General features: G+C 38.1%; 1 protein-coding gene across 1 annotated transcript; it reads left to right on the plus strand.

The window, feature by feature from the left end:
- Positions 1-77,654: 77,654 nt before the first annotated feature.
- On the plus strand, positions 77,655-238,550 carry ADAMTS19 (ADAM metallopeptidase with thrombospondin type 1 motif 19). Its single transcript, XM_086629295.1, has 23 exons — positions 77,655-77,739; positions 78,742-79,352; positions 110,978-111,143; positions 119,218-119,390; positions 120,310-120,393; positions 121,385-121,542; positions 131,402-131,445; positions 156,811-156,916; positions 175,362-175,502; positions 176,705-176,855; positions 184,384-184,485; positions 189,624-189,754; positions 191,331-191,500; positions 193,778-193,905; positions 196,107-196,227; positions 198,236-198,316; positions 205,566-205,723; positions 206,528-206,681; positions 209,578-209,713; positions 212,038-212,242; positions 214,149-214,301; positions 235,529-235,706; positions 238,399-238,550. The coding sequence occupies exons 1-23, from the start codon at positions 77,655-77,657 to the stop codon at positions 238,548-238,550; spliced, it is 3,588 nt and encodes a 1,195-aa protein (XP_086485421.1).
- Positions 238,551-243,793: the final 5,243 nt, after the last annotated feature.

A 243,793-nucleotide genomic window follows, 5' to 3' on the forward strand; every position in this document is an offset into this window, starting at 1 on the left:
AGTGTTCTGGTTGAGAAACTGATAACTGCTGGCCTGGATAGGCACACCCTCCTTTGGGTTAAAAACTGGCTGGATGGCCAGGCCCAAAGAGTGGTGGTAAATGGGGCTAAGTCCGGCTGGAGGACGGTCACCAGTGGGGTTCCCCAGGGCTCAGTGCTGGGTCCGGTTTTATTTAACATCTTTATCAATGATCTGGATGAGGGGATTGAATGTACCCTCAGTAAGTTTGTGGACGACACCAAGCTGGGAGGCTGTGTCAATCTGCTCGAAGGTAGGGAGGCCCTTCAGAGGGATTTGAACAGACTGGATCGTTGGGCTGAGGCCAATGGCATGAGCTTTAACAAGGCCAAGTGCAGAGTCCTTCACTTGGGATGTAAAAACCCCAAGCATCGCTACAGGCTTGGGGAAGAGTGGCTGGAGAGCTGCCTGGCGGAGAAGGACCTGGGGGTGTTGGTTGACTACCGGCTTGATATGAGCCAGCAGTGTGCCCAGGTGGCCAAAAACGCCAATGGGATACTGGCATGTATCAAGAATAGTGTGACCAGCAGGAGCAGTGAAGTGATCCTGCCCCTGTACTCGGCACTGGTGAGGCCACACCTGGAATATTGTGTCCAGTTTTGGGCCCCTCGCTTTAAGAGAGATATTGAGCTCCTGGAGCGGGTCCAGAGAAGGGCGACTAAACTGGTCAAGGGGCTGGAAAATAAAACTTATGGGGAGAGGCTGAGGGAGTTGGGGCTGTTTATCCTGGAGAAGAGGAGGCTGAGGGGAGACCTGATTACAGCCTACAAATACTTGAGAAGGGATGGTGGGGAGGTAGGGGAAGGGCTCTTTACATTAGTTATGGGTGATAGGACAAGAGGAAATGGGTATAAGCTTAGTCAGGGGAGGTTCAGGTTGGATGTTAGAAAGAATTTCTTCTCTGAAAGGGTTGTCAGCCACTGGAATAGGCTGCCCAGGGAGGTGGTTGAGTCCCCATCCCTGGATGTGTTTAAGAAAAGGGTGGATGTACTGCTTAGGGACATGGTTTAATGGGGGATTAGGGACGGTTGGACTGGATGATCTCTAAGGTCTTTTCCAACCTAGAAATTCTGTGATTCTATGATGATTGTTACACAATGATTGACTCAACATCCAGTGTTCACGTCTTAGTTTTATGCAGAAATCCTTAAGCACAGACACAATCTCCTGCCCAAGTATACGAGATTGCAAGAAGAGCAAGACCAGAAAAGAAAATAGAAATTAAACCCTTTGCCACTGACTCTGTGGATGATATTAGCAGCATCCTTAGGTAGTGAAAATAATCAACCTTCTTTTTTGTTCTAAAGATCATACTAAAATATCAAATAACCCAGTCCTGTAAGGACAGCTGTCCAAAGTGGAGTTCTACTTTGAGCTCAGGATCTGGGATTTGCAATTATTTGTATTCTCTAACTCAGGTTTCCCCCCATGGCCATATGTGGGTTCGTCTGCCAGAAAGCTGTAGGCAGACAGCATGAAAACAGCCAGTATTTTTGCATTTACTGTATTCAAAATTCAACTTGTAATTTACCTGGATGTGAACCATCTAAAATAATGTAGCCTTAGATTGTGATACAAGGAGTTGATCTTTTATTTCGTATTTATTTAATGGACTGTGCTCTATTATTCTCTCACTGGAGGAATGAGGGGAAAAAAAAATTAATATGGCAGTCTTTTAATGAGCTGAGGTCATAACAGACTAGCGGTTTTCAAGCAAACTTATTGTGGCTGGAGATTTAGGTCAGTAGGTCAGGAATTACTCCTTTAGAGGAAAAAGGTTGACACTGACCATCAAGGCTGTAAAATTTAGCACCACGTGTTGAAACAGACATATGTAAAACCAGAAAATAATGTAAATCAAAATGAAATAAAAGGATCTAGGCACTGGAAACATCTTCAGGCCTCTCCCTGTGGATTACTACATTTTTAAGGGCTTTACTGAGGGCATCGTCAACTCTTGAGGAAGGAAGATGAGTCAGTACAAAAACATGAATATGCAGTCATCAACTCATAGATGCAAAATGTAATTTTCCCACTGTCTACGATCTAAATATTTTCCCCAGTAGTTCATACATCTCTTTCCCTGCAAAGTAAAGTTAGAGCTTCCGCCTTGTGCACTTCCAGACCTTTGACCACCTCTGCTGTTTTAAGCAGTTTCTTTCTTATCTCTCCTCATTCTTTGAGTAGTGTCTGGTGTCTCCTCTCAGTGTGTTAGTTCTCTGCAGTGTTGCCTGCATGGGGCAATCTGGAGCACTGTCTTTTGAAGCTAGAAGAGAAAAACGAGAGAATTCATGGAAAACAGGTTGTGGAGAAGGAATGAGTAGGTGGTTATTATCTCAGAGCACTTCCCATCTCTCATCACTCCTCTGAAATCCTGATGGATCTTTCCAGCTGAATGATATGACCACTGAAGTGTCACTCATCTAATCCTAAACGGTTTCCGTGTCATTGATGAAGAATGTGGCTTCTCCATTTTGAGTTTAAAGAAATTATTTTATCAGTATAAGCAAACAACTGAACAATCCCTCACTTCTAACTCTCAGAGGTTGCTAAAAAGTTCTGTTTCCTCTGCTTTGGAATCCTGACACAGGAGCTAATTGCTAGTATAGGTAAGAGATTGTTTATCAGGACGTAGGCGATGCCTCCTATGTTGTAGCCATATTAGTAGCTAGGTTTTAGCTATATAAGCAATAGTTTGAATTGTATTTATCTTGATTTTAGGCAGATAGAACCTCACAGAATAAATTAGAAACAGTAAACTGCTATATAAACTTGATAGAAGACTCTTTTTACAGTGAGAACCATCAATCACTGGAAAACCTTTCCAGGGATGTGGTGGAGTTCCCATCACTGGAGATTTTCAAGGCATGATTGAATAGGATGCTAGATAATCTCATCTAGGCTCCTTTTCCCACAAAAGGTTGGGTCAGATGATCTTTTGAGGTCCTTTCCAACCTGAGCTGTTCTACAAGTCTTTCATTATATGGTTAAATTGAAAATAGCAAAAAATCCATACAAAATATGTAACTCAGTAAAAGTAATCTCTGTCCTTAAAAAGTTTCTGTGCTAATGTTTTCAAGGCATTCAAAACTAGAGGTGGGGGGTCATCTTGGACATCTCTTTTCATTGCACTCCCTAGAGGTACACTATTCTTGCTGCCTTTCTAGACAAGTTTTTGACATGTACGTAGGCATCCAGATTCAATACAAGCCCTCTGAGTTTTCTTATTGGAATTTAAGACCGTTTCCTCCACATAAAAGTAGTAGTAGTTGCTCACTATGAAATTGTTGAAAAAATGTGTATACTCATCCTCTCTACAATGACGTAATTAGGAAATTAAAGGGAAACATTGCATACAATTTATTTCCTGGGGTACATGGCAGGGCAGGTTTAGATATATACTGTGTTACTGTATTATTAGTGACAAATTGCTATAAAGCTTTTTGAGTATGTAGATAAAATTATAACACAAGATCAGCTAAAAAGTGGATAACTTGGCTCAGCATTTAAAAGATTTACTCTCCAGCCACCATCTCCCAAACCCTCAGCATTTGTTTTTCATTTATAAGCTTTGGTGGCAGAACATTGATCACATTGTGTCAAAGACTTAAAGAAATATCACTTTGAGAAAACGCATTTAGTTAAAGAATGTACTTTGTTAACAGAGATCGTAGTCATAATGTATGGAGTGTAACATATACACACGCATGGCTTCCAGCTGTTTGGCTTCACAGTTATTATGTGCATGGTGAAAGAATAAACAAATCTTTCGATAATGCAGCAAAACATTTTGGAGTCTGTCAGTTACTCTTTCTGAAGACATAAGGAAAATTTCCTGTTGTTATTAATTCTGATCACCTCTACTGGGTAGATCCTAAAAAAAAACCTAAGAATGACCAATGAATTTTTGGAGTGACCTTAAAAGTTAGTTCAAGAAAATCTATCACCTTTTCTTAGATATAAACATGTTCTCTGTCTTATAATTGTTAGCTTTCCAGAAGGAAATACGATTTCAAGTCAGTAGTACACTTAATACTATTTCAGAGTCTTCCATTCTGATACTGATTTAAATCTATGCAAGTACAAAAGAAAATTTTGGCAAATTCAGCTTTTAGGGAAAATATTTGGGAGAATTGTCTCAGGTCAGTGTGCATTAAAAAAGTGTCTATGTTTTTTGAATTTCTAGCCTTCTGATTTTTTTCTTCTTTTTTTATGATTATTTTTTTTTTTTTATGCCAGATATTCTCCAAACTGCATTTGAGAGAAGTTCTTTAAGGCAGCTTTATTGTTTTTACAATGCTTTTGAGGGATCACATTTTCAATGGGAAATTAAGCTATTTCTTGTACATGTGTGTAAACTCTTGACAATACAATCTAAATCCATATTTGTACCTAGGAAGAAATGTACACATCCAGAAAAAAGAACAGAAACTGAAAATGGGGGTAAATGCAACCTCACATTTGACTTCTAAGGCTTGCATTGAAAGAGACCTTGTTCCGGTGTCCCAGCATCCCACTGGCTAGAATAGTCTTCTCAACGAGAAACTAGAAAGTTAAGTTTTAAATCAAATACAAGAACCTTCTGAACTCAGTAATTCCTTAAGGCTCAGCATTTAATAAACAGCACTGAGCTTTAAATATCAAATGTACAAATTGTGCAACATGTTGAAAGACCTTGGAATTGACTGAACGAGACCTGATATTCTTAGGCAGATGGGAATCCTATTTGTGAACCTGCATTTAAAGGCTTATTTTGGCCATAAATACAAGTACGATTTACAAACAAGGACTTCTCTTGTTAACCTCCTGATACTTTCGCCAAGAAATTTTAGAATTTTAAGATAACGGAAAATAAGAGACATGATTTAAGAGGTTAAGTATCTCTTCAGTCTGCTCTGAGGGCTCGGGCCTGAGATATGAAGGTGGCTGCCAACTCACCAAAATATAACAGAAGTTAAGCAATGAAATGAATCACAGCCTTTCTCCTAGGTGTTTCATTTCAGCAAATGGCCTGTATGTTGGAACAAGATACAAACATGGTAATTATGCCTGTATATGTGTCTGTATATATGTGCCTTATTATATAGTAAAGTGAACTCTTTTTTTCCATCTTTGCATCCAGATTTCACTTAGAGGGAAAATGACAGGATTTAGCTCTCCTGCTGTCATTTCAGGAAAACACTCATGTTGAGAAAAGGCCACTGGGGAATTTGGCACTACTCAGTGAGACAGAGCATAGACAATAACTGTTTTCGTTTCTCTGTGTTATTCAGTCCAAATCATTGGTATTTCTGCATTCATCTTACAGCACTATGCTTGACCCCATCCTCCTATCTGACGTGAAGCTATTCACCACTACTATCTTTTCTCATCACTATCATGATTTTTTTTGTCCTGTCTTTCCGTTAGCGGTGTTCTTGGCTGGCCTTCTGCATTATTCCTCACTGTTACACTATCAAAAGTTATTTTCTCAGTTCATGTAATTTAGTCCACGATTTAGCCATTCATTTGCTTTGCTGTTGTAACAAAAAAAAAAGTACAATGATCGTCCTGATTCTGAGTCTGGAACAGCATGAGCAGAGACCTAAGCTTCTAGGCAGCTGCTTTAAAGAAAAATAACAAAAAAAGGAAGACAATAAAACTTCATAAAAGCTCACAAGTTTGTTCACATGGATCTAGTTATTAGATTGGGGTCCAAAAATTATGTTACTTTTGCATGTCCTTACAACTGATCTGTAAATAACTTCTCTTTTGCTAGGTGCTTCTTTATTATGTTGGTTACTTGTGTAAGTCACCTCACCACGACAACACGTGGGGGTTCCAAAGGCACAATTATATTTTAGAACCGGGCACAATTGTACTAAGTGCTAAAATTAATTGCCAAGGAGGAAGTTTGGGGCAGAAAAAGAATGGAATTTGCATTTTCCGAAACCTTGCCAGTCCTTGAACCCCTGGTAGGTCCTTCTCTTTCACTGCCACTGTCAACACTGTGACTCATAAATTGTCCAATCTGCTGTCAGGCTTGAAAGCTTTTGTCATTAGAGCTGGGTAATTTGTAAAAGAAGGGAAACTTAAATATTCAAGTAAACTTACCAAAAAAAGGCCTTTGGTTAACCTTCAACGGCATTTGTATTCACTGTGCATTGCTAATTTTGCAACCGAACCTCCTTTGAATGAATTTCTTCTGAGAAAGGTAAATGGTGGATATTGTTCATACATAACTTTTCTATGACATACAACGTCTTGCAATGTGTGCTCAGTTACAGACAACTGGGCTCAGAAAAACAGAAAAATACCACATCTAGAATAAAACATAAAATCACTGGGAAAAACACCACTGTTATTAGGAAGAGTACGATTTCACTTTCAAATTTTTTTATCTAGTGCACCATTTAAACCATTGTTCATGGGTAAAAATGATAAAGAGTTTCAGATATTAAGAAATATGAATGGATTGTATTCCTTCGTGAGGAATTCTGAGAAAGCAAAAGACAGTGTTTAATAAATAATTACATAAAGATTGATTTACCCCTCTCAAGGAATCAAATTCTTTCTTGAGTTTTTAGCTAGATCAATACAAATGAAACCATTACTTTTAGCTTATGCTGAAGAAATTTCTTTTGGTCTGAACATTATTCTCTTAAAAGACTAATTTTCTTTAAAAAAATATTTTATATATCTTAAAGTCATTGTATTTTGATTCATTTTTCTGCTCATCACTAAAGCTTACCTCGCTTGTTGGCACTTTTCTTCTTTCTGGAAAACTTTGACATACAACATCTTTATTGTAGTTTCACAGTTGTTTCTGCTTCATCCATCACTAAATTCTGCTTACACAAGTGCACAAGTATGCAACAACAAAAAAATAATGTCAGGAAAACACTTAAACAAACATTTCCAAGGTTGCAACTCTTAGTTTGGTCTAGCATGAGAGAAAAGAACAAAGGTTCAAGTCATGGGGGTAAAATGGGCTCCCTATTTTTTTCTAAACTTTTTTCCCCTCCTCTCAGTGATACCAATAAACCGAAATCTACTAGTAACAAAATATTAAGCTACTGCTTCAGTGAATTTATGCAGTCCTGTATTCCAGGAACCGATGCAACTAATCAAGACAGAAGCCACTTTTACTTTGTGAGATCAACCTTCATGAAATTTTTAAGGAATTATGAAACTATGGTAACTAACAATAAAAATTATTTTGCAATTTTCAGTTTACTAAAATGCACGTTGAGCCTCTGGCCAAGGCAGGTCTGTTAGATTTTGCTTTTGTGTCTGAAAGTGACAGCCATTTATCCCATCCTCACTGAAAGCTGTCAGGTCTAAAAGGGGAAAAAATCATCACTCACTTCACTGAGTGTGAAGACTGATGTGTGTAAAGCAGCTGTGTAAAGCAGTGTAAAAAGCAGTGTAAAGCAGCTGATACTGCTTTAGTAGTCCTCATTTGGGTGCTTTGGGGGAAAACGCAAGGTCACTCACTTTAATCAGCTGTAGGAAACAGCATTCGGGCATTGTTTTCAGCTGCAGGTTGCCTGCTTAAAGCTAGTGCAGGGGTCACCTAGCAGGCAGGTGAAATGAGTTTCTGTCTGCACTTACCTCCTCTTCCACCTCTTTCTAGTACAGCCAAACAAAGTATCTTAAAACTGCTTAACCTCACCTACTTGACTGGAAAGAAAACAAAGTGTTAAAAGTTAGAAAGATTTGAAAAAGTGTTTTTGAAGCAATGATCTTCTGCTTATCATTTACTCTTTTATTTCAGTCTAAAAATTAACCGTGCTTTTGAGAATGGGCTTAGGTACACTTTAGCAGGTCAAAAACGGATAAACAGGCAATTCATGAACAAATATGGACTGAAAATTTGCAGGCACACCTCTGTTGCTGTATCTCCTGAGAAAGCACCTCAGCAGTGCATGTATCCCCTTAGTTCTGCGAGACAGTTCAACGTAGAGCTCTGCTGCCTTCCACACTCTCCTGACTCACCAGAACGCTCCCAGTTATTACCTTCCTCTCTTTCCCCTTCAAGAAGAAGATAATGAACTTCACATGATAAGATATGCAAATGTGGAGGACCAGACAAAATGTCTGGTATGTGGATAAGTGAAGAGCTGATAACCAAGGTGAAATAGCTTTTTAGTATTTTTAACATTCATGTTGCATTAGCCAAAAGCAAACTATATGGATTTTTTGTAATGTTATGACTGTGCTATACATGATTCCTTTTTTGTTCAAAAAAGAAATTTTGGTCCAAAAATCAACACAAATATCTAGGCAGCTAGACACCCAGATATGCACAGCACTGATTCCAGTGAGAATTGCATGCAGAAATACTATTGTAGGGCGGAGCCGTAGTACTTAGCACTGGAATGATTCAGGACATATTGAGGATGTCTTGCAGTTGAAGCTGCCGAAGTATGTTTGAATGATTAGTGGGTTAGCATAGAAAGCAGGAGAGGCTGCTTTAGCATTTCTTACCCTGTTTGAGTTGTTTATCAAGTTCAGCCAAAGTTAAATGTTATGTTCAATGCACTTCAAGTTTTATAGGTGGTATGGGGATAGATACATGAAGGGCTGTGCTACTTCTGCTTTTGTTCAGCAATTGCTAACCCTCTTTTGCTAATTATCTAAAGCTGGTCTCCATGGGTCTCAACTATTTGCGACACATACATTTAGCAACACCCCTATGTTAATATGAGTCTCCTGAGATCGCAGCTGGGACATAGAGTTTCTGTAGCTGCTTATGATGAGACTAAGACTTTTCTCTTTCTGGCTTTTTATTCTTCTGTCACTGTAGAATCACTAAGTCTGTTTTTTCAACTTTTGCCTGCTTAAATTCTAGAGGTATGTCAGGAAGGTTATGGTTTGTTGGTTTTATTTATTTCTTTTCAATTAGTCCTGCAGTCATTGAAAGAGTTTTTATTGTAGAGTTTTTATTGTAGAGTTTTAAACCACTGTTACTCCTGAAGGAATAACAAAGCAATATGTTCATTTCTGCCTTCTATTTTTCTCTTTTTGTGACAAAGGAAAGTACGTTCATCACTGCATTCATACCATAAGGTAGCATTTGCTTAAAGCTGCCATCTAAGTTGCTTGTACAACAGCAACTGAATGTGGCCTGAACGCACTTATTTTAACTGAAAAAAAGGCTAAGGCATACCAGATGAGTATCTTTACCACCAGTCCAAAAGCATGTGCTGCCTGAGTCAGTCTGCAATGGGAGACTGTAATTTTCTGCATTAACACGGCTAGATTTCAAGAAGGATGCCCAATGCCTGAAAGCAGGCTTCTAGGCCAGTACAGATACAATTAGGAGTCCTGAAAATCTTTTCATGGGAGACAGTCTTCCCCAGCACATTTTGGTTCTTGATTTGCTGTGTCTAGGTTTGACCTTCCTGTGTCCCATATGCATAGTTGTGCATATATCGACAGTCTTTCAAACCAATGGTATATCTCCACTGCTGTGAAGGCTGCACTGTTTTCTCTCTTCCATATGATAGGAGGCTGTTTTACTGTTCTTTGATTGCTATTGCAGTATTTGTCATGGCTGCCTCAAAAAGCCAAAGCAGTTGCCTTGTGCCTGCTTTAGTGCAGCCAGTTTTCTGTCTCTGTTAAAACAGAGTACACCTAGACATATGCAAAGGTGTACAGATGTTGCATACCAAATGAAGAGACATACTGAGTGTTTTCAGATGGGAGTCATCTGCACATCCCGACAGAGGACAAATCAGGAGAGGTCTAACGATATCAGGAGATTCACTGGTGCTAAATGAATTGATGATGTTTCCTATTTAATAAAGAAAAAAATCTGCAATTAATATTGTTTAAACATATTTATTGCTTGTAAGGATTTTTCTTAGGCAAAGCTTTTCGTTGCATTCTGTTTAGTGCTGTCTTTGCTAAGATCCTCCAAAAATTAGTTGATCCACGTTCTTCTTGTTTTGCTTTTCTGGAAAAATCTGGGAAAATGCGGTGCAGTTTTGATGTCTGCGATATTGTGAAAGACAATCAGAACATCACATGTGAAATATGAAGGAAATTAACTGCACATCTGTAACATATGTTTAACTACCTTTTCAAATTAACGTGTGTGCTGGGAGAACAATCAATTCAGATACTGCCTATTTCTGCAGTGTCCCTGACTTCCAAGGCCATGAGCTGGGGGATAGCAGTGATGTTATCAATCTCCAAAAATAATATGAAATAATATTTACCAAAATACATAAATGATGAGGCAAAGGTTTTTTGTCTCCATTCTGCTTTCTCTATAAACTTTAGAACTAGTTAGACCATCTGTGATTTGACAAACAGACATTCATTTATTAATTACCTCACAAAAGTGCTGTGGTCATATCTTCTGTCCCTGAAACTGAGCTCAGTGGGAGGGATAGAGACACCAAAACAGTGTCAATAAAGCACACGAACGTGAGAGTAAAACCAGCTGTTCAGGGTGCAGAGGTCCTTGCACGGGGAGCTGTCTGACATACTGCACCCATACGGTACATACCAGATTAATCCCCCCAGGTTGTTGCATTAGATGCATAAACAACTGAAGAAAGGCTGAGCTGCTCTGCAGTTCCTCTCCTCTCCTCCTTCCCTTTTTATCATTCAGCTGTGAGAATTCATGCAGACAGTTTTATTGATATAGAGATCGTTCTGTTCTGCAGGATAAGCTCTTAGCACATCACAGCCTCCTAATGGGTGATGCTTTGCAGTTAGGGAATTCGGTCAAAATGCCTTTCTGTTTTCCTCCCTCCTTCTTTCTCTGCCCCCTTATCTGTCTTTGTAATAGACATACTTGAAAAAAAATATGACATAATTGCTGAAAACTTGCTTACTCTTAAGGTTTAGTATAGTCATTGCAAGAAAGTGTGTGTAACGAAGATATGGATTTAATTTTTAATATATTGCATGTATTTTATAAGTTTTGCATCACATTGATGTTTCCTATGTAGTGGATGGCCGCTTCTGGTGCATATGCACTATGATAGCTCTATGCTGAGGGCTTACTGACACTCAGATATAGAGCTGTAGCTGATACTTTAAGAAATAAACAAAGATACTTTTCATCCTGTCCATTCTTCTATTTACTGGCAAATGTGAAAGTAGTCATTACTATTAAATCACTAAATGAGTGTAGTATGTATTTCTCTGCAGATGTACATGATGATTTTCAAAATTCACTCAAAAAATTGTTGTTAAAAAGTAATGACAATTTAATCTAGTGTAAGACAGGGCTAGTCTCACAGCTGAGCTTTGTAAAGTTGAATTTATGAATTATTTTTATTGATTTTGCATTGGTCTGCTTTTTTAAAAAATCTTTTTTTTTATTTCCTTCTGACTTCAGTACCAGTGAACATTTTCTCAGTTGGTTTATCGCTGAGCTGAGCTCTGAGGAAAGACCTTGACACAGCGACAGCAGCCAGATATGATAGTTGCTTCTGCCACTTCATATGGCAGTCACAGTCTGCAATGTAGGATTCAAGGGGATGCCAGGAAAGACCTGTAACAGATTAAAAGACAAATCTTGAGCACACAGCGGTGCTACCAGTTCACATGATTCTTATTGTTAATGTTGCAGTGTTTGTTTTTCCTAAAATCCTAACAAGTGAATACTTGTGATTGAACGAAAATTTAAACTCTGATTACAAGTTTCTAACACTTTTACCACCACCTCTTCATACCGTCTCCCTAATCTCCTAAAATTCACTTCTAGATTTGAAACTCTATAGAAAGTAAAAAAACCTCACATTTAAAAGTAATTTTTAAAATCCATGTATTAGCTGATAGTAAAATAATAACTATATTGAAGGCCATATCTTTAGACCCTTCTTATTAATGTTTTCTATCACAGTGGTCTTAGATTTTAAAAATGTCATAGAACTGAAAAATTATGCCTGTATTGCTCATGTGTGATTAATCTAGTTGATGGTTAGACTATGAAAGAAGGAAGGACACAAATCAGTGAAGGGTGTAAATGATATTGTGTATGTCACTACTATTAGTTCAGCTTTTTAAAACTGCTAGAAGAGTAGGTGAACCATCATTCATCATAATGACATTTTCCATCATTAACTGAGAGAGCTGAGAATTTTAACAAGAGCAAGTTTACTCAATTTATTAAGCTTAATAAATCCCTTTAAAATTGTCATAAACATTGGTTTGATACAGGTTGGGAAAACAATTGGACTTCCTCGAGCCTCAGAGTTTGCACAATTGTTATACTCTATACAGACTTTCACTCCATTGCTAGTTTCACTAAAATCACAGGCTTGAGAGGAATTTTTTGCTGTCAATATCTTAATTTCTTCACTATTGAAGCTGCAGATGCGGAGCTTCAGAACTCCAAAGGGCATAGTGACAGTGAATTTGCAGAAAAATTTAGGTGCTTCAGTACAAGTTAGAGCATCAAGTCAATCTTTGATAATTTAGAAATACATGGACTCGAGTTTGGTTTTAGACTGTGCGAATTTGAAAGGAATATATTTCTATTAGACGTGACTTCTCTTTGTTTACTTTCCGTTCAATCTCTGTTTTAATTTGTGCATAGTTCCTTTGTGGTTCTCTATCAGATGAGACAAACTCTTTAATCTCTAGGATTTACAGACTGTGCATCTGCTTTTTGCATTCTTGAAAGTGGTAAAAAAATGCAAAACATAAGCTTAGTTTTACTTCTATGTCCTTTCTTTGAAGGGGCGGGGGAAGAATGAACATCTTTTGCCAAGTTCAGAAAAATGGGTTGAATTTGATTATTGAATGCTAAATTACTGTAGGACTTGACCTTAATTGCAACATCCTGGAAAAACTCTCTAGTGTATAGCAGAATAAAGATTTTTGATCTTACGATTTGTTAATTGAGAGGGGTTTGGTTGTGGGATTTTTTTTCTTCTTTCTTTCTTTTCTTTTCCTTTTGGCAGAGTTCGCCTTGATAAATTCTCTTCCCTCCTTACAACTTAGAACAAAAATATTTTAGAAGTGAACACTGAGCTCTTTCGTCTTGAAAAAGAGCTAACAAAGCAGCCCACTATTTCCTTAGAGTTCTTCAGCTGGTGTCTGGCAAGTCTATAATCCAGTAATAAAGTAAAAATACCTGTGAAATGAGACGTCAGTACCTAGAAAAGGATAGAACTTGGCTACCACTTCTTAAACGATCCTGTAGGCTCCTGAACATATGTGAAATGCCAAAATACAGGGTTCTGCCATCCCACAAAATACTTGTTAAGTGTGGGGCTGAGAAAGATTAAAACAGTAAATAAACGTGGGATATAGAAAGAATACACCTGATTCCTTTTCTTTTTCTTCCTTTCTTTCTTTGCATGTCTTCCTTTCTCTCTATCTGTCTTTCCCTTCTTCTGAAGTAGAGAAATATAGTAATGTGATCAGAAAACTTAAGTAAATAGTACTTCAAAAAGATTTTAGTTCTAGGGTTGAGTGAAGATTTAGTAAAGAGGCTATGATATTTTGTGTTGAGTTCACCCCATTAGCATCATGTATCACTGTGGAATCTGCTATAAACCACCATTCTAATCCATAAGATAAATATTTCTTAGTTCTGTAAGCAATACTGTGAATGAGAACATATGGCTGAAACAAATGGTGATACAACTCTTTTTTCACCAGGTCATATCAGCATGAAATATGTGTTCTGTCACTTACAACAATAAAGAGTTTATTACTAAAGAGTTGTTTATTCACACACATTACAATTTTATATAAAAATCACAAAAATTTGGCTTAAAAGAACAAATAGCATTTGCAAACACTGTGCAGCTGTTAATGTCAGTTTATCATTGTGATTTTGTTTTGTTCATTACGTGGCAGCTGGAGATTTGCTCTCCGTGGGCTTTGCAGAGGTCAACAAAAGTCTGTCTTGAGATTTCAAAGGCTCTATTCCTGTCCTTAAAAAGAGCTTGACATCTCTCAGGACATAGTCCAATTTGCTAAAACCCAAACTGTTTTGTGCAGATATGTATTTCGGATAGGTTTTCAGATGAGATATTAGGTATATACATACAAATGTTTATAGATAATGCTAAAGACAGGGATTCTTATCTATTTTTGTTCCTGATTTTCTTGTACATCTGTCTCCCTCATCAAACATTTTAGAATTTGGGCTTTATTTTAATCATTTATTAGAATGATACAGTAAAGCAGTGGGATCAATTGATTATGTGGCTAAGCAACTTCACTTGTTTTTCATGCTTGGTTCTTCCTTACCGATTTGAACTGTAACTGACTGAAACTCACAAAAAATTTAAATGTTTCTTTTTCTTTCAGAAAACATCTAGTATGGTGAAATGACTACATGCGATCTCAGTTCCTTTCAAAACTGGAGAAATAATAATGTGGTGAAGGATTTATTTAGCTGTAATAGGAAATAACAATGAAATACCTGATTTTATTTTCCAGATTACTTTGACAAGAGTCTGTGAATGTGCTTGTTCATACATTCGAAGTAAACGCTGTTATTTTAGAGGTTACTTGCAAATGAGAGAGACTTCAGGGTTTTGTTTAGGAAGCAGATAGAACTACTATAATTGGTTGCATTTTTTTTACTCATCACATTTAGAAATGTCAGGTTATATTAACATTTTCTTTCTTATTCTGCCTTGAGGACAGGAAGAACTGGAGTGAGATGTCTCACAGTTTTGTTTTTTCCAGACAGAAGAAAACATATAATCTGAAGGAGATCATTTGAATGTAGCCTATGACTTAAGTGGAGAAAAGGGTGAATTTCCCATTTAGTTATTAAGTAAGGACTGTTTTCTTCAGAGAGACTTGGAAGCTGGTGGGGTCAGTTGTTTGCATGAAAATAAAGGTTACACTTCTTTGAAAACTTCACACTGAGTAAGTGTATGTCTGTATGAATCGTTTTAAGAAGAATTCTGGTATAAACTGGTTAACATTTTCACAGAATTAAAGTAAGCCAGGGGAAAGAAGAAGCTTTTCTCCTGTATAATCCTGGGTCATCTTCTCTGTCTTCCTGACCTTTGTTCATTCAGTCTATCTTACATGCTATAATAATTTGCAGCATTTTCCAATTCTTATATCTTAAGCTGTTGTTTTTGTGAAGTTCAGTTGTAAGTACTGGAGAAAGTTTTAAAGATGACCTTTATGTTTAACTGCTATAAGGAATACCTCCCCAAGGAATTACATACATACATTTCAGTCTAATATGGTTGTCTGAGACACTCTTCAACAACTGCAATTTCTATCTTTACCACCAATTTAACTTTTGAAGTGACTTGGCTCATTTGTTTGACTACTAGTGAGAGAATTAACAAGTTAATGATCTGATTTTGTGATAAATATTTATATACTACAATATACAACAGCAAGAACATCTTAAAGCCAAAAAAAAAGATCTCTTGAAATAAAAATTATAATCATGAAATCATAGAACGGTTTGGTTTGGAAGAGACCATAGAGATCACCTAGTTCCAACCCCCCTGTCATGGGCAGGAACACCTTCTACTAGATCAGGTTGCTCAAAGCCTCATCCAACCTGGCCTTGAATACCTCTAGGGACGGGGCATCTACAACTTCTCTGGGTAACCTGTTCCAGTGCTTCACCACCCTCAGAGTAAAGAACTTTTTCCTTCTATCCAATCAAAATCTGCCCTCTTTCAGTTTAAAGCCATTGCCGCTTGTCCTATCACTACATGCCCTTGCAAAAAGTCCATCTCCAGCTTTCTTGTAAGCCTCCTTTAAGCACTGGAAGGCTGCTAGAAAGTCTCCCCAGAGCCCTCTCTTTTCCATGCTGAACAACCCCAACTCTCTCATCTTGTCTGCAAAACGTTATTTTTTCCAGATATACTTCTTTCTAATTATCATTGTTACTGTAAATCCAGGGAATAAAATAAAAGATATGCTATTTTATACATGAGAATTAAAATAGACCTAAAATATTAATGTCTTTCAACTTTCAAAAGTACAGAGTAAGAACTTGATTTGTTAGATTTAATTCATTTTTTTAAAAAAATCATTAAACAGTTCAACTTCAATATGTCTTCTAGCTTAAACAGTGAGAAAACTAGATTATCTTTTTCTCTGATTTCCTTCTTTTTTAAGAAATAATCTGTTTTTCTACTTGAGACATAAAGTTTGTACGAGGACCAACATAACTTTTGTTCCAGATCAATTTTTATTCCAAGTATGTGATTACAATGATGTAAAGCACATAGGAATACATAACTTTGATTAATATTCACGGGTCCTGTTTAACAATGCACATATCTTATATTTCCACACTCCACATTTTTCAGATTTTTAAATGCATTATTCAGTATTCCTTCAATAAGACAATGGAGGGAACAATCAATTTCTTCATTGAACACCATTTCATCTGGAATTCCTAGCATACACTTTTTTAGCATTGTCTTAGAGTGTTTTGTAACAGATGGCTTTAAAAATACTTGAAGAACATATATTTAGAGTAAAACTGTTCTTCAAAGAATAAACAAATACTATATTTTGCTGGACAAAGAAAATTAATTTACTATTTTAAAAATATGTACATACTAACATTCATGACAATGATTAATCAAGTTTACATAAACATTTTTGTGTAACTATAGAAGATCAGTCAGGTTTACCAATCTCGTGCTAATAGCATTCCTTAGTATTCCAGTTCTTTTATGTGTCTGTCTTGAAGACTTTACTCTTGTAAACTTCTCACTCATGCTGTTTTGTACTCATGAGTGAAAGATTAGCAATGAACCAGAATAAATCCACTCAAGTTCTGTCCCTCTTTTGGTGGTTTGTTGTTTTTAATTGCTATTCAGTTTTAGTTATTCTTTAGTTCTTCAGATGAACTACAAAAGTTTTGAGATTATTTTTCTATTTTCTTTTGGAAGGAGAAGAGACTTAAGGTCTTGTCCTGTTTATGAAACACCACTATATTCTGAAATGAGGTATGTTACGCTATGTATGTGTTCATATCTTATATTTTGGCTTTACAGTCAAGAGGTCTCCCACTATATTGACAGATGTCTGTGTGCTCTGGGAAGTCTAAATCCTGTACGTGCTCGACTCTGCATACATAATGATGTTCTTAGTGACATAATAGTGTATGTGCATGTTTTTAAATTTTGTAATACTGAAATGTAATGCTGAAAAAATGATCCTACTTTACTGTTCTACTTGCTTGTTGATAGGCTCACATAAACTGGACCAATAAATAATAACAAAAAATATTAGCCACCAATAAGCTATTTTCTTTTTTTTCATGATGCATCTAATTCCTCTCAAACTATCAATGTAAAAACATCAATGTAAGCAGTAATTTTTAAATCAGCCTTTTAATAGATCTGCAAGAAACTTCATTAGATGTATTGAGCCTTCCTTGAATTTAATAATATGATGTTAAAAAAAAATGGTGTTGCTATCAAAGACACTGTACCCATAATAACAGGAGATTTCTAAGGAACACTGCTGCTTCGATCTTTGGTTCAGTGGAGTACATTACGCAGTATTGCAGATTTATATCTAACAGTTCTTAGATCTTTTAACTAGCTTCATTGAAACTTCAGTAATTTCCAGTAACACTGAAATATAGCAAAGAGTATTCAGTAAATACTCAGTACCAATCTTAGAAAATGTTCTCAGGAAGTGAGTACTAATAATATTTCTAATGTTATAACTCTGAGCTATCAGTAGGTAGTATCAAATAATGTCTTGTTAAAGTTTTAAATGTAAACACACTTGCTTGTTACCTGACTTTACTGCTAGTATCTCGTAACTTACATTAGAAAAATTCCCCTTTTGTTGTGAAAGGAACTGTAAATCACGGTATCATTAATACATATACAAATTATGTGAAATTCATTCTCTTCAGAAACATTTTTTTGTCAAGGAAAAATGACTTTGTGAATTACTAGGTAAGCCCTATACTGGTAGTCATAACAAACAGATGGAAATAAAAATACGCTTCCGATAACCATGTCTTTACAGTGTGACTAAAAGAAGACACAGAATATTGTAAACAACTTTTTTATCTGCCAAAACATGGGTTTGGAATGATGCTTTTCTTTTATTACAGGTAATACCATAAACATCCAAAGTAGCAATACAAATTTGCTCCTCATATTTGCTTTGCATATCAGAGATACCATCAACTACAACTGGAAAAAAAAAAGACCAAACGACAACCAACAAAACAGAGAACCTCAAACAACCTTCATTACCCCAGATTTTGTTATTTAAATGAAGAAAGAATTAATTTTAAACAGCTTGGTTTCAAAATGTATTAAAACCCATTTATTAGTGACTCTAGATTTGGCTAAAACATAAAGATCTTTTGCATTTTGGATCAAAATTACTTTCATTTACCTTGAAACTAAATTTAATGGCAATTTCTGCCTCAAGATCCAAAACTGCTTAGGTAGGAAAACAAACAAGAAGTGGCAGATGTTCATGAGCAGCTGTAGAACATATTGCTTATTTTCTCAGGTTACAAAAATGGCTGGAAAACAGTGCTGTGAGGCTGCTGGTGTTTATCCTTCTTTTGCATACAAGGGAGGGCTGAATGGTATCACTCAGGAAGTACTGAGTGTGGAAACTATTTGATTCAGTAGATAGGCAGACTGCTATTTCAAAGGACCGGTAATCACATGCATGCTCTGTGAAGGTGTAACTACTGAGTACTTAAAGAAATTTGCATATTTCTTTTTAATTTCATTTATTCAAAGTGTAAAAACAAATAAACAGGGTATATGGACCTTGGACATTAAATATTAGCACATAGTTTAAATGTATTTAGAATTTATGAATTTAAACATTGATTGTGGTCTACTTATGCTAAACACTATAAAAACTTTCAGCCGTGTTTTATACAAGGCAAAAATCACAGCAGGATGTTGATAGATACTCCTTTCTGAAAGTTATCTATTATTTCTTATTCTTTATCTTTACTTCTGATTTTCAAAATCTGCAGTTACAAATATAAACTAGTTGCTCATGGTAGGGAAGTGTTGCTTGCCAATGTTTTCTGAATTCGTTTTAATAGCATATTTCTGCACATATGTATTTTTGAATGATTATGATTTCAGCTGTGTGAAAATCAGCACACTTGTGGAAAAAAGAAAAAATTTTCAAAAAGTGTTTTGTTTTAGCACGTAGAAAGAATGTAAAAGAATGACTGAAATGGCAAGTTATGAACCTGGTCTCCCAGTAATCTAGAGGCAATGTATATGTTAAAATCACATGGGAATTAGATTATGGAGATCTAATATAATGTAAAAGATGAAAAATACACGAGAGAGAGCTTAAATGTACCTCATTCGTACCCACAAAAGGCACAGAGAAATCCATGATTCTATATCCTAACAGACCCACTAACTAAATAATTTAAGGTATTTTCACCTCTTTGCTTATGCATTCTCCTGTCTATGCATGAGAATTCATATCAAAGTATGTATAACAAAGTAAATGCATTTTCAAAGTGAACTTTCTCATCAAACGTAAATCATGTAACATAATAAAGGAAGGAAAAATTTCCATGAATGTCTTTACAGGTTAGTTGGGATGGGACACAATTTTCAAAGAGTCCTACAACCTTTCCTTGCAATACAAGGTAACACAGTTCTCACTGCAAATTTGAATGAACCCGTCTGCTTTGCTGTAGCAGAGTTGTGAAAGAGCCAAAGGTACAGCTGCTAGCTTGAAAATAAGGTGGCCAGTTTTCACCCTGCAGGCTGAATCTACAGATTCTGTGCCTGCCACACGCTTGCTGTTGTGGTCCATTCACGGAGCCTGCAGACCAGGGCAGGACATTTATGGGGGCCAGGAGAATTGCTAGGTTGTTCTGCAAGCTCTTATCTGGTCCCGCAAATTCTTCTGAGTTATGTGATTATATTTCTACGTGTCCTTATTGCATTTATATTTGAAATTGTCTCTCTTTGAAGAAAAACTACTTTTTGCTACGCCAGCTTGTCCACAGCAGGATTGAGCACTATCATGCACTGTTAAGTGCCCAAGTGTGGACACGGAGGCTTTGTCTGTATTGCTAAATAAAATAAACCAGAGCCTATATTCTGGCTCCAAAGACAAGTAGAAAAGCCTCAGTTAAGTCCACATATCTAAACTTTCATTTTCCTGTCTACAGCTAGATCTCCTAAAACGGGACTGTCACACTGCAGTCTTCCTAATCAAAATAGTTTCTGGGGTTTGCTATTCCTCAAATTATGCTTGAGAAAGCACAAGCTGGCCTCAGCCAAAACAGTGCCAGGGAGCATCCTAACAACAAAGTAGAGCAGGCAGGAGCAGAAGAGAACTCACACTATCTCTATATTAGCATACAGAGCCATCTTTTTGCCTAAGGGGTCCTTACAAGTCTACAAGATCCTGGTACAGGACTCTCTTAAGGCTAGCCCCTACCAAAATCAAGACCTTGTGGAAAAGGCAAGACCTGATAATTTGCTTTTCTCTTGCAAGGAATTGCTGTAATGCTGTTTGAACCATGTTCTGAATGATCATCTTGTTAGAAAGAAGACTCATTCGTGCCTACTGAAATGCAAATGTATAATGTAAGAGAATAAATTCTTTTCCAATGGTAAAGCAGAGTGACTTGTTTCTACACCTTATACTTCAAGTCTAGGAGTGATCTAGCTACTAGTTCACCATAGGAATGATTTCCAAGTCAAGGCTGATCAAATAAGCCTCAATTCTATTCCTTTAGCAGGTTTGTGACTTTAAATTTGTACATTATTTCATTAACATTGATGGAACCGTTCACATTTTTAAAGTTATGAAGATATAAGGCAATATCTACAGTACGTGTTTAACTCCAGCCCCTCCCCATCTTTTCATATTTGTCATATTTGTTTACAGGTCCACATTTGCATTAATGCTTGTTGAGACAGTATATCTCGATAGTCATTCTCACATGAAAAAGAATACTCTTTCCTCCACGCTTGCTAATTTTTATTTCACATTCAAGATACATTAGCCTTCTCTTCAACTAAAAACATAGCATATGATCTGGAAGTCATAAGCAAGAAAGACTAAATATCGGACAAACTATAGAGTGAGTACTGTACAGATACTTTCGTAGAAACAGGAAGCATCTATAAATATTTCTGAAAAAGAACAAAAACACAAGATGTGACAGAGAATTTGTATGGGACAACATTCTGAGCAGGTCTAATAATAATAACCTTTCTTCAACAAGAGACACGCTGCTGCCATGAAATGGTTTAAAAGCATTTACAATTAATAACCATTTACAATTGTTGTAATTACTGGAGCTGATTTCATTCAAGTATAAGTTGTGAAAAACACTGGAGCTCCTTTTCAAATCAAAATCCTTGGTTTAGATAGCATTGGATGGATTTTCACTTTTCTTCTCATTTTGCGCATTGAAATCTTCCTCCAAACAATATGTAGTGTAGGTATTTCTTTTCCTCATCTTTAGGACTGCTTAACAGTTTGGGACGTTAAAAATAGCTCTAGGCACATTTTTAGCCCGGTTTCCTGAGGAAACAAGGCTTAGGCAGTCATGCTGTCTGTGTGTCTGTGTCTCTCTCCCTTGTACTCTGGAGTATCTTGGACAGTTTCAACAGAATTTGACAAAGACATCGAATTTTCAAAGATATTAAGCTCTTTCAACTGGCGTGCAAAAAATATTGCCCAGGGGCCTCATTTAGGCTCCAGAGCTGTTTGTTTGATCCATCAAAGTTGAGTTGTTCTGTTTAGGCTCACCCAGCAGCCAAGAAACAGCAACCAGCCGGGCAGCCAGCTCATGGAGAGCTGCCGGTCAGTCGTCATGGCTGTGAGTTTCACCAAGCCACAGTGCGTGCTGTTTCTTGCTGGGCTGTCAGGCCAAGAAAAGATAGATAGAGACCTGACAGATTGTGGGCAAGCTCATGCAGAAGTAAGGATACGGTTGTCTAGGACTGCAGGGCACTGTGGTTCAATCATTCCATAAAATAAATATTAAAAAAAAAATAAAGGACAAAACACTTCCAGCTTTATTTGCCTCTTGTCACAGAACTACTGAAATGATGAAACTACTGAAATGATGAAACAGTGCTCAAAGCTGTGTGCACAATACCTCCATTAGGAAGCAAACAGCATCTAAAATCTACAGGAACAGACACACGCATCCAAAACACACGTGAGTACACATGTGCGTGTAGATATATGCATAATTGCGTATGAATGCACTAATCCCGGAACCCTCATAATCTGACGTACATAGTCTATATAAAGAACCTAAAATTCTGTGCTTTTGTTATTTCAGTGCATTTTAGCAACAGTATACTTATTTGTTAATTCACTCTTAGATGGTGGAGCAGAGCATTTGACCACTAAGACTAGAATCAAGCCCACCAATTTTACTGTAAAGCTTGCAGATTTGGTTTGTATAAATAAGATTTTTGGATAAAGTATGTTGCTTGTCACCAGCAGGGCTCACATTACATAATTATGATGTGAGTGGCAAATAAGTTTCCCAAGGGCAATAGTGTCACAGAAACACTCTAGTAGTTCTAGTAAGCAGCTTTGTTTCAGAAAAAAAGTCAGAAACTATTTCATAAATTTCTTTCATTGCCAAAAATCTATCTTAAAATGTGTTAACCATTTGGCTTTACTCTTTACCATGAACAGCTCTCTGTCTTTGGTTAAGAAGTAAGTTATTGAAGCCAAACGTTTAAGGCAACAATTTAGTATTTTTGTTTCATTTCATGAAAAGTCCATATTAAAAATGAAGAAAAAATTGAAGAAAAAAAAAGAATTCAAAGGGCACAGCAGAGTGGACAGCAAATGTCCCGTAAGCAACGCCAGCAGGCAGGAAATAACATATATTAAATTCAAAGCAGCCATTCGTGTCTTCAGTCTCTTCAAGAATGCTAGTAAAAATCCAGCTGGCACCTCAGGTAGGTTCTCCAGCCACATCTGCCTGAAGTTTTTGGCTGTGTCTGACAATTTTTATTTTTTTTCTTAAGGAAAGATCTAAATGCTAAGAAAAGTATAATTCATTTATTTCAGGATTTCAAGGAACAGATAATCCACCACGTGGCAACATTTCTCCCCATCAGCTTTTTCCTACTGTTGCAATGCTGAGCAGGAACAACTGAACAGCTATGACTGCCATGCTTGATATTATTTAGAGAGGCATGGCTGTGTTTCCATCATATGTTGGCACTGTTTTCCTTGTTCAGCAAGATGCCCAGCTATTAGCTTGAAGAAATGCTAACTTCTTGCTGTTACACCTAGAAACCCCTGAAGCAAAGACAGTAGTACCTCAGCAACCAAATCGGTGTTCGTTCTGACCATATAAAGCACTAGCTGATTAGCACTGAGTTGGTTGGTCCAAAATGTTTTTATAAAATACTAGAAATCATTTTACATCATGTATTATTTGGCCAGATCCCTTCTTCATTTAATTCTGTCAACTTTTGGCTTAAAATCACGAAGGATTTGGATTACTCTTGCTACAAATGGGCTATAGGCTCAAAATGAGAATCTAAATTTTCAAATGCCTCTAACTTGGAAGTGGGGGTTTGTTACAAACTGTCTTTCTTTGTAACAGCAGAGTAACATGGGATTATGGAATTTAAATGCTATGTATGTTGGTTATATGTTTTTCAGCTCATGAAAGTACCAGATATTTGTCTACTTGAAATAAAGGTCTTTTATATATCTGCCTGCATGCAGTCACCCTGGAAAATTGTGTATAAATTCCCAGTTCTCTTTGAGTTAAAAGTGTCTGTGTGAAACCTCAAAATAACAATATTCTATTGCACAAAAAAACAACATTAGAAATAAAGACATTCATTATTCAATCTATTCCTTCATGTCTGCACAGCATCAGGCAAACAACCAGCTCTCAATAAACCATAAGAAATAACAAATAAACACAAGAGAGTACAACTGAAATAATCCCAAAGAATTAAGGCCAAGTAATTACAGCTTTTTAGATATATTGACTATGAAAAAGTGTTTTCCTTGAGGGAACTTGAGGTTAACCATATGGCATACTGACCTAATCTCTAAAAGTACAAGAATGAGAGGCTTTTTATGAAGCATGGCATTGCTATCTACATCTGTGACACAGGAGAATAAATTATGTAGCTCTGTAGATAATTTTTTAGTCTTTATTAATAATTGTAGTAATGCAAGTTAATATTGTGGCAAACATTCAAGTATAATGTTTTAGGACAGAAACCAAGCAGTGATGGAGCCAGGAAATCAAGTCCCCTATGTAGAACAGTGACTCATTGCAGTGTGAATCATTTATGTCTAAAAGCAGACCCAATCCTATTGTGTTTTGCATTGTGTCAATATTTCCATGGTAAATCATTATTTTCAGGGCTTCTATCTGTGGAGAATGGATTTTTTATTAAAACCGGTACACAAAATATCAGACCAACAGCACAAATGTTAATTACTACAAGTAATAGCTATTTTCCCATGCAAAAGCAATTTGGGTCATTTGTATAGACTTTCAAGACAAATTTGATTTTCAAATGAATAATTGAACCATACTTAGATTTTATGAACTTGAGAGGAAAAAAATCTGTGTACTTGAATGTATCTCATTATTTAGCTTTTATGTTTTTGTTCATCCTTTCTACTATCTTTTCTCTCAATTCTTTCTATTTTGCACCACAGATATGTTTGCTTCAGGATTTGTTTAGCTACAGGTGTAAACTCAGTGGACTTCTGAGAGTCTGATTCTTTGGTCAAAACCAGCAGACTTCTCGCTCCCTCTGTGTTCCTTGTAATTGGATTTATACCTACGGTTGGTTTCCTAAACGTTTCGTAACAGGTATAATGAAAATTTGGGCTATAAGTATAAACGTATTTAGTTCTCAGGTTTAATTAAGCCTTCATGATCAAAGCAAAATGTTTCTCAGTAATGACACTATATGAATAATTCTAGATTTGCTGGACAGGCGGTTCGAACCCAGGTTTCATTAGTTTCAGATTGGCACGTGAATTGGATAAAAAATATTCAGATTTGACAAACTCCTACTCCTTAGCAAAATTATAAAGATGGAGGGGGAGAGGATTTTTCTGCCCAGTTTCAGAGATGGATAAACTAGACACTTCTGTGTAATCCAGTTACCCATGTATTAAACAACAGTAATACATCTGTATGATTTGAAGATTTTCCACTATGATTTTTTTTTTCTTAACTAATTTTCTCCAGATTTCAGTGCTTTGGGCTCTTGCATGCATGCATTTCGTTACCAGGCATCTACCCTGAAATAAGCAGGGGCTGCCTGACACAGTTTACTAAAGGTGAGGGGAATTCAACAAACGTTGAAAAAGATTAATAACAGTAGGGCATCATTATGCATTCTGATTTATATTCTTTATTATAATGCAGTCTATCCTTTGAATATTTGAAACGTTCTGGTTTAATTCAATGAGGTTTTGTCTCTGGGGTTCTATTTCAATGCTTTTTCTTTTTGGCATGATGCAATAAAGCTAGATCAAGTTTATGCAAAAAAAAAAATCTCCCTTAGAAAAAGTTTTGCTAAGATGAACTTTTACCTCTGAAGACATTATGGGTTTTACACACTTTTCACTTTCTCAGATACGCTGTCTTATTCTTACACAATCTGCTTGCTGTAGCCTTCACCTGTCTCAAAACTTTAGAAGCAGTATTACTTTGCCAAAATGAAGAATTATCTTGTCATCCATGACTATACCTATTGCTAAGATAAATAAAATTAACACCTCACAATTATGACAATAACTATTGAAATTAATAACACCACCCAAATTATCATTAAAATGTGTTTGGAATAGCAAATCAAAACTCTAATGAGTATTAAATAAAGCATCAAATAAGCAATGTGATGCTAGTTAATAAATACCTTAGATAAAATTTAATAATAATAATAATCATCATCATCGTCATAAACAATGAAAAACTAATATTCTACCACTTACTGTACAGTATGAGAAAGTGAGCTCAAAAGTTAGAATGTAAGTATAGAAATCTAAGAGCAGTTAGCAGTGTTTAATTTTACAGTCCTTGGGTAAAACCCTCACAGAAAAGAGAAAATGAACTTGCTTGGGACTAGATGTTTCAGCATTTCCAAGTAATTAAAATAAGACTGAAAAGAATCCAAGTATGATCTGTAATCTGACATTTTTACTCTGACTCTAATGTCATCTTGGAGCTCTGAGAATGGGAACAATTATTCTTTTCTTCTTATTATCTGATCTCTCAGCACAAAATAATGCAACTTTATTTTTTTCTTTTTTTCTTTTTAACATGGACATTTATATTTAAGTTCTGCCTAGATCGACTTCTTTGTGCCATCTGGCATACCTTGACTTTCTTTTCAAGCTCTTCTCATGCCTTCTTTCAAGAAGTCTTACAAATTTCTTCCACTGAGGTCAATACTAAAGCACTCACTGTCTTTAATACTAAGAGCTTTTTTAAAAAAAAAAAAGTTTTGGTAAGCTAAAAGAACAACCCATAGCTGTGCTGACTTCACCTGGTCATCACTTGTTACCATGTAGTCATTTCTCTTACTTGTCTCGTGACAGTTCTTTCTTTTGCAAAGAGATGTGCAAAATCCCATGGAAAATAATGAGGTTTCAAGATCTGCAGTATGGCTTTTTTACATAGGGTGCAGAGACTGTTCCCGCTTTGTAATTTTCTGTGCAGACTCGGAAATGATGACGGCTACACCTTCTTCCAGCTAAGAATCAGATCCAGTGTGGATGACCAGATATTTTCCTTGTACATCTATACTTATGTAAAGAACAGGATGAGAATTCCCTAGTGGCAAGTTAGGAATTATATATTTACTGTACTTAATACTAAAAAATAATCTGATGACTTATTTATTAAATGAATACATTACTGAGTGGCTCTTTGAGTGAGGGAGGGGAAAGATTACTAACCTCAGTTTACTCTGACCATTTTACAGTATGCATGTAACTTACAGGTATTCTTAGGGAGGTTAAACAACCCTCAGTTCAGAACCATTTCTAGTAAAACTTCCTTATGGAAATTGCTGGTGCAATTTTGGTCACCCAGATGATTAAAAACAAGAATTGCAAAGGACTTTGATTCAAACATTCATTTTGTTTGAATGCATCCCCCATTAAATGGCAGACAATTATGAAAACTTTTATGCATCCAGCTTCAACAACAAAAAAAAAAGGAAAACATAGAAAGAAAACAAATACCAACTAATGACCACTGAATAATTCTTTTAAAAGAGTAAAGAAAAATACTATTTTTACTACTACAAAGTGTTCAGATCTAAAATTAAGAAAGAAGATAACGAATTTTTTTACTTTTTTTTTCAAGAAGTTAACATGTTGAACTCCTGCTGTCACTTCTTATTTTTGTGGGAGAAGTCTTGTCTTTCTGGATTTTTGTTTTTCTTTTCCTATTGTGGTCTAAACGTAGCAGTATGAGTTCAGGTTTTAAAATGAAAGTACTCAGGGGAAAAGATGGGAGAAATATCATCCTTCCACTTTTTGGACTGGAAGATTACTGACAACAGTGCACCAGCCTACACAAAACATGCTGGAGAAACAGGTGGGTGTAAAGATCATAGTCTTGTTTTCTTCTCCATATGAGTCAGAAGAGCAATTCCTTGCGTGGGTGAGATGTACCTCATTTGAAAGGATGTGACATTTCCATTTTGCCTTTGCAGCCCCGGAGACAAGAGCTGTACACATGTCACAAATCCTCTGACTCTAAGCAAGGAGGTGGTCAGGATGAAGGGGAACAGTTAAAGGTCTTTTTGGGTTTTCTGTGGTATACCCACTGTGGATACTATGAGAACATATCTTACACCTGTTACGGTCTTTCATTTTCCAAATGACAAAACTTTCTATGAAATATTACTCAGTGTCCCGTGGGTATGCTATCTCTGGCACAGATTATCTGAGTGCATCTGTAGGGGGAGGTTGCTCCGTAACCTTTTAGCAAAGGTCTCACAAGAGACACCAGGAGCTCCCTCCAGCACTTTACTGTCTTATTCGATTATTTCATCCTTGAAGCTGCCAAGTGGAACTTTAGCTAATGCCTACAGATAATTTAGCTATAATACTTTGCCGACTGCACTCCATAGCAAGGCAAGCCTGCATAAGCTTTCAGTATGCTTGCAATGTAGTAAGATTTCTTTAGAATAACTGTTTATTTTGGAAGCTTGTTGCCGTTAATAGGAAACACTTTCCTACCCTCAAAGGTATGCATGATTCTTGCCATCCCTAGGTGTTGCATTCAGAACTCTGTCTGGAGTTAGTAAGTGACTCATTAGTCAAAATTAGAAGTGTTTTATACTATATTTGTAAAGATCTGAGTTTTCTTAAGTGGAGATTAAAAAAGCTATTATGATTCCAAAGAGTGGCAGCTATCTGCTCAGGTGGAAATCATGTATTCAATAACAAGAGTCCCTGTGATGTGGCTTGCTGTGCATAAAAGTACTTAGGTGAAAAAAGATTTATAAACTTAGCCTAACAGGCTCTTGAATCAGATATGATAAATGAAAGAGTAAGAACATACTGTCTGTATGCCTCAAGGGGAGACCTGTTAAATCAGTGTGCACCTATTAAAGAATTTAGTAATATCTCCACCCTTGGAGATATCCAAAGCTGGACTGGACACAGGCCTGAGCTGCCCCTGCTTTGAGGAGGAGAGTTGGACTAGTTGATCTCCACAGGTCCCTTTCAGACTCAATCACTCTGTGATTCTGCATAATAATATCTATGTGATAATCTGCAAAGCCTAGTGGACTATTAAGTAATTGGATGCTTTTCCTTCCTCACCCATATTCCAACTGCTAATTAATCTCAAGTGGGATGCTTGCGAAAGAAAAAATCAAACTTAAGTTTGATTAAGTTGTACTTACATCCTTGTCAATCTAGAAATAGGGATGAAAAATGATAGCTCTTTTTCATACTTGAAGCGTGAGTTCTAAAAGCCTAACTCTGAATCATAGAATCATGAAATAATAGAATGGTTAGGCTTGGAAGGGGCCTTAAAGATCATTTAGTTCCAATCCCCCTGCCATGGGCAGGGACACCTTCCACTAGATCAGGTTGCTCAAAGCCTCATCCAACCTGGCCTTGAAAACTTTCAGGGATGAGGCATCCACAACTTCTCTGTTCCAATGCTTCACTACCCTCAGAGTGAAGAATTTCTTCCTAATAGCTAATGGAAATCTCCCCTCTTTCAGTCTAAAGCCATTGCCCCTTGTCCTATCACTACATGCCCTTGCAAAAAGTCCCTCTCCAGCTTTCCTGTAGGCCCCCTTTAAGTACTGGAAGGCTGCAATAAGATCACCCTGGAGCCTTCTCTTCTCCAGGCTGAACAGCCCCAACTCTCTCAGCCTGTCTTCACCGGAGAGGTGCTCCAACTCTCAGATCATCTGCCTGGCTCTCCTCTGGACCTGCTCCATGTCCTTCTTACATTGGGGCCCCTACAGATGAATGCAGTACTCCAAATGGAGTCCCACAAGAGCATAGCAAAGAGGCAGAATCACCTCCCTTATCCACCAATGTTGCAACCCTTTCATAGAAATCCACCACATTTGTCAGGCATAATTTCCCCTTAGTGAAGCCATGTTGGCTGTCACCAGTCACACCCTTGTTGTCCATGTGCCTTAGTATAATTGCCAGGAGGATCTGCTCCATTATCATGCCAGGCACAGAGATGAGACTGACTGGCCTGTAGTTCCCTAGGTCTTCTTTTTTTTCCCTTTTTAAAGATGGGGGCTGTTTCCCCTTTTCCAGCCAGTGGCAACTTCACCAGACTGCCACAACTTCTCAAATATGCTGGATAGTGGCTTAGGAACTTCATCTGCCAGTTCCCTCAGGACCCGTGGATTCACCTCATCGGGTTCCATGGACTTCTGCACCTTCAAGTTCCTTAGATGGTCTCGAACCTGATCTTCCTCTACAGTGGGCAGTTCTTCATTCTCCCAGTCCCTCCCTTTACCTTCTGTGACTTGGGTGATGTAGCTAGAGCACCTGCTGGTGAAGGCTGAGGGAAAAGAGTCATTGAGTACCTCATCCTTCTCCATATCCCAAGTAGCCAGGTCTCCAGTTTCATTCTGGAGGGGGCCCACGTTTTCCCTAGTCCTCCTTTTATCACTGACATATCTATAGAAGCGTTTCTTGTTGCCCTTGATGTTCACGGCCAGATTTAATTCTATGAGGGCTTTAGCTTTCCTAACCTGATTTCTGGTTGCTCAGACAATTTCTCTGTATTCTTCCCAGGTTACCTGTCCTTGCTTTCACATTCTGCAGGCTTCCTTTTTGTGTTTGAGTTTATCCAGGAGCTCCTTGTTCATCCATGCAGGCCCCCTGGCATTTCTGCCCAACTTCCTCTTTGTTGGGATGCACTGCTCTGGAGCTTGGAAGAGGTGATCCTTGAGCATTTATCACCTTTCTTGGGCCTTTCTTCCCTCCAGGGCTTTCTCCCATGATACTCTACCAAGCAGACCCCCGAAGAGGCTGAAGTTGCTCTCCTGCAAGCCAGGACAATGAGCTTGTTGAGCACCCTCCTTGCTGCCCTAGGGATCTTGAACTCTACCATTTCATGGTGACTATAGCCAAGGCTGTGCTTGAGCTTCACATTCCCCACCAAGCATCCAAGTTGGTGAGAACACAGCCCAGCAAAGCACCTCTCCTCATTGGCCACTCTATCACTTGGAGAAGGAAGTTATCATTAATGCATTCCAAGAACCTCCTGGATTGCTTATGCCCTGCTGTGTTGTCCCTCCAGCACATATCAGGGTGGTTGAAGTCCTCCGTGAAGACCAGAGCTCGTGAACATGAGGCTGCTTCTATCTGTCTATAGAGGGCCTCATCCACTCGGTCTTCGTGGTCAGGTGGCCTGTAGCAGATCCCCACTATAATGTCACCTGTTCCTGCCCTTCGTTTACTCCTGACCCATAAGCTCTTGGTCAGCTCCTCATCCTGAAATTTCCTGTGACATGAGATTTTACAGTTGTGGTTTTTCTGGATGAAAAACATATTGAAAGTCATCCTGGCTTTTTAATAACTATATAGTTTTGAGCCCAGCGGAGCTGGCTTTGTAGTAATTAAAGTACTGAGAGTTACAAATTCAATACAGAAACTGGATACTAAATTAAATTGAACTTCACACTCAGTTGCAGTAGGTAGTTGTTATATTGTTGTTCCAGAAATTTGTTTTTTCTTGTTTGTTCTGATCCAAATGGCATGCAGGCTCCTCTTTTAGAGACTATTGTTTCAAATTGTGGTTTTGGAGGTTTACATGTTTGCACTTCGCTTATTAAGAGCATTGCAATGTGGAAAGATACTGGTATAAATATTGTAGGCAATGGGGCTGGATAAGTTATCCTAAAAAAAAGAGCCAAATGGCCGGTTACATATGTGTATCCAGGTTTGGTTTTTTTTCTAGTTTGTTGTTGTTGTTGTTTTGGTGGGGTTTTTAAAATTATTTTATTTTATTTAGTTTGTGCAGATCTTTTGCCTGTCAAGGGTTAAATCAGATACCACATGACTTTTATTGACTAAGGAGTCTCCCCACCCTGCTTCCATTAGAAGCCTTTGAACTCAATTAATGTCTGCAATCCTCCTTAGATTACAAAGTAATGTCAAGATCTCTGCAAAGACTGTGGCCTGTTTAATGTCTTATTTGTCACCTAGTTAAATCCTACTGTTTGACATTTAGAATTATCTCTAATAGCTTTACCACTTTCTTAGGATCTTTGTCCCCATTCAGCATAGCCTTTGTATAATCTTTGGTATAATACTATGCCTAAAAACAAATAATATGTATGTTACATGGATTTTAAAATTGTAAAAGGCTATATAAACATCAAGTCCATGGAGACTCAATTATGTAATTTCAACTGTAAGGAAAAGAAAACAGATGCAATGCACTAAACTTAAACTACCTTAATCATAAACAGAAAAGAATAAAAAAAGGGATAAACTAGTTGTTGCTGTTATTATTACTACAATCAACTTTTCAAGATCACTTCCTCCAGTTCTCCTCTTTTTAAAATGGAATTTAAGAGAAAGTTGGGTAGATTACTTCCAATGAAGAATTTATGCAATTACTTTTCTTAATATATACATTCTTTAGCAAAAATACTTATCCCTAATATTTCATTAACTATAGGAGTTAAGTGAATATTTCCCACCATACTGCAGACAGGATTGTAGAGTAGTTGCGTTAATCTGATATTCAGACTAAATAACTATCACCTTTGAGATTAGTCATTTAAATTACATGCTGTTTTACTCTGCTATCTAGATCGTTATATTTCTTAGGCTCAAACTTCACTATTTAGATGGAGAGTCAACTTTTTTTGTCAGAATTTGTTTTTCAGAATTTTTCAGAAGCATTTGGCACACAAACCCATGACTAAGATGTACCCTTCTCCTTCCCTAATCTCCAAATTGTGCTTCTGTTTCTGTGCCCCAGAATACTAAGTCCTTTGTTGTTCCTCTGCAATTCTTTGTGGGATGGCGTTGAAAATTAAGTCAATGAAATTATCTGTGTTTAAAGTGCAACAGATAAAGTTGAAAGATTCATCCATTAGCAAGTATAATTATAGCAGTGGTGAGGGACTCAGCATCAGGGATATTTTGGCTTCTTGGTGTTGTTTTGACTAGGACAAGCTCTCTACCTAGGTGTTGTATCTAGCGACAATGCAACATACAGAGACGGAGGTAAAGCATTCACTGTGAAACAGTGACTCAGTGTAAAATGCGATGGAGAAGTACCTTTTCCTGTGTTTACAGAAAGAGAAGTGGCCAGAGGAGAGAAAAAATGTATACACCACATACATCCAGTTGATTGTTCTGACATGGATAAAGAAACCCATGTCACTAAAGCTTGTTGTGACCTTCCGTGTGTGCATCATCTGCAGTTGGCATGATGAAAATGCCTTCTGAATGAGACATATTTCCCCTTGAATCACAATGAGGTGCTGACGTACACCAGGATAACTAGAAAAAGCATGATACATGTCTATGGCTGGCTGCTTTCAAATAACTCTGGCATTTCTCTGCCCAGCAGAAATCTCCCATTGGATAGCTTCCTTACCAAGGTAGAGGGACATTGATGTCCATGGAAACAAGTTTCCTCAGCCTGATGCTTTCTCCAGACTCCAAGATTTGTAGCACACACAATCCTCTGCCAGCCATCTTGGTACACAGACTTGTCATTTTATTTAAGCTTTTACTGACAGCAGTGTCTGACCTTAAAAACAAAGTCAGCTCCTAGGATAGCCACCAGGAACTAAGCCGTATCATGCAGTCATGAGGGTAACCATACTGATGGTGACAGACTCAGCACCATAGACAGGTATGGGGTAAGACCCCACTACCACCACCATGCAAGAAGAGAACAAACACAAGCTATCAGGGCTATAGGTGACAATTTTGTGACAAATACTACATAAATACCTAGTTATATGCTTCGGCTAAATAATTCAAAATATACTTGTTCCAGATCTGGTTTATATTACCCAGTGACCAAGCAGTGTAAATATCTGATATCAGAGATCATCAGAACTTCTCAGGAGTGGGAGGGAGGAGGCTATAAGGAGCAACTTTGCTTGAACAGGGATGACGAATAATGCTTAAGTGATGCTTTTTCCATACCTTGGCCTCAATGTTTCAATCAATTTTCAGCAAATTTTTGAAAATTAATGAAGAATATAAATAAAGAAAATTACCTTAAATGGCTGGCTAAACTGTGGTCGGCTTCAGCATTGTAGAAGTCTGGGTATGACTGCAAATACTCTCGAGAATGTATTTTTGATGGCTCTGTGGTGTGGAAGTTGGACATGTTTCTTTGTTTTAAATCAAACACTATATATGGAGCTTACGAGCAGTAAAAGAAACAGAAACCTTCAAAGGGCCTGAGAACTGATCAAAAAGCTAAAGGAGAAAAGAGCATTATAAACTGAGAAACAAAAGATGAATTAACACATTCTCTCCGTTAGAGATAAGAATGCTGCAGTTGTGTTGGGGTTCAATCCAGGACATGTGGTGTTAGTTACAGAAAAGTATCTATAGTATGCAGCAAAGAAGCAAAGGTAGCTGCTGCTGGTCAGCATGTTTCAAAGTGTGATTTGTATTCCTGGTCACTATGCAACACAGTAGGAAAAGTACCATGAAAAATTTAGAGAAGTGTTCCTAGGGGACTGCCTTTGGGTAAGGTGATTGCAGAAGTACATACATTTATTGCTGGAAAAGTATTGAAAGAGTACATTTGCTACTGAGAACTCATGTTAGCTCTGACAAACACACTCCCAGTGCAATCAAATTAACATTATATTCTATATAGAATAAGAGAAACTGTATGGAAATACGTTATTACAACCACAAAACACAACTTGTAAAAAACAAAGCCATGCAGCACGATCCAAATTATCTTCATTGCCTCCGTCTTAAAAGATGAGTTTGAGATACTTAATAAACTCTGCATTACTTTGTGTTTGGCTCAGCAAAGGGAACTCTATTGCGAAGCTGAGATAATTTTTATTTTTAAACAAAAACTCTCTCCTGAAGTTCCCTTCTGAAAGAAGTGTAATTCCAACCTGAGATCACTACACGATCGCAGCTGGGGTGGTATGAGCTGGGTGGCAAGGCAGCCTAAGGCAGACCTGGGCTCTGTGTGCCCCACACCATTGGGTCCATCCAGATGCACAGCAGTGACAGGGCAGATCCTGGGAACTGCAGTCCCTAAAGCTTCCAGTGGGAAATGCAATCGACCAGTGAGCACTGAAAGCCTTTGCATTCTGATCTGTGTTGGAGTAAAACTACAGTAATGTCCTAGTGACTCGTATGTGGCTACCTCACTGTCATAGAACTAGGAAATCTGCCTAAAACTTTCCAGTGATGGGAATTCTTTCATGAAAGGTACAACCACTCTATACCAAATGCAGAGTAATCAAACCCAAGCAATGCTTTATGTAGCCTTTATTCTAAACAGAAGACAAACTGCCATCTCTGAAGTGGTGTTGACCACTCCAGTGGGGCAGGATACTCGTTCACCATTACAGTTAGCACGAGTCCAAACCAAACTGAGCAAAAAGACACTAACGGCAGCACTCCTCAACTTGGCAGGGACGTGTGATTTAATCAGATTCACTCACTCTTGAGTTAATCCAAGCCCTCCACTGCTCTCACGGGTGTTCAGACATCCTCTCTGTCTGCATCTCTGGTTGCCATCAGCTCAGTAACCGGAGTAATGAAATACCTTTGGTTTACAGCATAGGGGTAGGTATTAGGACTCCTCTGTGGGGCTTTCTCTTAATTCCTGTTGTCTTACTGGAAGCAAGTTGGTTCATCATGGTCTGTCGTGACACAGCCTGTCAGGAGACAGCAGCAGACTTACGCTCCTATTTACCCTTTCAGTCCTCAGGAGAGCTGGAATTTTGGTTGTAAGAGGAATTTTTTCAACTGTAAAAGGAATCTGCCATCTGTAAGACCAGTTAAGCACAACACTACAAGCATTCTGCTTTGTTCAGTAGTGGGCAGTGTTAGGTATATTGTAAGAGCAAGCAATTGTGTACAGCTAGAAATGAAGACCTTATTGCAGAGCTCTGGCCCTGCATCTTAGATTTGTTCATTTAGAAAGTGTGTGTCAAATCATCACAAGTATTTTCCTTTCCTCTACTCAACCATCTGCAGGTAGTGTATGTATATAATAATTTGCTTTTCTGAAAATTTATGAATAAATTACATGTATAAAATATCAGTAAAATGATGATAATTTTTTAAAAATCACTTTTAAAGCATGTGCTCTTGTCCATTTCTGGCATATATTTTACCCATCTCTAACCTTTAATCTCTTTAATATCTCAGTCTTTCCTGCTAAAAATGCCCTACAAGTCTCACACAATTAAGTCGTTCCTTATTTTTAAGTCTTTTTTGTACTCCTCCCTATTCCAAGGCAATGTGAGTTCTCAGATTTTCTTGCCTTTCCACATCAACCTCTTTTAATGAGACACTATTTCTAAACAGCAAACCTCAGTCTGCTTTCAAAATATATTTCTGCTTTCCTGTTAAAGACAGTTTTGTTGACTATAGAGACAACCCAAGCCAAGAACAAGCTTCCCCTGAAGCACTGTACTTATGTCTAATACTTCTATAGCTATCACGCATGTCCAGCACAAGGCCACTCTGCTATTTATAACTTCAGAATAAGACAGATCTAGAGCATAGGTCTCAGGCTTATTTCTGCTTGAAAAAACGCACTAAAATATTTGCACATAAACAAAAACTGCTCAGTATAATTATTTGCAAAACTGCAAATATCTCAAGCCTGCCCAGTTATCTGGCTCAATAACTTTGCATACTTTCAGTCAGATTTTCCACTTTCTGCTGAAATCTTCCCCATCTTCTGCTGTCACTGTGAAGTGCTTAGAAAACCATTTTCAGTATAGGTTGTCTGATGTTCCGCCTGTCTCTTAATTGTTCATTCTCTTCATACAAAGTATTCCAGTCAAACAAATATTAGAAAAAGCTGTACCAATTTTAAACTTTAGCAGATGGAGAGGGAACAAGCTGATTGTTTTTTCTTCCTTTAAAAGTGCCTTAATTGATTTCCATAGAAGTAGGACACAAAATAATGTTTTCATTCAGGTTCATGACCTGAACAAGCAGTATTCTTGTAAGGTGTTTTTTTTTTCAACATCTACTGTCTGACAATATTAATGACAATCAATGAAATGACTAAGTGTTAAGACATCTTTTGTAAATAGTTTTTTAAAAGTTCTGTAATAAAGAGATGCATGTGCTCTGAACAGCTTGATCTATTTCTTTTTCCCCAGTATATGTGAGACTGTGAGGTGCACAAGTGATTGTGATAATTCTTGAAGTACTTTTAGTTCAGATAGAGAGGGTTATAGAACTGACATAGCACGGCCATTTCATACATTACTGACAGAATGGATGGGTACATTTTTTGGAAAGAAAACAAACAAACAAACAAACAAAAGAATAAAAGGCTTTCATATGAAAAAGGGAAACATAAAAAAAAAAAAATCAAATTTTCTCCAACTGTGTGCTCCCAGGTTTTAGAAAGCCAGAAGGGCATTTCATTCTGTGATTTTCTGTAGACCTGAGATTTTTCCTTAGAGACTTGTTGGAAGCCATTCATTCAGCCAAACACTAACTGCATAAAAAATCTTTATATTTTTAAGCCAGTATAGAACAAAACTCTGGTTTTGCAAAAAGAGAAAGGTAAGATTCTAATGTATTCATAGTCTTAGAGTAGAAATTAAGTTTCATAATTAAATGAAATCAGTAGAGAAGCTGTGGGAGGAATTCTGGATGTGCACACAGAAAAAAGAGTGGAATCCAGAAAACACATATAGACAACAAGTTAAGGAAGAAGCAACTCAATGAAGACAAATTTGCTCCAAGTCAAAGAATTTAGTAATAACTGATAAAATAAATGGAAATGACAACTCAGTGAAAGCTCTTGAAAAACTTGCTTTTTTGTTTTTTTTTAGATTGAAAGGATTAATCAGAACGATCTACTTAGTGATTCAGCAGAGAAATATCTTTTTTTATATAACTACTACAAATATGATATATTTTCTTAAATCACCTGGATGGTTTTGAAATCTGTACTCATTAGATCCTCTAAGTGCTCTCTAATGATCCTCTAATGATCAGAGAAACATTCTTTTTCTGAAAATTATTTTATGAAAAGCTCTACAGAAGATGATGGATCTGTTCTTGAAGTATTTCTAGGATTTACTTTGTAACTTTTATAATTCAGCATATGGCATAATGTGATGTATCAGCTTATTTTTATACATCTAAGAAACTGGATAATTCTGAATCTCAGTTATTTATCTTGTCATAGTATGAAGTTGGTACCTTTGAATGAGAAGCACTATAGATCTGTAAAACATTAGTTAATTTTACTATTTCTATGTTTATTCAATTCATCAAAACAACATATTCAAGTTTGTTACTGCTTTAATGTTGCCAGTTACAATCTGTTATTTTTTAGGCTATTTTTGAAGTGACAGTTTAAGCAAATTATTGGTTTTGCTGACAACATTCCGTAAGTTGCAGCTCAGTAGACATTTTCCACATTAATATAATGTGCTTAAATAGCACAGCTTGTGATTCTTGATTGAATTTATGGTTAGCCAAGGTATGCTTTCTAAAAGGAAGCTATGGAAAAACATGGGCAATTAAGCCAGGTTGTAACCTCGCATAAACCCTTAATTGAGAATAGGCACGACAAGGGAGCAAATAAATAGTGGATCAGTATTGGGCTCTTTTTAACTGTGAAAAGATCTGTTTCTGCTTGTGGGTTTCACTGTGCTCCTTCCAGCCCCAGTACATCTAAAGGCAAGCAGTGGAGGCCCCAAGGAACACTTTCTCCTGGTTTCACAGTGTAGTTCTATCTCTTATGGACAACAGCTGGCAATTAATCACAAAAATCCTGGTCCTATCCAGACACATTTATATTCCAGGTGTCCTTCTGCAAATTTAGGCTGTGAATGAGATTATGTCTGCCTTTTTTATGTCGCTTGCTCTGTTGGCTTTACAGCACAGTACCCCCAAGTGGCCTGTTTAAGTCAGAATTCAAACACAATAGTTCACTGATGGATTTTAATGAATAAAGCTGAAACTGAAATAAGATTAAAAAAATAGAGAAAGTAGCAGAGAGTACTTCAAAGAATCCTGTGTAAACAAAACTGCAGCTCAGCGACCACATCAGAGGAAATGAATGTTTTGCTTAAAATCATTCAGAAGACAATCACCCAAATTTTCACTGTGCAATGCCTTTCAGTGATTGGCCTGTGGGTCCTGGCTCATGGTTTTGCTCAGTGTTTGTAAAGTGGTAACACTAATCTTTGGAAGTAATTTTTTCCCCCCTTCATGGAGCTTTTCTATGACCAGTAGCCAAACAGGACCAGGTAGTGCTCAAACTTGTTATCACAGTTGGCATATAAAACAGCAGGGCAAACAGTGATGACACTGTTGCCTCCCAGTGACTGATGACAGTGACACTGGGAGGATGGCGGGAAGGAGAGGAAAGGGGAGAGGGAGCTTCACCAGGACTTCTATTTTTTTTCATTGGCAATTCCCCCTAATGTTTATTCGTGAACTAAAATATTATACTTTTGGTACTGGCATCCTCTGCTTCAGGTAGTCAGTCTGTTGAAGTAAAAATTCTTTGGTTGGTTGTCATCAAGCGTTTTGATTGAAACTCTGTTATGTTAAACAGATGCACCACCATGTTTGGCAAGGAGCTGGGTGCTTAATAGCGTCACCGAATTTACTAGGAGGTAAATTATACTCCTATCAGTCAGGGAACATGTGGTACCTTCTTCAACGTGTAGCCAAAGTCAGAGCTACTGGCTCCATAATTGGCTGGGGACTGTCGAGGATGCTGGAAATGCCTCTGGCTGTAGCCTTTACTCACAGCCCTTATTCTGGAGCTGAATGCCGAGGCAGAGGGCGAGGGAACATTTGTTAGGAGGTGTCTGCCTGGCTTACGTACGACGATAAGGACGTTTGCATCTGATTCGTTCCTACCATTGGCACAATCGTTACATAAAAGTTACTAGATACTGCAGTCACTCTTTCACTGCAGTATGGTAGGGTATCATTCCTGGAACTGAGGTTTCTGGAGTATAACCCTCTCTGAACAGTGTCAGCCAATTCAGCTGACAGAAGGGCAAGATGATAATGTGACAGCAAACAAAGGGTTTCATGTAAGATGATACATAGGATTTTTCCTCTTGTTTTAAAACATGAAATATATAGAACCGTCTGTGATTAGGATTTAGTGTCAAAGAAAAATTTTCTCTCATTGATTACAATGGTTGAATAATACTGCCAACTAAAATAACCAAATTATTAACAACATATTGTCAGAGTCTGCATGGTGGTTCACACAGGAACCTGTATGCTGGGTTAATATTGCTGTTGTATATCTTGGAGATGATGTCAAAAATGGCTGGATGGAATTATAGTAGCAGTAGTTGTAAGTTACTAGCAACTTACATTTTAGATTTTGTTTCTTTTTCACCATATAATTATTTCATTAAATAAAAAGAAAAGAAATAGCAAGCTGAAAATAAAATGGAAGCGTTTGGATTTGATACACCAGCTTTTTTTTATGTGAGTCTCCCCACAATGGCCCATAATAGTTGTTCTTTTTAATCCTCAAAATTTAAAAGGGAATGTACATCAAAAATACATACATAAAAGTAAAAAATACATATAACATCTATAGCTGCATGATGAATTTGAAGGTTTTCAATTTTATAAACTGATATATTTTAAATGTATTTGCTGCATTTATTTTCTGAGCCTTAGGCACAAAAATAAACTAATATTTGAGCAAGGAATACTTTTTTTTAATTTTGCAAGAATGTTTAAAAATCTTTAGCTCAAGATATAAAGCAAATTTGACGAAAATTCTCTGGTATGAAGCATGATATAACTTGTGAGAAATGCTTTCTAGAAGCAGAAACAAATTCAAAGAAAGAAATCAAATCATAACTCTTAATCCCAATGTTAAAATCTGCATTAGCTTTTTCTAATACAGTGGGTTTTGTGACTAATTCCCCTCCAAGCTGAGTAAATGACCCCTTCTCTGTTCATAAAAGCAACAAAACTTTATAAGGCTATGAGAAACGTACATTTTAGTACAGCCTGAAAGAACAGACTTATGACTATCAAAACCACCTCATACTGATGGCAAGCCTTAAATTTATCCCAGCACATACTTTTAGGCAAACTTACACTGGGAAGCTCTTTTTCTAATAAATGGAAAGGAATATCTCTGCTTTGAATCATCCTTTGAAGGATTTTATTTCATTCTTTCTACTTGCCACATTTTGAATACTGTCTCAAAAAAAAATATCAAGTATAGATGTTTTGTTTGATGAATTCTCATCTGTCTCACAATGAGGCTAATTTATAATGTGTGAGCTCTATTGTCTTTCATTTTGTAAAATGTTGCCTTGCAAACTGAAGTAGGAAGTAACTGCACTACTGCAGGCACTTTCCACAGTTTTACTGCGCTGGTTATACATAGTTTTACAGGAGAATCTTTCCTTTTAGCAGACCAATTCAAGGGTGTTTTGGTTTGGTTTGGTTTGGTTTTAAACTTGGATTATTAATTATCGTCTGATTTAACTTGAAGAGCTGCTCTGTAAGGTCTAATTTAAAGCAACAAGGATGCTACAATCCAGGAAACTGTATTTTTGAAAGATCCTGAGTTTTCAATGAGGTACGAAGCATCACATGGTATATGAAAGCTGACAGTAGAAAAGTAATAGAGCGGAACAGAAACAGAAAACAGGGACAAGGTCAAGTCTGGAATACCTCAGAGACTTAGCAAATGACAGATGAGTGTGATAGAGGCATGAAGGAATAGATTCCTGGAAATCTATTTTATAATTAGAATGTGAGTCCTGAGTATCTGGTGGACTACTTTTCAACTACAGCTAGGTTGACAGCTTAAATAAGTTTGTGTATTCCTTTCATATAATGGCAAGGTCACCACAACTTATGTCCAAATCACAATATGGCAGACTGAGAGTAGTTGGCTTTTCACCATTTCCTTTGTAATTCAAACTCCCCCTACTAGAAGGCAGAAAATTCGACACAAAGTATCTCAACAGAAGGAAAAAAATTATTAGAAATCAGAATTATTCATTTCTCCAGAAATAATACATTTCTCTGAATACATTTAAATTAAACACCAGTTCAGAAGCTTAGATGATCACATTTTGCACCATTTAAGCACATCTTCTGTTAGATTTAGAAAGGATTTAAACAAGGTTCTGTGAATGCAGATTAATATGTAATTACGATTTCATTGATTTAGAACTATCAATGTGGAAGCACGTCAGTCTTTTCCATAAAGAAACCTGATTTAGAAGCTTACTATTTTTTCCCTCTCTTTTGGTATAAAACTACCACAATTTCTAGATAAAGCCATGTGATGTGAAGAAACGTATGCAAACATGGAAACAAAGAGAATTTTTTAATAATGTAGCCAGAGGAAAAAAATGAATTGGAAAATTAATTAACAGAAAGGGTAAGACTTTCTGATATACCTGAAAAGTGGTTTGAAAGAGACTTGTGAATGTGATGACAGTACAACTTGGGGAAGGCTCAAGAACCATCAGCTTAAATAAGTTTATAGACCATTGGTTAAGCAGTTGCTGAGCTATGTCTGTAGGCTTTCCACTTACCATGAAATGATCAATTTTATGAACGCTCCTTCAGTGCAGAGTAAAACAGATTGGTCTCCTTGGACTATTTAAGCTTGGATCCCCAAGGAAGCCAATCTGAGAGGCAGCAACAGTGAGGAGCTCCAGGGACAACAATCGTAATTGCAAAGATACACAAGTAATTAAGAGTGAGGATTCTGGAACAGAAAAGAATTATTGTGCAGACACCAACAAAAGACATAAATACTAGTTTAAACACAAACAAAAGCCAGGATCTGCAATTATATTAAAAATTATTAAAAGTCCAGGTTATTCAAAATTCAGGCCAAAGAACAGGCAAAATACTCTGCTACCTGTCATTCCACTCTATTTCCCACCTCAAAAAAATAATTAAAAAAAGGTCACTCATGCAGTCAGTTACATTAATATGTTTACTGCATGAGGTATTACTAAACGGTATGCTACAACAGACATGAGCAAGCTCTTCCCAGAGCCTGAGCCAACAAGAGCCATTTAACTGCCACTAGAATATCACAGAGCCCAAGCTAACAAGCCCTGCTTTGAAGTACTGTATATTATTTTAGGAATGATGCCTTGCAAATGTGGCATGGCTTGTACTTGTTGAGAGTGTAAAAGAACAATATTATTTGCTAGATAAAATCCATGTAAACACAGTCATAATTACAGCAAAGAGTTTAAGTTGTTTACTTTTGTATCTCTAAAATGAATATTTTCTACAAGTACTGCCAGAGCCCCATCTAAGAACAAGATGACTTACTGCCTTGTTTCTGTACAGAAGTCATGATATCTGCTACTTATGCGATTTAGAATTAAGCTAATTAAATCCTGATTTTTTTTCAATGGAAGGCTATGAAAACGCATTGCTTTTTAACTATTATTATATAAGATGTTGGAAATTCAGAGGGAGTGAGATTGTGAAAAAGTTTATCTGATGTTTCTCCCTCTTTTGAAATAACTGAGATCTCCCCAAAATTACTGTAAATGCTACTTTGCTACATTTCATGTTTCAAATTAAGATTGATTTGCAAGTAATGGATATATTCTTAGAAAATATACTCTATACTTAGAGACATCGCTATGATTTTTTTAAAACCTCTTTACTTCAGAGGATAATATTACTCGCTGTGGAGGCTTCTCATCTGTAGATGCAAGGTGACTGCAACTGAGATCGCGGAGGATGCAGATCTGCAAAATCAGATCACCAAGGAGTACCACATTCTGTACTTAAAAATAAATGGGTACCAGTACAAACTAAGATTTTCATACAGCGGCTTTATTTTTTAAACTGTCTCGTACTAAAGCATTTATCGTGTTGAGCAGTTCTTCGGTGCAACAGGAAGATGTAGGTAGGTATTTAAATTATGTGCTAACACTGCCTTTTATAGAAAGGGAATATGTGTCTAAAAATATGAAAGATAAGTAAAATTGCAGAAGAATCTCATTCTTCACCTGCAATTCAGTTACAGACTCATTTTGGCCTCGTCTGGGACAAAGGCCAAGACAAACTGGTCAAAAACAGGAACAGAGAAGGAAAACAACAGTAATAGCTTGTAGCGGGGTCCCCCAAAATCTGGCAGACAGAAACGGAGGAGCAGTATCATCCCAGCATTCCACAAAAATGAAGAGAAGGAGCAATGGGAAACTGCCAGTTTATATAAGAATGTCTTAAATTATAGTGATAGCAGGTTAGGACTAATGTCTCTACCAAAGCAAAGAGACCCCTTAAAGATCTGTAGTAAACGTAGTCTTTGTGCTTGAGGGGGAATCCACAGATACAAGGCACTGAGACACATCACAGATACCTCAAAAGTATCTGATATGCTTTATGTAGTGCTCTGCATTCAAACACCTTGCCTTAACTACACATAATATGCCATACCACTTGTGCTTAGCAGAGTCTGAAAGTCTATTACATGAGCAAAATATCATCAACAGAGCTATGTCCGTAATAATCTTCTTAAACTGTCGGTAAATGCTGCTTCTCAGAGTAGCTTTCCTGCAACTATCAGCAATGTTGTGCCTCATAAAAATCTGACCTAAAAAATTCATTTGTGTTACTGCTGAGTTTTGGTACTGCCCTGTCTCAGACTGTCTGGACTGAATTGGTTTGTTCTGCTTCTGCGCTCATCTTCCCTGACAGCTGGAGAACCACAATATGTGCTCATGTCTTTTCTTCATGAGATGCGACTATTCCCAGAATGAGCACTTCATTATTAAGAAATAATAAGTCTTGCTTCCCAGTTACCAGTTTTCTTCTCAGTTGTTTCCACTCTCTATGGCTCTTTTCTGAAATGCAACCAGGTTATAAGTACTACAGTAATGATGTTTCACTTGTTGCATTCATGATAAGCATCTATGCTGTACGCTCCCCTTGACAATGCTGTGGAAGCTTTTACTACAAAAAAATCCCCCAACTAACTTCACAAAAACCTTGAAGGACAAATACATCACTATTAAAGATCAAGCAAACTTTTCAGGCAAAATATAGCAAATGAATGTATTTTTATATAAGGTGTTTATTATATCTATAAACACAAATATTTTTGGAATATATGGACCACACTGTCACTTTCTCAGATTATGTTTACGTTTGTGAAACAGGTTTACTTCATTTCCTCAGGAGTCACTGAGTAGTTGAGAAAATGAGCTATACCTTTTGAGTGTTCTTGTTTTTCATATGTCGCTTAACCTTATTGCTGCTTTGCAGCTGGGTGAGCACCAATCCTGCAATTTTGGGAAAAAAAAATTGAAGATCTATCAAGGGAGTCGAATTTCTTAGTATGGCTATCACCCAGCTGGCTGGAATTGGTAATTATCTAATTAAGGTTTAGGCCCTGCCTACAAAAGGAGGGCTATTTCCTCCTGGCTGTGCAAGATGTAACTCCAGCTGGGGTTGGTGAGCAATATCTGGTGACCCTGATGTGATCCTCAGGAGAGACTCTGAAGGCCTTGACCCTGTCTCCCTTTCTGGAGCCAGAGCCAAAAGAGCCAGAGCGAGAAGTCCTTCAATAAAGAAGGTAAAGCTGCTACCCCAAAAGAGTGAAGTGTGCTGGAGTTGGAATGGATGATTTGGGTCTCTGCTCACTGTAAAGCCTTCCTGAAAACAAAAAAAAACTGTAAAACAAAAAGGGTGAATTATGGATATATCACCTAATTAAGGTTTAGGCCCTGCCTACAAAAGGTGGGCCATTTCCTCCTGGCTGTGGAAGGTGCAATGATATCCTTGGAGCCGCAGCCTAGGCTGGTGAGCAACATCTTAGGAATATAAAATCCAGGAATTTTAAAAAGAGGGAACAGATAATCATGATTAGATTGTTTTTTATTCAGGATTGTGCAGGCTTTACCTGAAGAATCATAGTTGAAAATAAAATATAGCTACTGTCACATTTAATTCAATTTGAAGATAATGTCTCTAGCCAGACTTGCACAAAAGGGAAACATATGTGTATAGTATCCAGCTCAAAAAACAATATGGCCACCTCTTTGTCTGGTTTATTTAGTTTCTTTCCTGCCATTGATTGTGGGAAGAATCTCTCTTTCCTGAACGAGTGTCCTATGCCTTTTAAAAAACACCAAATGTTTTGAATTTACTGGTCCATAAATGTCTGTCCAACCCACGGCTATTGATGCTGAAGAGTTACATGTGCTGTCTCCTCTGTGGCAGGCTTGTGCTGCAGTCTGTTTAAAGTCTGTGTTCCTTGAGAGTCTGCTGAGGACTGTTTGTAAGAGCCTCCTCGTCCATGTTCGTGCTGCTAGACACCAGGCTATTCCTCACATCCAGCTAAAGTAAAGAACGACAGGCACAGTTAGCGTCGATTTGTTTTTAAATCTATACTTCTCACACAAAGTCCCAGATCTGGTTCTGTATCTAAAGCATGAAGAAGGTAAGAGTTTGTCTTAACAGCTGAGATTGGGTATAGTATGGGCCAGGATTTTTAGATGCCTCTGAAAAGCTGATGAAGTAGCAGTTAATTGAAGCGTGATACAGCATTGTGAAGCAGACTGGCGCACAGAAAGACAGCAGAAGATGGTGAAAGGCACAAAGACGGAGAAGGCATGTGATGAGCCATGTGACAGGTTCCTCATCTACCCCAGCACAGGGATGCGGCTCAGGATCCTCCATTTCCTTCTTGTTGTGGTGCTCTGCAGCAGACAGCTGGCGATAAGCAAGGCTCGCAGTTCTTCAGGGAAGGTCTCTGAACTCACCTTTCACAACCATTTTTTGTAGCTTGAATTTGTCTTGGGTTCATCATTCTTGCAAAGGAAATGGGACTGCAAGGTGGATGGGTTAGCAGCTTTAGGATCTTCAGGGGCACTCTGGGACCTGGAGACCCAAATATAAGTGTAAACAGCGTCAATCTGATGCTCCTGAAAAAGAGATATCATAGAATCATAGAATGGCATAGGCTGGAAGGGACCTCAGAGATCATCTAATCCAACCTCCTTGTCATGGGCAGGGACGCCTCTGTGGTGGGTTAGGCTGCTCCGGCAACTATACCCTACACAGTCCCCTCTCACCCTCCCACACCTCAGGGATGAGGGAGAGAATCAAAGAGGAAAAAGAAAAGAGTCCCGAGGCTTGAGATAAGAACAATTTACTACTACCGCTACCAATATATATATATAGACAGATATGTACAAGGATAAACATATGCAAACGAGTGATGTACGGTGTAATTGCTCACCACCCCTTGACCGAGGCCCGTCTCGTTACAAAGCTGCAATCCCAAAACAGATAAAACTCGATACCGCGATCCCGGATGAACGGGAGGCCCCGAGACAGAGAGCGAGCAGGAGAGAGAAAACAGTCTGAGCACCCGAAAGTGAGAGTCCCGGAAGGGCAAAAGCCCTTCTTTCTGGCTGACCCTGACTCTTATACTGGGCATGATGCTGCATGATATGGAATACTAATTGGCCAATTTGGCCCTTAATCTTAAGTTCAGGTACAAATTGTAAAGAGAGTCGTGGACCCCTTGTCCCAGCTATACTCCCCCCTGTCCTGTTGTGCTCCTGCACACTGGCAAGAACACGGCAGCTGAAAATGTCCTTGAGACCTCAGTGCCGACTATAAACATCAGTGCGCCGTCAGCATTCTTCTCAGAGCGAGCCTCTGAGTAAAACCAAAACACGGAGCTCTTCTAGCTGCTAAAAAGAAGAGCTAATCCTGTCCCAGCTAAAACCAGGACAGCCTCTCAACTAGACCAGGCTACTCAAGGCTCCGTCCAACTTGGCCTTGAACACCTCCGGGGAGGGAGCATCCACAACTTCCCTGGGCAATTTATTCCAAAGTCTTACCACCCTCGTACTGAAGAATTTCTTCCTAAGATCTAATCTAAATCTATTCTCCTTCAACTTAAACCCATTTCCCCTTGTCCTATCAGTGGACACTCTTGTAAAAAGTCCCTCCCCGGCCTTCCTGTAGGTTCCCTTCAGGTATTGGAAGGCAGCTATTAGGTCCCCCCAAAGTCTTCTCTTTTCAAGGCTGAACAATCCCAGCTCCCGCAACCTGTCTTCGTAGCAGAGGTGCTCCAGCCCCTGGATCATCTTTGTGGCCCTCCTCTGAACACGCTCCAACAAATCTATGTCTCTCTTATGGTGGGGACACCAGAACTGGATGCAGTATTCGAAGTGGGGTCTCACAAGAGCAGAGGGGGAGAATCACCTCTCTTGACCTGCTGACCACGCTTCTCTTGATACATCCCAGGATGCGGTTGGCCTTCTGGGCTGCATGAGTGCACTGCCGGCTCATGTTGAGCTTCTCATCTATGTATCCATGGGGGAATGCACCTCCTGCAGACAAGGTGAAGCCTAATCAGACAATATTTGTACAATTGAAAATGTACAAAGCAATAAAATTGTCATGAAGATGGAACACAGGTAAACTAAAAGATTCCTGTTACCTTCACTGGACTTGGGACTGATCCCATAAATAAACTCATTTGCTGTTGCTGCAAGCTAGCCCTTTTTGAATTTTACACTGACAGACACCTACTCGCTAACGTGGACTTGAATGTTTTGGAGCTTATTACAGAGCTGCAAAGTCTTTACATTTCCTTGTCATGCTCTGTGCTGTGTTGCAGCTCTAAACAATGAAAGACTTTACAGTTTCTTTACCCCAAGCATATTCCAAATCCTGTTCTTACTTATGACATGATGTGATTCAGCGCAATGAAATCTGCTGATAGAACCAGGATCTATCCTATGAATTTTCTAAGAGAAGCATAAGCAAAGAGTGAAGATTTATTAAGAAGAATTGTTTGTGGTTTAGTGTGGTGTCTAGCACTGTAAATGATAATTCTGTTTCATTTTGAGTAAAGCAGAAATAAAATGTTTAGCATACAGTAAATGCCCAAATGAATATCTTATGGTATGCTAGTGTTTATTTTGTTCATGTCAGAAAAATTAGATTAGACTGTCTGGTAAATCTTACTTAACAATAAAGCTGCATAATGACTGTTATTAATCATTTCCATGTTATACATACATCTTGTAAAAAGTTTATATATGCCTGAAATTAACCTTGCATGTATTGTTTTGGTTTCATAGCACCCTGCTTTACATGTTTTTTTCATTTCCAAATGGAGAAAAATACAAGAAGTTTTTTTGCAGCAGAGACTTTGTTTGTTTGTTTGTTTTTTAACATCTCATCATACTCTTATGGTCTGCTTGGCTGCTGAGAATGACAAACCCCTGTTTTTGACAAGTATGAAAGAGGGCACAGCCCTGTTGAACATACAAATATCTGGACATACAAGGATCTTTCCAGTACACATATCAAGTGGGTTTACTATTCATGCTATCTCTTCACCATAACCTCACTTTTCTATTGCTATACATACACGAGTTTTCCTTCCTATCCTGTCCCTTCAGCTGAGCATGAATAATAAGAACAAGAAAGATGAGGAAGACATAGGAATGAGGACAGAACCAGGTATAGGACTTGAACTGAGTGGGGAAAATTATAGTCATAGAATGATTTGGGCTGAAAGGGACCTTAAAGATCATCTAGTTCCAAACCCCCTGCCACAGGCAGGGACATCTTCCACTAGACCAGGTTTCTCAAAGGCTCATCCAACCTCGCCTTGAACACTTCCAGGGATGGGGCAGCCACAACTTCTCTGGGCAACCTGTTCCAGTGTTTCACCACCCTCATTATAAAAAATTTCTTCCTTCTATCTAATGGAAATCTCCCCTCTTTCAGTTTAAAGTCATTGCCCCTTGTCCTATCCCTTGTAAAAAGTTCTGTTCCAGCTTTCTTGTAGGCCCCCTTTAGGTACTGGTAGATTCTATAAGATCTCAGAGCCTTCTCTTCTCCAGGCTGAACAGCCCCAACTCTCCAACTCTCTCAGCCTGTCTTCACAGACGAGGTGCTCCAGCCATCGGATCATCTTCGTGGCCTTCCTCTGGACCCACTCCGACAGGTCCATGTCCTTCTTATGTTGGGGGCCCCAGAGCTGAGGAATAATTTCTTGGTTAAAAGAAACTGTGAGGTAAGCCAGTCCTGTAGGGCAATTATGGAGATGGGGAAAGGCTGCTGTGATGGTGAAAGCCAGAAGGAAGTTGGAAGAACTCAGGAGCTTACAAAAGTGTACCGACATCTGTTTAGGCAGTGCTTAAAAGGTTAACTGTTAACCAGTAGCTGGCTGCATCTTAAATGTTCTGGGAGACACTTGTGTTTTGCTGAGACTATGGTCAGAAGAACCCAAAGATGAAGAAAAAAAGATGAAGGTGTTACAACAGGGACAGTAGCTGTCGTAGCATCTTCAAAGACCAGTAAATACATCACTGAAGTAAATATGCAGCAAACGATTCCACCTACGAAGTGCGACTTTGCTACAACTGGAGAGTGAATTCAGGAGGTAGGACCTGCAACAGGGAGGCAGCCCTACTTTCAGTGCTTTCAGTATTACACTGTAGTTTATTCTGAAAGGCAGAATGACTAGTGACCTTTCTGTGTACTTCTGTCTGTGTCTCGGTACAACAAAAATGGAAGGCAAGCCAGTGGAAGAACCGTAACTACCTGCTACTATGAGAGCCGCAAACTTTGAACAAACAAGGTCCAAAAGAAATGTTCAAACCATTAAGGCTTTAGGATGGGCTTAACTGTCCCCAGCATGTTTCTGCATCAGTAGGAAACGGGATATCACCCAATGAGCCAATATGTTTTTAAAAGAGGAAGATGGTGCACGGGGTGACGCCGTGCTTGTGAGGGTGAGTTCTCCAATGCACAGGGGCTGAAGCCAGCTTAGCACATGTTGAAAGCAAAGGCTGAGTCCTGCACAGCCACACTCACCGAGAGCTCGGCCTCCCCTGCAGTGTGTTGCCTGGGGTGACGACTGTGAAAAAAAGGTGTGCCATCAGTGCGCTGCGGGCTAGGGCAAGAGAGGCAGATGTTGGGCTGCTCAGCCTCGCAGACAGCAGCTGTGTTTTGGATTATGACTATTTGTTGAGCAGGATAGAGGAAGTCGGCAGCCTTGCAATGTGCGAAGGAACAGTTTGTCTAACATGTAGCTTGTTTTTCATGGACGTGATGTAGTGGGAGCGTTTTCTTTATTCCCTATGGAAGTGAAGGAGGCTGTCAGTGGACTAGCAGCTGCAGAGCATAATTACTATTAGACTCGATATTGAATGAGGTCATAATAATAAATATCATAAACATTGTAAAGTACATTTGATGGTCTCCTTCAACATCTGTAGTTCGCTCAGTATTTGTGGCAGCCATCACTTTATGGAACAGAAAAAGATAAATATTTTTTCTAATAAAAATTGGTCTAGATTTTCTCTGTTTCCGACTTTCCCCTTGTCTATACCTACACTAGCTCACTTAATTTTTTTTGAAGCAATCTGCTATTCAGATCCTTTTTCTAAGGCCCAATTTCCTGCTAAGAAAATCTTATAAAAGGAGAAGGAGTAAGAGGCTACGATACAAGGCAGACACTGTTTTGCAGTAGAATTTCTTAGATTCTGGCATAACAATTTCTCTGCAGTAAATGTATGTTTTCCGTCAGACTTTACTCTACCATGTGGCCTAATCTTCTTGATATTTTGCCCGACATATTATAAGCTCAAGCTACTATTTCTTTCCTTTGTACAAGCCAGTAATATAAATGCTAGAGTAAATGGTATAAACCCCAGTGGAAAACACATATCTATTTCATTGGGCTTACTAGTTGCCAATGGGAATAAACAGATTTTTGTCTTTGAAGACGTCATTAGCTTCTAAGGAAAAAAAAAAGCAATACAAACCCCTTTCTAATCTTCTAAATCTATTGGGACCCAAACCCAAAACTTCATTCAGTATTTTTGGGAGCGTCTGCTGACCTTGGCTTTGACAAACCTTGTGAGCTGCATTTTAGCCCACACAGCTTTAGATGCTCACAGTTAACTTAGAATATATCTATTACTGCTTGTGTCCAAACTGAAAAAGGGTGTTGGTTTAGAAAACAACTGCCTGAGCTTCCACGATGAACTCCTCTATTAGATCATGCCTATCCCTAGCTTTTCCCTACTATTTGAATATTTATCTTTTCCTCAAGGTTGGTCAAAGGAGTATCTTTCTTGGACAGAATAAGGCACCCATCAATATTCCCTGAAAATCTTATCCCCAGCTACCCGTCTCACTCTCTGTGGAAGGAGGAACCACAGGTAGAGTTTCAGGGATGTAGGATGACCCCTGTAATTGGCTCATTTTTTTTGAAAGTGTGCATTAAAGAAGGACAAAACGTGAAAGGTACAAATCAGGGCACTTACACTTACACATCCCTAAAAACTATATATTTAAGGATACCTTAAGGTGCTTGCGTCTTTCCTGGGCCTGTGTCATTGTTTAATCCCAGTAGGCAGTATGGAACATCTCTTTAGTCAGTTGGGGTCAGCTGTCCCAGCTGTGTTCCTCCCGGAATTCTTGTGCACCCCAGCCTACTTGCTGGCAGGGCAGTGTGAGGAGCAGAAAAGGCCTTGATGCTGCATGAGCACTGTTCAGCAGTAACGAAAGCATCAATGTGTTATCAACAACTGTTTTCATCACAAATCCAAAGCATAGTGCCACATAAGCTACTATATAGGAAATTAATTCTATCCCAGCCAAAACCAGTACAGTCTGTCCATAATTTCTGTCACACTTGTGGTATTTATTAAAAATATTTTCCTTTTAAGACATATCTGTCAAAGTGTAAACAAAGATGCTGCCCTTTTGCGCATGGAAAACCAGTTTGGGATGGTTTCCAGCTTTAAAAAAATAAATAAAATAACTCGAAGCAGCAGATGTCTCAGCATTTCTCTGTCCCATTCTGAGGCTCCAACCCTGCAGGTAGACCCCCATGGGTAATTCGTGTTGAATTCTGAAGTACTTTTATAATCCGTATGTGAATTGCTTATATATAAGTCTAATCAACTTTTATAGTATGTTAAGAAATTCTCACCTTCTTTGTGGAATGAAGAGTTCATTCCCTGAGTCCTGCGCATTTTCAGTGAGTTTATGTAAGCTTGCCAACATGACTCAACAGGTTGTAGATTTCGTAGGTATTCTGTAGGTTCTGTGGTTATTGTACTATGACATCTTTTTTGCGTGTGTAGAAGTAGCGTACCTCAGTTGTACTCCTACAACAACAAAATTAAAATTTGAACACATTAATGTCCACCTGGTTTGCTTTCTCCTGCTTATTAGGCTGACTGCATCAAGATTCTTCAAACATTCGTTGCATTACATTCTCTGCCACTTCTTGACCTGTTGCTGCTGCTTCTTTACCTGCTGGGCTTCTCCAGCAATTCTCATGCCAAGCTTAAACTGATAAGCCCAACACAGTCTATTAATTTCAGTTCCTCTCTGCACACACAGCATCTCATGTAATATCAGGGTGTTGGGTTCGTTGGAAGTAGTGGTCCAGTGGTTTAATATAACCTCATAGTTTCAGGTTCAGTTTTTGAACTTAACATTCGCTTTGATCTTAGACACAGACACTACTTGTTAAACGGTGGTACATTGCAAGTACACTAACTTCACTACTCCAGTTGTATACTTTACCTACATTATTAACCATTAGCTATCCTGAGCCTGCCTGAATTGCCATCAAATATTCATAGCATTTTGCTGTTAATTTATGGTGCCATTTTTAGAACTACTTACAGCTCTGGTTGCATGGCATACACCATGGGTGAAAACCTGGCCAAATGAAACAATCGATGAACTTCCCTTGATCCAGTAGGTTGCTGAAGGTATTTATTTCAGGGCTTTTCAATTTCCTATGTAAATACCAATATTTATTTTAAAATAAATATTTTTCAAAAATCGTTTAGCTAAGTAAAACACTACTTGAGCTAATCAAGTGTGAAGAAACTTACTGCCCTGGGCAACTGTAGTTCCCATATGAACACCAAATCCTCAGAACAACTTTGAAAGTTCATAGTTTCTTTAAGAAGAATGAAAGGAATAATTAAAGTCATTAAGAACTCTGCATATTTAGTGTGTTTTTCTCTGTATCTTGCTTTTGATACAGAACTGGGGATAGCAGTATACAGAGTCTATATTCTATATAAACTCCAGTTAAAAATCACTCTAATATATTATAATTAACGATTTTCCTGGTACAGTCTGAACCATTTGCTGATCCAGACTGGCCATAAATAGTTCTGAATGAGATCTGTTTTGCTGCCTATTAAGTCATTGTTAAACCAATGTGCTTCCAACAATAGGTGCAATGCTGCCTAATAACCCTTTTCAAGATTTAGCATAGCAAAATGTTCTAAAGTATCATAGCAGATAACTAGAGTGTCAGTGACAAAGATGCTGGTAAAGACTGTGTTTTATGCTATGCTTGCTCAAGAAAAAATATATGAGCTTTCTTTTCCATGACATCTGTAACATCTCAGTCAGTGACTGGTTCCAAGTAATTGTCTACTCATGGGTTTGGTTGAGTGTTTCATGATGAGGAATTTTTGTTACACTTGGATAAACTCACTAAAACTCAGAATTGACTTTTGGCTTGCAAAGAAAAAGGCTGGCTTCAGAAAGGATAAATGTTTTTTTGGCTTGAGTTTTGGTCAACAGTATCTCTTGGTGAGACTCTGGAAGCACTGGGGGAGTTTCAAACTGATAAATAAACCAAACATACAAGTTGCTTTTGATCAATGAAATTATTGGGAGAAAGCAAGATACTACTTCATTTGTAGGTGAAACTGGTGAAAACTTTGTGCACCGATAAATTCTCTAATTACCAATTTGCTATCAAACATTTCTTCTATGACAGCGCATGTAGTCAGAGCAAAAAAATCTAAATCCTTGTTTTTCTCATGTTTTGTGGCACAATACCATGCTGATCTTTAATGCCTGTTTGCTGCCTCACAATAAACGAGAATAAAGAGTGTAAACTCTGGCCATTGATGCTCATTGAACAAAAGAAGTTACAACCATAGTCCAAGGTGACAGAGATAAATCCAGCTTGGAATAACTTTTTATTTAATTATTTAAATATTTAATTTCTTTATAGGTGTCACGTTAAGAGGTCAAGGACCGGTCTATCAGCACCCCAAGTCAGAGCGTGGGACTCAACACCAACAGACGAGGAGATAACTTTGGCTAGTATACCGGTTAACCCAAGTGCCACAAGACCCTTGAGTCCAACTCCCTCTGCCCTCCCTTGGCAGCCACAGTTAGTCAGAGGGTGTTTGCCCACCTATAGGTTAACAGCAGTAATACTATGGCCGAAACTCCTAATAAGGAGGCACGTCTTCAGAAACGTGTATATATATATATTATTCGTGACAGAATATAGATTCGTAGATAGCCGGTGATAGTGACTGACTACAAAACCAGCTTTAATTAAAATACTGCAGTGATAATATAAAACGATTACTGATCAGTGATAATACTACATAGCTAGCAAGGTGTTAGTAACTAAGCGTGCATAACACAAAGTTCTTACCCAACAGGCATCCCAATGGCGGGGAGAAGAGAGGTTCAGCCTGTCGACTGATCCCGGACATTTTGATGGAGGGATTTCTCCCTAACATCCCCTTTGTCTTTTGCCATTTTATACCTTTTTCATTTCTTTTAGGTGGAGCTCAAGTGACTCTAGTCATACATAACTTTATTAGGATTGGTGTAAATTTCTCTCATGAGGGGTGGTTGCAGCTCGGAAGTGGGTGGAGGTGTGATTTGGTACCTAAAGGACATGATTTCACCATCACTGCTGAGGCAGCAGTTGTGATTCATCTTCATCTTCACCAGGCGCCCCTCATCCCTGATAACAGGGATGAGCCGTGATATCTCTGTACCACTCTACTCCCCATTTCAAGGATATTACATAGGCCTTGTTTGTTCCTGGGAGCAGCAGCTGTGTCTCATCCCAGAGCTGCTCTGGTATTACAGTTTATGTTGAGATGTAGCTGAATTTTGGGGGGACAATGTTCTCCCCCTCCAATTTCAGTTATTTTCCCACAATAGGCTAAGAACAATCTTCTGGGCCTTCCACTCCTGTTTTCAAGACAATTTGTGATGGTGATAAAACAGTAGTGTTTGTATCTATTACTCAGCTTTATATTGTACTTCACTAAGTACAATACCAGTAGTCATCTTGTTTCTTTTTTTCAGGGCATGTATGTAGCTAAGTTCATGGGGAATGAAAATAAGCAGAATTACCCTTGTAAAAACTAGTCAGAAAAACTAATGGCATTGTCCTACCTTCTACTAGCTGGGCTTGTAACTGGAGACCCTGTCCCAGAGCTTTCAGCTGAAAGGTTTACAAGGACTGTTAGCAAGAGTTCATCACAGAGCACATTTCTGCAATGTTCAGCTTTCACTTCATTTCCAGATGTAATACAAAGTTTGGGTTTGTATTTTGGTTTTGTTTTTATTTTTAAACTTCTATCTCCTTAATTTCCTTGGTTCCTATGTGACTCAAAGACAGATACTTTCAGAAGAGGGCTACCATGGCAGATGAGAATGTCTTGAGTAGTCAAGCTAAGATTGACTGTTTATTCATGAGGAATTGGAAGCAAAGTCTTTTTGAATTAAGGGTTTTTCTTAGCTAAAAATCACAAATAGTCTTTTGTGAAGATGATAATCAGTATATGTGAAATCCTAGGAAATTTCTATTTTTCACAAGAGGAACTCCAATTTTCGACTATACTAAATTGTAATCATTACTAGGAAAATCCTGGCAGAACTGATAAAGATAACTGATACATTTCTTGCCCTCTGATCCCTGATGTGCCTCTTGTTTGGGTTACAAATGATCAACATCCTGACTTTGACGTGCCTATAGCGAAACCAAGGGCCTAATCTGTTGACATAAATTTTCGAACACAATACTCGGGCTCTGCAGTCCTTTCTGTATGGGATTAGACAGGGCTGCCTGCATGCAGTCCTACTTCTGCATAAGCAGGTTTGCCACTAAGCATGCTTTCCAGAATCTATCTTTGGTTTTGTACGTATTCCCTTTTGGAGCAAATCTTGCCATTCCAATGCGTTTTACTTGACTTTCATTTATTTGACATCTTCTAGTATTAGGTCTGCTTGCCTCAGTTGTTGCTACAGTTTTTCTCTTTTTTACTATAATGACTGTTTCTTTATTTTTGTTTGTGTTCCCTTATTCACTCCTCCTACTGTCCAGGGACCTCTCTTCTCTTTGCCAGAGAAGATAAATCTCCATCTGACTCTTCTTCCTTACAGCCTTTGGTTTCAATTTCTTGCTTGATACTCCTCTGATTTTTCCTCCCTGGGAGCCTCAAGTCATCCTCATTAATTTTAATTATCCAACACACTCATCAGTTGAGGAAGGGGAACCCAGACACTGTGTTTGTGTGCAGGTGTATCCACACGGAGTACGGATACTCCTTTTACTGAAAGGCCTGTGGGTTTGTCCATATGCTTGGACAGCATTCCCAAATTCCTGGGTGAACCAGAGGAACACAGAGCGAGACTCTCTCCTCTTGGTAACCTCCCAGAAGCTGCATTTCAAGTCTATGATCTAGGTCATTCTTGGTGTCTCTATCAGTCCATTAACTCATGGATTCCCTCAACCTATTACAAATTCCCCTACACACTAAAAGCAAATAACCCATTTCTTCCTCTCAACTGATGACTACGATGCCATTTTTCTTTGTGTGTGTGCAGGTGTGTGTATATCTGTCTGGTCTAGATGCCTTTCACAATCATTTACTAAAACCTACTGAAAGTATTGTATTTGGGGGTGCGTCTGGGGAAAATATTCATGATCTCAGTGGATTTTAAATTGTTCCTGGTATCGTTGTTTTTGTTGAACATGATCTCAGGCAAGCTTCAAATATACGTCCAGAACAAAACTGGACATTGAGTTCACTCTAACTTTCATGGCACAAATTCAAAAACTTATCATTGAAGAGGAAAAATTGCCTTATTGAAGAGGCAATTCACACAAATATCTTTCTGTGCAATTAAGCTATACCTCTAGGTTGTTCCTGGCACTGCACAGCTGGAATCCTCAGTTTGTACTCAGAAAAATACAAACTTCTTAGCATACCTCTCCTCAGACTGAGAACAACATGATGTTCACTGCTGATTCTATATTGTTGTTGATTAAATGAAAACCGAATCTTTCTAACCAGTTCACATCACCTAAAGTTCAACGATGTCAGTATTTATTGTCACCAAACAAAAAGCAAAACCTACAAAGCAAAACAACTTTAGTATGTGAAATTGAGATAATAAATCTCCAGGGTAAAACAACTTCATTTCTGATTAAGAACTCATTTGAAACAAACAAGTTAAATTGTTTTTTAAAAGACACCAGCAAGTGCCAGAATTCATGTATACATTGACATATTGAAGTGACTGATCTAGGACCGTATTATAACTCATCTAGTCATTTGCTGTTGTAAACAGAACTAAGATTTTAATTTAAGACAACTTTTGTGAACTATAATGCAATATTACTTCCCAGGTGGTAACAGTGAACGAAAAAAATGATACCCTCATGGGAAGGGATAGACAAAGATCTTCCAGAACAAAAACGTAATTAGTCACTGAGATAAAATATACAGTCTATTTGACTGTAGTTGACCGGCTGCAAGTAAATAAATAAATAAATAAATAAATAAATAAATAAATAAATAAATAAATAGCTCAGAGGCCATCAGATATCCTGGAAGTCTTACTAGATGCCCAAGTGTGTAGAAGTATGAAACTGCAATGTGGGCATATAAATAATCTTGTTCATAGTCTCGATCTCAGCCACATATTTTTGTTTATTTTGTTTGGTAAACAATTTTTTCTCTTTCCTTCAGTATTACCTCCCTAATGTTTGTCCCATGGATTGTCTACATTTTTGGACAGTGAAAATCAGTGCTTGGTCTCACAGCTGTTGAAGCTAATGAAAAACTCTACCATCTGCATGGCTACATAGAAGCAGAACAATATTTACTGCTACATAGCTAGCAATAGTTTTCCATAGATTTCATTCTACCTGCTACTTTATTTCTAGCTATTACTACCAACCTAACTTTCTATTTTAGTTCTCTGGCTTCCTCACTCTTACTTTAGGTTTTTTGGGGTTTTTTATTTTAAATAATATTTTAAAATTCCTTTAGACTTGACAGCTTCCATAAATTCAGTCTTGCATTGCTCCTGACAGAACATAATATTCTGTTGTTTTTTCTTGATAGGGTTGAATTTCCATGCTTTTTAACATACCCTTTGGCTATTTGTTGTTTTTTTTTTTTGCGGGTTATGGTTTTTTTTTGAGGGTTATGCATTCCCTCTCTGATAATTTTAAGAAGCTTCCATGCTGAGCTGAGTGACCCTACTGATTTTTCAACGTCATATTGCGGGGCTTTCAGCTCTGTCTTTTCAATACCCTGTCCTTAACACAAAGATTTTTTGGTTTGTTTTGTATTACTTCTTTCCTCCAGACTGTTGTACTTGTCTGTATAGTGGAGAGTAAGAGATAGGAATTGTGATTTTAACTGTGTTATCATTCAATGCCATGATCCTATTCAGCTGACTCAGACATATCTCTACCGCGAAATAAAAGTGAATCCTCTCTGACTGCCACGTGCTCCAGCATTTTAGTTCTGCTTACAGTTCTAAGCTTGTACCTGCTGCTAAATCTTCACGCGGACCACACAAAATTTCTGTTTGCTATTGAACACACATCTACATTTTATCTGTGTGTGTTGTAGGCAGAGAATGTATCTCTACCCATGGCAAAGGCTACCAAACAGGTTAAAGGACAGCATTACCAGATTCCGTATTAAATGCTTACTTTAATCATTCTGGTGCTGGACATGGCAAAGGAGAACAAGAAGGCTGTTCTGGCTTGTTTCTAGGGAGCGCAAAGGAAAATGATGAAACAGAAATGACGGGAACAGAGACAGAAGGTTAAAAGGACACAGAGGAAAACGTAAATGCATAAGAAAACAAAAGGATGATGAGGAGGAGAAGGTTTATAACTACCCTTACAGAGCTTGAGAACCTGACCTCTCCAGCAAATGCCTCACTTCCCTCCAGAGAGAGGTTCATGAAAACATGCTTGCACTGTTAGCGCATTTATTCTCCGTTCTTGACTGTATAACCCTGAGGTTGGGAAAACCAGAATAACAGTTGCCAATGAAATTCAGTTTGGGTTCCTTTCACATGAACACAATGTAGTATTTCAAAAAAAGGTAACACTAGCAGTAATCATCGTTTTTTTGGAGGCAAACATTCAGTGAGATCATTATATTTGCTTTCGGTTAGATTAGATTAGGTGAGATCATTACAGAACAGGTGAACATTTTTTTGGTAGTAAATTTTGTGCTCTCTGTGGAACAGTTACACTCTGGTTGTTTATTTTAAAATTGCAGTCTACAGGCTCATATTTTTAGAAGTTCTTTCTATTTGTTGGGTTTTAAATTGAGAGAGAGGTTTACTAAAAAGATTGTGCCTACCATTTCTATGAGCCATTTGGAAGAATTAGGTCTTATAGCTGTCACAGGTCAATAAAATGCCCATGTGTTCAGGCATAACTCTTTGGCTTGTGACTACAGAATCTGCTAAAGAGAATAACAAATCACCATAATGTTTCCTAATGCTGAATCTGAAAGACAGGAGAAATGATAAGGAGGCAGAGAACATCCTATCAAATACACCTTGAGGAAGTTTATATACCATTTATTCCAGCTAATACCTGGAATACACCTCACTCATAGATACTAAGATCTCTTAGTATTCTTAATTTCACATTAACAGTAAAATATGCAAAATTAAAGAGTATTCTGTGTGCTAAAGTTCTTTCCCTCCCCCCTTGTTTTCACTGGTCTTTTGAATATAGCAAAGTCTATCATATTTCTCTGCGTCTTTGCTTTTGCATAACATTTATTTTAGAAGAAGAAATGGTATATTGTCCTGGAATACAATGTACTGATACTGACTTACATCACTTAGATATTTTGGAATGCATTTCCTATGAAATAAGGCAAGATAAGTATGCTACATAGTTAGCTCTTATGCTTACAAAAGATTTAAAGTCATGAGAGTCCTCTTGTCTGGGATCAGGATCAAACTCTATGTCAACAAATTTCCATAAGGGTTGCTGGATACCTTCTGTTAAGTCCTAAATAGTTGTGCTTTCTTAAAGCCAAGGAAACAAAATATTTTTAAGCCCTTTTTCTTCAGACGTGCTGTTGATGAAGAAAAGCAAGAGGAAACACTGAAAAAGAAACTTAACTGTGGTGAAAGAGCCTCCTATTGAACAGAATTGTTCATCAAGTCCAGCAGTAGCAGAAAGTAAATGAAAACGTGAGCTGAATCAGCAGCTGAAAAAAAGAGTAGAATTTAAGCCCATTAGAAATGCTTCTGTCAGGTTTTTGGCATAGTTCTGCCCTTATATTATATGTCTAAAATACTGTAGGTATGTTCTCAAAATAATAATAATAATAAAACCGTAGTAGCAATTCTTCTTGAAGAAGCAATAGAAGTTTAATAGAAACCATCTGTTAAGATGCTTGGACTCAAGAGGCCATTGTTTTAGCTGGTTATTTTGATCTTTTTCTGTGATATTTTTAACAACAAATTCTTTGCAAAAATACCCTATTTAAATAATTTCTCAATCAGAATGTCTGTATTTTCCCATTTTAACGGAGAAAAAATTCAATCACACTGTACTTTTATCTACTTCATAACTGCTTATATGCACTCTTATTCATGGCAATAAGCTCCCCCTGGAACCATTTGCTACCTTATATTTAATGAAGTCTTACACAAAAGCTTTCCCACAAGTATAGCATAGGAAGTTAAGGCATGTCACCAGTATCTTGTAATAGTCAGCTTTTCTTCTCTCTCTCTCTTTTTTTTTTTTTTTAAGACTGAGCTCTACCTTCTGCTCAGCAAGATGTGTATGGGAGGGAGATATAGCCAGAAGTCAGGAATGAGATAAACTCTGTCTCTGCAGTGATTAATAAGTAAAATGTTTTTATTAAAGAAAAAGCACTAATAAAAAAAATCCTGTTTTATCTCTCACCACGCACTTCTTAACTTGGTACTTTACTTCATTCAGAGGCCATCACTTTGCACAGTGCTGGAGCGTAGCGTACGATCATAGAATCATAGAATGGCATAGGCTGGAAGGGACCTCAGAGATCATCTAATCCAACCTCCCTGTCACGGGCAGGGACGCCTCTCAGCTAGACCAGGCTACCCAAGGCTCTGTCCAACTTGGCCTTCAGCGCCTCCAGAGAGGGGGCATCCACAACCTCTCTGAGCAATCTATTCCAAAGTCTTACCACCCTCGTACTGAAGAATTTCTTCCTAAGATCTAATCTAACTCTATTCTCCTTCAACTTAAACCCATTTCCCCTTGTCCTATCAGTGGACACTCTTGTAAAAAGTCCCTCCCCAGCCTTCCTGTAGGTTCCCTTCAGGTATTGGAAGGCAGCTATTAGGTCCCCCCGAAGTCTTCTCTTTTCAAGGCTGAACAATCCCAGCTCCCGCAACCTGTCCTCGTAGCAGAGGTGCTCCAGCCCCTGGATCATCTTTGTGGCCCTCCTCCGAACACGCTCCAACAAATCTATGTCTCTCTTATGGTGGGGACACCAGAACTGGATGCAGTATTTGAGGTGGGGTCTCACAAGAGCAGAGTAAAGGGGAAGAATCACCTCTCTTGACCTGCTGACCATGCTTCTCTTGATATATCCCAGGATGCGGCTGGCCTTCTGGGCCACATGAGTGCACTGGCGGCTCATGTTGAGCTTCTCATCTATGAACAGCCCCAAATCCTTCTCTTCAGGGCTACTCTCAACCTACTCTGTGTCCAGGTTGTATTTGTGCCTAGGATTGCCCTGACCCAGGTGAAGGACCTTGCATTTTGACTTGTTGAAGCTCATGCAGTTAGCACTGGCCCATTTCTCAAGCCTATCAAGGTCCCTCTGGATGGCATCTCTTCCCTCAAGTGAGTCCACGGCACCACACAGCTTGGTGTCATCGGCAAACTTACTGAGGGTGCACTCAATGCCGTCATCCATGTCGCTGACAAAGATGTTGAACAGCACTGGACCCAGAACAGACCCCTGAGGGACACCGCTTGACACTGGTCTCCATGTAGACATCGCACCATTGACCACAACTCTTTGAGTGCGACCATCCAGCCAGTTGTTTACCCACCGAGTGGTCCATCTATCAAATCTGTGTCTCTCCATTTTAGAGACAAGGATGTCATGTGGGACAGTGTCAAATACCTTGCACAAGTCCAGGAAAATGGCATCCATTGCTTTACCCACGTCAACAAACAATCTTCTGAAACAGGCCTTAACTAGTAGCTTTCAGTTCCGCCAGCAGCACAGTTATAGATAGTGGCCAGAATATTTAGCACAGGCAAAATTTCAGAATATTTTCTTGCTCTTCACAGGTTTTGCACTGGGAGAATTTTGCGCTGCCTTGACTACTAGGAATGCCAGGACATGCTAATGCAAAGCAGACACTGAGAGGTCGTGGCAGCACAGGTGTATGGAGGTAGCAAACTGAACAGTGGGTAAGAAGGCAGACTCACTTATCAAGGAATAAGAAGATGATGTGAACCAAGATAATTTGACTGTAATTTAAGGACCTAATCAAGAAAAAGAGTTGAATTCTGGGTCAGCTTAAAGCACATGAGTAGAAACTCTAACTTTTTCAGAGCTCATATGCTTTGTTTGATTGTGCCCTAAATCTAATGGATGTTTTGCCTGACACAGGATCAGGCTTTCCACTGCATTTCTTGTACAACAGCATGTTCTCTGTCTACATGTAAGTTTGAAAATAGGAAAGAAAGTTTATTCCTTATCATATAACCTTATTCATGCTCTTGCAACAGAGTGACCATTTAAAGATGCTGCTGATAAAAGCAGCCTCTAATTTGGTAATAAAAATAATTTTCAAAGCAAAACTCATGTTTTGCAGTTCATCAGTAGCCTAGATGTTGCGCTGGGGATGACATAAAATATATGTATGCCATTTCAAGTTCAAGTTAATTTATTATAATTCTGTGTAGTGTTATGGAAATTACACATGCCAGCCAGCACAATACAGTTTGACCTTAGGTTTCTGCTGAATCAATAAGCCAAAAAGAGCCTAAAGACTTTTTTATTAATAGCACTACAGCTCGAGCTGGATGCCTCTGAAGAGGGATCCGGAACAAAGAAATCCTTGGGCAATTATATGCTTACAATCTAAGATCCTCACTCCTCACATGATAGTTTGGACCAATTGTGATATCAAGGTCTGGAGTCTTCCTGCTTTTTAATAAGTTTGGTTTGTTCAGTGTTTCATGACTAAGCAGTTACTAAGTGGTCATCTTGTTACACAATATCACATCCTCTCAGACTGGTTTCGGCTGATTCCATAGTTAGGTATTTGGCATGTTGTAATATGGTTGTTACAGTTCATATACCACATCTATACGCTTTCTCTACTCTAGCTATCAATGTTCAAGCTGCTAGCTTTGCCTTTTCTAGCTATTATTAACGTTTAAGCTGCAAGCTCCAAGTTTCGACTAACTTCTACAACAGTGGTAGATTGCAATTTCTTGTAAAGCTCACTTGTTTGAGTAAATATGTAGCTGCAGAGCTCCCTCTAGCAGAGTTTAGTTATTCTCAGTCATTTTATCCAGTGTGTCCTCTTAAGTGGTTGTACAACGGCTCCTCTCTTTGTTTTCTTAAAATAAAGCTTCATATAAATGCTTTTTCAGAAGTTAAGGCTAGATATTCTGGGAATCAAACTTATTTTGAAAGACATCTATACAATGAAGAAATATAATTTTCATCATAGACCTGAGAAAGGAGAAAAAAACATTTTATCTTGAAAAGACACATGAAAAGAGCTTTTAAATTTGCAGTCACCTGTACCCTCTTGTGAACATGACAAATGTGCTTAAAAAAGATGATGACAGCTACATTAGCACCAAAAAAGACAGATCACTCACTAAAATTAAGAGTGGTGCTTAAGAAGTTTGTAATTGGTAAATGGGAAAGGTACAGTAACTAAAGAAAAGCCAGTTCAGTCTTGCTATGAAAGCTGGTTTTATAGAAAACAGATTTCTTTTTTTACTTTCATTTTTTACTAAGTTGAAAATGCATTAATCTCACCATAGAATTTGACTGCAACACTCTTTAATTGATACAATTTGCTTTCTTAATAAAAGTTTTTCTACTTATCTTCATTATACATATCTTTTGTATGATTTGTATTGATTAAAATATATTTGATACGATGTAGCAGATTTTCTTACAATCACCATTTGCTTCCTGCTTTACTTTATGTACTACAGAAATAAATTTATTCTTCTTAATTAAATAAATTTCTAACAAAATCTTCTGTTGAAGATGTAGGAAGAAATCAAGCAAAAAATAAAAGGATAATAAAAGACATCATGACTGCTGTTGACCAATGTCACCTTGAAGCTTTGAGGAAGAGAAACTGAGCAGTATCATTAATATGTGGCTGTCTCAGCTGAACTATTAAAACACATAACATGTATTTGTATACTCAGTAAAACAGAAAGGAGCTTTTTCCAAGATCTAGCCCCAAGAGCCCTAGAACTTTAATCTACTGCTGATCTACTATGACTGGTATATTAATTTATCCAAAACCAATGACAGTGTATGTTTTTCTTAAACGATATAAACTACTGATGAATATTAGGAAAACAAATGATGTAATCTACTGATAGATGCTATGGATTTTAAATTAATCATTTGAAAGACGGAAGTGGGATTCATTTTATTTGGATGGGTGTTTGTCTTTTAATGGAAACTCTGCTTTATAAGAGAGCATGCAGAAGTTTGACATAATACCTTAAATGCCTTAAAATAATATGCCTTTTTGCAAAGCTCTGCAGGTTACCAAAGTAGGAGCAAAACTTCAGCAAGCTTTAAGATGAACCTTGCAGCATTCATAACCATTAAAGGGAAAAGGATATTCTTTCTTTTTTCTTTTTTTCTTTCTCTTTTCCTTTTTTAGTTATCTCCTCTTTCATTCACCAGTTTTGCTTGTATTTATGAACTGCACTTTTTAACAGAAGGCACTTGATTTTCTGTACTGGCAAGTATTTAAGAAAGGAAGAAAAGAAGCTAGGGAAAAATTATGATGTGTTAATATGGGCAAGATGACACTCCATTGCCAGCCAGATCTGAACTGCACATTTGTGTTGGTTCAACAAATGCAGCTGATCTCCTGTGTTCTAAGGACTGAACGGTTTACTACAATATGGGTTTTTTTGCAGTGCCTAAAAGAAGGGAGGAAGATTTTGCCCTCTAAATATATTTTTTTTTTTTTTTGAATGAGGCTGTGGTCATTCTCACTAGCTTTTTCATAGACCAAAAGGGAGAAGAGGAGAAACAACTTGCTGATTTGGTGCATTTCCACTACTGAAACAGACATTTCATAGGTCAGGAGGGACAGTTAGAGGAAGAGCTTGCTTATTAGGCCAATTTCCAAATAATTTCCTGCAATCAAACCATATCCCTGTTTGCTTTTGCTGTGCCTTCTTTTCCCTCTAGAAGTCATACGAAATGAAAATAAAAGCTATATAGTCCTCTTAGCATGTAAGAACACATATGTTTCTTAAAGGATTCTAACTTTTCATGACCTCAGGTCAAAAAGGAATGAAAATTGATCTATCCTTATATAGATATTAGAAAACAGATAATATCGATTATGCTTTTATATAGATTATGAAATATCAGTGACAGCTACTATGGTGGATCTGCATTGTAAACAACCACATTTACTTTCCTTGCCAGCACTAAGCTAAGTCTGAACGCAGGTTTCTGGACTCAGTTTTCCTCTGAGCAATCAAAGGCTTAAAGCTGAATTTAAGATTTTGACTAAATGGTAAGAGTCCTACCTGTGTAAGTATTTGCCTTCACAACCCCCACAGCTGTAGCTGAAGTCATAACAGGCCATTTCTGCTGGACACCTGGCTACAAAGGAGGAAGCTGTTTAACCAGGAAAGGCATCCTGTTCTTCCCTTTAATCTCCAATATGAATTTGTTAACTCACAGTTTGTATTATGAAGCCTTTATCTTCTCCCAACCAGGTTTCTCCATTCCTTTGCAAAAATTATTTCTTTGGCTCCATTTAACATTTGAGAAACTTTTCCAAAAGAGATGTCTTTATTTCCAAAGATCAAAGGAAGTCTTTCTCCTAATATCTGCAGACTGATGAATGAGGGGATAAGTAACGCACAAAGAAACCTTGCTACATTATGAAGGAAACTGGAGGTCCTGCTTTGCCACCAATGTGCAGACACCAAACACAGGTTTCCTGAGGCAAAAAAAAATCCCAACATTCTCTGTTCTGTATTCTGCAAATACTTACCTTTCCTAGGTAACTGCAAGATGAAAAACTAGGTTCCATTTTTTTTAAAAAGAGTGCAGGCGAGATAGGCATAATACTTACATTTAAAATATGATATTCTCCCTTTAAAGTCATCTTCTGAGTATATTTATGAACAACTTAGTTGGTACAACGGGTTCAGGTAGTTTCGACATTTAATTCACACTTGCACAAAGGTCCTGCATTCTCTGCTCAGCAGCTACAACTCTGTCTGATTTTTTTACTACGTGTCTCTGCTCCTAAGGATAAGACATCTAACTGAGTTTATGCCCTATTGCACCATTATTTTGATGTGAGAAGCTTGAAAACTCTAACTGGGATGCTTAAAACCTGCTATTTTACCTGTAATCCCAAGATCTTACTAGTTTTTACCCTATAAACAGAAAACATTCTGATTTCAAACACAAAGGAAAGTTCAAAACATCCCTAGAGGTGTTCCAGACTGGACTAAGGCCTTCAGAACCCAGAGGGTTAATTTTTGCTCTTACTTACTGAGAAGTGATGAGGCTTCAATGAGATTCTGTTGTGGATAATTGCATTTCCAGAAAGATGTGGGCCAGTTTGAGAGTCTAGGGGAGAGCAACGGTGCCCATCAGACGTCTGGAAGACACTAATCTGAAAACATGACCAGTAGGAAAATACTGGAGAAATGTGTTGGGTCTAGGGCAGAAAGAACCCAAACAGCAGTGATAAGTGTTTGGGAGGCTACTGTTGAAAAGAGAAGGGGAAACAAATTCTCTTCCTATCTACAGATAGCACAGTAACAGGTTGCAAGTGGAACTAAAAAAATGAGATCAGACTTAAGGAAAAATAAGACTTTCTAACAGTTACGACAGTTTAATGCTGGAATTGATATCAACTGGAAAGCAGGGATTTTTCATCACTGAGGTTTTAAATCTCCTGATAGATTTGATGAACAACTGTCAGACCGGACACTGGTATTATGACTGTTTCTTGGGCAGGAAGGTGCATCAATGGCCTGCCCAGCCATATTTTTCAGAATTATATGATGTGGAGAGGTGAGGGAGAGGGAAGCTCTCTGGTATGCTTACCCTGTCTCTACCTACCATCACAATGAATCGTTATGTAATTGGGTTTACTTAAGGTCAGCTTCCTTCGGACAGAAAAACGGAAACATATTTAAGCCTTTTTTTTGAGCATCTTCCCACATTTTTACATTTCCTTGAATGCGTGAGCTACTGGAAAATAAGCTAATAGTCAGAATCGACTGTATTGGTTGCAAGGCTTCATCCTTCTTGTGGGTGTGTCTAAAGGCTCTGGCTGGTAGGAAGACTTCAGGAAAGAAAACAGAGTGGGGATATGCTGTACAGAAATCAGGTCTCTGTGTGTTAGAATTATGATCGCTATATGGGTGAGCTTCATGGATGCAACTCTTATAAAAATTCTTCCATGGAAGAAGAGCAGGACGTCCTCATGGAGAGACATTCCCCATAAAAGGAAAGTTTTGGGATGATAGTATTTCACTGAAAAAACGTGCAGCTAATAGCTTAAATAGCTGTTGGTGATATGCAACTGAGAATCCAAACCAAGACCTAAATTAGTACTGATCAAAGTGAGGAGCAGTGAAATGAACACCAGAAACATATGGGAATACCTTCTGTCATTAGATGTTATCTCTGAAAAATTGTCACACTGACACTGGCCTTGTCAAGTCAGCCATGTCTATCGATATGCTTCTAGAGCCCGGTCCTCTCCTTTTCTTCTCATCAAGAATAAGGTAAAAGATGGGAGGGGAAAAGATCATATAATCTTACTTGTTTAGGAAATGACTGAATGTATATTATCTTGGATTAACATCATCTTCTTTACATAACATAAATATCAAAATAACTGAGTCTGGTATCTCAGACATCAGCTTGGGAAGTGGGAGATCACAGAATCATACGTGTGACTTTAAACTCAGTTTTTACTACTTCTTCCTTGTGTAGCTTTCAACAGATCACCGGATTGTGTTTAGGTTCTTTGTTTCATCAAAATGAAGATAAAAATATGCTTTCCTACCTTTCAGGCATGTGAGTAGATTAAAAGTACTGAAAACTATAGAAGTCTGTGACAGTAGGTCCTTCAATAGTTAAGAGTTAGCTCCCACATAACTGGATTTGTAATAAGCCACTACTTTGATGTCCTACGCAAAATATTTCTATTGACAGGAAAATTCATCCATGTATTTCTTATTATCAACAACTCCTAGTCTTTTCTTGGCTGGATAGTCATTCCTTCTGTTTTTTTAGTGATATGATTATAATACCTGTCCCAAATGTCATAGAGGATAGTACTAACTTTGAATACACAGAAATATGTTTCCTTCACGTTATCCACGAAACAGGCTTAAACTGCTATCTAAGCATGGAGGTAAAATCCTTGATCTACAAGCTCTTACACTGGCAGAAAAAGCAGGAGTAATCATCCACATCAGATTTGCACCAGCTGGTTTAGAGAAAGTGTTTATAAACAGTCCCAAGGTTTTCTGACAATACATCAAAGCTTGCATTTAACAGACAACAGAGCTTTTTGGATAGTAATGATATACAGCACTTTTAATCTTCAGGGTGCTCTGCAAACAGGAACTAATGGCTCCTCTACAACAGAGATCTCTGAGCTCTCTGTTGACTGACATTTCCTGGCTTTGGCCAGGAACACGATCACCGTTGTGCGGCTTATCAATTTGTTTATTTCTACTGCCTGACCTCACTTAAGGACACGAACGTTTGTGCTTTTATTCTTATCTGTCTCAGTATAATGGGAGAGAGACGGAGGCAGAGATTCAGAATCGAGCAAAACTGAGAAGATCTCATATGACGCCAGTATTTTTTCTTCACCTCAACTCAAGTAAAAAGACTACCAGGGGGTAGCTTGGGAACCCATCAGCCATGTGTCCTTGGCTTTTTGCCTGTTTAACAGAGGTCTTGCACAACCTGTATTTTATGTGCTGTCACCCTCACTTCTCTATATTTTAGCTGGTCTCCTGGTGCCCCTGTTTGCCATTGGCCTGCCTTCAAAGTGAGTGCCTGTGGAGGACAGTACTCACACGGTATGTAACATACCGTATGCTTTGACAACTCATGTGGTCTTAATGGGTTTCCCAGTTACAGAGGCTAAAAGAGCAAGGCAGCCTGTTCGGCAGGCTACCACACAGCAGTTCTTATGAATCAATCCTTTAGATAGGAAAAAATAAATCATTTCTACAATGTTAGTTTTTTATCTGGTAGATATAATGAAGTCTTTCTCTCCTGTGGCAGGGGAAAGTGCAAATAGGATATCCACAATGTCATTTAAATGAATAATGACTTGGAAACTAGTTAACTTCATTTCTGTAAAGCTTCATGATATCTTCAGTGCTTGCAGCTAGATGACATGCTGAAGAAGGATGTTTAGAAATCAGTGACTGTTTTTGTTCAGCTATCCTATTGCATGCTTTCTTTAAATCTATACAGAAAGAGAGAAGTGTTTCAGAAAGCAAAGTTACTGTACGCTCACCTCACAAAACAGCAAGGAAACGAACCTTGCTGCAGGGACCACTTCTTTTCATTTACTTACAGCTTTTGAAGTGGTATCTCATTATCTTCTCTTTATCCTCTCTTGATTTTCTTGACTTTGTTATCTTCATCAGCTTTCAGTCATGTCTACACTGGCTTCTCCTGATCCTGGATCCATTCTCCTGCCTCATCTTTTTTTCTCTATGTAAATTAATAACATAATATATCTATTGTTTTATAAAAAAATAGTAATGCATCTATGCTGATAAACCGAAGACATACAGCAATTTAACTATCAGAATCTCTAAAACTCATTCAGCTTTTTAAACCCTTTGGCTTTTTAAGCCAAATTTCATGTTATACAGGATTTGCCATTTGCCTGCATTGCCTTTCATATTCCTCACATACATATTATTATTCCTATTCCCGAACTGTTCATTTTTATCTTCAAGTTTATAAGCTTTCAAGTTGTACTGAATCCTTGCTGAAAGAAAAAAAAAATGGGGAGGAGGCTTTTTTTTTTAAGCTAAAATGGTGTAAATACAGTACGATGGTAAACACAGACTTTTAAACTGTGTAGGTAAGTAATGGAAAGGTATTTTTAACTCACTGTGTAACTCAACATGACTGCTCCATTTCTCTGCACAAAATCAGAATAAATTCTGAAGCAGACTGGTTGTCTAGTAGAGTTGGGATAACTATGGCTTACAGAATCTTTTAAACTTAGTAGTTTAAACATAGCAGACATCTACCTAGCCTCCACTAATAGTCTAATGTAGTTGTCAATTATTCTGGTTTGATCATAAACACCACAGTGTTTTGTACCCAGTCCCAGATGTTTGTAGTTCCTACCAAACACTTTCCTTTGTTGTACAGCTTGTATTCCTGCCTGCTGTACCCACTGCCTTTTAATGTGGGAACATGCAAGTAGTGAGAGGATGAAGTAGCCTAGTCAGGCTCCTTGAATTTGTTTCTGATAGAAAAGGTTGGAATTTTTTAAAATACAAATGCTAGTCACAAATAAGGTAATTTTCCAACAGGAAGCAGAACTCTAATTTTCCAGCATTTTTGATGATGGAAAATTTCTTTAATTTTCCAACATGCTCTTACAGCTTGGCAGAGAAGTCAGTTTCATTATTTTTATTTCAGAGACTTCCCTCCACTATGAAAATTCAGGTTCATCAAGCTGTTTTAAGGATATTTTCCATTACTGCTTGTTTCCATGTTCTCATATATATTTACAAATTATCATATAGTTGTAAACAGTATTTTTATTTTGAAGACACGACTATTTTAAGACTCTTGTTGCATTATTTTAAAATGTAATTGTCAAGAAGAACCATGCAGTGTTAAATAATAACGTGAATGTATTCTTCATAAGTAGTCTGTGCTATAGCATCTCTTCTACACACTATGATAGCAATAGTGATGTACTGGTTTTGATGGTAAATTGTACCTGCTCTTGAGTACAGGTAGAATTTTATAAAGATTGGAATAAGATTTCAATAGGACCTATAAAACAACAACTTTAAGCTTATACACATTGACCTCAAAAGGATTACTCTTCTAAAAGGCATGCATGTAAACCTTCAAAGTGTTGGAACTTTAATTCTTACTGAAGATCTGATTCAAAAGACAATCTCAAAATTGCTTAAAAACTAGTGTCATTATCTGCTTTACCTTTTGAAAAATAAAATTATTAAATTACAAAGGACAAAAGTCTAAAGGATAGACTAATTAAACTGTTATTGTTTCCAAATATTTTTTATTACGTGTACGCCATTTTTTCTATCATTCTTCCATCTAATTCTTTAAACCAAGCAATTTCTTTCAGAATCAAAGCAAGCACACTTTTACTGTCAATGGAAATAATTGTTATCAGAGATTCCAAATGCCACACAAGGTCCTGAATTGTTATTTTTGCCGTTTCTCTGGTTAGAGAGAGAATTTCTTAGATAGAAGTCTGCATTTGTTTGAATATTTATGTGTTTGCAATTCTCAGCTATCTCCCGAAATGCAAATTAAGCTGTCCTTTGCCATCCTATTAATTAGGAAGAAACTCAGAGGGATGTTCTCTTCATGCTCTTGAAAATTCAGCAAATACAGTTTCGTCTTAAGTTGTTAGAACTTGAAGAGAAGCCTAGAATTTTGACAGATTTGCTTTTGCATTGGAAGAAATCAAGCAGAGCTTTGAAATCTTTAAAGTACAAGAGAAACCTTACTAACTGGGTCACTACTCATAGGCAAAGCTTTAAAGCTGGGGGAGAGAATCCGTGTTCAGAGTTTTTTTTAACACCTATTTTGTTGTTTCTTGTGTTGGTTTAACCTTATTTTTATGTTCGTATGCAAGAGATCAAATTTTTGCATCAGAAAAGCTTTCTTGTAAATTACCATTTTTTTTCTCCAAGTGACTTGCAGGCTTCAAATTTGAAGTCTTGTTCTTTTAAGGTGTTCCAAAAATGGGAACTATTTGTTGATCATTCTGGATTAGCCTTTTCCCCATAATTGATCAAGTAATATATTTGCTTGATAAAGGATTTCCAGTCCCAAAATTTGAGGAAGCTTCTCTTTGTGAGAAGCTTTATCTTGGCAAATCGTGTGGGACTCTGGTTCAAAGAGAGTCTTGCTGTCTTTTAAGTGGCTTCGAGTAGAGTACTCTGGAATCTTCCATTGTACAGATTGAGCTTTCCATCAAATTGATGACAATTGCCAACCATCAACTTTTCCTGAGGAAAAAAGTCACCAAATGAAAAAGGGTCTAATAAAAGAGTTGTGAAAGTCTGTTCTGGTTAAATGGTGACTTTGCCAAACATTCTATATAAATAGTGTGTTGAAAGTGTATTTTTACCTACACATACCATCCAGAAAGATCTTGATCAAATCCATAATATGGCTACGAAGTAACTCAGAAGGTAACAACTGTGACTTGGGAGTAAATTTCACTGAATTACCTAAACTCAGTAAGATCACAAGAATTAGTGGCATTGCGTAATAGCATTGAGCTGCTATGCTATGTTTTTGCACTTTAAGCCAGTAGAGGTATTAAGCTCACAATAGTTTGACACACGTCTTACTCCACAGGTCATCTGATTGTACTACTGAGTTTAGATGTAACTGTGAGATTTGCTCTGAAGCAAGATCTGCTAAAGAGAAGTTGTTTGAAGTGGTCTTAAATACATACATCTTAAATAAACCCTTCATTTTGAGCATGTAAATAACAGTATAGAATTACAGACTAAACATTCAGAGTCCATGAGCTAACAGGCAGTGGAAATTCACTGTTCAGTTCAAGGGATAGGGAACACAACATTTTCCAAAATGGAAAAAGCCTCATTTTGTTCACTCTTAAGTGGAGAAAATTTGCACCGGTTCACATGTATGTGCAGCTAAAAAAAAAAAATTTAGTTCAATCTGCTTTTAAACAAGTTTATTTATACTAAGATAAAATTTGCAAAGCACCCTAGAAACAGGAAAATGTGAGTTTCTGTTTCTAATCTCAACAGTCATACGATATGTGGCCTTAAGGTATTAAGCACCATTCTAAACAGAATAGATTTTTTCCATTCATCTAGCGTATTTTGTTAAGTTGTAAAAATTTGAAACAAATGTACTCAAAGATTTTTTTAAAAAATTAATGATATCATCAATCAGATACATGCAAAGGGTTTGCACAAATAATTAGCAACTATTTCCCTGTGAAGAGGATAAAAGGTTTGGGGTTTTTTGGTAACAATTACTTGAGGCAATCTTGTATATATTGTAAAGCTGAGGTAATTTTAAATCACTTTTGTATGTACAAACTTGATAACTTTTACAGTTAGATGATTAAGTAAAGAGAAAAAATAAACCAAGGGAAGTCTCTGACTGATGGTGGTGTCTGTATTGCTAGAAGCTGACATTTCAAATTCAACAGTATGCTTTGTCCATACTTATTTTAATCCCAAATCACTGAAACATTCACTATGAGATGAGGGGAAAATTCTGCCCTTGCTCACGTAAGGCAAGACAGTAACTGCAGCACAGATTTAAATAAAACCACAGTGCCGAAGGGTGTGGCGGTAGAAAAAACAATATTCATGTCTTCATATGATGGCTTGAGAGGTCTATGGTATGTCACCAGTGATTGGGGCACTATCATGAATGATCCCGCACACTGAAGGAATGAGAAGTCAGTCTGTGGTGGGGCCTGAGAGAGCCCTTGAGCTGCCACTCCTAAGGAACTGATGGCACAATTCTGTAAATTTAACATCAGGGAGGACTAAAAGAGAGGAAATTGACAAATCTCTATCGATTCAACAACATTAGGCTAATTTATCTCAATTAGGATGGACTAACGAGGACACATTCTTTACCCCATTTTCTGTAACTTTTTTCTCATGTCAGTGAGATGGTCTGGATGGTTGCCATACTTCACAAATCAACACACTCTCTACTTAAAGCATTTGTGATTCTGCCGAGTCCCTTAGAATGCCAAAAGGCTAGACCTTTCAGATAGAAGGCACAGTTTTAAGAATCTGCTGGAGCAAATGAAATGTTTCCTTTCATTTTGCTTAATATTGAGGTTGAAGATACTGTATCTTCCAATTTTATGAAGGCATAGTTAATACTAGCTTGCGTGCAATACACTCAGTAAAATAAAAACTAGTTTGTAAAGAGTTTTGGTGGCTTTGCAATTAAGAAAATAGTCTTTTGTACAGTACATGTGGATACAATATTATCCTCTCTGCAAAATAACTGCAGCATGAAAGCATTGTTTTGTTCTTTTAATTCTTATTCTTTTAGGCACAGACTTCTCTGCACTGGTTTCACAGTGACGACATTTAGCATGTGGTGGGCTACAATACCATCTACCAGTATTAACCTATGACCAGAGTCTTTGTTAAAACTAATGACACCAGTAGGGGCTCTATTTTATAGTGCACTTTAAACATAGACGACTTCCCCCTATATTTTTACTTTAACTATTTAAACAATAAAAAGAAAACATAAAATGAGCTAACGAAATTTGTTGCAGCTCCACGTTGACTTTAGCTTGCCTTATATTCCTATTTGGAGACTTACTTGAAATGTTCCTCTTTTTTTGGTCAGTGATAATGTCAACATATTAAAAGTCTTTCTCAATTGGTTTCTTACAGCCTCTTTACCCCCTGCAGCTTGTGTTGAAAAGGCCAAGTTCTGCTTACCTTACTGACAAAAGCAGTTCTTTTGTCTTTTTAGTAAGATTATACATGTGAATAAGAGAAGCAGAATTTGGTCCAAAGGGACAAACTTAACTTCAGCAGATTGAAAACAGTTACAGCAATTCAGAGTTTTAAAATTAGCAAATGCACGTGCCACATCTTTCTTCCTTATTCCCGTTGTCCATTTATATCTTTTGGGATGTAACTGTATGCACTGTAAGTAAAGATTTTCTTTCTGCAACTTGTGTAAGAATTCTGGTTTGTTTTCAAAAAACACAATCAGAATTTGTATCTAGTATTCGCACAGGAGCTTATAAACCACATCTTAACAGCATTTCCTAATCAGTTGTAAGGAGAATTTTGGCTGTGAAAAGGCTGCAATATTGGGCTTATTAACTAATTCCACTGCAAATTAGTACATACGTTTTTATTTACTAGGGAAACAAAGCTTCACTTTAAGCGCATTTTTAAGGTAACCAAAGCTTCACTTTAAGCGCATTTTTAAGGTAGCCTAATTATCAGGCAAATACTAGTTTGCAGCCTCTTGAAAACTCCCCTCTTCCTGAACTGTTGGATGTAAATGTGTCATCTTGTTATTACTAATAAGTCCTTCTGATTTTGCTTAGTCTAAGTTGGCTCAGATGCAAAAAAAAAAAAAAAAAAAAAAAAAAAAAAGACGACTATACAGCAACTTTTTTCCTATAAAACCAAACAACTAATCAAAAATACTGTTTAGAACTAGTCATTGAGAACACAAACCCATGCAGCATAAATTTCAACCAGCTATTGAACAGCAAAGAGCAGACCCCAGCTGCATTTGGCTTCTGTGGAGTCTAAACGTGTTTTTTATTTGGAGCCCTAACATGTGATTTTTGTTTGTTTGTTTTGCTTTTCATTTTACACAACTAACTTTTAGAAAGAATCCTTGCAACTTCGTAGCTTACCCTTAACGGCACAGATGGCTTTCCTCTTCACACTAGATTGCTCTGCCTTCCCCTAAGGCACAGCAGTCACCTTTGACACCAGTAACAGTACGTAAGGCAGCAGAAGTTATGATAAGAAATCGGGCTTTTACAGGAATGTGTTTACCTGTTGCTTCTGCAGATTATGCTGATGTTACACGTGCATTTAATGCTTTTGCTCGACTCCTCATTTAATCACTCCTCTGCTGACAAGGGTTGGGGCAGAAAGCGATGAGTTTCCATGGAGAGCCGCCGAGTAGGGGCAAAAGGAGTTTAGAATCAAATTACACAAAACCAGGCAGAAACGGTCAACCTCTGCTGCTCCTTGAATTCACGTCAAAGGCTGCGCAGAAAGCGCTGTTGGCGACCAGGACGAGAGGAGCCCGTCCTGCTGCCGGGACGCACGCGGTGTGTGCCCCTGCACGGCCGGTGCAGGCGGCCGGGGTGCGAAGCGCGGCCTCCCGGTCAGCTTCCGCTACCCGCGGGGCGCGGACACCGCTCCGCTACCCGCGGAGCCGCCCAGGCGCCGGCCCGCGACGTGGCGGCCGCATTGGGGGGGGGTGGGATGGGGGGATGGGGGGGTGGAGGGAGCGGGGCCGCGCCGGGTGCCCGCCCGGGCGGGGCGTGGCAGGGCCGGGACGGGGCCGGCCGGGACGGAGCCCGGCGCGTCCCGCCCCGTGGGGGTGAGCGGCGGGCGGGGGCAGTGCGGTCGCAGCCGCCGGGGCGCAGCTGCCCGCCCGCCGCCGGGCGCTGTGTGCGCGCACGGGCCGCGCTCCTGCCTGCGCCCCCCCCCGCCCCCGGACACACACCCGCCGGGCGCTGCACGTCCAGCGCCGCCGGTGCTGCTCGCCCGCCCCGCCGGGACGCTGCAGTTTCCCCGCGGGCGACCAGGTGGCTGCGCTCCGCAGCGCTCCCCGCCCTGCACGGCACGGCACGGCACGGCACGGCTGGGCTCGGCTCGGCACGGCACGGCACGGCCCTCCCTGCCCTGCCTGCCGGCGTCTGGCGGGCCGATGGGGATGGGCGGGAGGATGCGCCTGAGCCGCGTCTGCTGCTTTTTCTACCAGCTGTGCGTGCTGTCAAGCGGGCTCGCCGCAGGTAAGTGCGCGCCTTCCGCGGGACGCGGCCGACCGCCGGGGCGGCCTCTGTGCCCCGTCGGCCGCCGGTAGCCGGTACCTGCCCGTGGTTAAGTGCCTTAACGGCTGTGCCCGTCCCCTGAAACCGATGGGTGGTCGGATAATGCATGCCTCCACTGTGAGGGTGCGTTGTAACGCGCTCGTCTGACGAGATACTAATTTTCGTACGCAGCCCTGTCATCCGGCTCGTGCTGTTCCTAGCGCGTGTAGGATGCATGTGTAAATAAAGCTGCCTTCTGTCTCAGGGTGGTGGAGATTGTGTGTGCTCATATGTTTATAAACATAACGCTGGTGTGCTGGGAATTTTGGTTAAATTGTGGTATGGTGTGTGCAATACGCAGGCATCGCTAATTAGTGATTATAAATCAGTTTGATTGTAATGATGATAACAGCACGTGCATGCATCTGCCACTGGTACGTGGACTCGCAAATGCGCGGCCGTGGGGTGCGTGTGCGTTTGACAGGACTTTTGAAATCATAGTGAGTCTTGCAAAACATGCTGAGATGAGCTTGAAATTTTCATTTTTTGTTTGGTTGTTCAGGTTTTCCCTGCTAAAATTACATTTTTTTTTTAGCTGTATGAAAAAGTTGCCACTTCGTCTAAATGACGAGAGGTTCGTGCAACTCCCCTCGCGCGGAAGCGGCGGTCGTGAAGAAGAACATCCCCAGCTGCTGGTGCAAACAAAGCTTCTGCCCAGCTCGAGCTCCAGCTCTCCCCCGATGTTTGCCAGGTCCCCGGTGTGTGCCGGAGCCCAGGGCGGGCACGGAGACGCCTAGCGGCTGGCAGGGTGGAAGGGCAGGGTGGAAGGGCCGAAGGGAGCCCGCCGGATTTCGGGGGGCATGCTGGGCGGGCTGGGAGGCGGAAGGAGCGTGTCGTGGAGGGGGGCACAGGGTAGGTTTGTGGCAGGCGGTGTGTGCTGCTGGGCGCTGCGCTCGTTTAAAGCATCTGCTGGCCTTCTCGCAGGTCTCCATGCCTCAGAAGAAACGGAGGAGTGGGAGATTGTCTTCCCTGCGCTGTGGAGCAGGGGCCAGCAGGAGCCGGCGGGTGGCAGCGGCGGTGGCGGGGGCTGCAGCGCCGACCCCAGCTGTGGGAACCGGAGCAGTCCCCTCAGCGCCCCGGTCACACCTAGCCCGGTGGCCGGCAGTTCCCGGGAGGTGCGTTCCGTCTCCTCCTCGGTGGAGGGGCAGGCGCAGGCTGTGGGAGAGGCGGCAGAGGAAGAGGACACTGAGGACGAGTATGAGTCTCTGGAGTTTTACCACTGGTCCCCTCAGCCCCAGGGGTCTGGTGCTGCCTCTCAGTTGCCACCACCACCATCCCCACCGCTGCCACCTCCAGCAGAGGATGGAGATGAGGTGCTGCTGAGGATCCCGGCTTTTGCTCGGGAGCTCTACCTGCTGCTCAAGAGGGACAGCCGCTTCCTGGCTCCTGGCTTTGCCGTGGAGGATCGGCTCAGGGGTGAGGGCAAAAGCCCACCTGGTGCTGCACAGTCGCAACCTGAGAGAGCTTGTTACTACAGTGGTGCTGTTCTCCGCTACCCAGGCTCCTTCGCCTCCTTCAGTACCTGTGGTGGATTGGTAAGATGACCTTGCATGCAGGGGTAGCACCAAGGTCTCCGTCCGAGCATCAGCTTCGTCTGCTGCTTTTCACTCCCATCCCTTTCCTGAGGTCTTCTTTCTTTTGTATCTTCTTGGGTCCTACCTCTGTACTTACCCGTATTTTCAACCACTTTGTGATTCATACATTTATGATCCTGTGCATAATTTTTCTCAAATCCTACTTCTGCCTTTATCCTATAAAGTTTTGATCTTCTTTGTCCTATTTCCAGTTACACTTTTGTCTCTCAGTCCCATACCTTTCTGTTTTTGGATCTCCTTTTTATTCTTATGCCATTCTTCAACTTTTCTCATCGCCATTCCAAATTTTATCTTGGTCTTCAATGTATGGCTGTAATTAGTTACCTCCATGCTCACTCTCCTTCCTTTTCAGTGTATTATCCTCTCTGCTTCAGTCTATCTGTAATTCATTTGTTCTTCGTTCCGATCCTATATTCTGAAGTTATCTTTCTCATCCGTGTTATGTTCCTTTTCTTCTACATCTCAGTTTTCAGACTGTTCTGTCTTTCCTAGTTCTACCAATATTTTACATCTGCTTTCTCATCTTCATTACTTCTTTTCTTTCATTCCTCTCATCCCTTTGGCCTCTCTTCTCTACCTCACAACTTTCCACGTTCCTATGACTACAGGTGAAGTTGGTTGGATTTGGGACTCCATACCCTTTTTTCCTTTCTGTTCCTCCATAGAAGTGCACAATGAGTGTGTTCTCAGCAGAAATGTTAATATGGTCAGACCTTTTGAATGGTTATTACTTCTGTGGCATACCTCTCTTATTTAAAACAAATTTCACCTGCCATAATTTCTATTGAATCAGTCATGATTTTTACTAGGTAAAGACCAGAATTGGGCACACTGACAGCAGCAGTGGTTATCCAGTGAGCTGCAATCCCAGGATACTTGGGGGTGGATGGAAAGAGTAGAAAGCAGCTGGGATGATGTAAAATGCTGGCAGGATTTAAAACAAAATCAATTATTACTACTATTATTCTCATTTTGGGCCTTTATATAGCATCATAAATGCATATGCCTGCGGTGCTTTACGGAATATAGAATACAAAAATGGTGCTAGGGAGAGTTAACACCATCATGACTCTGGGTTTTCTGAGTGGCTAGATGAGTGTAAATCACCTCAGTCACATGACATGTTTTCTTCTGTTTCTTTCCCATTTTGAAAATCTAACTCGTTCCATTGTTGATTCATGAAGATATGCCTGCCTGTTTTTATTTGCCTGGTCATGAAGTGAAACTAGGTAAAATGTGGAAATTTTGACTGCATATTCATTTGCCTGTTTGGACGTATTCAAAACTCAAACTGAAAGTGGTAGAGAGGGAACATATGTGGATTGACACCAAATAAAATATTTGCCTGCACTCCTGCAAAGCGAAACCGCCAAGTTTCACACAGCTCTAAGTGGTTGGCATCTAGTTGTTGACATTTTTGTCAGATTTTCCAAAGCATGGTAACAGAATTAATTGTGGAAAAGAATATTGAAAGTCAACTGGAAGTGGCTTGAAAGCAATCAGGTAAAGGATTTTTATGTTTTGGAAAAGTGTTCGACTTCTGTACTCCTTGTTCTTAGAATTTTGCTTCCTTCTACATTGCGTATAGGTAAAATTAGGTTACAGAAAGTCTTTGCGAAGAAATTATTAGAGATACTTGCCACCAATGTCTGCTCAAAAGTGATGTGCATCATTGGATATCCGTAATTCCTATGACTTGATTTATAAATTGAAATTCATTGTTTAAATAGGCTCTAGTTCCCTAGAAGCCCCATTAGTAATTCATGATTCAGTCAGACTTTCCCTAGTAGTACCAGCTTACTCCCAGCCTACTGCTGCTGTCTAAGCATGCATGTGCCCAGATCATGTTCCCCATTCAGAAAGCTGCAGCTGAAATATAGACTATTCTATATATCTCAAATAAAATTGGAAACTCCTGTTGATGTTGACTGATGTTGTCATGATCCTCAACTGCATAGTCTTGTTTGCAGTGAAATAGTTAAGCAGCTGTTCTTCCTGAGAGTGTTGCTGCGTCAGACACATAGTTAAAAAAAAAATTGCACAGTGCTATTATGTCAAAGTTGTCATAACAAATCTTAAGTTATTTGTCATTCTTTATTCAGTCATTGCTTCGGCTCTATTACATATGTAAGTTGCTCTGTTTCCAAGAGTCTTGAAAAAACATCATACATACATAGCATATTCCACCCCGTTTCCTCTAGGCCTTGCCCTGAAAAAAGAGCCAAGCAATATTTCAGACTACATTTTCTAAGATGTAAAAATCCATTGAAACTTGAACCTACAAATTTTTTATTGTAGTTACCCCAATTAAAATTTATTATTTTAATTTTAAATATAAAGAAATTTCAGAGAAAATGTGGTATGAATGTCTTAGATATACTTCCATTTCAAAGCCTTGCATCTGTGGGTTAGGATTACTAGGCTGCATACACTTTGGAAAGCCAAACAAGTGGGCTGTAAGTCCCTTAATATGCAGCTTAGATTCCACTCAGCAATTTTTCTTTTCAATGTGAAATAAAGCATCTCTGTCTAACAAAAAAACTTCCACCATTCTGCTCTTCAGATAGTAGCCTTTTAGTGAATCTCTTCATTCACTGAGGAGACTGACAGATAACAGTGATTTTGCTATACAGGAGGAAGGATGAAGAAAAGGCAATACAAAACGTTTGGCCATCATGTTCAGGGAAGGTGGTAGATGCAGTACGGGTTTGCGGCCGATGCTGTAGGGCTAGTTTTGTGAAGAGATACTGGATCTTCAATGAAATGAAAAAAAAGGCCTTGCATGAAATTGTTGTGCTATCCAGGTTAGGATGTTGGTGTTAATTCTAACTTCTCAAGGCGTGGGGAGACTTGACATGCCAGTGACACTCAGGAAATTGAAAAAATGTCTACGTAGAAGTCTTAACTGCTCCTTCAATAGGCAGAAAGACAGAAGAATATTGTCACAAATGTAAGGCACCTTATCTCCTTGAAGCGAGATTTAGATGCTTTTTGAGTAGTTCACTTGTTGTGGTTGGGTAAAGCATATAACATACAACACAATATTAAAGCTTCTCCGTATTTCTTATTTCACAGTTCTTGAGAGCTTCGGTAGTGTGTTTTTTCTTGAACTGTTCATCAAAAACCAGTATGGAGGAGTGATAATAATGGGGTTCGTAACATATGTTGTTAGTCATGTGAATATACAAGGGAAAAATGAGAGCTGTACTCCCAGATAATTAGTAAACAAATTCTGACTGCCAGCGTTGGCTTCATTTGGCAACCTATCTTGACAAATGAAGGAAACGTAACTCAGAGGGTATTTTCTAATCAAACTAAGGACTGGAGATATGCATGAATCATCTACAGATTCCATCACCATAACCTTGGTGTAGTGTCGGAGCTTACATGATCAGTGGTGACAGCCCTATCCAACTCCTTGGTAAAACACTTGTGGATTCTTACATCCTTTTGTAGCTCAATGGGATTTGCTCTGAGTATGTTTTGGCATTCTGCGCTGGTGCTTGCAGGAAGCTTAATAAGGAGATGTTTCCAAGAATTCTTCATCTGTATGCTGACTGCCTACTAGTTGTTCATCGTTAGCCAAATACCAGGATGTAAGCAGTCCTGCTGATGCCAATGAGACTGCTCTTCTGAAAGTGATGAATTGCAGAGCTAGACCATTAATTATTTAGATGGTCATTTCTGCTGCTTGCTTGTGTTTTGCCATAATATTTGAAATAAGAAAAAAAAAAGCATGTCAAGTGTTGTTGAAAAGTTTTATTTGTAACTGGTAATAAATAACTTACAACTGGTAGTTGTTTTAGAGCATGCTGTAGGAGAAACTCACTGTGGACTTAGAAGAAATCTGGCTACTGGTTCTTTACCAACGATCTGCTCTGCTGCTGGCATGGAAGCTGAGGTAGTCTCACTGCATTTCCCCAAAGAGAGCTGTAAACATGGCAGATGTGTGCTTTAGCCTCTACTCCTTTGGTTTCATAAAGAGAGGCATTTAATGTCATTTTTTCTCAGCACTGAATTGCTTAGGTGGTGTTCTGTAGCTACGTGGTGACATGCAGAGGTTTTCCCAATGTTTCTTCTTTTTAGCTGAAGCAGTCTGCAGTAGAGAACAGCTAGGTAGGGAAAGGATTTGAGTCTTGTACCTAAAACAGTAGGATATATTTAGACTGTTAGGAAGTGCAAACAGGAGCAAATGTATACACAGAGGATGGACGGGAGGATGCAGCTCCGTAGAGCTGTGCTGTTCATCGCAGCACTTCTCAGGTTGTCTGACAGGACATGTGTGAGGATCTGCCCTAGCAGACAGCATTGCCAGCTGGTTCCATTCACTGGAGAGAAGCTTTGAAATTCATCTGTGTGGTTTTCTATTTTCACTGGATATTAAGAATGTGAAATGGTCAATGGCATATTTATAGTTCTCTAAACACCTGAAGAGTCAGCATCAAATTCTATTTCCAATGGAAATTAATGTGTGTTTTCCCAGTAACTTGAGTTGGAGCAAGTCTCAACACATCTCCAATCCAATCCAGGGAAGAGCTCTTGAGAGAGAAGCATATAGTGCTTTTATTAGTCTTCATTGCCATTAGCAAGCAGGTATTTAAAAGTCTGATCAATAGTTTATAGACAAGTAGCCACAGATTTACTCCAGCTGTTACACATACATTTAAAGAGCACTTTTCAAAGCAATGCTGCCAGCATCAGCGAAACAATGGATGTCAGTAGTTCTGTGTCATGCAGAGATGTGCCATATATCAGTGGACAGCAATATTGTAGCAAATACTTCCGATGGTAATGTCCGACTTCTACGATAAAACTGAATTAAATTAGGATGTGAAAAACACTATGTGCTGCCTTGAGCTAATGGAATCCTCATATGGTACTTCAGTAAGATTTAAAAAAAGCCTGAAGCCCCTTTACAGGAAGTGTATGATTTTTTTTATTTCTGACACAAATTGTGTTTTGAAGATTAGTGCTATTAACTAGTAAGTACTAGTAACTTACTAGCTACTAATAAGTATAATTTACATTATAAAGCTGCTACAAAACTGGAATTTTATATTGTGTACGTATCCATGGAGGATAGTCTGACTTTACAGATTGTCTCATAACATGCAGAATGAAATTGTAATATAACAGTAGTAATAAAATAAAAAATACTTCCTGTATTCCTGAAATTCTGCACACAGTCACTTTTGAGCCTGAGAGAAGGCTGAATCCTTGTTCTGACATCTTTCCTCCTAGACAAGGATATTAACCACTGTGTTTTCACATTTTTATATGGGAAAACTCCCAAAGAATATAGTTCTTAGTTAAACTCTCTAGTGATTCCTACAACAGGCGTAGTGTCTGACATGGCATGGATACTTAAATTTTTGGACAACTTGGGCAGTTTTGGAGATCTGTACTGATCGTCTACCTTTTAGTTGCACAGCTTCTTTCAGTGGCAATGCAATACTTAACCTGCTGCAACTCTGTCGTGGGTTAGGCTGCTCCAGCAACCGAACCCCCCCACACAGCTGGTCACTCACCCGCCCCCACCCTCAGGAATGAGGGAGAGAATTAAAGGAGAAACGGGAAACCCGTGGGTTGGGATAAGAACAATTTAATACAGATGATTTAATACACAGTGTAGATGCTCACCACCCCCTCTTATCCGCAGCCCGTCTTGTCCCGAAGCTGCAATCCCAGATGAACGCGAGGCCCCGAAATAGAGAGGGGCAGAGAGAGAGAGGGAGTACTCTGAAAGTGGGAGTACTGGGAGAGAGAGAGAAAAAAAAAGGCAATTTTTTTTTGCAAAAGCGCAGCAAGCGCAAAAGAGCAAAAGCGGCAAAAGAGCCAAAGCACAAAAGCCCTTCTTTCCAGCTGACCCTCACTTTTATACTGGGCATGAGGCTGCATGATATGGAATACTAGTTGGCCAGTTTGGCCCTCAATCTTAAGTTCCACCACAAATCACAAGGGGAATCGTGTCCCCCTTGTCCCAACTATGCTCCCCCCTTTATCCCACCGTGTTTCTGCACTCCGGCACACTGAAAAGTCCTTGGAGTTTCATGTCCAACCACAAACATCAACTTGCTATCAACATTCTTCTCAGAGCGAGCCTCTGAGTAAAACCAAAACACGGAGCTCTTCTAGCTGCTAAAAAGAAGAGCTAACTCTGTCCCAGCTAAAACCAGGACAAACTCCTTTCCTGGCATAGGGTCAGACTGATTGGGAACACATAGATTGTTTGCATTGAGCGCAAGTAGTAAGCCTGACCTTTTCTGTGCAGCGCACATGCAAGGTAAATCCTGGCTTTTGTGAGCATCCCTGCTTTTGTGGGGCTTTTGGAGCAGGTGGTCAGGAGCAACTCATGGACTTCATAAATTGCCCTGGGAAGCTGTGCTATTACGGGTTGTGAGCTCCTGGTGTAAGACTCTTAATGACCTCCTGGGTCTGAGACTTCTTAAATAGACTTCTTGGCTTTGAGCAAGCTGGAGAGCGACTACCCCATTATACATCCTGGACTATATAGTACTAACATACAAGCCTGAAATGGGTTAAATAGCAAGCGTCTTCTCAGCTGAAAGTAGTACCCCGCCTCCTCACTTCAGTGATGCCGCAGTTACACATTGGTATTGAGTAACTTCCAGACCAGATGCTTTTCCAAAAGAAATGGGAGGCAATTACAATTCTTTTGTGCTGAGGGTAAGCATTAGAAAACAGTGATCACCAACAATTTCTCATGAAGGGGGAAAGAAAAAAGATTGTTAGCAATATTCATGGTCCATTTGATACATACAGGCGAAAGTTTGGCATTGCAGAAGGAGGATTATAAAACTAAATAGGATTATCCTTAAAGGCTGCCAGGATGAAATGAAGTACACACTCCCTCCTTCTATAGACCCAGCTTCCTTAGATGAAAGAGAGGACAAACAGAAGCAGTAAAATGTGTTTAGATCCTCTCCTTCTAAAAACTAGGGCTGACTCCAGGCAGAAAGATCTGGGGAATCACAGGTGGGTGTTTTGGAGGCTTTTTCAGTTACCTATTTAGAATGTTAAACTCTCTCTTAGCGCTCAGTCTGCCTACTGTTGCATTGTGAGTTTGTTAAAGAAGTGAAACTTTGCTGAGAGGGACAGAAATAAACATGTGAATGAGTATACTCTGTGAGAGTATCTTACTGATGCGTTACAGGTTCACCAAGTTTTGCTTTGTTGACTGTAACATACGCCTTGTTTGTGTTTTAAACGTCTTTAAATGAGCGATATAAAATTTGTCATCAGTAGAAGTAGGTGGGCGAGGTAGGGCGTGAGTGGAAATGTCTGCCCTGAAGAGAAATCAGCTTTGCTCTGTTACTAAAGTGGGTTCCTTTGCAGAAAAAGCAGAAGCACCCCTGGGAAAATAAAGTGTTGGCCTAAAATTTAGGCTTCCCACCTTTGTGTAAGGTAGAAGAACCCATGAGATGAGGTGGTGCTTCTGGGAGAATACCCATACCCATGTATATGTTGAATCTGAGCCAGCTTGTTCCTCCTGGATTTAAGTGGCAGTGGATCGTGGGAGAGAGGAGGGCAGCCAGGCTTCTAGGAAGTCTGGTCTCCAACAGGATGAAACAAGTTGTTTACATGAGGCTACTTTGGCATGCTTGGGCACAGATGCATGTTCCTCCAGCATAGATTTATCTGCTATTTTTGTTAATCTCTCTTATATCAAAATCTCTTCATTTAATCTCACCTTAAACATCTAATGAAGCACAACTGAAAACACATAGAGAAGCCAGAGAAAATTAAAATCAAAAAAGTGACTATGGCCAGCTTGAATAACCAGCATACATGTACAACCAAAGCACTGTTAACAAACGTTGCTTTATCCTACCTGAACAGCAAGTTAATTAAAACCCAGAACTATTAAATACGGTTCGTTTTTATGTTTTCATAAAGTAAAGGAGTACTGGAGATGATTTCCCTTTAAATGTTTGTTTAGTGTCATTGTGAACCATAAACCAACGAAGATCTATGTAAAGATAAAGGACTAAAACCTCTTTGTTTCTGCTTTTCTTCTTGACCTCCAATGCTCCAGTCTTTTGCTATTCATCTTTGCCTTTCTGGATGAAGGATCATCTGGTTGGATATTTGTTTTGTGTATCTGAGAACTCTTGCTAATTGGTAAGAAGTGTGAAGTTTTTTAAACATAGGAACAATAGTGTTAATGTAAAGCTGAAAAGTTTAGAAAATCAGTTTTGATTTAGGCTGAGACTATATTTGAACTATAATGATCTCTGTTTCCTTTAATATTAAACACTGTGGCATGATATGCAAGATGCTGGGCCAAGATGCCTCAGACCATGTGGTAATGATTCCTTTCTCCTTCTAAGAGCTATCCTATAATCATGTAATCACTCCATCCTGAGACAGATTTGATTTGTGATTCCAATCCTGCTTATAATAGCCTGCTGTTCTCCTAAAGTGGTTAGTTTCATACAAATACTTCCTTTGCAAAATATACCCAAGCCATAATTAGGAATATGCTATCTCCAAAGTTGCTTTATTTAAAAAACCTGAGACTATTGTGAATTGCTCGAGATCTCCATCCATTATAATTAATAAATATAAAATTATCAAAGTTATTTTACAAGATACAGAAGTGAAATGGTATTTCAGAAAAACTGAGTTAAGTCTCTTAATGATTAAAGTTTTTGCATTAATTAAACTCATAAAGTTTTGACCCCCTAATTTGAAGGTAAGTGCTTTAAAAAGAAAAGACAGAGCACTGAGCTTCTGGTAGCTACAGCTGTTCAGGTTAGTAAAATTAACGTTTTCTCCAAGTCTCGTATCCCTGACTTTTATTCATATCTCATCAAATGTGCCGATTGTTTCTTCTGTAGCAAATGAACAAGAATTTTTGAACAAAACAAACGTTCTCTGTGTTGCAACCCTTGTAATTTTATTTTAAAAGCAGTGTTCTTTGCCTTTCTTTTTTAAAAGATTTCTTGGACCTGCAAGAATGGAGATTCTTTTTGGTAGTTAATGACGAGGGAAGAATAAGAACATCTGTGATTTCCAAGATTCCCGAAATAGGGAGGAAACAGTAGAAAGCATCAGGTGTGAGAGTCATCGCGGGTTTGATGGTGGGTCAGGATATTCAAGGAGAAGTCTGTGAAAATCGAGGTAGCATGCAAATGATGCACATCTCTTTTTGCTATGTGATGAAGAGAGCTACCAGGGCAGAAAGGGATGAGTTGAAGCCTTTTGGATTTGTGGGAGAATGAGATGTTTGCAGAAGGTCTTCTGTAGAGCATGTGCCTTTTTCCTTGGTTTACTCAGGTCTCTTACTCATGACTTCAGGAACACAGCATGAAGGTTGGTTGGTTGCTCCTTGTTTAGCAGAAGCAGCACTGTGATGGAAATAGCGTGAAATATGCTGAGCACATGCGTGTGCATGTTACATTGCATATCCAGCCAGTAGTTGGTCAAACTTCTGTAAACCAATGGACTAAAATACTTGATTTAAAATCAGATGTACATCTGCTATGCATTAGCAGTTCAGTTAACCTTTCATTGTTAACCTGTCATTGCCTGGACAATCTGGTCGTCTTGGTTATTTCTATTGCTTCTAATAATGTCATAAATAAGCAAAGAAGTATTATTTGGAAGGGAAAGAATGAAGAACATTTCTGATGTTAATTATAAAACAATGTATTTAGAATGATAAATCAATATCATAACGTTAGTTGCTAATAATACATGCATCTGCACGTAAGTGAATAGAAGTAAAATTTTCTGGAAGCCTGTGCTGTGAATGTTTTTCTTGGGTCTACCAGTACTTCAGTCAGAATTATTTTCTGAATGAGTTTTGCATCCAAAAATGTAGAAATGTGCCCAAAACCGACTTGTGAAGTGATTTAGTTTCTGTGTGATTGTCCTCCAAAAATTGCGTATGCTTGTTTTATGATCTCAGCTGCGCTACCTTAAGTTTTCGTTAGATGTCAGGAGTCTAACTGGGTCAATTCAGGTCAAACTTATTTAGATAGCAGTATGTTAAGGAAAATACAGGTATTTCTGCAGGTGATGTTAATTCAGCTGGGGACAAATTTTTATGATTCAGTACAGAGTAAATGTCTTGTTACATCCTTCTGGGCTTAAGGTGATGCTGTCTGGGAGAAGTGCGCAAGTAATGGCTAAAGCTGTTAAGAGTAATGCCACCTTTTATATAAAATCTTTACCTGTCCTTCAGATCTGCTTAAGCTTCTCAATGCTCTTTTTGTCAGTGAGAACACTGGTTCACCTGGTGTTCGGATTATAGCCTTGAAAATTCAGATGTAACTCTGCTTCAAGGCTGTTTATATGAAGTGCTTTGCTTTTCTTCTGAGGATGGGAGACAGGGAAAAAAAAGGACAGTAAGGGACAAAAACAAGCTGAATGCCTGTTATTCTGGGATACAGCAGTAGGTGAAGGATGAGTTCTTATTTTTGGTATGTGCAGGGAACATAAAGCCACATTTGTAAACATGTTCTCATTCTCAGGACTTAATATTTATTGTGGTGGTACTTAATTTGCTTTTTAAAATACTCTCTAAGCATAAAGCTGTCTGGATCTATGCTTCTGTCGTAAGCTCTGTGTGAAACAGGCAATTTTTTTAATCTTCTGAGAATTGACAAGCTTGTTGCAAGTTAGGGGATGGGAAATTGCTTAGGGGATTTTATGGTGATAGATCTGTTGGTGATAGATCCCCAAACTCTTTTGTCTCTCTATGACATAAATGGGCCCCAAAAATTTATTAAGTAGCATATGAGGGGAGTGAGGGAGTTAAAAGTAGAAGAGTGTTAATAGGCTAAAATTGATACAATTACGCATATATCAAACTTTGTTTTCCAATTTCTGGCCGATAGTCCTAGCATATGTACCTTTTTCTACCTGTTCGCTTGTTTCTTCTGTAATAACCTATCCAAGGAATCATAATGACAAAAGGTTCTTCTGTGTCCCTTTGGGGTTTTTTTGCTTCTGATAATAAATTATTTGCATTGGAAATAATGGAGAGAAATGATTCCTTCCTTTCTTATTTAATTTTAGGTGCTAAATCTTTGCCTGTTTCATGTAAACAAATATGTTTAAAAGTGCCCAGTCTGGTCACTGATGCTATTTGGTTCAAGATGCTAATATGAAAACTCCATTCTGCTCACCATTTGTATTCTTACATAAAATCAAGTTTCCTAGCTTTTTAAAAAAGGAAAAAAGGCTTCTTCCAAAATCTATTTTTTTTTTTTCATTTTAGTTATAATAATAGTTCTTGAAAAATAATTAGGTACTGTTCCTTCTTTCTTGAGGGTAGCAGAACCTTAGTTTCTATGTGCAACAAAAGGTGAATTAGTATTTTTTTCCTCAAAAAAGGGAAGGAGAATCTAGACTTAGGAGTTAAAAGCAAAAAACTATGCATAGTTTGGAAAAAAAATTTAGATATGAATTTCAGTTAGGAATGAGTCATAGAAGTATATGACTTCTATATATTTTCAACTTTTTTATGCAAGGTGAATCTAAATGGTAATAAATTGTGAGAGTCATATTTATTTCTCTTAAAGCTGCCACGTCTGGATTCATGTATTTCTAGATAGAGGTATAAAAAGCCTAAGCATAACTTTATTTTATAGATGGACTAACTTGATTTGTTGAATTATAGTTCTATGCCCATAAATATAATTTATTTTCCTTTCTTGAATTACTGTTTTCCACAGCTAGTAGTTTTGGCAAATTGTAGATTTGAATGAAACTGAGTTTCATGGAGTGTTGCCTTGAATTAAACAGTCTTTGAATGCAGTTTAGCTCCTCTCTCAGAAGAAAGCCAAAATAATGGAGTCATGGATAGATATTTCAATAAGGATTAGCAGAGATTAAATTTCTCTATGGGCAATCGTGGGCGAGTTTTGGAGCTGTGCCCCATCCCTCTGTGGCTACAATGAAAGCACATGGGTTTGAACAATGGTAGCTCATTGGTATGCACTATTTGAGTGTTTTACACGGATGAATCAATTTAAACTTGGATCTCTTGTATTGGTCTTTTTGGTACTAGTCTTGGTGTTTTATCTAATGTAGGTTGATACTCTGTTTAAATCTTCTGCATGGAACTCAGTGTAGAATGCTTTGTGCTCATCCTTTGTGTACTATTACTTTTTTGCCTGCATAAAATAACATTGCAGATTCTGATGGGATTAAATCTGGGCTTGCATTAAAGAAATGGGGTTACTGCAGTTTGATTAGCTAACGGTACAGCAGTTTGATTCATACTCCTAAAGAGCGGTTTTTAGTCTTACCACAAGAAGTGCTGAGGTTGCTTATATTACAACAAAATGCTCTAAAGAAACACATCTTTACAAGCGCTGAGTCTTTAATTACAAGGATTTTTTCCATAGATTATATATTTCCATAGGTGTTGCTTTTTCTAGGGCTAGTCATGTTTAGCTATGCAAAGGGTCTTTCTTACACAATATTAATAATTACTGAAATGTTGTTATCTAATAAATGATCTAGAATATCACTAAAACAGTTCATCGTAAAGAATTTTTAACTTAAATTTTATGGAATTAAGTTTTTTAAATCCTGACTTACTTTAGAGAAGCTGTGGTATTTATTCTGTAAGAGGGGAAAGGGGATATGGATGAGGTTGTGAATTTATTGATTTTTTTTTAGTAGTCAATCAGTGGAGGTATTCCATGTCATATAGCGTGTACTTGATGAGAAAAACCAGGTGATTGTTAACATCATGCATCACCCAGTCATGACAAGATGATAGACATAATTTACAAGTTAGTTGGCTGTTCTAAAAATGGATTTTTATGCCAGTTCTGCTTTGAATTGTGCAAATAAAGGCCAGTGTCATGCTTGTTCAGATCTTAGTTTTCAGTTCGATTGTAGTTTATTTTATTGGTCTGTATTAGTTGTCCATGGTTAGTTGAGCATGTTGCTCCCGCATACTTTTTGAAGCAAAATGAAATAAGGCTTCCCAGAACATTTCAGACAACAGACAAGAAGCGTCTTTATTCATTAGTCAGTTGGTGCATGCACCCACAGTGAAGCTGAAGTCATGTAACCATGAAAAACATCTGTTTAATGTATGATTGTGTGGGGGACAAAATGAACATCTTTGTCCATAGGGCTCAAATGTTTGATATCTTTGAGTTTTATCCTTTGGTTTAGCAGCCTTGGTAGTTGGTTAATGCTTCCTTTTGTAATGGTAGTTACTTCCTTTAGTTCTTTCCAAAACTGCTTGAATTACGGTCAGCTCTAATCCTTGTGTTTTTAATGAACCAAACTGAAGGCATGGCCCTTGTGAGTTGCTGTACTATTACTATGTCTTCCAGCTTCTTGAAACATAGGCCTACATCAAAATGAGAACTCATAAAAATAAAAAAGTAATTCTCTAGCCTACATAAGGACAGATCAAAATATGAAACCTGAAGGCCAAAGTGCTAGGAGACCACTGAAAGAACTTCTTTACAAAAACAAAGGTTCTGATTGTGGTTGACCATTTAGAGCTGTGAGTACAGAAAGTTTGTGTTCTCTTAGTAGAATAATAAATTCAATTTTAGTTAAATTTTTTTCTGATTAATAGTATTTTTTCGTGCCAGTGAAGAGGAGTAAGCTAAGTGGCCAGTTCATTACATTTGCACAGATGTTGCCTTCTAGTTTCCTTCTCTTTACTAGCTCTAGCTCAATTTCTTAATTCTTCTTTATAAAAATAAATTAATTTTGTATCATAAAGATATAGGCGGTGAATTTTACTACATACCATAAAAGCAGAATCTTAATTATATAACATAACTTTATATTTACTATTACAGCACTACCATTGGCCTAAATTGATACGGAATCAGATCTAGATCTGCTTATGGTATACACAGAGAGGGTGGAATACTGTATCTTGCTTTATTGAGCACATATTGACCAGAGCAGATTGAAAGTTTCGAGGGTTGGGTCCATGAAATGATTTTTCCATAACAACAACCACATTTGTGTTCCCTTTTAGCATTCTAAAATTGAGAAAATTTCTTCTGATCTTAATTATAATGTGATTACCCTGTTATTGTAGAATCAAGGCTTGATGATACCAGGGCTATGATGATAGTTGACATAAACACAGAAGTTTTGAAAGAGACATAGGATGGTCTTTAGTGACATTATTCTTAAAATATCATAAATACTTAATGTTAGGCAAAGTTTCTAAGCAAAAGAGACCTATTTTATTAATTCAGCTTAATTGGAATGTCATTGGAATGAAGAGATAATCTTTTAGGCTTTCTAGCCCTTCCTGAGAGCTTCTCTGTAATAGAAACAAAAATACTTGAGAGATAAGAATATAGTAATCAGTTCGACTTTCTGAGATAAAGAGTAGGAGCTACTAAGTGAAAGGAGAAATGATCAGAGAGAGGTGAGTAATTTGGTGGGTATAAAATAGCTTTTGTGATATAATCATGGTTGCCATAAAATCTGTATTGTTTTATGCATCTAAGGTTGAAAATACCGTATTTGTTTTCTTAAGGATTGCAGAGCGTTCCTTGTGTGCAATTACGGATATTCAGCACATTCAATAGTTGCACCACTGATGAAGTCTGGCTTGCCAATAGCTGTCTCTGTTCTTAGCAATATTAGTCAATCCTTTCATAATTACCTGAAGCAAATGCATACAATACAGTTTTTGAATTTAAGTTAGTTTCAAAATCAAGTGCTTTCAGTATGTCTTTAACCCAATGTGTCTTGAAAATAGTTTTTAAATTGACTGTCACATACGTAATGTAAAATTTGTCTTCCCATTTCAGCAATGGCTTGTAGCACTTGGATCAGAAATGCTAATTTGATTTTAAAATTTTATAAAATGAAGTCACCTGTGCTAAGAGTAGTAGACTTTCTGTACCTCATAAACTTCCAGAGTGCTGCATAAGGAAAAGAAATAAAAACATGTCTGTGGTAAGTCTGTATTTCTTGGTTTGTAGTTTCTGAGTATGAATCTTTAGGTGTTAATAATTTTGAATTTATGTTTTTAAAGATATAACCTGTGGAATACTTTTCTTGAGTGAACATGAAACTGCGTATGTGAAAGAATATGGAATTTCACATACTGCAAATTCAAAAGTCCAGATCATCTCTATATTCTATAGTCTCTGTCTCCCCTCTCTCCTTTTCCCTGGCTTTGTTTAAAGCCTAAACACTTGATAAAGTAATAGATGTATAGCTGTGGAGAATATGTATTTAGAATATGGGTAGCTGCAATTTAGTAAAAAAATATGTTTCTTTACACAGTAATTTTAGCTGTGTAACATAGCAACAGGAAAAAAAGAAGCATTTAGAGTATTTATGCTTCTTTCAAACATTTTTCATGTATGTATGTTTGCATGCAACTGCAATTGTTTTTTTCTAGATGTTTCAATTGAAAGCTAGGCTTAAACTGTGGTTTATGTCAAAATTTTAAAATATAGCCACTATTTTTATATGTGTCATATTATTAATATTTAACATATACGTATGCACTCCCCAAACTGAATGCTGGTTAAGAATACATGAGCATAAATATCTTGGCCAAATTTATATTGCAAGTCAGTGACAGAACAAGATTAGAACTCAAAACTTTAAACAAAGGCAGAGAAAAAGTAAATAATGGAATTGGACTAGAATTTACAGATCAGGACAGTGTCAACTTAGTACAATGTTACAGCCAAGTACATGTTCCCTCTGTGAGAGGTGGTGATGTTGATGTAGGCAGTGGCATAGATCAACTGTTAGTATCAGAAAAAACCAAATTCCAACAGAACAAAGTTGTAGGGATTATTCAGCCTAAACTGAGGAAGTACTGAAGAAGCTGGTAAATCTTTTAGAAATTGTATGCACAGAAATGTTCTACTATTCATGCAGGATTGCAGCACCATTGATTTTTTTTTAGTACATTGGACAAAGATATCTGAGTAAATTTTCTTTGTTTCTGAATGTATGTTACACTTCAGCAGGATTACATAAATTTTTCATTGTACTTTTTTATTTTTATTTGCGTACATCCCTTTGTTGTATTCCATGTTCCACCTACTGCTCACAAGGACCGCCAGGCCCATTTTAGCATATCTGCTCTCCGTCTGTCCATCCATCTGTCCATCCATTGACCCAGTGGGAAGTCCATACCAGTGCAGGGGGTGAATCTGTCCTAGGGTACTTGGCATTCATCCTTGCTGAATTTCGTGAGGTTCCTGCTGATAACTATTCATAAATTTATATGTATACACATATTTTGTAGGTGTAAGTTGGATGGCACTAAAATGAGGTCACATGAATGATTGGTATCTCCATGAGACCCACATTTGCATCATTCTGGGGCTTCAGTAAAGATGCTGGGGCTTTTGTTGGCTATCCCTGTTCTTTACGTTTTTATCTGGCTCGTAGATGACATTCTTTGTCCAGCAGTATCTCTTCAACTCCCAAAATTTTAGATTTTCTGAAGGTTACTAATATCTGTAGTGCAAATCATTAGGTAACAGGATTATCTTTATGTAACACATTGGGAATAAGATGTCTACAGTTAGACACAGTTGATTTTGTTGCCATCTAATTTTTAGAAAAATAGACTATACAAAAGGAATGGTAACATTTAGCTTTAGGAGTTTGTAATTCAAATTTGTTACATTTCTGTTTGAAGCGTTTGAAGATAGCACTTAGAATTGCCTTATGGTAGTAGTTTTCAATGAATTATTATTAAAGATACTTCACTTACATCAAACTGGAGCAGATTAGACTTGTCTCCATGGAGAGAGATAACAGCATAGACACATGTAGTCCATGGGGCAGTCTGTGTAGAGTAGTGATTGTTTATAAAGGTTTCTGTAGTTGTTCCAGAAAGAGTCATCTTAAGAGCTACAGAGTTTCTCTCAACACCAGTGTATTTACCTCCTTTTAGCATTTAATATTTCGAAATTTGAGTTATGGTGCACTAGTGATTTTGATTTTTTTTAATGCATATTTGAATTATGCTGTGCCTTCTCAGTGCAAGACTTAGGGTTTGGGATGAGTTCTGCATTTTAAAGCATTGAGCCTCTTCCAGTGTTTTGACACAACTAATTTAACTAAAGCAAACTACAATTAAACTGTATTTCTGGGTAACTGCTGCCAAAAAAAGAGTGCACAGTGGAGTCCATTTACAATGTGCTGTTGAAGCAATAAATCTGTGAAAAGAATAACATATGTTTAATTTCAGTGAACTTCTCTTAAGTTTTTGGGTTATTTTTTGAAAATCTGTGAAAGCTTATACATGGTGTTGTAGTGAATCTGTTGGCATATTAATTAGGAGAAACAATTTTCACCACTGTATCTAGCTAGTAGCGTCTTGTATGCCTTACAATACAGTAAGTAACATCAAGACTAAGAGAGAAAACTAGTTAGATCTTGGAAATTGAGACCGAAAAAGGTATTTTTGTAAAAACAGAATGTCAGATGTAATGACGACCTTAAAATAACAAATTGGAAATAACAAATGTTAGGAATTCTTTTATCCCTAATGGTCCTATTATGTGTTTCACTGTTGTTCTGTGCTTTCTCACTTCTTAAAGACATCAGTCTCCATGTGAAGCCGACAACCTGCTCACAAATTTAGCTGGTGGAGTGAGAGACAGGGTTGCAGTAAATTTTGCCTGATTTTCAGTGTGCCTTCTGTTCACATCAATGTGGAGAGAAGACAGTGTTTTAGATGATAAAGAGCATATTCTTTTTAAAGATTCAGTATTTTCAAAGGGAAAAGCCCTTTTTTGCCTGAAAGCTCCTGGCAATTTCTAGTCATGAAGAACCTAGCTTGGATGCTTTATATGAACAAGAGGTAAGACTGGAAGTAATACCTGGGGAATTGACTTTGCTTTAGTGGTAAATTCAGAGCTGGGACGCGCAGGAGAATTAAACATACCAAAGGCTGGTGTAAGTGGCTTCTACTTTTACACTACCTTTATAGATCTGCTTTATAGACTGATGACTTAACTAGCAGTGGTAGGAGGAGGAAAAGATTGTGTGTTTGCTGATGACAGGATTGTTACGAGCCATCAGGCATGATGTGGGTGTGAAAGATGCATCTGACTGGTGAAGGACATTTAGTGGGATGCAGTAACTTTTGTTCTCATTTCACGAAGTCTCAGTGAAATGATAGCTGAAATATGGCTTGCCGTTTGGTTTGCTGGTGTTCAGAGAGTGGAATTCATTTGTGGCTACAAGGATAATTGTAAAGCCTATTTCATCAAGCAACAGTCAAAGGCTGGTGTGTTTATCATCACCTAGCAGAAAATGCATACAATATGATTACCTTTTATAAAAGTACTGCAGTGAATATCAAGGAGCCTGAAGAGCTGACCAAGGAGGAAAACAATGTAGACCTGGGATCAAATGGATGTAAAATAATGGCCATCAATAAATAAAGGTTAGAAAATCGGAAGGATTTCCAACTATTAGAAGAGAAAAATCTGAATCAAATTTCAGATAGGAATAGTAAAATAATAGAGCAACACTTCTGTTGAAACTACTTTAATTAACAGTAACAGCAAGGACATACTTTAAAAAAAAAGCTAGACTGATAAAGGATCTGTGTTGCAAGGGTAAATGTAAGAAAGCCTCTATTTTACGAAGTCTTGAATGCATACGTGACTGGATTTGGTCTGTGGATTTAACACCTCTGAAATATGAAGGCAATTTTCATTATCTATTCTAGACTCTTTCTTACCCTTTATTAATTATTCAATACTACAGGACTTAAGCAGTGAAAATTAAGGTAGTATAATGAGACTAATGAAATAATGCATTCTGCACATAACATAAAGAGAAAATTTGATTTGATTTAGCCAAGTTGAATTTAGCTGAGTCTGTTTTTAATATTCAAATGAAATTTATAATCGTACCTAAAATTTCATGAGGTGTATATTTCTGTCTTTTTGATTTCCTGGCTGGAGTAAAAAGATTAAATGACTTTTTATGACTTTGAGACAGTAATAAAAAAACCTGAAAATCCGTTGTGCTAGATACGTCACTAGAGGAATCAGCCAATTGCTCTCCTGGCTGGTGCTTCTTTCAAGACAGTGTCATTTGTTTAGAAAAATATGCATGGCCTGTGTTAATGCCAAGTGCTCCAGTCAGCACTGGAGAAGTCCAGATGATTCACTTGGTAGCAAGTGGTCTTTTTGTGCTGGGATTTTCTCTCTTTCAGAAAATACACGGGGATTTTTTTGTGTATCGGGGTGTGTTTTTCTCTGTTGCAGGTGCTTCTTAAGTTTAGGGTTTTTTTCATCCTTGAAGCCACAGTTTAGTCAGCCAGAACCTGGGCAAGACCTTCTTGGACAGGTGAAAGAAAAGGGGGTTTGAACACATAACTTCAGCATTTGACAATTGGTTTATCAGTTCTGCTGAATTCTTCTGGATGTCAAAGGGCAAGTCTAGAGGAGTGGACAATGCACTGACTTTTCTGGAAACAGTAGCACAAGCTGAACACGTGGACCCCATGAGTGATGTGACAGTATTGTTGCAAGAGCCTATAGCCAGTTGATATTTCTAGTAAAAAGAACAGACAGTAGTTGGCATGCGAAGAGGTGGTCACTTGAACCTGATGACCAGCCTGTTACATTGCACAGAAAGCTCGTGGCTCTTGGAGGGATTGCGTCAGTTTCATGAGACTGAACATCTGATTTTAAAACACCACCACAAGTTTTGGAAGCACATTCTGTGCTTTTGTCTAAAAAAGTCACTTAAAAGCAATGAGAGAGATTGGAAATCATAGATTTTATGTATTTTGCTTACAGTTTCATTTTGTGTGTAGTGAATGCCTGTTTACTAGTGAGTGGCATAGTCAATGCTGCTAAGTAATAACATAATTATTTTCCTGCATCTGTCTAGGATGAGACAGATGAGTGAGGAGTGTGTATTTCTGTCTGTGTATAGTCATTGTAAAATATTATAAATGGGAAGAGAAGCAAGGCTAGTAACTACTTCAGCATTTTAATATTATTCTTCAAAAATTACAGATTTTTAAACCGGATGTCCTTAAGATGGTGATCATGAAAGATGGATAGACTGTCCTGGAAACTGGGGAATTTGTACTTGCTCTGAAATTTGTATTAGTCTTTAGCAAAAAAATAAAGGCTTTTGTACGCTTGTGTTCGCCCTTGTGAATTGTGTACCAGTTCATAAGACACCCTTTTAGGTAATACCTTGATTTAAAAGAATCTGAACTATACATCATGTAGGCTAAAGCCCATTTGGTATTAAGTCTATGAAATATAAGTATGATGTCATCATTATACATTTATTATGACAATCATATGTTGTATCATGAGAAAACTCCATGAGATAGAGGACAGCAACAGAGATGAAAACTTTCATGGTAGACCCAGATACCATGAGACTTATGATGAAAGTGACAATGCTGACATAAAAACCAGATGTGCGGCATGGATAGGAGTTTATAACGTTGTAGCGGTACAGAAGGGTTTTTGAGATAAATCCTTGATATTTGTGCCTTTACAGCTTTACTCTTCCTTTCTTTAAAGATGGAATTAATTGAAATACTTTAAAGCTTGGTATTATTAATGAGAAGTTTACCTATAAGCATTGAAAATCTTTTGGAAAATGAAAGTTTGAACTATCTACACTTATGTTAATTTTATAATATCGGCTTTTATTGTCTTATCACCTTATGATAGGTGTGTAGAATGCATCCTTTAACTTTGAAGACATTGTGTTCCAGCCATGCAGACAGGTTACATCTTGAGGGTTAATTATGTTAGATGTGACAGTAGAATTTCCCAAAGTGCCCTACAAAAATTCTGACTTTTGAGTCTTTATCTTGGAGGTGCAAATACTGATCATTATAAACTGTGGACTTCATAGCCTCGTGATACAAATCATACTGAAGCGTTTTTGTCTAACAGCCAATAAAATCTGTGTCTATCACAAGTAATACATTAAACAGAACTGAGACATTTCTGCAGTTGTCTTTCACACAAATTAAAAATACAGGCCAAATGTTAAAAGCTAGCCATGTAACTTAGGGTATTTGTAGTCTGTAAGTGGCCAATGTGCAAATAAGCCTACGTAGAATTTTTTGTCTTTTGTATCTTAGAAGTACAGTCTGCAGTTCAGAGATGTATGTTCTAATCTTAAAGGTTTACCGTCTAATCTCAGATTTTTATCTAGGAAAGAGAAGTGTGAACTTCTCATTCAACAGATTGTCACTATTTGGGATCATTTGGTTGAGTAGATTTTTGCAGAGCTGTGGGATTCTTGCAGAGAATATAGCCTGTGACCACCTTCCCAGTTGAAATTCAAACACCTTTTCTTAGCTTAGCTGTATTTTGGCAAAATGCCATTTGAAAAAAACAGGTCTTTCAACAGGATAGGTTGCGTGTCACTGAGAACTGAATAACTAAAATTCAGAACCTGAAACTATTGTGAGAGGCTTGTAGACAGTAAGTGTGGAGCACAATATGTTGCTGGAGTGGTATTCTTATCACCAAGTAAATTTGCTGCTCCACTCTTCAGTGAGTAGGAAACTGAAAGGTGTACATCCCCATCCCTGTACAGGTTAGATAAAAGGTTTTCTTTTCTAGGTCTGGCAGGAAGAGCTTTCTCCACAATGAGATGCATTTTGTTTTTACTTGAAAAACTGTTCTATCTAGGTGAAGTTTTTTGAAAAAAGATAATGTTGCATTCATGTTGCAGAGCTAAAAAAGTAGAACATCAGTTTGAGCAAAAGTTAATGTTGCTGTTTGAGCTTTATTTTGGCAGTGCTGCAGTATTTACTATCCTGGAATTATTTTTTTTAAACTTATGCCTTAATTGCACATATAATAAAATATCCATGTTTTCTAATGGAACTGATTTAACTTTGAGTTGGAACTTTTAATTTATAAATATAATTCAGAAAGAATAGGGAAAAGCTGAAGTAGGATGAATAGGTTTCCAAAGCATTTTTATGAAAAAAGAAAAAGGGTTGAGGAATTAATTCTATTTGTATCTTGTTGCAATTTACTGTATATAATGTGATATGTCTTAAAATGGTATTATTGAATGCTCCCTGGTGATCTTTAGAGTGTACAGCTGTAGTGAATTGATTTTGAAATCAAGTGGCAGTTCATGAGTTTCTGATTGGTTTCATAAATATGAAATGTTTTATGTGTGTGACCATTAATAAACATTATTAAGGTATTAAATACAGAAGTGGCTACTAAATTGCTAACATGTTACCATTTTAGGGAATGTCTGATAAAATGACAGGTGATGTGGTTTACATCATGCAGGCTAAAATGTGCCTTGAATATCTGTTGTCTTATAGTGGTAGCTGAAGCATTAGAAAATTCTGCCTTGCACAGAGGCAAGCCGCCAACAAGCAGCTGAATGGCAGTGCCTTATGTAAAGAAATGATTTCTTGTGCTTCACATCACCTGCAAGAAATATGGGCAGTCCATCTGGCCATAAGGGGAGAGGCACACTTTGGCAGTGGAGGCAGGCAAGAATGGTAAGAGGGTAGGAGGTTTTAGGAGTGGAGGTTTTATTTTGAGTAGGACTGTTTGTGGTGCGCGTTGGTAAGAAAGGCGTTTGTAGAGCAGGTCAGACGAACTGAAGTGTGCAGAGGAGCTTAAGATACAAGTTGATGTTGAGTTTAATGGGGGAAAATGTAGCTGTATCAAAGCAGCCTTTCTTGAGGTCCTAGAGAATGTCTGCAAACTTGAATAAAAATCAATGGGTATTTCACAATCCTGTCAGTTTCACAGTTGTGACCATATGTCATGTTGCCTCAGTTACCTTGTTTCTAAGGTATCTTACATTTGTCACACCTCTCAAGTGATATTCAGGAGGCTGTCAACCTTTTACGGATTGTGAGATTACTAGTAAATATTTGACAACATTGAATCATTTCCAAAGCTCTGAATCTGTTGACTTCTTTGAGTTCTGGTCTGCTGAAGGACAGCATGGACGTAACCAACAATGTTGCCACCCAGAGGGACCTTGACAGGCTGGAGAGGTGGGCCTGTGGGAACCTCATGAAGTTCAACAAGGCCAAGTGCAAGGTCCTGCACGTGGGTCGGGGCAATCCCAAGCACAAATACAGGCTGGGCGGAGAATGGATTGAGAGCAGCCCTGAGGAAAAGGACTTGGGAGTGCTGGTGGATGAGAAGCTCAACATGAGCCGGCAATGTGCGCTGGCAGCCCAGAAAGCCAACCGTATCCTGGGCTGTATCAAAAGAAGTGTGGCCAGCAGGTTGAGGGAAGTGATTCTGCCCCTCTACTCAGCTCTCGTGAGACCCCACCTGGAATACTGTGTTCAGCTCTGGAGTCCCCAGCACAAGAAGGACATGGAGCTGCTGGAGTGGGTCCTGAGGAGGGCCCCAAAGATGATCAGAGGGCTGGAGCATCTCTGCTATGAAGACAGGCTGAGAGAGTTGGGGCTGTTCAGCCTGGAGAAGAGAAGGCTCCGGGGTGATCTTATAGCAGCTTTCCAGTACCTAAAGGGGGCCTACAGGAAAGCTGGAGAGGGACTTTTTACAAGGGCGTGTAGTGATAGGACAAGGGGCAATGGATTTACACTGAAAGAGGGGAGATTTAGGTTAGATATAAGGAAGACATTTTTTACATTGAGGGTGGTGAGGCACTGGAACAGGTTGCCCAGAGAAGTTGTAGATGCCCCATCCCTGGAGGTGTTCAAGGCCAGGCTGGATGAGGCTTTGGGCAACCTGGTGTAGTGGAGGGTTTCCCTGCCCATGGCAGGGGGGTTGGAACTAGATGATCTTTAAGGTCCCTTCCAACCCTAACCATTCTATGATTCTATGATAATGTCTGTAAGCACTTGCAGTGCAGGGATCACAAGATCAGTGTTTGTGGAAAAAAAAAAAGATGCTTTTTAAAATAAATGTCAAAGAAAGTGGAGTCTGTAAGTTGTGGAAAGTTACAACCGCCTGTCTACCCTTCAGTACGTTAGGATCTTAATAGATCTTTTTCCATATGTTCTTATCATAATTTTTATTAATGATGTTGGTATATTTTTGAGATCTCATTTACTGTGGTTGGAAGAAGAAAGCTAACTAGTTTCAGTTGTGTATCTGCTCAGCCTTTTCCATACTCTAGAACTTGAATCCTTCCTGCGTGGCAAATAACTCTTTATTAGTGCTTTTTGACTTGTAGTCTTATAAATGAACAAATGAGAGGAGGAGGAATTGTTCTGTTTATTTTCGCAGCAGTTAAAGTGTACGCATACTGTAAAGGTACTGGTACCTGTTCCCTACTAGAGTTTGCTGTAGGCTGCGGACATACAAACTACATGTTTGCTTGCTTCTTACATTTTTCCTTGCCATCTGTTACTTGTTGTTGGAAAAGGGATACTGTACAGGGTGGACCTTTATTCTGACCCAGTCTCATTGTTCATATGGACTTAAAATAGATGTGATTGTGTTCTTAATATTGTCAATTGGCAATTTTATCAATGGTGCAGGTGATCAGCCAGCCTGTCAAAACAGGATGAGGATAACTTTGCCAGGTGGAAAGTTTCCTTGAGACACAGGTTGTCAAGATTTGAGAAGGGAAGATTCTGAAAAAATGATGCAGTTTAGTATTTTTGTTGAAAGTTTTCCCTGTAGAAATCTCTTGAGCAACAAACATATTTCTAATATGGTCTCCAAACAATAAAAGCACAAATGCTGCAATCTAGTTTAAGTACTTACATTCAGTAAAGCTAACATCTGAAATAGCCGGTAACATCTTGCGATAGATGTCAAACTTGTGTTACAAAATGATTTCTTGCATGCGCAACCTTGTTAAATTATTTTTATTGTGGAGGTAGTCAGTGATTGTTTGTGGTCACTTCTTAGGTAAACTGTATTTTGTTTAGATATCATCCTGCACTGTGAAGACAGTTTACAAGTCATAGAAAATATTAGAATATTGGCAATTTAAGCAGTATTTGTACCAAATACAGCAGTAATTTCTAATAATGTGTTTATAGAGAGAGACTTAGGTCTAAAAAAAGGAAATATTGTCTTTCTGGCTAGGAAGCATGAAATTTGGAGTCTGGAGACGTCTTAGGGTTTGGCTGGCAGTGAAATAATAGGCAAATGGAAGTTTTAGGGGAAACCACTACTGACCCTCTGGACTATAGATCCTGATGCCTATAGTTTCTTTATCCATTGGTCTCCTTTACTTCATTCTCTTTTCAACAAATCAGATTCCTTTGGATTTGTGTCCTTTCTGTGACCAGCTTACATTTCACTCTCTGCTGTCGGCTTGAGAGATTCTTGCTCAGGTGAGTAAGGTTATGTAGATAATAGGACCTGTTGAAATATGTCAGAATATGCAAACTCATCTCAGTTTTGCATGCTTCACTATTCTACTTCATTCATATCTAACAAAAATGAAGAAGTCCTTTTTCATGGGGAAACATCAGCTCATTTTGATAAAAGTAGTCATCATCTTAAACATGGTGAGAGCAGCTTCCTATAGAGAGTGAGTTTCCTAAATATTCAGTGTAGCGTGTATCTTAAACCAGACTGGAAGCAGGGGAGTTTGGTGGAGTTTAAAATCCACGGAAAAATTATTTCTACAGATCTTAAATTTGGGGACCAGTACCTGAATGCATGCTTTTTACTCAGTAGTCTCTGCATAACAGTCTGAAAGTTTTTCTTCTATCAAGGCTATAAGATACGGCATTCTGTGTATGTGCGTGCTTCCTTAAGACGCAGTCCTGTTATTAAAAAAAAATCCCAGAAAGAGTTGAATTGTATGCTCTTGGCAGCTGAAAAGCCAGTCAACAGAGATAATACTGACCATCTCCCTGCTGTGACTTCTCCTGACTCTTTGCAGCACAGGGGAGCGAGCAGGTAGACAGAGAAAACCTCTGCTGGGAGTACCATGTGTATGCTGTGCAAAGCCCAGAAATGCAGTTAATTGAAGACAGGAGTTACTGGCACTTATGAGTTGTTTCTTCAGCTTTCAGCAGTGAAGGTACTTTAAGATGGAAAGCTGTAGTGTGTTTGAGTAACAAGAATGTATGAAGTTATTACCCTATTATTTATGCAGTTTGAAAAGTTGTTTGAACTTGCTTTATCATATGCATTAGTAAGAGCTGAAGACTTTTATTTTTATTGTGTTTCAGCTGAAGTCAGGTCCTGATAGCATTGTTAGAATCATGATACTAAATTTGAGCTGGACTTCCAAAATCATGGAGAAAAACCTTCTTCAGAGTGAGGTACCGATACACGAGTTAAAGATTTTGCCTCTCTAGTCAGGAATAAATCATCAGTTCTAATATGTTTTACAAACAGTACAGAGTCTAAGATTTCCAGAATGTGTTTCAGAACTAATAAGTATTGAACTAGTAAACAAGAATTGTCTATTGCACTGTACGTTGAAGGAAACCTTTTGGTTTTGTACTGCACATGACAGTATTTGAGTGCCAACGGTTGTAATATGCTTATTAAACCATATGTACATTTTCTACATCTGACAGGGATGCATTTTTCCTATGATAGTACTGCTGCTTGCCTTGGGCAGTATGGTGGGAGTGTGAAGAAGTGCAGTTTCGTACAGCCTGTCCTTTTGCACTGTGTGCCTTTGCTTCACAGGGCAGTGGAGAGTAAAGCTTGGGAAGTTTTTACTGGGGTCATGGCGTGGCAGCTTTTATGTCCGTTTATTACTGAATTCTCATTTGAGATGCCTGTCGAATGGATGAAGAGACAAAAGAGTAGTGAGAAAACAAGAAAGGTGTAACATGACGGGAATTTGCTTCAGGTGAGAATTAGGAAGTTTTGAATCTACTGCTCATTTAGGGGAACACACCAACATTAGGGCACAGCTGACCCCTCAGCCAAGACAGTGGCGCCCCTGAGAAAAGGAGAGGGTAAAATGCTGCCCGGCCATGTGAGGAGGAAGGAAAGAAAGTGAGAGAAGCATCTCTGCAGACACCAAGGGTAGAGGAGGGGGAGGAGGAGGTGGTTCTCCAGGTGCTAGAGCAGATATCCCCATGGAGGACCCCGGGACCGGTGCCGGCGGACATACCCTGAAGGACACTGTGGGCTGTGGATAGTCTATGCTGGAGCAGGCTTATCCTGAAGGACTGCAGCCTGTGGAGAGGGAGGAAGGGTAAAGTGTGAGGATGAGGGAGCAGCAGAGAGAAACGGTTACGTGCTGACCGTACCCCCTGTTCCCCACCTGCCACTCGGAGTGCAGGCAGAAGGTGGTGTTTCCATTTATTTTTGTTCCTCACTGTTCAAATCTGTTATAGCGGGCAATAAATTGAATTAATTTTCTGCAAGTCAAGTTTTATTTGTCAAGTTTTATTTGTCCATGATGGTAATAGCTAAATGATCTCCCTGTCCTTATCTTCACCCATGAGCTTTTTTTTTTAGTCTTATTTTCTCCCACTGTCCTACTGGGGAGAAGGAGTAGGAGAAGCGGCTGGATGGCCATCTGGCAACTGGCCAAGGTCAACCCACCACAGAGGTGGATTGCTTAGTGAATGAAATATTTTGCTTTGACATGTCAAGCTGCAGGATTAGAAACTGCTACTACATAAGCAACTAGTGATAAATTGTAGACCACTGAAACTCATCCTTTGGAGCTGGCAAACTACTTTGTTTAAAAAAGTAAAAAAGCCTTAATGTTCTGACGTTTCTTTGAAGTCTGTGTTATGTTATCTGCATTTATTATTGCATTTCAATGAATCTCTGTGTTAAAAACAACTTATCGGAAAAATGCTATTTCATAACTGTCTTATGATATGTAAGTCTCCTTTTTGACAAAGTATTATCTGTACTCCATCTCATTCTGGGATGTTGAAATGGGAATGGCTTAAATTCTGACTGTAGTACATGCTTGTTGTTATTATTCTGTCATCCTGTTGTTTTTTTTTTTGTGGTAACAATCACAAGGGAAATATATTTTTTTCTTTTTTTACTTCTCAATTTCTGTTCTTAGGAATTCATATTAATTTTTCTTATGTTCCTTTGCTGCCTTATTTGTATAAATTCTGCAAGTAACAATATTATATTCAAAATCTGCATTGTTTCAACGTTGCATGATAACAAGACACCACTCTGAACTGGGATGCAAGGAAGAGTATGTAAGAGTCTCTTTGCCAATCTTGACATTTCCTGTCTTATACCCAGTATCTGGTAATTATATGCATAAGTGGTCTTCACAAATTTACCTCACTTTTGTGTTTGTATAACTTCTCCTGGTAATACAACTTTATTAGAAACAGTAGATTTACTTCAGGGTTTCATAGGATACATGACAGAATGTCAAATCCTTATATATGCTCCGCATAGGGAAAAAGATATTGCTGTCCTTTTAAGAAAAAAATGCTGGGCAGAAAGGATTAGCATGAGTGTTCTCACACAGATGTTAGAAATAAGATGGCATAGCAGTTTCAGTTATCATGTCTTTTATCAGATGCAATTGCCCAGAAGATTCTGATATTTTTCATTCTTTGTCTCTCATCTCTGATATTTCCAGTTGGATGTAAGAAAAAAAACCCAGATTTCATATTTTAGAAGAATTCTGATCTGCCTACTTTTAGTGATTGGCGATATATTTCAGCTGGGAACTATTTTTATTTGAGATAAGACAAAATGTTAGTTTTCATTCAGGGCTAGTATTTCCACGTGGTTTTTTCTGTGTTTGTTTCTTTTAAAAAAGTGAAAGCTCTTGATATGATGTGAATGTATGTTGTGAGAAGCTTTCATTTATGAGGGCAAGTATCTGCTTTAAAATACATGTGGTAGATGTGAGTCCATTTCAGAGAGTCCATACTTAGTCCCATGTAATGCTTTCCATGCTCATTTGCTGAAGTCTGCCCTGTACTTAAGGTCTGACTCTACTGTATAAAGTAAATAAAATGCAGAACAAGTACCCAGTTCATCCTTACGTTGGACGTCTGAGGACTTTTTTGCCAAATGAGGTTGTGCTGGGCTTGAACTCTACTGGGATGTATGTGTGCTACATTCAAGTTTTGTTTTATTTCAGGTAAGAAACTTGAAAATGCAGGGGAAAGAATGGCATGTTGTGTTACCTTTTGCATGAGATAAGTCCACCATCCTGGCAGCCTTTCAGTTGCAGCTGTGAGCGGTGGTACCTCTTCAGATTAATCTAGTGGGAAATGGATCAGTCGCTCAGAACTCAGTTACAGCTCTACCTCAGATGCATATTAGTTTTTTACTTATTTTTAATCTATGTTTTGCTGTGCGTTTTCATGACATGAAGGTTTTGCCATTTGAACTGTCTGAAGCTTGTATTTCACCCTGCTGTCCTATACATGTTGAAACGATGGTACTTTAATGCATAGCTTTGATTTTCCATGCTTCCTATGTTTAGTTTTATGGTAGAAGATCTTAACTCCACTTCTAATGATTATGAAAAAATAAGGACATGGTCGTCAAGGATATGGCTTCATCTTCCCTTTTCTACCTCAAAGTGTGCAATAGATGGAGAAATAGTCACTTTTTTTTTTTTTTTCAAAAGCAGTCGAAATGATCACAGAGGTTATTTGGTTATCCAGATTTGTCTGAAAATTACCCATTTGAATATATATAACTGAGGTTAATTTTATGCAATAAACTTTACATCAATGTTCAGTTCTTTAACTTCTGACTCAGGAGACTGGCAGTAATTTTTGGAGTTCTCTACCAATGGGTTAACCTTCAGCTTATGCAAGGAGCTGAAAAAAACCAAAATGTCAGTGATCCTAACACAGCTTCTCACTGTGTCTAGTTGGGAGTCTGAAGAACAGCATCTTAAAGCCCTGGTTTCATTTTGCAGCAAAAAGAATGAAGACAGTAGAAATATGACAAATGTGCTATGATTGAGTCTTTGTTCAAGGTGGACTAAGGGCTTGTTTTTTGTACGTGGACAGGAGAAACCTGCATCACCACCTGATGGGCTGCTACTCCTGTTCTAAAACCCAGAGTTTATCAGCATCTTTCATAGGCTAAATAATAACTAAAAAAAATAATTATGCCTGATTGAAATTCAGCATTAGACATAAAAATCGAATGGAAAGTAGTTTATACATCTTACTAGTATTTGAGAACTACGCTTTTAAATAATATTTCTTTGAACATAGTTTATAGTTTATATTAGAAAAGTTAATTGTTGTGTAAAGGTAACATTATTGGAGATATATAGAAGTGGTATCTGGTAGGTGTATGGAAAGTACCTAGCAATACTTAAGTAGCTAATCTTCTAAATGTGTCACATTTAAAACTCATGATGAAGATAAACTGACCTAAAAAGTAAGTGCAAAAAGGAAGCGGAACAGCCAAACAAACCCAGCTACTCTTATGTTTCTGTATGATGTTAATGATGACCTTTCAACATCTGTTCAGCATTCTGCAGCTAGTGTAGCTGATTGAAAAATTAAATACATGTATTCACATTTATTTAAAGTGATTGTGCAGAGATTGTGTTGGGTTTTTTCTTTTTAAAGTAATGCCCATTTGTGTTTGAAGGAAATTGTATTTTATATCACCTTTAAAATTTAATTTTGTTTTCTTGCTTGGATTGGAATTTCTTTTTGATGATTTATCCATATGTCAGGCAGGATATCCAATGTGATAATGGCATCTACATAATTCCAGAAGAAACAAAATTCTTTTCTATTTCTCTCCATTCATGCTGCAATGAAACATACAGAAGAGCTCTTTGCTTCTCTTAGCCAGATGTACCACATTGTGCTTGCATTCTGCAGTAAAACTATTTAATAGGTTTTTAAGTTTAGAGAATGAGAAAGTTAACTGTCAGTCTTGCTGATGACATTTTGTAGGAGAAAAAAAAATCCACAAAACCTTGCTGTCTCCAGCTTTACTCTTGTTAGGAACTTATGTGTGTTGGCAGCTGAACAATTTAAGCTGAGTTAGATTTGTATGGTATTTATATAAACACATTTTATAGTACTTTTTTTAAGTTTGGCCACGCTCTTCTAATATTAGATATGCATCTGGTGTGTCAGCTTTTTATGTATGTTTGTGTGTATAAATATGTTGAGGCAGAAGGGAAACTAACCAATTAAATAGCTGTATTAGAATGTTTTTCTGTTTTATCTGCCTTTTTTCTACTTTTTTTTTTTTAATTTGAAGAAGTGTAAAAGGAGTGTTACAAGATGTCTTTTCCAGCCTCATAGTTGTTTGGGATGTATTCTTATGCCCTAAATTATTCCTGTTATTTCATTAAATATTGTTATCTAAAAATGTGACAATACACTGAGTAATAAAACTAGAGTATAGACTTTTCTGTACATGCTGTACATATTTAAATGACCCCATGGGTCTCCCAAAGCAAACTTTTAACATTCCAGATCTTTTACTGTGCATCTGCTACTGGCATGTAGCCACCCACCCACACAGATTTAGTTGAAATAAATGAAATTTATTCTAGTTCACTTAAGTAGAAAGGCTTGTAAAATATAAAGGTAGTCACCTTACTGGTAAGGTTACTGAAACAAAGGTTTTTCTTAAATGGGGTTTTGTGGGGTTTTTCTTCTGCAGGACTGTGCACAGTTTCATACTTTCTTAAATTCTTATCTTATGTGTTCCTTTTGTTTTTCTTTGCAGATGGGATTTATACAGATTAATGAGGACTTCATATTTATTGAGCCACTCAATCGCACTTTGGCTGTGACAGGTCATGCACACAGGGTGTACAGACGAAAAAGGTCCATAGAGGAGAAAATTACTGAAAAGCCAGCTTCTCAGAATCAGTACTGTGGTGTCGTTACAGGTAATATACAAATCTCTCTGAAAATATCTAATGTAGCAGACATATTTTTAAAAGATATGTAGATAGTAGTTAAAAAAACCCTTAACAAAAGCATATCTGATTATTCTTATATGGCGGACTTTGAGGTGGCATGCTGAGGCTGCCATTTACTTGTCGGAAGAGGGAACTGTACATTAAGGAACAGACACTGCTTTTTAATGTCCAATTATATTTGAAAGTAGAAATATTTGGGTCTTTTATTACTTAGACTTAATAACTACAACCTATTTCTTGTCCCTCTCTGTCTTTGTAGTTGCCTAATGACTTACTACGTGCAGTACTTGTATGTAATTTTCCATTTTAAAACATTAGCACGGTTCGTCCCAGTTTTGGTTAGTAATAAGTCTTGAACTTCCAAATCGATCTGATACTGAATTGAAATGATTCTTGTAACAGTGTTCTTGTTCTATGATTACACTTAGAAGAACTGTATTAATGCATCTTCCTCAGTGGCAAGTAGAAGTTGTTGAGGTAGGTTTCAACAAAAATTTGACACATAGTAATGACTTAGTCATTTTCAGTAGAGAAAGGAAAACTTTTTAGTGAAAGGTTACATACTGTTCATGCTTCATCATCAGCTCCTCTTCTTTAAAGGATAGACGACAACTAAACTGGGTTTGACCTCAGCATGAGCTGAGGGCATTTTTAATGTCGTGAGAATTTTTTTTTTCATGGGAAATAAACCAGAATGAGTGCACATTTATAGGCTTTTTTTTTTTTTTTTTAATGTCTTCTAACCTACTACAAATGAGATACTGACAAAGTGGAAAGAAATAGCGAAAGTGCACTGACATGGCTAGAAAGCTTGATTATGTGACATTTGGGGTGAGGCAGAAGGAACTGGCTTATTTCAAACAGGTAAAAGTAAAGGAAGGATGAGCCTGGAGTCTTCTGGTGTCTAAGGGGCTGCAGAGAGAAGATGAAGCCAGGCTTTCCTTAGAGTTATGCTATGACAAGATGAAAGACAACAGTTGTAACTTGTATTGAAGGAAATTTCAATTGAGCATGAGGAAAAAAAAATCTCAGCAAGAATGCTTAACACTGGAAAAGGGTGCCTAGAGAGGCTGTGGAGTCCACATCCTCAGACTTTTCCAAAACATAGCTGGAAATGTCTCTTAAGAGAGCTGATCTTACTTCGACACTTGCCCTGACTGGAGCAGGAGGTTGACCTCTGGAGATCTCTTCCAGCCTAAACTTTTCTGTTGCTGTGTGGTTCTTCCTGAATGTTTATACTGCCCTGTCCGTTTTCTGTGGTTACAGAATAAATATGACAGCTCTTTTTTTTCCATTTTGGAAGTATTGTTTTTATAATTAGGCATCCACCCACAGCTTGAAATCAAAGATGAATTAGCAAAGCAAGGCTCCTTTTGTAGTTACTAAGAGGGACTAAGTAAATGACATGTAACTTCCTCCAACTGTATTTCTGTTTTAGACATTGTATTACATTGCTACTGCTTATCTAAAAGTGACATTTTCTGTATTAGCAGAAGTTGTTCACATAAAGTAAAGCTGCCTTACTAGTGATAAGTGAGTTAGAGCACACATGCCTGCATGTGTTTGGGAGTGAGAAAAAGAGAGAAAATGACAAGTATGCGTGATGTGTGCCCTGGGAAAGGGGAGAGGGATGTCTGATAAATAGCAAACAGTGATGTTTATGAAAGTGAGTAAAGACGCAAATTCTTCTGTAAGAACATTATTTTTCTGTCATGTTCATTACAAGTCATCCTTTCACTTTCTTCTGTGCTCTGAAATGGGAAAGTCAGTTTATTCTGTTTTAATAATCCTATGCCCAAGGCTCTGACTTGGTGCAAATAGTCTGTCAACAGAGATTCAAATATTTGCATGAAGTAAGTTTCATTATCTCTACTACCAGCCTGAAATTCCAAAATAACTCAAGCTGTGCGTAACTGATTAGCATCTGCTGGTATAACCTTATTGCCAGGGGGGGATAAATATCTGCAGTTTTTAACTGATGCTGTTGTATTGGCAAGACCAGTCCCTCACTCTGCTGCTGTGGGGCTGCATTAAGTTGCATGCATAAAAGCTCTGTCTATGCTAGGAGCAGTTTGCTGGTGAGACATGCAGTTAGCTAATATCACCAAAACATTCATGGTACAGGCATAACATTAAAAGTGGGTTGAAGCAACAAAAATAAGCCTTTACAGCAATATTTGAGATTTTAAAGTCAAATCCAAAGTGAAGTAGATCAATGAAAGAAAGATAAAACAGATGAGTGTATGGGGCGCTCTGATGCTCTCAGGTTACGCACAGCTGCCTTTGGTAGAGTTGTAGCTGTGTGACACAGAAACTGTTAGCAATATGGCAACTTCTCAGCAGTGTGACCTTATCTTACAAAAGGATCTCTTGCTTCTACAGTACTTGTGTGTCAGAAGAAGTGCTCTGGGACAGGTATTTATGCTGCTGCTTTTTGAGCCAAATTAATCTCAAAGTCTGGCTACCTATCAAGCAAATGTGTATTGCCAGTAATGAATTGTAATTAGAATGAATGAATGTCTGTGCTGGAGGTGTTGAAGGATCACTATTGGAAATCATATAATAGCTTTTCATGCAGAACTAGGAGAGGCGATCAAAGAAGGTATTGTTTGTGGTCTGTTGCTGTTGTGGGCTGGATTGAAAGATGCTACACAGCCAAACTTGTTTGGAGAGAACAAAGAACTTGGTTTTGTGAATGGAGTGAATTTTTCTTATTAATTAGGGGAGGGAACCGTACCAAAAGAAGCAGATGCTTTCTGAATTTGTGAGAGTGTGCATGTATATCCTTTTCTTGAATGTGTGTGTGATTTATTTACATATGTGAGCCAGTTGCACATACACAGGCATCTCACTCCACACCTTTTTTTATCACATGGCCCATGAAACCTTTCAAAGCAACCAGTTCACAAGTGTTTTACAGAGAAAATGCTTGAGAAGCAGTTGCTGTTAGAACAAAGAGCCACAGTGGAAAGCTAAACTCTTTTCCTTCTGCCTAACCTGAAGCAGTTGTTCCAGGCTGAAGTTGTTTGTACAGTGAACTTAACGCATGGTAAAGGCATGGGATGCTTCAAGGGTAAAAAAAAAAAAAATCCTCTTATATGGTCGTTCTTTTTAACACAGACTAGTGAGTGAGAGTTCTTGTCCAGGATACAGCAGATCTGAATTTTGAATTCCTTCTATATTTGGGAGACTGGAAGCCTCCTCTTTTACTTCTCAGTTCTGGTGATAAACAGTATACTGTTCTGAGTTATGAGCAGATTGTGCTTCTCCTTGTATAGTGATGCCATTTTGCAGAAGAGAGCCTGCTAGTTTCACTGAATTGAAAGCAGAAGTTTGACTTTATGGGATGTCGACTGGGCAGTCAGCTGGGAGAGTTGTGTTGGTTCTTGCTCTGCAGCCTGTTTCCATGCGATAAGCATGAAATCCCACACGACATCCTCATCTCTAAACTGGAAAGACGTGGTTTTGATGGATGGACCACTCAGTGGATAAGGATTTGGCTTGATAGTTGCACTCAAAGAGTTGTAGTCAACGGTTCAATGTCCATGTGGAGGCCTGTGACAAGTGTTCCTCAGGGGTCGGTGCTGGGACCAGTGCTATTTAACATCTTTGCTGGAGACATGGACAGTGGGATTCAGTGCACCCTCAGCAAGTTTGCAGATGACACCAAGTTGTGTGGTGTTGTGGACACGCTGGAGGGAAGGGATGCCATCCAGAGGGACCTTGACAGGCTGGAGAGGTGGGCCTGTGAGAACCTCATGAAGTTCAACAAGGCCAAGTGCAAGGTCCTGCACGTGGGTCGGGGCAATCCCAAGCACAACTACAGGCTGGGCGGAGAATGGATTGAGAGCAGCCCTGAGGAAAAGCACTTGGGAGTGCTGGTGGATGAGAAGCTCAACATGAGCCAGCAATGTGCACTGGCAGCCCAGAAAGCCAACCGTATCCTGGGCTGCATCCAAAGCACCGTGGCCAGCAGGTTGAGGGAAGTGATTCTGCCCCTCTACTCTGCTCTCGTGAGACACCACCTGGAATACTGTGTTCAGCTCTGGAGTCCCCAACACAAGAAGGACATAGAGCTACTGGAATGAGTCCAGAGGAGAGCCACAAAGATGATCCGAGGGCTGGAGCACCTCTGCTGTGAAGACAGGCTGAGAGAGTTGGGGCTGTTCAGCCTGGAGAAGAGAAGGCTCCGCGGTGATCTTATAGCAGCCTTCCAGTACCTAAAGGGGGCCTACAGGAAAGCTGGTGAGGGACTTTTTACAAGAGTGTATAGTGATAGGACAAGGGGCAATGGCTTTAAACTGAAAGAGGGCAGATTTAGGTTAGATATAAGAAAGAAATTTTTCACTCTGAGAGTGGTGAGGCACTGGAACAGGTTGCCCAGAGAAGTTGTGGCTGCCCCATCCCTGGAAGTGTTCAAGGCCAGGCTGGATGAGGCTTTGGGCAACCTGGTGTAGTGGACGGAGGGTTTCCCTGCCCATGGCAGGGGGGTTGGAACTAGATGATCTTTAAGATCCCTTCCAACCCTAACCATTCTATGATTCTATGACTCTATAAATAAAATGCATAAACAATATTGGTCATAGGTCCAGATATATGAGATTGCACTAGATGGAGACTGGTGCTGCCTGAGGTATTGGTTTACATTCCTGGGGTCAGAAACAAGTTGTCACTCTGCAATTAAGGCATTTAAATCCATATCCAAGCTATAGTGGAGGTATAGCTTGTGGCTTCCTGAGCTCATGAATATTCCCTGCCTAGCCAGAATACTGCAATTTCTGCATGGCTAGGATACCCATTTTCTTTTCCTTGGGAAAAGCCTGGGAAGTGATGGTGATAGCTCTGTAGTCTGGGCCTCGTGAATGTACTCAGGGAATGCTTGTGTGCCTGAGGACTTGGAAGTGTCCAGGAGTCCTGTAGTCATATCCTGTTCTTCATGTTGGCTCAGATACTTTATGCAAGCTGTGGTTATAGTAGCTGAATTTTCAGCTCTTTTAGGTTTCGGGGAGGGTGGTGGTGGGGGGTGCGTAGGTGGATTTTATTGTTTTGTTAATACTTGTTGTTTTCTCTTATTTGCCTACTGAATGTTAAGTATACTTGCTGCAGTGTTTCTAGCCTTCTTGCTGGAGTACTTGAGTATTTCTAGCTTTCCTTTCAGTCAAGTGAGTTTCAGTAGTAAATTAATACAGAATCGTCATATTTTCTGTAGTTGCACAAAACGTAGAAGTCTCATTGCACAGAACCCTCCTGTAGCATTTATTTTTTATTTTACGAATGTAGTCAAATTTTTAAGATGAATTTATGAATCTTTAATCCCCATAAGCAGTTTTTTCAGGTAGTCTGACTTTTGTCATGTTAGCACATGCATTATTGATGTACGTATGGGTCTTTGCAGGACTTATTATCTCTTACATACCGTACCTTCAATAATGAGCAGTTCTTTGTAGTTTTTACTTATTTATGAGTTTGTAATGAAACAAATGTTTTTGACCTAAAGCCATTTTGCCTGTTACCTGGCAGTAATCATGGCAGTTGTTACATCAGTGGTACCAAAATTACTAATCCAATTTATTTAAAGGTCTTAGGGAAGAGCTAATATTTTCAGGTAAATGAGATCTCATGTGATGGGGAATCTGCCAGCAATTTTAGAAAGATTGGCTGGCCAAGAACGGAGTGTCCTTTGGTTCGTTAACTGGGCAGATATCTGGGGCAAACAATAGGCACTGCCCCTTGCAGCAATCTTGTCTGCAGAGCTGTCCAGTCTTCTCATCCACTGCAGTCCCAAAAGAGAGTTTTCAACAGTTTATGGGAATGCAGAGATGTTAGCGTTTAGCACAATACTGTATTTTATTGTGGGCTGCTGTCAGTTCTGAGTAAAAATGCACCACTAGCCTAAAATGTTTAGAGACGTGTGCTAGCAGACTTCTCTAAACAGCCGCGCTAATATTGAATTTAAAGTTTTCAACCACTAGCTGCTATTTTTTACAAAGAAGTGAACAATGAATAAACTGTGTTGCTGGAAACTGGAATCAATCACTGTTGCTAGGATGAAGGCAGATTGACCAGATGGCTCATGAGAGATCTTTTTTAACCTAAATGAGCTTACTATTTAAACTTAGATCTGTAGCCTACCCTCGCAGCATTAGATACTTCTATAGTAAGTCAGAGTTGTATAGCTTATAGGGTGTGGGGTTTTTGGCACAAATCCTGACACTGAAGTTTCATTAAAAACTATTCTCGAAAGAGTGACGAAAACACACATAATGTTTTATAAACTAGGCTGTAGATCCATAGTTAGCAAACATCAGTAAAGCTAGAGGCTAGCTGTACATATAAGGCTAAGAAACTGTCTGAAGGATCAAAATGAGAGAGGTTAAAATTAATTTTACATAGCTTAGGAATTTTTAAGTTTTTTCTACTTCCAGGCAATCAAACATCAAATATTTATATCTGGAGAATATAAACTTTTTCTTTTAGTAAATTGGTATGATTATCAGTGTTAGCAAGCCTTACGTTGTCACCACTTGTACAGGAATCGGTAAGCCCTTCTAAAATGTAGCGGGATGGACTAAACCACTCACGTATATAATCTTTAGCAAATGACTACAGAAAAAAATAGACAACCTTTTTTAAGCTTGTATACTTTGTACTTTTTACATTGAAAAATATATATTATTAATGTAAACATTATGTTTACATTAAATCTGTATTACAGATGGATTTGCATTAAATCATAGATCCTTCTTCCACTGGTATATTACATATTAAAGTTAATTTGTGAGTTCAGTGACTTTTAAGGCATATTTTTAGCACTTTCCTGAAGAGCGACTTGTTTTTTGGAGAGTAGTCATGTTATAAAATGAACTGCAGGAACTTTCCTTTTAGAGATGAGACTGATAAATTGCAAAACATTTCCTCAAAATTTCTGAATATTTGATTGTTTCCAGAACATATGTTTATAATTGTCATCTCAAGCATCACTTTTGTTGTAAACAGAGAGCCCAATATTCCATTGTGGAAGCTGGAAAAAATTTCACTTGATTTCAGTGACTTCAATGAGATCAATGCCAGAAGTTTTATGTCCTCTCAAGGGGATCTAACAGAATTTGACTATTACAACAGGGAGTTTCATTTTATATATTGTTTTAAATAAAATTATTTTAAATATTGTTGCCAACTGCTGGGTTGCATATCTGACCACCTTCTGACTTGAACTGTTTCTGTGTAATTAGTTTTTCTTTTTCCATATATGCTATAGTAGTAATGGGTATTTTGTCGTGGTTTTTGGAAGGGGAACTTAAACTTAACAAGAGCAGTAACCTCTAGCTTATCATAAATGTAACATGTTTTCCATTGAAGCTTTCTGTGGGTTTAGAAGCCCATTTCCAGAGTTTAGTTTTGTTATTTTACTTTAGCTGCTTATAATGGCAGCAGCACTGACTTTGAAGTCATGTTAGTAAAACTTCACTTTATTGTTTCCAAAAAAACAATATCAAACATGTCTTTCGCTGTCATTCATCTGAAATATTCTTTCATCTTTGCAAATCACTGACTTGTTTCATGTATTTTCTTAATATTGAATTTGTGGCAAATGTGTATTTGTTGTCTTTTGTGCTAAGATGCAATTACATCAAGATGTTTTCTCTGTGATTTGTGAAGATGGGCACATAACAATTCTGCAGTCTCAGTGAGACTATTTTGCTGTCCAGCCTAACATGAATTTAAATTTTCCGGCAAACGAAACTAGGAAGCACATACTCTTTTATAAATATGTTAGGCGAAAGGATGCAAAGAATCTGACTGACTTTATTTAAGCACCTGTGTAACATTCCTGTTTTCTTGGTGTGACTAACATTTACCTGCAGTACAGGCCTTCAGTCTGAGCCTTAGCATTGGCAGTGCTACATAAGCATGTATTAGAGCTCGTGGCTATTACATTCCACATAATCAGAGTTAGCTCATAGTCACAGTTGGCAAATCCTAGAAGTGCTGCAGGGGTAGTTTGAAGGATGAGTTTGTCAAGCAATGTTTTATGTTTCAGATAAAAGAAAATCCAAGAATCAAAAAGTATCAGAAAGTGGAAGAGGAAAACGATACTCTTACAAGTTACCTCAGGAGTACAATATAGAAACTGTTGTGGTGGCAGATCCAGCTATGGTTTCGTATCATGGAACAGATGCTGCCAGAAGATTTATTCTAACCATCTTAAACATGGTAGGTGGTTTAAATTTAATTTTGGCGTTTTGCCAACAATGCATGCACTGCAGACTGATTTCGTTGCTCTTTTTAGTTATTCTGACTGACCACCTGTAAGGGACAGTTAGTACGTGACCATCAGCAGGCTGTCAAGACTTACTCTGTATGTTTTGCAGCATAAAACTATGATGCTGCAGATTTGTCTGTACTGTCTGGTCTTATATCTTCAGGAGTGAAGCCAGAATGTGAGAGCTGAACAAGATGATTTTTTGGTTAGAAGCCCATGATGCTGTTGGGAAGACTGGGCTGTTGGGTGATTTCTTATGATCTATGCTTGTTGAGAAAAGATGGCATTGTTGTTGAGAAGGATTCTGTGATCATTAGTGGGTGAAAAGAAACAAAGGATAATACACTCGGACAATTACATACCATCCCAACTATCTGGAGCTGCAATGCACTCATTTGGCGCATAAAGCAATGAAGACTAGCATCTGTACTGTACAAGGAAAGATTATTCTAAAGAAGAAGCATAAGCTGAAAAATAAATAAAATCTTAACTGTTCTGAATGATAGGAAGAGTTTCTGCCGTGACCTGGCTCAGACCACTCAGGCCACGATCCTGGGTTTAATTGAATAGAAATTTTCTTGCGAACAGTATTATATGCATGTGTAAGTATTTGGAGAAACAGGCCACAGTTTATAAAGTGATCATGGCCATTGTGGGTAAAAGGTCTTTTTTGTGTTCTGGGAATGAATACTACCTAAGCTCTGCTTTCCCTTCACATTAGCTTAATGTTCTGTTTAAATTACAGAAAGTCAAAGCAGTCACAGTAGAATATGAGAATTTTTTACGTTCTTTGAAGTTCTGTTATTTTGAGTCTACAGTGCGTTGTGTGCAGTACAAACACGTATTTTTATTTACTGTTTTTTATCTTAGGTTTTTAACCTTTTCCAGCACAAGAGCCTTGGACTACAAGTGAATCTTCGGGTGACTAAGCTTGTCCTACTTCATGAGACTCCAGTAAGTGTATATTATCTTTGTCTTAGCCTGTAAAGGGTGATGTTACTTAGCTTATTGCCCCAAGAAGGCTTGCAGTATTCACCCACTTTAAAGGCTGACAAATTTTCTCAGCTTTTGTGCATTATTTAGTTATTTACACTGCTAGGCAGCCCCGGTAAAGGTGAAGTGTCTTCTGCTTTCTGTGCTGCACGTATTGATATTTTTCTGTGCTTGCAGTTGGAAATCAATCAAGCAAAGTTTCCTTCTTGAAATCAGTTAGTTCTTAACAAAATCTGCTTGTGCTCTGCTTTTCATGCATTTGAATAGCTCAATGCAAAAATCATCTCCTGGAAACCCAGTGGACAGTAGAAGGATACCTGGTGTTCTTTGTCAACCAGTCCCTAGACAAACAAAAGATGCCATATAGCACTGTTCTTTCATTGCACCTCTCAGGCATCATCTAAAATTCTGTTGGTCTTTCTTTCTGAAGAAAGACAAGTCAGCTGTTACCTTCATTGAGCCTTTCTATTAACCTATGGTTAGTATATCATTTTTCAGGATAGTGTCAACTCTATTTCTTGTTTTTTCTACAAAATATTGTGAAAATATTTTCATATTTTAGTTAGTTCCTAAGAAAAAGGAATTCCCTTATCCACACTCTTAATTTTAAAATATTATATTTTTCCAGGGAATAAGAAAGTGTTTCTTCAGTGTCCTCTCAGCAGGTGGATCTTCACATCATTAATCTTTTCTTCTCTATTGATAGTGAAAAATCAGCAAATAAATGAGACAAGAGTTCTGGTGAACAGATCCACCGTACATCTCTCAGTGCACTGTTTTCACACATATCTTTAACATGGAAAAAACTTTGCTCCTGAAGTCCAAGTCATTCTGCTGTCAATATATTAGGGCATAAAAAAGACAATATTTTTGCTAACTGAGTCAAAATGTGTTCTTAGTTGTATTTAAAGAATCATAATTTTGATAAAATGAATTTTTTTCTTATTTCCAGGCAGATATGTATATTGGACATCATGGGGAAAAAATGCTGGAAAGCTTTTGTAGATGGCAACATGAAGAATTTGGCAAGAAGAATGATATACACTTAGAAATGTCAACAAGCTGGGGAGAAGACATGTCTTCAGTTGATGCAGCCATACTGATCACAAGGTAAAATACTGAAAGATGAGCATTAAAAAATAAGCAGTGGCCTAATATGAACATAGATCAAAGGAACTGACAAACAACACAGGATTTAGTTTTGCAAAGAAATAGAGTGCAACTTGAGGCTTCTTTCCAGAACTCAAAGAAGGTGGTAAAGATGGTTCAGAACATAGTTCCCAGATGGTAAACATCTGAAATGACAAATAATTCACTCTGTTGATTCTTCTTTGGCGGTATAGCTAAGGCCATTTGCATGTCTCTCTCTTTTGGCCGTGGTTTACAAGTCGTGTTTGAAACACAAAAGCATATTTAGACCATTCAGAGCTGGATCAACATGGCATTAGGTGCATTACCAAGTTATGCTTCCTTTAATGGATCTAGAACTTGTCTGTTTCATTGTGTACTGAAGATACATCATGTACACAGTCTGTGTTCTGCAGCCACAGAGGTGTCATTCCAGATGTGCAGTTCCTTACAACTGTTAAGTATCAAGTTTTTCACACATTCAGAAGGAAATATGCCTGCAGCTCACCTCTTTCCTCCCAAGCAGGTGCTGTCATGGTTTAGGCTGTCAGTGGTGCAGTGGTGCACAGGGGATGCATCTTGATGTTCAGGCAGTATACAGCCATTATCAAAAGAAAAGGACAGAATGGTGGTTCAGCTGGTCTGGGGTTGAGTTTAGTGCCATTTTTGAGGTGGACCTTGGACTGGATGACCTTCGGAGTTTGCTTCCAAAGAAAATTCCTATCATTGGATATATTGGAATACCATTGTGCTGTCCCATGCTTGTTGATGAAATGGTATCCTAAAACCGTGTGCAATCTTCAAACTTACCTTTTGCTTTTATACCATTTATTCAGGGCAGTCTCACTAGGAGCTGTATAAATTTTTTTAAAATTGGTTTACATTCTGATTACTCCAGTATCTAGAAGGTATTTCAGTTTTCTGAAGCAGAAAAATGCTTTCCTAAATTTCCCTGTTTTGGAGAGCCAGCCACATACTGGAAGCAGGAACTGATGAAGTCCAAATTGCCTGTGGTGACAGCTTTGTTGCTACTTTTGCTGTTTAATCCCTTACTTTTTCTTAGAAAAGTCCACACCCATCTCTTCTTACCTTGTGCCATCCTCCTCTATTTGTTATGTTTGTCTGTTTTATGGATTGTTGGGACTTTGAGGGGATAGATTAGTTTTTGTTACACATCTATACATTAGCTAAGTAGTAGTCATTCACGCAGGCTCCTCTGAAGTACTGTGGAAGACATGAGAAATAATGTTCTCTGTACGACATTTCCATTAGCTCATCAGAAAACATACTTGGGATGACAGATTGGAAAGAAATTTCTCAGATTAAGACCCACGACTGATTTTAATGGCAGTGAGTGTGTTGGTGGGGAAGAGTGTAGATGGAGAAGGAAAGATGAGTAGCAGGAAAGAGTGAACTTGGGCCAAAGCATAAAGGATGGCTGAGTATCATACATGGCATTGGGTTGAGGAGCATAGCTAAAGGGGAACAGACCTTCTTACATATAGTTGTACTTTGTGACTGTCCAAGAATAAGCAATTGCATACTGCATGGTTGGTAGAAGGGTGGTGTTGTTGAGTGACCTCTCGCCTGTCCCCTGGCTGTCTTATTTAAGGTTCTGGAGGCAGCAGTATCTGCAGCAGCAGCAGCAGCTTGGGGGAGCATTGAACCCTTCAAGCCTGCATCTGCCAGGAGAGTGAGTCTAAGGCCGCATTCTTTAGCTTGTGAGGTGTATCTCACAAGTAGTAAGATACTATGAAATACAGCATGTAACATCACTTTCCTCTCGTTTTTTCATCTTCACCTTAACCAGCCTTTATGGGAAGAGACAGAACGGTTCTAAACTGATGCAAGTGAGATGTTAGCTGAGCAGTCAAGAGGCAGTGTTCTGGAGGGGTCTTTAGCAGGCAGTGCCTTTGACCAGAGAGCTTTTGAATTTCATGCAACATTTCTACATGGCAAAAAAGCTTTTGGAAAGTCTAATCATATGTGAAGACATGCTTTTCTGATGTGCTCTGTAATAATGATATTCTGATTTGCGTCACCTGCTATTTTTTACATGTCAGTGCTAATGTGTTTTTTGGAGTAAATCTCTGATCAGTGTTAAGAAAGTTGAAGTAGAGAGCAGGGAAGTGATTAGTTGCATGTCAGATAGTAAGTCAGTGCTGAAGCCAGAAATTAAAGATCTGTTCTTTACATTTTTATTTTTTCAGTGGTATTATTCTCTGGACTATACTGCCTCCCATCTCAGAGCTGCTTTAGCTGCTAATAAATCATACCAGTGCGGTTTGCTGACTGTGAGAATGTTTTGCTAATCCAGGCTCCCTCTGCACATCATCAGGTTTATGGTATAGCTAACCCCATGTGTGGCTCCATCTGTGGGTTTTGTTAATTCAGAGTCTCATTCTGTTTTGCAAACATGGAACAAGCTCCTTTGTCACAACTTACAAACAGATTTGGACGGCAGACCTGCTTTATTGGGAGAAATAATTTTGTTTGGACAGATGAACACGAACTGCTTGGTATTTTTCAAGTGAAAATGCGAAGTTTTTGTTGTTTGACACATTCTGTGGTCTAAAACTTACACCACCTCCCTTTTTGTCTTGCGTGATAATTGAACAGCAAGAATGCTTTGCAAAATCTTTCCTGTGCTTTCACGTGCTTGTCGTCTCTAGTAATCAGGAGAGTTAGAAATGAAGTATTGAGTATTCTGCAGAGCTAATTTTTTTTGCCTAACTACAAAGACCGTAATGTGTATGTAGTAGAGACTTATTCCAACAGTCAAAGAGCCGTCATAGCCTTTTTATGAAAAAGGTGCTTTTCAAGACTTATTTTTGCGTTTATTGTATAAAGCAGAAAGCAAAACTGACTTCTTCCTGCAACTTTCTCAGCTGCCCGAATAGACTGTAATGACACATCTGAATCTGCTACCAATTTGTTCATTGCACTTTACTGTAGTCCTATTTTCGCCTGTGATTTTTTTTTTTTAATTTCCCTGTAATTGGCTTGTTCTCATGAAGTAATGTTCTGTTTAAAATGTGGTGCCATAATGTAAAAGGAAGACAGAAAGAAAATGTTTGAATAGTGTATTTAGAGAAGATCCCCAGGGAGGTTAGGTGTAAGAAGAATATGAGAATTAAGACAGAAATTGTTTTAAGGACTATGTTGATAAAACTAACTGATTCATAGTTATAAATTAGCATTATTACTTTAGAGATACACATACCAGGAAGCACTTTTCTCTAAGAAAAAATGCACCGTAGCACATCAACCTTCTCCTTGCCTTTTAAGTTACAGAGTGTGAGTGCACAGAGATAAGCCCCTATTTTGCTGGCCACTGAGATGGTATTACCAGTTGCCATCTACGTAGGTTGACCTGAATTAGGTAACTGAAAGTAAGGCAGGAAAAAGGCCCATGGCATCCACAGTTGCTCTGTGACAATGCTTAAGTTCTTACATTGCCCCTACTGCGAACAAGGTAATGAAAGCTTCAAAGTGTATTTTAAAAAAAAAAACAAAAAAGGGATACAAGAATGAAGCAGAATCTACCTTTTCTTAAAAATTACGCATCATGCTGCTTTTCCAGTACATAAGTCAATCTGTGTAACGGTGTTTTTTAGAAAAACGTGAATAAAAAACCATAAATGCCAAGTTCTATAGTCTCCTTCTCAGAATTGCCATTTTCACATATGCTAGTGTTAGAAAGTAGATCTCTGATTCTCCTAATATTCAGCAGATAGACAGTGATACTCCATGTTGACAATGTACATCAGCTGTTTATTCTTATTGATCTGCTGTATCAGAAATCTCTTTGCTCTGGATGATACATAATCAAAACTGTGCTGCGAGGCATTTTCACTCTAACGATGTGCCTCGTTCTATAACAAAAGTAGAGAATGGCATAAATAGCATTTAGATTTGCTAAGTATTATTTCATTTCTGATCATTCCAACTCTACAGAGCTCTCAGCAAAACTTGGACAAGAATTTCTTAAAACATTGCTATTATCTTCCAATGCACACAAGAAGTACAGTTCATTTCCTCACTTTGCTTTTTACTAGGTTTCTGGTGATAATGATATGAACCAAAAATGCGTCCTCAACAAGATTGGAGGTAGAAGACTGTGGATGACCCCTGCACAGAAACTAGTATTACAGGGTCACCCAAAAAGGTTGCAGTGTTGGCAGTTCAAAGTTGTTGGAATGTAAATAGATAGAGATTGGGTTATTAAGCTGTTACGGCTGTCCTTAAGCTTCTTAAAGGAAATTAATCTCTGGAAAAATGTGTTCTTTCAGAGTGTGTACAATCACAGAATCATAGAATGGTTTGGGTTGGAAGAGACCTTAAAATCATCTAGATCCAGCCCACCTGCCACATGCAGGGACACTTTCCACTAGATCAGGGTGCTGATAGCCCCATCCAACCTGGCCTTGAACACTTCCAGGGATGGGGCAGCTGCAACTTCTCTGGGCAACTCGTTCCACCGTTTCACCACCCTCAGAGTGCAGAATTTTTTCCTTATATCTAATTGAAATCTCCCTTCTTTGAGTTTCAACCCATTGCCCCTTATCCTATCACTGCACGCCCTTGTAAAAAGTCCCTCTCCAGCTCTCCTGTAGGCCCCCTTTAAGTACTGGAAGGCTGCAATAAGATCACCCCGGAGCCTTCTCTTCTTCAGGCTGAACAGCCCCAACTCTCTCAGCCTGTCTTCATAGCAGAGGTGCTCCAGCTCTCTGATCATCTTCGTGGGCCTCCTCTGGACCCGCTTCAGTAGCTCCATGTCCTTCTTGTGTTGGGGACTCCAGAGCTGAACGCAGTATTCCAGGTGGTGTCTCACGAGAGCAGAGTAGAGGGGCAGAATCACCTCCCCCGACCTGCTGCCCACACTTCTTTGGATGCAGCCCAGGATATGCTTGGCTTTCTGGGCTGCCAGCGCACATTGCTGGCTCATGTTGAACATGGAGAGAGATTAAATAATTCTTAATTTTATCTTCATAGTAGTATTTTTTAATCACTGTAATTTCAATACTACCAATGCTCCTGATATTTTTTGCAAAGTTTTACAGTGTGTACTGTTTTCGTTTTGACATCAACAACAGACATCAAGGGAGTTCATGAGAATCTCACATGTCCTTGCTATTAATTATTTACTAATAGATGCAGAGGGAAGCATGGCAATGTGAAAAGAGCATGCTTGAGAATCGAAGATGTCTTTTTACAAAAGAACCGAAATCTCCTGTATTAATCACTTTAAGACATGTAGTTTTAACTTGTGTATTTCAAAATTCCCCCTAATTTTAAGTCATTACATGCTTTGTGTTTTGGTTTTTGTCTTTTCTTCTCTCAGTTCAAGGTGTTTGAGTCTGGAAGTGGTATTGTTTATAATAATACATGTGAAAAATCTGTATGAATTAATCTGTTTCTGTAGCTTATTCTTTTGAGCTTTAGTGCTGAGGCTTTGTATGTTCCTTTCACTCATACAAATCTGTTACATAGCATTACATGGACCTAAACTGAATTTTAAATCTCTGGTTATCTAGTGCAAGTACCTAACATTAAATTCAGCTAGTTATTTTTACATTTTATTTTTCTGGTGAATGAGAATGCTAGACAATCTTGAGACAAAGATTTAAAGTAAAGGAAGATTAACTATGTTCTGAAGTAGATCACTGCCATGGTTATTTACTTTCAGAATGGACAGTTGTGTGTTATTTCTAATTTTTGTTACTTCAGCTTTCAACCATGGATCTCTTTGTACCCTTTGTGCTAAAGAGCTGTTAGAAGGCTCCTCGCTTTATAAATACTTGCAGGCTGTGGTCAAGTCACAATTCATCTTTCTCTTAGATTAATTTAGAGAGGTTTTTAAGCCTGTTTCCCAGACATGTGGTTGTTTTCTTTACTCTTCCAGACCTGTTCCTATCTTCCAAATTATTTTTTGAAGCATGAGAGCCAAAGTTGGACACAGTAGTTTGTAAACGGTGGTACTGATGCCATGTCTGATATTTTCCTGCATCTGTATCCAAGGATGCTTTCACTACTACTGCCTGTTTTCAAGTGCTCACCTCTTTTTGTTACTGTTGTCATGCTTTTGCCATATCTGATCAAGTTTGGGGGTCCAGTTTTGCCTGCATTAAAATAAAAGTTATTCAGATGAGTCATCTTCAAAAACTGATTTATCTTGTTCCTATTTGTATTCTACCAGAACTCGTTTAATTTTTAGACTTTACCAGTAGTGCTCTGTTGTTTCCTTCCAGATCATTGTTTAATGCTAATGCTGAGTCTAGACTCTGTTGGACTTCACTCAAAAATACCTCCTTGGCTTCTTAACATTTCTGTATCTGTTTTGAGATGTTAGCTACACATTCAGTTCAGTTATTAGTTCACTTATCACACTTCTGAGCTGTTATTTTCTAGTTTGACTGAAACATGAACTTTAGAAGAAGGCCTGTTCACATTATCCTTTTTAACTTCAGTTCAACTTTACAGAGCCTAAGTGATCCGTTAACTATTTAAAATATTTAAATATAATATTTCCTGATTTGCTAAAATACACTGCCAGTCCATACTGGTGCATTTGAGGTTTACCCTGGAAATACTTAAAAGTTTCTGAAATAGCATCTGTGATAGTAACTTTGTCCATTTGTTTAAATTCCCAACTGAATAGTAAATGTGTAATTTATCTTGTGGTTCATTAACTCCAAAATTGATTTTAATTTAATTTTGGTTTGGTTTTGGGTTTTGTTTGGGTTTTTTTAAGTGCATTTATAAATTAGTATGTATGTGCTTAGTTTATATGTGGGAACCATTTCAGAACATCCTGTTACATGAAGAGACAAGAACACCGGCAGTGTTGTCATTATTCACTTAGCACAGTGCAAACAAAGGCATTTGCAATATGATGTGAATGTTGTTTGCCATGGAGGCCATTAATTGCAACTATTCTTTATAAAAGCCTTACGATTTGAGAAAACTTGTCGCTTGGGCAATACACCTCAAATGTATCTTAAAAAGTCCTAGAATCAATGACAACGGCAGGAGTTAGATGCGGTTTCAAGCCTACACTACGTTTTTTCAAAATAATGAACGTTAGTGAAGTTAAGAAATTGACAGTAAGGTGAAAGCCAGAATTAAGACTTGGTAGACTGATAAATTCCATTATCTATCCTTTTCTGTTTCTTCTTTTCTCCAATCTAGTGTATGGAAGGAAATGACAAACCAGCTTGGAGAAGGAATAAGTCTTTTGACTAGTATGCCTAAAACAAATGTTAAATTTATCTAAAATGTCAAATTGGTGCAAACTGTTCATAAAACTTAAGTCTGGGTTCTTCTTTTGTCTTTCTCTGCTGTTCTTGTCTTCTGTTGTACATCACATCTACACATCAGGATTTATTTTAACAAAGAGAATGTAATGAGATACTTTATATTTAGAAATTGGATAGTTAGTCTTTGCTGTGAAGGCCCTTCATAATGCTATATGTAGTCAATTAAAAATGCAGCAACTATATATAATTTTCTGAAACAATGGATTAGTAATTACTCATTCTTGCTTAGAATTCTTTTCTAGGGTTAGCCAACTTGTTCAGACTTGAAATGCATTCTATATCTCATGAAAGCTCCTCTTTTCTCTCTCTTGAATAAGGACCTATTTTCCCTTCCATATGCATGCAAAGTAACTGTTTAGAGTAATGAAAGTTGTATTCTAGATACTGTTTAGAAGGGGACTTGAATGTACTCTAACCAGTTTCTTGCTTTCATTGTTAGACTCAATTACTAACCAGCACCACAAAAGCCTCTCTATGCATTAATAGTAATGCTATTATCTTTGCCTTGTTTTGCTAAGAGAAGAGGAAAAGAACAAAGGCAAATAATCTCAGTGACTTTTCTGAAGGCTTTGTAGTGTGCTTTATTGCTCTATTTTATACCTCCTCTTACTCGGAAAAGTCCATATCCTCTCTTTTGTGTGGTTTCAGTATGCCAATTCCATGTATATATGAAGTGTAGAGGTGTATTTATATATGTGTGTGTGTGTGTGTCTGTCTTATATACACACAGAAACACAGTTATAATATAATGGAATATTTAAGTTACCATGTGGGAATTAGAGAGCGATTTCTGTCAGAGTCATTGGTAGGTCTAGCTAGAGCTGTAAATCTTTACTAAAGAAGCCTAGTCTCAAATGTATGTAATGCATTTATATTCTTGGACATTAAAGGAGGTATTACATTCTTTAAATGAAAATCAGGAACTAAGAATGGTTTACTGTACTTCCCGCTTGCCAAGTCATAGCAGTGCTGTTTCCCCCAAGTCCTATAACGAAACTCTGGAGGCATAGCATAACCATAGTCAGAGTCAGCCAAGAAGGAAGAAAAACCTCAAAAACAGCTCAGTAAGTGTATGAGAACAAAGCTATTACATAAGCAGAAACCTCTTGGATATTGGCAGTTTTAAAATGTCAGTTTGTGTTCTTGTACATTTGAAGGTATGCTCTCTTTTTTTCTGTAAAGCAATTAATATTTATGGTAGTTGTATGAGTGTGTGTGGAAGACAGTCTATGTCCTTAGATTGTCTTTACACATGTTCTCTTGCTTCACCACAAGTACCATATTTCTAATCGTTTTGTCATGTTGCTTAACAAGACAATAAGTCCCTTGTGTCACATAGTACAAAACAAAGAATTGTGTTACAACCAAGTGTGTTAATGCAATTTGTTGCAGGTTTAAAAAAAATAAAAGATCTTCCTTCTGTATCTGATTATAGTTTTTTGTTTGCCACCTTTGGCTTAATTTCCAGGGCTCTTCTAAGTCTATTCTCAGAGTTTCTTTATCAGTTTATTCACAAGATTTGTTTCTAGCACTGTTGTGTTGCTTTTCTACTCTGCCTGGAGAATCAAAAGCTATATAACTCCGTGTCTCTGGCTGCGTGGCCTTTAACAAGTGTCTGAAATTTGCCAGCCTCTTGAGATTGCTTTTGGATCTAAATCACTCTGCGGGAATAGTCTGTGGGAAGCAAGCAAACAAACAAACAAAAAGCTCTTGGAGTAGTTAGATTTGTAAAAATGATAAGTGTCACTAGTCGACTCTCTCATCTCAAGCACCAAACGATTCCTGGTTTTATGCCTGGAAAACAAGTGTTTCAACACGTGTGATTCTTTATCAATCTGTGTGTATATCTGTGTAGCTTCATAGAATATAAAGATGAAATCTCTCTGGCCCGTATGGTGTCTTTCTGAAAACAGAGACCATTACTCTGTGGTACAGCTAAAGAACAGAGACTTATTTGAGTAGATGTCAGAATGAAGTTCAGGTAACTACGTTGTATTTTGCTTAGATGCTATATGTGGGGGTTTTTTGTTGTTTGTTTGTTCCCTGTTGGATGCCCTAGCAGAAATGCTTCTTCCTTTTAGTAATTTTAACCATTGACTTTTCAGCACAAAAACTTTCTAACTCTATCTCTGAACTAGATGCTGCATTACAATGCTGCGTTTGGACCTGATATTGAGCACCGAAGATATTTTCTTTTCAAATGAAAGAAAGACGTAACTTTAGAGTTGTTCCATGTCAAGACACTTACAGGCGGAAAAAAACTCCAGAAATTATGTGCAATGCAGTTTAAATATATGGTACATGTTCTGGCATTTGAGTACTCCTCAGTCTGTTCTGAGAATAAACTGAACTTTCAGCATTCTGGGTAATCCTGGCCTTCACTTCCCCATGCTCTTTGTTGAGATAATGGTGTTCTGTATTTATTCATTGAGCTATACAAAATATTTGTAAATAGGTCACACAGTTGTTACCAGTCTGACAGCTTGGCTTGCTTAACATTTTTCTTTTCCCCCTAATTCTAGGAAGGATTTCTGTGTACATAAAGACGAACCATGTGATACTGTTGGTAAGTAAATAAACGTAAGAGACTGTGTGTGTAAACCACTTCATAATATAACTGTCACATAAATAGAGATGTGAGGCTGAATGATGACAACAGCATCAGTGATGGACAGCTGTAACTACCTAAAATGCAGAATGCGTGTCTTATGGCAATAATACTTTGTTAGATTTGTGTATTCTTCTAGCAAAATAATGTGTTTAAGTACAATATTTCTATCTTACTCACAGAGCAAACTTCAAAAACATTTTTCTTTTTAATGTCACTGATAGTTTAATGCCAAATTATTTTAATATTTTTGATTCAGAATATGAAGCTAAACAAATGTGTTGGTGGTTCCTTTTTTAAACAGTGGATTTATCTTTGGTGAGAATATGTCTATGATGTTTAAAATAAGTTACCATAAGAATATAATGTAATATAGAGTGATACAGTGTAGCTGTAACTTCAGAAGAACACAGGTTTTGAACTTGCCCAAGGCATCTTCTGACATCTTCCATTAAAGTGAGTGCTAGCTGCACTGAGTTTTTCTGTCAACAGTCATTAATTTAGCTCACACGCTTTTGGGAAGACAGTTTTTCAGTGGAAAGGTCTGGTGGAAAAGGCAGCAAAAGGTAGCAATCGTTCTCTTCGGTTGTAACTCTGGGTAAAAATATGACAAGACATGACATTTTACTGTAGAATTTCATTTGGCTAATAGAAGTCTTTAACAGTTCTGTATGTAAATACAAGTATTCAGAACCTAAATTCATAGAGTCTTAGAATGGTTTGGGTTGGAAAAGACCTTAAGACCATCTAGTTCCAATCCCCTGCCATGGGCAAGGACACCTTCCCCTAGATCAGGTTGCTCAAAGCCTCATCCAACCTGGCCTTGAACACTGATTAGGATGATAGTAATGGGCTATTTAACTATTGTGCTTGTGTTCCTTCCCTCTTAGGTAGAGAAGTAGATTGGTTTTTTTCTCCTGTTTAATTTCAATGGCAAAGGTTTGAGCAGAGTTCTTGTGCAAACTGTATTATCTCATTACTTGCTAGTCTTTTTTCTTTTACTGCTGTATCATCCCAAGTCTGTGTGAGCATGTCTGTGGGTGGCTATCAATAAAGAATCCTTCTAAATGAAGAAGGGAATCTTTCTCACAGCAGTTAGTGGTTAAGAATTCATAGTTCTTCCACTAATGGGTATCTTGGTCTTAGCTTAATTTTGTAGGAGTGTTTGGTGCTCAGATGCATTTATCTTTGTCTTGTAAGTAGAAAAATGTTTCCTTCCAGCTGAAAGAGGAAGCAATGTGACGTCTTCAGCATCTTATGCTGATCTAAGATGAAGATCAAATCTAGAGTACTTCCAGTATACCTAAATGAGGATAGGCTGCTTTCTGAATTTCACAAATGATGTGAATGCGTTCAAGGATTTTCCCTGGAAAATGTGTCCTCTTTTTTGAGCCTTGAAAGTAATAGAATGGCTGTGTCTGAATCTGTCCATGGAATTGCAAGTGAGATAAAATGGAACTGACTCAGGTATCAGTCATTCACATTTCTGTGATGAAGCAGCTTGGATGAAACTTGAAAATGGGTCAGTGCATTAATCGTAAGTGCACAGGAAGTAAAGAATTTGCAGTCTTAATACAGTTGTAAGTAAAATGAACTAGAGACCTTGGCTGTCTAATGTGGCATTTTGTGGAATGGCTGTTGTGGACTTTCCCACTCTGCATATTGTTCTTTAGAATTTTCTTCAGGAATTGGAACTCAGTTCATATGTGTAATTCTTTCCATATAGCTACAATTGGGCGGCAAAAGCTAAGGTCATTAATTTCCTGTTGTTCCATCAGTTATTATACAAATTTAATCATTAGTTTTTCAGATGAATATAGCACCTTTCTGTAACGTCAGTGCATAATTTCTTCCATGCACATTTACAGTACTGTGGGTCCATGCTGATTCTTAAGAAGATGGTGTCTTTCTGAAACTCTTGTCCACCGTCATCTGTGAGCTGATCAAGGCAAGAGCATTCAGAAAACTAGGGAGAACTTTGTGTGTTTCTCTTGAAGGCAATTTTTGAACTGTCTTACTGGCATGGATGTATTGCATCAATGTTTTTAGGATTGCAGGTTTATATGTAAAATTGAAAGTATGTGTTGGTAGATGGTGATTTCATTGTGACATCTTTTCTTTTACTTTTGATTTCTCTAGGAAAACCTAAATGGTCATTTTCAGACTTAGATTAGAGTAAAAGTTCATTGAAAGGTGAGGAAGAGCAGATTGATCTTTTTGTAGATCTTCATGCAACATGTTTATTGGCAAAAGAAGACAGCACATTCCAGGGATGTTTAACATGCTGTAAATTACAGAATTTGCTAAAGAAAGTAGATAAGATCTGCTCATGTAGTATCAACTGTGCAATTCCCAGCTGTCCAGAGCGTATCCCTCCTTCCCCCCAAAGAAATGCAAAAGAATACACTGCAATAGGGACGTTTCTCTGCTATAAAAGGTGGAATAGGGCAATTCTCTGTGAAATGTTAGCATAACTGTACATGTACCTGAGGCAGCCAAGGTGACCTTTGTAGCACATTACACAATCCCGAAATGAAAGTCATGAGAAAGGAACACTTACAGGACAGACCCCATTGTTGGAAAGACTTGTCATGTTGGATCATAGTTCTTCCCAGTGATGGATACTAAACAGACAAATACTGGGTTTATTGTTTATTCATTAAATGCCAAGACTCACAGTTTTCATACTGGATGTGAGTACCCACTTAAGCCAGATTGCGTAAGTGCCGTTATTTTGCTATACAGAAAAAGTTCTCATGTATTTAGGTGGCAAATAATACATTTCTCTATGCTTCCAATTTTATCCTACTCAAAGTACAGAGCTTATGCACTCTTCAGTTAGTACTTTATCATTGTCTCTTAAAATAAAAGAGTGATTTAGGTGAAAATTTAATGATTTAAAGGTAACATTAACCAAGAACTCTTAACTGGAAAAAAATGTTTACTCAAAATCAAAAATGTATCAAAACTCCCTAGAAATATATAATTCCATTCTTGATTTGGAAATAAAATATATGGTGCCAATCACCAAAATATTCCTGCACAAAAGGATTTAAGGTGCACGAATGTAAGATTTTTTTTTTTTCGTAATGACAGAGAACATGTTTTGGAATGTTTGTCAGATTATTACGTTCCCAGTGAGGGAAAAAGATTCTGGCTACCTTGGTGATCAAGCACAAAATGTATTAACACTTCATATTTGATAGTTTTGAAAAATAGGCAGAAATAGAAGAATTAATTCTGGAATTTTATTTGATTTCCCAAAGTGTGATGAAGTTCAGAAAGTACAATGTCTTTCTTTTATGGTTTTCAGAGTTATATTAAGTATTGTGCTATTTCTAGAAGTGTTTGGAAAGCTCTACTGTAGCCAGGGGAGTTGTGGGGCTACTTCACGATGTAAATCCAGAGTAACTCAAAAGGATGCCTTCCTTGACTAATCTCACGTTCCTGTAAAACAATAAGCTAGACTCTCATGTGGTACCAACTTATTTCAGCTAAGCTATTCTGATTTCAGCATTGTCAATTGTCACAGCCCCTGTCAAATTCCTTTTGGGTGGAGAACCACAAGGCAATTGTTTTAGGCTCAAAGTTGACCAGGCCCAAGTGCTCTTTAGCTTCCTCTGGTTGGTTGACTGCAGCATTCTTCTATTTTTATTTTTTTAACTCTGCTGTTGTGCTCATGTGTATGCTCCCTGTCTCCTATTCCTGCGGAGAAGTGAGATCCTGTTGTTTTGCCACAGATTCTCACAGCTCTTCTGTAGCTGAAAGAGAGATTTCAGACTTTGCTTTACGATTGGGACATACTATGATTAAAACAGAGGGCTTTTTTGGGGTGGAAGGATATGGACATGTTTACCTCTGCTATGAAGACAGGCTGAGAGAGTTGGGGCTGTTCAGCCTGGAGAAGAGAAGGCTCCGGGGTGATCTTATTGCAGCCTTCCAGTACTTAAAGGGGGCCTACAGGAAAGCTGGAGAGGGACTTTTTACAAGGACGTGTAGCGATAGGACAAGGGGCAATGGATTCATACTGAAAGAGGGGAGATTTAAATTAGATATAAGGAAGAAATTTTTTACATTGAGGGTGTGGTGAGGCACTGGAACAAGTTGCCCAGAGAAGTTGTGGCTGCCCCATCCCTGGAAGTGTTCATGGCCAGGTTAGATGAGGCTTTGAGCAACCTGGTGTAGTGGAGAGTTTTTCTGCCTATGGCAGGGGGGTTGGAACTAGATGATCTTTAAGGTCCCTTCCAACCCAAACCATTCTATGATTCTATGATTCTATGTACAAATTGAATTTACTTCAGCTAATGAAAAAAATGGTTTAGACTTGTAATTGTACAATATTCTTTTCTCCCAGGAAACAACTGTTCTTTGGGATCATGGCACTTCTGTCCTCCAGCCAGGTTTTGTTAGCTTAGTCAGAGGGACCTATCTTTTAAATCTGTGGTGATTCGGAGTGGCTTTTTTAATCTTGTGCTGTAGACAGGTAAAATTATGAGTGTAGTTGTCTCAATGAATTTCTGAAAAATCGTCGATTTTCAGAAGATTAAGTCTATACTAAAAGCATCAGCATGAAGTGTAAACTGGGGGCTAGTACATGCTGTACTCCTCTTATGCATGGATCATCTGGTATTATCATATTTAAGTAACTGAAAAGAGCAATAATTTGTAGGGCAACTTGTTAGTGGGTTATTGCATAGTCCTTAGTAACAGCAGATGGAAATCAACAGATACTTTCTCACTCCCTTCAAGGATTAGACTAATCAATAAGCACAGGAAGACTATTTCTTGAAGCAAACGTGTGCACATTTGAATTTCCCTTCGTCTACCTTTCCACTGCTGCAATTAAGACTTTGTCAAGCTCTGAGACATACTTCTTTTGGATTACATTTGTTGTTTGCTGCTAGCTCATGTCTTCTGTGGAAATACTGAAATAGAGAGTTCTTAATGTTATAGGCACAAGCAGATTGTAAAATTATTCTTGTCTTGTGCTGGCATCAGTTTGGAGCCTCGTTAATCTGCAGAAACTGAGAGAATGACTCTTCCTAAGGGAGGCCATGTCCTTGCTGGGACTGCCCCGCTTGGAGGCTGCTCTCTGCCTTGGTTGAGCATCTCTCTGGCCTCCTTTTCCAGTCTTTCCTTATGCAGGCAAGATGACTCAGCAAGTCTCAGCACAAGTATGCAGTCATGTTTAGTGGAAAGCGTGATTGTTTACTTAACTAGCTTTAAAATTTTGTCTGTAGCTTCCGTGCAGCTCACTATTTGTGTCAAAGCTGTAGGTTACATTGACAGGTTCTAGCAGGGTGCATTAGAGTTTCTGACACCCTGAACGTGTTCAGGGATGCATAGTGTTGTTCTCATAGCAGTATCATCTCAAAATGGTTTTCAAAAGGTGTTGGAATGAGCATAATTAGTACAGATGGAAACACTGACAGGCTGATTGACCCACACAGATCAATGAATTAGCAAGTGAGAGAATCAGGAAGAGAACTCAGCATGTTCTTCCTCTCCATTCAGCCTATTATGTTGCCTATGATCTGACTTTTAAGAAAATCTAAAATGTTGGTATGTTGTCATACCACTGTAAGCTGTAAAGCTCCAAGTAAATTTATCCTTAAAAAACATGTAGAATTTGAAAGTAATTTGCAGACAAAATATCTTCTGTTCTACTATTTGAACACTGCTGCTTTAGCAATACTATCCTATAGTGAATATTAATTGCAGTTCCTGCTGGTAGTTGTTTTTTCCCTAAGTCTTTATTAATGATAGACCATTCCAGATATTAGACACTAAGTACCTGAATCCTTGTATTATCCCTTACCTTACACTATCTGATTCTTCCAGTAACATATTCTCTCATCCCTTGTCAAAAGTCCACAGATGCACAACACGTGTGCTCTGTAAAATCTTGTGACTATAGTTAATGTTCTGAAAAATTTATGATAGCTAGTAAAACGTCCTAGTAACACTAATTGCAACAAAACGGAAAACAAAAATGTAGTATTTCCAGATTGAGTTACTGTAAGCCTTTTACTGTACTCAGTTAAAAAAATATGCCTCTGTCAAAGGAAGGTCAGGAATTTTCTCAGCATGTATAAATTGAGTTCCATTTGACCTAATATGTCAAAAATATGAGTCATTTCAAAGATAGCTTTTGCCTTAAATAGAGTGACCTCAGCTGATTGTTTCAATACTGTCTTCTTACTGCAGCAGGGTGAGGCTTCTTTTTTTTAAATACATCTCCAGCTGACACACCTATATTGTTCTGCACAAACACGTTTCCTTTAAAGCTGATACCATTTGCTTATACTCTTAGGCCTGGTTAAAATTCCCAAGTAATAGGATGTTTCAGGAATATTAAATGAAGGTTTTCTGATGCTTTATGAAAGACAAGGTTTCCAGCATTTCATTGATCTCAGAGGAGTGTAAGTACAATGTTCTGATTGTGATCTCTTGGAGAGAAGGTAATTAAATGTTGTTTCAAACAGTATTTTGTGTCTTATGATATCATAAAAAAGCAGGGTTTCCTTAAAAAAAAAAAAATTTTTAAAACCTGATACTGTATCATGTGATCCTATCTCATCAGATACCATTTTTCAGTTAAAACATCAGCTGTAAGAACATTGTTTCCCGAAAACGTACTTCCATCTAAATTGTTTACTAGAAAGCATTTTCCAATAAAATTCTGACATTGCAATCTCTAAACAGAACTCCCTTTAAAACTCTTGTCCATTGTTGTAAGGGGATGGTACAAATATAGTATATTATAAATTTCTAACTCTGGTAACAGCTAATGTTGCAGTCGTAAAAACAACGGTGGAAAATAGAGGCACCATCAGATCTTCATTCTGTTGCAAAGGATCTAAATAGCGTGGATACAAAGAATGGCCAGTAAGGAAACAGACAAACATCTACACAATAAAGACCACAAAACAAAATGAAGTGAAAGAACACGTCTTCCATCCAACTTAGCAAAATGCCAAAGATAGATTTATTTACTTTTGTTTTCTAGTGGGAAAGCTGTAGATCTTTAATACAAAGGACTTTGCCTTTTCCTCCAAAACTCGTCCCGAAGGACAAAGGTTTAGCCTAGCCCTATGCATTAAGAGGTACGACAGAAATAGGGAATCAGGGAGGCCATCGTTTTCCAGTGGATGTTAATGCTGGAAATATTGAAGCTGAATGCTTAGGGCCTGTTACCAATGAGCAAACAGCCAAAGAAGTTGCACAGAACATGGGCAGCATCGCTGCAGAAGTAAACTTTACGGAGTCTGTTTCCTCACCCGTATCCATCTGTTGTCCCTCCTCTTGCCCAGCATGTCGCTCTGTTGCAGCCATGTGCAGCTGCCCTTGGCCGGCTGCCCAGGGCAGCGGTAGCAGCTTGCTGAGAAGCAGGGTGACCTGTGTCGTGCTAAGCTGCGTGCCACTGTGGCTGAGCTCCTGCTGATGCTCCATGTTGCTAATTAAAGCTAGTTCCAACGTTGAGAAGTTAACACTAGTTCAGTACCTGCTGCCGCAACGCAGGAGCCCTCGTGACATGAGCCCTGTAGGCAGGGTTGGTCCTTCTGCCTCTCCGGCACTTTGTGTGGTTGGGTTCTGGTCTGCGGCTAGATGGGTCAGGATGGCTGGACCCAGGCACTGTGTTTCTCCAGAGGAGGGGAAAGGAGGGAAGACGTGCTGCCACTGTGTTTTCAGTGGGCACATTTGGTTTAACAGGGATAAAGAAGCAAGAGGAAGCCTCTCACCCCTCTTCCAGCCCCTCCCCAGTATCAGAACTGGGTCCTGCAGCATGTGTCTGTTTCTCTAGACAGATACTAACAAAGGCCTCTGTTTATATTCACTAGAAATGTTGGTGGTTTTTTTTTTTAATTTCTTTTGCTGAGGCACAATTGTGAAAGAAATGCACTTAAGACAGTTCCAGACCAATATTGTAGGTTATTCAGTTGCTGATACTTGCAGGGGGCCAGGGAGATTTCTCATCTGTCAAGGCAAACAGGAATCCATAAGCCCTGAGGCCTGTCGTTTAGGATATGTCCTAACTTCGACATGCGTTTTTGGGAACAAGTTTCTCCACAAGAGACATAAGGCTGAAAGTAGGGGGTGGGCCAGAACTACTTCTACAAAAGATAGTCTGTAGAACCTATGTATAGGTCCTGCCTGAATATAGCAGAGGAGGTGGGCATGCAGAGCTGATGGTCCCATCTGTCTCACAGACGGAAATGTAGGAGATCTGCTGAAAGAATTAAATTAGTGGAGGTTGGAAAGATGAGTTTTGTAAGTTATGAGCGTACATCTATTTTTTGGAACATTTTAGTATTGCCTACCGTCAAGATGAATGTCGGTGAAAAGTGAAATGTTTTAAGTAAAGAAATACTATTTGAGGTTGTCATTGTAAAATTCTGTTGACTGAAGTCACTCATACCTGGAGACGTACACCCAGCCCTCCAGCTGACCACTGTGACCAGCATTATTTTTCTGGTATTCAGCATTAGTGCCATTAAATTTGTTTCTTTTGTTGTGAATGCTACTGTCCTGGGTGCCAGGGGAAATTTGGAGTGGAGCACGAGCAGTTGGACAGACAGACTCAATGAGGAGAAGCAACTGCAGCAAGTTTCTCCCAGTGAAGGCATAGGTGCAGTCCATTACACTTTCTAGGTCAAAAATGTTCTCTCACATACCTTCAAGCCTGCTGCTACACAAAATAGGCAAAAATGGCAAGAGTATTGTAAGCTTTGAGTTTTTGCCCTGTGAGTTGGTTTACCCCAAAATGCAAAAGCTATCCTGAACAGAAGATGCTCTAAACATGCCCTGTATAAAGGAAAGATAATTTTTGTCTGTAAGATTGCTGACACTCAGAGAACAGGGTTCACCATTTAATCTGCAAAAGACTTTCTGTGGAGGTTTCCAGTGTGGAACCTAATCTAAGCCATTCATATAACTTTTACAAAATGTACAATTTTGCATTCATGCCACATTCTCTTTTACAGCAAGATCATGATAATAAGTTCACTGACCTGTGTATAAAGGAAAACCTCATACAGTGAGAGCAGGAGCATCTTTTAAGTGCTTTTGTTGAAAAGCTAGGCATAGAGATCTCACTCAATTTCACTTCATGAACTTTTCTTTTTGTTAAAAGTACTGTAGCTCAGATATATATCCAGTAGCTGCATCTGTCTGAGTAGCTACAATATTCACGTGTCGCTTCTGAACACTGATTTCTTCTGTTACATCACTAGGATGTTTTATTTAATATAATTTGAGCTATGTAGAAGTGTAGAAATGTAAATGTTCCCTAGGAAGTGATATCCATATGATAGTACAGTATATCTGGTATACAAATACCTTTAATACACAAGGTTTTTTTAATCATCAGGAATTTTTTTTATTTCTACAGTCCACAGAATAAAACCTGCTTTTGTCAGTGAGTTACATGTCTGTAAGTACAGCAAAGGAGAACCTAATTAGATATGAATGCCGATAAATGTAAAAACCCAAACCAAACAGTTTAGTCCACCTCATGTATGATAAAACATCAAAAGAATTATGCATGCTTGATGCGGTTTCTCAGGAAAGCAAGAGAACATAGGACTACAATGCACCTGCTCGGTCATCAAATCCAGACGTCTGCTAGTGTAAGCCTCAACTCTATTCCTCTTCTAGATGTGCTAAATTGTTTTAAAAATTGTCAAGATTCTTGATTCCAGCAAAACTCTTTAGATGCAGTCCCATCTTACCTTGCCTCTTGTAAGTTGGACTAAATGGCAACACTCCATTGAGATCAGAGAACTAGTCACACCAAGACAGCTGTGCCTTTGTTTTCAAGCTGTGTTGTAACTCAGACACAAAATAACTAGGTTACAACACATTAGATTGTTTTATTTTCCAGTGTTTTATTTTAAGTGTTTGAAGCTTAATTATTCTGAACAGTAGTAGGGTAACATAGAATAAATCTCTCTGAATAGACTCTTGATGGCAATTTCATAATCACTGAGCTTACTTTTGATTACCATACTTAAAAAACAAGTATTGTCGTCCTTAAACAATGGACCAAGGACTTACTGCTTCAGGCAATTTCTTCCCTGTGTTTTATTTTAGTTTAGTTTAATTTAGTTTAGATTACTTTAGTTTAGTTTGAAATAGTTAGCCAATGCATTTAGAGAGCTGAAAGTGAAGGGGAAAAAACCCCAACTTTTCTCTTTCATTTTTCACATTATACTATAGAAGTCTTTCACTGCTTTCTTACTAAATAGGTGTTAACAATCTGTCTTAGGAAACAATAGGGCCTTTGAATGTGTTTAGGAAGACTGGAAGGTTAATTTTCATGCTTCCATCCAGCTTCAGACGTTTACAATGAAATCTCTAAGTAAATGTTAGAGCTGAGAAAATCCGTGACACCTGTACTGAACTTCTGTTAGCCTGTGAATATTCTGGTTCAAGCAATAATATTTTTGAGAATGAAACAGTCTAACACGTTACTCATTTGATGTGCAGAATAATTTTGTGTATTTGTTGATAGTGTTGGTATTTATGGTTGTCTTTAATAGTATTTATTTGTGTAATAGTTGTAAAGTAAAAATACAGGATAGTTCAGATAATATCAAAGGTGCAATCATTCCTCAATTACTAAAGAAATGAACTTTTTCAGATATTGTGGTTGTCTTGAAATATCTATGAGTTTAGCGATTACATTATAATAATAAATTATGATAATAAATTACATTATAATAATAAATATTACATCCATTCAGACCCATGTCTAATTCTTGTTGCACATTCCAGTTCAGATACATTTAGTTGTGCTCTTTCTCATTTAGATGACATGCTATGATTATTCTTAACGTTTGTCTAAATCTAAGCAGTCAACTACATGCTGAATTGCTGAGTTTGGTTCTTGACCTTGGTAAGTGGTCCTGTAATATGCTACAATATCATCCCTAGGTCTTTGTAATTTCATATGTGACCACATCCCTCCGTGAAAATTTAGTATAACTTTGTCATTTTCTACAGGTTATACTACTTCATCTCTAGGTAAATTTTTGTATTTATTTTATGTTGTTTTCTGTATTTAGTCTCAACTTACCTGAGGTATTTAAAATTCTGTCTTCAAGGGATTTAAAATGTAGAGACTTACTACACGTAAAGAATTCTAACATAGCATTGAGAATATTTGTGCTTGGAGCCGGAACTTTAATTTTTTTCACAAGCAAAACTCCTGGGTCCATCACAAAAAGGCATTCCTAAGGACAAAAGAATCTGTGATATTATACAGTGCGTATTTGCTTTGTGTTAAAGAAAACAAAAGGAAATTGCAAGCTAATAATAATTATGTCACAATAATTTGTTTGTTTTGTGAATAGTGTGTACTTTCTAACTTCATGTATGAATCCTTCAGCTATGCATGCCAGATTCAAAAGTGGAAAAATCAGTGAATCAGAGCATTACTGCCACGGTACACAGGAGATACTCATGTCAAGGCTAGGGAAGGGTGGTGAGACACAAGGCAGAGAACAGAAGTGGGCATGGCTTAACTAAGCTCAGCTCTCTGCTTGCAAAAATTCACCAGGAGAAAATTTACAGGTCCAGTTTTAGCTAATCAAACTGCAAGAGATAAATGAGTGATTTAGTGACCCTCTCACTGTATTGAACAGTTAATTATGTCATACGTCATTTTATTCATCCATAGTGTTGAAAAACTGAATCAGGCCAAAGGAGCTGTGAGCTCTTAAAAATTTCATTCCCTCCTGGATTTTGCAACTTCAATACTTAGCTTTCATAGCTTGTTTTTGCATGAAAAACATTAAGATTAAATCTTGTGTACATTCATAATAAAATTGTGTGTGTTGGCAACTGTAAATAATCATGCATCAATAATCAGTTACTCTCTTCATATGTTATAATACTGATATATACTGTTTAGTTTGTATAAAGAATTGTCACTTCATGTATGATGCATAAAACTAAATTTTATAAATGAAAAATAAAATTCAGTGTCAAACATTACAAATTAAAGGCATGCAAAACGTATGGCTGTAAAGTAAGGTATACATGTTCTCTAGACAGCCAAAGTCTTGTGTTTAGCTCTTGGTAGATGTGCTTGATTATAGTATTTTCATCCCTTCAAAAGAAAAGTGCAAAGTTATATAAATTCCACTGGTTTTTATTGGAAGTTTTTTCAAAATAAGAGAGACCAGGTAGATTCATGTGACTAATGCATCAGTTTCTCTGTCCTTCAGCTGTGTGATGGAAAAAAACCCATCAGCGTAATGGAATTAGAGAAACCATGTAACGAATGCATATTTTTCTCTGATTTGGAAGAACAGGATGAGTAGGCAGTGGTACATGATTCCTTTAACTGAGGAGGAAGCAAAAGGAGCTCCATATTTGTGGAGAGGCTGCAGATGATCCATACAACTGCATCTAACTGTTGTTCAAAATACAAGAAAAAGTGCTCCACAAATACAAGCGGGAAGGAACAGAGGGACACTCTTCATTTAAACGCCTTTGGGCAGATTTTCTGTTTGAATCCATCTCATAGCTCCCTATTGTGACACTTAAATGGCAACAAGTTCTTTTGTATTTCTGTTTTGAGTCTGTACTGAAGGTTTTTTGTTCTCAGGATGATGGTACCCTATTCTGAATAAAACATGAGTTTCTCATCAAGTAAATCATGATTTACTCAGCTTGCTCAAGCAGGGGCTAGTCAGGGTCTAGTGTTGCATGTGTGAGATACAGGAGCCTCCTCTAGTTCTCAATTACCTTGCAGACTTTGCAAAGATAGTTTCGATAATGGATTCCGTGGAAGGAAAAAGACCTGATGCACTCAGCCTTTTCAACTTGCTTTCATATAGTTCAGACTTCTTGAGGACCATCCCAACAAACTCAAAGTATTTTTTAATTGGAAACAGTTTGCAAGAACATTGAGATATGATCTTGAAGAAGCTCATTAGGTGTAGGCACAAGATGGGCCACCGGTCAATTAACTCTGACTCTTACTTAGGCTTCATAATCACTTTCATCACATGTTCCAATGCAGCACGGAACAATATATGCTTAGTTACACTAATAAAGGTGAAATAGAGATTAATATCTAGAGATAACAGTAGTAGTTTTAAATCAAATAATTTTAGCTGAAAAGAGGTGTGATGGAAGACTCTTCTCAAGATAGCTCTGCCTTTGTTCTCATTTGTCAGAACAATACTAGTTAAGCTAACCATCCACATATAAACAGTGTATACTGTATAAAGGAACAGTTTGCTGTTTAATTCACTGTTCCTAGAAGGTGTGCTAGTGCTGCCTGCTATAAGCAGTCCCAAGATCAGTCATTTTCTTATAATGCATCTCTCACATAGTGAAACAAAGTATAATTTCTTCACATGAAAAGCTTAAAGGTCAAAAATTTCAAAACTTTGGCCATGGAGTAATAGAGTATTCTGAAAAACAAACAGACAAAAAGCAGGCTAATACCTCTTTCAATCCTTGTAGCTGTCCTTGTCTCACACAAAAGAGAATGCAGATTACATCATGCTTTAAAAAAATGGAAAAAAAATCCTAGATATCTTCTTTAAGTGGGGTCTCAACAACAGTAAAATAATCACTTTTGTATCACTTTTAGATTGATTATCTCTGGAAACATGAGAAATGTTTTACAGGAATCACCCAGATTGAAGAAAATGAGAAAATGTATTACTGTGCTGAAGCGCTGTTTGTCAAGGAACAACTTTATGTTTCTACCACACAGTGTCATTTTCATAGCACGGGCATACTAAAATAAATTACAAAAGAAAGCAAGACAGTCTTGTTTTGCTTATATTTTGTTGTAGAAATAAAAATAGGTCTAAAGAAGGTGTGTTGGAGTCACAGTTATATGGTCTCATGAGTGATTTCACATTGCTTTGTTGCACAAAGGGTGGTACCAAGACAAGGGCAAGAAGGCATGGGAAATGAGTTTATAGGAAAATCAGCCTAATAGGGTATCATGGCAGGAATCTTTGTAAGACCAGGAAAAGCATGGGTGATATATCGTGAGTAGATCAAATCAGTAAGGGGAGTTGATGTTACACAAGGCTTGGAAGCATATTCAGGGAAAAAAGAAAAGATTTGATGGAATGAGACAAGAGGTGAATTCACAGGCATTGCAGTGCGCATACATGTACAGAACATGGGGGAGACTTTCGCAGCTGCACTTTTTATGAATGTGAGAATTGAAACCCAGATGTCAGGAAGGGAAGAAGAGGGGAAAGCACCTGGGTGAATATTTCGGCTGTTCGGATGAAGTGACATAATTCTTAATTACCTTTAGTATGTATTTTAGTCTGTGATGCTAATATATCTTGACCTAAGTGTACAGAATTGTAGGCTTGTAGTATTTTAAAACATCTTCAAGTGAAGTCACACTTCACAGCAGTGGAAGGAGTTCTGACAACTAAGTGAATGATCTTATGTTGCAGGATAACATCTATTCATCCCATTTCTTATGGAGAGAGTCAGATTTTCTCAGAAGCAGAGTAAGAGACAAGAAACAATTTTAAAAATATACCATTAAAATAGGAACGCAATAGGTATTTTCTACTTTTTTTGACGAATTACAGAAAACATTTAATCGTCTTGCAGTGACATATATGCTCGAGCTTCAAGGCCAGCACAGGTTTTTTTAAGGTTACAGAAGTTACGTAAAATTTCCGTTTAGAAAATAGAGACTACCTCAAAACTGATCTTGAAAAGTAGGGGAACATTTAAAGTACTTGTTCTGTACATAGATCCCCTGGAAGTCTAAAGCCTACACCAGCATTTTCATAAACATGCTGTTCTGTGCACTGTGCTTCCCGTTTCATTGGGCCAGGGCCCTTGATGTTAAATGATGAGGCTTTTTTTAATATACTTTAAAATAAAATGTTGGGATTTTTTAATGTATTCCAAGCATTTAGAATATTTTTAAATCGACTAAGCCTTTCTGTACAATATTTTTATAAAAGTATGTTTAAAATAGTACTTACATTTAAAAAAAAAAAGTAATTTAAACAATTGGCAGTGGCAAGAAAGTATACAATAGCAAAACTGTAACAAATTATTAGAAAAGGTCATCATCATAAACTGAGGTCAGATTGTGTTTCTTAATGCTAGCAAGTATTCAAATTGCAATTTCTTGTACTACTCTGGTTGTCTTGGCAAACTAAAATTTCACTTGACTTTTTGGCAAAAGTACCTCCCTTTGAATTAAGTCTAGAGTCTGCGATTCCTACTTTTCCTTTTAATGTCATATTGTAGCAGAACCCTCAATTTGCAAGCCTCTAAAAAGTTTTGCACAAAGTATTTATACTGGGCTAGAAAATTAAGTTGTTCCTCTCTTTCTGTGAAAGATAACCAGTATTAACTGGTTTTGAATACTTGTCACAGTAAATCTATGCCATCTATTCCTTCCAGATTTTTGAATGGACAAATACCAGATATGAGTCATCCACTATTCATCAGGCTGTTTAATCATCTAGGATATTTGTTCCCATATATCAGGTGTTTTATTTGTCAAAAAATGTTTTAGAAGGAAATGTGTAGGCCTGATAATGATTTTCCTCTATTACCCGTCTTTACAATGGAACTTTTATTTTTAAACGCATCTGAATAATAATTTTTCTCTTTAAAGAATTTCATAGAGAACTTCTCACTTTCAAGAATGCCTTAATTTCTCAGGATTTTGTGTGGCACTATTAAAGACAGCCACTTCATATCCCAGATATTCATAGTGATCCTACTTGCTTCCTGACAGGTTCAAGAGCTACCATGTGCTCTGAGGTAAGGTTAGTTTGCAGCAACTGAACAGAACTTAAACTGAAAATGATAGGGAAGAAAATGTATTTTAGCAAAGGTTAATTCTATATGGATGCTGTATAGATCAGTATTACTTTTGCTTCCATTCTCTGAAACAATATCCTCTGTGAGGAGCAATGAAATGCAAGAGTGTCAGAATCTGGTAGTCTCTGACCTGGCTTTATTAGACGTTCCAGATGAGGAGATTTTAATGTTTAAAACAAAATTTACTTACCTGAAGATACTTGGTGTTACATGGGATTTTGGTTGAGCAGAGTGATAAGGCAATATGGTGAAATCACATTGCAAACACAGTATAGACATTGCAATATACAGTTGGATTGCAGTACAAATCTGCTTGCCGTTACTGGCCTTTATATGCTCACTGTCACAATGCTGGGCTTCCCCAGGTGCAGGGAAGGAATGTAGGAGTTAAAGTCAGCTCAAGCCCATTGTTCTGTTGAATGTTCATTTTGTCGATTGTTCAGTTTTTATACTCTCTGTTGGACTGAGGCACATATGCACTTACCCCTTGCTGGGCTGGCTAGCTCAAAAAGCCATTCACACTCTTTTGATTAACTCAGGGAAAAACATTTAGACAAGCAGTTAATCCACTGAACTGATACTGGCACTTATCTAAAACAAACCCTCCAGTCCCTTTTCTGTTGAGATAAGTTCAGCTTTCTTTGCAACAGCAATGGTCAGTCACTCCCTGCATTCTTCCCTCAGTTCCATAAGCGCATCTCCCTTGCCCATCTCATCTGACCCTTCTTCTGTTTTAGGGGTTTATTAACTAAACACTAAAAGGTAAACATTTTTTTTTTTAAATAAACAAGTTTATTTAAATAAAGCAGGTGTGGAAAAGAAAAAGTGAAAGATGGGCTAAATAAAGATCAAAAGAGGGAAAAAAGAAAAGTGTGTATATACGTACACAGAAATGTAGAGACAATTAGTCAAAGGAGTAGGCACAGCCTTCATACCATGTGCACCCAGACCACCTTGTAACACTTCATACAACTGTAGGTACCAACATGGAGTGGTGATGTGACTAGTCACAAAGGTAAATAAGTAAAAGGAAAATGTATGATTTGATTTACATATCTTCTAGTCACTGTGATGGTCCATTAATAGCAGTCTTTCCTTAGCTTCTAGGTTAGGGTTCTTTCTGTCAAACAAAATCAGAATTCAAGCTCTGCTTTTTTCCATCTAGCATAATGTTTTAAAAGATGCTTCTTCTTAACGGTCTTTTTTTATGCTATGTGTGTATGTATGTCTGTGAGAAAGTAATGGATAATAATAAAAACTTTTCTTTGTAAAGAGCAGATTCTTGTTCCTGTTTTGCTACAGCTAATCTCACGATCAGAAGTACCATATGCTTAGATATCATGAGGACTGGAAATTACTAGTTCACACAAACAGCTTTCCTTGTTCATTTTTGCCCCAGGAAAAAAATATGATCCCCGGAAGGGGTTCGTAGAGAAAGCTACAAATACTAGCCTGAAAGTCTGAAAAACAACATTGTCGCATTGCCCACCTGTAAATGAAATGTTAATTGTAGAACGAGTTAGAAAACACAGAAAGGAGGTTCGAGTTCTTAAAAGTACTTTCTGCAGTGTTCGCTGACATCATCTCCCATCTTGTCTGTAGAGTAACAAGGGTTTTGTCAATGTACAGAAACAGAGTTTTATGGTAGGAAATGGGCACGAACTCTTAATCTGAGGCATGTGATACTCATTCAAATTAAACTGTGTATCTGTCTGTGCAACGCATCAGTGAAAAGCATATCCTAAAGATGAATTTATTTATGGATGTATTTGATGAGAGCTGTTCTGAAACGACTGGTGCTCAGCTTGAAACCTGTTTCTGACTTTTTAAGTAACAAGCTTCCGCTTTGGTTTGGAAAGCCCCATTCAGTTTTGTTGCCAAAGAAGTGAGGTGTCTCCTTTTCAAAGTCACATCTTATTCGATTGCATACAGCAGAGTTCCATGAAGCTTTCACAAGGCACTTGTATAATTCACCCACGTAATTTAAGGAATGAAAGTCTGTATTGTGTAAGTTCTAAAAATTGGCTTTTCTACCTCTGTCCAAAAGTTAAACTTGTAGATGTAGATCAAGGTTATTAATAGTTTTCTGGGCCATGTAAAACAAACATCTAGAAAAATAGTTTGTGCAAATCATGCCATGAAGGAAGTTACTGGATCGAACTGACCTTTTGGGTAAAACCGCTTGTGTCAGAAAAACTCAAGTAGAACATGAGAAGGTAAAGTAGGCAGAGGGCTATCAGATGTCAAAAAGGTCTGGTTGGCTTCTGCTGGAGGAGTCACTAAATGTGCTAGAGATTCTCAATTTGTCATTGAGATGTCTGACAGACTACTAGGAAGGCTTTGAACAGAAGAATAGAACTTTGCATTTGAGTTAGAACACCCCCTATGCAGTCTTCATAAACAGACAAAAATGTACTGTTGTACACAAGGGCAATCTGGAGCTATTTGCCATCATTTTTTATGGACCCAAACTCTGAAGCAGACTAAGAAGCAATACCGAAATTCAGAGAATAGATGCTTTGTTGGTGGTTAAAGATGACAGTATGGATGCAGCCTTTAGCTTACAGGATCCATATGATACTTGTCAGTAAAGGCCAGGAGTGGACAGTGGACAGAAATTCACTTACTGTCTCATCTGTGTATTATCTCTGTGTTTTCTGCTGGCCACTGTTAAGGACAGCACATTAGTCCAAGAAGACCTCTGGGCTGTGTAGTATGTTAGTTATTCATCTTGAGAAGAAAGTTTTCCATGTGGGCTGCAGCTTAAAAGAAAATTAGTATCTTCCAGCAGTTCTGCCATCCCATCCCTGTAATAACCTAATAGATGTCTGTGGACTGTTCGTAAGGTGCAAGAACTAATGACATAAAACTGTACATTCACACGTTCTGAATTTGTTCTTGTGTGTATGGGATACATTGATATGCCCTCCTCATTTTTAGACTTTTTCCCCGCTCTAGGTGCAGCGGAGGTGCAGTTTAAAGAAAGAAGAGGTAAGCTTAATAGTCTATTCTGAAAGATAAAATCACATACTTACTAGATATTGATAAAGTATTTTTCTATAAGTATTAGTTTTTCTAAGATGTACATAAATCATAACAAAACAACTGAATGACATTTGAGTTACGCTTGCATAAAATGCAGCAGAAGTTGATTTAGTTTTATCCCATTGTTTTTTGTAATGTCTTCCAGGGGTGTGTATGCATATTTGGGGGGGTATGTGTGTATATATGTACAGGTATAGTTACCGTCACTGTCAATATCTCTCACTTTAAAAAGAAAAAGATACATATGTCTAGGTTTTTCTGTTTACATTTGAGATTTATGTTACTTGTGTTTGTTAACTTTGTTGTTTTGATTGCTGCCGTGTTTAAGGGTTGCTAATTCACTGATGACTGACAGGACATTTTTTTCCTGGAAATCCTCAGTGTCTGGGACTCTCTTCAGAGCAGCTTGTGCTAATTAGACTGTCAAGTGTCAGCTTTTTGGAAAGCTTTTTTCTCCTACTTCTTAAGAAAAACATCTGGGCTGCTAAAAAAAATCATTTGTTAGATTATTAATCAAGTCCAGTTAAGCACCATCATTTATGCTCTCAGGCTCATTGATTTGTCAGTTCAAATTTAAAATACTTCTGTTTGAATCAAAAGCCAGATGGGCATTAAATTTTATTTCTTTTCCAGTGGTTAAGTTGGTTTGTGCATCATCAATAATTTGAACTTAGGTCATGCTATCAGGAGTGTATCATTGCATGGCACCTTCTGAAGGCTAACAATTTTTTTTGAAAGTTTGTAGTTCAAATCATCATGAGTTTTTCTACATATTTTCTATCCATTTCAGGCTTATCTATATTTCATCCATGTTTTCTACTATTGTTTATGAAGCTTGGTATAGAAACTTTGGAAGACAATTCCATACAGAAATAATACTTTTATTCATAGTTTGTGCTTAAGCAGTATCAGTTGTAAGTATACTAATTTAATAAAATAGATCCATCATTCATGAAGTTAGTGAACAGTTTCAATATTCTTGAAATTATATCTAATGTGCATTCAATAGGAATAGTGTGCTTCATTATTTTACTTAGATGACAAGGAACGCAGTAGGCACTGGGCATCTGTTGTGTTTTGCATCTTGGTCAAATTTGACAATTTTTTACTAATGGATAGATAGCACAACAAGGAGCATACTATCCCTAGATTCCTGAGAATATAACATACTCTTTCACTAAAAAATACTTTAAAATCAAAGTTAATTGATTTTTTATTTAACTGTGCTATACAAACGTATGCGCTTATTTTTTTTCAGTTCTTTCATCTTGTTTTCAAGGGTTGGCAACAGGACATCTCCGTTTTTTATGGAATTTTAATTTCATATGGACTTCAAATTCGGAGAGTCTCTCCTTCATCAGTAGTAAAGGGATATCTGGATGATCCCCTATCTCTCTTCTCTGGAATCAAAGAATACGTTACAGGAACTGTGTTCTGTGGTTTTTATGGTCATTATTGCCTTATAATCGAGAAAAAGAAAAATCTGTTAGGCAGAACGTTTCAGTTCCCAAAACAGAAGAGCTGTGAAATGTGGGTCCAGAGGAGAGCCATGAAGATGATCTGAGGGCTGGAAAACATCTCCTATGAAGACAGGCTGAGAGAGTTGAGGCTGTTCAGCCTGGAGAAGAGAAGTCTCCAGGGTGATCTTATAGCAGCCTTCCAGTACTTAAAGGGGGCTTACAGGAAAGCTGGAGAGGGACTTTTCACAAGGGCGTGTAGTGATAGGACAAGGGGCAATAGATTTAAACTGAAAGGGTAGATTTAGATCAGATATAAGGAAACAATTCATCACTCTGAGGGTGGTGAAACACTGGAAGAGGTTGACCAGAAAAGTTGTGGCTGCCCCATCCCTGGAACTGTTCAAGGCTAGGTTGAATGAGGCTTTGAGCAGCCTGGAGTAGTGGAGGGTGTCCCTGCCTATGGCAGGGGGATTTGGAACTAGATGATCTTTAAGGTCCCTTCCAACACAAACCATTCTTTGATTCTATGATTCTATGAAATAGCTCAGGATTGTGTAGAGTTGATATCCAGGTGATATCAATGGATTAAACTGTTAGTATGTGGAAGGGTGTCTTTCAAGAGTATCTAAAATTAGGAAGCAGATTTTGGAGCAAGTACAAGGAAAGGGATTCAGAATGAGTACATAGCTAATGGTGTGACAACCAAGTTTGAATGTGTTGTGAAACCAAGAAAGTTCGAAAGAATAGAAATTCAAATGTGCTAAGCAATTAATTCATGTGATTAAGACTTTCAGAATATGAACTCCATTTCATTGAATCATTATGAATGGAAAAATAATAACCATTCTCTAACCTTTTAGAATGCAGTATCGCAAATGCAGACATACTCAAGTCATACTCCCATGTTGTATGATCACTTAGAAAGAGCAATGTTTGTATGTTCGACTGCATATTTCTTAATGCTATTTTGGATTTTTTACTGTGGAGTTTTCATTCCCGTGGGCAGTGCTGGCACTAGCCTTTTAATATAGGTAGTGAATTTATCTTATGGGCAGCAGGCCATGAATGAGTTGGTAAAGCTAACAAATTTTTTTGAATACTTTAGTTGGTTTTGTGTAACATCCCCGTGAGCTGAAGCACAACTTTTCAACAGAGAACTTGTAAATGTTTGCCTACTTTGAAAAAATAAATAGTTTGATGGTGTGTGAGAATGTTCGTTAAGAATTCAGAAAATTTTAATTGTGTAGAATGAAATTCCCATCTCTATGGGTCATAGTAATGGTAGTAATAAACCATTGCTATTACTTTGGCAGAAGTTCTACTTTTCTGAAGCAGCATGTGTTTCATTTGGCTATTTACATGTTTGATAAGAAAATGTAGTCTCTTATGTGATTCTTCTAGGGCACAATGGTAAAGCTTTACTCTCTTAATTGATACTGCATGTATTTTCTTCTAATTTAACTTGAGAAATAGTTATCTGCAGAGTGAGGTAATTTAAGTATTTTACACTTGGCATGTATTCATTTGGTGCTTTTTTTGTTTCAAAACACAGTTTTCTTTATAGATAAATAACAGGATTCTTCCTTAAATTGTCAGTGAGATGATGTTACTGCTTTCCAGCCAACACTTTTCAGCTACTAAGCGTTTTAATTTGAAGCTATGTGTTGAGACCATGGGGTTCACTAGGAATACTTTAATCATAACAAGGGAGCAATTGTTCGTTGGTTTTTTTTTCTTGTGGATTTAACCTTGGAGCAGTTCCAGCTGTGTTAATAAGCCACAGGAAGCTGCAGTGAACATACATATATTGAAAGAAGAAATTCCTTCTCTTACCTAATGCAGATACAACTAAGCAAGAGCAGCTGCTTAATGAAGTCAGTTTCTTTTTCTCTACACGTGAAATTAATAACCAAGGACAAGACATGAAACTAGTTCATGGCTAGTAGCTGGCTGGTTTGCATCCAGTAGCTGCTTTTGGATGTATCATCCACATATGAGATTGATAATAGGGGAAAAGTCATAAAGCATTAATTGCATTGGATGCTTTTGGACATTTCTAGAATCAGAAATCTAATCTAAATGAAATGCAGGTCTTATGTTTCATATATTACACTTTAAAAGATGGAACTTAATCAATTCCCTTCAAGGAATGCGAAGTCTAAAAACGGTATTGGTGATACATATTGAGTATTGTTGAAAATGCCTGCTACTGCTGAGTACTTCTGCAGAATAGGTATGAAACTTGCCATGTGCATAGTTCTCTGGGAATAAATTATGCCTTTGGGGCAGGCAGGATAGTAGACAGCAACTGATAGTACTCATGTTGTTGTGTGGAAAGATACTGCTCATGTACTTGAACCTGCCATTTTAAAGGCCAAAAGAAGGTATGAGGACTTATGTTCCCTACAAAAAACTAGGGAACATCAAACAGTTTTGAGTTAGTACTCAGCATCAACAGGCAGAGTGAGCTTTGGGAATTATCATTCTGTAGATCCCAGCAAGTGAGTTTTATCCAACTGAGGATAGCCATCATCAGTAAGTGTTGTGGTTTAACTCCAGCCTGCAACTAAGCACCACACAGCCACTCCCTCCTTCCCCCTCAACAGAATAGGGGAAGAGAACTGGAAGGGTAAAAGTTAGAAAACTTATGGGTTGAGATAAAAACAATTTAGTACTTGAAGTAAAATAATAATAATAATTGTTAATAATAATAATAATAATAATAATAATAATAATAATAATAATAATAATAATAATAATAATAATAATAATAATAATAATAATAATAATAAAAAAAAAAACCCAACAACAATAGTGATAGTAATAGTAGTGAAAAATAAGATAATGAAGAGAGAGAAATAAAAATTAAGAAAGACAAGTGATGCAAATGAAAACAGCTGGTCACCACCAACTGACTGATGCCCAGCCAGTTCCCAACCAGCAGCCCCCTTGGCAACCTCCCCCCTAGTTTTATTGCTGAGCATGATGTTGGATGATGTGGAATATCCCTTTGGTCAGTGTGGGTCAGCTGTCCCAGCTGTATCCTCTCCCAACTTCTTGTGCACCCCCAGCCTGCTCGCTGGTGGGGCGGGGTGAGAAACAGAAAGGCCCTGACGCTGTGTAATTAACACTGTTAATTAATCTGTATTATTAACACTGTTTCCAACACAAATCCAAAACATAGCCCCTTACCAACTCCTGTGAAGAAAATTAGTTCTATCCCAGCCAAAAAAGCACACTAAGGAGGGTATTTCTGAACATTTTGCATTATAGTAACAGGAGTGCCCACAACACTTCAAAATGCGGCATTGCATTTTGTCTATGGCAAGAGTAATTTTTCTATTTTGTTTTAGCACTTTGTAAATTCATTGATGTTGGCTGAAGTCAGGGCCCTGATGTTCGCTTCTTCTGGTGTTGCTGTCAGCTCTACTACTTAGAGCTACAATATTAAAAGCAGCTTTGTCTTTTTCAGTTTGGTCATCAAAACTTGAAGGAAAATGCATGTAATTGTGAAACTAAAAGGCACAAAATGATTTTAGAAACATTTGTATTTCAGCCACTGGAGTAAAACATTAGAAATAAAACATTACATTTCAGAGCGTGTCTTACTTCTCTTACTTTCAATAGAGTTAATATAAATGATACCTATATTTAGCATGAGGTGTCATTTGAAGGACTTCAGGTTTTTTGCTTTGAACATTTTGCCTTGTTTTGTAACTCAAATTACTTTTACCTCTGCTCCATTTTTTCTCACTTCTTTGCAAAGAAATCGTAAAAGTTGAAATATTCTGCCTTATTCAAATCTAATTTTTAATATTATTTTTTCTTTAGTCCAGAACAACATTCTTTGTTGTATATGAGTTCTGTGTCCGAAAACTTTCAGCCAGCTCTGTTGAGAACAACCAGACTAGTGATAGGGTTACTACTTGAATTTCATGTTATGGATGAGGCATTGTGCTCACAGACTGACAAATAATTGGATTGTAAGAAGAATGACTTTTATCTTTTTAACTTAGAATACTAATTATTACTAGATTTTAAACACTGTCAAACATTTCAAGCTTGACCTTTACATGCAAACATCCAGAAAACATGTTGATCCACAGGGTACCATTCCATTGAAAGGATGTTCCTGGGAAGAAGGCCAATCACTTGAAACAGCGTTTTGATTGCCTACTCCTAAATTTCAAATGAATGTTGACAATAGGTCCCCACTAAATGTATTTGTAGTCTGAAAAAAATTACTGTTACCCAAACTAAGCTGCATGTTCCTTAAGCTTTCACAATTACAGACATTCTACTTTTTAGAAACTGAACTTAAACGCAAAAGCCTGCCATTTAGGTTTCTGCTTTTTGAAAACGTCAGTATTATATAATAGAGGAATTACAGCCTCTACAATGAAAGTGTTTGTCAGGCTGCAGTCTCCTATGAATTCTTATACTTCTGCAACACCTGGCTCTTTTACATAGTTTTAACATCATTAACATGCTGAACACTGTATCAGTACTTAACAGTGATAACGTAGAGGCACAGCTCAGTGCTTTACATTCTGTTCTTCTCAGTCTGTCAGAGGAATCACCTGTTCAGATTTATGCCCTGTTGTCTTAGACATCTATTTTCATTTACAGTAGTATTGATATTCATATGTGTGTTCTATCACATCTCATTAAGGTACCTAGCAACACTTTGAAAGAATACATTTCCTGCACATTGCAGTCTTGTGTAATCAGGTCGTATTACTCTCAGGTAATGTTACCACTGTTTGTGATTTCTGTGCTATCCTTTGTCCAATTTTGTGCTAAAATCGATTGTTCTGGCTTACAAGTAAGTAGACCTTTCTCAGATATCTGTTTGTATATCTGGCTGGCTCTGACCACAATAAAGGTTTCAGACCTGCTTGGAGTCACTAATGCTGTAATACAAACGATTAGTAGTAACAAAAAAATAATTTAATGTGGTGATTGTGTTTCCTAGGTATAGCATATCTGAGTGGGATGTGCAGTGAAAAACGAAAATGTATAATTGCAGAGGATAATGGTCTGAATCTCGCTTTTACCATTGCCCATGAAATGGGTCACAAGTAAGTATGTGGATAACAAACCTTAGCATTTGTTTTCTATGATTTGGTTAATTTAATTGTGTACTTCAGTTTTGCCTTTTTTTCTTTTAGGAAGGCTTTTAAATTTGATGAAAAATTGGGAAACCAATGTTTTTGTTATTAATAATAATGACATATATTAATATATAGTATGTAAAGTAAGCAAATGTTTACAACTGGGAGTAACACAAGACTCTCTATACCTACGCAATAACTAGGTTAGCTGGAAGGACTGACATTGTCTAGAGCAAAAGCAGGTGCCCCAAAATGTTTTTTCTATTGAACTGTGATATTGTGTATCAAATCCCGCTCTGACTGTTGTTGCCAACAAACATTGTAATGAGATCATGAGCTAGAAGAGCCCTTATTTAATTTGGCTTTCTCAGGACAGATCCCATTAAAGGGTATAATGGCCATCAGTCATTGCAACATTAATATTGTTTTTTCCTGCCCTTCACAGAGAAGGATGACAAAGTGAAGATGAAGGTAACTGTCCTTCACAATTGTATTGAATGTTTTTACTCATTACATGAGAAATATTTTGAAGCAAAAGTGAAAAATTCCCATCATGCAATAATCAGGTTTATTAGTGAAAGCTGTATTCAATTCTTGGCTTCAGTACTTGTTAAAGAAAAATAAATAGAAGAGTCCTTACTTAAGATAACATAAAAGCGAGGTGTGCATTAATCTGCCGTTTTTACCTGCAATGACTGCTTCAGGTATCTATGTATACACTTTTAGAAAAGCAGCTTCAGAGTGACAGCAGAGAGGGATGCTTTGTTAAATTCTTTGAACCTCTGAATGTTGAGATTGGGTGTCTTAGGATGAACACTTTGAATTAAAAATAATTTGACTTAAACTGGGTCAAAGCCGTCAGTGAATGGTGGTCATAGCATCTAATGTTGAAAGATGCAGTTGATGACAAGAAAGAATTGGGACTTAAAATTTTTCTATATAAAATCTGTCCTGGATACAAATCAAGCAAATGCAGAGCAATTATATAACTTGAAGGGAAAGAGTGACGTGAGTATGAGATGCTGCATGAAGTTGATCTTTGCTTCTTTTTCTTTTTTTGAGTTTTCATAACTGCAGAAAGCAACTTCAGGTTAATACAAGACAGCCTGTTTGAGTGATAGTTATGATAAAGGAAAGACTTTGAAAGAAAAATTTCTTTTGTAGCCACATGCTGTTCTTTTTCTTTTTTTCACTGTAGTGTTTGCTAATATTGAAGGGTGGGATAAGTAGAGGAAGTCTCATTTTCTGTACACTCTTATGACAGTAAACCAAGGATAAGGGGAAGGAATAACTTAATTTGATCTGCAGACTAGTTCATTCATGACATAAATTAGAAAATTGTTTGAGGTAGATGTGATAAAGCAAATAATTTAGAGAAATATCAGTACTGCTTTATGCCCTGCACAATACAAATATGTTTAGATAATAAAAAGCTTGGCAGCAGAATTATTTGATTTGAAAAAACAGGCATCTTAATCAACGAGAAATGTAATGCTTTATGCTTCCAGAGAAGTGGTGATGTACGAAATCCTAGATGTGGAAAATGGAAAGCAGATATGCAATTTTTGCAAGTTATGGGTGATATGTTGGTTCTACAGTAGAAAATCTGAGGATATGGAATACTGATCTTGTAAAAAAGTTTTTGTCTTGCAGCAGACAAGTCAGACCTATCTTTGACATTCTGAGGGCTGCTGGATGTCAAACAGTATCGGGAACAAGTTAGACAGGGAAGCTCTCTGTTGCTGCCAGGCAGTTCTTCAAAGACTGCTGCACAGGCCAGGCTCTATAACCCTTGTTGCATTCAGTCCTCAACTTGAAATTCTTTCATGGCTTTGCATTGTTGTGGGACTAAGGAAAAGAAAGATTTAGCATGATCTTCCTACAGGGACATAAAAACTAAATTGCTAATACATGAAACCTGGGAAAAAGTGTAGAAGGATACGAAATTTCAAAAGGTTCAAATCTCTCCATATTAATTCAAATAAATTTGGAAAACCAAATATTAGTGATGCCTGATACCCCAGCCCTCATATTCTCCAGTAATAATGGCATTTGGATGACATTAGAGACATTCTCACATTTCTCTGCAGATACTGTAATAGACATTGAAAAGCAACGGAAATAAAGAATAAACCAAATCTGGTTTCATAGTAAAGGACAGCATGTTATTTGAACCACACATTTCTTCAAGAAACTCAAGCTCATAAAGGCTAGTAACAAGCCACATAGAAATTAGGAAGACTACCACAAAAGTGAAGGCAGCCTGAGATAAATGAGCAGCTGCCACAAAAAGTAAAAAATAAGGGACAGCCTCCACTGCAAAACATGGAGAGGCATTCAGCCTGGTCCCTGCTTCATTGTGGAGCCAGAGTCCTTAACCTTTCCCATCTGAAATAGAGTGGTCTAGTACCAAAGAGAGTAAGGTGATATTTCAGAGACATTTGTTTTCTCTGCATGACTGCCTCTGTCTGCCAGCCTAGCCCTGGCAATTGCAAAGACCTCACTAGAAGTAGTCGCCCATTTGTGGAGAGACAATATAAAAATATTTGAAGATAAACATTTGAATGAATGTCCCATTGATAAAAATACTTCAAGACAAACCGTTCGAATGAAGGATCCATTGAAAAGAGATTCAAATGTAACTAAAGTATTTCTCAGAGAGACTTGTCTTGCTCATTCTTAACTGTCTCTGAAAAGGAAATTAAATTATTACCATCTACACCAGTGGTAAGTATTTTCTGCTTTCAGCACATCATATTTTGTAGAAAATTTTCACAAATTCTTTCTGAATCTTGAAGTGACTTTATTATTACCTTTTCTCGTCTAATATCTTTAATCATTCTAGTTGCTCTTGTGAAGAGGGTCGTATTCAGCAACGTAGGAGAAGCGAAAACTTTCTCAAAGACTTTGCCTCTCAAAGTACAATGAAAAAAACCTTTTCTTTTTTCTTCTGTACACCAAATAATATACTTGTCCATAAATCATGATTGAAATAAACTCAAAATACATGCAGTATAGACTGATGAATTTCGTTGTTCAACCTGAGAACATAAAGAAACAAATATATTCACAGTTGCTGTTGTTTTGGTGAATATAAAAGTACCTTTGAAAAAGATAGTAACAGTTTGCTTTTGGAGGGCTTGTTTTTCAACAACTAAGTCCATGCTATTATCTATATATTTGAAATTCGTTTCTCACTGGTAAAATCTCAAGATTTTAAATCTCAAGCTCAGAACAATTTTGCAGACCTCTATAGTCACTGACTTAATTTGTGTAATTATGGTTTAGGGGACTTTGAGGGGATGGTGTATACCCCCTGTGCTGAAATCTAGGTTTGCTTCTACAGGAACACAGCTGAAGAAGTACAGTTAATTATATTGAATATTCTGATACATGGATGTTTATTAAGTGTTGTGGTTTTCTTAGTTTTTCTAATTAAAACAGAAATATTCTTAATGAAATACAATGGCAAACTAAACTTTACATTATGAGGTGTCTTTGTTCTAGCCATGTATATATGAAAGGAAATGATCTTTTAATGTCACTGAGAAATAATGCTGGAAGTCAATAATTGTTTTTTGAGCTCCATCTTGAAATATTAGGAGCCAGTCTGTGTATTCAGAGATTAAAAACTGTAACACATTAATGGATTTGATTTTAATAATCGAATCCTAGTTATTAAAACAAATTTAATGAGCAATTAGGTAGAATTGAATGACTTAGAATGACTTAGAATTAAGTCATTACAGAATGAAAACTAACAACAATGAATTAAAAGGCATTGTCTCCACATGGAGAACAGAGAGAAGGAGAGAATGCTGTTATTTTGGCTATCAAGTAACACACTTAGATGTTTGTTTTACTTATATGATTGCTGTCTGCAGGATATGACTCCTTTTACATATGGAGAAATAAAGGGCAGATGTCAACTGCAGTGTCTCACTATACATTAATTAACAATTATGTGCTCTAAGTGTAGTTTAAAAATTGTTTTAAATATTTGAAAGAGATAGTAGTGGAATTTCTCAGGATCAATTTTATGCATAGCTGCATTCTTTTTCTGATAAGCATTTTATGGAATATTAAATGTATATGTTTTTAAAAATCAGAATATTCTACCAGGTATTTTGTAGTTCCAAAGGGGAAGTCTGTGGAATTTTTCAATCACTGGCTTAATAACTCATAAGCAAACAACATATATTTTTTATGACAATATTAAACAATTGTGTGATGTCCAGTGGAACTTGGGGAATTTTAAATAGGAGATTAGGAAACACTAATGGAACATCAGTTACTCCATGCATTTATTACAGTCCAAAATATGGTAACAGAACGCGATAATCATAGAATCATAGAATCATAGAATGGTTAGGGCTGGAAGGGACCTTCAAAGGTCATCTAGTCCAACCCCCCTGCAAGGAACAGGGATATCTCCAACTAGATCAGGTTGCTCAGGGCCTCATCCAACCGGGCCTTGAACGTCTCCAGGGATGGAGCATCCACCACCTCTCTGGGCAACCTGTTCCAGTGTTCTACAACTCTCATGGTAAAAAATTTTTTCCTAATATCCAACCTGAATCTACCTCCCTCTATTTTAAAACCATTACCCCTTGTCCTATCACAACAGGCCCTCCTGAACAGCCTCTCCCCATCTTTCTTGTAGGCCCCCTTGAGGTACTGGAAGACCGCTATAAGGTCACCCCGGAGCCTCCTCTTCTCCAGGCTGAACAGCCCCAACTCTTTCAGCCTGTCCTCATAGGAAAGGTGCTCCAGCCCTCTTATCATCTTCGTGGCCCTCCTCTGGACCCTCTCCAACTGGTCCATGTCCTTCTTATGTTGGGGACTCCAGAACTGGATGCAATACTCCAAGTGAGGTCTCACGAGGGCAGAGTAGAGGGGGAGAATCACCTCCCTCGACCTGCTGGCCACGCTCCTCTTGATGCAGCCCAGGACGCGGTTGGCCTTCTGGGCCGCAAGAGCACATTGCCGGCTCATATTGAGCTTCTTATCCACCAGTACTCCCAAGTCCTTCTCAGGGCTGCTCTCGATCCATTCTCCGCCCAGTCTGTATTTGTGCCTGGGATTGCCATGACCCAGATGTAGGACCTTGCACTTGGCCTGGTTAAACTTCATGAGGTTGGTACAGGCCCACCTCTCCAGCCTGTCGAGGTCCCTCTGGATGGCATCGCTCCCTTCCAGCGTGTCGACGGCACCACACAGCTTGGTGTCATCGGCGAACTTGCTGAGGGTGCACTCCATGCCACTGTCCACGTCACCGACAAAGATGTTGAAGAGGGCCGGGCCCAACACGGACCCCTGAGGGACGCCACTCGTGACTGGTCTCCACTTGGACATCGAGCCGTTGACCACTACTCTCTGAGTGCGGCCATTGAGCCAATTCCTTATCCACCGAGTGGTCCATCCATCAAACCCATGCCTCTCTAGTTTAGAGAGAAGAATGTCGTGCGGGACAGTGTCAAAAGCTTTGCACAAGTCCAGGTAGATGATATCCGTTGGTCGACCCTTGTCCACTGATGCTGTCACCCCATCGTAAAAGGCCACCAAGTTGGTCAGGCACGATCTGCCTTTGGTGAAGCCATGTTGGCTGTCACCCACCACCTCCTTGCTCTCCATGTGCCTTAGCATGGTTCCCAGGAATCTGCTCCGTGACCTTGCCAGGCACAGAGGTGAGGCTGACCGGCCTGTAGTTACCCGGGTCCTCCTTGTTCCCCTTTTTAAAAATGGGGGTTATGTTCCCTCTCTTCCAGTCATCGGGGACCTCGCCAGACCGCCACGACTTCTCAAATACAATGGCCAGTGGCTTGGCAACTTCATCCACCAGTTCCTTCAGGACCCGCGGATGGATCTCATCAGGTCCCATGGACTTGTGCACCTTCAAGTTCCTCAGATGTTCCCGAACCTGCTCTTCAAGTACAGTGGGCAGTGGTTCATCCTCACAGTCCCTGCTAGTTCTTTCCACAGCTTGGGTGGTAAGACAAGAGGCTTTATCAGTGAAGACTGAGGCAAAAAATTCATTGAGTACCTCAGCCTTCTCTATGTCCCGGGTGACCAGAGCACCAGTATCCTTCCGGAGGGGGCCTACATTCTCCTTGGACTTCCTTTTGTCCCCTGCATACCTATAGAAGCATTTCTTATTGCTTTTTATTTCCCTTGCCAAATTCAATTCCTTCAGGGCTTTAGCCTTCCTCACTTCATCCCTGGTCACTCGTACAGCTTCTCTGTATTCCTCCCAGGCTATCTGTCTCCGCTTCCACCCTCTATAGGCTAACCTCTTCATTTTCAGTTGGTCCAGGAGCTCCTTGCTCATCCACGCAGGCCTCCTGGTCTTTTTGCCCGACTTGTTCTTCGTCGGGATGCACCTCTGCTGAGCTTGGAGGAGGTGCTCCTTGAATGTGGACCAACTTTCCTGGGCCCCTCGTCCCTCCAGGGCTGCCTCCCACGGCACTTTGCCCATCAGGTCCTTGAAGAGGCCGAAGTCTGCCTTCTTGAAGTCTAGGGTACAGAGCTTGCTGAATGGTTTCCTTGCTGCCCCATGGATCTTGAACTCCACCGTGTCGTGGTCACTGCAGCCAAGGCTGTCCTTAAGTTTCACATCGCCCACCAGTCCCTCCCTGTTGGTGAGCACAAGGTCGAGCATGGCACCCCTCCTTGTCGGCTCCTCTATCACCTGCAGGAGGAAGTTGTCGTCCACGCATTCCAGGAAACTCCTGGACTGCCTGTGTCCTGCCGTATTGTCTCTCCAACAGATGTCAGGGTGGTTGAAGACCCCCATGAGGACCAGGGCTTGTGACCGTGAGGCTGCTCCTATCTGGCTATAAAGCGCCTCATCTGCTCTGTCCTCCTGGCCAGGTGGCCTGTAACAGACCCCTACCGTAACATCCCCTATCCGTCCCCGTCCTCTAATCTTGACCCATAAGCTCTCTGTCAGCTCGTCCTCCGACCCCAGGCGAAGCTCCACGCACTCCAGCCGGTTGCTGACGTAGAGAGCGACACCCCCTCCTCGTCTCCCCTTCCTGTCCTTTCTAAAAAGCTTATACCCCTCCATGTTGACACTCCAGTCATAGGAGTCGTCCCACCACGTCTCCGTAATGCCAATAAGGTCGTAGCCCTGCTCATGTGCACGCATCTCCAGCTCATCCTGTTTATTTCCCATGCTGCGTGCGTTGGTGTATATACACTTTAGCTGGGCTCCCGACAAAGCCGACTCGCTGGCTGGAGTGACAGGGGTTCTCTTGGGCAACAGGGCTTCTCTTGGGTGGCAGCATAAGTTAATTTCAACATACCTGTGATCCTTCCTCAGCCTCTGGACCCTTGGTGCTGGCACTGGCGCCATGCTGACAGCAGTGGGCTGAACTGTGCTCCCCCTCCCCCAGCAATACTAGTTTAAAGCTCTTTGCACAAATCTGGCCAGCCTTTGTCCAAGCACCTTCTTCCCTTTCTCGGTTAGGTGCACGCCATCTGCCCCTAGCAACCCAGGCTTCTCAAAATTTACCCCATGGTCAAAATACCCAAAGCCCTGGCTGTAGCACCAGTCCCTGAGCCATGAGTTAACCTGCCAGATACGTTTGGCCCTTGCAGGTCCCTGCCCCTCGACTGGAAGCACTGATGAGAACACTATCTGTGCCCCAGAGTCCTTGACTGCTGCACCCAAGGCCCTGAAGTCCCTTAAAAAAAAGTCCGATAAAATTAACAACAGTAATAAAAAGAACTGTCTACCAATCTTTGTGAATGAGTTACTAATATGCAGTCTGGAATCTCATTAAAGTAACTGAAAAAAAGAGCTATCTTGATATTTATAAGGTTAAAGTAGAATTTTACAATAGAATTTGTGTCTAACAAGGATCAAGCTGAGCACGTGGAAAGCGAAGGTATTAATTAGGATTTATAGAAGACCTCCTTACATCTTGAAAATCATCTAATCACAAGTATAATGAGAAATTTCAGGAGCAGTAGTGGTCACTTCCACTGATAAATCTGTGCTCAGTCGGATTCGTATTAGTAAAGATCACTAAGTTAAGGCATTTGACATGTGGCATTTCGTCTCAGATCTTAAGTCAAAGTATTTGTTCAGCATTTATTTTGATCCCGTATCGTTCAGCCGTGAGAGAAAGAATTAAGCCTTACTTGATACCTGGGTGAAAATGCATACAGACTACCCACTCTTTACATATTAATGACTTTTCTGTCTTGAGAAAGAAGCATTAGGGAGGTTTTACAGGGTAGTGACACTATTTTTCTCTTTCCAAAATATCTGTCTGTAGGGTATACCAAGAATGTTGAGTCTCCTACCCATTAGTCCAGCAACTTTTTCAAAGATTAGTTTCACTAGGAGAGGATTTTGTGGATTCATTTGGGAAAAAATAGCGGAAAACTCTCTGCTTGTTCAGTGACAGCAACCTTTCTTATGAACGATGAAAGACTCCCTCCTCTTCCATGTGCCTTCCCTTCTTCTGAGACAAACTACAAGGGCAGAGTTTGTAATTCCTGCAAACTCATCATAAGCATAGCTTTCTTTTGTTTCCCCACTCAAGGAAATGTATCTATATTAGGATCGTAATTGTCAGTATCTATATTAACAGAATAGACTTTTCATTCCTGAAAACAGAATTTAGATGAACCTTCCATTATTTGAATCACATTGCTGAAATCACCTGCTTCCGTAGAACCTTTCTCTTCTTACATGAGATAGTTGACTTTTAGCCATGCAAGAGTTCTTATTTGATTAATTATTTAGTTACATTTGTTTTACTTTCCAGAATGTGGCATAAGTATTTTTTTAGAGTAAATCAGAAATTAAAGAAGTGACACTTTAGTTCTATTTTACCACAAAGGAAAAAGAATACTTTCTATCTGTAGTGCAATTTTCTACTTTGAGAAGGCAGCCAATTTAATTTTTATGAATGCTCAGAGCATTTTAGTTGATTAAGAAATGAATCATGAATGTAATGATACATGATCTCAAGAGAGTATGGCATCAGGAGGTAAGCAGTTGTTGAAGTTGAAAACCTGTTTCCTGCAGAAATAAATGCAGGTGTGTTAAGTGAAAGTATAGTTTTGACATAAAAATGGTGGAAGTACTGAGGAACTCATGCTGTAGGTAATGGTCTTTTGAGATTTCCTCAATACAGAAATGTTTCAGTACAAGTACAGTTCCTTCGTGACTGCCTTCATTGACAGAGTATATTTCCCAAGTTTGTTGGGTAATCTATTACTCAGACTTTTGATTTGAGTGAAAGAGTAAAAATAAGAAACTACTAGATTCAATGTGACTTTATTTTTTTTTTTTTATGTTTTCAATGATCTTTCATTTTCCCACTTTGAAGCCTTCTCTTCTAAAATATTGCAACTTTAAAGCCTCTGCTTTAATTTTTGTCACTTATAAATTACTTCTTTGTAATTAGTAAGTTAAGAGTCAATGGAATTTCTGAATTTGTTGACCTAAGAGGCTGAGAAATTCATTTCTTGGCATCCACAAAGACTTCTTGTTTATTTTGACTTTAAAATACCAACTTTACTGGTGCTCAAGACCTTCTTATTTCAGGTTATGCTTTTTTGTCTACCCTTCCATTGACAGGAAACTCTTGCTCTATTTCTGTCTGTAATTCCTATACAGAAAGACATATGTCTTGTGCAGGTTTTGTTATTGTTTGTATAATTCGTTTGCTAGCATGAAGGAGACATGCTAGCACAGTTTTGAAGGCCTATCATTCCAAGCACTGGAACATTCAAATGTGAGAAAATCCCTTCATAATTCTAAGCATAAACAGTAAGTGAGTGAATTTCTAGTAAGTATGGACGAATCTCAAAATAGACCTGTCTTTTATAAGCATTTCTCTTAAAGTAGATCTGCTTGAGAGAGATACCATGATGTCATATATTTAGCCAGCTCTCATTTGTTGTTAAGTTATTGACTTAAAAGACGTTTGCAAATTGTAGGTTATTTAACCAAAAGTATGTTGGTCAAATATAACATCGCTCTGGAGTCCCTTTCTCTCAGAGCTCTTGCTTCCCAGCATCCTGACACGGGTTATCTCGGGGTCCTACAATGTCAGGCATTCCCGTGGCAGTGACTACTAAGTAAGAAAGAAGCTGCTGCAGAGCTGTTGCATCACTGGGGACCATGCCAGTAACCTGTACCCAAATAATCTACTTACTTCCTTCCCACTTGCATAAAACCCTAATTCCATGGACTATAGGGGCAGTGGATAAAAGGTGCAGGGGAAGTGCTGAGAAATGTTCACTTTATAGGAAATTTTATCTATGAAGCATTGTACTTGTTTGACATGAGACTACTTTTATTAAATATACTCTTAACAAGAAAGATATGATGCTTCTCCTTTTCCTTGTTAATTACTTTATTGTTTTGATAGTAGGTAATAGAGGGGTTTCACTTTATATTGCATTTCAGCATTACATATTCTTTATTTCAAACATGATTTTGTCGTGGGTTAGGCCGCTCCAGCAACCGAACCCACACAGCCGGTCACTCACCCTCCCCAACCCCCAGGATTGAGGGAGAGAATTAAAGGAGAAACGGGAAACCTGTGGGTTGGGATAAGAACAATTTAATACAGATGATTTAATACACAGTGTAGATGCTCACCACCCCCTCTTATCCGCAGCCCATCTCGTCCCGAAGCTGCAATCCCGGACGAACGCGAGGCCCCGAAATAGAGAGGGGCAGAGAGAGAGAGAGAGTACTCCGAGAGTGGGAGTACTGGGAGAGAGAGGGAAAAAAAAGGCAATAGAGCAAAAGCGCAGCAAGCGCAGAAGAGCAAAAGCGGCGAAAGAGCCAAAGCGCAAAAGCCCTTCTTTCCGGCTGTCCCTCACTTTTATACTGGGCATGACACTGCATGATATGGAATACTAATTGGCCAGTTTGGCCCTCAATCTTAAGTTCCACCACAAATCACAAGGGGAATCGTGTCCCCCTTGTCCCAGCTATGCTTCCCCTTATCCTGCAGTGCTTCTGCACCGGCACACTGAAAAGTCCTTGGAGTCTCACGTCCAACCACAAACATCAACTTGCTATCAACATTCCTCTCAGAGCGAGCCTCTGAGTAAAAGCAAAACACGGAGCTCTTCTAGCTGCTAAAAAGAAGAGCTAACTCTGGCCCAGCTAAAAACAGGACAGATTTATACAAGAATCACCCCAGTAGTTTCATCACGAGTTGTGCCTTTTTTAATGTTAGATTAGGAAAAGAATCGGTAAGATAACTATTCAAAACTATTGCAGTAAAAAACCCACAGTGCACTGAATGATCTTTAAAGCTTTTTTAAAAATGTGTCTTTTTTTTTTTAGCTTATTTTAATGAAGTGCAAAGTATTTATTAGATGTTCAACCATACAAGCAGGACATTTAATACTTCTCTAATGTTAGTAAATAGAATATAATGACAAAAAATAGCATTGTCCCAAAAAAGCAGTCACAAGGTCGAGATCACCTTAGATTCTGTTGTTCAGTTTTCATGCTTTAGTAGAAAAGTTCTTTCAAAATTTATACTCCCTAGTGTTGCTGCATGCTTATCAAAGCAGGCGTCTGTGTTCCACAGTCATGAAGTCAGCTGACTTAAATCAGCCTAGGATCTTATTGGGCAGACTGGTATATTATACCAAACTCCCTAGTGGTCTGGAAATTTTTCAGCAAAACAGAGTTGTCATTAGAGGTGACAGAAAAGGATGCAGTTTATTAAATACTTTGCATTTCCTCTTACTCTCACTCTCAAAATTTATATGGTGATTCCAAATCATGAAGGAAAATAGTTTTGCTTAGTCCAATTCTAAGAACGGAGAGTGGCTCAAGGAAGATCTTACTTTATGCAGACACATCACAACAACGCCTAGCAGAAATCAAGACTCACTATCCTTTTGCTGGTAGCTAGACAGCTGGAGAAAGAAACAGCTTGGGAAGAAATGAAGCACAGACAGTGAAGTAGCACTGCATCAGCATTTTTATTAAGTTAAAAAGATATGGTAGTTTTGTACTTGAAATTTAGATTGGTCAACTGTTTCTTTAGCAAAGTATCAAGGCTTCCATTCCTGCCAGACTATGATGTTCCAGGATGGATTTATAGTTAGTTTTCCTTAGAATAGCATTCATAAACTGAACAGTTAGTAGCTGAACAACTGCCTGCAGGATGCATGGGCTTAATTAGTAGTCTGATACATTTAAAATAGCTGTGAAAAAGTTGGCGAAACATCATTATGGTGTCAATGGTTTTTGTTAATGAGGAAACTTTTTTTTTTTTTTTTTGTCTATTCACTGGATACAGGATAGTAGAAAGTCTTTTTCCTGATCAGATATTTTCTTCAATTTGAAGAAATGTTATATGTCAGTGTTTTTGCTTGGCATAAGATTAAAGTCATAAACCGTAGACATAATTGTTTATCTTGAAATGCTGCAGTTTACAGGATATGGCATGAGTATTGTATTTGCCAGAAGTGAATACTTTTTCTGTATTATATACTCTCTGCAAAAAACTTCAGCAAGGGGTGATATGTATCTACATGTTATGATGCTAAATACATCTGTCACATAAAAGCTTTAAATTATTTATATACTTAAGTCAAAAGACCATGACACTGTGCTGTGTCTAGATCCAATGTCTTGAGGCATGGTGGTAGAAGTGTGGGAGTGATAGAGAAGAAAGCAGCTCTTTAGCAAAAGTTACAAACTCAGCTGGACTGTAGCATATGGTATATGTTAATGTCCATATATTAATATACATGTTGTATTTTTTACCCAATTGTTTTAAGATTGAAAATGTAATCTGAGTTGCCAACATCCTAGAGAATCAGCAATGATTCCCAAAAGAGAAATATTCATTGCGTAGAAGTGTTTCTTTTGATTTCTTCTTTTTATCATTGAATTATTAACAAGAAGATTGAGGTTTCCTTGGCCAGTAGATTCTTCCTTTGAAGACAAATTTTTGCAAAGAAATATTCTTCTACTTTTTGCCATCGTAGTTTTTCTGTAGCTGGATTACGTCCCTTTCAGTTCACTTCAGGCTAAATAATTGATTTACAAGTAGAACCATGTGTCTTAACCCATTTATGCAATGATCTGTGAAGCCTTCACATTTTTAAAAACACTTACTAAAAAATCATACAAGACTTCTTATTTCACTAACTGATTTTTTTTTAAAAAAACAAAATAATACATAGTAAAACATATTTTTGCAATAGTTCTATAAAGTAGCTTACAGAAACCTGCTACTAGTCTGTTTGCATACGTTTCTCTATACAGATGGAAGCATCATAACACTTTTTTTTTGTTGAAAAAGTGTAGTACAAGGACTAACAAAGTAGTGCAGCTTCCATCTCCGTCTGTGATATTCAAATGAGTGATGTTATTTTCACTTATCATATACATGCTTGTGATACTGTGATATGCAAAATATCAGATTAGACAAATTGCTGGAGCAATCATTGTACTATTAAATGCCATGTGAATTTTTAAACCTTGTCATTTCCAGGTATTGTTTAAGAAGTTTTGATGATTCTAACATACTATTGCACATAATAATGTCAAAAAAGAAAACAGTGGAAACAACAGGGAGGATAACGCTTTCTAATTAATAATGACTTTTGATTAATTATTTTTTTTTAAGTAATACAATCCATTCTACGTTTGTCATTTATTTGCTACAAGAGAAGAAAATCAATAGGGTGATAATTGCAGCAAATTTACAAATGCTGTGTAGCTATCATTTATAAAAATATGAATTTTGAAAGAAATCGGATGGCATCCTGATCCCATGACACATCACAGGTATGAACTGATAACATCATTCAGAGGTTTACTATCTCCTTCACAAAGCAAAAGCTTGTAATTTACAGCTGTCATGGCAGAACATTTATATACTTAAATGTTTTTCATTCTGTCATGAGCTTAAACTAGTACTATTATCCTGGATCTTCGGTTTACATTCATCATTCCTCTGCTGCTTATATTTCTTGGGCTGAACTGTTATCCTTTAGGATTTGAGAATCTATTTATTGTACTGAGTATTCAACAACCTACCCCTGGTTCCTTGGGTACTTGCTTTTGTGGTTTTCCTAATCCATCTCGTATTTCCTGACCTTTCTCACTGTTAGTGACTAAACTTCTGAACTGTAGTAGTTGTCTTAAATCTTTTTCATTCTAGCTTTCTTTTTTTATTTACAAATAGACGTAATGTCATTCTCCACATCCATCTGAACTGACCCAATTGATTGCTCCTATATTAAGTTTTTGATACCACTTGATCTTTGTGCCTGCATTGCCTGTTTCTAGTTTAACAGCATCATTCTTGTTCAGCTGCACTACCATGCATTTAGGTGGAATATGATGGTGATAACCAGGTCATCATCTGCCATTTGCAAAGCACAATGAAAATAATGAATAAATAATAAAAAGCTTTCCACCTGGAAGAGTGTGGGGTCACTGAGCAAGTTCATGATGCCATGAATGTAGCACATGTAGGAGAATTTTGGAGTCCTATAGTGAGAAGAAATATAAAATAGCACTTTATAATGCAGATCTAATTCTTTCCAGAAGGTATGTGAATATCTTTATTTAACTTATATAAAAATAGCATAATAACTGACCCTTTGTTGAGACTTAAAAGAGCTTTTATTTCTTAATACTTGGCTATAAGCAAATTAAATCAAAGTGTGATACTTGGTAGTTTTTTGGTATGTGGGTTGACACTGGAATGCATTTTGCTCCTGGAAGAACATAATCTATTCCCTTGATGGCAGGAGGGATGCTGTTTGTCTTGAATCCAGCTGTACGCATATAATTGCAGCAGTAGTGAATTGTAAAAGAATTGCATTTTAACTGAAAAATGGAACTGAGATTTTTCTCCTACTTTTGGTGGCCTGAATTGTTAATTCTGACTTCTAAGCACAGAGAAATTACGGATTTTTCTTTGTACTATTCCTACTGCACATTAAACATCAACAGGGATCATCTTCAAAATTTAGCAGAACTTGTTGCAGATTTCTGCATGATATCACAAAAAAAAAAAATCTGGCAGTGTTTTTTAAACAAGTTTTAGAGGTTTTATTAGATAAAAATATTTTTTCAGTTGACTTGACAACCATGTATAATGTTAGTGGAGTTTATTTGACCAAGGCTCTTTGTCAAAATACTTTTAAACTGAGATTATTAAAATACAGTTTAGTTGCATAGTGTGAGTTGAAATATTGCTAATATTTCAGTTAGGGAATGCATTCCATAAAATGCTTCCTACTTTCATATTATATCTGTCGTATATAGTCTTTAACGAGAATGGGTGGAGCATTTGTATGTATCAGTGAAAGAATTACGCTTCTGTTCTTAAAACAGAATTTGAATTATTTCCATGTAGATATGATCTACTACTTGTTAAAGTACAGCATTGTCTTCTTTGTTAGTTATGTGTTTTCAGGCTGTTTTAAAGTTATCCTCTCACCCCAGACTCCCTTGTCTGCCTCCCACACACACATGTTGTTGCTTTGCTCTTGCATGATGTTGAATGATCACAGCTGTGGGAGAGAGCAGCTTATGGACAGAGAGGGCAATGTGCCCAATGCTAGCGTAATAAATTCTATAGGAAGAGCACAGAACAGCACCTGACACGGACACAGTTTCTGCAGTGCCTTTGTTATGGTGAAAAGATGTGGTTGCCTCTTTCATGTAGACAGTACTGCAAGGAAGGCTAGAAAATACCATGACCACGAGTGTGAGAATCAAATATTATTATATCCTTGATTGTTAATGAAGAATAATGTACATCCTTACATTACTTACTGTCTTGCTGAATAGGAACGTATCAGTGACTGTTCGTCTTCTTTCTTTCATCACACACATAATGCGTTGTGGTGAAAGAAATCAGAAGTCAGTACCACTGGTTATCTACTTTTGTGTGGTCTTGTAATTGATACTAGGTTGGATAAAAGTATGCAGTCATTACCATGCTATAGAAGGGATCAACAGTATATATTGAGGATAAGATTTCGGAGAATCTTTAAAAGCAGGTTCTGTTGCTACTTTAGCATATGTCTCACATACTGTCTTGTTATTTGATTAGTTGATGTCAACATAATGGTCAGTATTCCCTTTTGAAGTAGCTATTCCTTCTCGTAGTCAAAGGCTTTGATACTGGTCTTCACTACTTGCTGGATATTTTGTTACCGGTACTTAATTTGGAGGTGGAAGCATATGAAGGAATGAATCCTGTGGGATTAGTGCAGATAACTTTGAACTACATTTGAATATCAAAACAGAATAGGAGAGCTGTTACAAAAGTATAGAAGCTGAAGTATTGGAAGATGGTTGGAATTATATTTTTATATTAGTGCTTAATGTTGCTGATATACACAGTTGTTATAAATACAACAGTTTTTGCCACTTCTTACCTTGAAAGACAATGTTGTCCTCAAAATTCCTCTACTGCTAGACTATACAGAACGCTTCTGTGGTAATAGATTGGAAAAAAAGTTACACCGATGTTTATATGTAATTGTGGCTGGTGGCACTGGTTTTTGAAACAGTGAAGATCTTGGTTCAGCTCAGCACACATCTTTGTGGGTAATTTTGCAGACTGGTTTGTGACAAAGTCTGACTTCAAGAATTGCTCTTCGGAGTGGATGGGAAAAACTAGTAATCAGGAAATATTTATTTTATTTTTTTTTAATTTTAAATAACATGTAAATGTGTTAATTCCGTCTCTGCATAAATGGGAGCCATCAGTTATATAATAAATTGTATCAACAAGATTGCGTGTACTTGTATATTGTAAATGCTATATTTCAAATCTGAGTGTATATATAATACTGACAAATGAGTACTGTTGCCGTAAGGAAGTTTGTAACTTGAAGAGCTGTGACCAAACTCTATTTCAAGGGCAGTCCACAAAGTAAAGTCTCAGTAGATTTTCTGTGTCTTCTTCCATAGTTCTTATGCATCTAACTCTGGAGATACAGGCATCCTAAATTCTGCGTGTGAGGCATGTAAGAAGAATTTAAGGAAAGTGCAAAGGCACTTCCCTGTAGTTGTTTTGTCCCATTGAGGCAGTTCAGGAAAAGACAGAATTACAACTAACAAAATTACCTGATTCATGCAAAGTTAGCTGTTCAGTGCTCCAGATTGTGGAGTGTATACGTCACTGTAAGAGACTGAGCACTCTGATAGGCAAGATAAAGCCCTACACAGCATTTAAATTAATTTCATTAGTAAACACAAGGTAATGCAGCTTGCCACACGATACAAAATTTGATCTAGTCATGAAGGGATTTTGGGGCAGAGTGGAGAAGAAAAGTGAGCTGGTGGTTTCAGTGATGGGTGGCAGGCCTTTTTTGCCCTTTGGCACCGCAGTGTGTTGAAACAGGGAGAAGCATGATGTCCATGTTTTTCTACAGAAGCAGCAAGCTTCTCCTGTCTTTGCAGTCTCTAAGTGATTCGACTGCTCTTTGGCTGAAGGAGACAATAAAAGGTATAAAGCTTTATTCTCTCTAAAGTTTTGCTTTTCTGCAGGGCAGACTAGAGCTGCAAAATTCCAGCACCACTTTGAATCTAATGCTCTGGAGAGTAGTCCCATACTCATTTACAAATCTTCAAAAACAGCTGAGAGTATTTCATTTATTTTTCTTAATGTCAGTCAAGCGTGTATCCACTTAGCTAATACTGAAAACTTTATTTTTATTCAAGTCTATCTTCTTCCTCTCTGCTTATTGGTTGTGAATAAGAGTGATAGTGAGTCTTCACTTCAATTAAGGTAGCAGCTTCAAGCAGTTTTTCAGTAGAAATTTTCACTGGAGTGCCCTGTGTAAGAACTCACTGGGATATATATGGATGCTGAGTCTTTAAAATCAAAATTAATTAAATTTCTTCATTAATGTTATTTCTAATAGTAGACATTGAAAATACATTTAGGTGATTTTTCTTTAGATACGGTAACTATACGTTAAACTAGTAAGCATTTTAGTATTCTATAAAATTTCAACAAACCAGTTCCATACAGAATTAAGATGGAATCAAATGATTCACTGATCTCAAAAAGTTGATTTCCAGTATTTTTGTGCCCATTAGTGAAAGAAGTGCAGTTCATTAAACCTGCAGTAGTTGTACAGTTCTGAACATTCAAAAAGTTGTCCAAAGTATATATTGAACAGCTTATTAGAATGGAATATTTTTCATCAAATGGATGAGGCTTCAGTTTCTCTTTTCAGTATAGAATTGTCCTCCACACATGATTCCATGTACTTCCATGAAAGGTATCATGGGAAGAAAACAATAGAGAATTCCTATGTGTAGTATACATGAGTTTTTCATAGCCTTTTTCAGGAGTTTTAACTTACAAACATTTTGAAAACAACTTGTTATTTTGTTGTGCTTTGGTTTGTTTTTAATAACTTCAAACTTCAGCATGGGGATAAACCACGACAATGACCACCCATCCTGTGCAGATGGTCTCCATATCATGTCTGGGGAGTGGATTAAAGGACAGAATCTTGGAGATGTTTCATGGTCTCGGTGCAGCAAGGAAGATCTGGAAAGATTTCTCAGGTATATCATTCAAGAAAAAGAACTCCTAGTGTACGTCATTTAGAAATAGTTGCAATAAATATCCTGAAATAACAAGTTTTCAGTGTTTTTTACCCCTTCTATGAGAGATTTGTGTTTGCATAATGCATCAAAATAATTCAAATCATCGTGAACTATATAATGTTTGACAGATTGATTAAAATATGTTTTCAGTAATTATTTGTATTTTTGTATTTTCATGTGGTAATGTATGTGATTATAATTACGTATTTTTCTGTATACATTTTATATATGTGAAATATGTTTAAAATATATACATATGCTGTGTATTGAAGAATATTGAGCAATGATTGACCTATTAACATTATGTGAATTCTCTGATTTATGTTATGCCATTCAATATCAAAGCATGCAGTATAATTACGTGTATTTTTTAATAGAAATGTGCTATGAGATATTTAATAGAGGATAGTATACCTAGAAACCAAATGAAAATATTTAGTTTCACTTCATATCTCTTAAATAGGATCTATTCCTTAAAGCTCTGTTCCTTTATTAAGTTTATAAATATATCTGTTGTGAATTTACTTGCGATAGTTGAGCAGTCCTCAAAAGGTCTGCTTTACGACACTGGAGTAGTTAGTAGAAGTTAGATGTGTCAATCTTGACACGTTTATACTGAATCTAGACAGAAATCAAAACCACGACTTGGTGCTTTAACAGTTTTAAGTATTTCAAAGATTTTTCCGTCAGTTTTTGAGAAAAGTTAAGTTTCCGGCTACCAGATGAGAAATTTATGTATTTTTATATGTGTATACATATGTATATAGTCTGAAGTGATTCCTTTGAGGGCCTGCTAGATGTGAAAACAAAGCTACATGAATGTTTATGCGTTATAAATTGTCTACTTTTTAGTAATTGTTTAAATCTCTATCTAAACCTTAATCAGTAAAGTACATTTTAAACTAAAATATTGTCCAGCGCTTTCCTGAAATTCCTACTATAGCTGTGTTACTATGTGCAACATGAGAATACACTGTTAACTTATATCAAGTAAGCCATATTAACTTATACAAAGTCATTATTCTGAATGACAGCCCAATGCTGATGAGTAAAAAAATCTTAAGAATTCACATTTTTCTGATGTCAAATGCATGTTTAAGTCAGTATGACAATCAGACTTTCTAGGATTGCTCAACATATGAATCTCTGCATATTGCCAGGTCAAAGGCCAGTAACTGTCTGCTACAGACGAATCCTCAGAGCCTCAATTCTGTGACTATTCCCTCCAAGCTCCCAGGAATGACGTACACTGCAGATGAACAGTGTCAGATTCTTTTTGGACCAACTGCTTCCTTTTGCCAGGAAATGCAGGTAAGGATGGGTGTATACTTCAGAAACTACACCTACCAACTCATTTTTCAGTAAGAGATATTTTTATGCATGCGTTTGAGAGAAAGAGAATGTAGTACCTTTGAAACAAGAAGTTTACACTTTGCTTTCCAAAGTTAATATGAACATTTTCATTTGTTTATCTTGTAAGGCTTGCTTTGGATCTGCCAACATCCTGAATCATTTTGTATCATAGCATACCACTAATATGTTCCTTGCATTTTAGAAATAGAAAATGTCACAGTGTGAGGTCACCTCATTGCAGCGAGTGTAATATTTGCTATTTATTCCACAGGGATCATATTTCATGTGTAGGTTCCATTATGTTTTGAGTGTTAAACCTTCATATCCAACCTTCAGTAGAGTATGCTCTGCCTGTGCTAGCTCTGAGGGAGAGTAGTGGTGTTAGCTGGGCTCTCTGTGCCACTGAACATACCCTGCTTCCCAGCAGGTCCCCTGTGAGCCCTGGCACAGGCGTGCAATGCCATGGCAATAGGAGTTTCAGTACTTAAATGAGCTTGCTGTATGAGTTAACACTGTATGTTAACCTTGAAAAGACAGATTAACAAAATTGAAGAGGTCTTCATTATTTTATGGCCTAATAGTAGTAGGTATCTGATAAAAGATGCATTTTAAGAATGGTTTTAAAAGAGAAAAAGCATCCTTCTTTAATATCAACAGGACAGGTACTAAAGATGTTGGATGCTGTTGAGAAGGTATAAAGATCATGGAGTATGGGTTGATAGAACAGAGGCTAGAAGGAACTGTGAAGTAAAATTTCATTAGAGTCAGAGCGGACAGATAGCCTGGAAAGGTCAGGACTAGTTAATATGAAAGCATAATCCCTTACTCCTTTAGTTCTGTGGTTCTCTTCATCATCTTCATCTTCATCTTCATCTTCATCTTCATCTTCATCTTGGACACAGTACTCTAGTGAGTTTCAGTAAGAGTTACCTTTATCCGTAAGATTGTCAAAAGAAACATTGCAATACATATGTGACTACCACTCGGTGAGTGGTGTAACTGAAAAAAAAACGGAGCTGTAGGTTACTGGTTATTATTTTAACTGTTTTATTGAAAACAGTAACAATTCTACAAATGTTCTTAATTACTTCCAAGTGCTTTTTTCGTGAATTGCAATCTGTTTCTTGTTTTTTAGTACTTTGTTTTCAATTAAAAGATGTGATTGTGGTTTCTTATTCTCTAGAAACCTATTTTGAATAAGAAAATTGTACAGCATTAGCCTGTTATTTCTTCTAGGTCTTCTTTACCAGGTAAAAGATTTTCAAAAGTAATTGAAGAGATGATCAAACCTCGAGTCTTGCCGTTGCATAATACCTTTTATACTTCTTATTTCTCTGTGCACTTGCCCTCTTTTAATACCCTTGTGTTTAGTTCTAATTCAGGCATTTAAATTCAGGTAGCCTGGTGGTGCCTTGCCTGTTGCGTATCATTCACAGATGCAGTGAATATTCTTCTCTTGGGGTCCTAACTCCAAGGTTTCTTTGCTTTTCATTATTATTTTAGAAATGTTAAGAAGTTAAATTTAGTTTACACTAGCCTGGTAGTGTTCAACTGTTTGCACAGAGAGTACTTAGGATCTAGGTGCTGGTACCTAATGGCTCATTTCTATTCATCTTCAATCATTTTCTTCTCTTCTGGCATTTTGTATGTAAGAGGACATGTTTCAGCTAAATCACTTTTACCATCCTTCTTTCTTTCCCATTTACTGGATCATTACCTTTTATTAAAATGGTTAGTTTAGCAAAAATCACTGATGAATATTAGTAGTAAGATACCATTGTAACTTAAATCCAAACATATGCGGGCTTGCTTTGAAGAAAGAACATGGTAATGATGCAAGACAATACAAAAGGCCAGTGGTCTTTTAAACTATTCTTTTGGTCTGACAAACTGCAAATTCATTTTCAGTTTTCTTCATAAACCAAGCCTGTTGCTTGATAACCTTATGGTCTTAACAGTAAGAAAAAAAAGAACGTGGTAACAGAGTCTGAGAAAAGGGCAAGAGGAAGAACCTTCTGCAGTTTCACCAAAATCCTCTGCAAAACTGGTAACCTTGAACTGGAAACATTATATAAGTAAATACCAAACCACAAAATTGTTGTAATGCATCTTTAAGAGCTTTGGACCTATAAGATATTGCATAAAAGTGAATAAAAGACACTAAGGACAGAATTGAGAAAATCTGGTGAGGGCACTGAGGCAGAAGAGAAGTTCTTCAAAGCTCCACTGCCAATCTTCATAAAGTCACCTTGTTGGTTTTCCTCTGTGTTCTTTTGTCTGGAAGCAAAATTTACACTCCCACCTTCCCCGCAACAAAAAAAAATCCAAGAAATTTGATCCTCAGACGGTAGACCTGAAAAGCTAGTTATAGCAAGCTTAGGCAACATATTCAGATATCCTTCTTTTGTTCCCTGCTGTGGGTCTTAAATGTAGCTCTCCTGTTAGGGAAGTTTACAGTATCCTAGTCCAATTAAATAAGATTTCTATAGGGAAGACAAAACAGAGCAATGGATAGAGCATAGCCCAAAAGATAAGAAAGCTGTCCTGATCTTACATATGTTTTTCCTATGTATGAATAGAAAGGAATAAAAAAAAAAAGGTGTTGCAATTTAAATTGGGCTAGAACCAAGCTATGTAAACTTTCCAGAAATCCTTCGTCAGTTCTTCAGTTCTAGTATATAGACTGTTCAACACCGACATTGTGTAACTACGAAGTGCTGTTAGTCAGTAGCTAATTTTATCATCTCCCTCTGAAATGCGAGGATGTTAGATGGTAATAACAAATATGTTGAATTTAACCTACCAAATAATTGCATTTTACATATTATGAAGGTGATTCAAAGTTCACTGTGTTGATTGTGCAGATTATTGTGGCTGCCATTAGAGGAGTCAACATTTACAAGACTTCTAAATTGAATACAGTATTTCGTTAGTTACAGTATTAATTTATTAAAATAATTATTTTATTATACATTGGCAACCACTGGATTTTCCATTTAATTCAAACTACTTTCTTTTATATCTATATGCCCTCTTCTGCTCTGCCAATAGCTAGTAGTTTACTGTGCTTACAGTTGTTGTCCACAAGCCAGGAAATGAGAGAGAAACATACTCCTTGAAAGTTCCTTTAAACTTCAGTAAATCCAACAATTTAAAGCCCAAGATTTCTTGGATACATTGTACTCGCTGAAAGTTCATGCACTTCAGTGTAACTATGTTAAAGTAAAATTATGAACTATGTCAGTCTTGCAAGATAATTTGATGACCAGACTTACCTGCAGTCTTTTACATTAAGCAAGTATGTTTCATATCTGACAACTATTCAACTAAGAAAACAACTGAGTAATGATGGAAAATAATTCTCTTAATGATCTAAAAATAATCTACAAGTATCAGTGGTGCAATCAATAATGCATTTCTGCTGAGACATAGTTTTCTACAAATGCTATTATTGAGTAGCACTTCAGGATAATTTACAGTCACATTAAATGGCAGCCTCTAAGAAACACTGCAGATGCCAGTGATTTTCCTTTGCTATCAGGAATTCCTTTTTATGATTTAATGGCTAAAGCCAAGGACTGAAGGGACCATTGAGGGCCTGCTCCCATGTTTTCCTAAATGAGCCCTCGCACTCCTCTTTCATGAATGGTGTCCAGACTTTATTTTTTTCTTTTTATCTTTATTTCAAAGACTTTTTCTTCATACCCTAAGCAAAATTTATAAGAGCCTGAGAAAAGTGTGAATGGATCTCAGAGTACAAGATTTATACCATGTCGCCATGCTTATCTTGTAAGGGAGCCAAGTTTGCTTTTATGCCCATGATGTCTCACACAAGAATCAATTAAACTCTAGCATTGTTTCACGTAACCGATAGTGAGATCATGGCCGAGAAGTAATTCTTGATGATTAAATGTGATTGTAGAACTTGACAATTGAATATAATTTTTGAACTATTAAATGTTGGCTTTTAAGATTAAAGTCCAGGAAGCGAATGCTATCTAGTCAGTTCCACTAAAACAATTCTTGTCATAACACAGCTGTGATCTTTGCAAAGAAGTAGGGTGCTGGTTATATTTCATGGTGATTTTTAAGGCATTTCAGGAAAAGATCACAATGAAAAGAATGAAAGTCATGGAAATGTTATAGTCCTAGTGAAATATCTGTCCTCATCTCCACCACTACACTTTAAGCAATCTTGGCTTTGCACAATATAGTTTTGAAATGCTCTGTTTATCTCTGTTCTTTTCTCTCAAATGGACCTTCTTTCCAGATGCTTATATGATCAGAAAAGCATTCCCTCTGATGCACGCAGACCTGCCTTACTCTTTCCATTCAAAAAATACCCCAAAAAGCTGGAATGACCTCTGCTATTTCTGACTCTCATGTTGTATTTTACAAACTTCTGCTGTTAAAAACTTGTGATAAACACGTTCTTTCAGAAAAAATTCCTTTGTCTGTGCTTGGCAATATTTTGCTTTCCGGTGTACACACAATGAAATATTTTACAGACTGTGAATAGTCTAATATCATAAGTTTATAATCTCCAATAATTCTTAATTCCCTTGGCTAGTCTAAAAAAACTGTAATGGCTGTTGAACTGTGCTTATGACAGATAACTAGTAAACCTCTGTGAACATGAACTTCACTGTCCTGATTTTGACTGAATGAAACTTCGTCCCCAGAAGAGTAAATTTCTGGTTTAGAAGTTTGTGCTCTGATTTTGGAGTGACTGTAGTGTTGAACCTGGCCTCCAGATTTCTGTTAGTTGTCAAATCAGTCCTGATCTGCAGCATTGCAGGTTGCTGATGAAAAAAAACAAGCTGTGCATCATAGGTTTTCCCCAGCCACATGCAGAAATCTCCAGACGTCAGAAGTCAAATAGTAACAATATTCTCCATTTCTCTTACTTCTGCAGTAGAACAATCTGAAGAGTATCTAAAGAGTCTATTTGTATATGACTGAGATAGAAAGCCCAGAAAAAAACTTAAAAGTCATCGTTCAATTTTAGTAATTCCATATCTTCATTTTATTGAGTTTGGGGAATCTCAAAGTCTAGGATGAAATATTACGGTATTATTGAATACTTATTTTAAAAATTGGTGAAATGAAGTGAGTGTTTTTAGAATGCAGTTTACTTAAGGCTAAAAGATGTTTCTAGCTGGGGAATTTAGGTTCATGGTTCATAAGAAGGTGGTATACAAGTATTTGCAGAAACATGCAGATGTATATAAAACACATTATCAAGTCAAGCATCTTGATTTGATTTACTTGATTTACTTTACACAGCTCAAGTGTATCTGTGTGTTCAGGTACAAAAATCCTTATAAATCTGACTTTATGTTTTCCTAAATTTAGAATTGTTTTCAGATTTGTAAGGAACTGTTGGTTTGTTTTCAGCCATTCCGCAGTCACATGCAAGTGAAATTGAGCACAAGATCAAAGTGTTTAGGAAAAAGAAAGTATAACATCTTTAAAATGTGATGACACAAAGGAAAATTTGGCTTTATTTTTTGAAAACCTGGATGGCTTTTCCTCAAGTCTAGTCATTGACAAATGAAGATTTAGGGATATGAAAAAAAAAACTTGAATTAGGAACATTAAATTAGCATATATTTGTGTGGAGTTGTTCCAACAGTATAGTCTGCTGTTTCATAGTTGGTGTGGAAGCACCTTATCATGAACATCTGATACTCTATCTTGTCTATGTTGTCTTCCAAAACTGGTGCAGAAGTCTTCTTTCTTAGTTCTCAGCTCTGAAGTTATATCTTAAAGTGCATGTTTAAAAACAATTTTAGAAGAATAAAATCTCTTTCTCCCTTGAACAAGAACAGAAATTACAGTTTGGAAAACGCTTGTTAGAATTATCCAGGAATGGGACAGAACTTCTGTAGCTGTATTTTAGCATATGCATAGGCTAACTGTTGTCTTGTTAGTTCAGCTTCAGCACAAAACTGTTGCGCAGTGGATCAGGAGTGAGTCTGCCTGCTGCCATCCTATCTCTTGTTTCTGTGCAGTGCTTCAGACCTCTACAATCTTTGACTTTTTGTGAAAGCTGATATTACAGACATTTTTACATGTGAGACTCCCATTGGAACTATCCTGTTCCTTAGTTCAGACACAGTCTTTTGTTGAATTATGTTGCCTGTGCCATAAGACTTTTTTCAAGGTAGCAGAAGATTTATCACACATTTTTCATCCGTAGTGTAGAAAACACAGAGACTTTTACTGGGTTTACCAATGTAACGTATAATTTCAGTCAGAAAAAGCAGGTCTTCTGGCAACCCTGGTTCCAAAAAAACAGCTATCTTTTATCCTCCCTGCCACCCATCCCCCTCTCCTGATCCTTCTTGCCCCTCTTTGAGAGGTAATCAATCTCTGTGTGCAATAACATTCAGACCACAATTGAGCCCCACTTGTCTTCTGTTCATTTCCACCCAGTTTACCGGTAAGAGGGGAATAGGACAGCAAGGAGATTGAAGCCGTGCCTGAAAGTTATGGTAGAAAGAGGATTTTTTAGAGGAAAATAGGGAAAACTGTCAAGGAAATATGGGGAAGTGGGAGCCAGCATACTTCAAGGCTGTATTTTCTTTTGGAGAAGCTAAAACTGTATTCTTCTGGTGCTTAGGAGGGACAGAATAAGCAGCTTTTCTTTCCATCTCTAAAATTCACTGCTGACTAGTACCCCTCTCATCTAATTTCTCTTCTTCCTAGCAAAAGTATTTAATATTTAATCCTGATTTGTCAGTTTACTTTGTGTATTCTTTGTGGATATCAGGTTTGATTGAGATATTTCTAGAGGAATGAGTGAATTCTAGAGGAATTATGAATAATTGGAAGAGCTTAAGATAGCAGCAATCATTGGGATGGTATGGACAAAGGAGATCTGGAAGTCCTAGGGAATCGTCAGGTTTTCTTATAAACAAGTTTTTACAAAACTCCCATGAACTTATTTCTATGTTACTGCATAAAGACTCATTAGTCCCTGTATATAGAAATGGACTCATTTTAAAACTTTGGTTTTTGTTGCTCGTGATGGTGCTATTTTTCTCCCTTTCACATAAAAGAAATGAGCACTAAATAAAAGGTGTAAAAATGTGAATTAATTTTTAAAATAATTCTCAGAAAGCTCACACCTCTTTCAGTCTCTGGGAGAGAGCATCAGCACTGTGGCCATTTCACATCATGGGGCACAGTTGTTCCTATGTGCTTTGTGAGATCTACCGTATGCAAAGACCATAACCCCCAGGATTAGACTTAGAGGTTTCTTCCCTCTCTGTCAGCACACCGGCTTGACTTGTTCCGTGTGTTCATGATTAGTAGAAGTCTAAGCAGAATCTGGCCACCTTGGGTTTTGCGTGTGTTTAACCTATCTTTAAACATACTTCAGTACCACCAAACTGGTCACTTTATGATGTTAGTGGATTGCATAAAGAAAGTAATTTTGTGTGAGGTAGATTTTGTGCTTACCTGTTTGTTTTGTTTTCAGCATGTCATTTGCATGGGGTTGTGGTGTAAGGTGGAAAGTGAAAAGGAATGCAAAACTAAACTGGATCCACCAATGGATGGAACAGACTGTGACACTGGAAAGGTACGTTTCTAGTGGAAAAGCAATATAAATTATATTGAACACTTTTAACAGTTAAGAGAACTAACTGAATAGGTCTTTGCCCTTATTTCAAGTTCCTGCTTACCTCAGTTATCATAAAAATCATACATATATAGTTGAATGTATGTTACATAATACATGTATGTTATATATTATATAATACAGATAGATGAAAATGTACATTTCCCTAAAAACACTGAGTTTTTTAAAAAGTTAGGCGGTTTAATGCTTACATTGTTTTGTTTCAAATGTTCTGGTTTTGTAATCCTGTTTATGAATGGAATGCCATTGTTGCACTGCTTTCTGTAAACAGAAATATAAACATTCAAAGATATGAAGTTCTCAGCATTCAAAGTTCTCAGCTATGACAAGATTTAGAAATATTCTCATCAAATTAATTGCTACACATTTGTGATAAAACTTTTCAGGATAAGCTTTGTAAAGAAATATTTGTAGTGTCGGTGCCTGTAAAAGAATGATGAATGTCATTAAAAGTATACCATCAAAGACAAATTAAATGGTCACCTGAAGTCAGATTACATTAAATCTCCTTCAAGAGCTTTTCTGTTTGAATAATCTCTGTCATCTCTGTATGTAACTGTAAATGAAGATAAATAACCTCAAATAGATAACAGAGCAGAAGCATGCATATATCTTGCGATTTTCATGATATTGTGCTGACAGCAGTCTCCCACAGGAGTGATTTGCTCTTTGAATCTTATTACGTTTGCCAGAATTGTCATCATCCCCCCTAAAAAAGTAAACAAATCAGTCAACTGAGTAAAGTAAAATGTTCAGATAATATCATTTTACATGCTAAAGGAAAAACAGGCTTTATTCATTTTCATATCTCTAAAATAATGACATTTGCTATGATCTTTTGATTCTGCTAAATGTGTGTAGTTGATATTCTTTCTGAAGTCAACACCTGGAAAGTCGGGGACATGCCTTTTGTTTGATGTCGCGTTCTTTATGTTTAAAATGATGTGCTCATGATATGTGATAAGAAAGCAGCACCCCTTATTAAGACTACCCAGAATTTTTCATTGTTAAATCATGGGCACCTGAAATTAGTGTGCATTTTGTGTATTAATCTCTGACTTGCTGTCCTGGTTTTATCTGGGACAGAGTTAGCTCTTCTTTTTAGCAGCTAGAAGAGCTTCGTGTTTTGGTTTTACTCAGGGGCTTGCTCTGAGAAGAATGTTGATAGTGCACTGATGTTTATAGTTGGCACTGAGGTCTCAAGGACTTTTCAGCCTGCCAGATTCTTGCCAGTGTGCAGGAGCACAACAGGATAAGGAGGGAGTATAGCCGGGACAAGGGGTCCACGACTCTCCTTACGATTTGTACCTGAACTTAAGATTGAGGGCCAAACCGGCCAATTAGTATTCCATATCATGCAGCATCATGCCCAGTATAAAAGCGCAGGTCAGCTGGAAAGAAGGGCTTTTGCCCTTCTGGGACTCTCATTTTCGGGCTCTCAGAGTGGTTTTTTTTCCTCTCCTTCTCACTCTCTGTCTCGAGGCCTCCCGTTCATCCGGGATCGCGGTATCGAGTTTTATCTATCTCGGGATTGCAGCTTCGTAATGAGATGGGCCTCGGTCAAGGGGTGGTGAGCAATTACACCGTACATCACTCGTTTGCATATGTTTATCCTTGTACATATCTGTATATATATATATTGGTAGCGGTAGTAGTAAATTGTTCTTATCTCAACCCTCAGGTCTCTTTTCTTTTTTCCTCTTTGATTCTCTCCCTCATCCCTGAGGTGTGGGAGGGTGAGAGGGGACTATGTAGGGTACAGTTGCTGGAGCGGCCTAACCCACCACACTTGCAAAAGGTGAAAATAGCAGCTCATTGCAGAGGATTTATTCTAATTTTATACTTGTGGGAGCATTATGACATGATAGTGACATGGATCCTGGGAAAGTCCAGTGAGGAAGGTAACACCGTTCCGCTTATTGTAGAGCTTAGCTCATAGGGAAGTAAATAATTAGTAAGGGTGAGACCAAGTACTGATTCTGATCAGAACAGCTCATTGAGCCTTGTGCCAGTCTACAGAGATACCTTATTTATGTCTAACAGTAAAATACTGAGCAGGCATCACTGAAACATCTCAGAGGATTAGTAGGGATTATTCTTCTTGTTTACTTTATTGTCCATCCAAGATGAGCTTCAGATTACACAAATCACTGGCTTTGTTTTGTTTTACGTCTATTGTAGAGATGGAGTATTGTTGTCTTGTGCTCCTTTAGGATCTTAGGAAGTGATGGAAATGTCGTTTGCGTAACCTGTCCTACTTTATTGTTTTTTAAGTCAACAATTTAAAGCATCCCTCAGACTCTACATAAGGCAGATGCTATCTCTAGCGAAAAATTCATTTTGCCTATTATATCTGAAGGAATATCGTTAAGTAAATATGAGCATTTTTAACCTGAAACATCCATGAGCATTACAAAATGTATAGTTTCTGATTGCAAGTCCAATATAATGATGGAGTCTATGTGAAGACTTTTTGAAGGCGGGATAATTATGCCATTGTTGTAATGCTGTGATTTAAGAGAGAAAATTAAGATCAGTTGGTCAGTGAAGACCATTTTGAAACCACAGGTGAAGTTTAAGCTCACCAGACAAGGATTTAGCACACACACTGCAAGTAACAGAAGCATATTCTAAAAGTGACAAGGGCCTTGATTGATTGCATTAATGACATGTTTTGTTTTGCTCAAAATATGAAGCTTCTTAATTAACTTTATCCATTGATAATAGTAATTCACCAATAATTCAGAGTGCAAAGAGAAATAGGTTAAATAACTCATGTTAATGACATGAAATGTTCATTGTCTACTTGTAGTCTTAATGCTTTGCAATTACTGCAATTTCATAGTATATAGGACAGATATTCAACTGGTATAAGTTGATAAAGTACTAGTTTCTGCAGAGTTATCATGATTTATACCAGGTATGAACATAGGTTACAAAGCATAACAATAGTCATAGGATAGCTTTTGTGCGAGAAATTGTACTTGTCCTGGAAAACTATATATACATACAAGAATATTGAGATGATTTTTATTACTACAGGAATAGTAATTCCTGGAACTACAGGCCAGACAGTCTCACGTCTGTGCCTGGCAAGATTATGGAGCAGATCCTCCTGGCAACTATGCTAAGGCACATAGCAAATAAGGATGTGACTGGTGACAGCCAACATGGCTTCACTAAGGGCAAATCCTGCCTGACTAATTTGGTGGCCTTCTACGATGAGGTTACAGCATTGGTGGATAAGGGGAGGGCAACTGACATCATCTCCCTGGAATTGTCCAAAGCATTTGACAATGTCCCACACAACATCCTTGTCTGTAAATTGGAGAGACATGGATTTGATGGATGGACCACTCAGTGGATGAGCAATTGGCTGGATGGTCGCACTCAGAGAGTTGCAGTTAACGGCTCGTTGTCCAAGTGGAGGCCAGTGAGTGGTGTTCCTCAGGGGTCGGTACTGGGACCAGTGCTATTTAACATCTTTGTTGGTGACTTGGACAGTGGGATCAAGTGCACCCTCAGCAAGTTTGCAGATGACACCAAGTTGTGTGGTGTTGTGGACGCGCTGGAGGGAAGGGATGAAATCCAGAGGGACCTTGAGAGGCTTGAGGTGGGCCTGTGAGAACCTCATGAAGTTCAACAAGGCCAAGTTCAGAGTCCTGCACATGGGTTAGGGCAATCCCAAGCACAAATACAGGCTGGGCGGAGAATGGATTGAGAGCAACCCTGAGGAAAAGGACTTGGAAGTGCTGGTGGATGAGAAGCTCAACATGAGCCGGCAATGTGCGCTGGCAGCCCAGAAAGCCAGCCATATCCTGGGCTGTATCAAAAGAAGTGTGGCCAGCAAGTCGAGGGAAGTGATTCTGCCCCTCTACTCAGCTCTCGTGAGACCCCACCTGGAGTACTGCGTTCAGCTCTGGAGTCCCCAGCACAAGAAGGACATGGAGCTGCTGGAGCAGGTCCAGAGGAGGGCCGCAAAGATGATCAGAGGGCTGGAACACCTCTGCTATGAAGACAGGCTGAGAGAGTTGGGACTGTTCAGCCTGGAGAAGAGAAGGCTCCAGGGTGATCTTATAGCAGCCTTCCAGTATCTAAAGGGGGCCTACAGGAAAGCTGGAGAGGGACTTTTTACAAGGCCGTGTAGTGACAGGACAAGGGGCAATGGATTTAAATTGAAAGAGGGGAGATTTCGATTAGATATAAGGAAGAAATTTTTCACTGTGAGGGTGGTGAGGCACTGGAACAGGTTGCCCAGAGAAGTTGCGGCTGCCCCATCCCTGGCAGTGTTCAAGGCCAGGTTGGATGAGGCTTTGGGCAACCTGGTGTAGTTGAGGGTTTCCCTGCCCATGGCAGGGGGGTTGGAACTAGATGATTTTTAAGGTCTCTTCCAACCCTAACCATTCTACGATTCTATGATTCTATGATTACTTAAATAAATGCAGAAATTCTCTTGACTTTCTCAACACTAGCTTATCAAGGCTTCCATTCTCTCTTTGAACAGAAATTGTGAATAAAATCTTGTTTTCTCTTTTACTTCTAATATATCCTTATGTTGAAATCGTCACTGGATAATCAGTGACCATGCAGTCCCTGCTAGTTATGGGGACACTGTAATAGTGAACCAAACAAGTCCTGAAGACAGCCCTGAACAGTGCGCCGTGATCATCTGTACAGTTCAGCTAGAGGATAATCCCTGCAGTAGGTTTGGGCTGGACCCAAAAGCACTTTCCTAGGCAGTGCCCAGGCTCAGGTGAGGGGGACAGCATGATCTGGGGACCATTTCCAGCAGACTATTCCAGGAGGCATCCTTTACTGGGAATGAACTTGCGCTCAAGCTGTGGACAAGAGTTGCACCTGCTCCTTGGCCACTGAGCCAGAAAAAGGTTGCTGGTTGCTATATTTATGAGGATAGAAAAAATAATCTATGGGGAGCAGTAGGAGGAAATATATCTGACTCATATGAAAAGTATGTATTGAGTAAAATGTGTCTGTTGTGCTTCCCCTGTGCTTGTGGAGCAGCGAATTGTTTTGCATATGCCTTGATTTATTTACTTAAGAGCTGAATTTTCACCTAGTGGTGTAAGGCTGGAGAGTGTATCAATCGGACCTCTTTTGCGGAGCATGTGGAGGGGGAGTGGAGCGCATGGAGCACTTGTAGCCGTACTTGCGACACTGGAATCAGCAGTCGACAACGTAAATGCCCTGGGTAAAAACAAATTCAAGTTTCCTTTGCTGTTCATGAGAATTTCTAACAGAATTTAAATCTTGTGAGTACAGAAACCCATTAAGATATAGTTGTTCTATATATATGCAATTCATTTTTTATGAATACTGAAAAACAGGAGAATACATATTTCAGGTTTTTTATTGCATGGTAACACTGTTTTTCCTCTTTTCTTCTTCTATCAAAAGCTTAGATAATATTAATAGGAGAATACAATGTTCTCTCTAAGCTTCACTTGAAGAAGTAACAGAAAAATTCTTAACTCTTAACTTACAGAGTGTCATGTGATTCTAGTCTTTCATTTTTTTGCTGGAGAAAATTGACTTCTGTCTCATTTGGAGAGCCAAGGAATCGCAACTTTTACAAAGAGGTTGTTCTACTGGTTTCACGGACATTTAGATAGAATATCTCGAAACAACATTTAGATTCCATATCTTGTGAAAATGAAAACTTTATGCCATTGGGCATAAAGGGCGTTTTACCGTTGGCTTCGATGGAGTTTGTTTCACCATATCTCAGTGGTCAGCTAAAAGATGTTTTCCTTTTAATTACTCAGCACTGTATCTCTCTTTCATGGGTCATTTATACACCAAGAGAAAAAGAATAAATAGGCAGAGAAGTGGGAACAGAGTAAAGCTGAGTCATGAAGACAAGTGTAGAGAAGAATAGACTAGACCAGAGTTGAGGAGGGGAGAATAAAGTAAAGCAGATGATTTAGGAAAGTAATAAAGGGGGGAAATGAAGAAAGATGAAAGACAGTATGACAGATTGGGGACAAAAAATGGTGACAGGAAAGACAGAAGGATTGAAAAAGAGAAGTTCGCATAAAGAAATGTGAGGAAAACTTGGATACGGCTATGCAAAAGCATGATAGTTTAACAGAAGCCTTAGATAAGCAGAGTGCTTTCATGTTTCCTGCCATCTAAACACCTCTTCCAGCTATAAGCCTAAAAGCTATTTCTAGAATTTAGCGATGTCTTAATTTCACTTTCATTCATTCATTTTTCCAGACAAGATTCCAAATAATTAGCTTCAGTTTCTGCAGTTTGCTGTTCTTTTACATTTGTTCACTAGCACCTGCAAGCACAACTGGAGCAACCAAAAAGAAATAAAGCATATTGTCTGAACTTCACAACACCAAAACTGTAAAAAAGGAGAGGTGGCAAATCTGCAGGTTTTACTTCCTTTCAGTGGCACCTTTGGTGCAGTGAGAAAAATAATTTTCTCAGCTAGAGAAAAATCACCTGAACTATATCGAAACTGCAGCTGAGATTCTCCTTACTGAATGCTCCTGCTGGTCCTAGCGCTTCTTTGGGGCCAAGTATAAATTACGGTTTAGCACCCAGAACTCTTTATATGTAATGTAACCAGTACAAGCAGAAGTCAAACATGTATTCTTCTGTGACTTTGATTTTTGTGGGTGATTTCTTAACGTTTCTTAATGTCAGCAAAAAATCTGCTATTTAAATTGAATTTGTGTATAGCATAAATAAACTATGCTGTAATTTTGACAAAATATTACAACAATAAAGTATGACATTTATGCTATGTTTTCTAGTTCAGGCCTTGAAGGAGAGTGTCACAGTCCCATTATGCAGTATAGAATATGTGAAAATCCTTCTTGTCCTGCTGGTGTGCCTGCCTTCAGGGACTGGCAGTGTCAGGCTTTCGGTGTCAGATCTTCGTATCAGAAGCACGTGCACCAGTGGCAGGCTGTCATCGATGATGGTAAGTATAAACAATCTCCCATGTTCTTCATCCTCTGCTCGTATGGCTTATAGTTTGTTGGTATTGTTGTTTATTAAGAAAGATATGGTAGAAACTAAAGTGAATGAGCAAACAAACCCCAAGCCCAAGATTTTTGGTTAGTCATTTTATTTCATAGGCAAGACTTAATGGTATTCTTGTACACTCCAGAATCTTTTGTCTTATATTCCTATTGTGAATTCCTATTGAATTTATCCTTCTTGATGTGTAGTGACTGCGTTTGAACTGAAATTCAATATCGGTTTGATCCTATTTAATCAGAAATGTGATGTGAAATGACTCAGAAATACAGCTTTCTGGAGCTACATCATTAAGCATGCATATATCAGTTATATGTCTACCTACAAAGCCAAAAAATCACTGTAGTTATTGTGAGCTCCTGGTTTTGACGAAGGAGAGAAGAATTCTAGTTTAACACTTGGGTATTTCACATACCAGTGTTTGATTTTGGCAGAAATTCATGATTTTGAACAATTCAGTCATCTGACGAAAAATCTCAACACTGTTCTTCCTATGTTAGGGAGTACAGATGGTTGCTTTCATCTAACTTTTTTCTGAGAGATCCTCTTGGCTTGAGGTGTCCCTCAGGGGACACAAAAGTGGACACCAGCTGAAGAGTTCCAGTGTTACAGAAATACATTGTTCCCAAATCCTTAATTATTTGCACTCGTAGCCTTTAGTAGACACTAATTGTGCACCATGTCCAAAATACTTGCCGTATTTGAATGAGGTCTCCTACAGCCTGTTGAAGTTGTCCAGTGTTGAATTACTGTCTCTTTGAGTTCAGTGTCCTTAAAATATCGTTTAGGTTGTTAATCTTGTATTCCTTTAAAAAAATGCTGATATATGCTTAAAGCTCCCAGAGGACTTTGGGATTACTATTGAAGGAGTGTAGCAGGAATGCAGGAGGCACAAACTCAGGCAGAGACTCAGGCTTCTCAACTGGAGATGACTTGTGTCTGGCTGGCTTCACATGTTGGCAAAAGAGATCACATCTATTTGCACCAGTCCCCTAGAGATCCCCAGAGGCTGTGTCAATTTTAGTAAATTACACGTGACCAGACCGCTCTCTGATGTGTAAGTCAACTGGCACAGAAGTCCTGTGTCTGTACTTTTCAGGTCTTTTGCACTCTGAGAAGGATAGTGACATCCAAACTGCTTTTTGGAAATGGTCCTTTGCAGGTGGCAATTTTCAGTCTAGACCGAGCTAGTGCTAGTTAGCACACGCAAAAAAATGTGGCATAGACTGTTTTATAGTTCAGCTGTATAGACAGTAGAATTCCTGTGCCCATGAACGTTTCCTGGAACTGTTTAATTTACTAGTAAAAATACACTCCAGGAACCTAGAAGTCAGTGTGAAGTCAGAGTGGCATAGATTGTGTCCAAGTGAAATCAGTTTCAAGTTCAGGATTGGCTGTATCCTTTCAAAAATCTGCAACAGATTTAGGAAGAAGTACTGCGTCAATACACTTGCGAATAAAGATATGAAAAAATCATGTCATTTTGTACTCAGTTGACCACTGAGAGGAGACTTAGTTTATTTTATTTGGTACTACTTTGGCAGTGGTGCAGCCAACTTCATAATTTATAAATGATGATCATTAGGAATACATGGATAGATAGAATATTATTACTTTTCTGTTCTCTTTCAAAATTAGAAATTATTTGCAGAATGTTTTAGAAATTTAGTAGAAAATTATCTGACCTTGGTAAAGATGTTAGAAAGAAGGTGTTTCATATTTTGTCTTTTTTTTTTTAATGTGGACTTTGTAAATCTGTGTATTTTTCTTCTCAGGGTGTCTCAGTTACATAATTTTTTTCTCTTTGACCTGCATAGTTAGAAAATCTGGAAAGTGTTAAGTTTCTTTTTTAACCAATATTTATGATCTACCAAAAATATAGTAGAATGAAAGTATAGATTACAATCAAAATATTCCAACAGCTGTAATGTGCATATTCTTAATTGCAACAATGAACATGACATGAGTACTGTGTAGGCCAAGTTTGTAGCACCAGTATGCTCTAGCAGAAAAATGAACTTGAGTTTTTCAAACAACTGAGAAAAGGATCAAAATCTTTTTGTTTACACTGTATCTAAGATAACTTGCTGTGCTAACATAGATTCATGCCATACAGATAAGCAAATACCAGTTTTAAAAATAATGTTAATAATAATTCTGTATTTGTTAAATGTCCTTCTATCAATTTGGTGGTGTTTTCCATCAATTCCTACTACAGAAAAGCCATGTGCCTTGTTCTGTTCACTGGCTGGAAAGGATCAACCCATTCTACTAACAGAAAAGGTGATGGATGGAACTTCTTGTGGGCAGAATGGTTTAGATGTCTGTGCAGATGGTAAATGCCAGGTATGATTCACTTGTTTTGAACCGGGATACACAGGCACATGTATGCAAGCGCATATGTTTGTTACACATATGTGTTATTTCCCTAATAGCATGTTGCAATATGCATGACCAAGACTGAATGGCTCTTCTTGTATCATATTAAAATGCTCTAAGCTAATTTCACTCAGTGCAAGACAGTATGTGAAGCAACTGAAGGGTTAGCTTGGAAAATGTGTATTTGTGATGATAAGGATGCTTATAACAAACCGCTGCAGAGTGGAAAATGAGTATAACTGATTTCATCTTCGAAGGAAAGCGTCAGCTTTCAACACGTTGGGAAATTTTGCCATGGGGCATATGTATGTATGTCTAACTCTGCCATTTTCAAGAGCAAAAAATTCTACCTCTGTATAAACCGAGACTGAAGGACTGAAATAACAGATAACTAAAACTGAGTGCTGACACTGTGATCCTCAGAGTTCATTTGGTTCATAGAAGTTCTTTTGTGGCTTTTGTAGTGCCTCATATGGAAACTTCTGTATAAAAAACACACAGGGCTGTTTTTTCCTTTGTTTGCTTCTCATTGCACACATCAAATTCAGTAGAAAACCCAACCTTTAACACAGAAACAGCATTGCTAGGTGCTATAATAACTTCAAACTAACTTACAGATGCATGCAAACAAATACATATATGTAAATATAGTTTTCCTTTATCGAGTGACTGAGTACGTGCAACAAGCATACTCTTAAATACTTGGCTGAACTGGGGCTTTAGGTCACCATGTAAGAATTACAGGTTTGTTTAATCACAAAGATGATATATAGCCCATTTTCCTGAAAAAATGTCATTTGTTTCATAGAATCATAGAATCATAGAATGGTTAGGGTTGGAAGGGACCTCAAAGATCATCTAGTTCCAACCCCCCTGCCATGGGCAGAGAAATCCTCCACTACACCAGGTTGCCCAAAGCCTCATCTAACCTGGCCTTGAACACTTCCAGGGATGGGGCATCCACAGCTTCTCTGGGCAAAAAGTTTCATCATTCACTTTTCACAATTGACTAATAAAAAAAACAAAAAAAAGGCTTAAACCAAACCCACCTGACTAAGACTGAGTTGACTTCTTGGCGTATCAAGAAGGGATCAGAGAGATAGGAGCTAATCAAATTTGAGTCTAATTTGTAAGATCTTCCCCATTTTACTCTGTAAACCCATTAGGAAGAGCTTTGGGGACTATGGCTGTAGAATTAAATATTTGTATCTTCTATGTACTGTTTTGGATACACAGTTTTTGGAATGCTTTTGCTGTAATCAGTATTTTGAAATCTGTATTGCTTTTTTAGATAGAAGAACTCAAATAAAAATTCTGTGTGTAAAGGGAAGTAAAAATCTTAATGTGCTTGGAAATGAGTGTCTCCTTGATAGACCATAGTTTCTGTTCTTAAAGGAATCCTTCATTTTCTCTTTAACCTAACTTTTATTTTCATTATTTACAAAAAGTCTTGAAAGTTAAATGGTTTTATCAGATGCGTTTATGTAGTGCACAAGATTACCCTGTGACAACTTCTCTACTCCTTAAAAGGCTTTTATTTCATGTCAGACCATCATACAATATTAACTGTATTCCTGTTGTCAGGCTACCACTGATATTTATTGCTAGAAATCTGTCTGACATAGTAATGTGGAGGTGCTTGAGTAAACGTAATTTGTTTTAATCTGAATGCTTTTTAGAAAAATGTAAATATTTATTTATATTTACATGTTCCAGACATGTTCATGTCCTAATCAGAATAAGACTTTAGGTTGATGTTAGACAACACTTTACCATTGTGAGCGTGACAAAGAACCTCTTATATTTTAAGTAGAAAGCAGTAGAGTTGCATACGTTGCAATCGCTGAGCAGGAGGGTCTGTGGGGGGAGTGTTGCACAGTGGCTCCCAAGTAGCAGAGGTCCAGGAATGCCATTGTGTTCCTCTTGGAGAGCAGATGGTAGAGTTAGCCAACCATATAGGAAGAGTAAATGCAACAATCTACATAAAGACGTGGAAGAAATTAGTGTGGAAGGGATCTCTGCAGATGAACTAGTGCAACTCTCATTCTGAGCAGGGATAGATCATGTTGGTTAGGGTGTCTTGCAAAAGAGTGAGATGCCCACTACTAAAGGCAGCCTTATGGAAAACATGGCCTATCTTTCAGTAGCTTTATTTTCTTGTCCCACAGAAATTTGGCTGTGATGGCATATTGGGATCTCTGGCTCGTGAAGATCATTGCGGTGTATGCAATGGTAACGGAAAATCATGCAAAGTTATTAAAGGTGATTTTAATCATACTAGAGGAGCAGGTAAGTCTGTTTATTTGGAATACTCAGGAAACCTAATACTCTTTGATTACTTTTGAGTATTAGGAACTTGAAAAAGCTATACTTCTTAAAATCATTCAGTTCCTCACAACAACTTCATACCTACTTTTTTTAAGATAAGACATTTAGCATAAAAATGCATGAGTATTTTTAAATTTAATTGTTGGAAAATTATTACAAATTGTTTCAATTATAAAATTAAGTAATTATCTAATTTATCTTCCATTAAGACACACATTATTTCATAAGAGCCTGATTTTTTAAAAAATCTGTGAAATAAATTTTATATTTTTAGCAAATAAATGAACTGTAAATTCTTATAGTGCTTAGATTCATTTAGTAGTCTTCAGTATAAATATCCAAATTATGATCTGTCACCTAGAGTAATGTCATTAAACCAAGCCAGGCGGTGGGAGAACATAAAGCTGAATGAAAAGTCTTATATCTTTTCATTGTTCATTGGTTTATACTAATAATAGCATATCATAAAAAGCAAATAGGTTTTCTAATGCAGAATGAACATCAGATTTTCGAATAGTGCTGTGATCTGTTCTTTGAATGAGCTGGCTCCAGCACAATAGTGTTGACAGAGTAGAGAATTGAAATCCTAATAATGCATCATGGATACCTTCTCTCCAAGAAAAGTCTTTTCTTTGAAACAGCTTTGGCCAACTGTTTTCAGCATTTGTTTGCCATTACGCTTTCAGTTTCTTGAATAGAAATTGCGCAGAATTTCAAGACAGTAAGTAAATCACATCAAAAAATAAGCGTAATTAGAAGCAGACAGTATATCTTTAAAAAATTAAGGACTTCAATGCATTATAGACTGAAGTATAGTACATTAAAAAAAAAAAAAAGTTAGGCAGAGTCTTCAGATGTTTATGTCTGGCCCTCTCTTAAGCTGAAAGTAATGCAGAGCAGGGATCTCAAACCAGGAATGAGTCTGGAGGACTACAAGATCAAAAACTACAAAGAAGGTGACTGCTAATAGAGATTACAATGTGTCAGCTCTTTTTTATAGCTAAGGTGAATATCCACACATTTTCAAGTTTATTCAGGGTTCTGTGCCAATCTACAGTATTGTGGTATTGCCCTCTAAACAACTGTGTAAGTTATTTTCCTTCTCAAGAAGCTGGACTGTCAGCAATACTTAGAAAGTGTAATTAGTTTGTAAGGAAATTAAAAATAAGTAATGCTGCTTTGCAGCGATTTAATTTTCATGTTTCAGGATTATTGGAAAGGTGTTGTAAATGCTCAGTGTTTTGTTATAGAACATTACATAGTTACACGAAATAAAAACTTGGTTTACTGTCCACTTTTTGAAGTTCACCCAGATAATCTAAAATATGTTTTTGTTTATTTATAACATACCTACTTGCACAGTATTTTTCACCTGTATTGCCTTTTCAGTCCTTTTTACTTAAAGCAAATTGCTCAAGAGCATGTCTTAGTCCCACACTTCAAGGAAGCAATTGTAATGTAAAGCAAATAACTAATAAGTAGACTTAAAAACTAAAGCCATTCATAACAGGGTTTTAATGTGTTCTAGGAAGAAGAGGGAGATGGAGCACAAGATATTAAAAAAAAATAATCAAACAGTAGGAGGATGTTTGGTTTTTATTTGTCTCTTTACGCTAAGAGAAGTTGGAATTCTTTTATGATCATCATCTGGTGGTGATGATGACACTAAACTGCTTGACCAGAGACAACTTCATCTGCTCCAGCCTCAACCTGTCTAATCTCACTAGTTCTTGTTATGTGTCTAGTTTGCTATAGTCTTTTAATTGTATATCAGGGCATATACATTACACATAATGGACAGTTTCATAGCTTGTTTCAACATTTTGCAAGAAGCTTCAAACCATTGCTATATAAATTATAACTTGTTACATTTAAAAAGCAAAATAAGGGAGAAGAAATTAAAAAAAAATGCAAGATGTACTTTTCTATGCTTTTGTATTTAACTCAGGATATCTGCTCTCGTGTCTAGGTTATGTAGAAGCTTTGGTGATACCTGCAGGAGCAAGGAGAATCAAAGTTGTGGAAGAAAAACCAGCTCACAGTTATTTAGGTAAATGTCATATGTTCTAGTGTTCATGTCTTGATTTGGTCAGCACTGAAAAGTAAAACATGCTTTCGTGATTAAACGAAACTCTGAGTGGAAAAAAAAATCTGTGAAGTATACCTCTAAAGAAATTCTGTAGAAATAACAAAATAAAAGAATGGTTATAGTACCATTCTTCGTACAGGTTTTATTTGGTACTTTTTGTCTCATCTCGTTTTGTTTACAGAATGTTTCAAAGAATGTGTTTAGATGATTTAAGAAAAATTCCACATACTTTAACATTTTCAATTTTTCTTATGGAAAGCACTAAACTAATGAAAAGAGTTTTATGCTGAAACATGGAATGATTTGTACTCAGACAACAAAAAAACGACGCTGACCAACGTATAGCAAATCATCAATAAAGTCAAACAAACGTTCTAAAATTAGACTAAGAAAGCAGAAAAGTATTGCTTTGCATTATTTTGAATTGTCTGAATGTTTTAATGGACAAATTTAATCACAATATTTTTTTTTATTTTTTTCATTTCTTTGAAATTGTCTTTTGTTGAAAAAAAGGTTTTCTTTTTTAGTGATTTCTAAAGCTGTTGTGTAAGGGAGTATAATTTTTTACTATTAATGTTACAGGGTTTAAGAGAATATGCAAAATATCGTAGAATCATAGAATCATAGAATGATTTGGATTGGAAGGGGTCTCAAAGATTGATGCTGTTTCATGCTCTGCTTAAGTTTAAATTGAGAGAGACTTAGTATGAGAAATAGGACAACGGAATGAAAAATTCCCTATTTTAATCACTATTATGAGTTCTGCTCATAAGTAATACCTACATTGTAAGAAATGTTTTACCTGAGTGTTCTCAGTACTTCAGTTGAGAGAATGTTGAAGATGGTGAATATTAATTAGTGTAAGACATCAGTGGGTGACTCTTGGTTTATCAGGAGGTCTGTACCTGCGCTGTTAAGATATCACAGGAGATTTTAGAGATCTGGATTGTTTCATTGTTCCCCAATGAACCATACACATGAATATGTAAGAATGTCAAATCGATAACTGACATTTCAGTGACATTTTCTAAATTTTCCAAGCTTTTTTTCCCTATGTGTCTACTATGTTAACATACGTGGACAACTGAAACACTATTATTTTTGATTTTTTAAATAAAGCAAAAATAAATAAATGTTGGACTTGTATTTAGGAAATTAATTCCTTTTGATGAGTGGCAAATTGATTCATCCCTTACCTTGCAAAAGGCAAAAAGAATGTAATGCTTTTCACGGCCATGAAATAATGTCAGTCATGCTGCTTATTTTTGAAAGGTGCTAATTAGCACATAATCGACTCTTAATTGCTTGTCACTTTGATTTTACTTTTCTTAATTTTGCTAATGTCAGTCTGAATGAGGATCAGCCAGTGTTTCATTGCAATATTTTTTTGTTAAGCCTTTATGGGAAAGCAGGAACAGGTCTGTTAAACAGTATTTTGAATTAAAACCTGTGTTGTTGCACCTTTTTTTTTTTTTACTAGTGGAAGGTATTTAAACTTTCTTCACTTATAGGAGGTTTATTCTGAAAGCATACAAATTTGAATTGAAAAGGAGTAACTTTTTAAATAAGAGAAACATAATGAAAGTTTTGGGGAGAAGGCATAAATCTTTCATCTTAGAAACAGTATTCAAAATACTGTGTTTAAAAATGTGAAATATAATACAGATTAAATTCTCTTGTGTTTCTGATTTGTTTTCTATCTTACAGTTCTGTATGCTGATTTTATGTTCCATAGTACTTCGCTCTCTGCATTTCTGTGCTTGAAATGAATCAATATAGGCCAACACTATTTTTGTTTTGCTAATTCTCATATACACATTTGAGGATTAATATAGCTCATTATACAATTAGAAATTGTATAATTAGAGATACATTTGTAAACACAATTTAATCCAGTGTACACGAAGAGCTGTGGCTTACAAAGTGGAAGGTAATTCAACCTGAGGGAAGATTTGATCTCCATTGTACAGCACAGGTCTAATACAGAGGGAGTCAAAATGAAATGCCCTTGTCTGGCTTTACTTGGTGGTCAGAAAGCAGAGTCACAGCTTAACATCAGTAGCATCATTGGATGATTGTGCTGTTGAAGCAAATCTTAGAGTTCTACCTGAACACTTCAGATATCTTCTTTATCTGAGGTATATCAACATACACCACAGTAACAGGAGCTCTGGCATCCTAGGAGAAAAAATAGGGTATAACTCGCAACTGCACTTCCTGAATCGATTAATCTGTCGAGGTCTGTCCTGTCTCTTCTCTGTAGGGAGGTAGAAGCAGTCATATAGCCAAGCATTAGGTATTCTTCCCTCCTGAAGTTATGTGAGAAAATGCGTAAGAGATTGTGATTCTTATTTCATCAGTAGACTATTTAGGAATAGGATTTATTTGTAGCAGTATAGAGGGGAGGGAGTGTTTATTTAATTTGATAATACTTCCTAAAGCATAAGCTTATTAATATTGTGAGAAAGAATTTTGATATTATTTTTAAAGAATAAACTAGCAGTGATAACTCTGCCTGGTTTTAACTGTATTGACATGAGACTTGGTTCATTGTCAGTTACTTTAAAAAAATTATTGTAAGAACAGATATAAAAAAGTTGTTTCAAGCATTATCTAGATTCCTGTGGTCTAAGATAATGGCTTTTCTGACGCTAAATTTTCATTTATATTTGACAGGTGTTAAAGGTTTTTTCAAAAAAAGTTCTTAATGTAGGATACAAAAAGGAAGATTACAGTACTTTTGTATAAGAGATACACCAGGCATTGACATCAGAGAGCTCATTTGTATGATACTTGTATAATGGCATGACAGGTCCAGGCCTCATAACGAATTAGTAAGATTGGTTAATGGTATATAACTATACAAATGACTTACAATCTAAACCCTGAAATTTTTCTTTGCTTATTGGAAATGAGAGAAGTTATGTATTTTCAGCTGAATTAAAGGAGTGGAGTAGTTGTATCATTATTCTCAAATATGCGATCAAGCTGCTTCAGGGATATAGACCCTCTGGACCCGCAGCTTCTGCATGACATTGTAATTGCAGGTTCTCTTGTAGGTATCAAGTCCATAGGTGTGTTATGTTCCGTCTGATTTTCTTTATGAAATACGTTTCCTAGTGAAAAAAAAAGGCATGTGGGATCACATTTTTGGGGAGCAGGGTGTGGGAAAGCAGATGAGATCTGACAAATAATAGAAAATTTTGAAGCCCTCATTTCTGACAATGATAATAGTTTTAAAATACCTTGAACCAAATCCTTAAACTGTGTAATTTCTAATTTCAAGGGAAGCCAGTTGAGGGCCTGATCCCATATTAGAGACCAGAGACCACTGAGACTAAATGTGTTTTCCTTTCACTTTTAGAGGGTCATAGAAGATGGTTAATAAGTAACACCTTTTGAAACCATTTTACATCAAAAGGAAACAAATGCCCCCTATATAAAAGAAGATGGATTGACTTCACAGAGCTGTCTTTGAAAGACAGTGGTGAACAGGTTGGGAGCATATGGGTAAAAATTAGAGGCCAAGCCAACAAAGGAAACATCATGGCTAGTGTTTACTACAGACTGCCCAACTAAGGAGAGCCTACTAACGAAGCATTCTTACCTCGGCTACAGGAAGCATCACACTTGCAGGCTCTGTTACTGCTTGGGGACTTCAATAACCCAACATCTGCTGGAAAAATAGCACAGCAAGCTATAAACAGTCCAAGAGACTCTTACAGAACATCAAGGAGAATTTCTGAATCCAGGTTATAGACAGCCCAACCAGAGAAATATTGTTGGTTGCTTACCAACATAGATGAACTATTTAAAGAGGTCAAGATTGATGGCAGCCTGAGCTGCAGTGATCATTCTCTGGTAGAACTCACAATCTTGAGGGGCATGGGCCAGGTGAAGACAAAAGCCTGAATGTTAGGAGAGCGAAGTTCAGTTGTTTGAGGAATTAGTGGATGGGACCCACTGCGAAACTGCCCTCAGGGATAAAGAAGCAGGACAGAGCTGGCTGCTCTTTAAGGACCTTTTTCCTAGATTGCAAGAGCTCTCAATTCCCATGTGTAAGAAATCGGCAAGGAAGGCAGGAGACCAGCATGGCTGGGTAGAGACCTCCGAGTCAAACTAAAGTGTAAGAAGGAAATGCTTAGGCAGTGGGACCAGGGACATATATCCTGGGAAGAATATCAGGATGCTGCTCAGATGCGTAGGGATGGGATCAGGAAAGCTAGAGCACAGTTTGAGCTGAATGTGGCAAGGAATGTGAAGAATAATAAGGACTTCTACAGGTATGTTGGTCAGAAGAAGAAGATTAGAGAAAATACATACACACACACAAACGCACACCCTGATAAATGAGACACGAGAAGTAATGACAGTGCACATGGAGAAGGCTGAGGTACTCAACAGTTTTTTGTCTCAATGGTAAACACTCCTCCCAGATCTCTCAAGTGCCTGGATGTCAAGGCAGTGACTGATGGAATGAAGTCCCTCCCATCATAGATCAGGTTCAAGACCACCTGAGGAACCTGAACATACAGAAATATACGGAACTCAATGAGATGCATCCCAGAGTCCTGAGGGAACTGGCTGATGTACTTGCCAAGTCACTCTCAAGCACGTTTGAAAAGTCATGTCAGTCAGGTAAAGTCCCCAATGACTGGAGAAAAGGGAATATTGCACCATTTTTGAAAAGGGTAATAAGGAGGACCTTGGGAACTACTGACCAGACAGTTGAAATTTTCATAAAGTTACTGAAATCTCAAGTCTTAACGTTCATAAGATGTCTTGAAGGGAACACACGATAACCTGAAGGGAAGTGAAACAATTACTTCCTTGACAAATGATACCAGTGAAGGTACTCTTATTTAGAATTTAATTTCAGATATTTTGTGTATTTTCTTGAGAAAAATAAGTGTCAGTCATAATGGCATGGTTTTGGTACTTTTCTGTAGAGTATGACTAAGTTTTGCACACACCAAAAGGCAAAATTCGCAATTCACAGAGGTGTCAACATCTCTCTTTATTTTAGGACAAATACCTTTTTTCTTAATCTCTCTGTAAAGTGTGGCAATTTAAACTTAACCAAAAAATTCAAAGTTAATACAGTGGTGTTTTTCCCATAGAAAACAATAAAAGGATTAGTACCTTTCGATGTACCAAGTGAAAGACCAGGATTGGGGCACTAGTGCTCCCCACTGAGTACTGGGAGATGCAAGAGCTGAACTGTGAAATGTTGTGTTTCTATGGCTGTGTAGCCTCTCACACCTCATTAAAATTGGAAGAGTGTATATCCATGCTACAGTAATTAAAAAATACATTGCACTTAATTATCATTGTGATGATGGCCATTTTGTGCTCTGCAGAGATACACTTTAATTAGCTCCCTTGTTTTAGCACTGAAATTTGGGTCTTGATTACAGTTGCAGTAGGTTTTCCCAGTCCGAGTTTTCTTTGTTTGTCTTCTTAGTTGTAGATGTATTGCTCGATTTGTTTTATAGCCTGAGAGAGGACACACTTCTGTGCTGAATATTCTTCCTGTATTGCATTACTTTGTACAGGAAGTCCTCCTTATCAAAAGCTAAGGAGAGTGGGAGTATGTGTGTGGTGTGGAATAAAACTCAGTGAACTTGCTCGCAATGTGAGGTGTGAACAGGGTCAAGAACAGAAGCTGGACTGCCTGAATCCAAGCCTAAACTTTAGGCTTGAGGATACCCTTTCTTACTTCATCTAACCCCAGTGGCTCAAATGGGGAATTTGAGAGCAGAAAATGCAAGATCTGGCATATTTCTGTATTCTGGGGCTGGGTTCCAGTCCCCTTCACTTGTCTGCGTGCTGTGGCACACGTGTTCGTTTTAAAGACAAGACAAAATGATGCAAGGCCAGCTGCTCTCCAGGGAGAGGATGCTGCTTTGTCTGAGCAGTATGACCTGACTGGACCTCAGCACTTTGGAGTACGTGTGTTTTGTTTCTCCACTGGGAAGAGGATTGGCCTCTTTAGTTTAAACACTAAATAAAACTTAATTACCATTAATAATAGAATGTTTAAACCTAAAATACCAATTTTTAAATCTTGTAAAATCACTGGTTATTTTTAGTAAAGAGCTGTTCTACAGCATTAATGGATTTTATAGTCTTAATATTTATTACACAGCGCTGCAGTGGTACACATCAGTGGTGTCTTACGCAATTGTATTTCTGCCAGTCCGTCAACCTGTTGCCATGTTTCTCATAGAAACAGAACATAACAGTATAAATATGAATAGGAGAGAAGATGATTACAGGATTGACTCACATTAACTTACAACTTTAAAAAAGAAATTTTGGACAAGGCTTAAACTGTTGAAGTTCTCTCACAACAGTCTGATGCCAAACATGCAATTTCAATGAAGAGGAATGTGTAAAACTTCTTGTCCAGAAGGTGACTTCAAGTATATTCTACTTCACATGATTATTCAGACCTGATCTGATCAAATTAAATAAAGTAAAACAAAATTACAAGTCCTTTACAGAAGAAGTTCAGTTTACTATAGAAAACAAATGTAAAATCCTATATTCTCAATATATGAAATATATCTTACCTGTCTTGATGATGCTTTTGAGTATAAATTAGGCCAACAAGAGGAATGATTCAGCCAAAAAGAATAAGCTTTTCCTATTTGTAAGAAGCATCAAATTATGTAGTGAAAGTGTATAAAGTTAAGTCTTTAGGTAGGATGACAGTTGTATTGTCACATTCTAAGGTGGATAAAAAGGCAAATGTAGTTATTGGAGGGGGAAGAATTCCGAACTAGAATTTTTTTTAAGTTTTAACCTAATTCCACAAACCTTGAGGAGTATCTTGTGAAAATGTTGTTTCCCATGCCTTTTCAGATCATAGAAGTGACCACCCCAGGAACAGAGAATGGTTGCCTTTGCCTTAAATCAATTCAGTGATCAAATTATGAATTATGCTGGAACCTGTCAGTCTCTTCAGGCATTAAAACACTGATGTTAACCTTAAGTAATGTTAAACACACATGGTTTTGCCAAGCATTCCTTCCAGAAAGTGTTTCTGAAGCATGTTCCAATTGAAGTTCGTGTATAGTAAGATCCATAAATATCTTTGCAAACAGAGTTAGGTGATTTCACCTACCTGTTAAATTATCCAAACAGGAAAGAGGCCCAAATCACTACTGAACCTTTTATACTGGTCTTTTTTTCTTATATTTTGCAGCTCTTCGAGATGCTGGAAAACAGTCAATCAACAGTGACTGGAAGATAGAGCATTCAGGAACATTCAATATTGCCGGCACCACTGTCCATTATGTTCGGAGGGGTCTCTGGGAGAAAATATCAGCCAAAGGTCCCACAACATCACCTTTACATTTGCTGGTATGACAGTATGGATGAGGGTTTTTTACCTGACTACTATCATATAGATGGTAAATAATATTCTTTCCCAGGCTCCTGAAGATAATGAGATCTATGTAAGATATACCTGCTTTTATATATATACACCTGCTTATATCCCTAGATCTGTTAGCTCACTTCTAAAATGTGCATTTAAATCCAAGAATAATCTTTACATTTTTGAGGCAGGATGGAAGGTCTCAGCATTCCTACAAATGTCATAAGAAGCTGATGTGCAGCTTAAGGAGAGAGATTGAAATTGATATCAGATGTTTTTTGTCCTGGCTGACTATAGCACAGCATCACTATTTCAGGATTGCAATCATCGAGTTCTCCATGAAGAAGTAGAGTTTTAATGCATTTCAGTGTAGGGGAGAAAATGTTGGTAGCTAGTAGAAGGAAAGAGGGAGTGATGATGAGGAAGTACTTCAAATGCAAGAAATTGGCTAAAATAGTTTTAAATCTGATGCAGCTAGGAAAGACTTCCTCTGTTTAAGAGCAGTGAAATCACAGGACATAATCATCCTCAAGATTTCTGGTGATTTTTTTTTGCGTATTTCACATGAAGAGCTTTTCGACCTTTATGTTAATTAAAATAATTTTTTGCATGGTCTTGGTTTGGATACACTCATTAATTTCTTCTACAAATTCCATCAGAAGAGTTGAATGGCCATAGAGCATTAAGTCATTCTGTCATGCTTTTCAAGATAATGTCCTCACAGTTCCAACTTTGTCTTCCACAGTGTCTGTGTACATAGGTAGGTTTGCCTTCTCTGTATTTTGCAGGTGCTGCTCTTCCATGACCAGAGCTATGGTCTACACTATGAGTACACAATCCCACTGGATCCTCTTCCTGAGAATCAGAGCTCTAAAGTACCGGAGCCTCTTTTCATGTGGACTCATTCTGGCTGGGAGGACTGTGATGCTGTATGTGGAGGAGGTAAAATAAAAGTATAAAAACACACACACACATATATTGAAAATGTGTATGTATATACACAATACATATGTGTGTGCATATGATACGCATTTATAGGTATATACACTCTGTGTGTGTATATATATATCTCAGTTAAAACACATGTTGTATTAATATTTAAGACTCTGATGGTCAGTGTTGTACATTTAATACTAATATCCTCATTTTGGCCTGTATGATTCCATGCAATGGTGGACATACTTCAGTCTCATGCTTCCCAATTATATTAAAAGAATAGTGGTAAGTCTAGGAAAAGATTAAACCTCATTTAAGTAAGCAGAAAAAGATAGTCAAGTAGTGAAGGAACAAAATCTAGATTAACAAAGCAAATTCAGGACACAGTTTCCAAGAAGAAATACAAGTGCAGGAGCTAGAACAAGAATAGAAAGTTCATATGCATTCCACTCTGTATTTGAAACTATTGAAGATAAATGATCTGTAAAAGACATTTCAAACTACAGAAAAGCTGAACTCGTGTCTCAGATCAAATATGTACAGTTAGTAACATGAGTTGAGGATGATCCAGAAACATATGGAACAAATATTACAACAGCAGATATTAGTATGCTGATGTGGTATTTTTCCTATGTTTATGTTTATAAACCATAAAAAATGTGACTTTGGAAGAACAAAATATGATTGTGAAAACAAATATTGGAACACGAACAGTATTGCTGTAACAAAATCCTTTAAAACTACGGTTTAGAAGACGGTTATTCAAAAAGATAATTACACTGAAAAAATGTTTTGGAGTTTCTTTAATGAATGCAACATATAGAGATCTGTTCACACCTTGTGGAATTAGTCAGACTTACACTGTGAATACTATATTGATTTTTGATACGTGTCTTTCCTGCTTACGACCTTGACGGTCATGGTTGATCTGATCAGCAGTTCTGAAAACTGCTGTGCACCTTGTGATTGAATAAGAAGGCCTGGAAACGCTTTACTTTCTCCTAACAGCAGCATAAGGAGCACAGTGTTCTAGCTCCTTTGACTCTGTGAACAATCCTGGTGTCATGACAGATTACTGTAGTTTCCATAAACATGCTTTTTGTGGTTTGGTAAGAAAGCTTCTTTCCTGAAGGTATTTTGTGCGTGGTGCTAGTAGCATCCTCTGTTTCTTGGTTGTGCGTTCCTATTCACTTGGAATATTCCTGCTTTTTACAGTTTCCTGAAATATTTTTAGAATAATTTTAATGCTACCACAATCTCTCATTATTGCCCCAAATATTTCTAAAGTTACCTATCATCTGGAGAAGTCTTAAAATGCAGTATAACAGTAATTTATTCTATGTTAATGCTTAAATAAATATTTAAGTGCTTTACTGTAATGTTTATTTATCAAATTTTTCTGTTGTAACTGGCCTTCATTTTATGTTATTGTCTAAAATAGCTGAGTTAATACAAAGTTCCATAAAAGAGATTTTTGCTGCAAATATTCTGAAATACAAGTGAAAGATTTTTCTTACTTCAGACAAAACCTTTTAAACTGTTCTTTTAGTTCTTGGCTTAAATATGAAACAATAATGAAATTAAAATGCTGCAGCTTGAACCCTATGTAAATGTTTTTGTTTCGATTTTTAACAAATATTTTGAGGAATCTGATTAAAGAATATAGCAATTATCGGTAGTTTTGCTTAAATGTTGAAGTGTGCGTCAGGATGAAACTATTCATGAAGCGTGTGGTTTTGTGCATATTTGTATGTGTAACTGGTCTGTGACCTCCTGTGTTGCAGAACAGCTTTCTCTGTGTGGGAAAGAATATGAATACACAGATGTATATGTAAATGCCGGAAGAATTGTCAAACATTTCAAAGGCCGTATATGATAGATTAGCTGCATGTGCTCTCACGTACACAAGCACCATGTAAAACCTCAGCTGTGGTCACACACATAATGCGCATTTATAGCTGAACTGCTCCGTCCACAGGCACGTTTCCGACCGCTGTTGAACGCTGCGTGCTTAAGTCTGCCCAGCTCCTGCACGCACCCTCTTCGTCAGTAAACTTCCAGAGAGAGTGTTAAATCGTAACCATAGGAACAAAGAGTTATGAACCGATTTTCTACTAATCGAGGCCTGTAATTCGAAGATTGCTAGTTTTCTGAAAATTCGTCTCCAGTTGAATTACAAGTTATTGCTTGCAGTAGGTGTTACGTTAAATTCTGATTTCTAATGCTCCCAGCTTCACGAGACACCAGGCTCCCACCCACGCGTCAGGGCAAGGTTTTTGTACAAAGCATGCACGAGGTCTCTGCAGGCAGGACCCAGCTTCCTAAATGATTACCCTACAGGTCAGATCAGTCGTGTGGCCTCTTCAGTTCACGGGGAATAGCGCAGGCTCCTTACTGGAGGCTGCGTGTGCTGATTGCCTTGAGCTGAATGCTGGCCACACCTGCCAGCGCACTGCTAAACCAGGCAGAACTACTAAGCTCAAGTAAGACGGAGAAGCAGGACTTGACGTTCTTTTCCGTATTCTGTGTATTAATGATCAACCATACTTTTCTGTATTATTTTTCTGCAAGCTTTTCTCAATGCTGGGGTCTCAGTGGTTGAGAAAGAAACAATAATTCCAGTAAGATTAACGGTTTGGCCTATGACTAGTTACAGGAATAAAGCAGCAAATCTCTGTTGACAGTGGTGTGCAGATTGGATTAGAAAATCGCTTTGTTCCCTACAAACTTTAATATCTCTCTTAGGCTGCCTGCTAGCTTTGATTTTCTTGTACAGGTTTTACAGTTCTTTTAGCCAAACTGTATATGAAATAGCTGTATCTGATAAAGACACTAGGTCCTTCCTTTTTTAACAAAGTTGCATATTCCTGGTTTCCCACATACCTGCTTTATTTTTTACTAGGTGAAAGAAAGACAACAGTCTCTTGCACGAAGATTATGAACAAGAATATCAGTCTTGTGGACAACAAGAAGTGCAAGTATTTAACACAACCTGAACCACAGATCCGCAAGTGCAATGAGCAGCCATGCCAGACCAGGTAATGGTGATTTGCTTAAATTAGACTGTAGTATCTAGATGTAAAAACCTTACGAGCTAAGAGAGGTGACTGCCTCTGGCAATGAATGTCCAGTAAATACATACATCCAAAAGGTTATAATGCAAAATGCAGGGAAAACAGAAACACTGGCTGTTGTTTCTCCTGAGTTTTAATGAACAAGAGCCCTTAAGCACCATGCCTAAATCAGTTCTTATTCGGTAAAGCAGCTTATTACTTTCCTCATGAAGTGTTCTCACAGACTGATGTGTACTATGAAATTGGAATTTAAATGCTGTTTATATAAAGATGGACTTAATCCCATGCTTTTAATTAATAATATATTTTAGGTTTTTGTTCAATCAAGGCTTCGCTCCTTTAAAAGCTCTTGGTAGGCTCTGAGTGCACTAAGTAGTAACTAAACAAACAAATAAATAAATAAATCACGGTTAAACGGGTTTTCTACATTGATGCAAGTTGAAGTATAGAAAGCCTTCCCCTCGCTCCTTTCTCCCTCTCCCCCATCCCTTTGTATGTGCATCAGTAGGCAGAACTGGACTCTGATGGTAGAATGATGGAAGAAACAGGAGGAGCTTTTTTTCTCTGAATTTCACCCCAGGAGGCAGCTGCAGCATGCAGCCTGTGCCCTGCAAAGCCAATCCCATTTGGTGTCCCCTCAGCCAAGCTGGCAGCCTAGTCCTGGCACTGGCTGTCCAGGCTGACACAGTGACCCATTTCAGAGTTTGCCATCCTGTTTCCATGTGGCAGCTAGGAATTAAGACTAAGAAATTCCCCTCATTTGGTTAAAGGGCCTGCCACCTTTTTCAAGGGAGGAGAGAGCAGCTAGGAATAGCTGGCTAGCATCCCCAGGAGTAAGTACTGGGATAGGTCTACTGCAGCCATCTGGAGGAAAGGTAGATGGTATTTAAAAAAAAAACAATGCAAAGTAAATAAAATGCAAATACTGTTGAAAAAAGTATGTAAAATGAACCAGAAGACATAGCTTTCTTGGAAAGGATGAAATACTGAAATTGATAAAATGCAAGGTATGATACATTTTAAGTAAGACCAAACCACTGAGGTTTGGACTTCCCCAGACTAGGGCATTACACTTTTGAGAGACTATTTGTATTTCATTATATACATACTTGAGCAGATCTTTATTTTATTTTATTAACGTCACTGTGCTCTTAATGGATAGAAATGGAATAGTCTGATCTTCTTTTGAGGCATTGTCAACTATAAATTTTCAAAGTTCTGTACTTTATCCAGTTTATTAAATGAAATATTTTAAGTGTTGCTTATTGCTACTCAGAGATGCTGTGCTGAGAAATGCAGAAAGGTATCATGACCCTTAACATATATCCAGTTTTTAATACAGTGTGGTGATTATCACAGAACAAATATTGTTAGCTTTCAACAGAAATGCAACTAAAGCATACGTTTGCATAACTAGTTGTTTGTTATTGGCACTTGAAGAAGTATCTTAAACTCTATTGCATTATCTTAACAGGCTGTGATTTGTAAATTGAGTCTCTGGACTGATAATGAAGAAACCTTAGTTAAATATTTTATGTTCTTACAACAAATGTGTGACAGAAGGTTGGAACAGATTTGTTAAATCTCAGTTTCCTAAAAACTCTCCCTTGCAATCCAAGTCTCCTGGGATACTCTTGGGTACTGCATCAGTGGCAGAGCTGTTTGATTTTTAAGGGCATATGGCCATAGTCTGGAGCTACAGAACATTCAGGGAAAATTATGTTCCAGAACAATTGCTCTTCAGGTGCGTGGGCTCTGCCAAGGTGCATCAGCCTTTCTTGCTGCTGTGATATAAACCACGCAAGCTGAGTTAGAACTGACCCTGAGGAACACAAAGCAGTCTGAGCTTTTATACTTCCTCCAGAGCGATGAGTCTTTCACACAGGAGTGATTCTGTCTTGCAAGTGAGTATTTTCAAAGGATGCTGGACTTCACGTGCATGGCATGCACTGGACATATAGACAGTCATACAGAGAATAATAGACAGGTTGGTCAGTGATCTGTCATCATTAAAATATGTGTGTATTTTGAAGCTTTTCTAGTTGAAATTATAATGAGAGGAGAGCACTCTGAAAACATAGGGACAATGGGCTGGGGAATGAAATGATACGAACATTAACACTTGTTGGATTAATAAGTAGTCCATTAACAAAGTGAGATTAAAAGGAGGCAGAAAATACACAGGTATGTCTTGGGTGCATGTACTGATAAGCAAGAGAGTAAGATGATGTGATGGTCCTTTTCCCTTCCTAATTTCTTGTCACCGCATTGCCTATATTTCTTTGCAGATGGATGATGACAGAATGGACACCATGTTCAAGGACTTGTGGAAAAGGGACCCAGAACAGACAAGTAGCCTGCACACAGCAGCTCAGAAACGGGACCCTGATCAGAGCTAGGGAGAGGGATTGCCTTGGGCCAAAGCCTGCTTCTGCACAGCGCTGTGAAGGCCAGGACTGCATGACTGTGTGGGAAGCGGGAGTCTGGTCTGAGGTGCTGCATTTATTTGTATAAATAGTCCATAGTGATTACGCCTTACTATTTTCTGGGCATCTGACTTTTTCAGCGGCAAGTGACACAGCTCAGCCTAATGATTTTGATGGTCCTCATGCAATGATTTGGCAAAGGGATCAGGGACTAGGTAAACCAGTGGTGTAGAACTACTGCATTTTACCTAGTTCATATCCTGGAACAGTTTCTTTTCACCACTGGTCAAGCACATATAATCACATATGTCCTGACTGTACTGGTAGGTAACTAGGGTTAAATGGAATTAAGGCCGTCATTTATCAGCTGCTAGACCTTGGATTCAAAGTGGGAACACCTCTGACAGACTTTTCTATCAAGGGATGTTGATCAGCAGATGCTTGCTGCCATTCTGGTTCAGAGAGGCTATGAAGGGGGCTGCTTGCAAAGGACATTTCCTTCCCTTCCTCTCTCTTCTCATCTCTTTTTCTGAGAACAGCACAAGCGATGGGCAAAAGGGCCTATAAATAACACAATTTCACATATGTTGCATCCTGAAGCATTGCTGTAGAATGTAATTATTATTCAAAAAGCACCCCTTGACTCCCAAGCAAGAAAGAGCTAAGATCATAGAATCACAGAATCATAGAATGACATAGGCTGGAAGGGACCTCAGAGATCATCTAGTCCAACCTCCCTGTCATGGGCAGGGACGCCTCTCAACTAGATCAGGCTACTCAAGGCTCTGTCCAACTTGGCCTTGAACACCTCTAGGGAGGGAGCATCCACAACTTCTCTGGGCAATTTATTCCAAAGTCTTACCACCCTCGTACTGAAGAATTTCTTCCTAAGATCTAATCTAACTCTATTCTCCTTCAATTTAAACCCATTTCCCCTTGTCCTATCAGTATGTAGGGAATGTTTTCAAAAGATGTAGGGAATGTTTTCAAAAATGAAAAGCAGATGCTAAGGTAGAGAAGAAGTAAATAGCAGCAGTTCCTGGTTTGGTACACAGAGGTTTATAATGCAAGGGCTGGTTGTGAGAAGAATGGTATTCACTTGCAGAGGTGGGAGAAAGAAACCCAAATTGCGGAGTTAGTTTATTTTACTTGAGAGATGAGAAATAAGTGAGTATGTTTTTGTTGGAAGCAATAAATATATTTTGAAGAGTGAGGTGTTTCCCATGGCCATTCCTACTATCACCATTATATTGGAAACTAGCCACTAGTGCTTCCTGCAGTTATAATCAGCTTGGCAAAGGAGAATTTTGATCTGCAAGCAGTGGGATGATCAAAAGCAGTGATAATGTTTTGAGAAGGAAATGGCATAAGTTTTGGCAATGTAAGTGGGAATGGTGGAAAAAAACATAGATTAAGACCTTCTGTGCAGCTTGAAATGAGTTTTCACATGCTGTATATGCAGTGACTTTGAATTCAGTCAAATTCAGAATATTTACTTTTCCGTTTTAACTTTTTTCTCTCCCCAAAAAGATCTGTTATACACTAGCAGTGTTTTTCTGAAGTTGTTTCATATCTTATTCTCATGAATATTATTTAGATTTTCTTTCATTACATTTCCTTTCATTGGAAGAACAATTATTGCCTAATATTTTCAGTGTAACACTTTGCATTCACTTCATCATAACTTTTCAGATGTTTTCTTATCCAAAAGCCTGTTTTTTCCTTAGGCAAATAATTTTTGATCTAATTATATGTTTTTAGCTGAAAATGCAACAAATATCATTCTGCTCCGTAAGAAATTTTTGTTCATTTGTTAGTTTTTAACAAATCCAGTGTCTATACAATTGAAGATTGGAAGTCAGAAAATCACTGAAGTCTTGAAATATGTCAGCCTGGCAGAGGTCATTAGAAGAGGATAAAATGGGGTTAACTATGACTTTTGTAGAAACCTCAAAGACATCTTTTTCCAACAGTGCTCTGTAAAGTGTGGTAAGGGAGTACGGCATCGGACTGTGAGGTGCACCAATCCCCGCAAGAAATGTGTTTTGTCCACAAGGCCTAAAGAAGCAGAGGACTGTGAGGACTATTCCAAATGCTACGTCTGGAGAATGGGAGACTGGTCTAAGGTGAGCCATCCTTGATAATAGTGCCCCACGGCATAATACATTTTGCAAGCCGAGTTCTTTGTAAGAATTGCTTTTATCAGAACTGTAGGAGTCTACTAGCTGAGGAAACAATAAGGCTACAGAAAAAAAAAAACACAACCCAAAACATGTAGTCGCACTGAGATCACAGTATAAATAAAAATCAGAAATATGAAGAAAGCATGAGATGAATCTTCAATATCATGCAAATCTGATATAAATTTATTGTTGTCAGTAGGCAGGCAAACAACTCCAGAAACGGCAGCTCAATCCACCCTCACAGTTTGCACTTTTCATTCATTTGTGTTCGCACATTTTATTTGTGTTTCCAGTAAGTCACACCCTCTGGCCTTATAAGGAAGCACCTTTAGCCTATTAGATTTCCACGTAGACAATTTAATATCTAGGAAAAATCTACTACTGTCTATTCTGAACATTTGACGTAGCTGAACTGTCAGTACTTTGTTTCCTTGTCATATGGGTTTTAATTTCAGTGAGGTACATAAGCATAGGCCAAACTGTAACAGCAAATATTGGTTAGATCTGTGATAGAGTGTGTTACTAAACTGGAACCTTGAACATCTGATACAGTTTTGAATGTCTAAAATGTGCTGAAATACTGAAATTAAACCTTGTCAAAGTTTTTCCTTGCCATGTCACAGACCACGCTTTAGCAGAGAGATTGTAATATTTTTTTTCCCCCTTGCTTCTCTTCATAACTTTGCACACAACACTTTTACTTTCAGTGCCTAATATTATTGCAGCAGGTTTTAACTTGCTTGTATGGAGAAGTATTTAATGTATTTTTAGTTGTCTTTTATGTGATGTAACAGCTGGAAACAAGGACTAAAGCCAGCAGTGTATGACTAGCCAGCCTTCCAAGAAGTAACTGCAAGTACTCTGTGGGCAACTAGTGTTTCATAGAATTCTGCTTGGGAGCTCCCGTTTTATGACAACAAGGTACAAATGTCACTGTCACGTTACTACTTATTCCATTTTCTTTACTTTTTTCACATTTAAATAATAAAGGATACTGTCAAAAATTTGGGATTTTTTTTTATGATGGTGATCATCTAAAATATTTGAAAGTATTTTGGAACAGCTTCACAAAAATTAGAAGATAACTACCCTACCTTAGTTGCATCAAAAGCACAAGGTAATGTAAACATTAATTTTTTAAACAACAGAAGCAACTAACTTTCAGTAGCAGTACTTTTACAAGAAGATGTGTTCGGCAATGAAATTTAGTATTTGCATTTCCATACCACAGAACTGCAGTAAAAACCTGCATCATTTAGCACTAGCACCCGCAGGAGTAGTCTGTGGAGAAGTGACCATCTACTTTCTTAGCTGAAGCTGTCATTCAAATTAGGGTTGCTGAGGCTATGTGGGGATGCTCAGAGAGTTACACTCTGTTCCCAGTGCCCTCTGAAGAAAAGAAGAGCTTTATTCTCTAATTCAGTACTTTTCACAAACATGCATGTCATACATGAATATACAAGAACTTACTTCTTCCTGTTTAAAATCTACTGATGTCTTCTATGTTCTGCTTTCCTCCTATGGTCAAAGCTGTAACACTGTCACCTAAATTGTACTTTAAACTTGAAAATTAGGAGATGTGGTAATATTTCACTTGGAACTGACAATACTTTTTGAACAGTTAATATATAGCCAGACAGTGACTTGTGCAGCTGAGATTTTCCAAGATTTATAGCAAAAAATAGGTACTTTAGTTTCTCTACAGAGTCATGGGTTCAATTTAAAATATACCTGGATTTCCTTTCCCTCCTCCCACCCCCCCCCACCACCCCTGTTACTATTCTGTTCCATTGCTAGAGTACATAGCAATGCAAAGTCGTGGCATACATGTTAATATGTCTACAATGGGGGAAACAAATTGAAAGCTCAGATAAATCTTAATCTTTGCTCACTGTTTGTTTCTAACTCAGAGGTTCAGTGCAGCCTTCTGTGTTCACTGCTTTTACTCTTCAGGATTGTTCTTGACATTGACAGGAGGCTGTTTCTTTGAGCAAAGCCAAGTTCCCCCAAGCTAATGCCAAGACTTGGCTTGAAAAATTTAAATGACGCTTCTCACACGTTGAAACAAGAGGCTTAATGTGATCCTTACTGACTTTGCTGCTCCCCTTGAACTCCTAAGGCATAATTTTAAATGAAGCTTAAATTGCACTATTACTGAAAATATAACATTATTAATAATCATAGTAGTACTGTAGTGGAGTTAATTTGTTTTAGAGGTACAGCCACACTGAGATCAAATAATTCTTCTTTTCAATGTTTTAACAATAATACCAAGATCAAAGAAAATTTGACTAAACTTGCAAGCTCCAGTAGGTCAATAAACACATCAATCCTTCTAAAACTCTGACTGAATTTAAAAGTATGCTGTATAACCTGGCCTGTATGCAGCATTAAACTCCATAACAGCACTTAAGTCAGCAAGGTGACTCAATACACTAAGCATTGCTGTTCTTAAGATCAGTTGAGCTCTCTGCCTGCCCTTGTGAGGAAATTGAGTATGATGAGAATGTAAAGAGTAAAGGCTCAAACTAAGCTTCTAAAGCCAGCACCTAGCAAGATTACATAGTCTTTTCCCAGTGAATGCCATCCTTAGAATACCATACTTAATGTAAAAGTTACTTTCAAATGAGGAAAGCTCATAGCTACTACAGCACCAGTTAGAACTCAGTCTTATTAGCAGCAGTGTCCTTTACTAAGCTGCCCCTTGCCACCCATTTCAAGGCTATATGAGGACAGGGTCACACTCAGAGGAATTCATCATCTGAGGATAAACAAGTGGGCAGGGAGAGGTGAAACGGAATGCATAGGAACTGCATCTTTATACATCTACCTGGCTTACTAGAGGAGTTCATGTCATTGTAGAAGTCATTCTCAAAAAAAAGACTTAAATGTCAACAGCATAGGCTGCTCGAATGGCAAGTCTAGGGTACTTTACTTTGTGTAGGAAGCTGTGTAATTTTTTTTTTCCCTATTATCTAATTTTGGAAGAAAGACTAATTTGGAGAGTGGATTTTGAAAATAATAATTAAAAGCTTAAATTTGATATAATATTATACCAGAAACTTTTGGAGACATTCAGCAGGAAATAATAGGATCAAAACACTGGGCAATGGAGTAGAATTTAGGAGCAGCCATTCATAAGATAAAGAAATATAAAGTATGTGTGTATAGGAGACCAGAGAAGATACTATGGTGTAAGTTCTAAAAAGACATTTGACTATGGAAGCTGGAAAGAGGATGCATTCAGTAGAAACTAAAGAAGCAGCAGCAGCAGCACAATTTCTAAATAGTATGACTGTGTTAAACTAAAGATGCAGAGGAGTCAAATACGACATCTGGTATAATGGTCTCAATGGTTGGGATGGAGTTCACCTTTTCTATAGCATGAAGAAGTGAAAATGGAGAACAAAGGTTAATCTGCGCAATTTTTTCCACTGAGTCTGAAAGGGCATCTGAAGCAACTTCTTGGTTTTTACACCAATGAGTCCCAGAATTCATGGTCTATTCCAAATTATTTATTTAAGGCAGTATGTGCAGTGCTCTCTAGAAAGTTTATGTGTGCATCAGGGGAGAAGTCAAGTCTCCAGCTGTTGGGGGAGATGGAGTGAACCCAGCAGGTCACAGAGAGATGTCCCAATTGAGTGGTACAAAAAGCAGCTGTTAGTGATGAGGATTGCTTCTCTTCTGTCCCAACCTAACAACATGTGAAAAAGGAGAGAGGAAAAAAAAACAAATTCTTTTTTTGCCAACTATTCAAAAACATGGGGCCTTGAACCTTTAAACTGTATGCTTAGACATTTAAACAACCCTTAAATTTCCGTAGCAGATAGACCGAACTGATTTCATCTCCTTCAATTAAAAAAATATAATTTGGATAATATTAATGTTACAGTTTTACTGACAAGGTAATTAGCCTTAGTTTTATTCTTTGGATCCCCATCCAAAATTGTTAGCTCTTTTAGATTCCAGGAATGGAACAGTGCTGGCCATGAGTCAAAATATGACACTATGAATGGATTTATGGACAAGGAAATTATGTGACTTTTGTGAAATAATAGAAGTCAAAATAATACTGGCAACACATTAATAACTTTTATATTGACTTAATTATACAGTTAGTTTCCAGCAAATGAGGTATGCTTTGTTTCAGAAATGAAGTGTGAGCAAATCATATGGAAGATGTCAATATAATGAAACGAGAGTGGGGAGGTTTTCGTACGTGTCTAACCAATCCTGTAATATTAACATCATTTATTTTAGATAATTTTTTTTTTATATAGATCAATGTACCATAGTATTTTGCCTGGAATAAATGTAATGTCATGCTAGTTCCTAGAATAACAGAACAATACCATAAGAAAAAGCATTGATAAGACTGGAAAGGATTTTTAAAGTAGACATTACCCATTTTACACACACACAAAATCACACATAAATAGGAAATTCTGGTATTTGTGTCACATTTAGATCTACTGGGACATCTTTGCTGGTTTTCTGCTATAAACCTCTTTAGGGTAAGCAAAGTTAATGGGAATGCCAAACAAATCAAAAGGTAGTTATGGGCAGATGTTATGTTGTCTCTTGAATTGCGTTATCTGTAAGTAGGGTTATATTAGAAAAAATTAAGTTGTGGTTCATCAATAGTTCCCATCAGGATTCAGCCCTGCTAGGCCCCGTAGAAAAGCAAAGCAAAACCAAACAAGAACAAAAGAAGCTTAGAGTTCCCACTGAAAGATGCTTGCAGTCCTATCTGACAAGTGACATGGTAGCGAGAGAACTATACAATGAAATAGATAATGAAAGGGAAAAGAAAAAAAATCCAACATTTTAAATCCACCTGAGAACAGCTACTCTTTTTTTTCCTATACGTCCTAGGAGAGAGTATCAAGCAGAAGGTACAGCCTTTATATATTTGTTTTGAATGTTCTCTCCAAGAAGTAAACAAGTGAGTTCCCATAATTACCTTGTCATAGAGCACAAGAGATGGTATAATACAAAAAGAAGGGGAACAGATACAAAACCCCAACTCTCATAGCTAGAAGAGGACGCCTAGAAGATGGCAGCATGTAGCAGAGGCAGCATGTAGCAGAGGCAGATAGAGCCCCATGCTTAAGTGGGTCTGTACAGCCACAGTCTCATTGCACGATGTGCAGCTTGCTGATGGCAGGGTGCCATCTGAAAGAGTGGTATGGGGAAAGAGGAGATGCACTTACACAACCACTGTTGTTGCCTGTCTGGGAAAGAAAGGGGTATCATCGATGAGTTCAACAACTGTATGAAATTGCTTTGGACTGTGCTGATTAAAGAGAGATTTTCAGGGAGGTAGGCTGAGATTCCTGCTAGGGACACAGATCAGTAGTTAAAAGGTTGATTTCTAAGTCATAGCATCATAGAATCATAGAATGATTTGGGTTGGAAGGCACCTTAAAGATTATCTAGTTCCAAATCCCCCTGCCATGGGCAGGGACACCCTTTGCTACACCAGGTTGCTCAAAGCCTCATCCAACCCAGCCTTGAACACTTCCAGGGATGGGGCAGCCACAACTTCTCTGGGCAACCTTCATAAAGATTAGCAGTTAGAGAAAGTCTAGGAAATTCCGAAAGAAAAGAAGATCTGAAATATACCTGACAAGCTGGGCTTTTCTTACTCCCTGGTGGTAGAAGTAAAATGATAAAAATGCTACTAAAGTAGATAATTGAGAACTTTATAAGTAAATGACGCTTTCTTCCACATATGCCCAGCATATTTCAGAACTAAATATTGTTAGTTTTACAATGCAGTCATAGACTTTGAACCTTTGGGCAACTCTACAAATTTTCTGGGCCCTCCTTCCAGCCATGTCCTCTGTGGTTCTACCTATATCCTGAAAACATAGCTGTAAGTGAAGCAGTCTGGCTGCTATTTGCCTTACCAGCATTTGGCACTCCTTAAAATTGACAGGCATGATTGACTGGACTCTGGCTTACTGGTATGAGATGTGTCTATATCATCAAAGCAGACTTTTATTTCTAGTGATGCAGAAATTGCTGCATCAGTAGGCATGAATTTTAAAAACCTTTTCACTATACAATGTAACCCATTTTCTCTTAAGTTCAATAGACTGTGGGTATCCATGCTGTACACATGATGTCTATTTTGCCGTTTTCTATTGTTGACAAATAACTGTCCCTTTACCTTCTGTTATTTGGCAATCTGGCGTTGCCCAAAAGGATACATAGCTGTAGTAGATATTTTAGTGGTGTACTGGATTCAGAAATCCAGAGCATCCACTGAACTTTGTCATCTCACACCTTTCTTTCGATACAAATGACTGTGTTTGAAGAAATTACTCTTCCTACAGCCTTGCTGAAAAGTGACAGTGTGGGTTTTTAGCAGCCTGAAAAGTGCTGATACTGTCTGTTAGCATTAATAGCCCTTTTTGACTGTGTTGAACAGAGTCAGTAATCTGGAGTCCAAAACCAGCATATATCAGATTTCTGAAATGCTAATTTTTTTTTTTTTTTTTTTTTTGTCATTTTAAAAATCGACTTTGGCTATGCACGATGAGGTAAAAAAATTTAAATGTCTAGAATGGTAAGAATATTTTTCAAGAATTCTTTAAAATCAAAAATTGATTGCTTCAGCTGCCAAAAATTAAGCTGAAATGTTTTCGTAATAAGTGGATTGGTCAAACAAGATACTGTCAATTGGATAAGTTCTTGGACCGACTAGGCGAAAAGCTCCTTGAAATTTTACACAGTAATACAAAGGTATGACTTCAGGGAAAAAGTCTGGTTAAACTGTTAAGCAACATGGCATTTACTGAACATCTTCACAAAGAGAAAATCGTACATGTACGTTTGTTGCAACATTAAACTCTGATACTGGATCTTATTTTTAAGAAGGAGATAGGGATTGCTTTCAAGGGAAAAAATTGAATTAGAAGCTAGAAAACTGGAATTATTTAAAAGAAAAAACACACCTTAGCTATAATTATTAGAGCTAGAAGTACAAGTGGGATGCCTTTGAATAACTGTGAAGTGTTCCTGCTACAGAGAAGATAGCAGGAACCCACTTGCTTGTGCTAAGGCTTGCTAAGTGCTGTCTTTCAGCATTGATTGAATGCCTTTCAACATTTCAACAACAGAAGGCTGAAGGGATATGGCAATGCAGACAGAGCTCCCACAAAAACACGCAGCCATCCAAGTCTCAGGCTCCAAGGAGTGCCAGAGCCATTCACTGGTAAGGGGACAGCAGTAGTGAGAACACTTGTGCCAAGTGTGACCAGGTGGATGACCTGAACATCCTGGTGGCATAGCTGAGAGAGGAAGTAGAAAGGTTAAAGAACATCAGGAAGTCTGAGAAGAAGATAGACTGGTGGTGTCATGCTCTGCCCAACCTGAGACAGAAACAGGAGAAGCCACCAGAAAAAAGCCAAGATCAAGGACATCCTGTGTCCTCCCCTCTCCAGGCTGAAGGCAGTGGCTTAAAGGAAAGGGGTGAATGGAGGTGAGTCCGTGCTTCGGGCAGCAGACAAATCCCCTCCTTGCCCACCTCGCCTTCCCAGGTGCCTCTGTACTACAGGTATGAGGCTCTGGAGGTGGAAGACCGATTGATGGATGATGTGGATGACAGTCCATCTACAGCAGAGGTATTGCCAGGGTCGGAAAGGCCACCCCCTGTATCACAACCACCTCCATGAGGAAGAAAAGACAGGTAATAGTTATAGGTGACTCCCTTCTGAGGGAGTCTGATATGCCACACAGAGCCTCCCGTAGGGAAGTCTGCTGTCTTCCTGGTGCCCAAGTTCAGGACATTGCTAGGAAAATTTCAAGCCTGGTACAGCCTTCAATATTACCTATTTCTGCTCTTCCATGTGGGTGATGATGAAGCCACAACGTGTGGTCCAAGGGCGATCAAGAGAGACTTCAGGGCCTTGGGGTGGTTGGTAAGGGAATCTGGAGCACAGGTTATCTTTTCCTCTCTCCTTGCAGTTACAGGCAGTGACACTGGAAGAAAAAGATGTACCCAGTCTATTAACATGTGGCACTGTGGCTGGTGTCACTGCCCCAGTTTCAAGTTTTTCGATAATGGGATAGCCTACACGGCACTAGGCTTGCTGGCACCAGATGGAATTCACCTTTCTCAAAGGGGAATGAGAGTCTTTGCTCATGAGCTAGCGGTGCTCAATGACAGAGCTTTAAATTAGATTTGAAGGGAAAGGGAGATAATGTCAGGCTTGATGAAGACAAGCTGAGAGCACTTGAAGAGCAGCAGAAAGGAGTTCCAGCCATTCCAGGCTTGAGATCTGGGCCTGTGCAAACCTCATGAAGTTCAACAAGGCCAAGTGTCAGCTTCTGCACGTGGGTCGGGGCAATCCCAAGCACAGGTACAGGCTGGGCGGAGAATGGATTGAGAGCAGCCTTGAGGAAAAGGATTTTGGAGTGCTGGTGGATGAGAAGCTCAACATGAGCTGGCAATGTGCGCTGGCAGCCCAGAAAGCCAACCGTATCCTGGGCTGCGTCCAAAGAAGTGTGGCCAGCAGGTCGAGGGAGATGATTCTGCCCCTCTACTCAGCTCTCATGAGACCCCACCTGGAGTACTGCATTCAGCTCTGGAGTCCCCAACAGAAGAAGGACATGGAGCTGCTGGAGCGAGTCCAGAGGAGGGCCACGAAGATGATCTGAGGGCTGGAGTGCCTCTGCTATGAAGACAGGCTGAGAGAGTTGGGGCTGTTCAGCCTGGAGAAGAGAAGGCTCTGGGGTGATCTTATAGCAGCCTTCCAATACTTAAAGGGGGCCTACAGGAAAGCTGGAGAGGGACTTATACAAAAGCATGTAGTGATAGGACAAGGGGTAATGGCTTTAAACTGAAAGAGGGGAGATTTCCATTAGATATAAGGAAGAAATATTTTACATTGAGGGTGGTGAGGCACTGGAACAAGTTGCCCAGAGAAGTGGCTGCCCCATCCCTGGAAGTGTTCAAGGCCAGGTTGGATGAGGCTTTGAGCACCCTAACTTAGTGTAAGGTGTCCCTGCCTGTGGCAAGAGGGTTAGAACTAAATGATCTTTAAGGTCCCTTCCAACCTCAATCATTGTGTGATTTGGATGTGGTGATCAGTTGAAGCAAACAAGGCCAGGCAAAGGAGGTAGGTTCACACCTAATGGGAGAAGTGTCATGCAGCTACAGAGGCAAAAGTCACAGAGGGTAGCTGTGGCAGCTTCCCATCACCTGCTTTGCCACGCTACTGTCTTCCAAGCCATTCTAGTGCAGTCTAAATCAGGCCAAATAGCAATTCCCAAACTTTTCTGGTTGTAAGCCTTACAGTTCTGGGCCAGGCATTACTGCTGCAGAGGACTTACATATGCACACATATGCGTTTATGCATAGATTTAGATAAAAACATTTTTGGGAATTGCTGAATGGAATCAATATCCTATATGCAAGACTTCAGTATGTGCTTTCCCTGAAAGGCCTACCAATTTTTGTTGAGGAATCCTGTTATCTTTGAACAAGGCTGATCAGGTAGATAAATGGTGCTTTACCAGTGAAATCTTTAACACTCTACTAGACAATCATTACAATGCGGAACTTTGTAGTCAGACTAGCAGAATGTGTATCCCAGAGTACTGTTCTGAATGAAGAAGAATGATAACATTGAGTATCTCTTCAGTGTCTTTGTGCTGACACTAATTCTTGCTCAGTCAGGCTCAATGTAAAAAGATTATTCTCAAGAAAATTTTGTAAGATAGGGACTACACCGACCATCAGAATTTCAGTATCCCAACTGAAATTCAGCTATGCTGAATTTATGTGCAAAAAAATACGATGACATAACATCGCAAGTAAGTAAGAAAGTAGGTGATGGAATTAGAAGTAGTATCAGGCGGCAAAGGAGCAGGGGAACGAGACAAACAAGAGCAGCAACTTCTGTTTTATTTTCTCAGAATTTCACTTAACTGAAATGAATATGTTGTGTATGTACAGCTCATTCTACGTAAAGATCTCCAGTCTCCGTGTAATAATTGATTATCTACCTGAGTCTACATTGTAAGACTATCTCGGTATGCATCTAGAAAATACTGCAGCAGTTTGACTTTTCATGGCTGCAGGAGAACACCAGCCGCCTGACATTTTGAAGCACATACTTTTTTGTATCTTTTTGTCATAAGCTTTTGCTGCATGTTCATTACTTTAATTTCCTTCTTAACATTCTCTCTTGCTTTTGCTTAGTGTACACATTAGGCAAATCATTTCATCAGTCTGTTCATGATACAGCCTAGATTTTTTCTCTGATAGCTGACAAGTCATTCCAAATCTGTCAATATGTGCAGAAAAATTCAATTACTCAGACCAGTCCTGAGACTTAGTCCAGCAGGCGTTCTTTTGTCTGGTGTATCTCCATCTCTAAGATCATCTCTCTCTCTTTCCAAATTGTTTCCTCAGCATCTCTGACTGTAAAACCTGCCAACGTGTAACTCGTTTACTTAGCCAGTTCACTTGGGTTCTGTTACGATTTGTGTAATCCTTCTGCTCTTGTGGGATCTAATTGATTTTTGTGAGTTGGAAAACTTTTCTCTTTCGTGTGTTTTTTTTTATCCAATCTTTCATACAGTTTATGTAGGTGATACTGCTTCAGGTGTTCATTCTTGTGATAAACTTGGTCTTCTATGAAGTCCTCATTTTGTCCCAAAAGTATTTATTGCTGGGGTTTTTTTGGTATTTTGTTTTAATCTGTGTGATTCTCACTTTTTACTCATTTCTAACTTGTAACTATTTACTACTTGAAAATACTTTAAAAATACAATTAACAGCCAATTCTTGAAAATTTCTTTTTAAATAATTCTTTCAAATTGTTGAAAGAATAATTGTAATTTCTGACTGACAAGACAGAATCAGAATAGCTGTTTAACGTTATTCATTTAGCAGTTCTGAAGACTTACAGGCAATATTACGTATTTTTAAACACTGTAAGAAAGATTTACTTTTCTACTTTATCTGTGCTGTTTCAGGCTGTTGTTCATAGATTTATGTTTAGTCTCCAGAGTTCCCTAATCTAATCTTGCCACAATTACTTCCAATAATGTTGACATAGAACAGCGTTCACCCAGAAGTAATGATCATTCTTCAGTAAGTTGATCACGGGATCACACTAATGCAGGTCAACATTGTCTATATCCTGGCCCTCTGGTAGCTCCCTCAGGACAGTCATGCTTTTGGGTGACCTCGTCATACATAATGAAAGTGTTACACTTCAGTATGGTTTTCCTACTAATAAAGAAGATAAAATAACTTTCTGGAGATCCATTTTCTTCCAATGAAGAATGTGTTTAGACATTTTGAAGAGAAAATTAACCAGTGGAAGTTTTATTAGTTATTTTTCTACTTCGTTTTCTCTGTTTCTCTTTTAAGATTTTTATTTCAAAAGTAATGACCCATATGTGGGATCATGGTATTTCAGATTTAAAAAAAAAAAAAATCTTTAGGGTTCAGTTTCCTCATAAACTCTTACTTTTTTGTGTTTTTTTTTTTTAATTTCTTTCATATCCATTTCACTGAGTTACCTGCTATCACTTCAGATCTTCATGATTTAAAATTTGATAGATACAGTGAATTGAAATTCTTTCTTTTACTTGTATTACTACTGGAAAAACTAGAGAGTCTTACATAGTGTGCTGCTATTTAAATACTTAATTTTATGTGGCAAAAAACAGCTTTATAGATAAAATGGTAGAAATTTTGAAGAGAAAGGGATTTCTAGGAGGTTTTTTTCCCCCTGCTAAGACATTTCCTTTATATCCTTAACGAGTTCTTTGAAATTTTTTTCATTAGAAATGCCATAATCCTTTAATTAGTTTTTTGTGCTGATGAGCTATGCTTTTCCCTGGAAGGTTTTCTGCAGAGCAGCAGGCTAGCATTGTGATATGTGCTAACATGAAATTACATACTCAAAGGCTAATATGTCAAATTCATTGTAAGAGCTTGTTTTCCTGAGTCCAGAATGACATACTCCAGCAAATTTCATTGGAAAGATAAAGGTAAAAATGAGGTCGTCAAATCTAAGTGCTTTCAGATTCCTGTTTGCTTGTCTTATAGTTATAATCAATGGAAAGTCATCTTCTGCCAAAATACCAAGCAGTGATAGAAAGTGTGAGATACAATAATGTCTTATTCATCACTAAGCACTAATGACACTGATGTATACAGTATGCCATATAAAAGATTTTTTAAAAAGTATTGGCAGTATAATAGTGAGTCTAATCCACTGAGTGTGAATCCTCTTACTGAGTTATGAGTTGCATCTGTACAACCAGTTTTATCACATGGCTCTAACAAATAATTGTCTCCTTCTGGTTTCTCTGCTGACGTACTTTAAAAGTAACATACAGTCTCAGGCAAACCTTTAGTACCTTTAGAGTTGATAAAATGTCCATAAAGACATTGAAAACAATCCATAGTTCTGTAAAAGTGCTGTTGACTGGAATTTTTTGTTTCCTTGGCTGGAGGGTAAAAATCCTAAAGAAAAGGTGATCGCATGGTTTGCTTTCACTTCCCTCATCTCAGAGTATCACAACCATCACAGATCTATTTATCAAAAAAATTAAGTTGAATATTTGGTTTCAGCTTTGTATCTGTATTCCCTTTAGAAATCATGAAGGATAAATAGAATGTACAGAACTGGCAAAATAAAAGCTAAGGCTTCACATCACTGAGAAGCATTGAAATAACTTTATGATTGCCCTATAAATCTATAAGTTACAATGGTCTTCAGTCGATTTAGAGAGTTTATCACATTTAAGCTTAAGCAGGGATACACATTTTGCCGGGCACTTTTACCTGAAAAAAAAGAGATAATAATGTGTTGGTGAAACTGTTGACTTGAGTTTTGAACCAATTGCTTAACTCTTTTTTAATAGAAAAGTCAAACTTTCCCTTCAAAAATTGTTCTTTGAGGATATATTTGTATATTATCAATAAGTCTGAATATCTTTGCTTTTTACTGTAGAGTACTGCAGCCATGTAGAATGCTGATGTGTAGTTAATCATTTGTCAGCATTCGCCAGCTTATTTTTTGTAAAATCCACCAGGGTTTGGTGTGAAATACTATTTAGCAATGTGTCTAAAGTCCTAAACAAGAACAAATAACTGATTTTTCAGGTGGAGGTAGGCTCAAAATGGTCATAAAACTTGGATTTGTTTAAATAAAGATCTACAGAAAAATATAAATACAAAATTGAAAATGATGTGAAAGTAAAATACAACTCGAGTGTACAGAGAAACTGTAAATCTTCCTATATCTATTACAGTATTACAGTTTTTGTCCATGCTTTGACATATATCATTAATGATGAGAGAAAAATGCCGATACCTTCCTTGATTTAGGGGGGGAAATAAGAGGCTGTTAAACAGTCTGTTGTTTTTATGGATCAAGACTCCAGGTTGTCATACATGGAACTTTTGCCGCTTTATGCTGAAGTTTAGTCTTCACTTTCAAGTTTTCAGGAACCTTTATCTTAGAATCCTGTGTGCCACATTTGAAAACCCTTTAGTCTTGCAAGAAATTTTCCCTTCAAAATTCAAGAGTCTTCTACCCGTTCCTTGTGTAGTCCAGTGAGAGGTATATTGCAGCATCAGCCTTCCCTGAGCTTGAGGAGATTCTTGTCCTATCAGTACTTCTCTAAACGGACTTCCTAAATAAACTAATAAGTCCAACTATCCTAACAAAACAAACTAGTTTCATTGGGACAACCAAGATTTTTAAATCATGAAGTGCGTGACTGTGTTTTGTTAGTTTATCGAGAAAGAAACTGGGGAACTGAACCTAGATTTCAAATATAGACAAAGAATTTGCTACTTCCAAGCTGAGTCCTTATGTCTGTTAAGACTGAAGCCTATCAAACCCCATTATTGATTCAGAGTAAATGAGTAACGGTATTCTCAAGTATAGATTTTTTTATATACTATCCTGCAAGAATTATTTGATTTTTGTTATTTCAATAATAATCATATACACCAAATTCTGCATGGTTTTTCTGAACCAAATTTTGCTTGCAGACTTTCAATTGCCTCTTGTCTTGTTACCAAAGGCAATTTTGCATCATCCACCAAACAACTGAATTGCTCTGCATGGGAAGCTAACAAGGTTTGGTTTTTTGTTTGTGTGTTTGTTTTTTTTTAAAAAAAAAAAAAAAGAGGAAAGAAAGGTCCAGATTCTTGAGATGAGGTGATGATGAGGGTTTCCTCCATAGGAATCCTGTCTCTAGCCCAATTCATCAAAAGTGAGCCGGGGCTCTGTCTATCTTAGTTAAAATCTTACCTCTTTTGAATAGTTATCCAGTAGTAATTATTACTTCAGAAAGAAGAACTAGAAAGAAAAATGAAGGGGGAGAAAAAAAGGTGAAAAGAAAAATGAAATAAAAAAAAGAAAACTCAAACTTGCTAAACTTAGGAGAGACCAACAGCAGACTTCTTTCAGCTAAACTTAGCACAAGTTCTGAATTTTAAATTTGGCATTCACATACTGAAGTGTTGGGTGTGTCAGAAATGAGAGAGGCAGAAAGACCTTCCTGGAAATTATGTATGAGAGAACTCAGACTCCATCTTATGTTTGGATCCGCTAGTCTCTCTTTTTGTATTAGTTACACTATTCAGAAATGCCTTCATAAAAAAAAAAAAAAAAAAGGAAAAAGTTCTTAAATAAGCTGCAGATTATTTGCTTTATTTAGTGACCTTCAAGAATATTGCTAAACTCAGTGTAAAGTCTTTGTTGAAAACACATGCACCACTTTATATACTACCTGCCTTCAAAAACAAACTTCATAAAAATACAAGATACACAAAAAGATTGCAAGCATGTCAGCAAATATGAATCCTGTTACTAAAGTCTAGTTCTTGCTATCCTTGTTTCACACTCACTTTATGAAAAGGTTGAAACCACTTCAATGCTGGAACTGATGAACCTATACATAAATGATTAGGAATGCTCTGCTAATAATTTCCAGTAGAACTCATCACTGAGTTTCCTTATGAGCACATCGCTCTCCACTTTGAATGTTACTTAGACTTATAAAAACGTTTTATTGAAAAATCCATTTATTCTTGAAAATAAATTGTCCAATTCAATTCTGGTAATATTGTCATAGATTGGGTTTTTCATTGTGGATTGTATCAGCCTTTGCAGTGATTGCCTGTTGTCTTGGCAGAAAGATGCATTTTGACCATTACTGTCTGCCAGTGACAATTTTTCCCTTAATTTAGGAATTCCTACTTCTTATGAAGGCCAGCTGGAAGCAGCTAAGGCATTACAGCACCTTCCTCAGCTATTGGCCTTGGGAATATGTATTCTCTCCAGAATATATATCTTTGGCAGGGAACAGAAGAAGGAATCTTGGGTAAAGGGTGTGTATGCCAAGTGTAAGGATTGTTATATTCAACGCCTAGGATTCTGTCCTTGAAATTATGTCTAAAAGAAGTTCAAAAGTAGGACAAAATTCAAACAAGGTTGGTAAATTTTATTTTAAAGAAAGAAAAAATTTTTGTTAAAAAAAAAAAGCTGCTAACTGTATTTATCCAGGAATATTTTGTATTCTTTAACAGGAATGTTTTACATGTCTTGCTGCTTGAACGTTTTTACAGTACCTTTAGGACTGTGTCCAAAATGCACAGATTAACAGCCACATAAAAAAACTTTGGCTGCGTATTAGAACATTTAGTCTAAACCTACAAACATAGTTGTCCTATGGGAATTTTTGCTAATTAGCTACATGGCCTTAAAGTGTAGGTCATCCGAACAGTCAGAAGTAAAATGGAATTAACCACCACAAAAATAAAATGTAGCATGTGCAAGACCGACCTTTTGGAGGTGGAGGGAATGGAAAGAAGAGCTATAGAAAAGTATTCTTCATTCACTAGTAATAAAAGCTGTGGATTGAAATTAATCTGAAATCTGCTGAATTGACGCAAGTTGCTACAGATTGGTTTGGAGTGGGCATTTTCTGTAAATTTTGTATATGTAAGCATTATATTAATATGTATTTATATAAAAAATACTGGAAAATACAAGCAGTTTCAACAGATAGATTGCTTTCTGATTAAATTCACTGCTTAATGTGGAAAAGTGAAAGTATTTTTTGTTTCCTGTGAGTTGAAAGCTTTGTTACAGTTTCCATTTTTAAAACTCCAGAAGTATACAGAAGCTATGCAGCTTTAACTGCATACCACAAGTGCTACCTCAAATGAGACCACTGCACATCCAGTGAGAGGTATTTTCCTCAGGTTGAATATTTTCAGTGAGAGAAATCCAAAAGTGAGGCAAGCTTAGGAGACGGTTTTGAAAGAGTCTGCTTCAGCTAAGATGTACACATGCATATGCAGTACAATGAGTAGCAGATCGTGCCTGACCAACTTGGTGGCCTTTTATGATGGGGTGACAGCATCGGTGGACAAGGGTCGACCAATGGATGTCATCTACCTGGACTTGTGCAAAGCTTTTGACACTGTCCCGCACGACATTCTTCTCTCTAAACTAGCGAGGCATGGGTTTGATGGATGGACCACTCGGTGGATAAGGAATTGGCTCAATGGCTGCACTCAGAGAGTAGTGGTCAACGGCTCGATGTCCAAGTGGAGACCGGTCACGAGTGGCGCGCCTCTGGGGTCCGTGTTGGGCCCGGCCCTCTTCAACATCTTTGTCGGTGACGTGGACAGTGGCATGGAGTGCACCCTCAGCAAGTTCACCTATGACACCAAGCTGTGTGGTGCTGTCGACACGCTGGAAGGGAGGAATGCCATCCAGAGGGACCTCGACAGGCTGGAGAGGTGGGCCTGTACCAACCTCATGAAGTTTAACCAGGCCAAGTGCAAGGTCCTACATCTGGGTCGTGGCAATCCCAGGCACAAATACAGACTGGGTGGTAAATGGATCGAGAGCAGCCCTGAGGAGAAGGACTTGGGAGTACTGGTGGACGAGAAGCTCAATATGAGCCGGCAATGTGCTCTTGCGGCCCAGAAAGCCAACCGTATCCTGGGCTGCATCAAGAGGAGCGTGGCCAGCAGGTCGAGAGAGGTGATTCTCCCCCTCTACTCTGCCCTCGTGAGACCTCACTTGGAGTATTGCATCCAGTTCTGGAGTCCCCAACAGAAGAAGGACGTGGACCAGTTGGAGAGGGTCCAGAGGAGGGCCACGAAGATGATAAGAGGGCTGGAGCACCTTTCCTATGAGGACAGGCTGAAAGAGTTGGGGCTGTTCAGCCTGGAGAAGAGGAGGCTCCGGGGTGACCTTATAGCAGTCTTCCAGTACCTCAAGGGGACCTACAGGAAAGATGGGGAGAGGCTTTTCAGGAGGGCCTGTTGTGATAGGACAAGGGGTAATGGTTTTAAAATAGAGGGAGGTAGATTCAGATTGGATATTAGGAAAAAATTTTTTACCATGAGAGTTGTAGAACACTGGAACAGGTTGCCCAGAGAGGTGGTGGATGCTCCATCCCTGGAGACATTCAAGGCCAGGTTGGACGAGGCCCTGAGCAACCTGATCTAGTTGGAGATATCCCTGTTCCTTGCAGGGGGGTTGGACTAGATGACCTTTGAAGGTCCCTTCCAGCCCTAACGATTCTATGATTCTATGATAAAATGAGGGTTGGAGCTGTTGCTCTGAGTTGCATCTACCTGGTTTGCAGAAGCTGAGGTGTCTCCTAGTGAAATTGGACCAAGTCCGTACCTTTGGAGAGTGAAAAAGAGAAGCACTATGGATGCCTTTTATCCTCCAATATTTGGTGGCTGCTCTCAGCTGCACCAGCAGTTAGCTGGTGTGTATGCAGCACAAATTCGGGTTTAAGACCACATCATGGAGACAAACAGAAATCTCAGTTTGTCTGTGTAGCTAGGAAATGCACTGCTAAATGCCATACCTGAAGTGTGTTTTCCCTATTTCGTACTATTTCATACTACTTTGAATGTGAGATAATATAGATATGGTAAAAAGATAATATTTTTTTCTGGCTTCCAATCAGTACAATTCTTAATTCTAAAGTCAGACACCACTGCTGCTGCTGATGTGTGAACAGAGCACAGCTTGACTATCAGATCCCTGGTTGACTTTAAAACACCACAGGTTTGGAAAAAACTCTCTTTACTGGTAAACTGATCAGGCTGTCTTTGAAAGTTTTGGATTGCAAATCAATGTGGTAGCCCTGCCTCTTCACAATTTTCCCCAAACATCTTACAAGACTTAAGTTCTCAGTTTTATAAAAGAAGAATAAATACAAAGTTAAAGATTAGCATATTTCTGTGAAAAGAAAAAAAGATAAAACAGAAGGCAAATTTCTTGTTTTCTGCTTTGCCACGTTTGCTATATGAACTGAGACATTTTATTTTATCATCCTTTAGTATTAATTTGTTCCTCTAAAGTCAGGATGTTAATAAATAGGTCATGCAAGACTAAAATAATTTGTGTGATATATACAACTTTGGATAGAAAACTACATTGTAATGCTTCATAATGCTCTTTGAAATATCTCACATAGGCCAGTAGCATCTCAGTCATTAAAGGGATCTTAGTTGACCAAGTAAGATTTTAATGCCAAAATCTTGCCCAATTCTTCATAGAGACTCGGAGCCTAAACACTGATTAGCTGAGAGAGAGATCTGTGTGCTTGTTGCAGATTGTCTCAGTTGCAGTCATGAGAAGCTTTCAGGCCAGAGCTCATTTCATACAGAGAAGCTGTGAGTGCTGCTAGATCTAGTGCTCTCCGCAAAGGCACCTGTATACATGGATTGTTATGCTTTATCAATTAGTAGATGAAACATTGAAGCCCATTTTGTCAGCAGAAGTCTAGTGTTTTCAAATCCCATCCTCTCCTCCAGTTGCACCTCATTTAAGGATATCCAAAGGTTAAGGGCAGATAAATTATTTTTAGGAGCTCTTATGCACCAGATCCACCTGCCTGTCCTGTCCTCCTCTGTAGCTGATGAAAGAAGATACATATATACTAGAAGCTCAAATGTACTCTAGCTTTGGTTAATAAACATGCAAATATTTTACTGAGGGGAAGAAAATACAGTACTGTGTGCAAAATTTCTCTAAATTAATATCACTCTGATAATCTTTAAAGATTACCTTCATCTTATTACTTTCATCATATTGCTTTAATCTTTCCTTCATTCTCAGGTTTGGGGGTTTTATGTGTTGTTGGTTGGGTTTTTTAATTTCATTATTCCATTGTCTCACTTGCTATGGCATTAAAATATTCCAAAGAGAAATGTCTCTGAAATTATGGAGAAAGAAATCCAAGAAGTGGCTGGAATTTTGGCAAGATTAAGATTGATGTTCTGGCTGCTGTTGGTGATTAAATTTGTATTAATATATATGTTTACCATGGGCATAATGTTGGCCATTATAGGAAGTTAGATTATTTTTAGCTGCACAGGGAAAAAGCAGAGAATTCAGGAAACGGAATTCTATTGATAGACTTTTTCTCATGCAATTTTAAAGCAGTATACTAAATTCAAAGTTGATGACAGACTTCTACTTTGAAAAGTCTTCAGTACTGGCTAGATTTCCTCTTGTAAACAGCCTATTTGTTCATATGTTAAGCTGTGGTTGCTGTTGAATAGAGAATTATGTATTCATAATTGAGTATCTTTGAATGCCTTGGTTGATGCAGGCTGTATCTGATCAACTTTGAAAGAAATTATAATTCTTTATTGACATTATGGAGTTACTCCTGATATACGTCTCTGAGAACAGAAGCAAAATCAAGTCCACTTGCTGCCTCTGAGGAATGCCAGTGTTTGATTTCATGCGGTTACAAGTCAAAGTGTGCTTTGAACCTTGTTCAGTCCCTTGTGAAAACACCCTTCAAGCTTGTATCCTAGTTTCTTTTGCCTCTCTTGGAGTCTCATGAGTCCAAAAGACATTAATCTTACTTCTCTTGATATTCTTATTTGAGTGCAAGCCCTCTACTTCCCATTTGGCATGTGCAAATCTTTCCTCCAAGTAACAGTGTTTAAAGTGTCACTCAAAAGCACATAGATAAGAAAACCAAATGGTAAAAACCCCTTTAGTATTTCCTACACTCAGAATTTATTCTTTCTTTGCAGAGAACTATACATCTCCATCTTGGTGGTCGGGAAACTTCCTTTGTTATAGCACCCTCCATTTCTCCTGAGGAAATATGTTCTGAATATTTATGTAATTAAATTTTTTTAGAATAAAAGTATTTTCAGGATTATGTGGATGGTAGTGGCGTAAATTTTCAGCTAGTGCTCATATTTTCAAGAAATTGATTAATATTTGAAGATGTCCTCTATAGTAAATTTCTCCAAAACTTCATGAAATTTGTGGGTACTTGAGTCAAAATCATTAGCAGGTAGGAGCGAATTGCGCAATATATAATTTTTTGAATGAATTTGTAGTTAAAAGCAATAGAACATATGTCAATGGACATAAAAATAATTCACACCCTGTGAAATTTGTTCACAAAAAGTCAGCGAAGGGGAAAGAGTGTGTTCTATAGGTTTCCTATGTGTCTGTATAGCATAGTCCAAGTTTTCATTCTAGTATATTATGTTACTGTGATAGAAGTAGAATGTTACCATTGTTACAGTGCTCAACTGTTTTATTTTCTTACTTCATTCTCTGTGGGAACAAGATGGGGAGGTTGATTAAAGGCCAGGCAGCATGTCTTACGTTGTGTGTTTCATTTGTGGGACGCACATGAAAACATGAAGATGTGACACAAAGACAGGAGGCATATGCTATTCTCAGTAGAAAGAGCACTTTTGCACTAGCAGGAGTAATGGCTTAATTAAAAATGCTTCTCTTGGTCAGTTTCTGTGAGCATTTTCTTTTGTTTCATCACTTTCACCTCCATTAAGAGCAAATTGGGATGTAAATACAGGAGAACAACCCCTGCTCCCTTCAGGCACATTGCTGCATTTCATTTCCATCACAGGCTCTACAAAATGGACCTTGAGAGCAACAAGGATGCTGGAATCAGTCCTGCAATAAATACTGCCAATTTATTTGTGCTTTTTAATTGGTTTTCATTTAGCTAACAGAATGGAAGGCAGAAATCTTGGAATGCTGACAACTGAAGCAGCAGCTAGTGACTTCACTCAGACTGGCATTTCACTTTCAAGTTTACAGGCAAAAATAGCTTTTGAATGAATGTTTGTCTTCTGTGTTTTCCAGTGCTCTGTCACCTGTGGCAAAGGGATGCAGTCCCGAGTCATCCAGTGCATGCACAAGATCACAGGAAGGCATGGCAATGAATGCTTTTCCTCAGAAAAGCCTGCAGCCTACAGACCCTGTCATCTCCACCCCTGCAATGAGAAAATTAATGTTAACACAATAACATCACCCAGGTTAGGTAAGCAGTCAAAATGACATATTCCTACTGGAAATCTCTTTTCAGTTATTTCTCGCCATAGAGTAATGACGATCCTACTTTAAAAACAGAGGGGTAGGACTTAGGAGATGTAAATTCTATGCAGAGACTCATCTCTGCCTCGGTTTTCCAGTGTGTACATCAGAGACCATACCTCAGAATGGTGTGAAGGGTTTTGTTATCTAAGGAAGGACCATATTATGGGACTGTATGATGTTATGGACACAAAACGTGAGATGAAAATATGCTTATATTGGAGACATTATAAACATATTACATATGTTTATATATATTTGTCCATTCAATTTTGTCAAATGTTTCTAAAGTAAGAAAAGACCTTGTTTTCTCTTTCAGAAGCTTTCCACTATGTTCTTGTGGTATTTGTGAGATCAAGGAGGCCCTTGTTTGTTCCTCAAATACAAATAGCTCTTTCCACTTGTCTTAGTTCAGATATCTACAATCTGTGCCTGATGGATTAGGATGTATGAAGGAAAATTACTAACATGAAGAGATTTGCTGTTCCTGGAGGAGCTCAGGTCTCTGAGTTCACCATAAAGAAATGGTGTTTCTGTAGTTCCTAGTAGGTTGTTGATGATGGCCTTACCATTAGCTCCCAAAATTGTTCATCTGCTTCTTGAGCATGACTGGGGAATATTCAAAGGCTTGCTGTAAGACAGCATACCTTTTCCAGATGATTTTCCAGAGCCCTTGTTAAGATAAACCTTCCTGTCAACTAGGTTACTCCTGCATGGAAAGCAAGTCTAACATTTCAGGCTGTATGTAGTCTTTCCTTTAAGTCAGTGAAGGTTATTTCTCTTTGAAGTTTTAACCCTTAGATATTTCTGTGTAGTAGTCGTTGTTTCAGTTTGCTAGATGAGATGGCAGATGTTGCTTATGGCCTTCTCCTCTGCTACTTCACTTTTGTATGGTTCCCTTCATACTTTCGTATTTCTTTGTTCAACTGACCTCTCATATGCAAGAGGCCATTGCACTGTCGCTGGTACTCTCTGGTGAGGTATAAGCAGCTTTGTGTCACAGAGTAAAGTGAATCACAAAGTTTCACAGAAAAACTACAGAGTCAGGTTCGTTAAAATCTGACCTAATGTGAAGTGCACCAAAAAAGATTGGGCTATGTTGTCCTCATAGAGTGGATTATGTAGCACTGATGTTAGTAATCTATAGGTCAGCAGCAGGAGTTAGAATCCAGTCCAGTAGAAATGTTAAGATCTCTAAAATACAGCAGCAATGCTTCTCTTGAACATATTGATCATTTCGGCTTCCAGTTCCATTCCTGTTATGCGGTATAGCCATCTCTACTCTTTTACAAATGTGATCTCAGTTTCTCTTTCCCTTTTTTAAAAAAGGAGAGTAACTCAAATCTTCTGTGAGATTTACTTTTTTTTTCGGTTCAGTGTTTATGATGGTTTTTGGATGATGTCTGTTTCTTGTGCCCTGTTTTTCACTGTTTTCCCATATTAATTGTGTATGTGCTACAGCTTGAATAGCTGAATGTTCAAAGACCCAAATTTGGTACCAGGGTCATTCTATTAGAAGCACTATAAGAGGCTTTTGTAAGCAAAACAAGTGGGTGGATTAGCAGATGGCTTCACAAAAAGAAAGACAACACACATGAAAATATGTCTGTTTTATACAACAGGCATACAACAGATGTCAGGCTTCTGCATCTGAATGTTTATGACTGCTGGAGAGAACTGAATAGTTATAACAACTGTGGGAGGAGGTAGAGTAAACCAAACAGTGACTTTTCAGGCTAGTGTAACGTTCTTGTCATTTTAGAAGGTTTCTGAGGAAGAATGTGGTAGTCAGGGATTCCCACAGGCTACTAACAGAGAAACCTGAATAACTGGGTGAAGATGAGACATGAAAGATGTGAAGGTGAGGATTAATAGCCTGACTTTGACATGGAAGAGGGAAGACTCATTGGAGTGATTAAAAAGAGGGTGATGCAGTCAGACCAATGTATTGGAAGACAATTTTTTAAAAAAAAATTTTTTTTGAATGTACTTGGAGAGGAGAGAAAAAGGTCAGGAGTGGTTTTGTTCCGTTTCTGTTCATTGACAACATGGCACGAAGTCTTGATTTCCTGAGCAAAAGCTGATCAGAAAACCAGCAGCAGTCTGCGGGCTTTTAGTTCCTGCATTTCCCTGCCTGCCTCTGATGAAAAACAAAGCACCTTATAGGTGTCATGGAGAACCCCATTCTGTTATTATTCAACTCGAGGCTTCCTGTTTTTCCAGTGGCAATTGTGTCTGTGGAGGCAGTTTCAGCTGGAGCTGCTGCTTCGCGCAGCTTTGCTGGATCTGGCTCCAGAGCCCACACGTAGCCCTGGCCCCATCCCCAGCCCGCCTCCGTGCAGGGCAGAAAGGTGGGCTTCACTCTCTCCTGAGGAGACAGCTGCATGACATTAAAGCAATTAGTTTCAATGCAAGTTAATCCAGTTCAGGAGTTAAACTGGCCTTAAAAAAAATTAATGTTGAAAATACTGACAGCAGGAGGATTTTTTTTGTCATTCTTTTGTTGAATATCTACATCTATTCTCCTTTCTCTTCCCCAGATACAGTTCTGGTGTCCTTGTCACCTCTGCTACCTGATTCTTCACTAATAAATGTAACAGTAATGTAGATTTGATTTTGTCATCATTGTTGTTTCACAGCTGCTTTAACCTTCAAGTGCCTGGGAGATCAGTGGCCTGTGTACTGCAAGGTGATAAGAGAGAAGAACCTTTGTCAAGACATGAGGTGGTACCAGCGGTGCTGTGAGACGTGCAGAGACTTCTATGCGCAAAAAATGCAACAAAAGAGTTGACCTCTGTCAGGCTGGCTGGCTCTCAGCTCTTTGCAATTTTATTATTTATAAACACACACGTACACACACACACACACACGCACGCTTCTACAGACCAAATATTGCGAGATTACATCTAATTTAATCAAATTAATTTATTTTTGCCTGCCTGACATCCTTAATTGTTTTGGTTAGACAGCCAACTTGTTTTATCCTCTGACATTTTCATAATTAATTTTTATATGAACAATGTTGGATACATTTATCAGAATTTTTAAAAAATAGTAACTAGTATTTTAAATGTTTATTTTCAGTAGGGTCGTCTCTCTGTTGCCAAAAGAAACAGTCATGTTATCTTGGATTTATTTTAATTTAGCTAAATAGTTTTGTTGTATATGGAAATAAAGCTCTTTTTAATTTTATTATGTTTTGGCATTCAGAGTCAGAATGATCTTGTGTATTTTGCAACAGATGTTGAGGTGAGTAAGCTAACATTATTGAACAGGTTATTACAGAATGTATTGTGAAATTAGTTCATTTGATTTAGAAACATACTGAAGGGGATAATCTACTGTAACTTATATTATAAACAAGAAAATTAAAGTAGCTAAGTAGAGATTTTGATCATTCTCATGGACACATACTTGAACACAAGTATTGAATCAATGAAACACTGTAGAGATTTACACTGAATCACTGTTGCACTGTTTGAGGTAGTGTAGAGAAATGCAGTCCTAGAACTTGTACCATCCTATGAATCCACGTTTGTACTGTTTTAACATGTCACTTGATTTTAAACGTTTTGAAAGAAAAAACCCATGCCCCTCTGTACCTTTGTGTGTCCTTTTGCAGATTTACAAATGGAAGAGTCCTTCCTCTTGCCACTTGTATGAATAAATCTGTTAAACATTTTCAGTTCTCTGTCGATGATTTAAAAAATAACTTTGTAACACTACTTTAGTTTTATCTTTGTTTTGTGAAAAAGTCTTTATAAAAATGAAATGTTTTACAGTTTTGTGAAACGTTATGAAACAGCTAAAATTTTCCTTATGAGAAAATATTGTACATGATTCACATGATTTTTACATTTTCAATAAAAGGTAAAGCTTCTTTTGTTACTTGCATTTTTTCTCCTTTGGGCATCCATGTCTGGTAGCCAAATCCATCAAGAGCTCTGCATCGCAGCAGGTACAGCTACAGTAATCCCTACAGGTGCCTCCTGCCTCTCGACTTAGGCACATTTCTGCAGCTGCAGACAGACATGCCACTCTCTGAGCCTTTATGTATGGAAAGTTGGGCATAGCAGAGCAATATTCAGTAGAGGAAAAGTTAGTTACCTCAGGTGAGTTCTATAACCACTGACCTTGGCAAGAGGAGAGGGGTAGGTCCTCTGCCTCCACTTTGTGATACAAGCCTTTAGGCATGCTCTGAAAATATGTAGGAGAGCAAACCCTGAGGGCAAGACAGCCAGAGAAGTGAGTCCGAAAGACATCATACTTCCTACTCAAAGCAAAAAGGGAATGTATTTTTATTCCAGTGATTGTTCCTTTTAATTCTCCGCAAAGAGTCTACTGTATAGACGGAATGTAGATATCCATACAGTTTAGTAAACTGAGGCCCCCAGTCAGGACTGTGATTCTGTCCAGGAGAAATACTTAGCTGCAGTCTTAACTCTCATTGAAATCCACATATGTGCTTTCAAATAGCTGTACTGTCAAAAATCTTTGGTTTGGCATCTTACTGCTTTACATTCAAAAACTGCAACTTTAATGATGTGCTAATGAATGATTTTAAATTAAGTATCTTCTGGTTTTAAAGAAGGAAGGAAAAATAAATCTGACATCATGGAATGTGATATTACATATTGTATAATTAAAACATTTCAATACACAGAAAATTGAGTTGCTCTTGGACGTAACTCCCCAATGTCACAGACACACATTTGAAAGTCTAATAGAATTATTGCAGTTGGCAGGCAAAAGAAACAATCATTATGAGAGAGCTGAGGTTGTTCAGTCTGGAGAAGAGAAGGCTCCGGGGAGATCTTGTAGCAGTCTTCCAGTACTTAAAGGGGGCCTACAGGAAAGCTGGAGAGGGACTTTTTACAAGGGTATATGGTGATAAGACAAGGGGCAATGGATTTAAACTGAAAGAGGGGAGATTTACATTAGATCTAAGGAAGAAATACTTTACATTGAGGGTGGTGAGGCACTGGAACAGGTTGCCCAGAGAAGCTGTAGATGCCCCATCCCTGGAAGTGTTCAAGGCCAGGTTGGATGAGGCTTTGAGCAACCTGATGTAGTGGAGGGTGTCCCTGTCCATGGCTGGGGGCTTGGAACTAAATGATCTTTGAGGTCCCTTCCAACTCAAACCATTCTATGATTATTTTAAATTCTCTTCACACTTACTTAGTACCAGTCCAGCCAATACTCCTGCATTTGGTTGAATCACAACTGAAAATCAAGGAAAAGGAAAGTTGTCTCCACACTAGGGGCTAGAAGACAGTCTTTTGTCAGCCAAAGATACCATCCACACAATTTTGAATGTTTATGCTCTGCTGTTTCTGAATATTCCACTAACAAGAATGTCAGCTTTATCTCAAAATGGACCAAATGCCTCAGAAAGGCATTTTAACTCTACCTGTATCCATTGAAAACAGCTGAGTGACTTGTGCTGAAATCATCCTTCCATCACCCTTAGACAGTATTGTCAGAGACTTTTGGATGGGAACCAGGGATGGAAAGTTGCACGGTAAAGTGGTGTTCTTTTTAAACATAATGAGTGAAATCAGGATGTCATAATGCTGGTAGCTCTGGCTCTGATTCCTTCGGCATCCGTAATACAAAACTATTAGATGTGTATGAATGATTTTAAGCAGTTTTGTGCCTACATAGCAAAAATGCCTCTTCCCTCTCTGCATGAATTTGAAAGGAGGTTAATTTCACTGCTTCAATAGGCTCTTATCATCATTCAGAGAAGCAGCACAGACCAAAATACCTCTTTCATCAGAAAATTAGAAGAGCGTTCTGAGAAGGTGCCCAGCCTGTGGCCCACGTCCCAGCACGCCGTGGGGGCATGCGTGCGTGTGGCTGCCCTGCAGAGCTCTGCCACAGCCCTGGGTGACAGCAGACAGGACTTTCCAGCTGTGTTCAGGGAGGCAATAGCCTTCTGCACTCATACACATTCCAAGTTTACTCGCTTTTTGCATTTGGTCTTTCAGCAAAAAATCTCTCTACATTTACACGTTTTCCTTCCAGCCTGATGAATATGTAAAACTTAACCTAGTAAATGTCAAATCAGTCAAGCTCAGCTGACAAGTAAAGGTGAAATTCACTCCAGCTCACAATGGCTAGAGTAGGCATCTCTGCTAATTAAATCCCACTTAGACTCTATTTTGTTGGATTAAGTGGCATTTAAGCGGTGCACAGGGTTTGTGCTAGACTGGTGAGCAGTGGACTTCTTCCTGGGTACATGCTGGCTAGGTACAACCGTGACCAAAATTTACAAGAGTTACCACTTCTTCTACCTTTCTTAAAGAAAAGGAATAGCTGAATTTTAATTGCATTGTCATTTATTCTGGAGGGAATTTGCTGCTTCGTTTTGGAGGATGTGGTTTAGATTTTGGGACGTTTGGGGCTTTTTTCATTCAGTTTTCATTGTCATCTTCAATGACAGAGAAGCAGCCGTTTGCTTATTCTAAAAATGTGTTAAAAATGGAAAGCTTTCCTGCATGAGGAGACCAATGGAAGCCCTAAAGCATAGCAGGTCAACTGCAAAGAGAAAATTAAGAGTGCTCAGAAAGAACTTGAAGAGCTCTCTAGAAAAGATGCTCAAACTCATAGTAAAAGTGATTTGAAATACCTCAAAAGCAGGAAGCCAGCTAGATAGTCCATGGGGACATCAGACAACACAAGTGTGAAAGGGACACTCGGGGATGACAGGGCAGCTGTGAAAGGGAAGTTTAGTCAATTATTTGCCTTGGCCTTTCCAGCTGAAATGTTGAAGAGATTCTTGTACCTTGCACATTCATTATAGCAGAGATGTCAGAGGTACTGGATCAAGTTGGAGGAAATATATGATGATGTAAGACCAAATAGGTATATTAGATTTCAGCAGGTATCTGGAGTGGCAATGACATGAGATTCCTGGAGGAACGTAATTGGGAAATTACAGAACTTCTTTCCATGGTGAATAAGCTGTTGTTCCAAAAAGCTGCTCGGCCAAAGGACTGGCAGATTACAGGGCAATTCCTGCCTTTGGAAAAGGGGATCTTTAGGGGATCCTCTGAACTACAGACTGGGGAGTCTTGAGTTCCTTTTCTGTTGCTGTAATAACCGATAAAAAGAAAAAGATCCCTGAGCACCTGGATAAGCATGGGCTTTTGGGAGAGAGTCAACATGGCTTTGGCTGCGTTCTGAGCAAAGAAGGTCAGGTGGACACAGAAGACTCCAACAAGGTTCCACGTTACATGGTATTCAGGAAACTACATTCACACAGGACTACAGGAGCAATCTTTATGGCTTAAAAGCTGGTTAAAGAATTGGATGCAAAATGGTCATCTTTCAGGATGGAGAGGAGTCAACAAGGAATGATGCTAGGTTTAGTTTTGACAACATTTAAGTCAATGGCATGGGGAAGAGAGTGAAAACTGAGATCTCCAGCTCGGCAGACGACATTGAGATCTTCTGGTTAACCAACCATTGCCTTGCTTGGCAAGAAACTCACAAAACTGAGTGATTAGGCAAGGCATTAGCCAATAAACTTTGATGTGGGTAAATATAGGGTGGTATAGCTATGGAAAAGTAGCCTTAACTATTCCTACAAGGTGCTGAGAACTGGCAGTCATAGAGGTGGAGAAAAATCAGTTTCTGTAGTCTGACATTATTAGCTCTATGAGAATTGTGAGGGAAAAAGCCCAGAACTGATGAACGTTGTCAGAAGAGAAAGCATAATTTTTCTCATTTTTAGAACTGTGGTGTACTCACAGCTTAAGCTTTGCAGTCATTTGTGGTTGCTGTGTTCTTACGAACAATGTAGTGGAATTACACTGTAACACATTAAAAAGGGCAAATAAATAAGCAAGGGAATAGACCAAGTGGCTTATGAGATGAGACTGAAAAAGTTGGTACTTCAAATTGGAGAGTAAGAGGCTGAGATGCGCATGATCAAGGTTTAAAAAATCCTGAAGGTGATGGATAAGCTGCACATGGAGCTTTTGTTCTTAAAATCCTGCAGTACAACAAAGCGGGAATCCTTGTTCAGAC

This window comes from Tauraco erythrolophus, chromosome Z (assembly GCF_009769465.1).
Source record: "Tauraco erythrolophus isolate bTauEry1 chromosome Z, bTauEry1.pri, whole genome shotgun sequence".
In the NCBI taxonomy this organism is placed as follows: domain Eukaryota; kingdom Metazoa; phylum Chordata; class Aves; order Musophagiformes; family Musophagidae; genus Tauraco; species Tauraco erythrolophus.

Coding starts and splice junctions, on each gene's coding strand:
- ADAMTS19 (XM_086629295.1), top strand. CDS start 77,655: ATGGGGATGGGCGGGAGGATGCGCCTGAGCCGCGTCTGCTGCTTTTTC. Junction 120,394..121,384: donor TCCTACTTCATGAGACTCCA/GTAAGTGTATAT, acceptor TCTTATTTCCAG/GCAGATATGTATATTGGACA. Junction 175,503..176,704: donor GATCTGGAAAGATTTCTCAG/GTATATCATTCA, acceptor GCATATTGCCAG/GTCAAAGGCCAGTAACTGTC.